This window comes from Ranitomeya variabilis, chromosome 2 (genome assembly GCF_051348905.1).
Source record: "Ranitomeya variabilis isolate aRanVar5 chromosome 2, aRanVar5.hap1, whole genome shotgun sequence".
NCBI lineage: Eukaryota > Metazoa > Chordata > Amphibia > Anura > Dendrobatidae > Ranitomeya > Ranitomeya variabilis.
The window spans coordinates 927,680,993-927,890,553 of NC_135233.1; the positions used below are offsets into that span (position 1 = coordinate 927,680,993).

Consider the following 209,561-nt stretch of genomic DNA (forward strand, 5'->3'; position numbering starts at 1 on the left):
CGCATGTGGCCAACTTCAACAGTTGACCGAAGAGGGTGATGCTGGTGATCTGGCAATGGGTTTGCAACTGGTTCATCCAGTTAAATGTTGGGTCGCTCCTTAGCCATTATGTAATTGTGGAGAACCACACAGGCTTTGATCACCTCATCGACTGTCTCCATTTTTAGATTAATGGCTGTCCCAAGAATGTGCCATTTTGAGACAAGAATCCCAAAGGTACACTCCACTGATCTTCGGGCCCTGGTCAGTCTGTAGTTATAAATCCTTTTAGTGTTGTTCAAGTCCCGACTGGAATATGGTTTCAGTAGGTTTTCACACATCTGAAAGGCCTCATCCCCAACCATAACAAATGGCATCAGTGGGCCTTCAGTGGTGGGGAGAGGTTGTAGCAGGGGAAAATTAAAATTTTTGCCATACACACGTCGGCCCATATCCGAGTTCTTGAAAGTCTGGGAGTCAATGCCACGGCCAAAAGCTCCAATGTCCACAGCGATGAAACGACAATCCACATCTGCTATTGCCATGAGCACAACAGAAAAATACTTTTTGTAGTTGAAGTACTCCGATCCAGTTCTGGCGGGTTTGATAATGCGTATGTGCTTTCCATCCACCGCTCCCAAACAGTTGGGGAAATCACACACACTCCAGAATTTTTCGGCAATTTCCATACACATGTCCTCCGTGGGTAGGGGGATAAATTAATCCCGGAGAACTTTCCACAAAGCCCGGCAGGTATCCGCAACTATTCCAGACAAGGTGGAAATTCCAAGCCGGTACTGGAAGTGGAGGGATGATAAGCTCTCTCCGGTAGCAAGGAATCTGAAAGAAAAAAAAAAAAATTAAAACAATTATATTTATGTGTCATGTCGGACGCTGTTCAGACCAGGTCGTTCGACAGACAGCAGTAATTCCGCTTTTGACCACTATTTGCTCATTGGCGTCGGCTAGATTTTATCTAGCTGTTCCGGGGTTAATTTACTTGATCCTCGGATTGGAAGCTGGGCCATGCCCATTGCCTTTAAATAGTTCTCCTGATCATTGGGCGTCACCGATTATAGCTTCTGTCTTGCGCGTTGTTATCTCGGTCTGGAGTGGAGAGCTGGTTGTTGGAGATTCGTTGCTGGTGGTGTATTTTCCTTTGTCTTATTTACTCCTTCCTATATTTGTATTTATTTTGCCCTGCACATTTATAGTGTATTCCTGAGTGACTGCGGCGTGGTGTATATTTTCCTTTATCCTTGTCTGTGCTTACTGTGGGTATTGGTGTATTACCTCTTCACTGGGTTGTGGGCAGAGGTTTCAGCCTAGGGTTGAAACAGGAGGCAGGGTGAGGCTCGAGGCCTGGACATGCACACCATCAGTGTAAACTCCAGGTAGAGGGTCAGTCAGGATTTCCCTAGTCTGAGGGAAATTGCAGGGGCCCAGGTTATTAGCTCTCGCTCACCTAGTCTCCCCGTGACATTATGGTGGTGTTTAGCTAAAGGTAAAAAGGAAAATACAATTAATACATGGCAGACCAACAATAATTATCACTGCCATTTGTTTAGAATTATCACATACCTTAATGTAACCAGGAGACGTTCCTCTGCTGGAATCGCTCTACGGAGCTGGGTGTCCTGTCTCCGGATGGCTCCTTGGACACGACCAAGCAAATCCCGAAGAGTCTTGAGACATCCTGGTATATTCCGGGAATTTGTCCGGGTTGGCATTAAGGTCACCATTTAACATGTGATAGGCTCCTTGGCTCTCCCGGAGTTCAATAATGGGGTGTCTCCAAAAACGCTGACGCCGTGTCCTTCTCTATTTCTGTCTTGCTCCCAAGCAAACGCACAGGCAAGAAACAGCTTGATACTTAAATCGAGGTTGAAATAAAGGCTCTCCATGCGAAGATCCATTATGACACAGGATACAGTAGCAAACTGTGAAGATTTCAGCAGTCCAAGGGTCTATATAAAGATATCCCATAATACATGCCCAATGTAGTCCCATTGGCAGTGTCTGGTTATCTAGATTTTTCTTCTGTTAAATTTTCCACCATGTGCACAGAAAATGCAAAAGCATGCAAAACGCAAGGAAAAGCATGTAAACGCAGCGTTTTTTTACCGCATGCATTACCTTATGCTAAAACCAAACGCTGTGTTTGCATGCATTTGCATGCGGTTTATCGTGTGTTTCAGATTGCGGATTAAACGTTGCGGATTCTACCGCAAATGTGAAACTAGCCTTACAATTTCCCCTGTAACCGCACACGCAGTATTCACTGGCAAGTGGTGACAGGAATTCTGGGCGGCGGCAGGGAACACAGGTCTGCAGCCTGACATTGTACTACTAAGGCTGGGGTCACACTTGGCGTAAGACAATACGCCACGTATTATACGTCCGTACTACGGCCGTAATACGGAGAAATGTTCCTAAAATATTGATCCGTAGTCAGGGTGTGTCAGCGTATTTTGCGCATGGCATCCTCCGTATGTAATCCGTATGGCATCCGTACTGCGAGATTTTCGCGCAGGCTTGCAAAACCGACATCTAATGGATTTATGTGCTCAAATGTTCGGGAAAACATATATACAGTGTGTATATATATATATATATATATATATATATATATATATATATATATATGTCATTGAGACACATATATATATATTCTGTATTTAGATTTCATTCAGCGCGATATCTGTGAACAGCCGGTAATTCAATTGCCGGCTTTTCATTTCTCCTGCACAAACCCGACAGGATATGAGACATGGTTTACATACAGTAAACCATCTCATATCCCCATTTTTTTTGCATATTCCACACTACTAATGTTAGTAGTGTGTATGTGCAAAATTTCAGCGCTGTAGCTGCTAAAATAAAAGGTTAAATGGCGGAAAAAATTGGCGTGGGCTCCCGCGCAATTTTCTCCGCCAGAATGGTAAAGCCAGTGACTGAGGGCAGATATTAATAGCCTAGAGAGGGTCCATGGTTATTGGCCCCCCCGTGGCTAAAAACATCTGCCCCCAGCCACCCCAGAAAAGGCACATCTGGAAGATGCGCCTATTCTGGCACTTGGCCACTCTCTTCCCACTCCCTGTAGCGGTGGGATATGGGGTAAGGAAGGGTTAATGCCACCTTGCTATTGTAAGGTGACATTAAGCCAGATTAATAATGGAGAGGCATCAATTATGACACCTATCCATTATTAATCCAATTGTCTGAAAGGGTTAAAAAACACACACACACATGATTTAAAAGTATTTTAATGAAATAAACACAGCGGTTGTTTTAATAATTTATTGCTCTCTCAATCCATTTCCAGGCCCTCGCTTGGCAAAATAATAAACGCACAAGATACATACCTTCTGATGTCCTATCACGTCCAACGAGGTAATCCATCTGAAGGGGTTAACTAATATTACAGGCACGAGCTGCGATAAACCACTCGCTCGTGCCTGTAATCCCCGGGTGCTGAAAGGAAAGCTGGATCTGTACTTACATTGAGTCGCGGTGATGCGCCCCTGCTGGATGTTCTCATGAACTGCAGCCTGGGAACTTTTTCCCACGCTCCAGGTCATATGAGGACATCCACCAGGGGGCGCATCACCGCGACTGAAGGAAATGTAGGTCAATGACCTACATTTCATTCATTCGCCGGGGATTACAGGCACGGAGCACAGCTGCATTAGCAGGGCTCCTGCCTGTAAAATATTTTAACCCCTTCAAATGGATTACATCGTGGGACGTGACGGTTCAGCTGAGGGTATGTATCTTGTGCGTTTATTATTTTGCCAAGCGAGGGCCTGGAAATGGATTGAGAGAGCAATAAATTATTAAAACAACCGCTGTGTTTATTTCATTAAAATACTTTTAAATCATGTGTGTGTTTTTTAACCCTTTCAGACAATTGGATTAATAATGGATAGGTGTCATAATTGACGCCTCTCCATTATTAATCTGGCTTAATGTCACCTTACAATAGCAAGGTGGCATTAACCCTTCATTACCCCATATCCCACCGCTACACGGGAGTGGGAAGAGAGTGGCCAAGTGCCAGAATAGGCGCATCTTCCAGATGTGCCTTTTCTGGGGTGGCTGGGGGCAGATGTTTGTAGCCACGGGGGGGCCAATAACCATGGACCCTCTCCTGGCTATTAATATCTGCCCTCAGTCACTGGCTTTACCATTCTGGCGGAGAAAATTGCGCGGGAGCCCACGCCAATTTTTTCCGCCATTTAACCCTTTATTTTAGCAGCTACAGCGCTGAAATTTTGCACATACACACTACTAACATTAGTAGTGTGGAATATGCAAAAAAAATGGGGATATGAGATGGTTTACTGTATGTAAACCATGTCTCATATCCTGTCGGGTTTGTGAAGGAGAAATGAAAAGCCGGCAATTGAATTACCGACTTTTCACTAACACCGCTGCGTATTTCTCGCAAGTCACACTGCTGGTCCGTGTGGAATCCGTATTTTTCTGGCCCCCATAGACTTTCATTGGTGATTTTTTTTGCGCAATACGCTGACAAACGCAGCATGCTGCGATTTTGTACGGCCGTAGAAAGCTGTATAATACTGAACCGTAATATACGGCTAATAGGAGCAGCCCCATTGAGAATAATTGTGCCGTATGTTATGCGAGTTTTACGGACGTAGTTTCTGCGCTCTTACGTCCGTAAAACTCGCCAGTGTGACGCCGGCCTAATACTGCTTGAATAAGCTCCCCCAGAAAAGCTCGGTAGCTATGGCAGGATGTCCGACCAGTCGTCACCACAGCAGTGTTCCGCGCACAGCAGAGAAAACATCACTCAGCTTTGCTCAATCAGTGTTAAATAGGAATCTGACGACCGCTGTGGTCAGCGCTCATAGCAAGTGAGTAATTCTGCTATATAGAGGCGCAGGGGTGGGCATATCAATGGTGCAACCTGTGCAGCTGCACAGGGGCCCAAGAGGTAGGGGGCCCATTTACACCTCCAAAACACTAGAAATTGTACATTATGAGGTGCTCTTGGACTGCAAAGGGCCCCCATATTGTTCTTGGATAGGGGCCCCTTTCTGTTTATGTCCACCAGTGTAGAGGCGATCTGATCATTGCCTGTATGTAGCAGAGCCGCTCCGGTTATGGCAGCAGAGACTATTGAAGCATGCCAAAAGTAAAAAAAAAAAAAAAGTTTTTAAAACTATAAAATTTCAAATCACCCTCTTTTCGCCCCATTCAAAATAAAACAATTAAATCAAACCTACACATATTTGGTATTGCCGCGTTCAGAATCGCCTGATCAATAAAAAAAGGATAAACCTGATCGCTAGATGGCGTAGCATAAAAAAAATAAAAACGCCAGAATTACGTTTTTTTGGTCGCCGCAACATTGCATTAAAATGCAATAACGGGCGATCAACAGAACGTATCTTCACCAAAATGGTATCAATAAAAACACCAGCTCCGCACGCAAAAAATAAGCCCTCAACCTCACCCCAGATCACGAAAAATGGAGACGCTACGGGTATCGGAAAATGGCCCAATTTTTTTTTTTTTTAGCAAAGTTTGGAATTTTTTTTCACCACTTAGATAAAACGTAACCTAGACATGTTAGGTGTCTGTGAACTCGTAAAGACCTGGAGAATCATAATGGCAGGTCAGTTTTAGCATCTAGTGAACCTAGCAAAAAAGCCAAACAAAAAAACAACTGTGGGATTGCACTTTTTTTTGCAATTTCACTGCACTTGGCATTTTTTCCCATTTTCTAGTACACGACATGTAAAACAAATGGTGTCGTTCAAAAGTACAACTTGTCCCTCAAAAATAAGCCTTCACATGGCCATATTGACGGAAAAATAAAAAAGTTATGGCTCTGGGAAGGAGGGGAGCGAAAAACGAAAATGCAAAAACGAAAAAGCTCCAGGGGTTAAGTTTTTCCATGACAAGACTGCAATCCATCAGATCACTTCCTAATCTAGAGTCAGTGCACAGTGCCAATATAAAACATCGTGCCAGCCAATAATAAAGCCGGCTCAGCCCTCGTAACGTCCAATCACACAGCCGGGCTCAGACCTCGTAACGTCCAATCACAGCCAGGCTCAGACCTCGTAACGTCCAATCACAGCCAGGCTCAGACCTCGTAACGTCCAATCACAGCCAGGCTCAGACCTCGTAACGTCCAATCACAGCCAGGCTCAGACTCGTAACGTCCAATCACAGCCAGGCTCAGACTGGTAACGTCCAATCACACAGCCGGGCTCAGACGTCATAACGTCCAATCACAGCCAGGCTCAGACCTGGTAACGTCCAATCACACAGCCGGGCTCAGACGTCGTAACGTCCAATCACAGCCAGGCTGAGACTCACAACCACGCCTGTAGTAACCAGGCTTCACAGAACACTCCATAATAACACTTGTCTAAGGGGAGGAGTCCGGGGGCGTGTGTTACGTGACCCGTTGGCTTGCTGTCCGTCACGTGAGTACTGCCTCAGGGACACTGACATTAGTACACGCGTGAATCCATTGGTGGCAGGCCACACCCCCTGTCCTTTTCCCTGACACGCCCCCTCTCCCCTCTGATTTCCCGGAAGTTCTGACCACACACCGGACGCCCCTTTTCCTTGCCTCTCTTTTACCTGCCCCGAGATGCTCTATCGCCCTCACTGCTCGGCGGACTGACTAACATCCGGAAGCCTTGCGCAATTCTGCCCCCCCCAGGGTCAGTGGGCAGCCAATCAGCGGCGGGGATTCCTGTCTGTGGGCTGAGTCATTTCCACCAGTTCGAGGCTTTCTTGTTGGTTGTGGCTAAATCCAAGTCGGCTAAAGGACCTGGTCCCTCTGCCGACTTGGAAATAGCCAGCTCAGTATAGAGAAAGCTAAATCCCAGTCGGCTAAAGGACCAGGTCCTTCTGTGCACTGGGATTTAGCTTTCTCACACAGAGCCGGCTATTTCCAAGTTGGCAGAGGGACCAGGTCCTTTAGCTGACTTGGATTTAGCCTGTTCTATATAAGAATGCTAAATCCCAGTAGATAGAAGGACCCTTATTGTATATATATGAATCCTGTCATGTGATTTTTTGCAGTAATATTGAGCTGCAGCCTAGATATGACATCTGATTACACATTTATTTATATGTGACAATTATACACACAAATTTTCCCCTTAATCCCAGTGTGTACAATATTCTGCGCCAATCTCATCCTCGTCCCGTTTTATTTACTGGTGATCATTTTTGTAGATCACACAACCACAGATTTATTCCATGCATGCACCTAGGAGTGGTTAACCCTCGGGCGATTTTCCGTTTTTTTTAATTTTTTTTCCTTCTCATAACTTATTTTTCCATCCACATCGCCGTTGGGATTTTTTTTATTTTGGCAGGACGTTCTTATTGATACCATTTTGGCGCGGATACCATGTTTTGATCACCTCTTATTTCATTTTATTGCAATGTTGTGGCGACCAAAAAAAATGTAATTATGGCGTTTCTAGTTTTTTTCTCATTATGCCATTTACCGATCAGATTATTTTACATTTTGATTGGTCAGACCTTTCTGAACACGTCAATTCCCAATTTTTTTTTTAATTTTTTTTATAATAGAGCAAAAGCGGTAATTTTTTTTTCTTATATTTTTATGATATATGACGTAACTTGTAGATCACACAACCACAGATTTTTTCCATGCATGCACCTAGGAGTGATTTAACTCTCCAGCGATTTTCATTTTTTTTTACAATTTTTTTCCTTCCCATAACTTATTTTTCCATCCACATCGCCGTTGGGATTTTTTTTATTTTGGCGGGACGTTCTTATTGATACCATTTTGGCGCGGATACCATGTTTTGATCACCTCTTATTTCATTTTATTGCAATGTTGCGACAACAACAAAAAACGTAATTATGGCATTTCTAGTTTTTTTCTCGTTATGCCATTTACCGATCAGATTATTTTACATTTTGATTGGTCAGACCTTTCTGAACACGTCAATTCCAATTTTTTTTTTTTTTTTTTTAAATGGAGCAAAAGCGATATTTTTTGTTGTTGATATTTTTATGATATATGATGTAACTGCATCGTGCATTGTGAAGGGGTCAATACTATAATTATTGGCCAAATGGACCCGGTCCTTCTGCCGACTTGGATTTAGCCTGCTCTCTGTGAGAAAGCTAAATCCCAGTCGGCTAAAGGACCAGGTCCCTCTGTGCACTGGGATTTAGCTTTCTCACACAGAGTGGGCTATTTCCCAGTCGGCAGAAGGACCAGGTCCTTTAGCTGACTTGGATTTAGCCTGCTCTATATAAGAATGCTAAATCCCAGTAGATAGAAGGACCCTTATTGTATATAGATATATATGAATCCTGTCATGTGATTTTTTGCAGTAATATTGAGCCGCAGACTAGATATGACATCTGATTACACATTTATTTATATGTGACAATTATACACACGATTTTTCCCCTTAATCCCAGTGTGTACAATATACTGCGCCAATCTCATCCTCGCCCCGTTTTATTTACTGGTGATCATTTTTGTAGATCACACAACCACAGATTTTTTTTCCATGCATGCACCTAGGAGTGTTTTAACCCTCGGGCGATTTTCCGTTTTGTAAAATTTTTTTTCCTTCCCATAACTTATTTTTCCATCCACATCGCCGTTGGGAATTTTTTTTATTTTGGCGGGACGTTCTTATTGATACCATTTTGGCGCGGATACCATGTTTTGATCACCTCTTATTTCATTTTATTGCAATGTTGCGGCGACCAAAAAAAAGTCATTATGGCGTTTCGAGTTTTTTTCTCGTTATGCCGTTTACTGATCAGATTATTTTACATTTTGATTGGTCAGACCTTTCTGAACACATCAATTCCAAATTTGTGTATTTTTTTAATTGAGCAAAAGCAATATTTTTTTTTCTTATATTTCTATGATATATGACGTAACTGCATCATGCATTGTGAAGGGGTTAATACTATAATTATTGGCCAAATGGACCAGGTCCTTCTGCCAACTTGAATTTAGCCTGCTATCTGTGAGAAAGCTAAATCCCTGTTGGCTAAAGGACCAGGTCCCTGTGTGTTTTAATACTAGACACAGCAGGCTAAAGGACCAGGTCCTTCTGCCAACTTGGATTTAGCCTGCTCTCTGTGAGAAAGCTAAATCCCAGTCGGCTAAAGGACCAGGTCCTTCTTTCAACTTGGATTTAGCCTGCTCTCTGTGAGAAAGCTAAATCCCGGTCGGCTAAGGGACCAGGTCCCTGTGAGTGTTTTAATACTAGATCTAGCAGGCTAAAGTACTAGGTCCTTCTGCCCACTTGGATTTAGCCTGCTCACTGTGAGAAAGCTAAATCCAAGTGGGATAAAGGACCAGGTCCCTTGGAGTGGTTTAATACCAGACTTAGTTATGCTAAAACACCAGGTCCTTCTGCCCACTTAGATTTAGCTTGCTGTATATAACAAAGTCTAGTGGGCAACGCAGTCCAACAGTGATTCACCAATCTGATGCACTGTAATGATTCCACTGGTTCACTGTCGGACTTCCGTACTGTAGTGCCCCTGTGTCACGCTGGGGGCAGTCCGGCAATCCAACCTACTACAATGTTTCCGCCAGGTTATGCATATTGCCGGTCACTGTGCTCCTTGAGTTCACCTCAAGTGACAGTTGACAGCTCAGAGGGTACTGTGATAACCGCAAACTAATCTCCAGTGACCTCACAGGTGGCGGCTTCCATGCCACCCTTAGTGTGTGTACGGCGGACACGGGGAGGGGTCACGTTTTATGATGTCACTGTGGCTTCTGTATGTATTGGAGCAGGGGATCGTCTTGGGACCTCGATGTGGATTACGCTGGACCTTGTGGATCTCATTGAACCTGCAGGTGTTTTTTTTTTGGTAAATGGGTGAAAGAGGGTGTCTGTTTTTATATTTTAATTACATGTTTTTAATCTGTGTTTCTTTATTTTTACTTACAGTGTTAGTAAACGGGGTGTTTCATAGACACCTCTCTATTACTAACCCTGGGCTTGATGTCAGCTGTGATTTTTGACAAATCACAGTTGTAATTATACTTACAGCCCTGGCAAAAATTAAGAGACCACTGCAAAATGTCCAGTTTGTCTGATTTTTCTCTTTATAGGTATATTTTTGAGTAAAATGTAAATTGTTCTTTTATTCTATAAACTTCTGACATGTCTCAGAATTTTCAAGCAATAAATTTAGTATTTTTTTCTAACAAAGAAACATGGTCAAAATAAAAAAAAACAGTGCTTTCAGACCTCAAATAATGCAAAGAAAACAAGTTCATAATCATTTAGAAACAACAGTACTAATTTTTTAACTCAGGAAGAGTTCAGAAATAGTGATGAGTGAACATGCTTGCCACTACTCGTTACTCGCCCGAGTATCGGAGTACTCGGCGAGCAGCGAGCATTTCCGGTATTATTCGGCGGTCTCCACCCAGCAGTTTTGGCGGACTTTAGAGACCCAATCACAGTGCAGAGATTGTCTGCCAGGCCATGAAATGCCGCAGCCATCTTTGTTGTGTCGTGCAGTGATTGGCTGGGCCGTACAGCATCATCCCGAGTATAAGAGACCAGGCGCCGCCCTGCTCGCCGCATTCTGTTTCTGTTTCAGCGAGAGTAGGGAGAGCTGCTGCCGAGATAGGGTCAGAATCGTGGTTTTAGAGTTAGTGTAGGTCTGCAACTCTTACATCCACAACTCCTCAGAAACCAAAAGTCCTTTTTAGGGCTAATTTGTGGGTCCCGATATTGCAGCGCTAGGTAGGCAGGGCATAGCATATCCACATCAGTGCAAGGCCTGCAGGCACTGTATGTGTGTCCATTGCTCCCACTGCATCCCTCCCAAAGCTCCATAACTGCCTGCTGCAGCTTATTTACTGTCTATATACCTATTTTTCCTTATTTTTTTTTTCCAAAAATTCCCCCCCCCAAAAAAAAAAAAATACAGTCTGTTCTGTCAGACTGAGGCCTGTTGAAAAGTAATAGTTTGACAGACATACGTAGCATAGTTGTCTGTGCGACCCTTGTGCTCCCTTTTTTTTGGTGTTTTAAATTAACTGAAAAAGGCCTCATATATCTGCGTGCTCCATGTTTGGTCATTGGAGGCCGGTGCACTTATTTTTTGACTGTGTGATAGTCAAATTCTATACAGCACTATTTCGTATCAACAAAATTCAAAGGCCACAGATTTGCCAGTGTGGCATTTCCGTTACAGCCGTCATATATCTCTGTGCTCCAAGTTTGAGCATTGGAGGCCGGTGTACTTATTTTTTGGCTGTGTGATACTCTAAATTCTATACAGCACTATTTTGCATAAATTAACTTAAAAAAAAAAAATTGAATACAGTCTGTTAGGTCAGGCTGAGGCCTGCCTGGTGTTTGGGTTTGAAAAATCATAGATTTGCAGGCATACTGATCACATATTGTTTTGCTACTAATAAGGACATTTGTGTTCAGCATTTGAAATAGTGCAGTAGTCCATTTAAAATGGTTAAGGCAAGGGGCAACAGACGGGGAAGTGGACGTGATGCTGATGGTGCATCCAGAGGATGAGGCCGTGGGCAAGGTGAAAGTGGGCAACAACAAAGACCTACATCTTCTCGCTCGACATTCCTGTCCCAGTTTCTAGGGTACCGCAGCACACAACTATTGAAGCCAGAGCAGTGTGTAACGGTTGTTGGTTGGATAGCGGATAATGCTTCCAGTCACTTAGCCACCACCACCACCTTGTCTTCCCCACGGTCAAGTCTGAGTAGCCGTGAGTGAGGCCAGGATATTCCTCACCCTGATCCTCCTTCCTCCCACCATGCCGAGTGCCCTGAGACAACTGATCCCACACTTGGACACTCTGAAGAACTGTTCAGTTTTCCATTTCAAGATTCAGAAATCTCTAACAGTCAACTTGAAGTGGGGAAAGATGAGATCGCATGTAGAGCTGCCCAAAGCTTTGACCAGCCCCAGTCACACGAAGGCAATGGTGGGAAAGTGTCACAAGAGGTGGACCATGATGAGATACAATTTCTTGAAAGTCAGGAGGAGGAGCAGGGTGCAGATGTGGAAGACGAGGTGGTGGATGACATAGTAACTGACCCAAGCTGGCAGGAGGACATGCGTAGCGAGGAAAGCAGCAAAAATGGGGAAGGAGGCATATCCCCCAACAGGCAGGAAGAAGCAGTGTGGTGGCCACAGACAGAAGGCATGCATCCGTTCCCTGTAACACCAACATGAATGAAGTTGCCATTCCACCTGTGAGATCTTCCCGAGTCTGGCTATTTTTTAAAGACTCTGCCGATAACCCTAAACAGGCCATTTGCAGCACCTGCCATGCCTGCTTCAGCAGGGGTAGCAAAACAACCAGCCTGACCACCAGCATGATCAGGCACATGCAAGCAAAGCACCTGACTTTGTGGGCCGAACCCCAGGCTCGAGGACCACTGCCTGCTGGTCACACCACTGCTTCTTCCACTGTTTTGCATAGAAGCCAATCCCCAGTACACCGTGCATGTGAAGATGCCTCTAGCCCTGCACCTGTTGTGGCCCACAGTCAAGCAGCACAATCAGCAAGCCCGTCCACGTCCTTGACCCAACACAGCATTCAGTTGTCTATAACCCAGTCTTTGGAACGCAAGCAGAAATACCCAGCCAACACCCCACAGGCCACAGTCCTCAATTCTAATATTTCTCTTCTGCTTGTGCTAGAAATGCTGCCTTTTAGGCTTGTTGAGACGGAAGCATTCCGCAACCTGATGGGGGCGGTCATCCCAAGGTACTCGGTCCACAGTCACCACTATTTCTCCCGGTGTGCCATACCGGCATTACACCAGCATGTGTCCCACAACATTACCCGTGCCCTCAACAATGCTGTTACCGGGAAAGTCCACCTAACCACGGACACGTGGACAAGTGCTTGTGGGTAGGGACGGTACATCTCAATGACGGCACACTGGGTTAACATAGTGGAAGCCGGGACCCAGTTGGACCTTGGGATGGAACACATCCTCCCCACGCTGAGGATTGCTGGCCCTATGTCAATCAGGGTTGCCCCCACAGCCTACAGCTCCTGCACCTCCTCCTCTTCATCCTCCATCTCTGAAATCAACACATCAGTCAGAAGCTGGAAGCACTGCAGCACTGCCTCAGCCAAGTGGCAACAGGCTGTGCTGAAGCTATTCTGCATAGGTGACAAACCGCACAATGCAGAAGAGTTGTGGACAGCGCTGAAAGAGCAGTCAGATGTTTGGATGACACCGCTGAACCTACAGCCAGGCATGGTCGTGTGTGACAATGGTCGTAACCTGGTGGCGGCTCTGAGGCAAGGTGAGCTCACACACATACCTTGCTTGGCCCATGTGCTTAACCTCTTGGTTCAATGTTTTCTGAAAAGCTACTTGGAGCTGCCGGATCTGCTAGTGAAAGTACGCCGTCTGTCTGACCATTTTAGAAAGTCAGCTACAGCTTCAGCCGCCCTTGCCATGCTTCAGCAGCGTTTTCAGATTCCAGCTCACCGACTATTGTGTGATGTCCCCATCCCCACGCGCTGGAACTCTACGCTGCATATGTTGGAAAGGATTTGTGAGCAGAAGAGGGCCGTTGGTGACTACCAACATCAACAAGGCCGTCGAATTTCAGGTCAGACTCCACACATAAAACCTCAGGAGTGGACATGGATGTCAGACATATGTAACATCCTCCAAAACTTTAAGGACTGCACTAAGATGGCGAGTGGCGATGATGCCATAATTAGCATCACTATCCCGCTTCTCGGCATTCTGAAAAACTCTCTGCTCACAATCAAAGAGGATGCATTGCAGGCGGAGCACGAGGACATGGAGCAAGGAAACATACAGGGGGATTACACTCAGCCCAGCCTCATGTCTTCTCAACGTGGATTGGTAGGCAATGAGGAGGAGGAAGAACAGGAGCTACTTTTACGTGCTATAGATGGTATTACAAACACATCTGTATTAGCTTCTGTTCAGCGGGGATGACCTGAGGACAGGGAGGAGGACAGCATCGTCAGTCTTCCTGTTGATGAGGACTCGGAAGTCTTGCCTGTTAGCAGTCTGGCACGCATGGCTGACGTTATGTTGTGCTGCATTTCACGTGACCCTCGGATTATCAAAATTTTGGGTGACACTCATTACTGGTTGGTGACACTTCTAGACCCACGCTACAAGGAGAACTTTCAATCTCTTCTGCCTGAGGCAGAGAGGTGTACTAAAATTTTGCAGTACCACAGGGCCCTTGTAGCGGAATTACTTAGAAAATTCCCATGTGAGAACGCTGGCAGCAGACGTCAGAGTTGTTGTACAACCAAGGACTCCAAGGGAGAGACAGAAGTACAATCCAGCTCAGGCAGGGGAACAATGGCCAAGTTCTGGGACAGTTTTCTCAGACACTCCCATCGTGGTGGCACAGAGGCAAGGGGTGCTGTCACAAGAAATGTAATGTTTGGGAAGATGGTGAGGGAGTACCTTGCAGATCGTACAAACATCCTCCGTGATTCCTATGTACCTTTGAATTATTGGGTATCCAAGCTGGACACGTGGCATGAACTGGCTCTCTATGCCTTGGAGGTCCTCGCCTGCCCTGCTGCTAGCGTTCTGTCAGAGAGGGTTTTTAGTGCCGCTGGTGGAATTATAACAGAAAAGCGCATCCGCCTGTCAACTGAAAATGCTGACAGGCTGACTCTTATAAAAATGAACAAGGCCTGGATTGGGAAAGACTTCTGTACACTACCAAGTGAAAACAGCGAAACATAACCTCAAATACATTCTCTCTTTTGGGGAGGCGTATTCTCATGCACCTCTTCACAACCCCACGTGGGTATACGCTTACAGATTTGGTCTGTTTGTTCTTATCCTCATCCTCCTCATCCAGATCCAATATATTACCAGGGTGAACATGGTCTGTACGGTGCATTTTGGCCAAGGATGCTGTGATGGCACTCTTATTTTTTTTAAAAAGGACAACACATTGGGGAACTGGGCATGACATTACATTGGGCCTACTTCTTATCTCGGTCTCCTGCAAACTGTCCTGTACCTGCCAGTAGATCACCAGGGTGAACGTGCTCTGTACTGTTATAGGCCAGTGAATTTTGGGCAAAGGGGCTGTGATGGCACTATTTTTTTAAGTCCAAAAAGGACAACACATTGGGGAATTGGGCATGACATTACATTGGGCCTACTTCTTAACTCGGTCGCCTGCAATCTGTCCTGTATCTGCCAGTAGATCACCAGGGTGAACGTGCTCTGTACGGTGCATTTTGGCCAAGGGGGCTGTGATGGCACTCTTATTTTTTTTAAAAAGGATCCCACATTGGGGAATTGGGCATGACATTCCATTGGGCCAACTTCTTAACTCGGTCTCCTGCAATCTAAAATGTTCCTGCCACTAGATCACCTGGGTAAACGTGCTCAGTACTGTTATAGGCCGTTGATATTTGGGCTAGGGGCATGCGATGGCACTAGTGTACTTTTTAAAAAACGTACCCCCATTGGGGAATTGTTTGGCAGATCATGCACTGCATTACAAGTCTCAGAGACACACACCACTACATTGGCCCTAATTCTTAACTCTGTCTCCTGCAATGTCTCTTCCTTATCTCCGACAACATGACCTGGGTGAACATGATTTGTATTGTTATAGGCCCGTAAAGTTTGGGCATGGGTGGCTGTGATGGCAATAGTATATTTTTAAAAAAGGTACCCCCCATTGGTCCCATTTAGCTTGGGAGCGTAAGACTAGGGGAGTGGCCATACTACTTAAAAATAGCCTGCCATTTCAGGTGGAGGGCACCGTTGAGGACCCGGAGGGAAGATTCATCATCATACATGGCAAATTACAAGGACAAAGCCTCTGCATAGTTAATAGTTACATGCCCACTGCAACTCAGATGCTAGTATTTAGATTAATATTATCAAAGATGTCGGCAATCTCCTATCAGCATTTGATCTGGTGTGGGGATTTTAACCTCACTTTGGACCCCACTCTTGACTGCACTGCAGCAAAACGAACAGACATATCTAAGGGTGACAGACGAAAGATAATTAGATTGATGAGTGAGCATAGACTGGTAGATGTATGGAGGGAGACAAATAGCTCCACAAAGGGATACACATTTATGTCTGCTGTACATAAAACTTACTCGAGAATAGATTTACATTTAGCCACTGCAAACACACTGCTAGGGGTTCAGTTCTCCCGTCATGTTCCGTCCTCCTGGTCGGATCACGATGCAGTTTTCTCGGTTTTCAAATTTACTGCTAACACATCTAAACTGTTCAGGTGGCGACTAAATAACTCCCTTTTGACAGACCCAGAAATAGCAGCGACCATTAGCAAAGATCTTAAGCTATATTTTCAAACGAACGTAAACGAAGAGACATCCCCGGGGAACATATGGTTAGCGCATAAGAAATTTATCACGGGCACTATAATTAAGTTAGCTGCAGCTAGGAAAAAAAACAGATCCGAATTGCAAATTAAACTGGAAAACAAATTATTTAATCTTGAACAAGCAAATCAGCAATCCTCTTCACGGTATCTAATCAAGCAGATACAAGATGTTAAACTTCAGTTAAATACTGTCCTCACTCATAGAACGGAACGGGCCTTAGCTTGGACGAGAGCCTCTTTTTACAGAATGGCAAACAAACCAAGCAAATTATTAGCGCGACAATTACGACAAAAAGAAACTTTAAACACTATCCACTCGATTAAAAAGAGCGACGGAAATGTCTCTGCTCATCCTGAAGATATTTATACTGAGTTCCATAATTTTTATCAAAATTTATACTCTTCACCTAAGCCCCCTCCCCCGCATTCTCTGCAAACTTTCCTGCAGCGTCTGTCACTCCCCAAGCTTAACGATTCCTCCTCCCAATCGTTACAAGCCGAGATAACAGACGAGGATGTGGAGTTAACAATCCAAAAACTAAAGACTGATAAAGCCCCTGGACCTGACGGCCTTACAGCACCATACTATAAAAAATTCAAAGAAACCCTCACACCACACATTACAAAGTTCTGTAATGCACTATTAAACGGTGTTCAAATGCCCCCAGAATTCTATATAGCGCATGTAGCAGTTATCCCCAAGCCCAAAAAAGATCACCTATTAACTAAAAATTACAGACCAATCTCGTTACTTAATGTAGATTTAAAAATATTCACATCTATTATTACAGATAGAATAAACAAAGTACTCCCTTCACTGGTACATAGAGACCAAGTAGGCTTTATACCACGGAGACAGGGGCCTGATAATATAAGACGTAATCTAAATATTATACACTCAGCAACCAATTGTCAGCGGCCTACTATGCTTTTAGCCTTGGACATCGAAAAGGCTTTTGACTCTGTGTCATGGCCATACCTTTTTGAGGTATTATCTCTGTTCGGTCTTCCCCGCAAGCTAGTCAATTGCCTAACTCTACTTTATGATCAGCCAACTGCATATCTTAAGCTCCCGTCGCTGAAGCCCACCCCGATAAATATAATGAGAGGAACTAGACAGGGCTGTCCTCTTTCGCCAGCTCTGTTTGCCTTAGTTATGGAACCTCTCGCCGAGGCCATAAGGAAAAACCCTAACATCTTAGGGCCTGCAGATCTGGGTGATCAGTACAAAGTCAGTTTATTTGCTGACGATCTGCTCCTAACCCTTTCTAACCCTCACACCACCCTTCCAAATTTATTCTCATTGCTTCGTGATTTTGAGTCGGTATCGGGGCTTAAAATAAACATAGACAAATCAGAGGCCCTCTTCCTGAACATATCTGAAAAAGACCAAGCATATTTAGTGTCGCAGTTTGGGTTTGAAAAAAAAGAACACTTTTTAACCTATTTGGGGATTAACTTGACGTCTGACAGGTCCACCCTGTATAAATGGAACTACACCCCTCTTATAAGGAATTTTCAACGAGACCTGGTTAAATGGTCGTCACTGACACTTTCATGGCTAGGCAGAATAAATGCCATAAAAATGGTCTCTCTCCCGAGGTTTCTATACCTGTTCCGCTCCCTCCCCATTCAAGTTCCCTCGAGAATATTACGAGATATACACTCTATGGTGTCCAAATTTATCTGGCAGGGGAAAAAACCTAGGATCAAGCAACAGATCATGTTTATTCATCGGAAGAGGGGAGGATTCTCCTTACCTAACTTTATAAATTATTTTAAAGCTGCCCAAATTGCCCATCTAACTAGAATATGTTCAACAGTTGATAAACCTAGATGGGTACAACTGGAATCTTTTCAATTGAAACCCTACTCTCTGATGGGCCTGCTGTGGTCAGAAGCTAAGCTCCCTAAACATATCACTAATATTTCACCTTTTGCAGCTCAGTCTTTACTCCTTTGGAGGAAGGAGAGGTTCAAGAATGAACTGCAAACCAAGAATACGCCACTAAACTCACTATTTTGCAATCCAGCCTTCCCTCCGGGTCTTGACCCACAACCATTTTCCTGGTGGATACTCAGAGGAATAACTACAATAAAACATCTCTGTTCCCCGTTTAATATAGTCCTGTCTAAACAAGAGTTTATTCAAAAGTATGATCCGCCAACACGAGAAATATTCCGTATTAACCAAATCTTTGATTTTGTCAGAAAGAATATACCGGGTGGGAGACCTATTAAGATCTCAGGATTTGAACAGAAATGTATAGATGATCCACTGGGTGGGGGGATTATTTCTTTTTTGTACTCTTCCTTTACTAGTATACAAGAGGAGGAAAAGCTTAAATTTATGCGACAATGGGAGGAGGACCTAGGATTTGATGCCTCGCTGAAGGAGTGGCAGAGCTGTTGCGATGCCTTGCCAAGAGGCTCCCATCAGGTGTCTTTGGTTGAGTCTTCCCTTAGAGTCTTACATAGAACATACCTGGTCCCTACGAGGTTGCATACCATATATTCACAGGTCTCTGACAAATGCTTTAGAGGTTGTGACGCACCAGGAGACATGAGTCACATATGGTGGTCCTGCCCGGTGGTTACTGATCTGTGGCGGGAGGTAAAGCTTCTACTGGATAGGATGATTGGAAAAGAGACATTAATGAACCCACTGACCCTCCTTCTGGGATTTAAGCCGCAGGGGTTATCTAAAAAATTACACAGACTGGTGGTGTTATTGGGAATGGCAACCAAAATACACATAGCGTCAAAATGGAGGTCTCCTACACTTTCAATATCTCTTGTCAAAGATAGAATGAACACTATCATGATATATGAGCGCATTCAAGCGACGAGAACAGATAGCTGGAATTCCTTTTTTCAAACCTGGTCGCCATGGCTCGAACTATATCCAGATGGTCAAATGAAGTTGGCTCTCACCCTGTCTCCCTGAGATGTTGCTTTTTATTTTTCTCTTCGAAGGAGTGGGGATTCTGAACAGGATAATATTGATAACCGATCGATACTTGTTGATATGTGAGAATATCATTGTAAAATTGTAGAGTGGTTTTATACTGTATTCGGTCTTGAACTTATCCCCTTTTGTTTCTGTCTTGTTTTTGTCTTGTCTTTCATTAATCAACATTAATACTTCTCCCATACATTACAATGTTAGTGTTGATACTTATGTAAATTTTGTATTTTCAATACTCCCACGTTGGGAGATTATTGTGAAATTTTTATTTTCCAAATAAAAATATTGAAACAAAAAAAAAGAATTAGCGCTTCTAATAGATGCTCCATTTCTCGTGCGGCTGAGGACTAGTCTTATTAGTGTTGGTAGGGGCCAATATCCATGGACCTTCACAGCTTTTTAATATCAGCCCTTAGCTGTCTGTTTTTGCTGTAGCTGGTTATTAAAAATGGAGGGGGCCCCACTTAATTTTTTGGGTGAGTCCACCCATTTTTTAATAACCAGCAAAGAAAAAGCAGACAGCTGTTCACTGATTAATAAGCTGAAAAGTTAAATGTTTATTGGGCCCTTCCCAGCATAATGAGACCAGCACGCAGCCAATGTGGTCTCGAACTTTCGCACGGTAAAATGGGGGTAGTAAGTGGTAAAGATGAAAAATAGAAAAAGGGGGTAAGCAGAAAAATAGCCCTGAAAACAAATGTGGATAGTAAGATCACTTAAAATAACAGAGAATAAAAAGTAATAATAATCTTGAAAAAAAGAGGCATAGGTCCAAATGTAGGAGGAGGTGTAGTAGGTGGATGAGGTTGAGGCGAATGTGGCGATGAAGGTGGAAGAGGCAGGGGATGAAGTATCCAACAGTTTTTTTGGGGGGGTTTCTTATTAATTTTTTTTTTTTTTAAGGGACAGCATTTAAAAGAACATAGTATAAAATAAAAAAGAACAATGTAGATAAAGTAGTCGGATGTCCTAGTGGAGGAGGAGGTGGTTTAGGTGGACTAGCAGTAGGTGGACATTGCAGTGTAGGTGGAAGAGGCAGGCCTGATGGTATCCAACATTATTTTTGTGGATTTTATTTCTCTTCCTTTTTGGTAAGGCCCCAACATAAAACAAATGGCAAATAAAATATAACAATGTCTGGGTGCAGATGGTACATTTGTATGGTCAGCTAAAGGTACAGAAAAGTCCTGTGGACTCCACTCCTGGTTTCTTTTAATGAATGCGAGAGTGCCCACGTTGGCTTTGGACAGGTGGATGCGCCTATGTGTAATTATATCCCCTGCTGTGATAAACACACGTTCCAACATTACACTTGCCACGGGGCATGCCAGCACTTCCAAGTCAAAAAGTACAAGCCTAGGCCATGCGTCCAGTTTGGAAGCCAAAAAGTTAAATGGGCAGACCCATCCCTTTGTACATGCAGACGTGTGGACATAGACATGTACTCTTCCACCATGTTGTTATAACGCTGGCACCTGGTTGTATAGACCATATCAGATGGTGGTGCAGGATGCTGTGGCATGCGGATTAATTTTTTTTCACATTTTAGCCATGCTAACCCTCCCTTCCGAGGTGGTGCCCCAGCTGCGTTGGCGACTTCCTCCTCCTCTGCCTTGTGTTTCTTCTGTCAGGTGGAAATGCCGTCAGTAGTGCCCCTACCAGTATGTGCTTGTATTCACACATTTTGCCATCCCACTCCAGTGACAGAATAATGGTACTTTGTCTTCGCAGCAGGGATCCAGCAGGGTGGCCACCCAGTAATCAGTAGGGGTATGATCTGGGCAACTCTGCGATCGTTGCGCAGGCACAGCAGACTGTAAAGGCTCATTGGCTCATCCCACCCTCTCTTTGTTGGAGTCCCTCAAGGCTGTCCTGGGGCCTCTACTTTTTTCCATCTATACACTCGGCCTAGGACAACTCAAAGTCCCATGGCTTCCAGTATCACCTCTATGCTGATGACACTCAGATCTACCTCTCTTGCCCAGATGTCACCTCTCTGCTGTCCAGAATCCCGAAGTGTCTATCAGCCATATCCTCCTTCTTCACCTCTCGCTTCCTAAAACTCAATGTAGACAATACCAAACTCATCATGTTTCCTCCATCTCGCGTATCCCCCCTACCCGATCTATTATGGTAAGCGGCATCACGCTCTCTCCCACACCTGAAATCCGCTGCCTCACGGTAACTCTCGACTCTGCCCTATCCTTCAAACCGAACGTCCAAACTCTTGCCACCTCCAACTCAAACATATTGCCAGAATCCAGCCCTTCCTCTGCCCTCAATCTACTAAAACGCTTGTGCATGCCTTCATCATCTCTCGCCTCGACTACTGCAACATCCTCCTCTGTGGCCTCCCCGCTAACTCTCTTGCACCACTCCAGTCTGTCCTCAACTCTGCTGCCCGCCTAATCCACCTCTCTCCTCCCCTCTGCAAATCCCTCCACTGGCTCCCAATTCCCCAACGAATCCAGTTCAAACTACTAACACTGATCTACAAAGCCATCCACAACCTGTCCCCTCCCTATATCTCTGAATTAATCTTCCAATATCTTCCCTCACGTAATCTTCGATCCTCCCAAGACCTCCTAATCTCCTCCACACTTATTCATTCCTCACACAACCGCCTCCAAGATTTCTCCCCAATATCCCCCAACCTCTCGAATTCCACACCTCAACACGTCCGATAATCCACCACCCTCGGATCCTTCGACGGAACCTGAAACCTCTTCAGGAAAGCCTACAGCCTGCAATAACCATTCTGCCGCCTCACCACCGCCAGAGGTGCTGTACCCCCGACCTTTTGTTTCTTCCCCATTATCCCATAGAATGTAAGTCCGCAAGGAAATGAAATTTCAACTCATAGCTGTCAAACAAGTTTATTACAAGTCAAATAGTTTGAAATAAAAAAGAGAAATATATAAGTATGCATACATACAAATCAATAATAAAGAGTTTTAGAAATCAAAACAATGAATTAAACATTAAAGACAGATTAATGAAAAAAAGAAAAACACATTTTGTACCAAAGTCCCCTGGGCTTTAGCTGCAAAAATTGTATTGTGGTGCTTAAAGGCAACCTGTCACCCCCAAAATCGAGGGCGAGCTAAGCCCACCAGCATCAGGGGCTTATCTACAGCATTCTGTAATGCTGTAGATAAGCCCCCGATGTATCCTAAAAAAAATGAGAAAAAGTTATATTATACTCACCCAGGGTCAGTCCCGGTCCTGTCCGACGGGCATCGCGGTCCGGTCTGGCGCCTCCTATCTTCATCAGATGACGTCCTCTTCGTGTCTGAGGCTCCAGCACAAAGTACTGCAGTGTGCAGGCCCCAGGCCTCTCTGACCTTACCCGGCGCACCGCAGCGTGAAGACAAGAAGAGGAAGTCATCCTATCAAGATGGGAGGCCCAGGACCGGACCGCACGCGTGAGTATAATATAACCTCTTTTTCTCATCTTTTAGGATACATTGGAGGCTTAACTACAGCATTACAGAATGCTGTAGATAAGCCCCTGATGCGGGGAGACAGAGGGAGAGCGGGGAGACAGAGGGAGAGCGGGGAGACAGAGGGAGAGCGGGGAGACAGAGGGAGAGCGGGGAGACAGAGGGAGAGCAAATCGAGAAAAAGGGTTTGTTTGTTTTTTTTAGTAATTATACTCATCTATCTGACATTATCAGACGCCCACAGTGTCATCCCTTTGGGGCGGTGCCCCTCACATGGATTGTGGGGGCACCGCCATTCCACTTGGTGAAAAGACGTCCAGTGATGAAATGACATCTGCAGGGAGGTCACTGCTCTGGGGGGGCACAGGATGGGGAAAAGTCACAATACCTAGAATAAAACAGAAAAAAAAAAATCATGCAGAAAACTGGATACAAGTAGTGGCTGACACCAGTGGCCACCGGGTTAATACTGACCAGCACAGCGTGCGAGGAGAGAATAAAGCCAGGGATCTGGAGACATTGTTGTAAAGCTGTTTCGCTCCCAGAGGTCATAGGTCAGTCATCAACCTGACAGCAGGTGTCCCCAATAATATTAATGAGAAAACGTTTTATGTATTAAAACAAACAAAAAAACCAAAAAACAGGACCGACTCCTCACCATCAGGCAGAGATTCTCATGCCAAGTAATATCAGTCCCTCAGATCTCCATCATCATTCATCCCCTCCCGTTCGCCCCCATACACGTAGCACTATACTTCCCTGCACCCCCCACCGCAAGTGACATCACACACACTGACCTGCACAGCACGTGACATCAGCCCCCGCGAAAAACATCAGACCCATTCTGCAGGTAGACCCCCCTGCACGCAGATCCCCCACGCAGGCAACATGACCCCCTTCCCAACAGAGACTCCAGCACACAGCCTCTCTTCCCCAGAGACCTGCAGCCCCCCCTTCCCAACAGACACCCAGCACCGCTAGCAAGGAACATGACCCCCTTCCCACTGAGACCCCCAGCATGCAGTCACCCTTCCCCAGGCAGGCCCCTCCAGCACGCAGTCCCATGCAAACAACATCTCCCCAGGCACCCCCCTCCAGCATGCAGCCCCATGCAAGCAACTTCACCCATTCTCCCCAGCAGTGGCGTAACTACAAAGTTATGGGCCCCGGTGCGAACTTCCAAATGGGGCCCCCCCCTGCAGCCCTGCCATACAACTCAATGCAACCCCCATAGAATACAACGCAGCCCCCCTCATAGTATAATGCAGCCCCTCCATACAGGGGCAGTGAGAAAGACACGAGCAAATGGTGACGAGGGGGCAGGGGAGAGGGCACAAGGGGGCTAGGGGAGACAGGCACAAGGGTAACATAGGGGGGCTAGGGAGCAATGAAGACAGGCACAAGGGGACACATGGGGGCTAGGAGGCAGGGGAGAAGGTTACAAGGGGACTAGTGGGCAAGGGAGACTGACACAAGGGAACAAGAGAGACTGACACAAGGGGACTAGGGGCAAGGGAGCCTGACACAAGGGGCACACAGGGACAAGTGGGCAAAGGCGACTGACACAAGGGGCACACGGGGACTAGTGGACAAGGGATACAAGCACAAGGGGACACAGGGACAAGTGGGAAAGTGAGACTGACACACAGGGACTAGTGGGCAAGAGAGACTGGTACAAGGGGACAAAGGAGACAGGCACATGGGGACACACAGGGACTAATGGGCAAGGGAGACTGGCACATGGGGACAAGGGACACAAGCATAAGGGGACAAGGGAGACAGGCTCAAGGGGACACACGGGCCCCTGACCTGCCAGAGCCGCTCGCAGCGGCGACTGCTGCGACTGTGGTAATTACGCCCCTGCCTCACACACACTACGATATCACACACACACATATAGAGAGGGACAAGGAAGGAAGGGCCCCCAGAGAGGGACAAAGAAGGAAGGGCCCCCAGAGAGGGACAAGGAAGGAAGGGCCCCCAGAGAGGGACAAGGATGGAAGCACCCCCAGAGAGGGACAAGGAAGGAAGCACCCCCAGAGAGGGACAATGATGGAAGCACCCCCAGAGAGGGACAAGAAAGGAAGAGCCTCCAGAGAGGGACAAGGAAGGAAGCATCCCCAGACAGGGACAAGGAAGGAAGCATCCACAGAGACGGATGAGGACTGAAGCGGCCTCAGAGACAGTCAAGAAATTAAGCGTCCCCTGAGAGGGAAGAGCACTGCAATTGTGCAGTGATGAGGAATAAGGAGCTCATGATCCCCATTCTAGTGATCGGTCGGAGCCAGTAGTGGTGCCCCTAGTCACCAGACATTAACCTCCCCTTTAACATTCCGGCCACTTTATAAATTTATTGTACGCATCAATGTTTCGGCCACCTGATGTGCAGGGCACACACACACACAGGATGGTTAGGAGCGCCACTGTGCAGGAGAACTGCTGTAGCATTATCTGTCTTTTAGTTTTTGGGATCGCCACAAAATGTGTACATTTATTTTATTTACCCCCTACCAAAATCTCTCCTGTCCAAGTAAATGATTATAACTAGTATTTTTTCATGTTCATTAAGATCAGCATGAACAGAATTGCATATCTTGGCTACATACGACTGTGGTAATTACGCCCCTGCCTCACACACACACACACACACACACACACACACGCACGCACACGCACACACACACACACACACTACAGATATCACACACACACACACACACACACACACACACACATACTACAGATATCACACACACACACACACATACTACAGATATCACACACACACTACAGATATCACACACACACACACTACAGATATCACACACACACACACTACAGATATCACACACACACACATACTAAAGATATCACACACACACACACACACACACATACATACTGCAGATATCACACACACACACACATACTACAGATAACACACACACACACACACACACACACACACACACACACACACACCAGCCCTCTCACCTCTCCTCGCGCTCTGCTGCAGCATCTTCCTCTGACACAGCCGGACGCTGAATGATGACGTCATCCAGCGGCGCTGTCTGTGTGAGAGGAAGCGCGGGCAGGAAGCAGGAATACAGATCGCTGCAGCTCCGCAGCTATTTTCTCTTGTAGGCAGCGGATCTGCAGGGATTTCTTCCTGCCAGCCGCAGCCACCATGCAGGGGCCCCCCTCCACCTCCGGGCCCATATGCGGTACGTCCACACATTTTGGGAGCCGGCGCTCTGCAGCTTCTCTGTGCCGGCTGTCAGCTTGACAGTCGGCACAGAGAACAGCCGACTCCTAGACCGGGGGCGGCAGAATGCAGCCGCCGGGGGAGACACTGCGGACCGCCGAATTAGGCGGCCCGACTGCACCCCCCTGCCGGCTGCCCCCCCTGGATACGCCACTGCCTGGGCCCCTGACCTGCCGGGCCCGGTCGCAATGGCGACCTCTGCGACCGCGGTAGTTACGCCCCTGCTCCCCAGGGTTGTGGCTAAATCCAAGTCGGCTAAAGGACCAGGTCCCTCTGTGCACTGGGATTTAGCTTTCTCACACAGAGTCGGCTATTTCCAAGTTGGCAGAGGGACCAGGTCCTTTAGCCGACTTGGATTTAGCCTGCTCTATATAAGAATGCTAAATCCCAGTAGATAGAAGGACCCTTATTGTATATATATATATATATATATATATATATATACTGTCATGTGATTTTTTTTGCAGTAATATTGAGCCGCAGACTAGATATGACATCTGATTACACATTTATTTATATGCAAAAATTATACGCAAGAATTTTCCCCTTAATCCCAGTGTGTACAATATTCTGCGCAAATCTCATCCGCGTCCCGTTTTATTTACTGGTGATCATTTTTGTAGATCACACAACCACAGATTTTTTTCCATGCATGCACCTAGGAGTGTTTTATCCCTGGGGCGATTTTTCCGTTTATTTTTTCCTTCCCATAACTTATTTATTTTTCCATCCACATCGCCGTTGTGAATTTTTTTTATTTTGGCGGGACGTTCTTATTGATGCCACTTTGGCGCGGATACCATGTTTTGATCACCTCTTATTTCATTTTATTGCAATGTTGCGGCGACCAAAAAAAAGTCATTATGGCGTTTCTAGTTTTTTTCTCGTTATGCCGTTTACCGATCAGATTATTTTACATTTTGATTGGTCAGACCTTTCTGATCATGTCAATTCCAAATTTATTTTTTTTAAATGGAGCAAAAGCGATATTTCTTTTTCTGATATTTTTATGTTATATAACGTAACTGCATCATGCGTTGTGAAGGGGTTAATACTATAATTATTGTCCAAATGGACCAGGTCCTTCTGCCAACTTGGATTTAGCCTGCTCTCTGTGAGAAAGCTAAATCCCAGTCAGCTAAAGGCCCAGGTCCTTCTGTGCACTGGGATTTAGCTTTCTCACACAGAGTCGGCTATTTCCTAGTTGGCAGAGGGACCAGGTCCTTTAGCCGACTTGGATTTAGCCTGCTCTATATAAGAATGCTAAATCCCAGTAGATAGAAGGACCCTAAGGCTATGTCTCCACGGTACGGATGGGCGGCGGTATCGCCGCAGCGGCGAAGCCGCTCGGCGATAAGCCCCGCCCCCTTAATGGGACACGATCATGCCGGATGTGTTAACTCTTCACATCCGGGATGATTGCTCTGTCCCATAGGGCCCTGTGATATGCCTTGCGAGGACGCTGCGTCCCCGCAAGGTGTACGGGCATGGTGCGATCTGAAAAGACGCGCAGCATGTCCGTAGTCGCAGGGCCGCCGCGTGCGGGTTTCCACACATAGTGGAGACAGGATTTCATCAAATCCCCTCCACTATGCAGGAACATCTGGACGCTGCTTGTTTGACGCTGCAGCGCTGCGCAGCGTCAAACAAGCAGCGTTTCCTGAACGTGGAAACATACCCTTATTGTATATAGATATATATGAATCCTGTCATGTGATTTTTTTTGCAGTAATATTGAGCCACAGACTAGATATGACATCTGATTACACATTTATTTATATGTGACAATTATACACACAAATTTTCCCCTTAATCCCAGTGTGTACAATATTCTGCGCCAATCTCATCCTCGTCCCGTTTTATTTACTGGTGATCATTTTTGTAGATCACACAACCACAGATTTTTTTCCATGCATGCACCTAGGAGTGTTTAACCCTCGGGCGATTTTCCGTTTTTTAAATTTTTTTTTCCTTCCCATAACTTATTTTTCCATCCACATCGCCGCTGGGAATTTTTTTTATTTTGGCGAGACGTTCTTATTGATACCATTTTGGCGCGGATACCATGTTTTGATCACCTCTTATTTCATTTTATTGCAATGTTGCGGCGACCAAAAAAAAGTCATTATGGCGTTTCGAGTTTTTTCTCGTTATACCGTTTACTGATCAGATTATTTTACATTTTGATTGGTCAGACCTTTCTGATCACGTCAATTCCAAATTTGTGTATTTTTTTAATTGAGCAAAAGCAATATTTTTTTTCTTATATTTCTATGATATATGACATAACTGCATCATGCGTTGTGAAGGGGTTAATACTATAATTATTGGCCAAATGGACCAGGTCCTTCTGCCAACTTGGATTTAGCCTGCTCTCTGTGAGAAAGCTAAATCTCAGTCGGCTAAAGGACCAGGTCCCTGTGAGTGTTTTAATACTAGACCTAGCAGGCTAAAGGACCAGGTCTTTCTGCCAACTTAGATTTAGCTTGCTGTATATAACAAAGTCTAGTGGGCAACGCAGTCCAACAGTGATTCACCAATCTGATGCACTGTAATGATCCCACTGGTTCACTGTCGGACTTCCGTACTGTAGTGCTGATGTGTCACGCTGGTGGCAGTCCGGCAATCCAACCTACTACAATGTTTCCGCCAGGTTATGCGTATTGCCGGTCACTGTGCTTCTTGAGTTCACCTCCAGTGACAGCTCAGAGGGTACTGTGATAACCGCAAACTGTAATCTCCAGTGACCTCAGAGGTGGCAGCTTCCATGCCGCCCTTAGTGTGTGTACGGCGGACACGGGGAGGGGTCACTTTTTATGATGTCACTGTGGCTTCTGTATGTATTGGAGCAGGGGATCGTCTTGGGTAGGGTTGAGCGACTTTCATTTTTTTAAGATCGAGTAGGGTTTTGGGAAACCCGATTTTGTCCAGAGTCGAGTCGAGTGCAGTCGGCCGATTATCGCTAAAAGTCGGGGATCGACCGAAACACGAAACCCAATGCAAGTCAATGGGGAAGCATAGTCGGCAGTGAGTGGAGGCCAGGAAAACACCTACAGTGCCCATTTTAATGCCAAAAACATCCATTCTTGTTTCTGAAGCTTGCCAATCTTAATTAACTGTATAATAATAGTTGGGCATAAGGAATTGGGGGAAAGTTGTGGGGGGAGTAGGGCTGGCTCAAGTTTTTCGTGGGCCCAGGAAATGCGGACTACGTCACGGCGGTGTTGCAGGGAAAGGTAAGTATTTAAAAGTTGCAAGTGCTGTGATCCTGAGCAAGCAGGGGGGGCCCACTCGTTCGCATTGCCACTGGCACAGGGCCCCTCAAAGTACGGCGGTGTGTTTGCATGGCGGGGGCGCCTCCCACCAGCAGCGACACTTTTGCGTACTCTGAGGGGCCCTGTGCCAGTGACGTCGCCAACGAGTATGCCCCCCCACCTGATGAAGGAACCTGCACTTTCATCTGCACCTTCCTCTTTGTCCCTGTGTAAGGTGGTATAACATGCGGGAAGGGGAACCTTACTTTCAGCAGGGTCAGATTCTGGCTGTGTAGAGTACAAGGGGAATGTAGTGGTCTAGGTCAATGTACCAGCAGACTCATTTAGCAGTGGCTGGGCAATGGGCAGGATGAGGAGGAAACAGATATAGGGCCAAAGAATAAAGTAGGCTACATGCAGTTCAAAATTGGTAACAGGACTAAACAGGCGGCATTGCTTTGTTCAGTGGAGTAGCAAACCCAAGAGCAGCAGACACTGTTTCAAGGGCCTAACCACACTAGTAGGCCAAATGCAGTTTAATATCTGATAGTATAGGGCGAAAGCCAGAATGTGGAAGCTCAGCTTTGTTCAGTTGAGGACAACACCAGGGAGGGGCAGACACCTTTAGTAGGCCGGAAAAGCCTATTGCATTTTTTAAAATGGTAATTTGGAGCAGAAGGTTGAAGCTCAGCTTTATTTAGTTGAGGGCAACACCAGGGAGGGGCAGAAGCCGTTAGTAGGCCCTAACCACCATTTTTTTTTTTTTTAAAACCACTTAATGAGAGCCGGAAGGTTGAAGCTCAGCTTTATTTAGTTGAGGACAACACCAGGGAGGGGCAGAAGCCGTTAGTAGGCCCTAACCACCATTTTTTTTTTAAAACCACATAATGAGAGCCGGAAGGTTGAAGCTCAGCTTTATTTAGTTGAGGACAACACCAGGGAGGGGCAGAAGCCGTTAGTAGGCCCTAACCACCATTTTTTTTTTAAAACCACTTAATGAGAGCCGGAAGGTTGAAGCTCAGCTTTATTTAGTTGAGGACAACACCAGGGAGGGGCAGAAGCCGTTAGTAGGCCCTAACCACCATTTTTTTTTTTTTTAAAACCACATAATGAGAGCCGGAAGGTTGAAGCTCAGCTTTATTTAGTTGAGGACAACACCAGGGAGGGGCAGAAGCCGTTAGTAGGCCCTAACCACCATTTTTTTTTTAAAACCACTTAATGAGAGCCGGAAGGTTGAAGCTCAGCTTTATTTAGTTGAGGACAACACCAGGGAGGGGCAGAAGCCGTTAGTAGGCCCTAACCACCATTTTTTTTTTTTAAACCACATAATGAGAGCCGGAAGGTTGAAGCTCAGCTTTATTTAGTTGAGGACAACACCAGGGAGGGGCAGAAGCCGTTAGTAGGCCCTAACCACCAATTTTTTTTTTTTTAAAACCACTTAATGAGAGCCGGAAGGTTGAAGCTCAGCTTTATTTAGTTGAGGACAACACCAGGGAGGGGCAGAAGCCGTTAGTAGGCCCTAACCACCATTTTTTTTTAAAAACCACTTAATGAGAGCCGGAAGGTTGAAGCTCAGCTTTATTTAGTTGAGGACAACACCAGGGAGGGGCAGAAGCCGTTAGTAGGCCCTAACCACCATTTTTTTTTTAAAACCACTTAATGAGAGCCGGAAGGTTGAAGCTCAGCTTTATTTAGTTGAGGACAACACCAGGGAGGGGCAGAAGCCGTTAGTAGGCCCTAACCACCATTTTTTTTTTTTAAACCACATAATGAGAGCCGGAAGGTTGAAGCTCAGCTTTATTTAGTTGAGGACAACACCAGGGAGGGGCAGAAGCCGTTAGTAGGCCCTAACCACCAATTTTTTTTTTTTAAAAACCACTTAATGAGAGCCGGAAGGTTGAAGCTCAGCTTTATTTAGTTGAGGACAACACCAGGGAGGGGCAGAAGCCGTTAGTAGGCCCTAACCAAAGTTGAAGGCCAAATGCAGTTTAATTTCTGATACTATAGGCCGAAAGCCAGAAGGTGGAAGTTCCGATTTAGACAGTGGAGGACAATTTGAATTAGGGACTGCAGACAGACTTAGTAGGCTGTCCCCTGTGGACCATGCATCCACCACATTAACCCATTGCGCCGTAATGGACACGTAATCTTCCGTGGCCATGCCTACAGGTCCATGCGTCTGTTGTCAGGTGCACCTTTGTACTCACAGATTGCCAGAGTGCATGGACAATGCGGTCTTCTACATGCTGGTGGAGGGTTGGGATGGCTTTTCTCGCAAAAGAAGTGTCGACTGGTTAGCTTGTAGCGTGGTACAGCGTAGTCCATCATGGCCTTATTAATAGTAAATAAAATATATAACTAGGCTCTATGAACTTTTAAATAGGTTCCAGGGGTACACGGGCAGCATTGGTGTGGTCAGTGGAGGAGTATTGCAAGTAGGGGCTGCAGACAGGCTATCAAAGGCCTAAAATAACAAACAGTAGGCAGTCATGGCAGTTTTACATCGGTTACATGGATACACAGGCAGGCACTCCAGGCAGCATTGTGCTCAGTGGAGGAGTATTGCAAGTAGGGGCCGCAGACAGGCTATCAAAGGCCTAAAATAACAAACAGTAGGCAGTCATGGCAGTTTTACATCGGTTACATGGATACACAGGCAGGCACTCCAGGCAGCATTGTGGTCAGTGGAGGAGTATTGCAAGTAGGGGCCGCAGACAGGCTATCAAAGGCCTAAAATAACAAACAGTAGGCAGTCATGGCAGTTTTACATCGGTTACATGGATACACAGGCAGCTAGGTGGTGAGTGGAGGAGTATTTAAAGTAAGGACCGCAGACAGGCTATCAAAGGCCTAACATAACAAACAATAGGCTCATGGCAGTTTTACAGCGGTTACATGGATACACGGGCAGGCAGCTTGGTGGTGAGTGGAGGAGTATTTAAAGTATGGACCGCAGACAGGCTTCGAAGGCCTAACACAATAAAATGGGCTGGCTGTAGGCACTTTAAAATTGGTTCCAGGGGTACACGGGCAGCAGTGGTCTGGTCAGTGGAGGACTAGTGGAAGGAGGGAGCGCAGAAAGGCTTCAAAGGCCTAAAATAACAAACAATAGGCTCATGGCAGTTTTACAGCGGTTACATGGATACACGGGCAGGCAGCTTGGTGGTCAGTGGAGGAGTAGGGACCGCAGACAGGCTATCAAAGGCCTAAAATAACAAACAATAGGCTCATGGCAGTTTTACAGCGGTTACATGGATACACGGGCAGGCAGCTTGGTGCTGAGTGGAGGAGTAGTGCAAGGAGTGTCTGTCCCAGTACTCCCAAAATATAAATAGATGTTAATGTCTCGCAAAACAACCAAAACAAAAAAAAAGATGGCATACTTAGGTACAGGGGTGGGCTCATCTGCTGTGTTTCTGACATAGTAATTTGGCAGTAACTATTTAATGGTGCCAATATAGGACACAGACACAGACTACTTTAAGTTGCATCATAGATGTCTACAAATTTGTATTGTCAGTGCCAGACATTGAATGATGTCAGCGAATAGACTAAAGATTGGTGGAGCTGTGCGACATAATTTTGCACGTAGTACAGCCCAGTTTGAGCTGGGGTAGGGGGGAACTCTCTTGAGGCCGGCGGGACCGCCCCAGGGCCACTCATGTTACAACGGTGTGTCTGACGTTGGGTGCGCACCACCACCGCCAGAGACACTACATTGTACTATGAGGGACCCAGTAGCAATGCCGTCAACCAAAAGCGAGCACACCCACCTCTTCAGACAAACAGCAGTCTCACGGGTGCTTGCGCCAAGTCGCGATACCACGGCCCCGTGTGGGGAGTTTGGCCATTTAGGGAGGTGTAAACATGTCGTATGCTGTACAATCTGCAGCAGCAAATTAGACATTAGAAAAGTAATTCACAGGCAAGAGCTTTTCATAGGAAAGCTAGGTGTCGGCCGGGCAAGGTGGGGCAAAAGATTTTGAAATCCAGTTGTGGTTCATTTTAATGAATGTTAGATCGTCAACATTTTGGGTAGCCAGACGAGTCCTTTTTTCGGTTAATATTGACCCTGCAGCACTGAATACTCTTTCTGATAGGACACTTGCTGCCGGGCAAGCAAGCTCCTGCAATGCATATTCTGCCAATTCTGGCCAGGTGTCTAATTTGGAGGCCCAGTAATCAAATGGGAATGACGGTTGAGGGAGAACATCGATAAGGGATGAAAAATAGTTAGTAACCATACTGGACAAATGTTGTCTCCTGTCACTTTCAATTGATGCAGCAGTACCTGTCCTGTCTGCGGTCATAGCAAAATCACTCCACAACCTGGTCAGAAAACCCCTCTGTCCAACGCCACTTCTGATGTGTGCACCCCTAACACTCCTAGTCTGCTGCCCCCTGGAGCTCGTGTGAGAACGATCACGTGCGCTGTGTGCTGGGAATGCCTGAAGCAAACGGTCAACAAGAGTTGATTGTTTGGTTGCTAATATTAGTTCCAAGTTCTCATGTGGCATAACATTTTGCAATTTGCCTTTATAGCGTGGATCAAGGAGGCAGGCCAACCAGTAATCGTCATCGTTCATCATTTTCGTAATGCGTGTGTCCCTTTGTAGGATACGTAAGGCATAATCCGCCATGTGGGCCAAAGTTCCACTTGTCAAATCTCCGGTTGTGATTGGTTGAGGGGCAGTTGCAGGCAAATCTACGTCACTTGTGTCCCTCAAAAAACCAGAACCCGGCCGTGACACGCAACCAATTTCCTGTGCCCCCGTGAAAGTTTCCGCATTAAAAATATACTCATCCCCATCATCCTCCTCGTCCTCCACCTCCTCTTCGCCCGCTACCTCGTCCTGTACACTGCCCTGACCAGACAATGGCTGACTGTCATCAAGGCTTCCCTCTTCCTCTGGTGCAGACGCCTGCTCCTTTATGTGCGTCAAACTTTGCATCAGCAGACGCATTAGGGGGATGCTCATGCTTATTACGGCGTTGTCTGCACTAACCAGCCGTGTGCATTCCTCAAAACACTGAAGGACTTGACACATGTCTTGTATCTTCGACCACTGCACACCTGACAACTCCATGTCTGCCATCCTACTGCCTGCCCGTGTATCCTCCCACAAATAAATAACAGCACGCCTCTGTTCGCACAGTCTCTGAAGCATGTGCAGTGTTGAGTTCCACCTTGTTGCAACGTCTATGATTAGGCGATGCTGGGGAAGGTTCAAAGACCGCTGATAGGTCTGCATACGGCTGGCGTGTACAGGCGAACGTCGGATATGTGAGCAAAGTGCACGCACTTTGAGGAGCAGGTCGGAGAACCCAGGATAAGTTTTCAATAAGCACTGCACCACCAGGTTTAAGGTGTGAGCCAGGCAAGGAATGTGTTTCAGTTGGGAAAGGGAGATGGCAGCCATGAAATTCCTTCCGTTATCACTCACTACCTTGCCTGCCTCAAGATCTACTGTGCCCAGCCACGACTGCGTTTCTTGTTGCAAGAACTCGGACAGAACTTCCGCGGTGTGTCTGTTGTCGCCCAAACACTTCATAGCCAATACAGCCTGCTGACGCTTGGCAGTAGCTGGCCCATAATGGGACAACTGGTGTGCAACAGTGTCATCTGCCGATGGAGTGGTTGGCCGACTGCGTTCTGTGGAAGAGCTGTAGCTTCTGCAGGAGGACGAGGAGGAGGAGGAGGGGGTGCGAACGCCTACAGCCAACTGTTTCCTAGACCGTGGGCTAGGCACAACTGTCCCTAAATTGATGTCGCCTGTGGACCCTGCATCCACCACATTCACCCAGTGTGCCGTGATGGACACATAACGTCCCTGGCCATGCCTACTGGTCCATGCATCTGTAGTCAGGTGCACCTTTGTACTCACAGATTGCCTGAGTGCATGGACGATGCGCTGTTTAACATGCTGGTGCAGGGCTGGGATGGCTTTTCTGGAAAAAAAGTGTCGACTGGGTAGCTCGTATCGTGGTTCAGCGTACTCCATCAGGGCTTTGAAAGCTTCGCTTTCAACTAACCGGTAGGGCATCATCTCTAACGAGATTAGTCTAGCTATGTGGGCGTTAAAACCCTGTGTACGCGGATGCGAGGATAAGTACTTCCTTTTTCTAACCAGAGTCTCATGTAGGGTGAGCTGGACTGGAGAGCTGTAGATCGTGGAACTTTCGGGTGTGCCGGTGGACATGGCAGACTGAGAGACGGTTGGAGACGGTATTGTTTCCGCCGGTGCCCTACATGCAATATTTCCTCCTACAAAACTGGTGATTCCCTGACCCTGACTGCTTTTGGCTGGCAAAGAAACCTGCACAGATACTGCCGGTGGTGCGGAAAATGGTGGCCTTACAGTGACGGAAGGGATGTTGCGTTGCTGACTAGCTTCATTGGCCGAGGGTGCTACAACCTTGAGGGACGTTTGGTAGTTAGTCCAGGCTTGAGAATGCATGGTGGTTAAGTGTCTATGCATGCAACTAGTATTTAGACTTTTCAGATTCTGACCTCTGCTTAAGCTAGTTGAACATTTTTGACAGATGACTTTGCGCTGATCAGTTGGATGTTGTTTAAAAAAATGCCAGACTGCACTCTTCCTAGACTCTGATCCCTTTTCAGGGATTGCAGACTGAGCTTTAACCGGATGGCAACGCTGTGCTCCAACAGGTTTTGGCTTTGACACGCGTTTTGGTCCAGATACGGGCCCGGCAGATGGAACCTGTTGCGATGTTGATGCCTGCTGCGGCCCCTCCTCCACCTCCGCTTCTGAACTACTGCCGCCTGCACCCTGTTCCCCCAATGGCTGCCAATCGGGGTCAATAACTGGGTCATCTATTACCTCCTCTTCGAGCTCGTGTGCAACTTCGTCTGTGTCACTGTGTCGGTCGGTGGTATAGCGTTCGTGGCGGGGCAACATAGTCTCATCAGGGTCTGATTGTGGATCTGTACCCTGAGAGGGCAATGTGGTGGTCTGAGTCAAAGGAGCAGCATAGTACTCTGGCTGTGGCTGTGCATCAGTGCACTCCATGTCAGAATATACTTGTAATGGGCATGGCCTGTTAAATGTTTCACTTTCTAAGCCAGGGACGGTATGTGTAAAGAGCTCCATGGAGTGACCCGTTGTGTCGCCTGCTGCATCCTTCTCTCTTGTTGTAGTTTTTGCTGAGGAGGACAAGGAAGCGACTTGTCCCTGACCGTGAACATCCACAAGCGACGCGCTGCTTTTACATTTACCAGTTTCGGAAGAGGAGGCAAAAGAGCTAGAGGCTGAGTCTGCAATGTAAGCCAAAACTTGCTGTTGCTGCTCCGCCTTTAAAAGCGGTTTTCCTACTCCCAGAAAAGAGAGCGTTCGAGGCCTTGTGTAGCCTGACGACGAAACTGGCTCCACAGCTCCAGACTTAGGTGGAATATTTTTATCCCCACGACCACCTGATGCTCCACTACCACTACCATCATTACCAGCTGACAATGAACGCCCACGACGACCTCTTGCACCAGACTTCCTCATTGTTTTAAAATCTTAACCAAAGTAACTTTATTTGTTGCTATCAAACAACTTACACGGTGAGCTATAACTTCAGTATGATTTCAATATCCCTTAACAGGTTGGTGAGACCACAAGGAAAATCAGGCACAATGTTACACACTCTGTTTTCTGTGGCACAAAATCACAGAGATGACACACACGCAGGACTGTCACTCAAGCACTAATGTCAATATTAATCTCCCACCTAATTTATTTATTTTTTTTTCTCAGGGAGACTTTAGAAACCAAATAATATTAAAAAAAAAAAAAAAAGGCTTTCTATGGCCCACAATTAGAGAGAGAGAGGTGGCACAACCAGGAGTCAAGACTGGCACACAAGCTGAAAGGGCAATATTACTCTCCCACTGTTTTTTTAGGTTTTTTTTTTTTTTTCAGGGAGAATTAGAAACCAAATAATATTAAAAAAAAAAAAAATAGGCTTTCTATGGCCCACTGAATGAAAGGGAGAGAGGTGGCACACCCAGGAGTCAAGACTGGCACACAAGCTGAAAGGGCAATATTACTCTCCCACTGTTTTTTTAGGTTTTTTTTTTTTTTTCAGGGAGAATTAGAAACCAAATAATATTAAAAAAAAAAAAAATAGGCTTTCTATGGCCCACTGAATGAAAGGGAGAGAGGTGGCACACCCAGGAGTCAAGACTGGCACACAAGCTGAAAGGGCAATATTACTCTCCCACTGTTTTTTTATGTATTTTTTGTTTTTTCAGGGAGACTTTAGAAACCCAATAATATTTTAAAAAAAAAATAAATAGGCTTTCTATGGCCCACTGAATGAGAGGGAGAGAGGTGGCACACCCAGGAGTCAAGACTGGCACACAAGCTGAAAGGGCAATATTACTCTCCCACTGTTTTTTTAGGTTTTTTTTTTTTTTTCAGGGAGAATTAGAAACCAAATAATATTAAAAAAAAAAAAAAATAGGCTTGCTATAGCCCACTGAATGAGAGATAGCACACACAGCAGTGGCACACAAGCCCTTACTGAGGCCAATATTTTTCTCCCACTGATTGATGTAGTGTTTTTGTGTTGAGGTAGAATTTAGAACACAAATCACGGAAAAAATAAATAGGCTTTCTATGGCCCACTGAATGAAAGGGAGAGAGGTGGCACACCCAGGAGTCAAGACTGGCACACAAGCTGAAAGGGCAATATTACTCTCCCACTGTTTTTTTATGTATTTTTTGTTTTTTCAGGGAGACTTTAGAAACCCAATAATATTTAAAAAAAAAAATAAATAGGCTTTCTATGGCCCACTGAATGAGAGGGAGAGAGGTGGCACACCCAGGAGTCAAGACTGGCACACAAGCTGAAAGGGCAATATTACTCTCCCACTGTTTTTTTAGGTTTTTTTTTTTTTTTCAGGGAGAATTAGAAACCAAATAATATTAAAAAAAAAAAAATAGGCTTTCTATGGCCCACTGAATGAAAGGGAGAGAGGTGGCACACCCAGGAGTCAAGACTGGCACACAAGCTGAAAGGGCAATATTACTCTCCCACTGTTTTTTTATGTATTTTTTGTTTTTTTCAGGGAGACTTTAGAAACCCAATAATATTTAAAAAAAAAAATAAATAGGCTTTCTATGGCCCACTGAATGAGAGGGAGAGAGGTGGCACACCCAGGAGTCAAGACTGGCACACAAGCTGAAAGGGCAATATTACTCTCCCACTGTTTTTTTATGTATTTTTTGTTTTTTTCAGGGAGACTTTAGAAACCCAATAATATTTAAAAAAAAAAATAAATAGGCTTTCTATGGCCCACTGAATGAGAGGGAGAGAGGTGGCACACCCAGGAGTCAAGACTGGCACACAAGCTGAAAGGGCAATATTACTCTCCCACTGTTTTTTTAGGTTTTTTTTTTTTTTCAGGGAGACTTTAGAAACCAAATAATATTAAAAAAAAAAAAAAAAAAAAAAAAAATAGGCTTGCTATAGCCCACTGAATGAGAGATAGCACACACAGCAGTGGCACACAAGCCCTTACTGAGGCCAATATTTTTCTCCCACTGATTGATGTAGTGTTTTTGTGTTGAGGTAGAATTTAGAACACAAATCACGGAAAAAATAAATAGGCTTTCTATGGCCCACTGAATGAAAGGGAGAGAGGTGGCACACCCAGGAGTCAAGACTGGCACACAAGCTGAAAGGGCAATATTACTCTCCCACTGTTTTTTTATGTATTTTTTGTTTTTTCAGGGAGACTTTAGAAACCCAATAATATTTAAAAAAAAAAATAAATAGGCTTTCTATGGCCCACTGAATGAGAGGGAGAGAGGTGGCACACCCAGGAGTCAAGACTGGCACACAAGCTGAAAGGGCAATATTACTCTCCCACTGTTTTTTTAGGTTTTTTTTTTTTTTTCAGGGAGAATTAGAAACCAAATAATATTAAAAAAAAAAAAATAGGCTTTCTATGGCCCACTGAATGAAAGGGAGAGAGGTGGCACACCCAGGAGTCAAGACTGGCACACAAGCTGAAAGGGCAATATTACTCTCCCACTGTTTTTTTATGTATTTTTTGTTTTTTTCAGGGAGACTTTAGAAACCCAATAATATTTAAAAAAAAAAATAAATAGGCTTTCTATGGCCCACTGAATGAGAGGGAGAGAGGTGGCACACCCAGGAGTCAAGACTGGCACACAAGCTGAAAGGGCAATATTACTCTCCCACTGTTTTTTTAGGTTTTTTTTTTTTTTCAGGGAGACTTTTGAAACCAAATAATATTAAAAAAAAAAAAAAAAAAAAAATATAGGCTTGCTATAGCCCACTGAATGATAGCGCACACACAGCAGTGGCACACAAGCCCTGACTGAGGCCAATATTTTTCTCCCACTGATTGATGTAGTGTTTCTGTGTTGAGGTAGATTTTAGAACACAAATCACGGAAAAAATAAATAGGCTTTCTATGGCCCACTCAGTGAGAGATGGCACACACAGGGATGGCACTGTAGCAGAAATGCCAATCTTAATCTCCCACAAAAAAAAAACAAAAAAAAAAAAAAACTGTCCTACAATTACTATCTCCCTGCAGTAATGTAAGCCAGGTATGGCAGGCAGCAATAGGAGTGGACTGATGCACAAATTAAATAAAAAGTGTGGACAAACAAAAAAGATAGCTGTGCAGAAAGGAAGGAACAAGAGGATATGTGCTTTGAAAAAAGCAGTTGGTTTCCACAGTGGCGTACACACAGCAATACAGCTATCACGGAGCCTTCTAGGGCAGCCCAATGAGCTACAGCGCTGAGGGGAAAAAAAAAAAAAAATAGCTTCCACTGTTCCTGCACACCGAAGGTGGTGTTGGACAGTGGAAATCGCTGCAGCACAAGCGGTTTGGTGGTTAGTGGACCCTGCCTAACGCTCTCCCTGCTTCTGACGAAGCGGCAGCAACCTGTCCCTAAGCTCAGATCAGCAGCAGTAAGATGGCGGTCGGCGGGAACGCCCCTTTATAGCCCCTGTGACGCCGCAGACAGCAAGCCAATCACTGCAATGCCCTTCTCTAAGATGGTGGGGACCAGGATCTATGTCATCACGCTGCCCACACTCTGCGTTCACCTTCATTGGCTGAGAAATGGCGCTTTTCGCGTCATTGAAACGCGACTTTGGCGCGAAAGTCGCGTACCGCATGGCCGACAAGCACAGGGGTCGGATCGGGTTTCATGAGACGCCGACTTAGCCAAAAGTCGGCGACTTTTGAAAATGATCGACCCGTTTCGCTCAACCCTAGTCTTGGGACCTCGATGTGGATTAGGCTAGGTTCACATTGCGTTAGTGGGTGATCGCTAACGGACAGCGTTGCACGGCGAAAATGTCGCAATTAACGCCGTGCAACGGGTCCGTTAGCGCACCCATTGACAGCAATGTAAATTTCGCCTGCAGCGCATCACTAGCGCGTGCCTTTTTTGGCTCGCGCTAGTGATGTGCCGTTCTTCTGTGACGCGCCTCGGACGCTGCTTGCAGCGTCCGCGGCGCGCCCGAGGTCCGCTCCCCGCTCTCGCAGATCGGGGATCTGCGAGAGCGGGGACGTTAACGCGACCCCTGAACGCGGCCCCTAAATAAACATTGCGTTAGCGCAATCCGCTAGCGCTAGCGCTAAACGGATTGCCCTAACGCAATGTGAACCTGGCCTTACGCTGGACCTTGTGGATCTCATTGAACCTGCAGGTGTTTTTTTTTTTGGTAAATGGGTGAAAGAGGGTGTCTGTTTTTATATTTTAATTACATGTTTTTAATCTGTGTTTCTTTATTTTTACTTACAGTGTTAGTAAACGGGGTGTTTCATAGACACCTCTCTATTACTAACCCTGGGCTTGATGTCAGCTGTGATTTTTGACAAATCACAGTTGTAATTATACTTACAGCCCTGGCAAAAATTAAGAGACCTCTGCAAAATGTCCAGTTTGTCTGATTTTTCTCTTTCTAGGTATATTTTTGAGTAAAATGTAAATTGTTCTTTTATTCTATAAACTTCTGACATGGCTCAGAATTTTCAAGCAATAAATTTAGTATTTTTTTCTAACAAAGAAAAATGGTCAAAATTAAAAAAACCCCAGTGCTTTCAGACCTCAAATAATGCAAAGAAAACAAGTTCATAATCTTTTAGAAACAACAGTACTAATGTTTTAACTCAGGAAGAGTTCAGAAATAGTGATGAGTGAACGTGCTTGCCACTACTCGTTACTCGCCCGAGTATCGGGGTACTCGGCGAGCAGCGAGCATTTCCGGTATTATTCGGCGATAACTGCAGTCTCCACCCAGCAGTTTTGGTGGACTTTAGAGACCCAATCACGGTGCAGGGATTGTCTGCCAGGCCATGAAACACGGCAGCCATCTTTGTTGTGTCGTGCAGTGATTGGCTGGGCCGTACAGCATCATCCCGAGTATAAGAGACCAGGCGCCGCCCTGCTCGCCGCATTCTGTTTCTGTTTCAGCGAGAATAGGGAGAGCTGCTGCCGAGATAGGGTTGGAATCGTGGTTTTAGAGTTAGTGTAGGTCTGCAACTCTTACATCCACAACTCCTCAGAAACCAAAAGTCCTTTTTAGGGCTAATTTGTCGGTCCCGATATTGCAGCGCTAGGTAGGCAGGGCACAGCATATCCACATCAGTGCAAGGCCTTCAGGCACTGTATGTGCGTCCATTGCTCCCACTGCATCCCTCCCAAAGCTCCATAACTGCCTGCTGCTGCAGCTTATTTACTGTCTATATACCTATTTTTCCTTCTTTTTTTTTCAAAAATTCCCCCCCCCAAAAAAAAAATACAGTCTGTTCTGTCAGACTGAGGCCTGTTGAAAAGTTATAGTTTGTCAGGCATACGTAGCATAGTTGTCTGTGCGACCCTTGTGCTCCCTATTTTTTGGTGTTTTAAATTCACTGAAAAAGGCCTCATATATCTGCGTGCTCCATGTTTGGTCATTGGAGGCCGGTGTACTTTTTTTTTGACTGTGTGATAGTCATATTCTATACAGCACTATTTCGTATCAAAAAAATTCAAAGGCCACAGATTTGCCAGTGTGGTATTTCCGTTACAGCCGTCATATATCTCTGTGCTCCAAGTTTGGGCATTGGAGGCTGGTGTACTTATTTTTTGGCTGTGTGATACTCAAATTCTATACAGCACTATTTTGCATAAATTAACTTTAAAAAAAAAAAAAATTGAATACAGTCTGTTAGGTCAGGCTGAGGCCTGCCTGGTGTTTGGGTTTGAAAAATCATAGATTTGCAGGCATACTGATCAGATATTATTTTGCTACTAATAAAGACATTTGTGTTGAGCATTTGAAATAGTGCAGTAGTCCATTTAAAATGGTTAAGGCAAGGGACGGGGAAGTGGACGTGATGCTGATGGTGCATCCAGAGGATGAAGCCGTGGGCAAGGTGAAAGTGGGCAACAACAAAGACCCACATCTTCTCGCTCGACATTCCTGTCCCAGTTTCTAGTGGACCACAGCACACAACTATTGAAGCTAGAGCAGTGTGTAACGATTGTTGGTTGGATAGCGGATAATGCTTCCAGTCACTTACCACCACCACCACCACCTTGTCTTCCGCACGGTCAAGTCTGAGTAGCCGTGAGTGAGGCCAGGATATTCCTCACCCTGATCCTCCTTCCTCCCACCATGCCGAGTGCCCTGAGACAACTGATCCCACACTTGGACACTCTGAAGAGCTGTTCAGTTTTCCATTTCAAGATTCAGAAATCTCTCCCAGTCAACTTGAAGTGGGCAAAGATGAGATCGGATGTAGAGCTGCCCAAAGCTTTGACCAGCCCCAGTCACACGAAGGCAATGGTGGGAAAGTGTCACAAAAGGTGGACCATGATGAGACACAATTTCTAGAAAGTCAGGAGGAGGAGCAGGGTGCAGATGTGGAAGACGAGGTACTGGATGACATAGTAACTGGCCCAAGCTGGCAGGAGGACATGGGTAGCGAGGACAGCAGCACAAATGGGGAAGGAGGCATATCCCCCAACAGGCAGGAAGAAGCAGTGTGGTGGCCACAGACTAGTGAAGAGTGAAGTTGCCATTCCACCTGTGAGATCTTCCCGAGTCTGGCTATTTTTTACAGACTCTGCCGATAACCCTAAACAGGCCATTTGCAGCACCTGCCATGCCTGCTTCAGCAGGGGTAGCAAAACAACCAGCCTGACCACCAGCATGATCAGGCACATGCAAGCAAAGCACCTGACTTTGTGGGCTGAACCCCAGGCTCGAGGACCACTGCCTGCTGGTCACACCACTGCTTCTTCCACTGTTTTGCATAGAAGCCAATCCCCAGTACACCGTGCATGTGAAGATGCCTCTAGCCCTGCACCTGTTGTGGCCCACAGTCAAGCAGCACCATCAGCAAGCCCGTCCACGTCCTTGACCCAGCACAGCGTTCAGTTGTCTATAACCCAGTCTTTGGAACGCAAGCAGAAATACCCAGCCAACGCCCCACAGGCCACAGTCCTCAATTCTAATATTTCTCTTCTGCTTGTGCTAGAAATGCTGCCTTTTAGGCTTGTTGAGACGGAAGCATTCCGCAACCTGATGGGGGCGGTCATCCCAAGGTACTCGGTCCCCAGTCGCCACTATTTCTCCCGGTGTGCCGTACCGGCATTACACCAGCATGTGTCCCACAACATTACCCGTGCCCTCAACAATGCTGTTACCGGGAAAGTCCACCTAACCACGGACACGTGGATAAGTGCTTGTGGGTAGGGACGGTACATCTCAATGACGGCACACTGGGTTAACATAGTGGAAGCCGGGACCCAGTTGGACCTTGGGATGGAACACATCCTCCCCATGCTGAGGATTGCTGGCCCTATGTCAATCAGGGTTGCCCCAACAGTCTACAGCTCCTGCACCTCCTCCTCCTCCTCTTCATCCTCCATCTCTGAAATCAACACATCAGTCAGAAGCTGGAAGCACTGCAGCACTGCCTCAGTCAAGCGGCAACAGGCTGTGCTGAAGCTAATCTGCATAGGTGACAAACCGCACAATGCAGAAGAGTTGTGGACAGCGCTGAAAAAGCAGTCAGATGTTTGGATGACACCACTGAACCTACAGCCAGGCATGGTCGTGTGTGACAATGGCCGTAACCTGATGGCTACTCTGAGGCAAGGTGAGCTCATACACACACCTTGCTTGGCCCATGTGCTTAACCTCTTGGTTCAACGATTTCTGAAAAGCTACCCGGAGCTGCCGGATCTGCTAGTGAAAGTATGCCGTCTGTCTGACCTTTTTAGAAAGTCAGCTACAGCTTCAGCCGCCCTTGCCATGCTTCAGCAGCGTTTTCAGATTCCAGCTCACCGACTATTGTGTGATGTCCCCATCCCCACGCGCTGGAACTCTACGCTGCTGTTATGATCTGGTGGCCCAGGAGCAGCATGGACGAGCTCTGGAGTAGGTGGCCTCTATACTGACCGCAGACCCTGAACTTAACACGCAACTAGAAGTAGCCGTGGGATGTTCCTGTCACTCCCTAGACACCTCGTCTCAGCCGGAGGGCTAATTATTAAAGAAAGAAACAGGAAAACTATCTTGCCTCAGAGAAAATCCCCAAAGGAAAGACAGCCCCCCACAAATATTGACTGTGAGAAGAGAGGGAAATTACATACGCAGACTGAAAACAGAATTTAGCAAAGGAGGCCACGCTAGCTAGAAAGAAAAGACAGGACAGAGTACTGTGCGGTCAGTATTAAAATACTACAAAAATCCACCACAGAGAATACGAAAATCTCCACACCTACACAAAGGCATGGAGGGTAACTCTGCAACTCCAGAGCTTCCAGCTTGGCTGAATAAATCCTTACACAGACAAAGCTGGACAAGAAAAAACATAGCAATTCACTGAGCTATAAAGTCCACCGCATGTGGACTGCAAAAACAAAGCCAGGACTTATCTTTGATGATTTGGACAATCCAGCAGGAGAAACCAAGCAGAGATGTGAATCCTCCAGAAAACAATGGACAACTGGCACTGACTAAAGGATCCAGCCAGAATAAGTAGCCCAGTCAGAATTGGTAGTAAGTGAAAGCACCTGATGACTGCTGAGATCAGGAGCAGTACCACTTACAACCACCGGGGGGAGCCCAAGAGCAGAATTCACAACACGCTGCATATGTTGGAAAGGATTTGTGAGCAGAAGAGGGCCGTTGTTGACTACCAACATCAACAAGGCCATCGAATTTCAGGTCAGACTCCACACATAAGACCTCAGGAGTGGACATGGATGTCAGACATATGTAACATCCTCCAAAACTTTGAGGACTGCACTAAGATGGTGAGTGGCGATTATGCCATAATTAGCATCACTATCCCGCTTCTCAGCATTCTGAAAAACTCTCTGCTCACAATCAGAGAGGATGCATTGCAGGCGGAGCACGAGGACATTGAGCAAGGAAACATACAGAGGGATTACACTCAGCCCAGCCTTATGTCTTCTCAACCTGGATTGGATAGGCAATGAGGAGGAGGAGGAAGAACAGGAGCTACTTTCATGTGCTATAGATGGTACTACAAACACATCTGTATTAGCTTCTGTTCAGAGGGGATGACCTGAGGACAGGGAGGAGGAGGACAGCATCGTCAGTTGTCCTGTTGATGAGGACACGGAAGTCTTGCCTGTTAGCAGTCTGGCACGCATGGCTGACTTTATGTTGCACTGTATTTCACGTGACCCTCGGATTATCAAAATTTTGGGTGACACTCATTACTGGTTGGTGACACTTCTAGACCCACGCTACCAGGAGAACTTTCAATCTCTTCTGCCTGAGGCAGAGAGGTGTACTAAAATGTTGCAGTACCACAGGGCTCTTGTAGCGGAATTACTTAGAAAATTCCCATGTGAGAACGCTGGCAGCAGACGTCAGAGTTTGTTGTACAACCAAGGACTCCAAGCAAGAGAGAGACAGAAGTACAATCCAGCTCAGGCAGGGGAACAATGGCCAAGTTCTGGGACAGTTTTCTCAGACATTCCCATCGTGGCGGCACAGAGGCAAGGGGCGCTGTCACAAGAAGTGGAATGTTTGGGAAGATGGTGAGGGGGTACCTTGCAGATCGTACAAACATCCTCCGGGATTCCTATGTGCCTTTGAATTATTGGGTATCCAAGCTGGACACGTGACATGAACTGGCTCTCTACACCTTGGAGGTCCTGGCCTGCCCTGCTGCTAGCGTTCTGTCAGAGAGGGGTTTTAGTGCCGCTGGTGGAATTATAACAGAAAAGCGCATCCGCCTGTTAACTGAAAATGCTGACAGGCTGACTCTTATAAAAATGAACAAGGCCTGGATTGGGAAAGACTTCTGTACACCACCAAGTGAAAACAGCGAAACATAACCTCAAATACATTCTCTCTTTTGGGGAGGTGTATTCTCATGCACCTCTTCACAATCCCACATGGGTATACGCTTACAGATTTGGTCTGTTTGTTCTTATCCTCATCCTCCTCATCCAGAACCAATATATCACCAGGGTGAACGTGGTCTGTACAGTGCATTTTGGCCAAGGATGCTGTGATGGCACTTATTTTTTTTTAAAAAAAGGACAACACATTGGGGAACTGGGCATGACATTACATTGGGCCTACTTCTTAACTCGGTCGCCTGCAATCTGTCCTGTATCTGCCAATAGATCACCAGGGTGAACGTGCTCTGTATGGTGCATTTTGGCCAAGGGGGCTGTGATGGCACTCTCTTATTTTTTTTAAAAAGGATCCCACATTGGGGAATTGGGCATGACATTCCATTGGGCCGACTTCTTAACTCGGTCTCCTGCAATCTAAAATGTTCCTGCCACTAGATCACCAGGGTAAACGTGCTCAGTACTGTTATAGGCCGTTGATATTTGAGCTAGGGGCATGCGATGGCACTAGTGCACTTTTAAAAAAGGTACCCCCATTGGGGAATTGTTTGGCAGATCATGCACTGCATTACAAGTCTCAGAGACCCACACCACTACATTGGCCCTAATTCTTAACTCTGTCTCCTGCAATGTCTCTTCCTTATCTTCAACGACATGACCTGGGTGAACATGCTTTGTATTGTTATAGGCCCGTAAAGTTTGGGCATGGGTGGCTGTGATGGCAATAGTATATTTATAAAAAAGTTACCCCCCATTGGTGAAACCACATCCTTGATGGCAAACACTTCACATTTGTGTACCTTAAAGAGCTCACTGGAAAAGCTCCTTTTTGTGTTGCCTGGTTGCGCAAATTGGACACAAAACACTTCATATAAATTTGATAATGCAATGATGTTAGTTCGGCTCAGTAGTTTATTACAAATATTTCTTTGTCCACTATATTAGTTTCTCTCCTTGAGAGCCATAACTTTGGCTGCCTCAAATGTACAAATGGCGAATATACAAATGGCGATTTGTAAACAAGATTGAAATACTGTACACCAAATGCATTCAGACAATCACATAGCTGCATGTCTTGTAAAACATTTACAGATGTGACAGACAATGCTCATAGTGACACAATCTTGATAAATGTTTGTTTTCTCACTTCAGAAACAGTTCGAAGCCTCTATATGTTTGCTGTTTGTCATTGTAAAACATAAAGGTTTACTGAAAGTCTGCTTGTGGTGGTTTGATCTATATCCTTGTGGCTTTTATATTCTAGTGGTTTATGGCCACTCGTCTGATGACTCCATGATATCTCAGTTTAACCTTAGAACGCATACCTGGGGCCTCGCAGGCCTGACAGGTTACATGTTTTCTATTTTCTGTAAAAGTACTTTAGTTAGAATTTTGAAACTCTAGGTATTCCTCAGGTATATAGTTGTTAGTAATTTCCAGTTAGTCATATATTTTTATGTTACAGACATTTCGGTATAACAACCTTTGTGAAGGAAGCAATTAAGAAAGATTCTCCATTTTGTGTTTTTCGACTCCATTTTGTTGTTTTGATATAAATTTTGTTAGTAGGCTTAAGTTTACAGCTGTTATGAGACTTTGATGAGACCTTGATTGTTGCAACCTCGGTAGAACGTGAGACTGAGGGTGTATTGTTCTACAAGACTTTGACGCACAGATTGTTCCTGCATTCTTATAGGCTAAGAACTGTGAGCGTGTTCTTATGCTAATTGGTTGAAGTATAATTTCTATGACTATGATAAGTCATACACAATAAACGGAGGCTAGAGAAATCAGCTTGATCCCCCCCAAACAGAGACACACGTCTCCGTCTGGTCATTTTCAGTTGCCGGCAACACCTTGTATATTAATTTGGAAATCACGGAGTTAACCGTGAAGGATCACCTTAGATCCTCCCTCAACACCTTTTTTTGGGACTACCCCATATTCACGCACCTGGGGCCTTTTAGGCCTGTACTAGGTTTACATGTGATACTCAATCTTTTTGTCTGTATTGTTGCTGCGGAAGAACTTTTATGACTGCTATTGCTGGGAAGAGTGTGGATTCTGCATGACAGCGCTGCTATATTTGTCCAGCAAAGAAGGAAAGAAAATCGGAGCGTTTCTGTTCTACTTGCGGACAAAATGTATGCAAGAAACATTCAGCCGAAAAAATAATATGCGAGAATTGTCGGGGGAATATGTAAAGTTACAAACAAATATTCCTGCACCAAGTTTGCTACAACCAAAAAATGTTTTCATAAAAATATTGCATATAAAATGCCTATATTTGGCGTGCCCATTTACTTTTTTGTTGTTTTATGCACATAATTATGTTTTGAAATATACACATCTTAGGCTGTGTTCCCAGTAGCGCTGGGGTTCGCCAGAAGGGGATCCATAATGGATCTGACCTCCTGGTAACTCCAGCTAAGGCTGCCGGAATGGCGGGATTCCGCCAGCCTTAGCTGGGGTCACCAGGAGGACAGATCCATTACGGATCCCCTCCTGGCGGACCCCAGCGCTAGTTGGAATGCATCCTTACCTTGCAATTGTAAAATAAATTTTGAAAAGTATTTTTGACATTTCCCAGTGAATGCATTTGTAGTGGTTGAAAGCAATGTTAAAGTTGAAAAACGCTTCAAAAACGCTGCGTCTGAACTAAGCCTAAGAGGGAGAGGAAATTTTCGGTCTGGGGTTAAATATTTGGCCTTACAGGCAAGTGATTAACCTACAAAGGATGTACCTTGACATATTTCGCAGCAAAACCAGTTTTGGTTTCGTTTTAATGTGTTTTTTGTGGCACCGGGAAAAATGACATGAATCTCGGAAAAAAATGATTAAGGCCGGTTTCACACTTGCGTTGGTAGCAGCAGCGGACTTCCTCCGTGAAGCCCCGCCCTCCGCCACTAGCTCTGCCTCTTTCTGCATGCGGCCGGCATGCAGCCTGTGTACCTATATTTAACATTAGGTACGCAGGTCGGGCCGCAGTATGCAGCTGCTGCCGCATGCGTCGTTTTGACGATGCGGAGACCAGCGTAGGACGCAGCTTGTAGCAATTTTTTTTTTCTCCGAATCGTCAAAACGACGCATGCGGAAGCATCCGCATACTGCGGCACAACCTGCGTACCTAATGTTAAATATAGGTACACAGGCTGCATGCCAGCCGCATGCAGAAATAGGCGGAGCTAGCAGCAGAGGGCGGGGCTTCACGGAGGAAGTCCGCAGCTCCTACCAACGCAAGTGTGAAACCGGCCTTAGGGCTGTCCCACACGTCCAGATAATTCCGGTACCGGAATAAATCGGTACCGGAGTTATCCGTGTCCGTGTGCCTGGGAACTCACGTAGGCCATACGTGCGGCACACGTGTGCCGCCCGTATGGCGAGTGGGTACCACACGGAGCGTGTGGTACCCACGCGTCTGGTACCCTGCATCGCGGATTCATATCTTCCCTGCAGCAGCGTTTGCTGCAGAGAAAATATGAAGAATAGTGTTTAAAATAAAGATCTATGTGTCCGCTGCCCCCCCACCCCCTGTGCGCCCCCCCGCTGTTCAGAAAATACTTACCCGCTCCCTCGCTGCTTCCTGGTCTGGCCGCGGCTTCTACTGTATGCGGTCACGTGGGGCTGATCATTTACAGTCATGAATATGTGGCTCCACCTCCCATAGGGGCGGAGCCGACTATTCATGATTGTAAATGATTGGCCGCACGTGACCGCATACAGTGGAAGCCGCGGCCAGACCAGGAAGGAGCAACAGCCAACGAGGGAGCGGGTGAGTATTTTCAGGACAGCGGGGGGGCGCACAGGGGGTGGGAGGGCGGCGGACACATAGATCTTTATTTTAAACACTATTATTCATATTTTCTCTGCAGCAAACGCTGCTACAGGGAACATATGAATGGCGGCTTCAGCACCATGTGGGGGGGACAGCGCTTACTGTAGCGCTGTCTCCTGCACGCACACGGACCCCAGACGGAGAAGGTCCGTGTGAGGTCCGTGTTTTACACGGACCCATTAACTCTATTGGGTCCGTGTAATACGTGCGCTCCCACGAACACTGACATGTCTCCGTGTTTGGCACACGGAGACACGGTCCGCAAAAAAATCAATGACATCTGCACAGATGCATTGATTTTTATGGGTCTACGTGTGTCAGTGGCTCCGGTACGTGAGGAAACTGTCACCTCACGTACCGGAGCCACTGACGTGTGAAACCGGCCTAAGGCTGTGAACTAGGAGTTAGGAATGCTTCTAGGGCTTATCCCCATGATGTTCCTGTGTCTTTTGAGCAGTGTTTCCATCATTTTCAGATGTTTTTAGAAATTAAAAGGACCCCCGGGGGGGATCGCAGTAAAAATACTCGGGTCTCCCGTAGACTTATATTGGGTTCGCTGTTCTGGCCGAGTACCTAAGTATTCCAATTTGCTCGACCCGAGCAACGAGCACCCGAGCATTTTAGTGCTCGCCTATCACTATTCAGAAATTAATATTTTGTGTAATAACCATAATTTTTAATCACAGCTTACATGCATCTTGGCATGCTTTCCAGCAGTGTTTCACACTGCTTCTGGCGCAAAAATGTCAGCAGTTCTTCTTTGTTTGATGGCTTGTGTCTATCCATCATCCTCTTGATTACATTCCAAGTTTTCCAATTGGGTTCAGGTCTGGAGAATGGGCTGCCCATGACAGGGTTTTGATGTGGTGGGTTCTTAATTTTTTGCCAGAGCTGTATATATTACCCCAATTGCCACTGCACAAAAGCAATCAGGAACAGCTGAGTCGATGCTCAAGAATTAGCGCTTCTAATAGATGCTCCATTTCTCGTGCAGCTGAGGACTAGTCTTATTAGTGTTGGTAGGGGCCAATATCCATGGACCTTCACAGCTTTTTAACATCAGCCCTTAGCTGTCTGTTTTGCCTTAGCTGGTTATTAAAAATGGAGGGGGCCCCAATTAATTTTTTGGGTGAGTCCACCCATTTTTTAATAACCAGCTACGAAAAAGCAGACAGCTGTTCACTGATTAATAGGCTGAAAAGGTAAATGTTTATTGGGCCCTTCCCAGCATAATGAGACCAGCTCACAGCCAATGTGGTCTCGAACTTTCGTGCTGTAAAATGGGGGTAGTAAGCGGTAAAGGTGAAAAATGGAACAAAAAGGGGGTAAGCAGGACAACAGCCCTGAAAACAAATATGGATAGTAAGATCACGTAAAATAACAGAGAATAAAAAGTAATAATAATAATCTTGAAAAAAGAGGCATAGGTCCAAATGTAGGAGGAGGTGTAGTAGGTGGATGAGCTTGAGGCAAATGTGGCGATGAAGGTGGAAGAGGCAGGGGATGAGGTATGCAACAGTTTTTTTTTTGTTTTTGTTTTTTTTTTAGGGACAGCACTTAGAAGAACATAATATAAAATAAAAAAGAACAATGTAGATACAGTAGTCGGATGTCCTAGTGGAGGAGGAGGTGGTGTAGGTGGACTAGCAGGAGGTGGACATTGCAGTGTAGGTGGAAGAGGCAGGTCTGATGGTATCCAACATTATTTTTGTGGATTTTATTTCTCTTCTTTTTTGGTAAGGCCCCAAAATAAAACAAATGGCAAATAAAATATAACAATGTCTTGGTGCAGATGGTACATTTGTCTGGTTTGCCAGAGGTACAGACAAGTCCTGTGGACTCCACTCCTGGTTTCTTTTAATGAATGCGAGAGTGCCCACGTTGACTTTGGACAGGTAGATGCGCCCACGTGTGATATTCCCTGCTGTGATAAACACATGTTCCAACATTACACTTGCCACGGGGCATGCCGGCACTTCCAAGTCAAAAAGTACAAGCCTAGGCCATGTGTCCAGTTTGGAAACCAAGAAGTTAAATGGGCAGACCCAACTTAGTACATGCAGATGTGTGGACATAGACATGTACTCTTCCACCATGTTGTTATAACGCTGGCACCTGGTTGTATAGACCGTATCAACCGTATCAGATGGTGGCGCTGGATGCTGTGTCATGCTGATTAATTTTTTTCACATTTTAGCCATGTTAACCCTCCCTTCTGAGGTGGTGCCCCAGCTGCGTTGGCGACTTCCTTCTCCTCTGCCTTGTGTTTCTTCTGGCAGGTGGGAATGCCGTCAGTAGTGCCCCTACCAGCATGTGCTTGTATTCACACATTTTGCCATCCCGCTCCAGTGATGGAAGTAATAATGGTACTTTGTCTTTGCAGCAGGGATCCAGCAGGGTGGCCACCCAGTAATCAGTAGGGGTATGATCTGGGCAACTCTGCGGTCGTTGCGCAGGCTCAGCAGACTGTATTGGCTAATTCCGCCCTCTCTCTGTTGGAGTCCCTCAAGGCTCTGTCCTGGGGCCCCTAATTTTTTCCATCTATACCCTTGGCCTAGGATATCTCAAAGTCCCATGGTTTCCAGTATCACCTGTATGCTGATGACACTCAGATCTACCTCTCTCGCCCAGATGTCACCTCTCTGCTGTCCAGAATCCCGAAGTGTCTATCAGCCATATCCTCCTTCTTCACCTCTCGCTTCCTAAAACTCAATGTAGACAATGCCGATCCCCCCTACCTAATTTATCTATTATGGTAAGCAGCATCACGCTCTCCCACACCTGAAATCCGCTGCCTCACAGTAACTCTCGACTCTGCCGTCCATCAAACCGCACGTCCAAACTCTTGCCACCTCCTGTCGCCTCCAACTCAAACATATTGCCAGAATCCGTCCCTTCCTCTGCCCTCAATCTACTAAAATGCTTGTGCATGCCCTCATCTCTCGCCTCGACTACTGCAACACCCTCCTCTGTGGCCGCCCCGCTAACTTTCTTGCACCACTCCAGTCTGTCCTCAACTCTGCTGCCCGGCTAATCCACCTCTCTACTCCCGTTTCTCCCCTCTGCAAATCCCTCCACTGGCTCCCAATTCCACAACGAATCCAGTTCAAACTACTAACACTGATCTACAAAGCCATCCACAACCTGTCCCCTCCCTATATCTCTGAACTAATCTCCCAATATCTTCCCTCACGTAATCTCCGATCCTCCCAAGACCTCCTACTCTCCTCCACACTTATTTGTTCCTCACACAACCGCCTCCAAGATTTCTCCCCAATATCCCCCATCCTCTTGAATTCCATGCCTCAACACGTCTGATTATCCACCACCCTTGGATCCTTCAGACGGAACCTGAAAACCCATCTCTTCAGGAAAGCCTACAGCCTGCAATAACCATTCTGCCGCCTCACCACCACCCGAGCTGCTGCACCCCCGCCCTTTTGTCTCTTCCCCATAGAATGTAAATCCGCAAGGAAATGAAATTTCAACTCATAGCTGTCAAACAAGTTTATTACAAGTCAAATAGTTAGAAATAAAAAAAAAGAGAAATATATAAGTATGCATACATACAAATCAATAATAAAGAGTTTTAGAAATCAAAACAATGAATTAAACATTAAAGACAGATTAATTACAAAAAAGAAAAAACACATTTTGTACCAAAGTTCCCTGTGCTTTTGTATTGTGGTGCTTAAAGGCAACCTGTCACCCCCAAAATCGAGGGCGAGCTAATCCCACCAGCATCAGGGGCTTATCTACAGCATTCTTTAATGCATTCTGTAATGCTGTAGATAAGCCCCCGATGTATCCTTAAAAATTAGAAAAAGAGGTTATATTATACTCACCCAGGGACACTCCCGGTCCTGTCCGATGGGCATCGCGGTCCGGTCTGGCGCCTCCTATCTTCATCGGATGACGTCCTCTTCGTGTCTTCACGCTGCGGCTCCAGCACAAAGTACTGCAGTGTGCAAGCCCCAGGCCTCTGACCTTTCCCGGCGCCTGCGCACCGCAGTGTGAAGACAAGAAGAGGAAGTCATCCTATCAAGATGGGAGGCCCAGGACCGGACCACGACTTGGATCGGACCGCCCGCGTGAGTATAATATAACCTCTTTCACATCTTTTAGGATACATTGGAGGCTTAACTACAGCATTACAGAATGCTGTAGACAAGCCCCTGATGCTGGTGGGCTTAGCTCACCATCGATTTTGGGGGAGACAGAGGGAGAGCGGGGAGACAGAGGGAGAGCGGGGAGACAGAGGGAGAGCGGGGAGACAGAGGGAGAGCGGGGAGACAGAGGGAGAGCGGGGAGACAGAGGGAGAGCGGGGAGACAGAGGGAGAGCGGGGAGACAGAGGGAGAGCGGGGAGACAGAGGGAGAGCGGGGAGACAGAGGGAGAGCGGGGAGACAGAGGGAGAGCGGGGAGACAGAGGGAGAGCGGGGAGACAGAGGGAGAGCGGGTTTTTTTTTTAAAGTAATTATACTCATCTATCTGACATTATCAGATGCACACGGTGTCATCCCTTTGGGTCCTCACATGGATTGTGGGGGCACCGCCATTCCACTTGGTGAAAAGAAGTCCAGTGATGTAATGACATCTGCAGGGAGGTCACTGCTCTGGGGGGCACAGGATGGGGAAAAGTCACAACACCTAGAATAAAACAGAAAAAAAAAAAATCATGCGGAAAACTGGATACAAGTAGTGGCTGACACCAATGGCCATCGGGCTAATACTGAGCAGCACAGCGTGCGAGGAGAGAATAAAGCCAGGGATCTGGAGACATTGTTGTAAAGCTGTTTCGCTCCCAGAGGTCATAGGTCAGTCATCAACCTGACAGCAGGTGTCCCCAATAATATTAATAATATTAACAGGACCGACTCCTCACCATCAGGCAGAGATTCTCATGCCAAGTAATATCAATCCCTCAGATCTCCATCATCATTCATCCCCTCCCCTGTTCGCCCCCACACACAGCACTATACTTCCCCTGCACCCCCCACCGCAAGTGACATCACACACATTGACCTGCACAACACGTGACATCAGCCCCCCACACCACACAGACCCATGCGAGTAACATCAGCCCCATTCTGCAGGTAGACCCCCCTGCATGCAGATCCCCCACGCATGCAACATGACCCCCTTCCCAACAGAGACTCCAGCACACAGCCCCCCTTCCCAACAGACACCCAGCACCGCTAGCAAGGAACATGACCCCCTTCCCACTGAGACCCCCAGCATGCAGTCACCCTTCCCCAGGCAGGCCCCTCCAGCACGCAGTCCCATGCAAACAACATCTCTCCCTTCTCCCCAGGCGGACCCCCCGTCCAGCATGCACATGCAGCCCCATGCAAGCACCACCCCCCCATTCTCCCCAGGCAGCCCCATGCAAGCACCCCCCCATTCTCCCCAGGCAGCCCCATGCAAGCAACACCCCATTCTCCCCAGGCAGCCCCATGCAAGCAACACCACCCCATTCTCCCCAGGCAGCCCCATGCAAGCAACATCACCCCATTCTCACCAGGCAGACCCCCCCACCAGCATGCACATGCAGCCCCATGCAAGCAACACCACCCCATTCTCCCCAGGCAGCCCCATGCAAGCAACACCACCCCATTCTCCCCAGGCAGCCCCATGCAAGCAACACCACCCCATTCTCCCCAGGCAGCCCCATGCAAGCAACATCACCCCATTCTCACCAGGCAGACCCATGCAAGCATCACCACCCCATTCTCCCCAGGCAGACCCATGCAAGCAACATCACCCCATTCTCCCCATGCAAGCATCACCACCCCATTCTCCCCAGGCAGCCCCATGCAAGCAACATCACCCCATTCTCCCCATGCAAGCATCACCACCCCATTCTCCCCAGGCAGCCCCATGCAAGCAACATCACCCCATTCTCCCCATGCAAGCATCACCACCCCATTCTCCCCAGGCAGCCCCATGCAAGCAACACCACCCCATTCTCCCCAGGCAGCCCCATGCAAGCAACATCACCCCATTCTCCCTAGGCAGACTCCCACTTACCTGATCTGTGACTTTAGAGAATGACCCCAAATCTTGCACAAAAATCCTCGAAATCCCGCCATGACATCCACAGCCTCCTCCTGTCTGCTCTGCTCTATGGAGGAAGAGGCAAATCCTGCACAAACCACTCCAAACCCACCGGATTCAAGTTAGTCTGCAGTTAGCTATTAGATATTAGTTAGTTATTCGATTTTCATGTATGGCAGTTAGCTATTAGTTATTAGTTAGCTATTCGATTTTCCATGCATGTGGAATTATACATAGAGTGGATATTGTTTGGGTAAAATTTTGATCAGGACTTTGAGATGTTTATTTTGCCTACTTGTGGTCCTGGGTTATTCACATAAATCTCTTTCGTCGCACATAATCAAACGCACTCAATCGTCCGTAAGTTCAATTTGAAAAGAGGTACCCTGGACCACTAGCACTCAAAATGACCAGCTCAATGTCCTGAACAATATTTGCCAAAAAAATATCAAGTCTATGTGTAGTTCAGAAGTTATTCACGTAAATCGCTTATGTCGCGAATAAACAAACGCACTCAATCGTCCGTAAGTTCAATTTGAAAATAGGTACCCTGGACTACTAGCACTCAAAATGACCAGCTCAATGTCCCGAACAATATTTGCCAAAAAAATATCAAATCTATGTGTAGTTCAGAAGTTATTCACGTAAATCGCTTATGTCGCGAATAAACAAACGCACTCAATCGTCCGTAAGTTCAATTTGAAAATAGGTACCCTGGACCACTAGCACTCAAAATGACCAGCTCAATGTCCCGAACAATATTTGCCAAAAAAATATCAAATCTATGTGTAGTTCAGAAGTTATTCACGTAAATCGCTTATGTCGCGAATAAACAAACGCACTCAATCGTCCGTAAGTTCAATTTGAAAAGAGGTACCCTGGACCACTAGCACTCAAAATGACCAGCTCAATGTCCTGAACAATATTTGCCAAAAAAAATATCAAGTCTATGTGTAGTTCAGAAGTTATTCACGTAAATCGCTTATGTCGCGAATAAACAAACGCACTCAATCGTCCGTAAGTTCAATTTGAAAAGAGGTACCCTGGACCACTAGCACTCAAAATGACCAGCTCAATGTCCTGAACAATATTTGCCAAAAAAAATATCAAGTCTATGTGTAGTTCAGAAGTTATTCACGTAAATCGCTTATGTCGCGAATAAACAAACGCACTCAATCGTCCGTAAGTTCAATTTGAAAAGAGGTACCCTGGACCACTAGCACTCAAAATGACCAGCTCAATGTCCTGAACAATATTTGCCCAAAAAAATATCAAGTCTATGTGTAGTTCAGAAGTTATTCACGTAAATCGCTTATGTCGCGAATAAACAAACGCACTCAATCGTCCGTAAGTTCTATTTGAAAATAGGTACCCTGGACCACTAGCACTCAAAATGACCAGCTCAATGTCCTGAACAATATTTGCCAAAAAAAATCTCAAGTCTATGTGTAGTTCAGAAGTTATTCACGTAAATCGCTTATGTCGCGAATAAACAAACGCACTAAATCGTCCGTAAGTTCAATTTGAAAAGAGGTACCCTGGACCACTAGCACTCAAAATGACCAGCTCAATGTCCTGAACAATATTTGCCAAAAAAAATATCAAGTCTATGTGTAGTTCAGAAGTTATTCACGTAAATCGCTTATGTCGCGAATAAACAAACGCACTCAATCGTCCGTAAGTTCAATTTGAAAAGAGGTACCCTGGACCACTAGCACTCAAAATGACCAGCTCAATGTCCTGAACAATATTTGCCAAAAAAAATATCAAGTCTATGTGTAGTTCAGAAGTTATTCACGTAAATCGCTTATGTCGCGAATAAACAAACGCACTCAATCGTCCGTAAGTTCAATTTGAAAATAGGTACCCTGGACCAATAGCACTCAAAATGACCAGCTCAATGTCCTGAACAATATTTGCCATAAAAAATCTCAAGTCTATGTGTAGTTCAGAAGTTATTCACGTAAATCACTTATGTCGCGAATAAACAAACGCACTCAATCGTCCGTAAGTTCAATTTGAAAATAGGTACCCTGGTCTACTAGCACTCAAAATGACCAGCTCAATGTCCTGAACAATATTTGCCAAAAAAAATATCAAGTCTATGTGTAGTTCAGAAGTTATTCACGTAAATCGCTTATGTCGCGAATAAACAAACGCACTCAATCGTCCGTAAGTTCAATTTGAAAAGAGGTACCCTGGACCACTAGCACTCAAAATGACCAGCTCAATGTCCTGAACAATATTTGCAAAAAAAAATATCAAGTCTATGTGTAGTTCAGAAGTTATTCACGTAAATCGCTTATGTCGCGAATAAACAAACGCACTCAATCGTCCGTAAGTTCAATTTGAAAAGAGGTACCCTGGACCACTAGCACTCAAAATGACCAGCTCAATGTCCTGAACAATATTTGCCAAAAAAATATCAAGTCTATGTGTAGTTCAGAAGTTATTCACGTAAATCGCTTATGTCGCGAATAAACAAACGCACTCAATCGTCCGTAAGTTCAATTTGAAAAGAGGTACCCTGGACCACTAGCACTCAAAATGACCAGCTCAATGTCCTGAACAATATTTGCCAAAAAAATATCAAGTCTATGTGTAGTTCAGAAGTTATTCACGTAAATCGCTTATGTCGCGAATAAACAAACGCACTCAATCGTCCGTAAGTTCAATTTGAAAATAGGTACCCTGGACTACTAGCACTCAAAATGACCAGCTCAATGTCCCGAACAATATTTGCCAAAAAAATATCAAATCTATGTGTAGTTCAGAAGTTATTCACGTAAATCGCTTATGTCGCGAATAAACAAACGCACTCAATCGTCCGTAAGTTCAATTTGAAAATAGGTACCCTGGACCACTAGCACTCAAAATGACCAGCTCAATGTCCCGAACAATATTTGCCAAAAAAATATCAAATCTATGTGTAGTTCAGAAGTTATTCACGTAAATCGCTTATGTCGCGAATAAACAAACGCACTCAATCGTCCGTAAGTTCAATTTGAAAAGAGGTACCCTGGACCACTAGCACTCAAAATGACCAGCTCAATGTCCTGAACAATATTTGCCAAAAAAAATATCAAGTCTATGTGTAGTTCAGAAGTTATTCACGTAAATCGCTTATGTCGCGAATAAACAAACGCACTCAATCGTCCGTAAGTTCAATTTGAAAAGAGGTACCCTGGACCACTAGCACTCAAAATGACCAGCTCAATGTCCTGAACAATATTTGCCCAAAAAAATATCAAGTCTATGTGTAGTTCAGAAGTTATTCACGTAAATCGCTTATGTCGCGAATAAACAAACGCACTCAATCGTCCGTAAGTTCTATTTGAAAATAGGTACCCTGGACCACTAGCACTCAAAATGACCAGCTCAATGTCCTGAACAATATTTGCCAAAAAAAATCTCAAGTCTATGTGTAGTTCAGAAGTTATTCACGTAAATCGCTTATGTCGCGAATAAACAAACGCACTAAATCGTCCGTAAGTTCAATTTGAAAAGAGGTACCCTGGACCACTAGCACTCAAAATGACCAGCTCAATGTCCTGAACAATATTTGCCAAAAAAAATATCAAGTCTATGTGTAGTTCAGAAGTTATTCACGTAAATCGCTTATGTCGCGAATAAACAAACGCACTCAATCGTCCGTAAGTTCAATTTGAAAAGAGGTACCCTGGACCACTAGCACTCAAAATGACCAGCTCAATGTCCTGAACAATATTTGCCAAAAAAAATATCAAGTCTATGTGTAGTTCAGAAGTTATTCACGTAAATCGCTTATGTCGCGAATAAACAAACGCACTCAATCGTCCGTAAGTTCAATTTGAAAATAGGTACCCTGGACCAATAGCACTCAAAATGACCAGCTCAATGTCCTGAACAATATTTGCCATAAAAAATCTCAAGTCTATGTGTAGTTCAGAAGTTATTCACGTAAATCACTTATGTCGCGAATAAACAAACGCACTCAATCGTCCGTAAGTTCAATTTGAAAATAGGTACCCTGGTCTACTAGCACTCAAAATGACCAGCTCAATGTCCTGAACAATATTTGCCAAAAAAAATATCAAGTCTATGTGTAGTTCAGAAGTTATTCACGTAAATCGCTTATGTCGCGAATAAACAAACGCACTCAATCGTCCGTAAGTTCAATTTGAAAAGAGGTACCCTGGACCACTAGCACTCAAAATGACCAGCTCAATGTCCTGAACAATATTAGCAAAAAAAAATATCAAGTCTATGTGTAGTTCAGAAGTTATTCACGTAAATCGCTTATGTCGCGAATAAACAAACGCACTCAATCGTCCGTAAGTTCAATTTGAAAAGAGGTACCCTGGACCACTAGCACTCAAAATGACCAGCTCAATGTCCTGAACAATATTTGCCAAAAAAAATATCAACTCTATGTGTAGTTCAGAAGTTATTCACGTAAATCACTTATGTCGCGAATAAACAAACGCACTCAATCGTCCGTAAGTTCAATTTGAAAATAGGTACCCTGGACTACTAGCACTCAAAATGACCAGCTCAATGTCCTGAACAATATTTGCCAAAAAAAATATCAAGTCTATGTGTAGTTCAGAAGTTATTCACGTAAATCGCTTATGTCGCGAATAAACAAACGCACTCAATCGTCCGTAAGTTCAATTTGAAAAGAGGTACCTTGGACCACTAGCACTCAAAATGACCAGCTCAATGTCCTGAACAATATTTGCCAAAAAAAATATCAAGTCTATGTGTAGTTCAGAAGTTATTCACGTAAATCGCTTATGTCGCGAATAAACAAACGCACTCAATCGTCCGTAAGTTCAATTTGAAAAGAGGTACCCTGGACTACTAGCACTCAAAATGACCAGCTCAATGTCCTGAACAATATTTGCCAAAAAAAATATCAAGTCTATGTGTAGTTCAGAAGTTATTCACGTAAATCGCTTATGTCGCGAATAAACAAACGCACTCAATCGTCCGTAAGTTCAATTTGAAAAGAGGTACCCTGGACCACTAGCACTCAAAATGACCAGCTCAATGTCCTGAACAATATTTGCCAAAAACAATATCAACTCTATGTGTAGTTCAGAAGTTATTCACGTAAATCGCTTATGTCGCGAATAAACAAACGAACTCAATCGCACGTAAGTTCAATTTTAAAAGAGGTACCCTGGACTACTAGCACTCAAAATGACCAGCTCAATGTCCTGAACAATATTTGCCCAAAAAATTATCAAATCTATGTGTAGTTCAGAAGTTATTCACGTAAATCGCTTATGTCGCGAATAAACAAACGCACTCAATCTTCCGTAAGTTCAATTTGAAAAGAGGTACCCTGGACCACTAGCACTCAAAATGACCAGCTCAATGTCCTGAACAATATTTGCCAAAAAAAATATCAACTCTATGTGTAGTTCAGAAGTTATTCACGTAAATCGCTTATGTCGCGAATAAACAAACGAACTCAATCGCACGTAAGTTCAATTTGAAAAGAGGTACCCTGGACTACTAGCACTCAAAATGACCAGCTCAATGTCCTGAACAATATTTGCCCAAAAAATTATCAAATCTATGTGTAGTTCAGAAGTTATTCACGTAAATCGCTTATGTCGCGAATAAACAAACGCACTCAATCTTCCGTAAGTTCAATTTGAAAAGAGGTACCCTGGACCACTAGCACTCAAAATGACCAGCTCAATGTCCTGAACAATATTTGCCAAAAAAAATATCAAGTCTATGTGTAGTTCAGAAGTTATTCACGTAAATCGCTTATGTCGCGAATAAACAAACGCACTCAATCGTCCGTAAGTTCAATTTGAAAATAGGTACCCTGGACTACTAGCACTCAAAATGACCAGCTCAATGTCCTGAACAATATTTGCCAAAAAAAATATCAAGTCTATGTGTAGTTCAGAAGTTATTCACGTAAATCGCTTATGTCGCGAATAAACAAACGCACTCAATCGTCCGTAAGTTCAATTTGAAAAGAGGTACCCTGGACCACTAGCACTCAAAATGACCAGCTCAATGTCCTGAACAATATTTGCCAAAAAAAATATCAAGTCTATGTGTAGTTCAGAAGTTATTCACGTAAATCGCTTATGTCACGAATAAACAAACGCACTCAATCGTCCGTAAGTTCAATTTGAAAAGAGGTACCCTGGACCACTAGCACTCAAAATGACCAGCTCAATGTCCTGAACAATATTTGCCAAAAAAAATCTCAAGTCTATGTGTAGTTCAGAAGTTATTCACGTAAATCGCTTATGTCGCGAATAAACAAACGCACTCAATCGTCCGTAAGTTCAATTTGAAAAGAGGTACCCTGGACCACTAGCACTCAAAATGACCGGCTCAATGTCCTGAACAATATTTACCAAAAAAAATATCAACTCTATGTGTAGTTCAGAAGTTATTCACGTAAATCGCTTATGTCGCGAATAAACAAACGCACTCAATCTAACAAATTTTGCCCCCAAAATTCAGAACTCTATGTATTTTTGAAGAATTATACAAAATATGCTAACTCCACATGTGAAACATTTTATCGGTACCTCACTGTTTGCTATCACAACTTACTTGAAGTTTCCATAAGGGCTTAACCCACTAATCTATGTTTAATTCAAGGGTTGTTGAACAGATGCTAAGTTTGTGTGTGAAATTACACTTAATAAAGTTTTATGTCATCAAATTATTTATATGTAATTGTATCGTCATTCTTAACCTTTTTTTAACTTTACATAGTGGTTCTTGTGTAGACATGGGGGTCAGTGGGTGCTCTCGTCCGCTGTCCCGACCACCTTTACAAAGACAGCATGGACCATGGCTCATCCCAACTGAACGCCCGACCTCCTCAACAGTGGGTGGAACACTACTCATACAACACAGGGTGAGGGAATCACAATATTAAGACTTTCTGGGATCTCCAAACAATTAATGGCATATATCACACAACCAGCAAAACACAAAATGTAACAGACAACAGTTTCTCACCCTTCCACTGGCTCACCAGGGATTATAATATCCGTTCAACAGAGCTTCCAGGGCTACTTACTCCAAGCCAGCAGCACCCCGCTTTCGGCGGGCACCCACCGAGAACGGAATAATGCCAGATTTAGGAAGCTGACTGAGTACCGCAAATTCTGTAGTCAGGTGACTGGATTGTCCCAAGCTGGATACCATCCTTATGTAGTCTTTGATCTCTCATCCGAATCCTTGCATTCGATGCTAAAGTCCATTTAGTCTTATAATCCATGTTCGGTTATGGCCTGCCAATCGGATCCGCAGATCAAAAATTGGTACCATGCAGCAAGAGAGACTTGGTCACTGGACAGTCCTTCTATACCCCTGAGCTCTCAATTCAGACTTGGGTCTTCATGATTGGTGGAATAAGAGTGTGCTAGATTGGCTAGATTCCAAGCCGCAAACATAATATCCTTTGTACTAATGGTGTCTAACAGAGATGAGATAGAGTCAGCTAATTTACATAGAATCGAGCAATACAATGAAAGGTTAGCATAATTGATTTATACGAGTCTGTGACCTTCCCTGGCAAAGGTAATTACATGAGTCAACAGGAACTGTAAACCTAGACTCCTTAAGCCCCCGTCTCACTAAGCGAGATCGCTAGCAAGATCGCTGCTGAGTCACAAGTTTTGTGACGCAACAGCGACCTCAGTAGCGATCTCGCTATGTGTGACACGTAGCAGCGACCAGGCCCCTGCTGTGAGATCGCTGGTCGTGTCGGAATGGCCTGGACCTTTTTTTGATCGTTGAGGTCCCGCTGGGTAGCACACATCGCTGTGTTTGACACCTTACCAACGACCTCGTTGACGACTCAGACACTGAATCGTCATAATAGCTCCCATGTGACATCGTTGTACAGGTCGCTACAGGTCACTGGTGAGATGTCAAACAGTGAGATCGCAGCAGCGATCGTTGGGAAGATCTCACTGTTTGACATCTCACCAGCGACCACATAGCGACGCAGCAACGATCCCTGACAGGTCGTATCGTTGTCGGGATCGCTTTAGCGTCGCTAAGTGAGACGGGGCCTTTAGAGTCTTGTAGAAACAATGAGGGGCTTATCACATGGTAATAAACAGAATACCATCATGTGTGACCAAATTTTAAGAAACTCAACCAATAGTAGGCATTGAAAGAGTCCATGTCATCACTGAGCTGTTCTGATGTGATACACTCACTTAGAAGCCATCGAAGTATGCTATAGAGTGGCCCTACATGGAGGATTGTCTGTGAACTTCATCTGTACATGGTAAGGATTTGTGTTGAATTGGCATACTGAAGTTAACTTACACTGTAACCTCAAGTCTGAATTTCAGTGTCGTTGTGTTTGTCCTGTTTGAAAGTTAAATTTATATTTGGGTATATAAAATTTTTAATATTTTTAAGAATAAAAGTAAATGATGAGATCAGTCTCAACATTTTACTTACAAATGTACTTGCTTAATGTAAATTTTTTGAATCATTTTTGTTTTGATATCTCAAAAAGGTTAGACATTGGAGGTCTTGCTTTAAAATTGTTGTCTTAATACGAAACTGCTACAGTGTATGTATAAATATTGTTGACAAGTATCATCTTGTCAACTAGTGTGCAAGGAAGTAGTGCTTCAACTAGATATTCATACTCTATGTATTATAGGCACAAAGTATGTGAAATTAAATTAATTGATAATAATATTAGAAAGTATACCTATTATAAATGCTTATTATATTCATGTCACTGACAATAATTTCAAAATATGTGGATTATTAAGTTTTATGTACCTGATCAAGGTTGTTGATTTCGTAGTATGGTTTTAGTAAACTGATTATTAGACATAAATTTTATTTGTTACCAATCCTTGTAATATCTATGAAATGCAACTAAAGTGAGTTGCGTCATTGTGAAAAGTAGACCATTCATGCATTTTAAATACAGTAGATAATTTTAATGCGCATAAAATTTTTAGGTTGTTGGCTTAGGAATGTTTTGATGTACGAAGAGCAGCCATAGTCACATTAAGATTTTTAAAAGGCAGATAAGAGACTTTAGTTATGTCTCAGTGGTTGAGTCTATACCCATCGTTGGACTAACAGGTTTGAGTTTACGAAACGTTACAACGTGCATGTTAGCTATTGCAGGGCGTAAATTTGTGTGGCTATCTTGCATCAGGGTTGTATGATTGGCGTTCTAGTTGGCTTAGGCATGAAAATATGTGTGGTCTGTTGTCATGTTTATAGTCTTTGTGATAGGGAATGTTGTCCATTGTAAAGGTGACGTAATAACATTACATGCAGTTACATTAAAATTATAACCCTAATGTGGCACACTGAGCACTTAAAAAAACATTACATACACTTATATTAAAATATTAAATACCTATGCCACTCTGAACACGTAATAAAAATATAAATCACATGGTTAGCTTGGTAATACAACATTGAGATTTCATGAATACAAATTAAGTGTTGTGTCTGTCATTGTCCATTAGAATGTTTTTTTTAATTTCCTAAGTAACCCTAGTATGTTTCCATGAAAATGATAAATGGCACAGAATAATACACAGGTCAACAAAAAAACATTTTTTTTCTGGTGTCCAAAATATTTTAATGAATTTGGGGTATTTTTGGGGTGCTGATTCTGAATATGCTATCAGTTTTGCCAGATTGGCTCAAGTTTTTGAGATTTTTGGTATCTTATTTATAGCACTTGTTGGTAAATGCGACGCATCATCTCATTAATTTCTTTGGATTAGTACTTGAACTGAGCAGTTCTCAATATAGTTTTGTGTTAATTAGTGTTCTAAAAGTTTGTTCATAGCTTGATTTTTGCACTAACTTTATGTTGTTGTCTGTTTTCCAGTGAAAAGCATGAACTCATCAAGAAGAAGTTGTCTTAACGATCCAGACTCATTCTGTTACATTTGTGGTGAATACACACTGCCAAAACATAGAAGAAACATAACAGACTTCGTAAAAAAAAGTGTATTTTGCCTATTTTGGGGTTATGCTTGGGGACCAAGACACGTTTTGGGCACCACACATAGTGTGCAAAGCATGTATCGAATTATTACGAAAATGGAGCAAAGGACAAAGAAAAAGCTTCAAATTTGGTGTTCCAATGGTGTGGAGAGAGCCAAAAAATCATCATGATGACTGTTATTTCTGTGCAGTGCAAGTGCAAGGATTCAATAAGCATAAGAAACGAAAATGGGAGTAACATGGAATCTGCAAGAAGGCCTGTCCCTCATTGTGAAGATGTGCCTGTACCTGTGTTTACCATAAATAACAGTCATCATGATGATTTTTTGGCTCTCTCCACACCATTGGAACACCAAATTTGAAGCTTTTTCTTTGTCCTTTGCTCCATTTTCGTAATAATTCGATACATGCTTTGCACACTATGTGTGGTGCCCAAAACTTGTCTTGGTCCCCAAGCATAACCCCAAAATAGGCAAAATACACTTTTTTTACGAAGTCTGTTATGTTTCTTCTATGTTTTGGCAGTGTGTATTCACCACAAATGTAACAGAATGAGTCTGGATCGTTAAGACAACTTCTTCTTGATGAGTTCATGCTTTTCACTGGAAAACAGACAACAACATAAAGTTAGTGCAAAAATCAAGCTATGAACAAACTTTTAGAACACTAATTAACACAAAACTATATTGAGAACTGCTCAGTTCAAGTACTAATCCAAAGAAATTAATGAGATGATGCGTCGCATTTACCAACAAGTGCTATAAATAAGATACCAAAAATCTCAAAAACTTGAGCCAATCTGGCAAAACTGATGACATATTCAGAATCAGGGTCTGTACGGGCCTCTCGGGGGTCTTTGTGGGCCTGCCAGGGGTCTGTACGGGCCTCTTGGGGGTCTGTACGGGCCTCTCCGGGGTCTGTACGGGCCTCTCCGGGGTCTGTGCGGGCCTCTCCGGGGTCTGTGCGGGCCTGCCGGGGGTCTTTGTGTCTTTGTTCAGCCATCGTCCGATGGTACGACAAGTCCCATCGGCTATGCCTGCTACAATGACAGTGATTGACACATTAGCCAATGATGGGACAGTAGTAGTCCCATCATCCGGCTAATGTGTGGATTGTAAAAAAAACAACACAAACATACATACTACATACATACAACATACTACATACTACATACATGCATACCACATACATACAACATACTACATAAATAGAACATACATACAACATAAATACAACATACCACATTCATACAACATACATACTACATCCAACATACTATATACTACAAACATATTACATACATACAACATACTACATACATACATACATACATGCTACATACAACATACTACATACATACAACATACCACATACATACAACATACATACTAGATACATACAATACATTCATACATTACATACATAGACATACAGTACATATAACATAGAGTACATACTCACCATAACTTGTCACTTTGTTCCCCGAAGCCAGTGTCATCTGTAAAAAAAATATTAAAATAACACACTAACAATATACTCCCTGTCCGCTGAAATCCACGAGTGTCCCACGACGATTTCCTGTGGAGAGCAGCAGCATCAGCTGATGAGACCGCTCTCTAGGGGCTGCAGGAATACAATGACGGGAGGAAGGTATCCTTCCGCACTGTATTCCTCCGCCACTGTAAAATCTAGTCCCTAGTCTCACTTTTGGCATTGCTGTGAGAAAGTTCCCATGCAGCTTTTGCCATAAAGTGAGACCAGTGAACTACAGTAACCTCTCAGTGATGCACTGCAGGAGCCATTGTCTCCTGTCAGTGTGTCACTGGAGGTCCTTTAGAGCAGTGACATCACCCGATGTCACTGTTCTATGGGGGAGATCATCGTGGGACACTCGTTATTAATTGGACTGCGTCGGACAGGGAGTATACGGTTTATTATTTTACGTTTTTTGCAGGCTCTGAAGTATGGTAAGTATGGTTAAATTAATAATACTAAAATACTAACATTTTTCTCGCTGTGTCTTTATTTTGTTTTTAACTCTTTCACTACTCTAGGATTAATAATGGATAGGCGTCTTATTGACATTTACAATAGCAAGGTGACATTAACCCCTTATTACCCCATATCCAACCGCTACTCGGTAGTGGGAAGAGAGAGGCTAAGCACCGAAATTTGTGCATCTCACAGATGCGCCATTTATGGGGCGGCTGCGGGCTGGTATTTGCAGCCAGGAGGGGCCAATATCCATGGTCCCTCTCTAGGCTATGAATATCAGCCCGCAGCTGTCTGCGTAGCCTTTCTGGCTATAAATTATAAGGGGACCCCAACGTCATTTTTTTTGGGGGTCCCCCTATTTTTATAGCCAGTAAAGGCTAAATATACAGCTGCGAGCTGATATTAATAGCCTGGAAAGATCTATGGGTATTAACCCCTTCCCATGCTACAAACATTGGTCCCCCAGTCGCTGGCTTTCCCTCACTGGCACCAATTTTTTTTTTTCATTTTTTTTTAAATTAAACATATTTCTTTCAAGGCCGGGGTCCCACTTGCGAGAAACTCACACGAGTCTCTCGCCTCAATACCCTTCACTACCGCCGGCACTCGGGCCTGGAGCGTTCAGCTACATAGAAATACATGCAGCCGCACACTCCGGTCCCGAGTGCTGGCGCCAGTGTCGGGTATCGAGGTGCGAGACTCATGCGAGTTTCTTGCAAGTGTGACCCCGGCCTAAAGGTACCGTCACATTTAGCGATGCTGCAGCGATCTAGACAACGATCCCGATCGCTGCAGCGTCGCTGTGTGGTCGCTGGAGAGCTGTCACACAGACAGCTCTCCAGCGACCAACTATGCGAAGTCCCCGGGTAACCAGGGTAAACATCGGGTTGCTAAGCGCAGGGCCGCGCTTAGTAACCCGATGTTTCCCCTGGTTACCCGGGGACCTCGGCATCGTTGGTCGCTGGAGAGCGGTCTGTGTGACAGCTCTCCAGCGACCAAACAGCGATGCTGCAGCAATCGGGATCGTTGTCTGTATCGCTGCAGCGTCGCTAAGGCTGTGTGCACACGTAGCATATTTTTTGCGTTTTTTTCACTATAAAAACACTATAAAACCGCAAAAAAAACGCTAACATTAAGCACCCTATGTAATAGAATGCATTCCGCATTTTTTGTGCACATGCTGCATTTTTTTCCTGAGCGGAATCGCATTCCAGAAAAAAACGCAGCATGTTCATTAAAATTGCGGAATCGCTGCGATTCTGCACCCATAGGAGTGCATTGATCTGCTTACTTCCCGCACGGGGCTGTGCACACCATGCGGGAAGTAAGCAGATCAAGTGCGGTTGGTACCCAGGGTGGAGGAGAGGAGACTCTCCTCCACGGACTGGGCACCATATAATTGGTAAAAAATAAAAGAATAAAAATAAAAAATAGCGATATACTCACCCTCGATGGCCACGCAGTCTTCCAGCCTCTCCGCTGCACGCTGCCGCTTCGGTCCCTATAGCTGCTGGGCGGTGAAGGACCTGCGATGACGTCAGTGTCTTGTGATTGGTCGCGAGACCGCATGTGACCGCTGACGCGACCAATGGCGTCATCTCAGGCCCTTCACCGCACAACAGCTATAGGAACGGACGGCGCTGAGGTCTGCAGGTGAGTATAACCATTTTTTTTATTTTTTTTATTATTTTTAAACATTCTATCTTTTACTATAGATGCGGCATAGGCTGCATCTATAGTAAAAAGTTGGTCACACTTGTCAAACACTCTGTTTGACAAGTGTGACCAACCTGTCAGTCAGTTTTCCAAGCGATGCTACAGATCACTTGGAAAACTCTAGCATTCTGCAAGCTAATTATGCTTGCAAAACGCTAGTTTTCTGCGGGTATATGCATGCTAATTCTGCATGCGATATTCCCGCGGCAGGAGGCGCAGAATTGCCGCGGAAATTTCCGTGGCAATTCTGCAACGTGTGAACTTAGCCTTAATGTGACGGTACCTTAAAGGTACCTTCACACTAAACGATATCGCTAGCGATCCGTGACGTTGCAGCGTCCTGGCTAGCGATATCGTTGAGTGTGACGCGCAGCAGCGATCTGGATCCCGCTGTGATATCGCTGGTCGTTGAACAAAGTTCAGAACTTTATTTGGTCGTCAGACCGGCGTGTATCGTCGTGTTTGACACCAAAAGCAACGATACCAGCGATGTTTTACACTGGTAACCAGGGTAAACATCGGGTTACTAAGCGCAGGGCCGCGCTTAGTAACCCGATGTTTACCCTGGTTACCAGTGTAAAATGTAAAAAAAACAAACAGTACATGCTCACCTTCGCGTCCCCCGGCATCCGCTTCCCACACTGACTGAGCGCCGTAAAGTGAAAGTGAAAGTACAGCACAGCGGTGACGTCACCGCTCTGCTGTTAGGGCCGGCGCTCAGTCAGTGCAGGAAGCGGACGCCGGGGGACGCGAATGTAAGTATGTACTGTTTGTTTTTTTTACATTTTACGCTGGTAACCAGGGTAAACATCGGGTTACTAAGCGCGGCCCTCGGCATCGTTGGTCGCTGGAGAGCGGTCTGTGTGACAGCTCTCCAGCGATCAAACAGCGACGCTGCAGCGATCGGCATCGATGTCGCTATCGCTGCAGCGTCACTTAATGTGAAGGTACCTTTAGGAGTGTAGGTTTACAGTTCCTGTTGACTCATGTAATTACCTTTGCCAGGGAAGGTCACAGACTCGTATAAATCAATTATGCTAACCTTTCATTGTATTGCTCGATTCTATGTAAATTAGCTGACTCTATCTCATCTCTGTTAGGCCATGTGCACACGTTCAGTATTTTTCGCGTTTTTTTCGCGTTTTTTCGCTATAAAAACGCGAAAAAAACGCTAACATATGCCTCCCATTATTTTCAGTGTATTCCGCATTTTTTGTGCAAATGTAGCCTTTTTTTCCGCGAAAAAATCGCATCGCGGAAAAAAAAGCAACATGTTCATTAAAATGCGGAATTGCAGGGGATTCCGCACACCTAGGGGTCCATTGATCTGCTTACTTCCCGCACGGGGCTGTGCCCACAATGCGGGAAGTAAGCAGATTATGTGCGGTTGGTACCCAGGGTGGAGGAGAGGAGACTCTCCTCCACGCACTGGGCACCATATAAGTGGTCAAAAAATAAGAATTAAAATAAAAAATAGTCCTATACTCACCCTCTGATGGCCCCCGAAGTGTTCCCGCCTCTGTGCTGCACGCTGGCTTCGGTTCCTGTAGCTGGTGTGCGGTGAAGGACCTTGCCGAATGACGTCACTGTCCTGTGATTGGCCGAAACCGCTCACGTGACCGTGACGTCATGTAAGGCCCTGCGCGCACACATCAGCTATACGGAACGGACGCCGGTGAGGAGATCTGATGTCTGCGGGTGAGTATAAGCATTTTTTTTATTTTTTTTATTATTTTTAAACGTTCTATCTTTTACTATAGATGCTGCAAAAGCAGCATCTATAGTAACAAGTTGGTCACACTTGTCAAACGCTATGTTTGACAAGTGTGGCCAACTTGTCAGTCAGTTTTCCAAGCGATGCTACAGATCGCTTGGAAAACTTTAGCATTCTGCAAGCTAATTACGCTTGCAGAATGCTAAAAAAACGCAAAAAAAACGCAAAAAAAAAAATGCGGATTTCTTTCTTTCCGGTTTTCTTCAGGAAATTTCTGCAAAAAATCCGCAACGTGTGCACATACCCTTAGACACCATTAGTACTAAGGATATTATGTTTGCGGCTTGGAATCTAGCCAATCTAGCACACTCTTATTCCACCAATCATGAAGACCCAAGTCTGAATTGAGAGCTCAGGGGTATAGAAGGACTGTCCAGTGACCAAGTCTCTCTTGCTGCATGGTACCAATTTTTGATCTGCGGATCCGATTGGCAGGCCATAACCGAACATGGATTATAAGACTAAATGGACTTTAGCATCGAATGCAAGGATTCGGATGAGAGATCAAAGACTACATAAGGATGGTATCCAGCTTGGGACAATCCAGTCACCTGACTACAGAATTTGCGGTACTCAGTCAGCTTCCTAAATCTGGCATTATTCCGTTCTCGGTGGGTGCCCGCCGAAAGCGGGGTGCTGCTGGCTTGGAGTAAGTAGCCCTGGAAGCTCTGTTGAACGGATATTATAATCCCTGGAAAAAACAGACAATAGCACACTGGCGCTAGTGCGGTAGTAAGTGTGCAAGCTGCTGGTATCAGACGGGTGCCGTGCCTCGCCCGTCACACCTACTGGTGAACCAAGAGAACTATTTAAAACTATGATACCGCGCTAAAACACACTATGTGTATTACTCAAAACTATCAATATAAAACCAATCAATTTAAAACACAAGGATCAATAATGATAAATATCAATAATGATAATCGCAAAAAGTCGTAGTAGCAAATAGTAGTAATAATAATAATAATCCAAATGAACTGCCGCCACTGCAAATGCCAAAAACCAGAGCCAGTATATGTGTTGAAAATAGAAGTAACCTCTGCTCCTTACCAGGGGTGGCTTGATAGAAGTACGGCTGGTATAGAGGTGCTGGTGGTAGGTGTCAATAGTTCTAGATATTAGACACCCGGCGACAGGAGTGGATATCAGGATGCCCGTCTCAGGGAACGTGCAGAGCCAGCAGCGCTCCGGCCGGTAGCGATGCTGGATGCGCGTATGAAAAAATGGCCGCCGCTGCTAGGAAGCAGCGTGTGACGTCACAAATACTACGGCGTCTCGGACAGGGCAAAAACTAAACCCTGGTGAGCCAGTGGAAGGGTGAGAAACTGTTGCCTGTTACATTTTGTGTTTTGCTGGTTGTGTGATATATGCCATTAATTGTTTGGAGATCCCAGAAAGTCTTAATATTGTGATTCCCTCACCCTGTGTTGTATGAGTAGTGTTCCACCCACTGTTGAGGAGGTCGGGCGTTCAGTTGGGATGAGCCATGGTCCATGCTGTCTTTGTAAAGGTGGTCGGGACAGCGGACGAGAGCACCCACTGACCCCCATGTCTACACAAGAACCACTATGTAAAGTTAAAAAAAAGGTTAAGAATGACGATACAATTACATATAAATAATTTGATGACATAAAACTTTATTAAGTGTAATTTCACACACAAACTTAGCATCTGTTCAACAACCCTTGAATTAAACATAGATTAGTGGGTTAAGCCCTTATGGAAACTTCAAGTAAGTTGTGATAGCAAACAGTGAGGTACCGATAAAATGTTTCACATGTGGAGTTAGCATATTTTGTATAATTCTTCAAAAATACATAGAGTTCTGAATTTTGGGGGCAAAATTTGTTAGATTGAGTGCGTTTGTTTATTCGCGACATAAGCGATTTACGTGAATAACTTCTGAACTACACATAGAGTTGATATTTTTTTGGTAAATATTGTTCAGGACATTGAGCCGGTCATTTTGAGTGCTAGTGGTCCAGGGTACCTCTTTTCAAAATGAACTTACGTACGATTGAGTGCGTTTGTTTATTCGTGACATAAGCGATTTACGTGAATAACTTCTGAACTACACATAGACTTGATATTTTTTTTGGCAAATATTGTTCAGGACATTGAGCTGGTCATTTTGAGTGCTAGTAGTCCAGGGTACCTATTTTCAAATTGAACTTACGGACGATTGAGTGCGTTTGTTTATTCGCGACATAAGTGATTTACGTGAATAACTTCTGAACTACACATAGAGTTGATATTTTTTTTGGCAAATATTGTTCAGGACATTGAGCTGGTCATTTTGAGTGCTAGTGGTCCAGGGTACCTCTTTTCAAATTGAACTTACGGACGATTGAGTGCGTTTGTTTATTCGCGACATAAGCGATTTACGTGAATAACTTCTGAACTACACATAGACTTGATATTTTTTTTGGCAAATATTGTTCAGGACATTGAGCTGGTCATTTTGAGTGCTAGTAGTCCAGGGTACCTATTTTCAAATTGAACTTACGGACGATTGAGTGCGTTTGTTTATTCGCGACATAAGCGATTTACGTGAATAACTTCTGAACTACACATAGACTTGATATTTTTTTTGGCAAATATTGTTCAGGACATTGAGCTGGTCATTTTGAGTGCTAGTGGTCCAGGGTACCTCTTTTCAAATTGAACTTACGGACGATTGAGTGCGTTTGTTTATTCGCGACATAAGCGATTTACGTGAATAACTTCTGAACTACACATAGACTTGATATTTTTTTTGGCAAATATTGTTCAGGACATTGAGCTGGTCATTTTGAGTGCTAGTGGTCCAGGGTACCTCTTTTCAAATTGAACTTACGGACGATTGAGTGCGTTAGTTTATTCGCGACATAAGCGATTTACGTGAATAACTTCTGAACTACACATAGACTTGATATTTTTTTTGGCAAATATTGTTCAGGACATTGAGCTGGTCATTTTGAGTGCTAGTAGTCCAGGGTACCTATTTTCAAATTGAACTTACGGACAATTGAGTGCGTTTGTTTATTCGCGACATAAGCGATTTACGTGAATAACTTCTGAACTACACATAGAGTTGATATTTTTTTTGGCAAACATTGTTCAGGACATTGAGCTGGTCATTTTGAGTGCTAGTGGTCCAGGGTACCTCTTTTCAAATTGAACTTACGGACGATTGAGTGCGTTTGTTTATTCGCGACATAAGCGATTTACGTGAATAACTTCTGAACTACACATAGACTTGATATTTTTTTTGGCAAATATTGTTCAGGACATTGAGCTGGTCATTTTGAGTGCTAGTAGTCCAGGGTACCTATTTTTAAATTGAACTTACGTACGATTGAGTGCGTTTGTTTATTCGCGACATAAGCGATTTACGTGAATAACTTCTGAACTACACATAGAGTTGATATTTTTTTGGGTAAATATTGTTCAGGACATTTATATGTTCATTTTGAGTACTAGTGGTCCAGGGTACCTCTTTTCAAATTGAACTTACGTACGATTGAGTGCGTTTGTTTATTCGCGACATAAGCGATTTACGTGAATAACTTCTGAACTACACATAGAGTTGATATTTTTTTTGGCAAATATTGTTCAGGACATTGAGCCGGTCATTTTGAGTGCTAGTGGTCCAGGGTACCTCTTTTCAAAATGAACTTACGTACGATTGAGTGCGTTTGTTTATTCGTGACATAAGCGATTTACGTGAATAACTTCTGAACTACACATAGACTTGATATTTTTTTTGGCAAACATTGTTCAGGACATTGAGCTGGTCATTTTGAGTGCTAGTAGTCCAGGGTACCTATTTTCAAATTGAACTTACGGACGATTGAGTGCGTTTGTTTATTCGCGACATAAGTGATTTACGTGAATAACTTCTGAACTACACATAGAGTTGATATTTTTTTTGGCAAATATTGTTCAGGACATTGAGCTGGTCATTTTGAGTGCTAGTGGTCCAGGGTACCTCTTTTCAAATTGAACTTACGGACGATTGAGTGCGTTTGTTTATTCGCGACATAAGCGATTTACGTGAATAACTTCTGAACTACACATAGACTTGATATTTTTTTGGCAAATATTGTTCAGGACATTGAGCTGGTCATTTTGAGTGCTAGTGGTCCAGGGTACCTCTTTTCAAATTGAACTTACGGACGATTGAGTGCGTTTGTTTATTCTCGACATAAGCGATTTACGTGAATAACTTCTGAACTACACATAGACTTGATATTTTTTTGGCAAATATTGTTCAGGACATTGAGCTGGTCATTTTGAGTGCTAGTGGTCCAGGGTACCTCTTTTCAAATTGAACTTACGGACGATTGAGTGCGTTTGTTTATTCGCGACATAAGCGATTTACGTGAATAACTTCTGAACTACACATAGACTTGATATTTTTTTTGGAAAATATTGTTCAGGACATTGAGCTGGTCATTTTGAGTGCTAGTGGTCCAGGGTACCTCTTTTCAAATTGAACTTACGGACGATTGAGTGCGTTTGTTTATTCGCGACATAAGCGATTTACGTGAATAACTTCTGAACTACACATAGACTTGATATTTTTTTTGGCAAATATTGTTCAGGACATTGAGCTGGTCATTTTGAGTGCTAGTGGTCCAGGGTACCTCTTTTCAAATTGAACTTACGGACGATTGAGTGCGTTTGTTTATTCGCGACATAAGCGATTTACGTGAATAACTTCTGAACTACACATAGACTTGATATTTTTTTTGGCAAATATTGTTCAGGACATTGAGCTGGTCATTTTGAGTGCTAGTGGTCCAGGGTACCTCTTTTCAAATTGAACTTACGGACGATTGAGTGCGTTTGTTTATTCGCGACATAAGCGATTTACGTGAATAACTACTGAACTACACATAGACTTGATATTTTTCTTGGCAAATATTGTTCAGGACATTGAGCTGGTCATTTTGAGTGCTAGTAGTCCAGGGTACCTATTTTCAAATTGAACTTACGGACGATTGAGTGCGTTTGTTTATTCGCGACATAAGCGATTTACGTGAATAACTTCTGAACTACACATAGACTTGATATTTTTTTTTGGCAAATATTGTTCAGGACATTGAGCTGGTCATTTTGAGTGCTAGTGGTCCACGGTACCTCTTTTCAAATTGAACTTACGGACGATTGGGTGCGTTTGTTTATTCGCGACATAAGCGATTTACGTGAATAACTTCTGAACTACACATAGACTTGATATTTTTTTGGCAAATATTGTTCAGGACATTGAGCTGGTCATTTTGAGTGCTAGTAGTCCAGGGTACCTATTTTTAAATTGAACTTACGTACGATTGAGTGCGTTTGTTTATTCGCGACATAAGCGATTTACGTGAATAACTTCTGAACTACACATAGAGTTGATATTTTTTTGGGTAAATATTGTTCAGGACATTTATATGTTCATTTTGAGTACTAGTGGTCCAGGGTACCTCTTTTCAAATTGAACTTACGTACGATTGAGTGCGTTTGTTTATTCGCGACATAAGCGATTTACGTGAATAACTTCTGAACTACACATAGAGTTGATATTTTTTTTGGCAAATATTGTTCAGGACATTGAGCCGGTCATTTTGAGTGCTAGTGGTCCAGGGTACCTCTTTTCAAAATGAACTTACGTACGATTGAGTGCGTTTGTTTATTCGTGACATAAGCGATTTACGTGAATAACTTCTGAACTACACATAGACTTGATATTTTTTTTGGCAAACATTGTTCAGGACATTGAGCTGGTCATTTTGAGTGCTAGTAGTCCAGGGTACCTATTTTCAAATTGAACTTACGGACGATTGAGTGCGTTTGTTTATTCGCGACATAAGTGATTTACGTGAATAACTTCTGAACTACACATAGAGTTGATATTTTTTTTGGCAAATATTGTTCAGGACATTGAGCTGGTCATTTTGAGTGCTAGTGGTCCAGGGTACCTCTTTTCAAATTGAACTTACGGACGATTGAGTGCGTTTGTTTATTCGCGACATAAGCGATTTACGTGAATAACTTCTGAACTACACATAGACTTGATATTTTTTTGGCAAATATTGTTCAGGACATTGAGCTGGTCATTTTGAGTGCTAGTGGTCCAGGGTACCTCTTTTCAAATTGAACTTACGGACGATTGAGTGCGTTTGTTTATTCTCGACATAAGCGATTTACGTGAATAACTTCTGAACTACACATAGACTTGATATTTTTTTGGCAAATATTGTTCAGGACATTGAGCTGGTCATTTTGAGTGCTAGTGGTCCAGGGTACCTCTTTTCAAATTGAACTTACGGACGATTGAGTGCGTTTGTTTATTCGCGACATAAGCGATTTACGTGAATAACTTCTGAACTACACATAGACTTGATATTTTTTTTGGCAAATATTGTTCAGGACATTGAGCTGGTCATTTTGAGTGCTAGTGGTCCAGGGTACCTCTTTTCAAATTGAACTTACGGACGATTGAGTGCGTTTGTTTATTCGCGACATAAGCGATTTACGTGAATAACTTCTGAACTACACATAGACTTGATATTTTTTTTGGCAAATATTGTTCAGGACATTGAGCTGGTCATTTTGAGTGCTAGTGGTCCAGGGTACCTCTTTTCAAATTGAACTTACGGACGATTGAGTGCGTTTGTTTATTCGCGACATAAGCGATTTACGTGAATAACTTCTGAACTACACATAGACTTGATATTTTTTTTGGCAAATATTGTTCAGGACATTGAGCTGGTCATTTTGAGTGCTAGTGGTCCAGGGTACCTCTTTTCAAATTGAACTTACGGACGATTGAGTGCGTTTGTTTATTCGCGACATAAGCGATTTACGTGAATAACTACTGAACTACACATAGACTTGATATTTTTTTTGGCAAATATTGTTCAGGACATTGAGCTGGTCATTTTGAGTGCTAGTAGTCCAGGGTACCTATTTTCAAATTGAACTTACGGACGATTGAGTGCGTTTGTTTATTCGCGACATAAGCGATTTACGTGAATAACTTCTGAACTACACATAGACTTGATATTTTTTTTTGGCAAATATTGTTCAGGACATTGAGCTGGTCATTTTGAGTGCTAGTGGTCCACGGTACCTCTTTTCAAATTGAACTTACGGACGATTGAGTGCGTTTGTTTATTCGCGACATAAGCGATTTACGTGAATAACTTCTGAACTACACATAGACTTGATATTTTTTTGGCAAATATTGTTCAGGACATTGAGCTGGTCATTTTGAGTGCTAGTGGTCCAGGGTACCTCTTTTCAAATTGAACTTACGGACGATTGAGTGCGTTTGTTTATTCGCGACATAAGCGATTTACGTGAATAACTTCTGAACTACACAGAGACTTGATATTTTTTTGGCAAATATTGTTCAGGACATTGAGCCGGTCATTTTGAGTGCTAGTGGTCCAGGGTACCTCTTTTCAAATTGAACTTACGGACGATTGAGTGCGTTTGTTTATTCGCGACATAAGCGATTTACGTGAATAACTTCTGAACTACACATAGACTTGATATTTTTTTGGCAAATATTGTTCAGGACATTGAGCCGGTCATTTTGAGTGCTAGTGGTCCAGGGTACCTCTTTTCAAATTGAACTTACGGACGATTGAGTGCGTTTGTTTATTCGCGACATAAGCGATTTACGTGAATAACTTCTGAACTACACATAGACTTGATATTTTTTTGGGCAAATATTGTTCAGGACATTGAGCTGGTCATTTTGAGTGCTAGTGGTCCAGGGTACCTATTTTCAAATTGAACTTACGGACGATTGAGTGCGTTTGTTTATTCGCGACATAAGCGATTTACGTGAATAACTTCTGAACTACACATAGACTTGATATTTTTTTTGGCAAATATTGTTCAGGACATTGAGCTGGTCATTTTGAGTGCTAGTAGTCCAGGGTACCTATTTTCAAATTGAACTTACGGACGATTGAGTGCGTTTGTTTATTCGCGACATAAGCGATTTACGTGAATAACTTCTGAACTACACATAGACTTGATATTTTTTTGGCAAATATTGTTCAGGACATTGAGCTGGTCATTTTGAGTGCTAGTGGTCCAGGGTACCTCTTTTCAAATTGAACTTACGGACGATTGAGTGCGTTTGTTTATTCTCGACATAAGCGATTTACGTGAATAACTTCTGAACTACACATAGACTTGATATTTTTTTGGCAAATATTGTTCAGGACATTGAGCTGGTCATTTTGAGTGCTAGTGGTCCAGGGTACCTCTTTTCAAATTGAACTTACGGACGATTGAGTGCGTTTGTTTATTCGCGACATAAGCGATTTACGTGAATAACTTCTGAACTACACATAGACTTGATATTTTTTTTGGCAAATATTGTTCAGGACATTGAGCTGGTCATTTTGAGTGCTAGTGGTCCAGGGTACCTCTTTTCAAATTGAACTTACGGACGATTGAGTGCGTTAGTTTATTCGCGACATAAGCGATTTACGTGAATAACTTCTGAACTACACATAGACTTGATATTTTTTTTGGCAAATATTGTTCAGGACATTGAGCTGGTCATTTTGAGTGCTAGTAGTCCAGGGTACCTATTTTCAAATTGAACTTACGGACAATTGAGTGCGTTTGTTTATTCGCGACATAAGCGATTTACGTGAATAACTTCTGAACTACACATAGAGTTGATATTTTTTTTGGCAAACATTGTTCAGGACATTGAGCTGGTCATTTTGAGTGCTAGTGGTCCAGGGTACCTCTTTTCAAATTGAACTTACGGACGATTGAGTGCGTTTGTTTATTCGCGACATAAGTGATTTACGTGAATAACTTCTGAACTACACATAGAGTTGATATTTTTTTTGGCAAATATTGTTCAGGACATTGAGCTGGTCATTTTGAGTGCTAGTGGTCCAGGGTACCTCTTTTCAAATTGAACTTACGGACGATTGAGTGCGTTTGTTTATTCGCGACATAAGCGATTTACGTGAATAACTTCTGAACTACACATAGACTTGATATTTTTTTGGCAAATATTGTTCAGGACATTGAGCTGGTCATTTTGAGTGCTAGTGGTCCAGGGTACCTCTTTTCAAATTGAACTTACGGACGATTGAGTGCGTTTGTTTATTCTCGACATAAGCGATTTACGTGAATAACTTCTGAACTACACATAGACTTGATATTTTTTTGGCAAATATTGTTCAGGACATTGAGCTGGTCATTTTGAGTGCTAGTGGTCCAGGGTACCTCTTTTCAAATTGAACTTACGGACGATTGAGTGCGTTTGTTTATTCGCGACATAAGCGATTTACGTGAATAACTTCTGAACTACACATAGACTTGATATTTTTTTTGGCAAATATTGTTCAGGACATTGAGCTGGTCATTTTGAGTGCTAGTGGTCCAGGGTACCTCTTTTCAAATTGAACTTACGGACGATTGAGTGCGTTTGTTTATTCGCGACATAAGCGATTTACGTGAATAACTTCTGAACTACACATAGACTTGATATTTTTTTTGGCAAATATTGTTCAGGACATTGAGCTGGTCATTTTGAGTGCTAGTGGTCCAGGGTACCTCTTTTCAAATTGAACTTACGGACGATTGAGTGCGTTTGTTTATTCGCGACATAAGCGATTTACGTGAATAACTTCTGAACTACACATAGACTTGATATTTTTTTTGGCAAATATTGTTCAGGACATTGAGCTGGTCATTTTGAGTGCTAGTGGTCCAGGGTACCTCTTTTCAAATTGAACTTACGGACGATTGAGTGCGTTTGTTTATTCGCGACATAAGCGATTTACGTGAATAACTACTGAACTACACATAGACTTGATATTTTTTTTGGCAAATATTGTTCAGGACATTGAGCTGGTCATTTTGAGTGCTAGTAGTCCAGGGTACCTATTTTCAAATTGAACTTACGGACGATTGAGTGCGTTTGTTTATTCGCGACATAAGCGATTTACGTGAATAACTTCTGAACTACACATAGACTTGATATTTTTTTTTGGCAAATATTGTTCAGGACATTGAGCTGGTCATTTTGAGTGCTAGTGGTCCACGGTACCTCTTTTCAAATTGAACTTACGGACGATTGAGTGCGTTTGTTTATTCGCGACATAAGCGATTTACGTGAATAACTTCTGAACTACACATAGACTTGATATTTTTTTTGGCAAATATTGTTCAGGACATTGAGCTGGTCATTTTGAGTGCTAGTGGTCCAGGGTACCTCTTTTCAAATTGAACTTACGGACGATTGAGTGCGTTTGTTTATTCGCGACATAAGCGATTTACGTGAATAACTTCTGAACTACACAGAGACTTGATATTTTTTTGGCAAATATTGTTCAGGACATTGAGCCGGTCATTTTGAGTGCTAGTGGTCCAGGGTACCTCTTTTCAAATTGAACTTACGGACGATTGAGTGCGTTTGTTTATTCGCGACATAAGCGATTTACGTGAATAACTTCTGAACTACACATAGACTTGATATTTTTTTGGCAAATATTGTTCAGGACATTGAGCCGGTCATTTTGAGTGCTAGTGGTCCAGGGTACCTCTTTTCAAATTGAACTTACGGACGATTGAGTGCGTTTGTTTATTCGCGACATAAGCGATTTACGTGAATAACTTCTGAACTACACATAGACTTGATATTTTTTTGGGCAAATATTGTTCAGGACATTGAGCTGGTCATTTTGAGTGCTAGTGGTCCAGGGTACCTATTTTCAAATTGAACTTACGGACGATTGAGTGCGTTTGTTTATTCGCGACATAAGCGATTTACGTGAATAACTTCTGAACTACACATAGACTTGATATTTTTTTTGGCAAATATTGTTCAGGACATTGAGCTGGTCATTTTGAGTGCTAGTAGTCCAGGGTACCTATTTTCAAATTGAACTTACGGACGATTGAGTGCGTTTGTTTATTCGCGACATAAGCGATTTACGTGAATAACTTCTGAACTACACATAGACTTGATATTTTTTTGGCAAATATTGTTCAGGACATTGAGCTGGTCATTTTGAGTGCTAGTGGTCCAGGGTACCTCTTTTCAAATTGAACTTACGGACGATTGAGTGCGTTTGTTTATTCTCGACATAAGCGATTTACGTGAATAACTTCTGAACTACACATAGACTTGATATTTTTTTGGCAAATATTGTTCAGGACATTGAGCTGGTCATTTTGAGTGCTAGTGGTCCAGGGTACCTCTTTTCAAATTGAACTTACGGACGATTGAGTGCGTTTGTTTATTCGCGACATAAGCGATTTACGTGAATAACTTCTGAACTACACATAGACTTGATATTTTTTTTGGCAAATATTGTTCAGGACATTGAGCTGGTCATTTTGAGTGCTAGTGGTCCAGGGTACCTCTTTTCAAATTGAACTTACGGACGATTGAGTGCGTTTGTTTATTCGCGACATAAGCGATTTACGTGAATAACTTCTGAACTACACATAGACTTGATATTTTTTTTGGCAAATATTGTTCAGGACATTGAGCTGGTCATTTTGAGTGCTAGTGGTCCAGGGTACCTCTTTTCAAATTGAACTTACGGACGATTGAGTGCGTTTGTTTATTCGCGACATAAGCGATTTACGTGAATAACTTCTGAACTACACATAGACTTGATATTTTTTTTGGCAAATATTGTTCAGGACATTGAGCTGGTCATTTTGAGTGCTAGTAGTCCAGGGTACCTATTTTCAAATTGAACTTACGGACGATTGAGTGCGTTTGTTTATTCGCGACATAAGCGATTTACGTGAAGAACTTCTGAACTACACATAGACTTGATATTTTTTTTGGCAAATATTGTTCAGGACATTGAGCTGGTCATTTTGAGTGCTAGTGGTCCAGGGTACCTATTTTCAAATTGAACTTACGGACGATTGAGTGCGTTTGTTTATTCGCGACATAAGCGATTTACGTGAATAACTTCTGAACTACACATAGACTTGATATTTTTTTTGGCAAATATTGTTCAGGACATTGAGCTGGTCATTTTGAGTGCTAGTAGTCCAGGGTACCTATTTTCAAATTGAACTTACGGACGATTGAGTGCGTTTGTTTATTCGCGACATAAGCGATTTACGTGAATAACTTCTGAACTACACATAGACTTGATATTTTTTTTGGCAAATATTGTTCAGGACATTGAGCTGGTCATTTTGAGTTCTAGTGGTCCAGGGTACCTCTTTTCAAATTGAACTTACGGACGATTGAGTGCGTTTGTTTATTCGCGACATAAGCGATTTACGTGAATAACTTCTGAACTACACATAGACTTGATATTTTTTTTGGCAAATATTGTTCAGGACATTGAGCTGGTCATTTTGAGTGCTAGTAGTCCAGGGTACCTATTTTCAAATTGAACTTACGGACGATTGAGTGCGTTTGTTTATTCGCGACATAAGCGATTTACGTGAATAACTTCTGAACTACACATAGACTTGATATTTTTTTTGGCAAATATTGTTCAGGACATTGAGCTGGTCATTTTGAGTGCTAGTGGTCCAGGGTACTTCTTTTCAAATTGAACTTACGGACGATTGAGTGCGTTTGTTTATTCGCGACATAAGCGATTTACGTGAATAACTTCTGAACTACACATAGACTTGATATTTTTTTGGCAAATATTGTTCAGGACATTGAGCCGGTCATTTTGAGTGCTAGTGGTCCAGGGTACCTCTTTTCAAATTGAACTTACGGACGATTGAGTGCGTTTGTTTATTCGCGACATAAGCGATTTACGTGAATAACTTCTGAACTACACAGAGACTTGATATTTTTTTGGCAAATATTGTTCAGGACATTGAGCCGGTCATTTTGAGTGCTACTGGTCCAGGGTACCTCTTTTCAAATTGAACTTACGGACGATTGAGTGCGTTTGTTTATTCGCGACATAAGCGATTTACGTGAATAACTTCTGAACTACACATAGACTTGATATTTTTTTGGCAAATATTGTTCAGGACATTGAGCCGGTCATTTTGAGTGCTAGTGGTCCAGGGTACCTCTTTTCAAATTGAACTTACGGACGATTGAGTGCGTTTGTTTATTCGCGACATAAGCGATTTACGTGAATAACTTCTGAACTACACATAGACTTGATATTTTTTTGGGCAAATATTGTTCAGGACATTGAGCTGGTCATTTTGAGTGCTAGTGGTCCAGGGTACCTATTTTCAAATTGAACTTACGGACGATTGAGTGCGTTTGTTTATTCGCGACATAAGCGATTTACGTGAATAACTTCTGAACTACACATAGACTTGATATTTTTTTTGGCAAATATTGTTCAGGACATTGAGCTGGTCATTTTGAGTGCTAGTAGTCCAGGGTACCTATTTTCAAATTGAACTTACGGACGATTGAGTGCGTTTGTTTATTCGCGACATAAGCGATTTACGTGAATAACTTCTGAACTACACATAGACTTGATATTTTTTTGGCAAATATTGTTCAGGACATTGAGCTGGTCATTTTGAGTGCTAGTGGTCCAGGGTACCTCTTTTCAAATTGAACTTACGGACGATTGAGTGCGTTTGTTTATTCGCGACATAAGCGATTTACGTGAATAACTTCTGAACTACACATAGACTTGATATTTTTTTTGGCAAATATTGTTCAGGACATTGAGCTGGTCATTTTGAGTGCTAGTGGTCCAGGGTACCTCTTTTCAAATTGAACTTACGGACGATTGAGTGCGTTTGTTTATTCGCGACATAAGCGATTTACGTGAATAACTTCTGAACTACACATAGACTTGATATTTTTTTTGGCAAATATTGTTCAGGACATTGAGCTGGTCATTTTGAGTGCTAGTAGTCCAGGGTACCTATTTTCAAATTGAACTTACGGACGATTGAGTGCGTTTGTTTATTCGCGACATAAGCGATTTACGTGAAGAACTTCTGAACTACACATAGACTTGATATTTTTTTTGGCAAATATTGTTCAGGACATTGAGCTGGTCATTTTGAGTGCTAGTGGTCCAGGGTACCTATTTTCAAATTGAACTTACGGACGATTGAGTGCGTTTGTTTATTCGCGACATAAGCGATTTACGTGAATAACTTCTGAACTACACATAGACTTGGTATTTTTTTGGGCAAATATTGTTCAGGACATTGAGCTGGTCATTTTGAGTGCTAGTGGTCCAGGGTACCTCTTTTCAAATTGAACTTAAGTACGATTGAGTGCGTTTGATTATGTGCGACGAAAGAGATTTATGTGAATAACCCAGGACCACAAGTAGGCAAAATAAACATCTCAAAGTCCTGATCAAAATTTTACCCAAACAATATCCAGTCTATGTATAATTCCCCATGCATGGAAAATCGAATACCTAACTAATAACTAATAGCTTACTGCCATACATGAAAATCGAATAACTAACTAATATCTAATAGCTAACTGCAGACTAACTTGAATCCGGTCCAAACCCAAATCCTGCACAAAATCCCGCCATGACATCCACAGCTTCCTCGCGTCTGCTCTGTCTGTTCTATGGAGGAAGAGGCACCGCCCCTTCCGGTCACATGGGCAGAGGTCCTTTAGCCGACTTGGATTTAGCCTCTACCCTTTCTTGTTACCGGCATTCCGCCCAGACGAGCGGCAGGAGAGCGGGCTGGCTGCGACGCTAACCGGACAGGCGGAGCTCCAGCGTTCTCGTCCCTGCCCTGAGAAGCGAACCACAGTGCTACGTGCTCTCTCCCCGAGTCTTGTCGTGCTGACACCGAGGCCCCGGCGCTCCCATCATGGCTGACAACGACAAGCTGGACAACCAGCGGCTGAAGAATTTCAAGAACAAAGGCCGCGACCTAGAGGTAGTTACCCCGCGCCCTGCTCCGGGCTCCCGCCGCCGCCACACCGCCCCCCGGGCACCTGCGCTGCCGGGCCCAGCTGTGACGTCGTGCCTCCGGCCCTGACGGAGGAATGTGGGGCCGCGGCCGGAGGGAGGAGGCGGCCGACAGCGCTCCTCAGCCGCGTTATAGGAGGGCGGCTCCCGTGTAATCCTCCGCCCTGCCCCGGTGCGAGCTGCGGCCTAGTCCTGCCGGCACGTACCGCGTATAGGAGTCCCCGCACCGGCGGCATGTCCCGGACCGGCCATTGTGTGCCGCCTCCAGTGGGCGCAGCCTGTCATGTGTGTGGTGGGGACCGGCCCTGTCATATGGTGGGCGCTGTGCAAGGTATAGGTGTGTGTATGGTGGGCGCTGTGCAAGGTATAGGTGTGTGTATGGTGGGCGCTGTGCAAGGTATAGGTGTGTGTATGGTGGGCGCTGTGCAAGGTATAGGTGTGTGTATGGTGGGCGCTGTACAAGGTATAGGTGTGTGTATGGTGGGCGCTGTACAAGGTATAGGTGTGTGTATGGTGGGCGCCGTACAAGGTATAGGTGTGTGTATGGTGGGCGCTGTGCAAGGTATAGGTGTGTGTATGGTGGGCGCTGTGCAAGGTATAGGTGTGTGTATGGTGGGCGCTGTACAAGGTATAGGTGTGTGTATGGTGGGCGCCGTACAAGGTATAGGTGTGTGTATGGTGGGCGCCGTGCAAGGTATAGGTGTGTGTATGGTGGGCGCTGTGCAAGGTATAGGTGTGTGTATGGTGGGCGCTGTACAAGGTATAGGTGTGTGTATGGTGGGCGCCGTACAAGGTATAGGTGTGTGTATGGTGGGCGCCGTGCAAGGTATAGGTGTGTGTATGGTGGGCGCTGTGCAAGGTATAGGTGTGTGTATGGTGGGCGCCGTACAAGGTATAGGTGTGTGTATGGTGGGCGCCGTACAAGGTATAGGTGTGTGTATGGTGGGCGCCGTGCAAGGTATAGGTGTGTGTATGGTGGGCGCTGTGCAAGGTATAGGTGTGTGTATGGTGGGCGCTGTGCAAGGTATAGGTGTGTGTATGGTGGGCGCTGTACAAGGTATAGGTGTGTGTATGGTGGGCGCCGTACAAGGTATAGGTGTGTGTATGGTGGGCGCCGTGCAAGGTATAGGTGTGTGTATGGTGGGCGCTGTGCAAGGTATAGGTGTGTGTATGGTGGGCGCTGTGCAAGGTATAGGTGTGTGTATGGTGGGCGCTGTGCAAGGTATAGGTGTGTGTATGGTGGGCGCTGTGCAAGGTATATAGGTGTGTGTATGGTGGGCGCTGTGCAAGGTATATAGGTGTGTGTATGGTGGGCGCTGTGCAAGGTGTATAGGTGTGTGTATGGTGGGCGCTGTACAAGGTATAGGTGTGTGTATGGTGGGCGCTGTGCAAGGTGTATAGGTGTGTGTATGGTGGGCGCCGTACAAGGTATAGGTGTGTGTATGGTGGGCGCCGTGCAAGGTATAGGTGTGTGTATGGTGGGCGCCGTGCAAGGTATATAGGGGTGTGTGTGTATGGTGGGCGCCGTGCAAGGTATATAGGGGTGTGTGTGTATGGTGGGCGCCGTGCAAGGTATATAGGGGTGTGTGTGTATGGTGGGCGCCGTGCAAGGTATATAGGGGTGTGTGTGTATGGTGGGCGCCGTGCAAGGTATATAGGGGTGTGTGTGTATGGTGGGCGCTGTGCAAGGTATATAGGTGTGTGTATGGTGGGCGCTGTGCAAGGTATAGGTGTGTGTATGGTGGGCGCTGTGCAAGGTGTATAGGTGTGTGTATGGTGGGCGCCGTGCAAGGTATATAGGGGTGTGTGTGTATGGTGGGCGCCGTGCAAGGTATTTAGGGGTGTGTGTGTATGGTGGGCGCCGTGCAAGGTATTTAGGGGTGTGTGTGTATGGTGGGCGCCGTGCAAGGTATATAGGGGTGTGTGTGTATGGTGGGCGCCGTGCAAGGTATATAGGTGTACGAGTGATGGGCATGGATTTGCATATGTTGAGCAGCCACCTCTCCTTCCCTAATCATCCTGTAGAATGTAAGCCCGCAAGGGCAGGGTCCTCTCCCCTCTGTACCAGTCAGTCATTATTAGTTTATGGTAATATTTGTATGTAACCCCCTTCTCATGTACAGATCCATGAAATTAATGGTGCTATATAAATAATAATGTAAAACCAGAACACATGAGCTGCGCGCACAGTGAACAAGCCAGTAGAGACATGTTCACACCACTAAGAGACTTGAAAACACAAAAAAGCACAGTAAAACCAAAAACACTCTGTTGCAAAAAAATCACAGTGAACAGCAAGTGCTAGTAAAAAGATGGAAAAAAACAGGGTATTTGGTTGATACGTTTTTTTTGCAAAAAATGTATATTAAGCCGCTCTACCAATAGCCAAGGTATACCCATATCAAAGCAGTCCTAACTATATTCAGGTATATACATGTTAGATGTCATAAGCTGGTATATTGTGTCCATCCATTTGTTGCGGGTAGGTGAAGGTCTGCTGTCACCGCACCCCCTATTCTCTGATGATGCCTTATGGACGTAACTAATAAGGAGTCTACATTATTGCTGATGAGTTATGTTTTCCGGGGGGCACAGGTGTACTTACTGCTGTGAAATAAAAGCACAACGGGGGCAGCGGATGCAGTTTTTCAACGCATCCGCTGCCCCATTGTAATGTCCGGGGAGGAGGGGGCGGAGTTCCGCACATGTGCGGTCGGAAATGGCGGACACGACGCACAAAAACAGTTACATGTAACATTTTTTTTGTGCCGACGGTCCGCCAAAATACAACGCATCCGTCGCACGACGGATGCGACATGTGGCCATACGTCGCAATGCGTCGCTAATGTAAGTCTATGGGGAAAAAACGCATCCTGCAGACAACTTTGCAGGATGCGTTTTTTCTCCTAAACGACACATTGCAACGTATTCCAAACGACGCTAGTGTGAAAGTAGCCTTAGGTGTGTGGTTTTTTTTTTGTTTTTTTTTGTTGCGAATTTGGTGCATTTTTGGTGCCTTTTTTTTTTTTTTCTTTGTCCATGTTAATGTCCTTGACTTTTCAGTAGCAAAAACGTAGCAAATAATACCTGCGTTTTTGCAGCGTTTTTTCAACACCTGTTCAAGTCAATGGGTAGAAAGCGCTGAAAGTGACATGCTGTATGTCTAAAAATGCAGCAAAGCACAAAATACTGATCACACACAAAACCAGTATGTGCATGAGATTTCTGAAATTTCATAGGCTTTGCTGGTACTGTAAAAAGCAGCTGAAAATTAGCATAAAAAAATACAGCAAAAACGCCCTGTGTGAACTTACCCTTATTCTGCGACTTATTGTCCGGCATGTAATATTAGGTCACATTTCAGGCACGTCAGTCCAGCAGACGTATGGGTTCATAAATGCTGGTACACTTCAGCGTGCCCCACTAACCGTAGGTGTAAACATCTTCTCTATTTCCATCAGTGTTCACTGGAGATCAAACAGAAGTGCTAGAGTAGGTTCACATGAAAAGGCTTCTATTTATTTCTTTTGTTTTGCAGCTTTTCCATCTGGATATTGTGTCAGGGATTCTACAACATAGAATAGTCATAGTAAAGTGGTTGCAAGCCCATAAATCTCATCCACACGTTTTCAGGTTCGTTCCAGAGATCTGGGCCTTTTTATTTAGTGCTAATTTTAATGGCCTTTACTAAGGGGGCGTTGTTCACAGGATAATTATGCAAAGTAATGTAGTGACACCCCCCCCCCCCCCCCCGGAGTATCCTGTGACCTGCGTCCATTAGTAAAAACCACATAGTCAGCATTAAATAAAATGGCCCATATCTCTGGTATCATGGACATGGTTGATTAAAACCAAGCAAACGGAATACACGGTGGGAGTAAAGAGCAAAAAATGTAGTATGGTTTTTCTGATTCACTGTCATTCCTCATGAGCAGGCATTGCAGGACCTTGGGTATCGGGTTACGACCACTGATATAGTGACAGTTTCTAGTGGTTGTAACCATGGATACCTAAGGTCCTGCAATGCCTGCGCATAAGGAAAGAGACATAGGGAATCAGAAAAACTATGCTACGTTTTTAATTGGAGGTATTTGCCAGGCTCGTGTTGTCGGTATAAAATGAACCGACTCTGACTCTATATAAGTTGGGTACAGTAGTTCAATACAAACTGCTTACTAACCCCACCCACAAAGTGCGTCCTGATGCTGGCACTGGTGTCAGAGCGTAATCTTTTATTACACGTGTCTCAGCATTCAGTAGTGAAGACTGTGTGCATGCTCATGGAGCAAAACAAAAATTAAAGGGCCAGTGGCAGTCAAAATACAGCAGCTGGCCCAAGCACTGCAATGCTCGAAAATCTGCACAGGGGCCTGATGAAAGGTAATTGATGGCCGTAAACAGCCCCACGGGCCTGGGGTTCGGTTCCTCTCCCCTGCCTTAGGGATTTCATGTAGGGGTGTAATGAGCGTTTTTACCGGACAGGTGTTTTACCAATTTTGTTTACCATTAAGCTGTGTGAAAATGGAAAAATTACATTTTTTACAAGTTTACTTCAAATATGACATTGTTTCAAACTGCTAATAAAAAAAGTACCCTGTAAATCATTATGCTATTACAAATACGGCAATACCTTTTTATATGTTTGTACTGCTGACTGGTCATGCAGCAGCTTTCAGAAGAGAAGGAGCACCGTTGGCTCTTGGGCCTCTGTACCGTTCCAGAGATATAGTTACCGTACTTCTCCAGGGCTTGGCTCATGGGATTCTCTGGAGTGTCTTTACACAGTCCTTGGTTTTTACCATGTGATCACTGCCCCATTGTAAAGATCATGTGAATTAGCAGTAGATAAAGAATGTATCTCTAGAACCTTGTGATGGATTTAAAAAAACAGAAGGAAAAACGGAATACTCAGTGGAGCAGCGGGAATAAAATTAGAGCAAAACCTGTCCTCTTTTGGCCTAGAGACGGGTCCTCTTTAAGTGGATTGTTCTCTATGCACTAGAGCCATACATGACCATGTTGGATGTAGTTTAGGCACACTGCTTCCACTGTGCTCACATCTCTCCCAGCAGAACCTCCTTGTGCTATGGAAGGTTTCCTTCACCAATGCCTCCTGATAAACCCAACACCAGAAAGGGGGAACGCATAGAGGCACGATATGTGATCAGATAAGTTAAAGCTTGACACTTGCCAATGCTATGTTTTCAAGGGTGGACTGATTGAGTCTGAATAGGTAGAACTATTCTATTTGTAGGACACCTATAATTTAGAATGCAATACGTTACTAGGTGCTTTTATCTTCCCATTAAGGAATTCATTATTTTCTATTGCGGGATGGGCTTTGTTGTGATTGGTGTTTTGTACAATTTGTTTGCCTGGCCTGTGTTCCTAGTAGTCTCCACTGTAAATAGGTTAGGGAGGACCAGGGTGAGCTGTCGAGTAGCAGGGGCACCACTTGTTACAGTAAGGGTGCCAACCTCCGCTGGCAGGCAGCGGCTTGATATAGGGTCAGAGCTCTTCACCAATCTAACCTGACCATCCCTCTACTTATAAAAATGTGTTTGAAGATAGATGGAATTCCCAAAGATTCAGTCTTTGTTGGAGTTAGTCTTTGGTACCTGTACTAGGACTTTGTTTTATTAACTCTCGAAATTTGTAACATAATTTTAAGACTCTGCATCCTTAGTCATGTATATGTATTAAGTTTGAGTTTTTAGTGAATTGTAACATATTTATCCATCTAGAACACCCCCCCCCCCCCCGTTATGACACTAGGCAGGCAAGGGATATATAGGCACAGCAGACGTTAAGCTGGGGGCACCACTATTGTGACCCTAGGGTGCCAAGCTCCGTGGCTTAGGCAGGGCATGGCTAATGGGGAGAGGCTCTATCTATAGGTCCAGTGACCTCTCAGTGGAGTTGGAACCCTGTGTGGATTACAAGATTCAGTTAGATTTTTATGGTATTTTTGTTCGTTGTGTGATCACATGGGGCATTTTTAAAAAAATATGTAAATAAAGGTATTTTTTTAAGGGGATATTATGTTAACTGTTTTCTCACATCCTCTAATTGAATCTTTACTGGAAGAAATGCAGTGAACCTCAGCAACGAGAAATATTCTCTCGCCCAGTGGACTCGCTGACTTCTCGCCTAACCGGTTGTCTCCGCTATGATATAGACTTGCTGCACGCCTTTCAGTGCATCTGTAGCTTCTTCATTTGTTAATAATGTACAGACCGTTTGGAGGAGCGTATTTTCATCATGAAAACTTATTGGAAAAGTGAGTCCTTAAAGAAGTGCCAAAAAGAGTTTCTAAAGAAGTTCAGAGGTTGAAACCCGTATGTTCTGTCATTGGTGAATTAGCGGGAACGGACAGGAACATTACTGCATAGGCATGATGGAGGACGTCCGGTAATGTCTGAGGAGACCATTCCAAGATGTGAAACCATAACTTGTGGCATCTCCACATAAATTGTTGCACAGGTCAATGTGCGGACAAGAAAGGTCATCCGTACAGTCACTGCTGATCAGGAATTTAAAGGGCCCGATCAAGAGAGAATAATTTATTTCCGGACTTTTTACTTTGGGGCCAATTGAAGAGTCCGGGGTACAGTAACAAGCCACAAACATTACAGGCACTCCGAGAGAACATACAGCGAGAAATTCAGGCTATGACCCCAGACTTCATGCGGAATATATTCAATATGGAAAGCATCCAAGCATGCAGGTATGTACAGTCCAAATTTCAGTACGATAGATAGCCTTTTAGAGTTTACACCAATTTTTCCAGATTAAAATAGTGAATCACTCTTTACTATACAAAGGGCTTGTTAGACAGGGTGGTAACATGAGAATAACTACATGGTGTCAGTTTGGGGGCCAGCCAAAAATACAGGGGGAAAGGGCCAACCTGGATGCAGTAGAATTTTGATGTTTAGTAATGAACTTGAACATTAATAGCATGCATTGAGCATCGGATCGCCGTCTGTATTTGTTGTGTAGCTATTCTGCACCATGTTCATGTTCTTTTAGGCCGCCTTTCATGTGTCCCAAGAACATAGTTTAATCGGCAGAAAACACTGAGCATTGTGAATACGGTAATTTTGAGCTAAATTGTAACAGAGGTTGGAAAAGTTGGGCTTGTTTAGCTTAGAAAAAGACTCCCCAGAGGAGATCTCATTTACATTTATAAATGTGTGTAGTCAATACAATTGACTGGCACTTGACTTACGCTTTCCAAAGACAATACTGAGGACTAGGGGGCACTCATTACGGGTGGAAGAAAGGTGATTCTGGCAGCTTAACAGGAAAGGGCTCTTTACCGTTAGGGCAATCAGACTGTGGAATGCCGACCACAGGAGGGTAGTAATGGCAGACACCATAAACAGCTTTAAAAAAAAAAAAAAAAAAAAAAAAAAAGCTAGATGATTTCCTCAATAAACAGCATTGCGGGTTATAGTTAATTTAGTGACAAAATGTATAGTTGGTGGAGAAAGGGTGAACTTGATGGACCTAGGTTTTTTTTTTTTTTTTTAAACCTATGTAAGTAGCCCTTTCATAGATGGACATCTTAAGTAATTGAGGTTTTGGGTTTTCTGTCCCTTGAAATATTCTGAATATTGTATGGTGTAAAGGGCTCTGACAAATGACCACCTATGCCTGGCTGATTAGCGCTTTGTACTGCGCCCCCAATTTGTCCTCACTGCATACAGTGGGTATAAGTGGATCGACGCTTCGTCTACCGGTCTGATGTAGAGCAGTACAGCACTGTTCTGTACAGCAGACTTTCAGTTTGTCAGACTGAATTTTTTTCCGTCTTCCTTTTGTGAGGATGTCATCACAATGAGGTTTTACTGTATGGGAGGATTTGTCATTATTAATACTAAAACATTATGGATGGCCTGATTTAACAGAACGGTCATACATAAGTGTGCAACACCCTTTTTCATTTGAGCAATTTTTAGCTATTTAATGGGTCACATTGTCTTATTGTCATGTTTTTGATTATAGGAAGATGACCGTTCAGGCATATTGTCATATGGATAATTGAGGCTAATAAGCCTTATCCTGAAATACTAAGGCTCCTCCCTATTAAAATGGTTAAGAAACATATGTGGTCATTAGTCATGTTACAGGTACATGTTAAAGAAAAGCCACTCGGCTGTCTTATGTAGACGGCTAATCCTCTGCAGTGACAGTCTGGTGTGCCGTTCTGTTACAGAGGGATTGTGCTAGATGCCAAAACCTACGCCTGACACACAGGTGACATGACTTTGGAAGACTGCTTCTGTGGTTTTGAGATGTTTACCTTTACTGCTGGTGGGGAATCATAGGCCTCAGCTAAGCTTTACTATGGCAGATGCCAAGGTGGCTGGAAGATCTATTTACCGTATAAGCCAAGAATTTCAGCCCATTTTTTTAGGCTGAAATTGCCCCTCTCTGCTTTTACTCGAGTCATTCCCAGGGGTCGGCAGGGGAGGGGGAGCGGCAGCTATCTAATCATACTCACTTGCTCCTGGCGCGGTCCCTGCACGTCCCTGGTTCTCCGGGCGCTGACAGCTTCTTCCAGCATTGAGCGGTCACATGATACTGCTCATTACAGTAATGAATATGGACCCGACTCCACTCCCATAGGGGTGGAGCCGCATATTCATTACTGTAATGAGCGGTACCATGTGACCGCTCAATGCTGGAAGAAGCTGTCAGCGCCCGGAGAACCAGGGATGTGCAGGGACCGCACCAGGAGCAGGTGAGTATGACGGGGGGCAGTGCGCGATATTCACCTGTCCCCCGCTCCACTGTCGGGCGCAGCTCCGTCTTCCACGTTCTCTGCAGTGACTCTCGGGTCAGAGGGCCCGATGACGCAATTAGTGTGCGCGTCATCCTCTGCCTGAACAGTCAGTGCAGAGGACGCGGAAGACGGGGCTGCGCCCAGCAGTGGAACGGGAGACAGGTGACAAGTGACGAGAGGGGAGTATGTGATTTTTTTTTTATTATTTATTTATTTATTTTTTTTAAATCGCAGCAACAGCATATGGAGCATAAGTCTATGTAGCATCTTATGGGGCCATAATCCGCATTGGTGCAGCATTATATGGAGCAAATGTCTGTATGAAGCATCTTATGGGGCCATAATCAGCATTTGTGCAGCATTATATGGGGCAAATGTCTGTATGGAGCATCTTATGGGGCCATGTGCAGCATATGGGGCAAATATCTCTATGGAGCATCTTATGGCGTCATAATCAACATTTGTGCAGCATTATATGGGGCAAATGTTTATGGAGCATCTTATGGGGTCATAATCAACATTTGTGCTGCATTATATGGGGCATATTTTAATATGGAGCATCTTATGGGGCCCATCATAAATTTTATGGAGCATTATATGGGGCGTATTTTGTATGGAGCATTATATGGGGCTCCTGATCCAATATGGATATTCAATAACACTTAACTTGCTGATGTCTCAATTTTACTTTTATTGGTATCTATTTTTATTTTTGACATTTTCTGGTAGCTGCTGCAATTTCCACCCTAGGCTTATACTCGAGTCATTAAGTTTTCCCAGTTTTTTTTTTTTGTGGCAAAATTAGTGGTCTCGGCTTATACTCGAGTATATACGGTACTCAGGGATCTTGGTAGATGTTAAAAATGTGAAGTAAATTATCACTTCACATAAATCCCTCTTCAGTCTTCTGTAAATAAAGTAATGTACAAGTGTTATAAGCTGCTTTTATAGTGTCATAATGGTGCAGCGATAGTCTCAGACTGTGCGACGTCAACTGATCCCTAATCGCATGCCACGGCGATTAAGGATCAGCTGACGCCGCACAGTCTGAAGAAGGCGGAGGGAGATGAGTGAGAGGCGAAGATATGCACTGTGCATGCCCATGAATCCCAGCCCCGCAGTATGAAAAAATCAGAAGACACTGCGGGGCGGGATCTCGGGCAGCACAGGCGCAGTAAGCCTAACAGCAAATGATGTCAAGACGGGCAGCGCTAACTGCGCATGCCCAAGGGATAACATAACAGCGCAGGCTCCGGGACAGATTCAAACAACGCTGAGGAGGCGGCGCCCGGCGCCAAGGAGGTATGAATAACGGCTTTGCTGCGTCTGATTAGGAAGGAAAGTCCCGCCTCCCTGGCGATTTCACGGTATGAGGGAGCACATTTTATAAGTTTATTTCAACGTGTGCAAGGAGCATAACTAAAAGAGCCACCTTGTCCAAATGCAGCATTAGTGCTGCACAAGGTGGCTCTTTTAGTTACAAACGCCTGGGGGGGGGTTGACGGGGTCCCTTTAAAACCAAGGAAAAAAGTTGTACAGGAAGAAGTGCAATATAAATAGTATAAATCTTTATTAGTTAAAATGAAAACAATAAAAGTACAGGAGATAAAAATCCAACATGGCAAACACAATGTGTAAGGTGGGTCATCACTGGAAAAACGGTTGACCTGAGGATATTAAGAAATGCCTGTTCAATAAATAACGTGAAAAGTACTGTAATACCTAATAATAATACGGGAAGATAGTGGCACAAAAACGGAAGCTACGTGACATAGGTGCAATCAAAGATGCACAGAAAGGTATACATAAGGTAAAAGTGCCAATACTATTGAAACATTATGAAAAAGGCAAATATAGTAAAAGTGTAATAATGCAGATAATAAACAAACAATATATTAGACGAAGTGCATGGGCGCCCCTACCAACAGCCCAAAATGAGTTTAATGCTTCATCAGGGGTCATAGATCTGGCAGTGTGGGTACTAGAGATGCTTTTGTATTGTTGTGGTGCTCACCCACCCAGCCATGCACACTCAGTTGAGAATTCTTAAAGTAGTATGATCATGTTATGAACTGACTTTTTTTTTTTCTATCTGCTGTCAATCTCCAGCATTGAGAGCTTTTATTTTACGTAGTGTCCAGCTGCTTTCATAAAGAGCACGGCCACCAGAGTCTGGAAGAGTATGCACTGTTAAAGTATGTGCATACTTTATGTATTTAGTGCTGAAATTTCTGCATCTCTTGGCATAAAAAATGCAGCATAAAATTGCACATTTTGGTTGCATTTAACATGCATTCTTGTTGCAGATTCCCCCCCCCCCCCCCCCGCCGCTCATTAGCATGGGTGAAATCTGCAGCAAAAGCCAAAAGACTTGACATACTGCAGATTTAAATCTGCTCCAAATTTTCAAGGACAAAATACTCAGTGTGCATGAGCATTCAGGATTCTCACTCACTTTGCAGGCATCAGGAAATTCTTCAGATTTTGGGGGAAGAAATGTGACAAAAATGCAACATTTGCACCGACCGTTGAGGTGTTAACTCATGAGATACCAGCCACCTCTCTCAGCCCATTTATTTTTTTTTTACATCTGTAAGCTATACTCGCCCCTCTCGTCTCCCAATAAAGCTTCTGTTATCGGTCCTACAAAATCACCACCTCACCCCGCATAGGCATTTTCCAGAACAGCTCTCCTACTCATTACTCACTTGAGCCCAGCTCTTGTTGGAAGGCACTGTTAGGCTGGGTTCACACTGCGTTAGTGTGACCCGTTTAACGGACTACGTTACACCGCGGCATAACGCGGTGTAACATAGTCCGTTAACGCCGCCATTGAATGCAATGGCGGACGCATCGCTAGCGCACGCCCACAATGGGCGTGTTCTAGCGATGTGCCGTCATTGAGTGACGGACCCTGAGACGTGGGCTTTCCGGGTCAGTCACTGCTAGCGCAGATAGAGCTCTGCTAGCTAGCGGGATGCAAACGCTGGCACTTGCGCTAGCAGCAGCCCGTTAGCTTATGTGCTGAACGGGCTGCTGCTAACGCAGTGTGAACCCAGCCTTAGCCATATATGCAAATATGTTAATAGTGTAAACTTCAAAAACTAGCACTGGCAGCCTGTTAAAGGGAATCTGTCACCATATTTGAACTATCTAATAAGGGCATACAGGTTAAAATGCTGAAACCAGTCCTTCCTGTTTGCCTCATGTCAGATGTGTTGTTGCTGAGAAATCCTCTTTTACCACTTTACATAAGTGACCCCTTCCAGGCTCCGGGGCGGATGGTGCCTAGAAGAGAACTCTGCCCCCAGAGGTTTTTACATTAAGGGTATGTGCACACGTTGCGGATTTTGCTGCGGATCCGCAGTGTTTCTGCAGCTGCGGGTCCGCAGCAGTTTCCCATGAGTTTACAGTTCAATGTAAACCTATGGGAAACCGAAAACGCTGTGCACATGCTGTGGAAAAAACCACGTGGGAACGCAGCGGTTTACAATCCGCAGCATGCCGCGATTCCGCACAAAGAAGTGACGATTCTGCACACATAGGAATGCATTGATCCTCTTACTTCCCGCATGGGGCTATGCCCACCATGCAGGAAGTAAGCGGATCATGTGCGGATGGTACCCGGGGTGGAGGAGAGGAGACTCTCCTCCAGGCCCTGGGAACCATATTTGTGTAAAAAAAAATAAAAAATAATTAAAATAAAAAATGATATACTCACCTCTCAGCGCTGCACGCAGCCGTCCGGTCGCAGGGTTGCTATTCGAGCAGGACCTGCGATGACGTCGCAGTCACATGACCGTTACGTCACGAAGGTCCTTCTCGCGTAGCATCTTTGGAACCGGACCGCCACATGCAGCGCCAAGGAGATCGGGACGTCGGAGGGTGAGTATAACCATATATATATTTTTTTTAATTATTTTTAACATTTACTATTGATGCTGCATATGCAGCATCAATAGTAAAACAAGTGCAGGAGTAAACCCGCAGCGGAAACAGCAAGACAAACAGCAATAAATCTGCAGGGATAACCGCAGCAGTTTTGCCCTGCAGATTTATCAAATCCGCTGTGGGAGAACCTGCAGAGGACCCTTCCTACGTGTGCACATAGCCTAAGGAGGCATCCCCAGGGTGAGACACATAACTAACATAGAACAGCAGAAATGAAATTTGTCTTCTTGCAAACACTTTCCTCTCTCAGCTCTGCTGTATTATAACAATATTGCAGCCTGTTTGTAAGATGCAAGCTGAAGCTGAGGGGCACCTGCAGATGTCAGTTACCAGGAGAGCCATTACACATCACACTGGTAACAGTGGTAACCATGTCACATAACTCTGCCCCCAGAGCTTATTTTAAATATAAGGGGGGCTTCCAGCATCCCGTAGCCTGGAAGAGGTAAGTTTTATATATAGTGTTTAAAGATGAATTACCAATAATGAGGCATCTGATAATGAGGCATACAGGGAGGGCTTTTCACAGCCTTCTATAACCTGTATGCTTGGAGTAATAGTTAGGTCAAATGTGGTGACGGATTCCCTTTAATGCACAGTAGCAGGAGGAAACGAAGCTTGGTAGTAGTTTGTAGCTACTGAACCAGAGCTGTCACTCTGGGTGGAGTGCCGCCCCCCAAGCCACAAGGAAGTGAGGCGACTTTGTCTTCGCGCCAATTTGGGCTGCTGTAAATTGCCCCGTGACACTTTGATAGATCTCGCCCCCTTTGCTGTAGGTTGATGTGCTGTGTGAAGAATTGTATGTGAGATATCTTGCTTTACCCCTGATGTGGTGAGGAAATGTATCTGATGTAATTTTAATACAATTGTCTATTTTAAACCTCATGCCTCAGATTTCATCGTCTGTCTAAATTTGTACTGTGCACTCATGCCTCCTGTGCCTGGCTTCTGTTGTAGGACACTGTGTACTTGGGACCGTGGCTCCAGTCCAGTGACGCTGAATTAAAGATGGATTTCAATTTGTAGCTGCAGTGTAAATGCGTGTGTGCTCGGAGGGTGGGGTTTCCAGAGGAAATCTTTGAAGTCCAGATTGCTGGGGGCTGCATTGCCGTTTATCACATTATTGCATCTTTAGTTAGCACATTCTGACTACAGCATTTTACCACTTTTTTGCCACCACCCCTATTTGAGACTTCATAATTCTAGCTTTAATCCATTGAAAAGTAGCTGTCCTCTTTTGCCACTTAGAAAAAAAAAAGTCAAATTTTTGTACAAAAGCATGCAGTAACATTTTCAACGTTTTGATGTCTGAAGACTGGTATAGAGCTTATATAGAGCTATATAAATTCCCCCTTAGTGCTTGTGGATACATTCCTGTGCTGAAAACTGCACTGTAAAACTGGTTATTAGTAAACTTGGTGTGAATTGTTTCGCATGTCTCAGTCTATCGCTGCGGGAGAAGCGCCACTTGCCCGACAGTATCTACAGCTCTCAATTAGCCCGGCCTGGCACAGTCACGTGTATAACAATGCATCGATGATGTTGCACCAGGCTGGCTAATCGGAGCCCCCTGGATGCCATCTTAGGCTACGTTCACATTTGCGTTGTGCGCCGCTGCGTCGGTGACGCAACGCGCAACAAAACGCACGCTAAAACGCTGCGTTTTGCGACGCATGCGTCCTTTTTCGCCGAAAGTTGGACGCAAAAAAATGCAACTTGCTGCGTTCTCTGCGCCCAACGCTTGCGGCCAAAAAAACGCATGCGTCGCAAAACGCAGCACAACGCATGTCCATGCGCCCCCATGTTAAATATAGGGGCACATGACGCATGCGGCCACGCTGCGGCGCCGAACGCTAATGTGAACGTAGACTAAGAGGCTGTTCTCCCGCTGCGGTCCAGTGTGACGTCAGCGCAGATTGGGCACCAGGCTCACGTGTCCTAACCGCAGGATAGCCCTGGGGACGCGAGTGCCACACCGCTGGAACAGCACAGCAGGTAAGTATAGACTTTTTTTTATTTTATCGGGCTCAAACATTTAGAAGAAGAAAGGGATGTTCTAGTAGTGGACACCCCCTTTAATGGTTAAACTGCCCAAGCTTCTTGGCATCTGCGCCTTTATCTGGTGTCCACATTACCAGTATTGCCTTGTATTTATTCATTCTTTGTTCCATGTGATGATTTTTATAATGTTTTTGGAAAATTGCAGCTAAAAAAGGCATTGGGAACACATTGTGTGAACAGAGCTGCAGGATTTTCTTGCTTTAAACCGTTGTCTGCTCTCTTGAATCGGCAGAGATCTTGTTTGTTTTCTGGGAGTGCTATTATTACACTGGCTAGTGACTGTTACTTTGTACCCTGCAGTCACTGTCTGCTGCGCAGCCTCCATCATCTGTCATGTCTAAGTAGTTCATCCTATTTCTACTTAAGTGGTGAATGTGAACTTGCACGTCTCCGACTCTCTGCTGATTCCTTGGCCTATTGGGGCATCTATGGTAGAGGGTGATTTAGAGTAAAGCCCTATACTCGCTCTATCCATGCATCGCTCCTCATCAGAGGAGAAGCAATCATCAGCTCAGTTTCTGAGGGCATCAGAGTTTGCATTGGTTACATGGTTTTCGGATTCCCTCTTCCTATAGAGAATAATTGAAGTTGCACAACCCCCCTTTTTTTTTTTTTTTTTTTTTTAATGGGTCAAGAGAGGTAAAGAAGAAAACTACTTTTCTCCCAAACCGTCGCTATTCCTCCATATTTGGCAAGTATTCCCCTCCGGTCACCTGCACCACATCCACCAGGGCCATTACATGAGCGCTGCCGCAATCTCATTTCATCCAAATGGAATTAACTCTCCAGTTCATATGGATGGTGCAAAGCTCACATTACACCTCTGCTGGATGTTGATGCCAGGGGTCCGACGGGGCACACTGCTGAGTGTGGACTTACTACACTGTAGACTGGTCTGGGAGGAGATAATTTGGGGGCCATTTTTTTTTTTTTTTTAATTTAAAAATAACTTCCTTGGATCATTAAGAAAGTGTAGTCCTGTAGTGGACAACCCCTTTAATCAGTTAGCAGGGTCCTCTGGAAAGGGAAGACCCATAGAAAAGTTAGTTGCAGAATTGTTATGGAAGCAGGGGCTCTTAGACGTAGTATTTCAGCTGCCTGTGTATTTCCTGGTATAAACATTTACTTTCCTTTTTCAGAGCATGAGAAGACAGAGGAATGAAGTGGTGGTGGAGCTGAGAAAGGTATAGTCACTTTCTGCTAATCCGCATTGCACCACATGTAAAGATGAAATATGCGTGTGAAATTAAATATATATCCCCCAATAGACTGAGGTCTGAAGTGCAAACTCTTGTTTTAGGGCCAGGACGTGGTTTTGACTCACTTGTTTATGTGGGGTTGCCTGTAGCTGAGCGTCCCTCTATTTCTGTAACTCATACATCAGTGTTATGTACATAACCCCAGGCTGGGGCCGAGCTGTGCTGTAAGACTGCATAACTCCGCTTTATTTTACTTAGCAGACTTCAAGATACTGACATCTTGTATAGAAGTCTATTTACCTGTACCAAACTGTGTAACCGTGCTCACATGCTTCATAGACCTCATGCAATATCTCACATTCTGATTATAGAATAAGAGAGATGAGCATCTGTTAAAAAGGAGAAACGTTCCCCACGATGATGTCTGTGAGGACTCTGATGCAGATGCAGACTTCAAAGTGGTGAGTACAATGGATATGTACTGTACTGGTGCGCAGCTATTAATCCTAGTCATGGGGCTCATTATAAATGTACTTGTTGGTGGGAGAGGAACACGTGATGGTCATATAATCATTTATGGCAGCCACATATTGTTACTGGTAATCCTAGTAATAAAGGTATAGGTCAGCATTACTTATATTTTGGCGCGTCAGGTGATATCACTGCCGGGATCCACACTTATTCTCAGAAAAAAGGCGTTATTGAGCAAATCCACCAACAGACACAAGTGAAGCTCCTGAAATATTTAGCTTCCCAGATATTGAAAGACAAGCTAAAGAAGTCAGTGTCCCCATTATTGTAGTAATGTGAAGAAATGCATAGATACGGCTTTTCATGGATGCTCCATGAATTTCCCCTATGAATATTGTTGTAGATTTGTCTTCTATACATGACGTAACTTGTTTATTTTCCTCTCCTATAGCAAAACACGTCTTTGGAAGCAATTGTGCAGGTAATAAGATAATGTAATCACGTGGGTTTTCGTGGGCTATACGTTTACTCTGTATAATAATATTCATGTATTCTTTCAGAATGCATCCAGTGACCACCAAGGTATTCAACTCGGTGCTGTCCAGGCTGCAAGGTAAAATGCTTGTTACACGCACGCGCGCTATTGTACCCACTTGGTGACATCTACCTTGCATTTAAAGTGGACATTTGCATTTGCAGTATGGCGCTGGTATCACCTTAACCATAAACACTCATAGAACTAATATACCAGGTCTGCAAAGTTATCGTATAAAAACCACTCAAGTTTTTTCTCTCATTTTTAAAGTACATTTTATGTTCAAATGAACAGCGGTGTTCAAAATTATCACCAGTCTACATATACAGCATGAGGGCATGTCGACAGCAAAATAGTTACCGTATGCTGTTGGGAGACGGAGGAAAAGAGTGAGCCAAAAAAATAACGGTCTCCAAGGGGTTAAAGTATATCAACAGCACATAGTTCATTTCATCAAACAGTTTGCACTAGAAAAAAAACATATGAAACTTGCAAATGGCGCAATTTATTAAAAGTGCTCTTGAATTTGTGAAGGAGGCTTTATAGGATGATTTAAGGTTTATCCACAAATGTCAAAAATGTCAAATGTCAAAAATGCACACTGTATATGAAAGGACAATCTCTGCAAGGAGTTGGTGTGTTCTCTTTTCATGGGTTTCCTCTCACACTCCAAAGACATAATGATCGGAGTTTTTATTAAGAGCCCCATTAACGAGAGTTGAAAAATGTCTGTAAAGCGCTGGGGAATATGGTGGCACTATAAAAATAACCATAATTAATAATAAAATATTGCTTTGCTGTAGGCCTCTTTGTAGCCTCCGTATAAGGACTGGTTCAGACAAGCAAAAGTTTGTGTGTGTATATATATATATATATATACACCAAAAATTGTCTATTTTAATTCGGATTTCACTTGACATCTGCTTATTTAATTTTTTTTTTTTTTTTCTTATTCATACGACATTTTTTTTTTTTTTTATCTGGAGGAAGTCCAAATACAGTCCACTGTTTTAACCCCTTAATGACCGCCAATACGTCTTTTAACTGACCTGAGATATAAGAGAATATCATCCCCATACAGGTGTCAATCCAGCAGCTGTCGGCTGTCCACTATAACTGACAACTTGCTGTATCAGCCACGATCAGTGTGTGCACCATCCATATCTGTTTAACCCCTTAGATGCTGCTGTCAATAGTGACTACATCACTATAAATGGTTAACGGAGTGTGGGGGCTTCCTCTTTATCCTAATTGGTGCCCTCAGATCATAATTTTGTGGTCCTGATGTTTGCCATGGCAAATCACAACCAAATAGTGGCCTACGAATCTAACGGCTGTAGTAATCTGTTCAGAAGTTTGAGACATTTAGGTGATAAAAATACACATTTTCATTTGTCATGCCACTTTGCATTAATTCCTGTAAAGCACCTGAAGAGTTAATAAACTACCTGACAGCAGTTTTCAATACGTTAGGGGGTGCTGATTTAAAAATGGTATCACGTTTGGGGGTTTCCCAATATATGAGACCCCTAAAGTCACTTCAAACATAGATAAGTCTCTAAAAAAATAAATTTTGTAAATTTCCTTGAAAAAATGAAAAATTACTGCTACATTTTTAATCCTCCTAAAATGCTAGCAAAATAAAATAACATTTCTCCTTCGCCTCATTGGGGGACACAGACCATGGGGTGTATGCTGCTGCCACCAGGAGGCTGACACTAAGTATTACAAAGAAAGTTAGCTCCTCCCCTGCAGTATACACCCCTCTGCTGGCTCCCAGCTAACCAGTTCTTGCTTAGTGTCCGTAGGAGGCACACGGACTGGTCTGCTATTCAGACCCAAAGAATCTTTTTACTTTTACCTTTTACCGGACGAAGGGGGCGACGGATTCTTTCATGTTCTGATCTCCCCCGAACCAACAACAGGCGAGCACGGGAGTTTCACCTCTCCGTATCCTCTCCTGCGACGTGGGAAGCCACTGCCTGAGCGGATTCTAGGGCCGACGGGCCCTTTCATGGGACCGATCTCCCCCCCTCCCTTATCAGACGAGCACTGGAGTGTCACCTTCAGTATCCTCTTCTGCAGCCAGGCCTATTGCCGGACATTCAGCCCTGTCCACCAGGTTTTACCCTCGGCTGTTCAGAGGCACTTTACAACGTGGCGTCCGAGCAGCCCCCACTGCACCACCACTATTAAGAGCGGATGGTACAAGGAGGCGGACGGTTCCTCTCCTCCTCCCTAACAAACAGATGATGGATTGAGGTTTATCCCTGCACCGTCCACGCTGCACACATCCACGCTGCCACATCCGCGGCGGCTCCATGCCAGGACGCGCAACGATGGTGAGTGGATCCATCTTCAGAGGGATATCCATAAAGGCGCAGGCAGCCTTAGCCACTTTCCTGTGGCCCACCTCTGAGGTAACGCTCTGGCCGGCTACAAAAATTTAGCCCCTGGCTTCGGCCGATGTGTAGGCCGCATCCCGGAAGTCTCCTGAAACGCCCCGCTGGTGTCGCCCGCCTGCTACAGAAATTTAGGCCCCGGCTTGGGCCTATTCAGCATCGTGTCCGTCGCTCCGCCCCCCCGAGTTGGCGCTTCTCGCTCTCTGCGAGATTTTATCTACTCTGCAGCTCACAGTGGCCATCTTGGTCCACCCGGCCGGCTCACACTGAGGCAACGATTTTTAGCATTAAGGGGGCACAACCACTCTACATCAAGGCATTAAACGCGCAAGTATTCTCCCTTCTTAAAGGCACATGTAGTATTGTCTGGTTTTAAAGGCGCATGACCAGTATTCTCTGTTCTTAAAGGTGCATGTCCAGTATTGTCTGGTCTTAAAGGCGCATGTCCTGTTTTGGCTGGTCTTAAAGTCGCATGTCCCGTATTGTCTGTTCTTAAAGGCGCATGTCCAGTATTCTCTGTTCTTAAAGGCGCATGTCCAGTATTGGCTGGTCGTAAAGGCGCAGGTCCAATATTGTCTGTTCTTAAGGGAGCATGTCCAGTATTGTCTGGTCTTAAAGGCGCATGTCTAGTATTGTCTGGTCTTAAAGGCACGTGACCAGTATTCTCTGTTCTTAAAGGCGCATGTCCAGTATTGGCTGGTCGTAAAGGCGCAGGTCCAATATTGTCTGTTCTTAAGGGAGCATGTCCAGTATTGTCTGGTCTTAAAGGCGCATGTCTAGTATTGTCTGGTCTTAAAGGCACGTGACCAGTTTTCCCTGGTCTTAAAGGCGCATGGCCAGCATACCCTGGTCTTACGCACATGGCCCGTATGCCCTGGTCTTAAAGGCACATGACCAGTATGTCCTGGTCTTAAAGGCACATGACCAGTATGTCCTGGTCTTAAAGGCACATGACCAGTAGGCCCTGGTCTTGCGCACTTGGCCAGTATGCCCTGGTCTTAAAGGCACATGACCAGTACGACCTGGTTTTTAAAGGCACATGACCAGTATGCCCTGGTCTTAAAGGAACATGACCAGTATGCCCTGGTCTTAAAGGCACGTGTTCAATACGCCCTGGTCTTAAAGGCACGTGTTCAATATGCCCTGGACTTAAAGACACATAACCAGTATGCCCTGGTCTTCAAAGCATATGACAAGTATGTCCTGGTTCTTATAGGCACATGACCAGCATGCCCTCCTCCTAAAGGCACAAGACCAGTATACCCTGGTCTTAAAGACGCACGACCAGTATTCCCTAGTCTTAAAGGCGCATGACCAGTATTTACTGGTCTTAAGGGCACATCATCAATCCGAAGCTGGTCACCCTAACTGAGCTCTGGAGCCTTCACCACTCATCCCCTAACCGCAACCCATGGTTTTCTCGGACCAAGAGATTGAATCCCTCTGTGAACCCTCTGTGGCTCGGAGTGCTCGCAGGACCGAGATACATGGTCCCTCTCCTACATGGGAGCGTCCGCTAGCAGGGGCCGCAAGTGTTCTAGAAAAACGTACAGGCGTCTGCAAAACGGAAGTTTTTCATTTCCTAATCTCTCCCCCATGATTTGTTGAGAACGCTGAATATGGATCGCATATTGCCTTGGATTGCAAGAGCTTCAGAAAAGGAGGGACTCTCCTATTTATACCATCAACAAATCGACGAGCAATTCACTGGACAGAAGCCGCTAAGTAGGTTGCCATACCTGGTCTGATTTTTATGGGCGACGGGTCCTTTTAAGGGCACCGATTCCCCCCACATCTTCAACAGACGAACACATGCAGTGTCGCCTCCATGTATCCTCTTCTGCATCCAGGCCTAATGCCAAACAACCTGCCCTGTCCACCCGGGGACCTCAACTCTGGGGATGTACAGAGGCACACATCTTTGGCGTCCGAGCACCCCCCTTTGTATCAATTTAGGGGATGATGCAAGAAAGCGGACGATTCCTCTCCACGTCCCTGTTAACAGAATGGTGGATCGAAGGTTCCTAATTTTCTACTCTGCACGAAGATGGCAAGAGGCCTGCTGGTTGCAGCCCCGCATTCTGCCACTTGGCAGTCTAACCGGGTGGAATTTCTTGTGGTATACCTACCAGTATCCCTGCCCGATGTATCATCAATTAAAAAACCACAGACGGTCGGATAGCAAATCTGGTTCGTTCCGTCTTGTGGCTTCGGGTTCAGCGCTCTACCCTTCTTTAGCGCCACATGATGTTGCTTGACCAATAGTCTCCTGGTCAGAGACCTTATCTACTTCAATTCAAATCAAATCTTCTGAGCGGGAGACTAACACGGGATCGTATTTTTTCTACAGACCCATCCAGCAGTAGAAGCATTGTCCTGGACAGTCTAGATCTAAGAGATCTTGGTTTCACGAAGGAGAAAATGAAAAGTATGATCATTCCTGGACCTCAAACTTCTAACAACCTTTGACAAGGCCCTCCTTTTTCAGATGCAGTTCCTCCGCTCAGCCATTACTTCAACAAAAAAAAACAAAAGTGGAGTTTTCTGGCATCCATCGACATTCGGTTTTCTTACCCTCACATGCCTACTTTTTTCCCCTCTACAATTATCTCTTCTCCTTTCCATTCGCGAACAGCATTTTCAAGTCACGACCTTGCCCTTCAGCCTGGCTACCGCACCACAGTAATCGCAACGCTCATAGCAGTTGTCATGTGCTTCTTGCACCCTAGAAACATGGTCATCCTGCCCTACTCGGTCGACTTTCTAGCCGCTCTACAAGGACTACGCTAAGTCGTCTATATCACTTGCAATACCCTCTCACTTGGGCTAGCAGCTAAACTTAGACAAGTTTTTTCCTCATTCCCAGCCCAGCAGATCCTCTTTGATGATGATCCTGCACAAGAAGGATGGTAATTCTCTCTCTCTCGAGTCAAGGTCGTGGCCCTTCAACACGGAGCTTGTGCCCTTGATCACTCATTTCCCTCAGTTCATTCAATTAGCTAGGAGGGTTCTGAGCAATAAGACGAAAACGGAAGTAGTTTTCTTTTGCTCCGCTCGTTTTCAGCAAGTCAATCAGGCTTTCAAAAGGTAGTCTCTAAGCTCCTTCCTCATCCAGAGCCTTCTTCTGGTCCAATGGTTATTAGGGATACCAATGCCAGTCTTCTTCTCCCGATCATTTCTCTGGGGATCCGAACAGTACGGCTAATCCTACAGCAGGTCCACTGCCCTTAGGCGGGTCAACCATCCGTCTTCAATTTGGATAATGCCACGGCTGTGCCATACGTCAATCATCTCGCAGGTACCCACAGTCAAGCGCCATGGCCGAGGTACCTCGCACTCTCTGATGGGCCGAGATCTATCATTCGGTGATCTCAACAGTACATGTCCCTGGAGTAGAACACTGGGCGGCTGACATATTCAGCCGTCAGGGTTTTCTCCTCAAGTGAGTGGGAACTTCACTCGGAAGTCTTCCTTCACATCTGCCTTCACTGGAGTACTCCAGATGTAGGTCGGATGGCGTCCAAGCTGAACGTCTATGTACTCCAGTTCATGGTTTGGCTTCAAGATCCAAGTCCATCGCAGTGCATGCTCCGTTTCTTCCACGGTACCAATTTCCATAACTCCTCTTCCACTACGTCTTGAGATCTTTTTGGAAGCAGAAAAGGCCCCCAGTGATCCCGGGAGACCCGCACTGACCATGTCAGGTTTTCTCGCTTGCGGTACTAGTATTTCTCCGTCTTATTTCGTCAAAACTGGAAATATGGACCTTCTCGCAGGGAGCCTTCACCTGTAGTTCTTCCCTACCGCGTACCGTTAGATCTGGGGGACCTTAATGGTCCTGGGGATCTTACAGTAGACTCCTTTTTCGATCCAGAAAGACTTTACTATCAGGGAACGTCACTCCCCTTTTTTCTCTGCGTTCTTGTCATCCTGATGAGTCTTCAGAGCTTGCCACTCTGTTCCTTTCAGTCTTTTTTCCTTATTACCATCAATGCATCGTTGCCCTCAAGCCATCCCCTTCCCTCGTTGCCAAGGTGGTTTTGTATTCCCACTGTTGCAGGGGCATCGTCCTCTCATCTCTTTCGGCTCCAGTCCACACAACGGAATGGGTTCTCCATAATCTGGAAGAAGTGAGTGCTCCAAGTGGGTACGTATCGAGGACGGCGTCCTTCCGAAGGTTGGACACTTTGCTTGGGCTTCTCGATGGTAAGTAGGCTTCCCGACGGTCACAGGAAGGGTTTAGCCGTGTTCATCGGCCACGTTAGCCTGGTGGATTCTTTTCACCATCCAGGAGTCCTTCCGTGCTAGATGTCAGCCTATCTCCCTGTCTCAGGGCTCTAGGCACCAGGCGTCGGCAAGCACGACCGCAAGCTTGCGAATTCCTCCAGTCCGCATGCATTCTTGAAGCACTATAATTCACACACTACCACAGATGTGAGTCTGGGCAGGCGGACTTTGCAGGCCGCCTTGGTGCACTTGTAAGTAGCGGTTACACGGCCTGATCTGATGTTGTCCCCACCCAGGGACTGCTTTGGGACGTCCCATGGTCTGTGTCCCCCAATGAGGCGAAGGAGAAATAGGGATTTTTGTGTACTCACCGTAAAATCCTTTTCTCCGAGCCATTCATTGGGGGACACAGCTCCCTCCCTATTATTAGTTGTATTTGTTTTTATCATTTGATATGTTATACTCTCATAATGTGACATGCTATACGCTTATATGTTGTTATTGATCGCCTACTGCTTTTGCACCGAACTGGTTAGCTGGGAGCCAGCAGAGGGGTGTATACTGCAGGGGAGGAGCTAACTTTCTTTGTAATACTTAGTGTCAGCCTCCTGGTGGCAGCAGCATACACCCCATGGTCTGTGTCCCCCAATGAATGGCTCGGAGAAAAGGATTTTACGGTGAGTACACAAAAATCCCTATTTTACAAATGGTGCTGATGTAAAGCAGACATGTGGGAAATGTTGTTTATTAATGGTTTGCTATGGTATGGCCATCTGGATTAAAGGGATAATCATTAAAATTTTGAAAATTGCTAATTTTTTAACATTTTTCTCAAATTTTTGATATTTTTTATAAATAAACACAAAACATATTGACCTAAATTTACCTTTATCATAAAGTATAATGTGTCACGAAAAAACAATCTCAAAATCACTGGGATTTGTTGAAGCCTTGCAGAGTTATTACCACATAAAGTGACACTGGCCAGATTTAAAAAAATTGGCTCTGTCACTAAGGGGTTAATGCACCTGTAAAAACATGTATGAAAAGCTGCAGTCCTTTTTTAAAGGGACTCTGTTGGCACAGAATGACTGCTCAAACGAAGTCCTGCCGCTCATCATGATGAGGCCAATCACTTAAGTGCACCTTCCCACCTGTGTTGCCACAATCTCCACCTTTTCCTCTTTGACAGCTCTGGCTTCATAGGGCCAGAGAAGGGTGGAGATAGATGGAAACCAAGCAGGTGGGAAGGTGTAGCTAATGTTTGGCCCCTCTATGAAGCACCAAGCTTCATGGACAGCACATCTATGTAAAGTAACATTTTATAACTGTTTTTTTAGGTGGTGTTTTCTCCTTTATTGAAAATGGTCCTTGTATTTCATGTACAATTGGACACAGTGTTTGGAGTTCGTGTCCCACCTCTGATCCAACACATGTATGGAAAGTTCAGTTAATACTTAAAATTCAAGAATTACCAGACACCTCTCACTATCGCATTGGAGTCGAGTAGTGCCAATGATTTTATGAGCCCACACACCTACTGAGATGCATGCTCAGTCTTCAAGTATCGTAGACTGGTCTGGTTCACAAGAATAGGACACGTGCACAATACCTGATGATTGTATACTCTTCTCGGCAGGTATTTGGAATCATAACATTGACACCGCTAGTCTCCAATGAGACCCCTGGTAACCACTTGAATCATTGCCTGCTTGGGGCAGAATTTCAGATCTCATGGTTTTGGTATTGAGTAATGATGAGCGAGTATACTCGTTGCTCGGGTTTTCCCCAGCATGCTTGGGTGGTCTCCGAGTATTAGTAACTGCTCGGAGATTTAGTTTTCGTTGCCTCAGCTGCATGATTTACGGCTGCTAGCCAGGCTGAGTACATGTGGGGGTTGCCTGGTTGCTAGGGAATACCCACATGTATTCAAGCTGTCTTATCAGCTGTAAATCATTCAGCTGAGGCAAGGAAAACTAAATCTCTGAGCACTTACAAATACTCGGAGACCACCCGAGCATGCTGGGGAAAACCCGAGCAACCAGTATCCTCGCTCATCACTAGTATTGAGCAGATGTCTGGGCTATTCCTCCTGTGATGACACTCATCTAGTGTTTGGCGTAGGAAACAATGGATGATATCTTAACTGGTCCAAACTGTAGTTGGTGACAACCTGCGTATGGGAAATTTTGTGGCTGGACTTCTTTAGTTGACTGCATTGCCTGTCGCTGACTTGGCCTTTTTGTTTTCAGGAAACTTTTGTCCAGTGATCGTAATCCACCGATTGATGACCTCATTAAATCAGGCATTTTGCCAATCTTGGTCCACTGTTTGGAAAGAGATGACAAGTAAGTGTTCGTTCACTTCTTTTTCCTTATGATGTTAAAAGCCAATTACTTTGTACTTGACTGTTTTTTTTTTGTTTTTTTTTTATTCCATTAGTCCTTCCCTCCAGTTTGAAGCTGCATGGGCTCTCACCAACATTGCTTCAGGAACATCGGAGCAAACACAAGCTGTAGTCCAATCACGTCAGTATATACAAATGATATAGTTTATGGGCTGATTATTATTCTTTGTAGTCATGTATACCCATCAGTATGTTGTAAGTATTAGAGCCAGTTTAACCTTTAGGCTAAGTGCACGCGTTGCAGAATTGCAGCGGAAATTTCCGTGGCAATTCTGCATCCCTGCTGCAGGTATATCGCATGCAGAATTGGCATGTGTATTCCCGCTGAACACTAGCATTTTACAAGCGTAATTAGCTTGCAGAATCCTAGCGTTTTCCATGTGATCTGTAGCATCGCTTGGAAAACTGATTGACAGGTTGGTCACACATGTCAAACATAGTGCTTGACAAGTGTGACCAACTTTTTACTATTGATGCTGCCTATGCGGCAATGACCCCAGGTGACGTAGTGGTCTCGCTTGACCGTTACGTCATCACAGGTCATTTTCACAAGGCATTACTGGGAACGGGAGCATCGCGAGAAGCGGGAATGCTGCGGGGGGACGCCGGAAGGTGAGAATATCACGATATGTTATTTTAATTCTTTTTTTTTTTTTTTAAACAATTATATGGTTCCCAGGGCCTGGAAGAGTCTCCTCTCCTCCACCCTGGGTACCACCGCACATGATCTGCTTACTTCCCGCATGGTGGGCATAGCCACATGCGGAAAGTAAGCAGATCAATGCATTCCTATATGTACGGAATCCCCGCGATTCTGCACAAGGAATGAACATGTTGCGTTTTTTTCCGGAATGCGATTCCGCCGTGGGAAAAACCGCAATATGTGCTCAAAAAATGCAGAATGCATTAAAAATGATGGGATGCTTATGTAAGCGTTTTAGTGTTTTTTCGGCGGAAAACTGCCGCAAAAAGCTAAAACGCTAAAAATCCTGAACGTGTGCACATATCCTTAAGAGCCGGTTATCGAGCTAACAGGGCCTCGCTTTTTGGTGCACAATTTGTGGGCTTTACCGCATAAACTGTTAGGGTAAGTTCACACAGGGCTTTTTTGCTGCATTTTTTTTTTCTGCAGCAAAACCTGATCATCTTGGCAGGAAAGAAGCTGCGTCAAAAACGCAGGTTTTGGTGCGTTTTTTTTTTTTTTGTTTTCTTTGTCCATGCTAATGTCCTTGAATTTTCAGCAGCACAAACGAAGCAAATACCTGGGTTTTGCTGCGTTTTTTTCAACACCCATTCAAGTCAATGGGTGAAAAAACGCAGCAAAGGTGCTGAAAGTGGTGACATGCTCCATGTCCGAAAAATGCAGCAAATCGCAAATTACTGATCACACAAAAAACCAATGTGTGTGCATGAGATTTCTGAAATCTCATAGGCTTTGCTGGTTTTGTAAAAAGCAGCTGAAAATCTGCCTAAAAAACGCCGCAAAAACGCCCTGTGTGAACTTACCCTAATACCAAGTCTGCAGGGTAGTGAAAGCTTTCCTTTTCAGTGCAGAATTGGGCTTATGCAAATGTCTAATTTTTCATTTTATACCGGTTCTCTGGCGGATCCGCACGGTGCATGACAAAACCCTATAATTTCTGACATGCCCTGCTCGCGATGTAGGCAGGGGTTACATTGTTAAATTGTTTTGACAGAACGAATGTTTCATCCTGGTCAGCGCACATAAGGCTACTTTCACACTAGCGTCGGGCCGAGGTTACTGACGCTAGCGTTCTCTGCGCCACACAACGGGGGCAGCGGATGCATTTTTCCAGCGCATCCGCTGCCCCATTGTGAGGTGGGGGCGGAGTTCCGGCCGCGCATGCGCGGTCGGAAAAAACGGACCGTCGGCAGCAAAAAACGTTACATGTAACGTTTTTTGCTCCCGGCGGACCGCCACAACACGGCGCAACCGTCTCACGACGGTTGCGACGTGTCAATGCGCCGCACATGCGTCGCTAATGTTAGTCAATGGGAAAAAAACGCATCCTGCAAGCACTTTTGCAGGATGCGTTTTTTTGCCAAAACGACGCATTGCGACGTATTGAAGAAAACGCTAGTGTGAAAGTAGCCTAAGTTGACGGCATCACCAACATAAACTTCATTGTTTGATCCTTCATAAGAATCTGATACTAAACTACTAACAGTGCTATTCTATACTGTAAATGTCTATAGGTAATTTATCTTGTCAGTATAATGCTTTGCCTTTTTTTTTCCTCTTTAATAGACGCAGTTCCTCTGTTCTTAAGATTGTTGCATTCTCATCACCAGAATGTGTGTGAGCAGGCGGTGTGGGCCCTGGGAAACATAATTGGTAAGTGTTCTTTCCAGCAAAAGCCACTTTGTAATGTGTTTGTGTGACCTCAGCATGTTGTCGGTACTGCATTGGCTCATGTCACTAGTGCGGTCTGCCTTAATCTCTGTAGTGTGCTCACACATACTGCGTAGTGGGGGATCCTAGTAGCGATCCTCTTATGCATGGCTCTAGTGTGTCAGTCTCTGACTGCTTTCTCATGTTCATGTGTCCACAAAAAATGGGGGAGTCTTGTCAGTTGTTGATCTGAGTCATAAATTTAGTCTACGGGTGTGTGAAAATCATGGGGCAGCATGCGATTCTTGTTCTGTCCATTTTTAACATTGTAATGGTAGAAAAAGTTTTTGCGGGTTAGTGTATTTTCGCCATGAGAAAATCACATATGTTGAAACTGAGCACACTTACCATCTTCATACCTAGAAGATAAAAAAATGAATGTCTGAGGCCTCGCTGTGCATAACATGGACTTTTGGCTCCAACTGCACGTACATATGGCAGATGCAACATTGAAGTCTGTGTTTGTCAGTAGCGATCTGAAAAGTGAAGAGCACCTTCATGTAACAGTACATGCCATGTACATAGGGGCCAATATGACACAAAACCCAAATTTTGTATTTTTCCCTCCACCTCTTCACACTGCATCAGAAATTGCATGTATTTCTATTCTTCGGAAACTGGCTTTGCTGAATAAAACTTTGATTTCTCATCAGGTGATGGACCACAATGCAGGGATTATGTCATCAGCCTTGGTGTGGTGAAGCCTCTGCTGTCCTTCATTAACCCTTCCATTCCCATCACGTTTTTAAGAAACGTCACTTGGGTAATGGTAAACTTATGTCGACATAAAGACCCCCCGCCACCCATGGAGACCATTCAGGAGGTAAATTCACTTCTGTAGATATAGCAAAGTAACAGCTAATGTATTGACTGCTGTTAGTGGATGTGATGAAATGGAGAATCAGGGTATTGGTGAGAATGTGTTTATATAGCTGTTCTATAGATTTATTTCTGTAATTGTGTGTTATTTAAAGGGGACTCTGAAATTACTGAGTATTGCTGATTTCGGAGTGCATCTGAGGACTGTTGTGAAAAGAGGGGGCTTTATTCCAACCATTCCAGTGATTAGAGCCCCATGGCAGGTCTCCTGGATAACCTGCATACCCTTCTCTGCCAGGTCTGCAGCAGGCAGCCCTGTGGTCTGATCCAGGCAGCGTTTATACTACCTTTGGTGATGTCGGACTTGTTTCCTTTGATGTGGTACATGCATTTTAGCTGGTGCTTTTGCTTTCCAGATTCTGCCCGCACTCTGCGTCCTCATTCACCACACAGATGTAAATGTAAGTGTCTGTTCCATTCCTGCCAGTTGTGTAATGGTCTCGTATGCACAGCACTTCACATGGTTGTCTATTCTCCCCAGATTTTGGTGGACACAGTGTGGGCTCTCTCCTACTTAACAGATGCTGGGAATGAGCAGATCCAGATGGTAATAGACTCCGGGATTGTGACAAACCTGGTCCCTCTCCTATGCAATCCAGAAGTAAAAGTACAGGTAGGCCCAGAAGAGAAGTCAATCCTCAAATGCATCTAGAACATGTTAAGTTGTGAACTGATGAATTTTTTTAACCCTTTCACCTCCCTGACCAGGCTAAATTTTACAATTCTGACCAGTGTCACTTTTTTGTGGTAGTAACTTTAGAATGCTTCATCATATCCCAGTGTTTCTGAAGTCTGTTTTTTTCCCCAAAACATTGTACTTCACATTAATGGTAAATTTTAGGCTATTCTTTATTTGTGCTATTATCAGAATTTTAATGAAAATTTAGTGTTTTTCAAGGTTATAATTTTTATGCCATTCACCATATGGTAAAAGTGATGAGGCATCTTTATTCTTCAGGTTTGTACGAGTACAGTAATGCCACATTTATATAATTTTTTGTTTTTTAAGGTTTTAGCGCATTTACACTATAAAAAACATTTTATAGACAAAAAACTTTCATCGCTGTATTCTGATGGCTATAACTTTATTTCTCCGCTGACTGAGATGTACGGTGGCTTGGTTTTTGCAGGACAAGATGCCATTTTCAGCAATACTATTTTTATTTACATTTGACTCTTTGATCACTGTAACAGAGTCTGCTGTGCTGGAGTACCTCTTTCAGTACCACCCCGTGGTTCAGGAGGTCCACTCTGCTTTGGCTGGATTCTGAATGAAGGACGCTGACTGGAATTCCTTGATTACATGGGCGCATATAAAATATCACTGCTTCTCCACGTATTTCCAGTGTGACAACTCTTTACTCACAGAACACAGAATATATATCACAACCAATACAGAGGGCAGGCCCATTCAAAAGCAGCAGGCCAGACATGCATTACAATAGCCACAGGTGGCCGGAGCCTGCTGATATTTACTGTGGGAATTACAAAGGTGGGGGAGGTCAGAAGGGGGATATCTTATCTCCTCTGCCCAGGGGCGCAGCCTGTGGGCTGATGCATTAGGGACATATATCTCACATGGAACCTATTATATATACAAATAACTGCATAACATATTCTGGGTGCTGGGGGGTTCTGTAACAATCACGTTTCAACTTTTTTGGGGGGCAATATGATGAAAGAATTTTTTTGCAACTTTTTTATTTTATTTTTTTACAGCGTTTTCACTAAAGGGGTTAAACAGTTTTATAGTTCGGTTCGTTCTGCATACGGTGATACCAAATGTATTTTTGGGAAGGGGTTCCATAAATATATCCATGTATTGGTTTAATATATTTTTTATTTTTTATTTTTTTTTTCACTTGGTCCTTATACGGGACTTTAGCTTTTATTAGTGCTCTCAGCATGGTCTAACAGGCTTGCTGTAACTGGGTGACCCGTAGGTCGTCATGACTACCTTGATTTGACATGGCTATGATCAGGCCCTCACCATGATGTTGCGGGGCACCAATCTGAAGGCAGAGGGAGCCCACTCCTGGCAGTGACAGACTGATCTCTGCTATAACTTACGCTGAGCTCCCAGCAGCTATCGTGTGGGCACAGATTCTGTGCCCTTATGATTGCCATGACATACGCTTATGTCATTTTGCGAGAACCCCTTCCCGACCATGACGTAAACTTGCGTCAGATGTCATGAAGGGGTTAAAATTGTCTAGTAAGTAACAAATGCATACAAGTATTATAAAGCTTTGATGGAATCTGTCAGCAGGTTTTTGATATGTAATTTATAGACCGCTTGAGGTAAGAGTTAAAACACATTCAACAATCTGTCACTTACCAAGCTGTGTGCTGTTGTTTACCTACAATGAAGGTTTTATCACAAGGACCTTTATCACTGCTGGGTCTATAGCAGTATGTAAGACCACACTCTGTCCTGTGATAAGCAGCTCACTATCTATAGACATTGTACACGCTGAGCCTGGTGTGGGCAGGGTCTGCTTTCTCAGCTCTGCTACATCTAAAGGCCCCGTCTCACATAGCGAGATCGCTAGCGAGATCGCTGCTGAGTCACAAGTTTTGTGACGCAACAGCGACCTCAGTAGCGATCTCGCTATGTGTGACACGTACCATCGACCCGGCCCCTGCTGTGAGATCGCTGGTCGTGTCGGAATGGCCTGGACCTTTTTTTGGTCGTTGATGTCCCGCTGACATCGCTGAATCGGTGTGTGTGACACCGATCCAGCGATGTCTTCACTGGTAACCAGGGTAAACATCGGGTTACTAAGCGCAGGGCCGCGCTTAGTAACCCGATGTTTACCCTGGTTACCAGCGTAAATGTAAAAAAAAATAAACAGTACATACTCACCATCTGATGTCGGTCAGGTCCCTTGCAGTCTGCTCCCTGCTCTGACTGAGATCCGGCCGTACAGTGAGAGCAGAGTGCAGCGGTGACGTCACTGCTGTGCTGTGCTGTGCTCTCACTGTACGGCGGCACTCAGTCAGAGCAGGAAGCAGACGGCAAGGGACCTGACGGACATCAGATGGTGAGTATGTACTGTTTGTTTTTTTTGGTAACCAGGGTAAACATCGGGTTACTAAGTGCGGCCCTGCGCTTAGTAACCCGATGTTTACCCTGGTTACCCGGGTGCTGCAGGGGGACTTCGGCATCGTTGAAGACAGTTTCAACGATGCCGAAGTCGTTCCCCTGATCGTTGGTCGCTAGAGAGAGCTGTCTGTGTGACAGCTCCCCAGCGACCACACAGCGACTTACCAACGATCACGGCCAGGTCGTATCGTTGGTAAATCGCTATGTGAGACGGGGCCTTAAGAACTCTGATTGTATCACGAAAGCTGAACCCAGTAGACTTAAGTGATACAGCATTGGATTTGGGTTTCTTTTCCTACCTTATTCTGCTCTCAGATGAGGTAGCAAAACATGCTGACAGATTCCCTTTAACGGGGATTGCAGGTGTAATGTTCATGGGAACTTTAAACGCCTAACTAATAACAACTACTTCATTCCTAATTATGGCTGACTTAAAGGTGTAGTCAGGACTTAAAGCAAGCCTGCAGTCACGTGACTTCATGTGCTGGTTGGAACCATTCGGCTTCTCTCGATAAAAGCCATGTATGCAAATGACATTCAGTCATGTGACTGCTGATTGGTGCAGGGAGTTGTGATGGCGCGTGCACATCATACTGTCACGATTCAGCGGGCTACAGTCAGTTACAGCTCGCTTTTGTCCCCGGCTCTGACAACCCTTTAAACTGTATACTGATATTGATTAATACCATATAAAATATATTTTTTACTTCTTACATGATTATGGACTTGCTTGACTTTTTCTTACTAGAGAAATATTGCCCAGTGCTTTCTATTAAACGTTCTGTGGCCAGTGTGTGGTTAGGTACTTGTGTATTCCTGCGCTCACACATTGTGGGGTTCTCTTTCAGACTGCGGCCTTGAGAGCTGTAGGTAATATTGTCACAGGGACAGATGAGCAGACCCAGGTTGTCCTGAACTGTGATGCACTGTCACACTTTCCAGCATTGCTTACTCATATGAAGGAGAAGATTAACAAGGTTTGTAGTTAGCGCTTACGCTATACGGACTGTTGCTCCAATACTTCATATTTTATGTGTTTGTCAGCTGGAGGAATGTCTGCAGGGGTCGTCGTCTTTTAGTTAGTCGTTGTCATAAATTGATTTGGAGTGTGGTGAACATTATCTAATGAAACCAATTTTCTGATTCTTGCAGGAGGCAGTTTGGTTTTTGTCCAACATCACAGCAGGCAACCAGCAACAAGTCCAAGCTGTAATTGATGCTAACCTTGTACCAATGATCATACACCTCTTGGATAAGGTGAAGCTTTGTGTAGATACTGAGCAGCAGTCAATGCGTTGGGTATCGTTTTCTAATGAAGCCTTTGTGTTCCTTTCTATATAGGGGGATTTTGGGACACAGAAGGAGGCAGCATGGGCTATAAGCAATTTAACAATCAGTGGAAGAAAAGACCAAGTGAGTACTGTTGGGATAAAATCCTCCACTTAACGTGATGCAATACTGACTTTCTATATGTGCTGGCGCTAAATAATGCACTTAATGTATAACTAGGAGATCACAAAGTACTGGGCTTGCTGTTAGCTAGTAGTCCGTATGCGGCATGTGCATTGTCTCCCATGCTTTTGGCTACCATAGATTAAAATAGTGGCTATTAGTCATGCCCTAACGGCTAATAGTCCCTATGCATGTGTCCTAGACTTCACTAGTGCCATAATTTAAAAAAATAATAATAATAAATACATTTCAAAGTACAATGCACTTGGTGCATGAAACCCCCATTTTTTTTCATGCTATGAAACCAATTTGCATTTGATTTAGGGTTTGTAGAGGACATTTATTTGTAATATGAGAATGTCCTCACTGCCAAAATAATTCCCATTGCTGAGACTGTATCTAGTCTAGTCCTCTTATAGACAATGCACCATGCTGATGAGACCGAAGGTTTGTCCAACAAGACCGAGTGTTGGCTTCAGAAATAAAACTATGCTGAACTTAATTAAAAAACATGTATTGGTAAGCTGCATCAACGCAACGTTAGCAAACTTAATTTCTGATTAAAGTAAAATTACTGACCCGTTTTTACATAATTTTTTTTTATTTTTTGCTGAATTGTAAGTTTGGAAACTGCCTCATTCACAAGGCGACAATCTAATGTAATCCAGGTCTTAATGCTATCTGGCGATCTCTTTTCTAGGTTGCATATCTTATCCAACAAAATGTGATTCCACCCTTCTGCAACCTGTTGACTGTGAAAGATGCCCAAGTCATACAGGTGGTGTTGGATGGCTTGAGTAACATATTAAAAATGGCTGATGACGAGGCTGAAACTATAGCCAATCTTATCGAAGAATGTGGAGGTTTGTAACTGTTTCACTGTTTTCTGTAATTGAGCCAAGTTTTAGTTACGGTTTGATTACAGAAGAAGAAAGATGTATGAAATAGTTATACTCAAACTTCAGTGTTTTAGAAATATAAAAAACTATATAAAACATGGAGTATTTCTAGTTGAGACACTTGAAAAAGACCCGTATGCAAAGTATAGACATCCCCAGATGAAGCAAGTGACGTGAAACGTATGTCTGGTAAAGGGACACACCAGCCTGTTGGATCTCTAGCAGCCGCAAATTCCCTCACCATAGGTAATTATACCATTCACATTAAATACATTTCTAATTGGGAAAGCAGTGCTGTTGGCATTAGATTCCGATGTTTATACCTTGGCCACGTAAGAATATAATGGAAAGATTATTTTATTTATATGCACTGGCATTCTACTACTCCCACTTACGCTTTTCTAATCGGTCTATGCTGACGGCTCTATATACAGCTCCCCTTCAGCTAGAGGTACTCGATGATATATAGATAGATAGATATATTTTCGAGTATAAGCCGAGGTATTCAGCACAAAAAATGGGCTGAAAGTGCCCCTCTCGGCTTATACTTGAGTCATGGAAGCCGAGGGGGAGCGATGCCTGTCATACTCGCCTGCTCCCGGCGCTCCTGGTGCGGTCCCTGCATCTCCCACGGTCTTGGGGCACAGCCGCTTCTTCCCCTGTTCAGCGGTCACTGGTACCGCTCATTAAAGTTATGAATGTGGACTCCACTCCCATGGGGGGGTGGACTCCACTCCCATGGGGGGGTGGACTCCACTCCCATGGGGGGGTGGACTCCACTCCCATGGGGGGGTGGACTCCACTCCCATGGGGGGGTGGACTCCACTCCCATGGGGGGGTGGACTCCACTCCCATGGGGGGGTGGACTCCACTCCCATGGGGGGGTGGACTCCACTCCCATGGGGGGGTGGACTCCACTCCCATGGGGGGGTGGACTCCACTCCCATGGGGGGGTGGACTCCACTCCCATGGGGGGGTGGACTCCACTCCCATGGGGGGGTGGACTCCACTCCCATGGGGGGGTGGACTCCACTCCCATGGGGGGGTGGACTCCACTCCCATGGGGGGGGTGGACTCCACTCCCATGGGGGGGGTGGACTCCACTCCCATGGGGGGGGTGGACTCCACTCCCATGGGGGGGGTGGACTCCACTCCCATGGGGGGGGTGGACTCCACTCCCATGGGGGGGTGGACTCCACTCCCATGGGGGGGTGGACTCCACTCCCATGGGGGGGTGGACTCCACTCCCATGGGGGGGTGGACTCCACTCCCATGGGGGGGTGGACTCCACTCCCATGGGGGGGTGGACTCCACTCCCATGGGGGGGTGGACTCCACTCCCATGGGGGGGTGGACTCCACTCCCATGGGGGGGTGGACTCGCATATTCATTACTGTAATGAGCAGTGCCACATGACCGCTCACTACAGGAAGAAGCTGCCGCTCCCGGAGACGTGGGACATGCAGGGACCACGCCAGGAGCGCCGGAAACAGGTGAGTATATCATATTCACCTTTCCGCGTTCCGCCGCCGCTTCGTCTTCCGCGTCCTCTGCAGTGACTGTTCAGGTCAGAAGGCGCGATGACGTATTAGTGTGCGCGCCGCCCTCTGCCTGAACAGTCAGTGCGGAGAGACGGGACGCTGAGGAGCAGCGGGCAGCGACGAGAGGTGAGTGTCTTTTTTTTTTTTTTTTTTTTTGTGCAGCAGTAGCATTACATGTGGCACAATGCTACATGGAGCGTCTATGGGGCCATAAAGAACTGCATGGAGCATTATATGGGGCATCTTTGGGGCCATAAAGAACTGAATGGAGCATTATATGGAGCATCTTATGGGGCCATAATGAACTGTATGGAGCATTATATGGACCTATTTTGTATGGAGCATCTTATGGGGCCATAATGAACTGTATGGAGCATTATATGGGGCTCCTGATTCAATATGGATAGTCAAAAACACTTAACCTACTGATGTCTCAATTAATTTTACTTTTATTGGTATCTGTTTATTTTTTTACATTTACCGGTAGCTGCTGCATTTTCCACCATAGGCTTATACTTGAGTCATTAAGTTTTCCCAGTTCTATGTTGCAAAATTAGGCGGTTCGGCTTATACTCCTCGAGTATATACGGTGTGTATCTATATATGATATAAAAAAATATATATATATATATATATATATATATATATATATATATATATATATATATATATATATATATATATATATATATATATATATATATATATATATATTTTTTATATCATATATAGATACACACCGTATATACTCGAGGAGTATAAGCCGAACCGCCTAATTTTGCAACATAAAAGTGGGAAAACTTAATGACTCGAGTATAAGCCTAGGGTGGAAAATGGAGCAGCTACCGGTAAAAATAGATACCAATAAAAGTAAAATTAATTGAGACATCAGTAGGTTAAGTGTTTTTGAATATCCATATTGAATCAGGAGCCCCATATAATGCTCCATAAAGTTTGATGGGCCCCATTAGATGCTCCATATTAAAATATGCCCCATATAATCCTGCATAAAGGGTAATAAGGGCCCCATAAGATGCTCCACAGAGATATTTGCCCTATATAGGGCTGCACAAATCTTACGGCCCCATAAGATCATACATAGTCACTTGCCCCATATAGTGCTGCACAAGCGTTATGGCCCCATAAGATGCTCCGTACAGTCACTTGCCCCATATAATGCTGCACAAGCGTTATTGCCCCATAAGATGCTCCATATAAAGCTGTGCCCCATATACAATGCTGCTGCTGCAATTAAAAAAAACAAAAATGACATACTCACCTCTAGTTGCTGCCCGCAGCTCCTCAGCGTCCAGTCTCTCCGCATCTGAACAGTCAGAGCAAGGGGATGGGAAGACTGAGCGGCGCCCGGCGTGTGGAACGAGGACAGGTAAGTATGACGTCCCTTGGCTCCTTATCCCGGACAGATGGTCTCCGGGCACTGCAGCCTCTTCCTCTGTCAGCGGTCACTGGCACCGCTCATTACAGTTATGAATATGCGGCTCCACCCCTATGGGAGTGGAGTCCATATTCATAACTTTAATGAGCGGTGCCACGTGACCGCTGAACTGGGGAAGAGCTGCGGCACCCGAAGACCGTGGGACAGGCAGGGACATCGCCAGGAGCGCCGGAAGCAGGTGAGTATGCGACAGACCTCTCTCCCCCTCACCTGCCGCCGACCGTGACTCGAGTATAAGCCGAGAGGGGCACTTTCAGCCCAAAAATTTGGGCTGAAAAATCTCGGCTTATACTCGAGTATATACGGTATTTTTTTTTTTTTCTCCTTCGCCACATAGGGGGACACAGGACCATGGGTGTTATGCTGCTGTCACTAGAAGGCTGACACTAAGTTGAGACAAAAAGTTAGCTCCTCCCCTGCAGTATACACGCTCATGCTGGCTCCCAGAGACCCAGTTCAAGCCTAGTGTCCGTAGGAGGCACACTGGATTTCACTCTTTTACCGGACGGAGGGGCGACGGAACCTTTCAAGGCTCCGATCTCCCCGAATCAACAACAGGCGAGCACGGGAGTTTTCTCTCTCCGTATCCTCTCCTGCGACGTGGGATGCCACTGCCTGAGCTGACGTTTTGGGCGACGGGCCTCTTCAAGGGCATCGATCTCCCCCCTGCTTCACAGACGAGCACTGGAGTGTCATCTCCAGTATCCTCTTCTGCAGCCAGGCCTTATTGCCGGACATCTGCCCTGCCCGCCAGGTCTCACCCTCGGCTGTTCAGAGGCACGTTTCCACTGTGGCGTCCGTGCAGCCCCCACTGCATCACCACTGAAAAAGCGGATGATGGAAGGAGGCGTACGATTCCTCTCCACCCCCCTTTTCATGGGGATGGTGGATGGAGGCTTCCCTAACCCTGCACCATCCTATCTACCTTGGAGCTGGTACAGAGGAGATCCGAGTTTTCTCAGGACCCGCCCCCCCCCCTCCCCTCTTAGGGGTAAGTGCATGTAGGGGTCGCGTTTTTGGGGAGGGCTCCATGGCGGAATGGGCTCTGCGGCGTTTTTCCCGGCGGTCCGCGGGTGCGCGCCGGCCGAAGCCGAAAATGTAGCCCCCGGCTTCGGCCTAGTACCGGCCGCATCTCGATAGGCTCCGCCCACACTCGCGTCATCCATGCGCCTCTGCCCCCGGTCCTGGCGCTTCTCGCGCCTTGCGAGACTACCCCTCGAACTCTCGGCGGCCATCTTCCTCTGCACAGCAGCGCCGGCCGTCTTCCCTCACAACGTCCAGCAGCTTCGGAGGTTGTTTTCCGTCCATATCCGTTTGCTGGGCACAGGACCTGGGTAAGGAGACAGCGCTTAGCGCTTCCCTGCAGCGTTACCCCTCAGCTTCCACTAGCAGCCTCCTTTCTCACTTTGGGGTACAACATGTCGCAGTCAAGGGGTAAAAAGACCACTAAGGTGCATACCATCTTTTTTTACTGTGTGTACCACCTGCCAGGCTACTCACTCTCAGCCTCAAAGTTCCCCTCTCTGCCCTGCCCAGGAGCCCTCCGCCGCTACCGACCCCAGTGTATCCAGCCCCCCTCAGTGGGCCGTGTCACTGTCACCGTCCATGGCTTCGTTGGCCAAAGCGATTGAATCCCTTCATGACCCCTCTGGGGAACGGGGCACTCTTTTTCATGGGTTAAAAGATCCCACCATATCAGGGGAAGCGTCGGCCAGCAGGGGCCGCTCTCACCGCAAGGAGGCACGGTCATCAAAAAAACGGATCCGCACTACCTGTCTTAAGCATTCACCACGCCATTCAGCCTCTGGTAGCTCCACTTCTCGCTCACCCTCTCCAGGGGCTCGTAGCGATCACGACTGAGTATGAGTCTGACGCATCCTTAGATCCGGATGCTCCGGAGTTTAGATCTACTGTTGACTCCCTCATCGAGGCAGTCAATCATGCGCTAAAAGTGGACGATGACCCTAATTCGGCTCCGGACCATCCAGTCTCCTTTACGAGAACCAAGCGTTCCCATAAGGTGTTCGCCTCTCACCCAGATTTCTTGGATATAGTCCGGCGACGCAGGGAGCAACCGGATAAGCGTTTTATGGGCAAAAAGGCCCTGGAATCGAAGTATCCCTTTTCCGCAGATCTTGTTAAAGATTGGACGGAATATCCACTAGTAGATCCTCCGGTATCGCGCTTGGCTACCAAGACGCTCCTATCCGTACCTGATGGTGCTTCAATTAAAAATCCCACAGAACGCCAGCTAGATTCCCTAGCTCGCTCAGTGTACGAGGCCTCAGGTTCCTCCCTATCTCCTTCCTTCGCGGCGGCTTGGGTCGCCAAAGCGATGGTTTCCTGGGCAGATGCCCTGGCAAAATCCATTCAGGAACAGGATCTCCCATCTGAGGCGGCAGACCTTGCCAAACAAATTGCCATGGCTGGAGATTATGTGATTTACGCGTCTTTAGACGCAGCGGACTGTGCGGCAACTGCGGCTTCAAACGCCATCACCATTAGGAGAGCTATTTGGCTTAGAGAGTGGCGCGCAGATTCCTCCTCAAAGTCTCTGGTTTCCCTTCCTTTTCAGAGCGGATGCCTCTTTGGAGAAAAATTAGACCAGCTTATTTCCGTCGCTACAGGTGGGAAGAGCAAAAATAGAATTAGTTTTTACCGGTAATTCGGTTTCTAGGAACCTTCCACGACAGCAGTATCGGAGGATGTCTCCCCGCCCTAATAGGGGACAGGAAACAAAGAGGTTAAATACCCCTCCCCTTCCTGCAACCACCATTGTTTTTTCTGGACACAGTAGCATGTATAGTTACCATTTAAGTGCAGGAATCATAAATTTATAAAACAGATAGGGAGGGAAATTAGTGCTGTCGTGGAAGGTTCCTAGAAACCGAATTACCGGTAAGAACTAATTCTATTTTCTCCAGTCACCTTCCACGACAGCAGTATCGGAGTGATACCAACCGCTAATTTCTTTAGGGAGGGACAACCGCCTGCAGAACACGTCTGCCGAACGTTAGATCCCTGTTGAAGTTGAGCCTGTAGTGCCTGGTGAACGTGTGTATTGACGACCAGGTGGTGGCTCTGCAAATCTGCTCTGCTGATGCGCTTCCCCTTTCTGCCCAGGAGGTTGAGACTGAGTGGGTAGAGTGGGCCTTCAGAGAAGCTGGGGTGATGGCTTTTGAGAAGAGTATGCTAGGCTAATGGCCTGCTTTATCCAATTAGCGATTGTGCTTTTGGCTGCCTTCTTGCCCTTATTATGCCCTGACCACTGGATGAACAGGTTTTGATCCAACCTCCAATCCTCCGTTTGCTGGAGGTAGAACAGGACCACCCTGCGGACGTCCAGGGTGTGAAAGACCTCCTCTTTAGGATTAGAGGGATTGGGACAGAAAGAAGGTAATATGATGTCCTGATTTCTGTGAAAGCTTGAAGCTACCTTAGGTGTAAAGGACGGGTCTAATTTGAGGATTATACTATCCGTAGTTATAGTCAGGAATGGTTCCTGAATCGATAAGGCTTGTAACTCCCCTATACGCCTGGCAGTAGTGATAGCTACCAGAAAGACCGTTTTGAGGGTTAAGATCTTTAAGCTAGATGCTGAAAGGGGTTCAAAGGGGTCCCCGGTCAGACCTTTTAGCACCAGGTTTAAGTCCCAAGGTGGGGTATGGATCTGGGGTCTCGGACGGATTCTGGTTGCCGATGATATGAATCGTTTCACCCATCGATGATTTGCTAGATCCCGGTCAAAGAAAGCACCAAGAGCTGACACCTGAACTTTTAGGGTACTTGGTGAAAGACCCAGCTCTAAGCCCTTCTGTAGGAATTGAAGAATCTGCGCAATATTTGGGTTGAAGGGATCCGGTCTGTTCGGGGCACACCATGATGAAAATTTCTTCCATATCTTGCCATAAATGGCGTTCGTTATTGGCTTCCTACTTTTCTGTAGGGTTTCGATTACTTCCTGCGAGAGTCCTCTGGCTCTCAGGATCTCGGCTTCAGTAACCAGGCTGTCAACTTTAGTTTTGTGTAGGTCTGAATGGGTCAGGGGACCTTGTTGAAGAAGGTCGTGTCTCTGTGGTAGCGGAATCGGGCCTTCTAGACACATGCCAGTTAGTGCGCTGAACCAGCTCCTTCCTGGCCATAATGGGGCCACCAAAATCGTTGTGACCTGATCCGTCCGGATCTTCTGCAACGTCCTGGGTAGCAATGGTATTGGTGGAAAAGCATATGCCAGGGTAAACTCCCAGGGGTGGGAGAACGCGTCCAGTCCTAGTGTCCCGTTTGAGGGGGTCAGGGAGAAGGTGTTTGATTTTGTGTTCTGAATGCTGGCAAATAGGTCCACATCGGGAGTTCCCCACCTTTGGACCAGGGCTAGGAATACCTCCTGGTTTAGAGACCATTCTCCTGGATGGAAGTCTCTCCGGCTGAGATAATCCGCCTGGGAATTGTCCAATCCCCTTATATGAACTGCCAAGATTGACATCAGGTGGTTTTCTGCCCAGGAAAAAATCCTTCCAGCAGTCAGCTTCAGGTTCGAGTGTCCTGTGCCCTCTTGGTGTCGGAGATATGCCACGGTGGTCATATTGTCGGACATCACCCGGACATGGTAGCCCTGGATGATGATAGATGCGGCTTTTAGCGCCTCTTCCACCGCTTTCAATTCCCTCAGATTTGAGGAACTGCGTCTCACATCTGGGGCCCACAACCCCTGGAAGTGGAAGCCTTCTATCACGGTCCCCCAACCTCTCTGACTTGCGTCTGTTGTGAGAACTCTGAGGGGAAGCTGATCCCAGCTGACTCCTCGGTGTAAATTCTGGGGGTTCAGCCACCATAACAGAGAGGATCTCACATGCGAGGGAAGGGGAATCTTCCTGGTTAAGGCCATCTGATGTCCTCTTGAATATGCCAGGATGTGTGATTGAAGTATTCTCGTATGGGCTTGTGCCCAGGAGACTGCTTGAATGCAGGATGTCAATGAACCCAGGACTGACATAGTCTCTTAGAGTCGGGGCTCTTTGATCTCTGAACCTGGAGATCCTGCGGACAAGATCGGTCTGACGGTCCTCGGGTAGAAAGGACGTTCTCTTCTCCGAATCCAGAAGGATTCCTAGGAATTTCTTCTGTGGTGAAGGCTGGAGGTCTGATTTCTCCAGGTTCGGGATCCACCCGAGAGATTCTAGAATGTCGAGGACTCTTGTCACATTCTGATTGAGACGTGAAGCGGATGGAGCGATGATAAGAAAATCGTCCAGGTATGGTATGACACAGATCCCCTGTTGACGAATAAAGATTACCGCTTCTGTCATAATCTTGGAGAAGACTCGTGGAGCCGACGAGACTCCGAACGGGAGGACGTTGAATTGGTAATGGCTGACCCGTTTGTTTTGGGAGATCGCGAACCTGAGGAATCTTCTGTGGTCTGGGTGTATTGGCACATGATAGTATGCGTCCCTCAGGTCCAGTGTCGCCATCACCCAGTCCTGACCGATCAGTGGGATTGCTGATCTGATCGATTCCATTTTGAATTTCCGGTATTTTATTACCTGATTTAGAGGTTTCAGGTTGATAATGATGCGATGTTTCCCTGAGGGTTTTTTCACCACGAAGAGGTGGGAATAGTGACCTTCTCCTATTTCCCGATGTGGTACCTGGGAGATCACCTTCGCTCGAAGCAGGTCTAGGATATCCGGCATCAAAATTTCCCGAAGTCCTGGGGATTGTAGGGAAGTGATAGACAGACGATGGGGAGGAGGACTCTCGAACTCCAACCTTAGTCCCTCCCGTATGGTACGTAGGACCCACTGGTTTGTGGTAATCACCTGCCACTGGGAGAGGAATCCCGAGAGTCGACCCCCGACCGGAGGGCAGTCATTGTTTTTCGGAGGCCTGAGTCGGTTGGGGGACCAGGATGTTTCTGGCCATTCCTCCCTTGGGGTAACTCCATCGTCCTGATTTGCCCTTACCCCTGTAATTCTGCTGGGGGGTTTGGTCACGGGGGGGGGGGGGGGACGAAAAAACCGCTTCTTAGGGTTTCTTTGTTCCGGAAGGACCTTCCTCTTATCCGAAGCTTTGTCCAAGATTTTGTCCAGGACTGGCCCAAATACATAATGACCCTGGAAAGGTATACCGCAAAGCTTAGACTTTGAGGTAATATCACCTCCCCAGGATTTAAGCCACAAAGCTCTTCTAGCGGAATTAGTGAGAACCGCTGATTTAGCGGCAACCCGTACTGATTCTGCGGAGGCGTCCGCGAGGAATCCGGTTGCCCTTTGGAGCAGAGGAAGAGAATTAAGAATCTCTTCTCTGGGTGTACCCTGCACCAGGTGATTTTCCAATGTACGCAGCCAGAGGAACAGGGATCTGGCTACACATGTTGATGCCACGTTGGACCTCAGTAGGTTAGTTGAAGTCTCCCAGGATTTTCTTAATAAACTCTCAGTTTTGCGATCCATGGGATCTTTTAGCTGGGAGGAATCTTCAAAAGGCAGGGCCGTTTTTTTGGTTACCCTTGAAACCTGGACATCAACCTTGGGCATTTCGAAAAGAGAACAGTCTCCCTCCAAGGGAAAACGGTTCTTGAGTTCTGATGGCACATTTAACCCTTTCTCTGGAAGGCCCCACTCATGGAGGATGAGGCTTTCTATATTTTCGTGTATGGGGAATCCCTTTACCGATTTGGGCTTTAACCCCCCCGAACATGTCATCCTGTACAGAATGGCCCTCCACCTCCTCCTCCACCCCCATGGTGCCCCTTACCATAGACACTAATTCCTCCAAATCCTCGGAGGAAAAGAGATATTTTTTGTTGTCTGATTTGGGAGCCGAGGTAGAGGCAGAACTCTTTCTCCCAACGGTCCCCTGAGTCAGAAGTATGCACTTCTCCTGAGTCAGTCAGAGACTACAGGGGCTATTTTCCTTTTTTTAGCAGGAGGAGGCTGTGGTGTCGGGGGCTGGGAGAAGGTCGCCATGGAAGATTGAACTTCCTGCCTGATGAGAGTCCTGATGCTCTCCATAAGAGAGGGCTGTTCAGCACGCAGAACCTCGTCTGTGCATGGCTGGCAGAGCTTCTTTTTATATGTGGAGGGAAGCTTGGACGCACATGCAGCACACTTGCGACTGGGCACCTTCTTAGGGGCAGAAGTCTTGTCTCCCTAAAGGAGAGAGAGAGAAGACGGACTAAGTCGCTTGTTTTTAGAAAAATGGACAGCAAGGGACATCATCCCACTACTTACGGCAGGGGGGTGAGCGCTGGGCTCTGCAGAAGCAGAGTGAAGGGATTTGTCGCCATCCATATCAGAGATCTGACTATAGAGGGTATAGACAGGAGGTCTTACCTGGAGGCTTCCTTAGCCAGGAATAAATAGGTTACCGAGGCTCCTAGCGAGATTGGTGGTGCTCCTCCCCCTCATGGTGTCCGTCTGATGGGGGGGGGTGTCAGGGACGCCCCGTCCATGCCGCCACTGCATGTCCTGGCTCAGGACGCTGAACGGCGCGCGCGGGAGCTGCGGCGCAAGGAGCTGGCGAAAAAACCGGAAGTTCGGCAGAACGTCACTTCCGGTGCGCGCGCGCCAGCTCCAGCAGCAGCGTGGAGGGAGGAGGAAGCCGGGGAGCTTAAGAAGGACCCCGGAGCACCGCACCGCCCTGCTTTGCCTCCCGAAAGAGGCGCGGGTAGGGCGGGCAGGGGTCCCAAGTCGCGTGGAAGCACGGAGATGGGAGCAGTCTGGATGGAGGAGGAGAGCGGAGCCCCCGACCTCGACTGCCCGGCTACAAAGGTAACGGTGCTCCCGATCGCCGGCCACGGCAGCACTATCAGAGAACCTCTTCATGCCCCATAGGGGACAGGAAAAACACTGGTGGTTGCAGGAAGGGGAGGGGTATTTAACCTCTTTGTTTCCTGTCCCCTATTAGGGCGGGGAGACATCCTCCGATACTGCTGTCGTGGAAGGTGACTGGAGAAAAATCAAGACGGAGGGGGTTCCGGTGATTCTTGTCGCCCCGGATTGGCCACGTCGCGCATGGTACGCAGAGCTCGTTCAACTCGTATCCGACATCCCCTGGCGGTTACAAGACCGTCCAGACCTGCTTCGCCAAGGACTGATCTGCCACCAGAGCTCAGGGGCCCTATGTTTAACGGCGTGGCTGTTGAAACCTGGATTCTAACTCAAGCTGGTTTCTCCCAGCACGTCATTCCCACCATGATAAGCGCTCGCAAAGCGTCTTCCGCTTGCGTCTATCACCGCACCTGGAAAACCTTCTTCTCGTGGTGCAGGCTCCGAGGTCTGCTTGTTTTCTCAATCCCTATCATCTTGGATTTTCTCCAGTCAGGCTAGGATTCCGGCCTGGCGCTCAGTTCCCTCAAGGGTCAGATCTCCGCGTTATCTGTGTTGTTCCAACGTAAGATTGCTGCCAACTTGCAGATCCGGACCTTCATTCAAGGGGTCTCCCATGTGGTACCCCCCTACAGAATGCCTTTAGAGACCTGGGATCTCAATTTGGTTCTGGGCGTGCTTCAGGAACCTCCTTTCGAACCTCAGCAGGATGTCCCGCTATCTGTCCTCTCCTGGAAGGTCGCCTTCCTTGTGGCAGTAACATCTATCAGACGGGTCTCGGAGTTGGCCGCGCTGTCCTGCCGGGCGCCTTTTCTTTCCTTTCACCAGGACAAAGTAGTCCTACGCCCATCTCAGGATTTTCTCCCTAAGGTGGTTTCATCTTTTCATCTTAACGAAGATATCATTCTTCCCTCCTTCTGCCCACAGCCAAAACACAGGGTCGAAAAGGCCCTGCACACCCTGGACGTGGTACGGGCCCTCAGGAGGTACGTTTCTAGGACTGCTCCCTTCCGCAAATCGGACTCCCTCTTTGTCCTCCTGGAGGGTCACAGAATGGGTTCAGCCGCGTCTAAGGCCACAATAGCCAGATGGATCCGTTCTGCAATTCAAGAGTCTTATCGGGTCAGGGGCAGGACTATCCTGGCGGGGATTAGAGCACGCTCCACTCGGTCGATGGGTGCTTCCTGGGCCATCCGGCACCAGGCGACGGCGGAGCAGGTTTGCAAGGCCGCAACGTGGTCGAGCCTGCATACTTTCACAAGACATTACAATGTCCACATTCAATCCTCTATGGATGCGGCCCCCGGCAGACGTATTCTGCAAGCGGCCGTCGCGCATTTATAGTCAGATGGTACACGGAGTTATTTGGTTGTATTGTTTCACACCCAGGGACTGCTTTGGGACGTCCCATGGTCCTGTGTCCCCCAATGTGGCGAAGGAGAAATAGGGATTTTTGTGTACTCACCGTAAAATCCTTTTCTCCGAGCCACTCATTGGGGGACACAGCACCCACCCTGTTAGCCTTACGGCTCGTTACCTTTTTGGTTCTTGACTTTCTCTGACATGTTATACTCTAATGTTATGTAATATATTGTTATTGATCTCCTACTGCTTTTGCACTGAACTGGGTCTCTGGAAGCCAGCATGAGGGTGTATACTGCAGGGTAGGAGCTAACTTTTTGTCTCAACTTAGTGTCAGCTCCTAGTGACAGCAGCATAACACCCATGGTCCTGTGTCCCCCAATGAGTGGCTCGGAGAAAAGTATTTTACGGTGAGTACACAAAAAACCCTATTTTTTTTTTTTATTTTTTTAAACGTTTTATAACTATTTCATAAATCTCTTCCTTCTTCCGTCACTGCCTCTCTTTATGATCCATCTGTGCCCCAGTAGTGGGAGCTGATTACCTGACTCTATATTGGCATGTTTGTGGGTGATTTCAAGAAAATTTGGTTCTCCTTATGTATTTTACATAAAATAACTGTAGAAACTGTTACTGTATTATTCATTTGTAATTCTAAAACTATAGGAAAAAACTGACCACTTGTCATTTTCTCTGGCAACTGGTTGGGTAGCTAGACAGTGTCAGTATTTACTAGTAAAGATGAGCGAATTTGCCCGGCTTCCTGGACCACTCCGGCCAGCAGCTGATGGGCACCGCAGCTGCATGTGTCACGGCTGTGTCAGTCACGACACATACGTGGAGAGCCCAACAAGCTTGCTGTCCTTACATGTGTTGTGACTGTGACACAGCTGCAAATTCGCTCATCTCTGTTTACTAGACACCATCTGACCGGATGACCAATATCTAATCTAATCTGTTTACGTTGTCTAATCTATGGGTCGATTTTACATGATCGGACCACTGATCTTAATAGTTGATTACTTGCAAACCGATTGGTCTGTTAGCGAGGTAGACCAATTAATATGTGCAGTGAGTGATCATTAACCCGTTCATTCTATGTGCATAGAATATACCGTATATACTCGAGTATAAGACGACCCGAGTATAAGCCGACCCCCCTAATTTTGCCACAAAAAACTGGGAAAACTTATTGACTCGAGTATAAGCCTAGGGTGGAAAATGCAGCAGCTACCGGTGAATTTCAAAAATAAAAATAGATGCTCCATACCGTTCATTATTGCCCCATAGCTGTGCCATATAGTGCTCTGCACCATTATTGTCCCATAGCTGTGCCATATAGTGCTCTGCACCATTATTGCCCCATAGCTGTGCCATATAGTGCTCTGCACCGTACATTATTGCCCCATAGCTGTTGCTGCTGCTGCAATAAAAATAATAAAACACATACTCACCTGTCTTGCCTGCAGCTCCTCGGCGCCATCTTCCCGGCGTCTCTCCGCACACTGACTGATCAGGCAGAGGGCGGCGCGCACACTATATGCGTCATCGCGCCCTCTGACCTGCACAGTCAGTGCGGAGAGAGAGACGCCGGGAAGATGGAGACAGCGCCCGGCGTGTGGAACGAGGGAAGGTAAATATGTAATACTTACCTGCTCCCGGCGTCCCGCTCCTTCCCCTGCCTGTCTTCGGTGCCGCAGCCTCTTTCTCTGTCAGCGGTCACCGGCACCGCTTCATTAGAGAAATGAATAGGCGGCTCCGCCCCTATGGGAGGTGGAGCAGCCTATTCATTTCTCTAATGAGCGGTCCCACGTGACCGCTCAGGGGAAGAGGCTGCGGCACCCGGAGACCGTGGGACGGGCAGGGGGAGCGACAGGATCGCCGGGACTAGGTAAGTATGCCTCAGCGCCCTCTCCCCCTCACCCGCCGACCCTGCCACAGACCGTGACTCGAGTATAAGCCGAGGGGGCACTTTCAGCCCAAAAATTTGGGCTGAAAATCTCGGCTTATACTCGAGTATATACGGTATAATGGGCAGGACATCTCCTGTGTGCACAAGATAATATGCTGCTAGAGTGGTTTTTATTGTCAGCATGAACAATCCAATCGCCCAGCAGGCAAGTGTTTTGTTCATTCACCAGGTGTTTGCCTGTGTGTTTATACAAGCCGAAAATCAGCAAAGTGTTTTAAGGAGCCAATTATCAGCTTGTCTAAGTGATACTTAAAGAAGTTGTCTACTACTAGGACAATCCCTTCTTAAACTAAATGTTCGGACCCAATAATATAACCTGGTCTCCCGCGCCGTTCCAGCGGTGTCGGCACTCGCCTGTCCCGGGGCTGTGATGCGGTGTTGTGACACTTGATGCTTGGCGCTCAATCAGCCCCGGTGTCACGGTCTCCGCCTTCAGATAAACTGAACATGAAGAAGTCCGTGCTGCAGCTGGTCCCTGGCTTCCTCTTCATGTTTGTCCGAAAGCGGACACAGGGACGCCAGCGCTGATTGTCAGCTTATCACAACACTGCACCACAGCCCTGGGGAGAGTGAGTGCCGTTTCCATGGGAACGGGAGGAGATTATAGGATTTATTTTATCTGGGCCGAATATTTAGTTTAAGAAGGGGTTATCCTAGCTGTATTAACCCCTTCCCAACCTGTGACACAGCGTATGCGTCATGAAAGTCGGTGCCAATCCGACCTGTGACGCATATGCTGTGTCAGTGATCGTGTCCCTGCAGGCCGGGTGAAAGGGTTAGCTCCAATTTCACCCGACCTACAGGGACAGGGAGAGTGGTACTTCAGCGCCCCCCCCGTGGCTAACATCGCTCTGATTGGCTGTTAAACTTTAAACAGCCAATCAGAGCAATTTGTAATTCACCTATGAAAAGTGGTGAAATATTACAATCCAGCCATGCCCGATGCTGCAATATCATCGGGCATGGCGGGAAACCCTGATCTGCCACCGATCTCCTCCTCCCCAGTCCTCCGTCCTGTCCCGTACTGTGCTCCGCTTCTCTCCGTCCTCCTGTTTGCTCCCCCGTGCTCCGATCCACCCCCCTTCCCCGTGCTCTGCTCCCACCCCTTCATACTTACCGAGCCTCCCGGTGTCCGTCCGTCTTGTCCATGGGCGCCGCCATCTTCCAAAATGGCGGGCGCATGTGCAGTGCGCCCGCCGAATCGGCCGGCCGATTCATTCCAGGTACATTTTGATCACTGTGATAAAACCTCAGTGATCAAAATAAAAAAAAAAAAATAGTAAATGAATTCCCCCCCCCTTTATCACCCCCATAGGTAGGGACAATAATAAAATAAAGAAAATGTATTTACCTTTATTTTTCCACTAGGGTCAGGGTTAGAACTGGGGTTAGGGTTAGAATTAGGCTATGTGCACACGGTGCGGATTTGGCTGCGGATCTGCAGCGGATTGGCCGCTGCGGATTCGTAGCAGTTTTCCATCAGGTTTACAGTACCATGTAAAATTATAGAAAAGAAAATCCGCTGTACCAATGGTGCGGAAAATACCGCGCGGAAACGCTGCGTTGTATTTTCCCCAGCATGTCAATTCTTTGTGTGGATTTACACCTGTTCCTCAATAGGAATCCGCAGGTGAAATTCGCACACAAAACATCCTATCTAAGGGGGTGATGAAGGGGGGTTTGATTTACTTTTATAGTGGGGTTTTTATCGGATTTTTATGATTGGCAGCTGTCACACACTAAAAGACGCTTTTTATTGCAAAAAATATTTTTTGCGTTACCACATTTTGAGACCTATAATTTTTCAAAAATTTTGGTCCACAGTCATGTGACGTCATGTTTTTTGCGGGACGAGTTGAATTTATTGGTACCATTTTTGGGCATGTGACATTCTTTGATCGCTTTTTATTCCGATTTTTGTGAGGCAGAATGATCAAAAACCAGCTATTCATGAATTTCTTTTGGGGGGGCGTTTATACCATTCCACGTTTGGTAAAATGGATTAAGACGTTTTATTCTTCAGGTCCGTACGATTACAGCGATACATCATTTACATAATTTTTTTTTATGTTTTGGTGCTTTTATACGATAAAAACTATTTTATAGAAAAAATAATTCTTTGCATCGCTTTATTCTGAGGACTATAATTTTTTAATTTTTTTTGCTGATGATGCTGTATCGCGGCTCGTTTTTTGAGGGACAAGATGACGTCTTCACCGATACCATGGTTATTCATATCCGTCTTTTTGATTGTGTTATTCCACTTTTTGTTCGGCGGTATGATAATAATGCGTTGTGTTTTTTTTTTTGTTTGTTTGTTTTTTTTTTTTTTTTTAGATAAAGAAATGTATTTATGGGAACAGTATATTTTTTTCTTTATTTAGGATTTTTTTTTTTCCTTTTTAAACATTTAACCCCTTCCTGACATCCGACGTACTATCCCGTCGAGGTGGGGTGGGCCCGTATGACCACCGACGGGATAGTACGTCCAGCGCGATCGGCGGCGCTCAGGGAGGGAGCGCGGCCGATCGCGGCCGGGTGTCAGCTGCCTATCGCAGCTGGCATCCGGCACTATGTGCCAGGAGCGGTCACGGACCACTCCCGGCACATTAACCCCCGGCACACCGCGATCAAACATGATCGCGATGTGCCGGCGGTGCAGGGAAGCATCGCGCAGGGAGGGGGCTCCCTGCGGGCTTCCCTGAGCCCCCCGCAGCAACGCGATGTGATCGCGTTGCTGCGAGGGTCTTACCTCCCTCCCTGCCTGCTCCAGACCCGGATCCAAGATGGCCGCGGATCCGGGTCCTGCAGGGAGGGAGGTGGCTTCACAGAAGTCTGCTCAGAGCAGGCACTGTGAAGCAGCCTGCACTTCTCTCAGATCGGTGATCTGTCAGAGTGCTATGCAAACTGGCAGATCACCGATCTGTATTGTCCCCCCCTGGGGCAAAGTAAAAAAGTAAAAAAAAAATTTTCCAAATGTGTAAAAAAAAAAAAAAAAAAAAAAAAAAAAAAAAAAAATATTCCAAAATAATGAAAAAAAAATAAAAAAAATTATTCCCATAAACACATTTCTTTAAATAAAAAAACCAAAACAATAAAAGTACACATATTTAGTATCGCCGCGTCCGTAACGACCCGACCTATAAAACTGGCCCACTAGTTAACCCCTTCAGTAAACACCGTAAGAAAAAAAAAAACGAGGCAAAAAACAACGCTTTATTATCATACCGCCGAACAAAAAGTGGAATAACACGCGATCAAAAAGACAGATATAAATAACCATGGTACCGCTGAAAGCGTCATCTTGTCCCGCAAATAACGAGCCGCCATACAGCATGATCAGCAAAAAAATAAAAAAGTTATAGTCCTGAGAATAAAGCGATGCAAAAATAATTATTTTTTCCATAAAATAGTTTTTATCGTATAAAAGCGCCAAAACATAAAAAAATAATATAAATGAGGTATCGCTGTAATCGTACTGACCCGAAGAATAAAACTGCTTTATCAATTTTACCAAACGCGGAACAGTATAAACGCCTCTCCCAAAAGAAATTCATGAATAGCTGGTTTTTGGTCATTCTGCCTCACAAAAATCGGAATAAAAAGCGATCAAAAACGGTCACGTGTCCGAAAATGTTACCAATAAAAAGCGTCTTTCAGTGTGTGACGGCTGCCAATCATAAAAATCCGCTAAAAAACCCGCTATAAAAGTAAATCAAACCCCCCCTTCATCACCCCCTTAGTTAGGGAAAAATAAAAAAAATGTATTTATTTCCATTTTCCGGTTAGGGTTAGGGCTAGGGTTGGGGCTAGGGTTAAGGCTACAGTTAGGGTTGGGGCTAAAGTTAGGGTTAGGGTTGGGGCTAAAGTTACGGTTAGGGTTTAGATTACATTTACGGTTGGGAATAGGGTTGGGATTAGGGTTAGGGGTGTGTCAGGGTTAGAGGTGTGGTTAGGGTTACTGTTGGGATTAGGGTTAGGGGTGTGTTTGGATTAGGGTTTCAGTTATAATTGGGGGGTTTCCACTGTTTCGGCACATCAGGGGCTCTCCAAACGCGACATGGCGTCCGATCTCAATTCCAGCCAATTCTGCGTTGAAAAAGTAAAACAGTGCTCCTTCCCTTCCGAGCTCTCCCGTGTGCCCAAACAGGGGTTTACCCCAACATATGGGGTATCAGCGTACTCAGGACAAATAGGACAACAACCTTTGTGGTCCAATTTCTCCTGTTACCCCTGGGAAAATACAAAACTGGGGGCTAAAAAATAATTTTTGTGGGAAAAAGATTTTTTATTTTCACGGCTCTGCGTTATAAACTGTAGTGAAACACTTGGGGGTTCAAAGTTCTTACAACACATCTAGATAAGTTCCTTGGGGGGTCTAGTTTCCAAAATGGGGTCACTTGTGCGGGGCTTCTACTGTTTAGGTACATTAGGGGCTCTGCAAACGCAATGTGACGCCTGCAGACCATTCCATCTAAGTCTGCATTCCAAATGGCGCTCCTTCACTTCCGATCCCTTCCATGCGTCCAAACGGTGGTTCCCCCCACATATGGGGTATCAGCGCACTCAGGACAAATTGGACAACAACTTTTGGGGTCCAATTTCTCCTGTTACCCTCGGGAAAATACAAAACTGGGGGCTGAAAAATAATTTTTGTGGGAAAAAATTTTTGTTTTATTTTTACGGCTCTGCATTATTAACTTCTGTGAAGCCCTTGGTGGGTCAAAGCGCTCAAAACACATCTAGATAAGTTCCTTAGGGGGTCTACTTTCCAAAATGGTGTCACTTGTGGGGGGTTTCAATGTTTAGGCACATCAGGGGCTCTCCAAACGCAACATGACGTCCCATCTCAATTCCTGTCAATTTTGCATTGAAAAGTCAAATGGCGCTCCTTCCCTTCCGAGGTCTCCCATGCGCCCAAACAGTGGTTTATCCCCACATATGGGGTATCAGCGTACTCAGGACAAATTGTACAACAACTTTTGGGGTCCAATTTCTTCTCTTACCCTTGGGAAAATAAAAAATTGGGGGTGAAAAGATAATTTTTGTGAAAAAATGATTTTTTATTTTTACGGTTCTGCATTATAAACTTCTGTGAAGCACTTGGTGGGTCAAAGTGCTCACCACACCTCTAGATAAGTTCCTTAGGGGGTCTACTTTCCAAAATGGTGTCACTTGTGGGGGGTTTCAATGTTTAGGCACATCAGGGGCTCCCCAAACGCAACATGGCGTCCCATCTCAATTCCAGTCAATTTTGACTTGAAAAGTCAAATGGCGCTCCTTCGCTTCCGAGCTCTGTCATGCGCCCAAACAGTGGTTTACCCCCACATATGGGGTATCGGCGTACTCAGGACAAGTTGTACAACAACTTTTGGGGTCCATTTTCTCCTGTTACCCTTGGTAAAATAAAACAAATTGGAGCTGAAGTAAATTTTTTGTGAAAAAAAGTTAAATGTTCATTTTTATTTAAACATTCCAAAAATTCCTGTGAAGCACCAGAAGGGTTAATAAACTTGAATGTGGTTTTGAGCACCTTGAGGGGTGCAGTTTTTAGAATGGTGTCACACTTGGGTATTTTCTATCATATAGACCCCTCAAAATGAGTTCAAATGAGATGTGGTCCCTAAAAAAAAAATGGTGGTGTAAAAATGAGAAATTGCTGGTCAACTTTTAACCCTTATAACTCCCTAACAAAAAAAAAATTTTGGTTCCAAAATTGTGCTGATGTAAAGTAGACATGTGGGAAATGTTACTTATTAAGTATTTTGTGTGACATATCTCTGTGATTTAAGGGCATAAAAATTCAAAGTTGGAAAATTGCAAAATTTTCAAAATTTTCGCCAAATTTCCATTTTTTTTGCAAATAAACGCAGGTAATATCAAAGAAATTTTACCACTATCATGAAGTACAATATGTCTCGAGAAAACAATGTCAGAATCGCCAAGATCCGTTGAAGCGTTCCAGAGTTATAACCTCATAAAGGGACAGTGGTCAGAATTGTAAAAATTGGCCCGGTCATTAACGTGCAAACCACCCTTGGGGGTGAAGGGGTTAAAAAATTATTTTTTTACTTTGTCCCAGGGGGGAAATCACTGTATAGTGACAGATCGCTGATCTGACACTATGCAGAGCACTGTGTCAGATCAGCGATCTGACGTGCCCTGCTCCTGGCTTACCAGCGCCTGCTCTGGGCAGGCACTTGGTAAGCCACCTCCCTGCAGGACCCGGAAGTAGCCCAGCGGCCATTTTGGATCTGGGGCCTGCAGGGAGGAGGTACAAGGTGAGCACATCGCCTTGTACCGATCGTCTCAGGGAAGCACGCAGGGAGCCCCCTCCCTGCGCAATGCTTCCCTGTACCGCCAGAACACTGCGATCATGTTTGATCGCAGTGTGCCTGGGGTTAACGTGCCAGGAGCGGTCAGTGACCGCTCCTGGCACATAGTGCCGGATGTCAGCTGACACCCGGCCGCGCTCACCCCGTGAGTGCGGCCGATCGCATATGACGTACTATCCCGTCACTGGGAATTAAGTCCCAGGTCACCTTGACGGGATAGTACGTCATATGGGATAAGGGCAAAAATGGTCATCGCACATCTAGATTAGTTCCATGGGAGGTCTAGTTTCCAAAATGGGGTCACATGTGGGGGAGCTCCAATGTTTAGGCACACAGGGGCTCTCCAAACGTGACATGGTGTCCGCTAAAGATTGGAGCCAATTTTTCATTGAAAAAGTCAAATGGAGCTCCTTCCCTTACGAGCCCTGTCGTGCGCCCAAACAGTGGTTCCCCCCCAACATATGGGATATCAGCGTACTCAGGACAAATTGTACAATAACTTTTGGGGTCCAGTTTCTCCTTTTACCCTTGGGAAAATTAAAAAATTGTTGCTAAAAGATGATTTTTGTGACTAAAAAGTTAAATGTTAATTTTTTTTCCTTCCATGTTGCTTCTGCTGCTGTGAAGCACCTGAAGGGTTAATAAACTTCTTGAATGTGGTTTTGAGCACCTTGAGGGGTGTAGTTTTTAGAATGGTGTCACTTTTGGGTATTTTCAGCCATATAGACCCTTCAAACTGACTTCAAATGTGAAGTGGTTGCTAAAAAAATGGTTTTGTAAATTTCGTTGTAAAAATGAGAAATCGCTGGTCAAATTCTAACCCTTATAACTTCCTAGCAAAAAAAAATTTTGTTTCCAAAATTGTGCTGATGTAAAGTAGACATGTGGGAAATGTTATTTATTAACTATTTTGTGTCACATAACTCTCTCGTTTAACAGAATAAAAATTCAAAATTTGAAAATTGCGAAATTTTCCAAATTTTAGCCAAATTTCCATAATTTTTGCGTTTGTGAAAAAAAATCGACCTAAATTTACCACTAACATGAAGCCCAATATGTCATGAAAAAACAATCTCAAAACCGCTAGGATCTGTTGAAGCGTTCCTGAGTTATTACCTCATAAAGGGGCACTGGTCAGAATTGCAAAAAACGGCCAGGTCATGAAGGTCAAAATAGGCTGGGTCATTAAGGGGTTAAATTGCTGTCATCCCTGGTTCCCTGCTCCATTTTCCTTTGGCCCACATTTCCTCTTTCCTCCTTTCGACAGCTCACATAGGTATTCTTGTGCCTGGGTGGTGTTACTTCCATTAAGGTAAGCCCATGGAGCCTCGGAGCGAGGCACCATAGACTTATATTGCTAAGCGACTTGTGGGCCAAACAAAGCCCTGTGTGATCTGGAAAACTTGAGTTGAAGTCACATGACCCAGACGAAAGGAGTGGCACGGAGGAGGTGGTAAGGAAGTATTTTCATACAACTAGATTACATACATAATTAAAAAGAAAAGAAGTTTTGTCAGCTAAATTTATCAGGAGTGTTAAGGCTTTATTCTCCCATAGCTCACCGCACCCTTTTCCCCATCATCTTGCTTATGATTTGCTATTGCAACTCGATGGCATGTATTGTTTAATTATAGCACATATACAATAACTTACTGAATCTGTCTCCACAGGCCTGGAAAAAATTGAACAGCTGCAGAGTCATGAAAATGAAGATATCTACAAGCTGGCATTTGAAATAATTGACCAGTTTTTCTCATCAGATGATGTAAGTAGCTATAGTTTTGTAAGTGATACACTCACTATCCATACCGTAAGTTCTGATGTGATCTTCATTAGAGATGAGCGAATATTGTCGGCTCCCTCCTTATTGGGCAAGCTATAGCGCTTACCGAAGAAGCTGCAGCAGGAACCCGGATACCTGGAGCGCTCCGATACTCGGGTGTCTGGCACCGCAGCTGCATGTGTCTCGGCTGTGTGACAGTCACAATACACAGGCTCTCCATGCATGTGTAGTGACTGTCGCACAGCTGCGGCACTGAACACCTGATTATCGAAGCGCTCCAGGTATCAGGGTTCCCGCAGCAGTTTCTTTGGTAAGTGCTATAGCTTGCCCAATAAGGAGGGAGCCGACGATATTCGCTCATGTCTAATGTTCATTAGGTTGAGACTTTTTCCAATGCAGGATTAATGTTGAGTTTCTACCAGTTCAGTACAGTGGGGACTAGATGAGCTCTGAGTTCTTATTCCATAAAGTAGATTGTGAGCCTTCGCGGGCAGTGTCCTCTCTCCTCCTGTAAAGGTTATGACTTGTATTGTTCAAGATTATTGTACTTGTTTTTATGTATACCCCTCCTCACATGTAAAGCGCCGTGGAATAAATGTCGCTATAATAATAAATAATAATGCGATTTAAAGATATAAAATAAACAGCCATACGCAAACCCGCAGCCACTGTTCTTCACATGTCGTACTGCACATCATTATTGTTTATTGAAGTGTATGAAATGAGTGTGTATATGTATGTACGTGTGTGTGTATATATACACACACACACACACACACACACACACACACACACACACACACACACACACACACACACACACACACACACACACATATATTTTTTATTTTTTTTTTATTTTATGTATTTATACTCTACAATATAATTGTCTAAGGGTTACTTCTGTCTTTCTGTCTGTCCTTCTTTCTGTCGCGGTTATTCGTTCGCTGGCGGACCGCGTTATGCCGCGGGTAACGCACTCCGTTACCGCTGCTATTATCCCTGTGTGACCACCTTTTTTACTATTCATGCTGCCTATGCGGCATGAATAGTAAAACGATCTAATGTTAAAAATAATAAAAAAAAATAAAAATCGTTATATACTCACCGTCCGTCGGCCCCTTGATCGACAACAGGCCTGCCCGACACTCCGGTGACCGCTCCATGCTGTGATCTAGCAAGATGATTTAGCAGTCTCGCGATGCACTCCTGGGACTGGAGCGCGCGAGGAGCGTCGGGTAAAGGCCTCGCTTGGATCCGGGAGCTCCGGAAGGTGAGTATATAACTATTTTATTTTATTTCTTTTTTTGAACTGGGATATGATGCCCACATTGCTATATACTGCGTGGGCTGGGCAATATACTGCGTGGGCTGGGCAATATACTACATGGGCTGGGCAATATACTACATGGGCTGGGCAATATACTACATGGGCTGGGCAATATACTACATGGGCTGGGCAATATACTACATGGGCTGGGCAATATACTACATGGGCTGGGCAATATACTACATGGGCTGGGCAATATACTACATGGGCTGGGCAATATACTACATGGGCTGGGCAATATACTACATGGGCTGGGCAATATACTACGTGGCTGGGCAGTATACTACATGGGCTGTGCTATATACTCCGTGCGCTGGGCAATATACTACGTGGCTGTGCTATATACTACGTGGCTGGGCATATACTACGTGACTACAGCGCGGGCTGCGCAATGTACAGCGCGGGCTGCGCAATGTACAGCGCGGGCTGCGCAATGTACAGCGCGGGCTGCGCAATGTACAGCGCGGGCTGCGCAATGTACAGCGCGGGCTGCGCAATGTACAGCGCGGGCTGCGCAATGTACAGCGCGGGCTGCGCAATGTACAGCGCGGGCTGCGCAATGTACAGCGCGGGCTGCGCAATGTACAGCGCGGGCTGCGCAATGTACAGCGCGGGCTGCGCAATGTACAGCGCGGGCTGCGCAATGTACAGCGCGGGCTGCGCAATGTACAGCGCGGGCTGCGCAATGTACAGCGCGGGCTGCGCAATGTACAGCGCGGGCTGCGCAATGTACAGCGCGGGCTGCGCAATGTACAGCGCGGGCTGCGCAATGTACAGCGCGGGCTGCGCAATGTACAGCGCGGGCTGCGCAATGTACAGCGCGGGCTGCGCAATGTACAGCGCGGGCTGCGCAATGTACAGCGCGGGCTGCGCAATGTACAGCGCGGGCTGCGCAATGTACAGCGCGGGCTGCGCAATGTACAGCGCGGGCTGCGCAATGTACAGCGCGGGCTGCGCAATGTACAGCGCGGGCTGCGCAATGTACAGCGCGGGCTGCGCAATGTACAGCGCGGGCTGCGCAATGTACAGCGCGGGCTGCGCAATGTACAGCGCGGGCTGCGCAATGTACAGCGCGGGCTGCGCAATGTACAGCGCGGGCTGCGCAATGTACAGCGCGGGCTGCGCAATGTACAGCGCGGGCTGCGCAATGTACAGCGCGGGCTGCGCAATGTACAGCGCGGGCTGCGCAATGTACAGCGCGGGCTGCGCAATGTACAGCGCGGGCTGCGCAATGTACAGCGCGGGCTGCGCAATGTACAGCGCGGGCTGCGCAATGTACAGCGCGGGCTGCGCAATGTACAGCGCGGGCTGCGCAATGTACAGCGCGGGCTGCGCAATGTACAGCGCGGGCTGCGCAATGTACAGCGCGGGCTGCGCAATGTACAGCGCGGGCTGCGCAATGTACAGCGCGGGCTGCGCAATGTACAGCGCGGGCTGCGCAATGTACAGCGCGGGCTGCGCAATGTACAGCGCGGGCTGCGCAATACACTACGCATATATATTCTAGAATAGATTGTGGCCGCACTTATCTGTGCTAAAATGCTCAGATACCATAGGTAAATGTTCACACCAGGCAGTCAGTGTAGTTACCCATTTGATCTGAGATTACCTTGACGTTTTGGTGAATGGGCTCACAATATTTGGCCAAATCTTGTGCTAAAAATCTCATGTTTTTTCATAAAGTTCATAAGCCAGTATGCTATTCCTATTTCCTATATATTTCATATTTCCTCATTTTAGCACAGATAAGTGCGGCCATAATCTTATATATATATATATATATATATATATATATATATATATATATATATATATATATATATATATATATATATATATATATATATATATATATATATATATTTATATAAATTTTCACTCACGACGGACGTCCATCCATCCGTCCGTCCATTCTAACGCATCGGGTATTCTAGGATATGCATGTCCACGTTGTATACAGCCCAGAGCCACAGTCACGTTGGACTTAAAATAAAAAATAAGCATATACTCACCTTCCGAAGGCCCCTTGAAGTCCTGGCGCCTGTGTGCAGTTCACGCGGCAGCTTCCGGTCCCAGGGTTGGTATGAGCGCAGGACCTGTGATGACGTCGCGGTCATATGACCGTGACGTCATGGCAGGTCCTTCTCGCATAGCATCCTTGGCACCGGAACCTGCTGCTTGCACTGCCGAGGACAGTGGGTGAGAATAACCTTTTTTTTAAATTATTATTTGTAACAGATCTTTTTACTATTGATGCTGCATACGCAGCATCAATAGTAAAAAGTTGGTCACACAGGGTTAATAGCTGCGTTACCGGAGTGCGTTACACCCGGTATATTTTCACATTTCATACACTTCAATAAAAAATAAAAGGAAACGTTAAATGCCGAAAGTATAAACTAACGAATAAATAATAATTCTCACCTGTCAACACTAAAATAGGGTCATCAAAGGCGAGGCTCCATTCGCAAAGCAGTCTGTAGAAAAACTTGTGAAAGGAAATACCGTGTATAAGGGATACAGGGATTCGCTATATAATTTCTTTTTTTCCTTCCCACTGATGACTATTCACACCAGTTTTTTTGTTCAATAGTTCATTAGTGTTGGTAAGCTAAAACCAGGATTGGCTCCAAGACACAGGTGTGAATCTTTCCATAAAGCCTAGGCCTAATTAAGATGTCTGCGATGTGAAAACAAATTGAAAAGCTTCTCTTAGGCCGGGTTCACACTAGCGTTTCTGTGCGCAGCATAGGGCTGCGTACAAATCTGCATGTGTTTTGTGTACCTATATTTAACATTGTGTACACTGGGACATGCATTGTATGCGGATGCGTCCCCTTGCGTCGTTTTGACTTGCCCGCCGAATGCAACATGACTGGCCTTAAGGTACCGTCACACTCAGCGATGCTGCAGCGATATAGACAACTAGCCGATCGCTGCAGCGTCGCTGTTTAGGTCGCTGGGGAGCTGTCACACAGATCGCTCTCTCCAGCGACCAATGATCAGGGGAACGACTTCGGCATCGTTGAAACTGTCTTCAACAATGCCGAAGTCCCCCTGCAGCACCCTGGTAACCAGGGTAAACATCGGGTTACTAAGCGCAGGGCCGCGCTTAGTAACCCGATATTTACCCTGGTTACCATTGTAAAAGTAAAAAAAAACACTACATACTCACCTTCTGATGTCTGTCACGTCCCCCGCCGGCGGCTTCCCTGCACTGAATGTGTCAGCGGCGCAGGCAGTAACAGCGGTGACGTCACCGCTGTGCTCTGCTTTACGGCCGGCGTTTTAATGGGTACAGGCAGGGCGGTGGAGTCAGTAAGCCAAACCTCTTTTCCGACTCCTCAATTTTCATGACACCGACTTAGACTCCACCAAGATGGGTTCAGACTTCACAGCCCTGGGTACTGGTTCTATCAGTGAAAATCAGATCATTCATGATTCCCAGATTTCTGAATGAGGCGTTGTATTTTTTTTTTTTTTTCTAGAATCCAGTCCTGATACTGGTTGACAAATACTGATGAAACACTAACTAAAAACTGATGTTTGATTATCCCCTTAGGGTACCGTTACACTAAACGATTTACCAACGATCACGACCAGCGATACGACCTGGCCGTGATCGTTGGTAAGTCGTTGTGTGGTCGCTGGGGAGCTGTCAGACAGCTCTCCAGCGACCAACGATGCCGAAGTCCCCGGGTAACCAGGGTAAACATCGGGTTACTAAGCGCAGGGCCGCGCTTAGTAACCCGATGTTTACCCTGGATACCATTGTATATGTAAAAAAAAAAAAAAAACAGTACATACTCACCTTTTGATGTCCGTCACGTCCCTCGCCGTCAGCTTCCCGCACTGACTGTGTCAGTGCCGGCCGTAAAGCACAGCACAGTGGTGACGTCACTGCTGTGCTCTGCTTTTACTTTACGGCCGGCACTGTCAGTGCGGGAAGCTGCCGGCGAGGGACGTGACGGGCACCGGAATGTAAGTATGTAGTGTTTTTTTTTTTTTTTTTACATTTACAATGGTAACCAGGGTAAACATCAGGTTACTAAGCGCGGCCCTGCGCTTAGTAACCCGATGTTTACCCTGGTTACAAGTGAACGCATCGCTGGATCGGTGTCACACACACCGATCCAGCGATGACAGCGGGTGATCCAGCGACGAAAGAAAGTTTCAAACGATCTGCTACGACGTACGATTCTCAGCGGGGTCCCTGATCGCAGTAGCGTGTCAGACACAGCGAGATCGTATGTATATCGCTAGAACGTCACGGATCGTACCGTCGTAGCGACCAAAGTGCCACTGTGAGACGGTACCCTTACTAAAAAGCTTGTTTACACAGTGTGAATTTCCTAGGAAGCCAATTAACATGCAGAGTAGTGATGAGTGAATGTAATTAGATAACATGTAATCTGAGCATCTGGGCGTGCTCGTATAATTAGGTTTTGAAACCCCACTGCTGCATGATTTGCAGCTGTTAGACAGCCTCAACACTTGTGTAATTCACTAACAAACAGGCAATCCCTGCATGTCTTCAGGCTGTCTAACAGCTGCAAATCATGCAGCCGCAGGAACACAAACATAATATACGTGCACACCCAAGATACGCAGATAACACCCTAGCATGCTGGGATAAGATGTTATCCAAGCAGCACGTTCGCTCATCACTATTGCAGAGGTTTGGATTGGGAGGAAAATGAACCCAACAAAAGCCAACAAAGATCCAGTGCTGTGTAATGTAAACCTGATGTAATTGAGGAGTCCTGATAATTGACGGCATGCACATCTTTATTCAAGTTAAAGGGCTACTGTCACCCCCTCCAGCCGTTATAAACTAAAAGAGCCACCTTGTGCAGCAGTAATGCTGCATTCTAACAAGGTGGCTCTTTTAGTTTTTGGTGCATGTATTCCCAAAATAAAGCGTTTTATAACTTCTCCAAAATACCTGTCTTTCGCCAGGGAGGCAGGTCCTCACCCCCCTGCTTGAAACTCCACACTGCCGTCACTCAAATCTTCAGGGGCGCCGCCCCCTCCGCGCTGTGAAATCCGGCGCCTGCGCTGTGTAGTACTGTCTGGTGCAGTGAGTTCTGGCCGTCTGACGTCACAGCCAGGCTTGCAGACTGCGCCTGTGCGGCCACCCACCTTGTGAATCCCAGCCCCGCAGTGTGTTATGCATTATGCAGAGTGCGGGGCTGGGATTCACAAGCAGGGCAGGCGCAGTCTGCAAGACTGCATTGGAGGTCAGACGGCCAGAGCTCACTGCGCCTGCACCAGACAGTACTACACAGCGCAGATGCCGGATTTCATGCGAAAACAGCGCGGAGGGGGCGGCGCCCCTGAAGATTTGAGTGACGGCAGTGTGGCGTTTCAAGCAGGGGGTGAGGACCTGCCTCCCTGGCGAAAGACAGGAATTTTGGAGAAGTTATAAAACGCTTTATTTTGGGAATACATGCACCAAAAACTAAAAAAGCCACCTTGTTAGAATGCAGCATTACTGCTGCACAAGGTGTCTCTTTTAGTTTATAACGGCTGGAGGGGGTGACAGTGGCCCTTTAAGTTTCTTTTTTTTAGCTCTGTATTAACCCCTTAGTGACGGGCCAAATTTTTGAAATGTGACCAGTGTCACTTTGTGGTAATACCTCTAGAACGATTTAACAGATGTCATTGATTTTGAGATTTTTTTCGTGACACATTGTACTTTAATAGTAAATGTATGTCAAGATTTTCTGTGATTATTTTTAAAAATATCAGAGATGTGTCAATTCTAAAAATTAGCAATTTTTGAACTTTGAATGATTCTCTTTATTCCAGACAGTCACACCACATGAAATACTCTTTAACATTTCCCTCATGGCTGCTTTACATCAGTAACATTTTTAAAATATCCTTTTGTTAGGATGCTGGAAGGTTTCAAACTGTAGCAGCAATTTTTCATTTTTTCAAGGATATTTACCAAACTTTTTTAGGGACCTATTCAGTTTTGAAGCGACTTAGGCGGAGCTATAAGTCGTAAAATCCCCAAAAGTGAGACCATTTTAAATACCGCACCTCTCAACGTATTCAATACTGCTGTCAGGTAGTATATTAACCATTTGGCTGCTTTTCAGGAATTAATAGAAAGTTGTGTAACGGGAAGGAAAAATCCTATTTTTACCACCTAAATTTTTATAACATCTGAACAGGCAGCTGTAGCCGGCCGACTCTAAGGGTACCGTCTCACAGTGGCACTTTGGTCGCTACGATGGCACGATCCGTGACGTTCCAGCGATATACATACGATCTCGCTGTGTCTGACACGCTACTGCGATCAGGGACCCCGCTGAGAATCGTACGTCGTAGCAGATCGTTTGAAACTTTCTTTCGTCGCTGGATCACCCGCTGTCATCGCTGGATCGGTGTGTGACACCGATCCAGCGATGTGTTCGCTTGTAACCAGGGCAAACATCGGGTTACTAAGCGCAGGGCCGCGCTTAGTAACCCGATGTTTACCCTGGTTACCATTGTAAATGTAAAAAAAAAACAAAAAAAAAAACACTACATACTTACATTCCGGTGCCTGTCACGTCCCTCACCGGCAGCTTCCCGCACTGACTGTGAGCGCCGGCCGTAAAGTAAAAGCAGAGCACAGCGGTGACGTCACCGCTGTGACGTGCTTTACGGCCGGCACTGACAGTCAGTGCGGGAAGCAGACGGCGAGGGACCTGACGGACATCGGAATGTAAGTATGTAGTGTGTTTTTTGTTTTTTTTTGTTTTTTTTTTTACATTTACAATGGTAACCAGGGTAAACATCGGGTTACTAAGCGCGGCCCTGCGCTTAGTAACCCGATGTTTACCCTGGTTACCCGGGGACTTCGGCATCGTTGGTCGCTGGAGAGCTGTCTGTGTGACAGCTCTCCAGCGACCACACAACGACTTACCAACGATCACGGCCAGGTCGTATCGCTGGTCGTGATCGTTGGTAAATAGTTTAGTGTAATGGTACCCTAAGGCTATTATTTGGCCATGGCAAACACCAGGACCACACAATCATGATCTCAGGATGCCAATGGGGTTAAAGAGGAAGCCCCCACACTCTGGTGACCATTCAGATGCCTTTCTCGCTTTTGACAGCAGCATCTAATGGGTTAAAAAAAGCTATGGTTGGTGCCAACACCAATCAATGCTGATACAGCGAGGTGTCAGCTATAGTGTACAGCCAAAAGCCGCTGCATTTTCACCACTAGTGGGATGCTGTTGTCTGATATGAGGTCAGTAAAGACCTATTTGTGGTCACTAAGGGGTTAAGCTCGCCCTCTTTACAAAATTATAAAATGTGCCACTAATTATTGAGATTTCCACATGCCTCCTAGAGATGCACATGTTCATACTATGGTGTTTGTCTCCTCCACAGATTGATGAAGATTCTAGCCTTGTTCCTGAGACAATACAAGGTGGAACTTTCAACTTCAATTCAGCTGCCAATGTACCAGCAGAAGGGTTCCAGTTTTAGGAAGAATGGTTGGAAGTTAGGTACAGTGCAGCACTGAAAACTGGTTTGATCCATCAAGCTTGGCTCACGGGATCTGCTGCTGCATTAAATCGGAGACAGAAATGTGCGGACTTCATTTGGATGACAGTAAAGACCAAATGATGTCAAGATGGCGAGTGGGTGCGAATGAGAATGAGTGGCAAATGTAATGAAAACTTCACACCGAATGCTTATATAGGTTGTGCAGAGGAAAAGGCTACAGGTCAAAGATCTTCAGTGCCTGAGCGCGATCATTGATCTAACAGAGCAAATGAGGAAATGCAGTGCTGTCATCATCAAGCCTTGTAAGCATAAAAGAAAAACCTATGGGTAGGATGCCCACACAAGTCCAAGGAGAATAAGCCCAGGCCTTGCTAAGACACTCCGTATGAATGGACAGCATTGGATGAATGTCTGGCCACCGTGTTGCGGAGCCAGGCTCATTTTACTACCGTGAGGCAATTCACTCATGAAGCAGACTTTCAGTCCAGGAGTGGCGTGTGTACGAGAGTATGGGTGTGGTGCTGTATGTGAACGCATGCAAGCTTGAATCGCCTTCAGAGGGTTGATCCTAAAACCTAGAAAACAAGAAGTTCATAAGTGTTACCTTACACTGGACGTGAAAACAAAGACCGCTTATAGCAGCAGATTTTGGTTTACTCTTGCAGCCTGTGTGCTTTTTTTTTTTTTCTTTCTTTTAGTTTGTAACTTGTATGGCTTTTGTATATTTTAAGTTACTTAGAAAATTGAGGAAGGCAACCCTGTGCATCTGCACCAGATAAATGTTTGATGTTATGCAGACTGTTCCATATCATCAAAGCTGATTTGTGTACAAAAAAGGACATGCATGAGAAGTCACATTTTCCCTTTATAATTTCTGTTTCTCCCCAGTATGAGATGCCATACAGAAGAACATGATCCACGCAATCCCTTTCATTTTTCATGAATATACTTGCATGTGGCAACGGACCGCATAGTTTATTTTTTAGATTCATTTTGTTGAGTCCTGTACAGATGTTTCACTTGTGGTAGACACTGTCGTGTTCAATCCTGTTAGTTATCAAACATTTGTTTTCTATGAAAATGATATGGACACTTCGAAAACGATACTTGGTGCATTTGTACTGCTACATTCAGATTACTAGGAGGTGTGATTTAGATGCAACAATGGAGTCATGGTTTCAACACCTTTACTATGCCTAAGCCCTTACATTGTTTTAGTCTTTTTATCTATAGATGTAGGCAGCCATGAACAATCTATTTTGAGCCACTTTAGGGAGATAACTTTGTATTTTTAAGACTTGCATTGACCATATGCAAGTGACTTTTAATTGGCTGACTGCCTCGTGAGGTAATGCACACTAAATTAAAGGCAACAGGGATTTGTAGAAATCGGCAGAACTCTTTATAAGGTGGCTCATTGTAGGAGATGCTGTGCCTTCCCTTTTGAGCACAAGTGTTGCATGAACCACAAATTGCTATAAGACGTTCGACTATAGCCACCATTAGCATCAATATCATCTTTTGTGTTAAAGATAACTGGTAAAACACTGTAGAATGGATACAGATTATTTTGTGAATTTTACTTTGTTGGATTAGAGTATTTTTGCAGCATTCCTTGTCATCTGAAATATGGTTACAGTATAATTCTAGGAACCGACTATAACTAGCTTGTAAAGTTATTAATGTAGAAGACAAGCTAGGCTGTCATGGGAAATAAAGAGTAATCCTTAAGACACAATTTGATTGCTTTTTTTTTTGTCTTGGTTTTTTTAATCTTTTGTCCCCTTATTCTGAGTTTAGACAGAATAGAAGCTTTACAAGCCATGATAATGGTGCAGGATGTGCTAGGGTCTGCCTATATTGTGCAGCTTTGGTGCACCTAGTCCGTAATAGAGGACTTTTTATTTACATTTTGATTACTTCCACATAATAAATTTTTGCTAATTTCAGGTAATGGAAGAAGGTAGAAACTGATTCTAATATATTTATTAGGTGGTTGAGGCAGCGAAGCGGAGGAGGTTTTACTTGTGTTGCGGAACATGGATTACCATGATGATCTGCCGTAGTGTGAAGTAGAAGATTGTGTTCATGATAAACTATAGCACATCCTCAAATTTTACACAATCAATCCTTACTGGTTACCAGCATGTGAATTCACACCTCTTGTTAGCAAAAAATACTTTTATTCATAGTGTCAAAAAAACACATTTTTGTTTGCCGGAAAAAAAGTAATCATTCTGGGAAGCACATTGTTCTGTGTAAGCATGACTTGTGCTGCCGAGGCCAGTGGCAGGCTATGTGCACTGGATCTAATACAGAACATTAAGTGCCCCTCTGGAGCACAGTCGGCCTGTGTAAGCAGGCTATCAACAAACCAGGAGCTATTTGACGGTCAGCTTGTATAAGTGGATGTTCACTGAGTGACTGTCTTAATCATCTTCATAATTGGATGATATCTGCAAAAATTAGGAGGTCAACCAGATTCCTCAACAGTTAGTGGGCTTTATTTAATTCTACAGTGAAAAAAGACACAAATGTACCACTTTGCGAGAAGTGCTAAGTGCAGTGATCTCCAGCCGATCAATAAATTGTGGGAATGCCGTGTGTCCGTTGTGCTCCGGTACTGTAGACCGTGTGGACAACACTGCACTGCCGGCCATTGGATTCATTTCTTCTGCATACGTGCTTTTGAGACCTAGGGAACACATGCATCATTAGATGTTCTCATGTTTTATGCTCTTAGAATGTGTTCCAGCTTTGTAATCCATGCAGTAGTCCCATGATAGGACATTACAATCTTCAATACCACAGAATGTGTATTTTCTAATTAATTTTTTTTCCCCCTTGTTCCCGTTAACTTCTGAAACACAAAAAAATACAAACTCCACAGCAAATGCAATTTTCAATTCCGGGGTGGGCAGATGCATGTATAGAGGTGGCTGTTCGCAAGATTGCTTCTCTTTGAAATTCTAGCTATTTGTAGAGGTTTGTAAGTTTTCTCTCTTGCAGTTATAGAAAAGATCTGCTTGTATTTGATTCATGACTGATGTGTTCATATCTAGCTTGCAAAGATGTTAATACCCAGCTTGGCTCACACATCCTGCACTCACACGCATTGTGTGACCAAGCCTTCACGTGGTGATGGTCTTCACACTAAATTTTACATTACAATTATACAGTTTTGGATTCACTTAAATAGAACACTTTCTTTATTGTAAGGTTAGGTGATTAAAAACTTTTTTTAATAATTTTGTCAATTATAAAAATTAAGATGTTTTAGAAATCATTTTATTAAAGAATTTGTCTTCATTCCTGCAAAAAATGTTTATATATTGCATGTAATTCCTCCTTTAGTCCATAATTTGCTTGTATTCAAGACACGGATATCAGAATGTACTCATTTGGAGTGCAGATGCTGGCAGTGAGGGGGTCCGCACCTGCCTAACTCTAGACAGAAGCTGCTGTAGGAGAATGCTCTGAAGAGCACAACACAGCCTGCCCATTTCACTGCCATCTGTACTCCCAAGTAAGTACATTCTGATATCAATGCAGCTGTAGGCAGTCAAATAGACTGGGAAAAAGCACTCGGATGCCTATAATACAGGTCCTTCTCAAAAAATTAGCATAGTGTTAAATTTCATTATTTACCATAATGTAATGATTACAATTAAACTTTCAAATATTATAGATTCATTATCCACCAACTGAAATTTGTCAGGTCTTTTATTGTTTTAATACTGATGATTTTGGCATACAACTCCTGAAAACCCAAAAAACCTGTCTCAATAAATTAGCGCATTTCACCCGTCCAATCAAATAAAAGTGTTTTTTAATAACAAACAAAAAAACCATCAAATAATAATGTTCAGTTATGCACTCAATACTTGGTCGGGAATCCTTTGGCAGAAATGACTGCTTCAATGCGGCGTGGCATGGAGGCAATCAGCCTGTGACACTGCTGAGATGTTATGGAGGCCCAGGATGCTTCAATAGTGGCCTTAAGCTCATCCAGAGTGTTGGGTCTTGCGTCTCTCAACTTTCTCTTCACAATATCCCACAGATTCTCTATGGGGTTCAGGTCAGGAGAGTTGGCAGGCCAATTGCGCACAGTAATACCATGGTCAGTAAACCATTTACCAGTGGTTTTGGCACTGTGAGCAGGTGCCAGGTCGTGCTGAAAAATGAAATCTTCATCTCCATAAAGCATTTCAGCCGATGGAAGCATGAAGTGCTCCAAAATCTCCTGATAGCTAGCTGCATTGACCCTGCCCTTGATGAAACACAGTGGACCAACACCAGCAGCTGACATGGCACCCCACACCATCACTGACTGTGGGTACTTGACACTGGACTTCAGGCATTTTGGCATTTCCTTCTCCCCAGTCTTCCTCCAGACTCTGGCACCTTGATTTCCGAATGACATGCAAAATTTGCTTTCATCAGAAAAAAGTACTTGGGACCACTTAGCAACAGTCCAGTGCTGCTTCTCTGTAGCCCAGGTCAGGCGCTTCTGCCGCTGTTTATGGTTCAAAAGTGGCTTTACCTGGGGAATGCGGCACCTGTAGCCCATTTCCTGCACACGCCTGTGCACGGTGGCTCTGGATGTTTCCACACCAGACTCAGTCCACTGCTTCCTCAGGTTCCCCAAGGTCTGGAATCGGTCCTTCTCCACAATCTTCCTCAGGGTTCGGTCACCTCTTCTCGTTGTACAGCGTTTTCTGCCACATTGTTTCCTTCCAACAGACTTACCATTGAGGTGCCTTGATACAGCACTCTGGGAACAGCCTATTTGTTGAGAAATTTCTTTCTGGGTCTTACCCTCTTGCTTGAGGGTGTCAATGATGGCCTTCTTGACATCTGTCAGGTCGCTAGTCTTACCCATGATGGGGGTTTTGAGTAATGAACCAGGCAGGGAGTTTTTAAAAGCCTCAGGTATCTTTTGCATGTGTTGAGAGTTAATTAGTTGATTCAGAAGATTAGGGTAATAGGTCGTTTAGAGAACCTTTTCTTGATATGCTAATTTATTGAGACAGGTTTTTTGGGTTTTCAGGAGTTGTAGGCCAAAATCATCAGTATTAAAACAATAAAAGACCTGACAAATTTCAGTTGGTGGATAATGAATCTATAATATATGAAAGTTTAATTGTAATCATTACATTATGGTAAATAATGAAATTTAACACTATATGCTAATTTTTTGAGAAGGACCTGTATATATATATTTTTTTTAAACAGGAATGAAGATAGAATCAACATTAAAATGATTAGCAAAGTTTTATAACATACAAACCAAAATTATTTAGAAAAGAAAAACAAAGTTTAGTTACTCTTTTAAATGAGTCTTATGTGGTCAATATTCAACTTTGTGCCCCATGTAAGCTGCTAAACCCATAAGCAGCTCACAGGAAAGGCACATTCACACAAAGCAGGTTTGCTCATATTTTTGGGACTTAAAATCTGTTCCACAAGTTTCTACAGCATGTGTCGATGTCTACCTATCCCATTTAGATAGGACCATTGCAAAACTTTCTGCAACATGTCTGCAGTGCTGGAATATACCCTGGTAGAGGGATCCGCAATCTGACACTCCGCTGTTGTGAAGCTAGCACTCTCAGCCTGTGGCTATCTGCATGCCAGGAGTTGTAGATTCCCAACTCTTGGCGTTCTGCAGGCTGCTGACCCTGGACCTAGTACAACCCCTTTAAGGTAGACTGCCTGCCTGTAGTGAGGGGGATGTACATAGAGCAGTTACTGCTTTTATTCCACCAAGTCATTTCTGACTACTTGTTCAATGCTTCTAGTTCAGGTAATTACTCATAATCTTTCATAACTGTGAATATGTAAATAGGTAGGTGGGCAGAACTTTGTATAGGGGGTGGAGACATTCAATATTTAAATACAAGGGGTCATGGAGTCACCCAGGATGGAAATATTTACTTGGATTTCATCATTCATCAAACCACAACTTCCCTTTTTTTTATTTTTTTATTAAGTCAACAAAGATTGAGGCTTGTGAACTGTGGGAGGTTATACATGATGAGAATTTCCACGGTATGAGCCATGTTTCTGATTGGCCTATAAGAATTTGGCCGCTCATTGGTCTTGGGAGTTCCTGTTGGGGAAAGGTGGGGGGTTACTGTTAGTTTTGTTAGAACCCCATAGAAGGTGTCGGGAAATACTGGTAAAATATGAACGGTAATTTAATTGGCATATGGTCAGACTCAAACATGTATGCCACTTTTTTTTTCCTCCCCTCTTTAAGTCTCACATTGCAAGACTCCCAATAATTTTTGAGAACTGTTACAGAAAGGTTTATTTTTTTTAGTGTTTTGTTACTAAAACTGGATTTCCAAAATGAAGAAAAAAAGTGCCCTATATGTGAGACGAGCTCCTGTTGGGAAATTGTAGGGTTTGTGCACATTTTCCTATCTTGTTACACATTTGTACGGTAATTAGGGGTATGTGATCCTCAGATGTTGGGTTATTCAGTGAAGGCGGGGGAACTCGCATGCAGATCTAGATCACCACAATCCAATCTTCTATCTAAAGTGTCTCATGTCAGCAGGTAGAACATGCACAAACTTCATAAAGAACTCACCAGCAGATTTTACTACACTATCATTTACACAGGTATAGAAGAAAAAAGTTATTGTACTCACCAATCGAGGTCTTTGCTGTTATCCAGCGCTATTGTGCTCCTCTTCTGGGTCATGTGACAGCGATTCAGACTCTCTGGATCACACGGCGCTCTGCGTGACTCATAAGTGCCTGTTACAATGTAAGTCTATGGAGTGTAAAAAAAAAAAAAAAAAAGAAAAGAAATATAAATGACGAATGTTATTCAGTGGGGTGAGTGGTTTCTCCCCCAGTGACCAAATCTGCGTGGAAAAAAAAAAATCACAGCATGCACTAGCTTAATTCATAAATCGAATGAGACTTGCCAATTCAAGTCTATGGGTACGTAAATAAACGGATTCTATATGTTCAGCATCTGATTTTTACGGACATGTTGCAATTCTTTAACGGATTTGTATATGGATGATGATCATCCAAGTTTTCTGGATGAAACTGACTCCTGAAGCTGGCTGTGTGATCTGGATAGTCTGACAAGTGGTGAGTGTATTAGAGCACTGACACTACAGTAACATTTACACAGGCTTAGAGAGGGGGGAAAGTCACCAAACTGAAATACCTTTTGGGTTGTTTATGTAGATGGTTTTGGTCATCGGAGTAATTGCTACTGACTGGTGAGCTGAGACTTTATTTCTAGGTGGTGTAGATGAAATATGTACTTGATTAGAGTCAGGATGTATGATGATTTTACTGTTTAGATCGGTTCTAGTTATCTAGTGTTCATTAGATTAACGCTATATATTTTGTATTCATAGCAGTATTGAGACAACATAATAACCTTGTCCTGATGTTAACCCCATAGGTGCCACCTTCAGCACTTATTTAACCTTGAAGGTATAGGGTAAATGTTAGCATAAAGTATGTATGAGATCCTAGTGTGCCTCTTGCAGCCCTAGCATATAAAATCTTCTTGGAGGATGACTTCTTTACCCTATTTTACCACTTTTAATCTATATATATTTATTTGCATGAACATTGCAACCTTTAATGTGGCATGCTGATGAAACAAGCATACTTGTGAAGGCTGTCTTGCTTAAAAGCAGAATATGTGTATAGTATCTGGTGAACTTGGTCATGATGTCCACTGGCCAAGTTGTTAAAATCTCAAATTATTAAAAAGCCAATTAACCAGATGTTTTCCTTTGATTTAACAGTGGAACTAATATTATTACAAACCTTTCCCATTAATGTGAGTTAAAACTGGCAAGAAATAAAGATTTTATTTAGCCAAAAGAGAACTGTCTGCAAAAATGTATTTTGTTTTCCGTACGTTACATATCAAATGAATAGATGTATTTTTTACCACTGGGCTTTTATAGTGCTTCTAATTCCATTTTATGAGATCAGTGAGCGCAGCAGCTTTCATGTCCTTCATATCACGTGACGTAAGTTGAAATGGGTTCCACATAAAAATAAAATGTCAATGTACATTTCTAAATACTTGGCCAAACACTGTAGCCTAGTTAAACTGACAAAAGAAAAATTATCCTATAATGTTACCGTAATCGAACGGTGCCTGTGCGAATGGGCACTAGGAAGCGCCTCTGCTTTCAGCTGGAAATAGTATGATAGTGCAAGCTATAAATTATCTCTGGATCATAGGAGCCACTCAGTAATGGACAAAAGTGTGGAGCGTCCTCAGTCTTGCCTCAGCACCCTGGTATTTCCAGTATTGGATCAAAAAGACTGCATACAGGAGTGTCAGCACCCCTGGTATTTCTAATATAGGGTAGACAGCAGTGTGAGCAGCCTCTTCTTACCGCGGCACCCCTGGTGTTTCCAGTATTAGATCAGTTATATAGGGTAGACAGCAGTGTGAGCAGCCTCTTCTTACCTCGGCACCCCTGGGATTTCTAATATTAGATCAGTTATATAGGGTAGACAGCAGTGTGAGCAGCCTCTTCTTACCGCGGCACCCCTGGTGTTTCCAGTATTAGATCAGTTATATAGGGTAGACAGCAGTGTGAGCAGCCTCTTCTTACCTCTGCACCCCTGGGATTTCTAATATTAGATCAGTTATATAGGGTAGACAGCAGTGTGAGCAGCCTCGGCACCCCTGGGATTTCTAATATTAGATCAGTTATATAGGGTAGACAGCAGTGTGAGCAGCCTCGGCACCCCTGGGATTTCTAATATTAGATCAGTTATATAGGGTAGACAGCAGTGTGAGCAGCCTCTTCTTGCCTCGGCACCCCTGGGATTTCTAATATTAGATCAGTTATATAGGGTAGACAGCAGTGTGAGCAGCCTCTTCTTACCTCGGCACCCCTGGGATTTCTAATATTAGATCAGTTATATAGGGTAGACAGCAGTGTGAGCAGCCTCTTCTTACCTCGGCACCCCTGGGATTTCTAATATTAGATCAGTTATATAGGGTAGACAGCAGTGTGAGCAGCCTCTTCTTACCTCGGCACCCCTGGGATTTCTAATATTAGATCAGTTATATAGGGTAGACAGCAGTGTGAGCAGCCTCTTCTTACCTCGGCACCCCTGGGATTTCTAATATTAGATCAGTTATATAGGGTAGACAGCAGTGTGAGCAGCCTCTTCTTACCTCGGCACCCCTGGGATTTCTAATATTAGATCAGTTATAAAGGGTAGACAGCAGTGTGAGCAGCCTCTTCTTACCTCGGCACCCCTGGTGTTTCCAGTATTAGATCATAAAGACTGTATACAGCAGTGTGAGCAGCATCTTACCTCAGCACTCCAGTGTCTCCCAACATTAGATGGAAAATGTGTTGCCAGTGGATTTTCTAACACATGAATTGGAGGGGGCCACGTGTTTCATATTATAGGAAAGGTTTCAGTCAGTGTAAGGCCTGGATCACACATGCGAGAAATACGGCAATCTCGCATGTTAATGCCCGGCTTTGCCGCCGTCACTCAGGAGCAGTGCGTGAGGCCACATAGCAATACATGCAACCGCACGCTCCGCTCCTGAGTGACGACGGCAAGGCCGGGTATTAACATGCGAGACTGCCGTATTTCTCGCATGTGTGATCCCGGTCTAAGATGTACAACAGTGCATACCTCCCTAGACAAAACTAGTGTGATTTTCTAATTAAAGGGGTTCTTAACTTCATTAATAATTAGAATTGCAAAAACAAGGAATGGATAATACTTTCCATTATCAAGAACACTGATTTTTATCTGTAGAGTGCTCAGCTCATTGCTTAGGGTACTGACCCCATTGTAGACAGAGGAGCGGGGCTGGTTATCTAGCGTGTAGGCTTTATTCTCTACATCCTGCAAGCACCACTGTGGACCTGGTTTGATCCGGCCATGTTTAGCGTTTCGGTGATTTATTTTATACTGTTAAAGAAAGATGCCTTTACTAGCAGCATATGCGAGTACTGGGTGGCAAGGGACTGGTTTGCTGCTGAAGATGACACCAGAGACTTGTGTACCTCTCTGTGTTGTAGTTGATGTGTGGTGTATATTGAGCATGTAACCAGAAATATCCCAGCTTGATTTGGAGATGGAGGTAATGTGTTGGAACTGAAAGCTTTTCCTAAAATGCTAATGGTGGATGAGTACAATACCTTTTACAATATTACTGACAAGAAGCACAGAAGAAAAATTCTCAGACTTTACTCACACTTCACCATATCATTACTCCACACCATCGGCATGTCCAGTGTGTTCTACATCAGAATAACATCATCTCTTGACTTGACTGATAATAGGAAACCCTGGTACAACAACCTGACGACACCCCCCCCAAAAAAAAAAATGCTTAGGCAAGCTTCCACGACTAGAGCAAGCAGCACTGGAGGAAATCTTATGCAAATGTAAAAGTGGTGGAAACTGATGGATTTCTCCCTGACACTCAAGGGTTGAATGTATTTGATCCCCACATATGTGATAAAGGTATATCATGGTTAACTGTAGTGGCTGACCCAGTTTGGGACGGGGAACTGGGTGTTAGTGGCAAGAGCAGAAAGTGAGTCTGTGTGAGGGCACCAGGGAGTAACTCCGCCATGCTGAGGCTGCTAGGGACAGTGTGATCCTAATATTCGGGGCAGTGGTTTGCTGCAAATACGCTTCCGTGTGATTCCGTCTAATGGCCTGGGGCAACCTCGTGATGGACGTCGGTGGCCAGAGGCACACTCAGCTTGTAAAGCTACAGGGAAAGATTAACTCAAACTATATGGGGCGGAAGGTATTGCAATCCAGATATACTGCTAGAGGTGAGGAAGATTCCCTAGGGCTAGGAAAGCAATTTAGAGGGATATGCCACCTATACTGAGAACCAGGGCTGAAGTTGTATCTGGTACTGGTGGGAAAGATGAGAACCCGTTGGGCCTTATCCTTTGCATCTGCCTGTACATACTGTAGACTGCCATTCACAAAGTAAAAGTTTGTTTTTTTATAAGCAAAGTATCTCCTGGATTAATTGCTGCCCTGGTTCCAGAAGAAGGATTCCCAGAGTCAGAAGAGGCCTGCAGGTCAGAAAAAAAGTAGAAAGCACAACATACACAGCAGCACACCAGGACTGGGACACACCTTGTCTGTAGGATGCCAGTGCGTGTGGGGACTAAAACTAGCCCACGACTACCTCACCTGGGCATCTAACACAAGGAAGATGAGGACTGCTTCACAGCTTCTCTGTCCTACAGCCCTGAACAATTAAAGGGAACCTGTCATCAGGATTGTGCACAGTAACCTACAGACAGGGTCAGGTTGGCGCCATTATACTGATTACAATGATACCTTGGTTGATGAAATCCATCTTAGGGTATGTGCACACGTCCGGATTTCTTGCAGAAATTTCCTGCAAGAAATCCGCATTTTTTTTTTTGCGTTTTTTTCCCGTTTTTTTCGCTTTTTTTTAGCATTTTGCAAGCGTAATTAGCTTGCAGAATGCTAAAGTTTTCCAAGCGATCTGTAGCATCGCTTGGAAAACTGACTGACAGGTTGGTCACACTTGTCAAACATAGCATTTGACAAGTGTGACCAACTTTTTACTATAGATGCAGCCTATGCAGCATCTATAGTAAAAGATAGAATGTTTAAAAATAATAAAAAAAATGGTTATACTCACCTACAGGCGTCCGTTCCTATAGATGCCGGTGTGGTTCAGGACCTTCCATGACGTCGCGGTCACATGACCGGTCTCGACCAATCACAAGACCGCGACGTCATCACAGGTCCTTCACCGCACACCAGCTATAGAAACCGAAGCGGCAGCATGCAGCGGAGAGGCGGGAAGACATCGAAGGTGAGTATATGACTATTTTTAATTTTAATTCTTTTTTTTTGACCAATTATATGGTGCCCAGTCCGTGGAGGAGAGTCTCCTCTCCTCCACCCTGGGTACCAACCGCACACAATCTGCTTACTTCCCGCATGGTGTGCACAGCCCCGTGCGGGAAGTAAGCAGATCAATGCACTCCTAGGTGTGCGGAATCCCCTGCAATTCCGCATTTTAATGAACATGTTGCTTTTTTTTTCCGCAATGCGATTTTTTCGCGGAAAAAAAGACTACATTTGCACAAAAAATGCGGAATACACTGAAAATAATGGGAGGCATATGTTAGCGTTTTTTTCACGTTTTTATAGCGAAAAAACGCAAAAAATACTGAACGTCTGCACATGGCCTTATGGTTGTTCTTTAAACTTTTCAGTCTTGTGCTAATGACATGCTCCTGCTGTAAGGCGGGTCTGGAGGGGAGGTCTGTACGTGGGGCTCTGATTAGATAGATATTCATAGTTCTGATTGCTGACAGGTTACTGATCCCTCACTGACCTGCCCCCTAGTTTGCATAATGAATATCTGTATGTACTTAGGATTTTTTTTTCTTCTCCAGCAAGATGGCACTGCCGGCACATGTGCAGTAATAGCTATCGGATCACAGCTATAGACCCCTATTGCAGCTACTGAGCAGGCGTGGCAGGCTCCATTTTCAATTTTTTTTCCCTCCAAGCTGAATAACATGAATAAAATGTATTATTGTTCCATTAACCATGCGATTATGCTGCAGAGCAGGTGCCATGGCAGGCACCTGCCTGCAGAAGGTTTTTTTTTGTGTGTGTGTGTATATATATATACACAGATATTCATTATGCAAACTAGGGGGCAGGTCAGTGAGGGACCAGTTAGTAACCTGTCAGGAGTCTGCATTATGAATACCTAATGCAGACCCCCTCCAGGCCCGCCTTAAGGCAGGAGCATATAATTAACTCAAAACTGAAAATAAAAATTAACCCCTTTACCACCGAGGGTGGTTTGCACATTAATGACCGAGCCAGTTTCACGTTGGTGGAAAATTTCTTCGATATAACTTGCTTTTAATTCTGTTAAAAAAAGCCGACCCGTAGAAGCGCAAGCACAGCGCAAAACGGCCATCGTTTGCTCCTGCTCGCATGAGCTCCTTTCCTCACTCCCCCGGCCATGAAGTTTTTATATGAAGATTGAATAAAGATTGCCAACTTTTAGATCGGTGAGTGCCTTCTTTTTACTTGCATGTACTATATATATATATATATATATATATATATATATATATATATATACACATATACACACACACACATACACACATACATACATACATATACACACACACACACACTGCTCAAAAAGATAAAGGGAACACGAAAATCCCACATCTTGGAGATCACTGGATGAAATATTCCAGTTGTAAATGTTTATTCATTACATAGTGGAACAATAAAACCTAAACATCATCAACGTAAATCACAACTAATATCCCTTGGAGGTCTGGACTTAGAATGATGCTCAAAAATCAAAGTGGAAATTGAAGTTACAGGCTTATCCAACTTCAGTGGAAATGCCTCAAGACAAGGAAATGATGCTCAGCAGTGTGTGTGGCCTCCACGTGCCTGTATGACCTCCCTACAACACCTGGGCATGCTCCTGATGAGGCAGTCAATGGTCTCCTGAGGGATCTGCTCCCAGACCTGGACTAAAGCATCCGCCAACTCCTGGACAGTCTGTGGTGCAATGTGATATTGGTGGATGGTGCAAGACATGATGTCCCAGATGTGTTTAATTGGATTCAGGTCTGGGGAATGGGCGGGCCAGTTCATAGCTTCAATGCCTTCATCTTGCAGGAACTGCTGATACACTCCAGCCACATGAGGTCTGGCATTGTCCTGCATTAGGAGGAACCCAGGGCCAACCGCACCAGCATATGGTCTCACAAGGGGTCTGCGAATCTCATTTCGGTACCTAATGGCAGTCAGGCTACCTCTAGGGAGCACATGGAGGGCTGTGTGGCCCTCCAAAGAAATGCCACCCCACACCACTACTGATCCACTGCCAAACCGGTCATGCTGAAGGATGTTGCAGGCAGCAGATCGCTCTCCAGACTCTGTCACATCTGTCACATGCTCAGTGTGAACCTGCTTTCATCTGTGAAGAGCACAGGGCGCCAGTGGCGAATTTGCCAATCCTGGTGTTCTGTGGCAAATGCCAAGAGTCCTGCACAGTGTTGGGCTGTGAGCACAACCCCCATCTGTGGACGTCGGGCACTCAACCATCCTCATGGAGTCGGTTTCTAACCATTTGTGCAGACACAGGCACATTTGTGGCCTGCTGGAGGTAATTTTGCAGGGCTCTGGCAGTGCTCCTCCTGTTCCTCCTTGCGCAAAGGCTGAGGTAGCTGTCCTGCTGCTGGATTGTTGCCCTCCTACGGCCCCCTCCACGTCTTCTGGTGTACTGGCCTCTCCTAGTAGCGCCTCCAGCCTCTGGACACTACGCTGACAGACACCGCAAACCTTGCCACAGCTCACATTGATGTGCCATCCTGGATGAGCTGCACTACCTGAGCCACTTGTGTGGGTTGTAGAGTCCGTCTCTTGCTACCACGAGTGTGAAAGCACAACCAACATTCAAAAGTGACCAAAACATCAGCTAGAAAGCATTGGTCCTGAGATGTGGTCTGTGGTCCCCACCTGCAGAACCACTCCTTTGAGTGTGTCTTGATAATTGCCAATAATTTCCATCTGTTGTCTATTCCATTTGCACAACAGCATGTGAAATTGATTGTCAAACAGTGTTGCTTCCTAAGTGGACAGTTTGATTTCACAGAAGTTTGATTTACTTGGGAGTTATATTATGTTGTGTAAGTGTTCCCTTTATTTTTTTGAGCAGTGTATATAATCTTGGAGGGGAAAAAAACCCTTCTGCAGGCTGTCGGTGGCGCCTGCGCTGCAGCCTGATCACATATGTAATGTGTATATAATTCATTTGTTTGAGGTTATCCTGAAATTCATTAAAAAAAATGCATTTGAAAACCTGCGCAGTAGCAGCTATCGGTGATCCAATAACTTTGGTGGTGCCATCTTTGTAGAGGAAAGAAAAAAAATATTCCTCAAAGATGCCTTTGCAGCAGTAGCTATTGGCAATCGCCGATAGCTTCTATTGTGCTGGGGCGCCATATTGGAGGAGGATTTTTTTTTCTCTACAAAGATGCCTGCACAGTAGCAGCTATCGGATCACAAATAGCTGCTACTGCGCAGGCGCGGCCTCCGCCATTTTCAAACGCATTTATTTTTTAAATGAATTTTAGGATAACCTCAAACAAATAAATTATATACACATTACCAGGTACAGACTGGGACTGAAATTCAGCCCTGGCATTTGAAATCACACAGGCCCATGCTGTCCCCATCTCCAAGCACAAGTTGGGGATATATTACTAATATTACCCTGTATGGATGAAAGCAAGATTTACTACAAGACCAATATTTCTAAAGATACCTCCGTCACAACTCCTAACAGAACACCGATCCTGTTAATAACGTACAGTTGTGGCCAAAAGTATTGACACCCCTGCAATTCTGTCAGATAATACTCAGTTTCTTCCTGAAAATGATTGCAAACACAAATTCTTTGGTATTATTATCTTCATTTAATTTGTCTTAAATGAAAAAACACAAAAAGAATTGTCCTAAAGCCAAATTGGATATAATTCCACACCAAACATAAAAAAAGGGGTGGACAAAAGTATTGGCACTGTTCGAAAAATAGAATTATTCTTACCGTTAATTCGGTTTCTAGGAACCTTCCACGACGGCATATGGAGGTTGTCTCTTTGCCCTAATGGGGAACAGGAAACACAGAGAGGTTAAAAGGACCTCCCACCTCCCACTTGCCAGTGACTTACAACTGAGACCATAGCACCGGTTTACCTTCTGAGTCCCAGAATTAATCCAGGAATATATAGAGGGAGGGAATTAGTGCCGTCGTGGAAGGTTCCTAGAAACCGAATTAACGGTAAGAATAATTCTATTTTCTCTAGTCACCTTCCACGACGGCATATGGAGGAATACCAACTAATTTGGCACTAGGGAGGGACAACGGCCTGAAGAACCTTGCGGCCGAAGACCAGATCCTTATTGGATAATACATCCAATCTATAATGTTTAGAGAAGGTATGGAGTGAGGACCACGTAGCTGCCCTGCAGATCTGCTCCGGAGATGCGCCTGCTCTTTCTGCCCAGGAAACTGACGTAGATCTAGTTGAGTGGGCCTTGATCCCTACCGGAGGTATTTTATTTTGAGCAAGGTAGGATTCTGTTATGGCTTTTTTAATCCATGTAGCAATGGTATTTTTAGCTACCTTCTTCCCTTTATTTTGCCCTGAAGTATGGACAAAAAGGTTATGATCAATTCTAAGATCTTGAGTTTGATCCAGGTAATGAAGCAGGATACGACGAACGTCCAGAGTGTTAAATCTCCTTTCCTCTGAGTTTGCAGGCTTGTTGCAAAAGGTAGGCAGAACGATCTCTTGAGAACGATGGAATTCAGAGACCACTTTTGGAAGGAAAGAAGGATCCAGACGGAGTACTATTGAGTCATCTCTAACCAGTAAATAAGGTTCTCTTATCGATAAGGCCTGTAATTCACCCACTCTTCTGGCTGAAGTTATAGCTACCAAAAAAACGGTTTTGTAAGCAAGATTTTGTGGGGAACAGGAGGACAAAGGTTCAAAGGGTGGACCCGTAAGACCTTGAAGTACGATGTTAAGATCCCATGGAGGAACTATGATTTGTTGCCTAGGGTTTATTCTGATTGCTGAGGTCATGAATCTTTTGATCCAGCGATGGCCTGCTAGATCTTGATCGAACATAGAACTGAGCGCAGAAATTTGGACCTTCAGAGTACTAGGTTTCAGGCCCATTTCCAAGCCTTTCTGTAGGAAATCTAATATCCTAGGTACATCCGGCCTGAGAGGGTCTGGAAGAATAGGTAGGCAAAAAGATGAAAACTTTTTCCAGATTTTATTGTAAATAGCGTTTGTTACTGGCTTCCTGGATTTTTGTAAGGTGGCTATGACAGGGATTGATAACCCTTTTGCTTTCAATACCTGGGCTTCAGAAACCACGCCGCTAAATTCCATTTCTGAGGGTCCGAGTGAAGAACTGGCCCCTGAGAGAGGAGATTGTCTTTTATAGGTAACATAACTGGCCCGTCTACTTGTAGTTGGATGATCAAGTTGAACCAACTTCTTTTGGGCCAAAAAGGAGCAATCAGGATAGTTGGAGTCCCTTCCATCCGAATTTTCCGCAGCACTTTTGCAAGGATTGGGATTGGTGGGAATGCGTAGGCTAGATGAAAATGCCAATCTTGAACTAGAGCATCCACTGCTCTGGGATTGCCTGTTGGATTCAGGGAAAAAAATGTTTCGACTTTTGCATTTTGATGGGAGGCAAAGAGGTCGACATCTGGGAGACCCCACCTGCTTACTAAAAGATTGAACGTTTGAGGATCCAGACTCCATTCGCCCGGGTGGATGTCTCGCCGGCTCAGATAATCTGCCTGAATATTGGCAGTACCTTGCAGGTGAGTTGCCGTCAGAGAAAGCAAGTGATTTTCGGCCCAGGCAAAAATTCGAGCAGAGACCCTCTTTAGGCTGGCGAATTTTGTACTGCCCTGGTGTTTGATGTGAGCCACCGTGGTCATGTTGTCTGAGTGTATCAGAACATGTTGGCCAGAAATCTGACGATCTGCTGCCAAGAGAGCTTCTTCCACCGCTTTGAGTTCCCGGAAATTCGAAGATCTCCCTCTGATTGTTTGGTCCCAAAGACCCTGATAAGGAACCTGATTTATCACGGCTCCCCAGCCCCTCTTGCTGGCATCTGTCTTGATTGTAGTTATCGGGGACTGAACCCAACTCACACCTCTGAGAAGATTTCTCGATCTCATCCACCATGTTAAGGATGCTTTCACCCGCCCTGGTGTGCGAATCCTTTTCGTCAGTGAGCTGGGACGACCATCCCAATTGTCTAAGACATGGGTTTGGAGAACTCTTGAGTGGGCTTGAGCCCAAGCCACCGACTGAATGCATGCTGTCATGGAGCCTAACAGCGACATTCCCTCTCGGAGCGTAGGGGATCTCATCTCCTTGTATTTCCTGATCTTTACTACTAATGGTAGTCTGTGATCGTCTGGAAGAAAGGACATTTGTTTTATCGAGTCCAGAACTACTCCTAAAAACTTCCTGGTTTTTGAGGGTTGAAGCTGAGATTTCTTCATGTTCGGAATCCAACCCAGAGACTTCAATATCTCTAATGTAGCTGACACATGGGATATTAGGGTTGCCTCGGTGGGAGCTACTATCAGCAGATCGTCCAAATAGGGCACCACAGAAACCCCTTGTCTCCGGATAAAGGACACTGCCTCTGCCATCACTTTGGAGAACACCCTCGGGGCTGATGAAATGCCGAATGGGAGGACTCCGAACTGATAGTGCTCCACCTGGTGATTTCCCTGTATCGCAAACCTGAGATATTTTCTGTGTCTCGGGTGGATAGGAATGTGGAAATATGCATCCTTTAGATCTATAGTCGCCATAAAGGAATGTTGACTTATTAAAGGGATGGCTGATTTTACAGACTCCATCTTGAATCTTCGATATTTCACGTATTGATTCAGACCCTTTAAATTTATAATAATCCGAACTTCCCCTGATGGTTTGGGTACCAGAAATAAACGGGAATAATGTCCTAGACCCTGTTTCGACTGAGGAACCGGGAAGATCACGTTTGATCTCAGAAGATTTTTGAGACCCAATGTTAACAAATTGTGATGTCTTGCCGGGAGGGAAGTAATTTTTAGACCCTGAGGGGGGGGAGAAATTAACTCGATCAAAAGGCCCTGTTTGATAACATTGAGGACCCAGTGGGATTTGGTGATGTTTTCCCACTGATCCACATATTTTGAGAGTCTTCCCCCCACCGGGTCGGAGTCATTGTTTATCCTGTTGGGATGACTGCTGCTGCTGCTGTTGTTGAGGGACGAAAATATTTTTCCCTCTTCCTTTTGCATAGCTCCACCTGCCGGTTTTGCCTTTACCTCTCGGTTGAGAGGGCTGCGACATTGGGGCACGAAAAAAACGTTTTTTCGGTTGTTTTTGCTCCGGGAGTGCTTTTTTCTTGTCAGTTGCTTTGTCAAGAATATCGTCTAATGCTGGGCCGAACACATAGTCTCCTTTAAATGGGATGGCGCACAATTTAGCTTTAGAGGTGATATCACCACTCCATAGCTTGAGCCAGAGAGCCCGTCTGGCAGAGTTAGAGAGTACTAGAGATCTGGCAGCGACTCTAACGGATTCCAGAGAGGCGTCCGCCAGGAACCCAGTAGCTCTAAGCAATATAGGAAGTGAATCCAACATTTCACCTCTAGGGGTACCCTGCGATATGTGAGACTCTAGTTTTTCTAGCCAGCAGGAGAGGGCCCTGGCTACGCAGGTAGAGGCGATATTAGCCTTAAGGACAGATGTAGAGGACTCCCAAGACTTCTTCAGGAGACTCTCAATCTTCCTGTCCATAGGATCTCTCAATTGCGAAGAGTCCTCAAAGGGGAGTGCCGTTTTTTTGGCGACTCTGGCCACTTGCACATCAACTTTGGGAATGTCGAGTTTGACAAATTCACCCTCTAGAGGAAATCTATGTTTCATCTCTGAAGACATGCTAAGGCGCTTTTCGGGGAGTTCCCATTCCTGCTCAATCATGTTAACCACATTAGCATGAACGGGGAACCCTGTCTTTTTCTCCGATCTAAGCCCACCAAACATATGATCCTGTATGGACTGCGGTACAGGTTCCTCTTCAAGTCCCATCGTGTTACGTACAGCAGAGACTAAGTCCTCGATATATTCTGAGGAAAAGAGGTATTTCCTGACCTCAGCCTTAGGGGATGCAGGATCTTCCCAGCCAGCAGATGAAGTTTGAGAGTGGTCTGAATCAGAGTCTGATTCAATGACCTGTATCTTTCTCTTCTTAGCTGGGGAGTGTGGTGGCGGAGGTGGAGGTGTGAAAGCTGCCAAGGAAGATTGTACCTCCTGTTTAACAAGAGAGCGAATCTCATCTAGTAGTGATGGTTGCTCCGCTTTAATTATCTTGTCAGTGCATGGCTGACAGAGCTTTTTATCCCAGTTAGGAGGGAATTTAGCAGCACAGACCGGGCACTTCTTCCTATAGTTAGCTTTGGGGGTAGACCTTTCTCCCTGAAATAAAGAGGGAGAGAGGAGTGAGGAGCTAAACCCCCTAAGGGAACTACCTCCCGGATCCCGTCCCTGCGTACTCACAGTAGCAGGGGCAGCGCTGGGCTCTGCAGACGCAGGGCATGAAGAACCGTCCATACTGAAGGATTTTTTGGTCTTACCTCAGTGGTGGTTCAGCAGGCTTTTATGGAGAGCACTCCCAGCACCTGCCTCCAGCGGCCGAATCTCCCCCTCCCCCTCCGGTATCCATGTGTGGGACGCCATTGCTCCGAACACGCCGGCCGGCGAAACCCGGAAGTACCGGCTTCAGGGAACATACAAAAAAAACCGGAAGTGACGCGCGCGATCGCTGACGTCACTTCCGGACGCCGAGCCGCATGGAGGGGAAGAAGCCGGGAAGCTCAAGGAGGATCCCGGCTGGGGATCCAGGCCTGCTTTACCCTCACGGGGGCGCAGGAAGGCCTGGAAGGGGTCCCGAGGAACCTGGCATCAGGACGACGGGAGCAGCAAAAAGGGGGAGGCACAGAGCGACACCAGCTGCCCGGCTAAGCAGGCAAAAACCCGCATAAGAAAACACACTGTAGCCGCCGGCCACTACAGCATACGGAAAAAACCTCTCCCTGTCCCATGGGGAACAGGAAAGACACTGGCAAGTGGGAGGTGGGAGGTCCTTTTAACCTCTCTGTGTTTCCTGTTCCCCATTAGGGCAAAGAGACAACCTCCATATGCCGTCGTGGAAGGTGACTAGAGAAAATCGTGATGCTTCTCTAATTTGTGTAATTAACAACACCTGTAACTTACCTGTGGCACCTAACAGGTGTTGGCAATAACTAAATCACACTTGCAGCCAGTTGACATGGATTAAAGTTGACTCAACCTCTGTCCTGTGTCCTTGTGTGTACCACATTGAGCATGAAGAAAAGAAAGAAGACCAAAGAACTGTCTGAGGACTTGAGAAACCAAATTGTGAGGAAGCATGAGCAATCTCAAAGCTACAAGTCCATCTCCAAAGACCTGAATGTTCCTGTGTCTACCGTGCGTAGTGTCATCAAGAAGTTTAAAGCCCATGGCACTGTGGCTAACCTGCCTAGATGTGGACGGAAAAGAAAAGTTGACGAGATTTCAAAGCAAGATTGTGCGAATGTTGGATAAAGAACCTCGACTAACATCCAAACAAGTTCAAGCTGCCCTGCAGTCCGAGGGTACAACAGTGTCAACCTGTACTATCTGTCGGCATCTGAATGAAAAGGGACTGTATGATAGGAGACCCAGGAAGACCCCACTTCTTACCCCGAGACATAAAAAAGTCAGGCTGGAGTTTGCCAAAACTTACCTGAAAAAGCCTAAAACGTTTTGGAAGAATGTTCTCTGGTCAGATGAGACAAAAGTAAAGCTTTTTGGGCAAAGGCATCAACATAGAGTTTACAGGAGAAAAAAAGAGGCATTCAAAGAAAAGAACACGGTCCCTACAGTCAAACATGGCGGAGGTTCCCTGATGTTTTGGGGTTGCTTTGCTGCCTCTGGCACTGGACTGCTTGACCGTGTGCATGGCATTATGAAGTCTGAAGACTACCAACAAATTTTGCAGCATTATGTAGGGCCCAGTGTGAGAAAGCTGGGTCTCCCTCAGAGGTCATGGGTCTTCCAGCAGGACAATGACCCAAAACACACTTCAAAAAGCACTAGAAAATGGTTTGAGAGAAAGCACTGGAGACTTCTAAGGTGGCCAGCAATGAGTCCAGACCTGAATCCCATAGAACACCTGTGGAGAGATCTAAAAATGGCAGTTTGGAGAAGGCACCCTTCAAATATCAGGGACCTGGAGCAGTTTGCCAAAGAAGAATGGTCTAAAATTCCAGCAGAGCATTGTAAGAAACTCATTGATGGTTGATGATTGAAGCGGTTGGTCGCAGTTATTTTGGCTAAAGGTTGTGCAACCAAGTATTAGGCTGAGGGTGCCCATTTTTGGAGTTTTGTGTGAAATGATCAATGTTTTGCTTTTTGCTTCATTCTCTTTTGTGTTTTTTCATTTAAGACAAATTAAATGAAGATAATAATACCAAAGAATTTGTGTTAGCAGTCATTTTCAGGAAGAAACTGAGTATTATCTGACGGAATTGCTGGGGTGTCAATACTTTTGGCCACAACTGTAGCAGACAAAGAGGCTCACAACCAGACAGGCCCTTCTGGCATTTGCCAGATGGCCAGTCCTGCCCTGCACATTACATATGTGATCAGGCTGCAGCGCAGGCACCAGTGACAGCCTGCAGAAGGGGATATTTTTTTTCCCCAAGACATAGATAGATATATGTAAACTAGGGGGCAGGTCAGTGAGGGATCAGTGACCTGTCAGAAGCCATACACTTGAATAGCTAATCAGAGCCCCACATGAAGACCCCCACAGGCCGCCCTGGAGCACGAAAATATAATTAACTCAAATCTGAAAACAAAGATTAAACGACAACTACAAGACGGATTTCATCACCCCAGGTATCATTGTAATCAGTATAACGGCGCCGACCTGACAGTGTCCGTAGGTTACTGTGCACAATCCTGTTCCCTTTAACACTTCTTCCCTACTATGCCTCTCCCCCTTCTCTAATTTCAGCAAAAGCTTCACACTTTAAGGCTATGTGCAGACGTTCAGGAATTCTTGCAGAAAATTCCTGAGAAAAACCTGACATTTTCTGCAAGAAATCTGCATGCGTTTTTTGTGCGTTTTTGATGCGTTTTTTTCTGGACATTTCCCAATGCATTTTATAGTGGGAAATCCGCAAAAAAACCCGCAAAATTAATGAACATGCTGCGTTTTTTTCGCGGAAAAAAAATGCATCATGTGCACAAAACATGCGGAATTCATTCTAAATGATGGGATGCATAATGTATGCTTTTTTTGCGGTTTTATAGCGTTTTTATCAGAAAAAAACGCGAAAAATCAGCAACGTGTGCACACAGCCTTAAAGCAAGCACCTCTCATTTAACACACTTTACCATTACACTCTGGCTTTATTCTCCATCACCTCATTAGCTGTTCCAACTCCTTAACCTGTGTCCTCCCTTAATAGCGTGGTGATTAAGGGTAGAAATGAGCCAATATCATTGGCTCCCTCCTTATTAAGGAAGCTACAACGCTTACCGAAGAAGCTGCCGCAGGAACCCGGATACCTGGAGCGCTCTCGATGATAAGCTGTTTGGCGCCGCAGCTGCATGTGTCGTGGCTGTGACTGTCACATCACATGCATGGAGAGCCTGTTCGCTGTGACTGTCACACAGCCGTAACACATGCAGCTGCGGTGCCAAACAGCTTATGATCGGCAGCGCTCCAGGTATCCGGGTTCCCGCTGCAGCTTCTTCGGTAAGCGCTATAGATTTCCCAATAAGGAGGGAGCAGACTATGTTCGCTCATCTCTAGTTAAAGGTCCTCTCTGTCCTCAGTCTGTAACTCTAAGATCATGATTATTATGCTGGCTTGTATTTATATATGTAAATCGACTTCACATGTACAGAACCCTAAAATTGTGATTTAGAAAATATATACCGGTATATATATTTCTCATGTATGGATTTAGCATAACACACAGCAATATACACGCGACACTGATTTTAGCTTGTGAAAATGGCTTAACATGAAGAGTAACATTGGTTGACAAGCATTTTTTTCTTTCACAAAAACAAAATTAACAGGATTTAAATATATTTTCCGTGCTAAATTCAAATACGCATTCAGATTTTTTGCAGCAGGCAGGGTTTTTTTGGTGACGCATTTCAAGTTTTCTGGAAATGTTAAAAACATACTTATGTAGTCAACATTATATGAAATACAGCTTACCTAGAAAATTAGTGATGATTTACAGAAATATTTTGCTTCTGTGATGTCTTTCTTCATGGTCCAGCAATAGTCAGCCAGCATACTGGGGCTCCACTTGCCTTGGTGCCTCCATTCCATCGTTGAAACTGCTCCCCATTCTGCTCACTGACAGCACTAAGATTTTCTGTTTGGGAGTCCAAGAAATGAAATTCTGAGGACATGTTGCATCCCATAGCTTGGTATGATTTCACAAGATCTTTCATGATCACCGTCGTTTTTTGACTTCCGATAAGAGACATTTTTGAAGGATAGCCAGACTGCTTTTTGCAATGGATATAACATTTCCTGACACTGTTAATCACTGATCTTATTTGTGGCCCTATAAAAAATGCCATCTTTCAGTTTTGCGTCACTAACTTTGTGAAATTTAGATTTCAAATGTATAAGTGAGACATTTTTAGGAATTATTACATCGGTCCTAGTTGAATATGCAATGGAGGTAAATATACTTTTTCAAGATTGACTAAAGGTACAGTTGACACTTTTTTTTTGTCCAGAAACAAGAGATTCACATTTAGGCCATTGTTTTTGAAAATAGTGAGTCTTGCCATCCCTGCTGTCACATTCATGTAAGGCCTCTTTCACTCTTCTGTCGTTCGTGGTACGTCCTAATGCAGTGAAGTGACGTATCGACATATGTTGTGAAAATAGGGAAAAACGTGTGTAACGGATCCAGTGTTATGACGGATGCGTCGAACGTGTTCAAGCCTGAATTTTAAGGTATAAAATGAGAGAGAGAATTTTTCCCTGACTTGGAAAATGGTTTTGGGCATGCTCAGAATGAAAAAAACGGGATACGTAGCTGGATTCCAGTGTTTGACGGTCAGCGACGGATCCTGCGTCCATAGGCTTCCATTGTAGCCAACGATAAATTTGCAGGATTCTGTTTTTTCAAAACTCGACGGATTTTGACGGGAGGAAAAAGACGGGAGTGTGAAAGAGGCCTAAGAAACAGCAGAATTTACTGTACCCATGTTGCAATCCAAGCAAAGCAATTACCTTCAAATCTCCACAGATATATTTTTCAGTTAGATTTTTCATACTGGATTTTTTTCTAACAGCAGTTTTATATTTTCGTTTGTCTCTTCCATATCCGCAGCAGGCGTAACAGGTATTGACATGACGTTATTACCATTATGGAAAAGAACGGCCTTTAGGCTAACTTTTGATGAGTCTATGCACAATCGCCACTCAACTGCCCTGTGTTTGTGCCTAAAGCCACATTCACACATTCAGTATTTTACATCCGTATTTGTAAGCAAAAAACAGGAGTGGGCAGGCTCGGACTGGCCCACCGGAGAACCGGAGGATTCTCCGGTGAGCCCAGGCACTGACACCTGCTGGCATACTGGCCAGCAGCTGCCTAGGGCCCCCACTACTCCAGGGGCCCCTTGCTATAGGGCCCCTGAGTCAAGGGGGCCCGCCCTGTGCCAGTAGCAGCAGCTGGAGACAGGATCCTGTCCCCGCTGCTAAAGCCAAATGAATATTCACACTTCCCCACGCCCCTATGGGCGTGGAGAGGCATGAATACCATTTCTCTTTAATAGCGGGCAGCGTTAGCTGCAGGGTGCAGCTAATACTGCCTGCATGTAAAGCCGCACTACACACACACACTCACAAAGTACCACCCACCCACACACACACACACACACACACACACAGCACCGGACCGCACACATACACACGCAGGCACACAGACTCACAGAGCAGCTCACCTCCCGGCGTCCTGCTTCCTGTCTGAGACAGCCCAGCTGGATGACATCATCATCCAGCGTGCTGCTGTCTCAGTCAGAAAGCTTCCAGGAATCCAGCGAGGAAGAGGCTGCTGGAATGAGCTGCTGCTGCGGTGAGGTGTGGTATGGTGAGCTACTGGTGCAGTGAGCTGTGTGTATGTGGTGAAGGACAATGATATTGGTGGGGGGACACAATGATGGAGGTGATGGGCAATGATGGTGGTGGGGGGAGACAATGATGGAGGTGATGGGCAATGATGGTGGGAAGACAATGATGGAGGTGATGGGCAATGATGGTGGTGGTGGGGAGGCAATGATGGAGGTGAGGCAATGATGGAAGTGATGGGCAATGATGGGGGAGACAATGATGGAGGTGATGGGCAATCATGGTGAGGGAGGTACTGATGGAGGTGATGGGCAATGAGGGTGAGGGGGGAGGCAATGATGGTGGGGGAGGCAATGATGGTGGTGATAGGTAATGATGGTATTGGAGGCAATGATGGAGGTGATGGGCAATGATGGTGGTGGGGTGAGGCAATGATGGAGGTGATGAAATGGGCAATGGTGGTGGGGGAGGCAATGATGGAGGTGATGGGCAATGATGGTGGTGGGGGAGAGGCAATGATGGAGGTGATGGGCAATGATGGTGGTGGGGGTGGCAATGATGGAGGTGATGGGCAATGATGGTGGTGGGGAGGCAATGATGGAGGTGATGATGGAGGTGATGAAATTGACAATGATGGGGGAGGAGGCAATGATGCAGATGGTGGAATAGGCAGTGATGGAGGTGGTGGGGGATAATGATAGGGGTGGTGGTGGGGAAGGCAATGATGGAGGTGGTGATGGGACAATGATGGGGGTGGAGAGGGGCTGCATTATACTTTATGAGGTGGCTACATTATATTCTGTGGGGGGACTGCATTATTCTCAGGGGACTACATTATATTATGGGGTCTACATCATACTATGTGAGGGGGCTACAGTATACTCTATGGGGGGCTGCATTATATTCTGTGGTTGGGCTGCATTCTCTCAGTTGACTACATTATATTCTGTGGTGGCTGCATTATACTGTATGAGGGGGCTGCATTATACCCTATGAGGGTGCTACACTATATATTCTATGGTGGGGACTGCGTTATACCTGAGGGGGTTGCATTATATTCTATGAGAGGGGACTGCGTTATATTTTATGAGGGGGCTACCCCAACCCTTGCTACATAATTAAGTGAACTACCTTATATTATACCCTGATATTAGCGCTTTTTACCGCACAATTGGTGGTCTTATATCTATTTCTATGTAGCTACATAGTGGGCCCCAAGAATGATTTTCTCTGGTGGGCCCAAGGTGCTCCAGTCCAACGCTGGGAGTGGGTAAAACATACAGAAGTGGTGACGTGTTTCTGTTATACTTTTCTTCTCATTTTGGCTTACAAATACTGATGTAAACTACTGAGCATGTGAATGGGACCTACAGGCCTCTCTCTGCTATGATAACTGCATATTCTCACATCTTCACGGAGTAGATTCCATCCTTTGAGCAACTTAGAAGCTGTGATTGTTGTTTAGACAAGTCTAAATCACGGATAAGATCAGATCTCCTGGAGTTAAGAAGTGAGGTTATGATGAACAACTTGCTTCGAAAGTCAGATCACTTCACATAGCTGTTCGCTTCCTCTTCAGTGTGAGTAAGGTCAGAGTCAGAGTTGTACCTTACGGTCACAAAATCTGGACATTTGGGTACAGGAAGCTCTTTATGTAAGACCGGCCTCATGGCAGATGGCATACTGGGGTAATTAACTGTATATTTTGTCTTAGCTTTGATTCCTTTAATGTTCGATAAGCAGAAATAGCTGTCTGTTAATTAGTCCTATACAGAACAAATCAAGCGACTGGCTGAAAATGTAACAATTTAATATGACCAGTTGCCAATCTTGTCCATATGTGGTCATGGTCATACATGTGGTCACGCGCCTGCCAACTTTCACAGGCGAATACAGGGGAATCGTCACGATGTGCACTCAGTGTTCTATCATTCAGTAGTCTGAAGTTAAATAGAGTGACTGCAGACTTTTCTTCCGACACTGGACAAACCCTTTAAGTTTTAATCTGGCGCAAGGCTCCAGCGCTCTCTCACTATCTGGCTGTTCCCTCAGACTGAAGGGTTCGGGGCTCTCTGCAGTGTGCCAGACTAAGGGAAGTTTTGCATTCATGCTCCTACTATACAGTACAGTAAATCTAATATATAAAGCTGAATGTGTGTGTGTATGTGTGTATGTCTGGAATTGGCATCTGCACCGTCGCAGCTACAGCCACAAAATTTTGCACAGTCACACGTATGGACCCTGAGAGCGTCATAGGCTATGTTGTGAGGCAAAATTTTACCCCGTGTGTTCCAATTCACCAAACAATTTTGCCCCTATCTACATAATGGGGAAAAAGTGAAAGGAAAAGTGTTGGAGGCAAATTGACAGCTGCCAGATGTGAACAAGGGGGACTTAAAGAGTGAGAGCGATGGCGCCAGAGTATATACCGTACAGTTGCTAAGCTGGGGCCCCGACATGGGATACTCACCACACCACCACGGGGATATGAACACACACAAAATGCGCCACACACTACCACGTGCTTGAACACATGTTAAACCCTCAGCACACATTTCACCACACATACACCAACCTCGCCACATAAAAGTCAAAACACAAAAGTCGCCATTCAAAACTCGCCACATGCAAAACTAGGCTCACGCAAAACTCGCCACACGTGCAAAACTCACCTCATGGAAAACTCACCACACGCAAAACTTGCACACGCGGAAAAATTGCCACATGCCCAAAAGTTGCAACACATGCAAAAGTTGCCTCACACAAAACTTGCACATACTCAAAATGCACCACACATAAAACTCGCCACGCGCAAAACTCGCCATGCGCAAAACTTGCTGCACACAACTTGCTACACTAACCTGTCACATGCAACTCGACACAAAAAGTTGCTACACGCATGTCACCACACAAAACTCATCTCACAAAAGTCGCTACATGCATGTCGCCACACGCAACTCAACACACAACTTGACACATGAAACTCGCCCTAAAACACACACAAGTCTGGTATTATCCTTCAAAAATAAAAATCTGATTAATACGCAAACTACAAGAGCAACAAATGTACCATATAGGAAATACGGCAGCTGTCAGTCACATGACCTGTCTATTATGTGTATGTGTGAGCTAATATATACTGCCAGGGGGAGGGCTTCCTGTTGGCTGGGGATTTATCAGGCTGCGAATTTAGCTTACAAATACTGAGGTAAAAATACTGACCAAATAACGTGTGAACGAGGTCTAATACAGGAGGAGATGACATACAGATATATACTATATACAGGGGAGATGACACACAGGTATATACTATATATAGGAGAGATGACACAGGTATATACTATATACAGGAGGAGATGACACACAGATATATACTATATACAGGAGGAGATGACACACGTATATACTATATACAGGAGATGACATACAGGCATATACTATATACAGGAGGAGATGAAACACAGGTATATACTATATACAGGGGAGATGACACACAGATATATACTATATACAGGAGGAGATGACACACGTATATACTATATACAGGAGATGACATACAGGCATATACTATATACAGGAGGAGATGAAACACAGGTATATACTATATACAGGGGAGATGACACACACATATATACTATATACAGGGGAGATGACACAGGTATATACTATATACAGGAGATGACACACAGGTATATACTATATACAGGGGAGATGACACACATATACTATATACAGGGGAGATGACACATAGGTATATACTATATACAGGGGAGATGACACAGTTATATACTATATACAGGAGGAGATGGCACACACATATATACAGGGGAGATGACACACAGGTATATACTATATACAGGAGGAGATGACATACAGGTATATACTAGATACAGGGGAGATGACACACAGGTATATACTATATACAGGAGGAGATGACACAGGTATATACTATATACAGGAGATGACATACAGGTATATACTATATACAGGGGAGATGACACAGGTATATACTAGATACAGGGGAGATGACACACGTATATACTATATACAGGAGGAGATGACACAGGTATATACTATATACAGGAGGAGATGACACACAGATGTGAGGTCGAAATGACACGTGTTAGGGGGGAATGAGAGGAGTGAGGGGGAAAATAAGAGTGGGGGGAAAAGGAGAGGTGTAAGGGAGAAAATGAGAGATGTGAGGGGGAAAATGAGAGGTGTGATGGGAAAATAAGAGAAGTGAGGTGCTATAACTAACCACAGATATTTACTATGCCCAGGCAACGCCGGGCTCTTCAGCTAGTTACACTATATAGTTTGAGTTATAAGGTTTAAGTTAGACTTAAGACCATATATGGACAAGAGTATTGGGACTCACCCCTAAATCATTGCTGTCAGGTTTTTCCATTCACTTCCGTTGTAAGATGTCTATAAAATCCAGCAGCCCCGCCATGCAGTCTGCCATTACACACATAAGTGAAAGAATGGGCCACTCTAAAGAGGTCACTGTATCAGAGCGTGGTCAAATAAAATGATGTCACCATTGCAGCAAGTGAATTCAGGAGATTTCTTCCCTCCTAAATATTCCATAATCAACTTTGACTGGTATTATTCAAGAGTTTAAGAACCATGACAGCTCAGCCACAAAGTGGAGATCACTTGGCAGAGACACTAATTGTTGAGGCAATAATGTATAAAATAAACACCTATAAATAGCAACTTTAATTAAGCCAAGCAGTAGTAATTATACACACCAAAAGAAAATGCTAAACGGCACTAATAATTATAATATCAACTTTATTTAAGGAACAGGTAAAACCAAATACATAAAAAAGTTGATATTTTAATTATTAGTGCCGTTTAGCATTTTCTTTTGGTGTGAATAATGTATAAAAGTCAACATTTCTCTGCGGTCTCAACCTCTTCTGACATTATCATCACCACAAAACTGTGTCCCTGGAGTTTTATGGCATAGGATTCCAATTCCATGGCTTAGTGGCTGCATACAAGCCTTACATCACCAAGCACAATGAAATTGTTGGATAGAATGGTTTAAAGCACACCACCACTCGACTCTAGAACAATGGAAATGTGTTTTGTGGAGTGACAAAGGCACTTCTTTGGCTGGTTTCACATTTGCGTTTGTTGCCGCAGCGTTTGTACCGCATATAAACGCATGCGTCGTGTTTTCCTATATTTAACATTAAAAACGCATGCGTTTTTTTTTGTTCGCGTTTTGCCGCGTTCGAAGACGCATGCGTCGTCTCGTTTGCGGCTTGGCGCGGAAATGCAACATGTAGTAATTTCTGGAGCGTCTATTTGCCGCCAAGAAACGCATGCGGTCGATTGCGCAAGGATTGCGACAAAAAAACGCATTGCTGTCTATGTAAACGCATGCGGTTTTTTGCACATGCGTTTGGTTGCGTTTTTGAACGCATGCGTTTCAATTGAGAAAAACATGTCTAGACACTGATAAGCCACCCCCCACCATCAAGGTGATAAAAGGGAGGGTGTGGACAGTTGCAGGTCACTTCTCACCAGACTCTGAAGCAGACGAGACACAGACAGGCTACATCTTGGAGGAAAACAAGACCCTGAACAATGTGAGTATATCCTAGCCAATGCCTTTATTTTCTATTTTCTGTCTCTACATGTCCTAATTTCTGCCATTTCTTTCTTTCTACATGCATCAGAATGTCTTCTTCGGATTCTTCATCTGGTGAGTAGTTTCGGCCAGGACAGTCGGAAGTGGAGCATGTCCTCAGTGAGGTGAGTACTTGCCTCGTCAGATTGGTAAGTATTCACTGTCACATCGACACATGTGACAATTTGATTTTTTCTGTTTTTTAGAGCTCTTCTACTGCGGCTGAGACAGGGCAGGAGCAGCGGAGTCAAGGTCCGGTGGAAAGGCGGCAGCGGGTACGTATACAAGGCTGACTGTCCTCAGTGTATAATTCTTGAATCTTCCTTTCTTTACACTCGTTTTTCTTTACTTTTTTCTTCTGAAATCCTTTTGTATGTTGACTTTCCTATTCATGCCATTTCTCAGCATCTTTTTTCTTTCTTTTCCTTATGTAAATTGAGCAAACTTTAATGACTTTCTTTAATTTTTAAGTTTCACAAAGGGAGGATGACCTAATCGAAAATGACCTCCTTATCACCCTGGTCCAGGAGCGAGTCCCGTTGTGGGACACCCGGGATCCACTGCACTACTGCAACATCACGATCCGGCGGTTATGGAATGAGGTGGCCCAAGCGATGTGGGATGGCGGGGACAACGCCCCGACACGGGTCCGAGCTGCATTTGGTAAGTATTGCACTGCAGTGTAAACAGCAGAGACCTTGGTCATGCTCACTCGACTGTGTGTGATGAAAGAAACTCTCAGGAGTTTCTCTCATCACACACAGTTGTGTGAGCACGGCCAAAAGTCCTTTTTCTGACCACAATTTTTTTTTTTTTAACAGTATCCAAAGTCAAATCACATTGGCGTTCGATGAAGGACCACTTCAACAAGGACCTGCGTCAAGAGAGCCGTGTTCCCAGTGGTTCAGGAGCAAGGATCAGACGCTACAAATACCATCGAGTACTGTCATTCTTAAGACCAGTCCTTGCCCAGAGAACGTAAGTATTTATCACGTGCATTAGGTTGTATTGTATTGCCATAACCTGTATTTTTAAATTCCACAGGATTTTGCGTCTGGTAAATTTTTTATATTAATTTTCTTTTTTTCACAGCACATACAGCACGACTGTCGGCCCAGGTTCTGGAGCGGTCCTTCATCCGACAGCCACGGACCCGTCCCAGCCATCCAGCAGAGCAGCAGCAAGTGGGCCTTCCACACTAACTGGAGACCAGAGAGCTGGTCCATCAGGTCTTCCCCTTTCGCAGTCCTCTTCCACTGCCCCCTTTTTTTTGGGCTCATCCCGGCAGCGGCAGAGGGCTTCGGACAGGTCACTCATGCCCGAGTTTTTGCACTTGAGCTCGGTTTTACACGATGCGATCAAGGCTTTGGGTGACCAAATGGATGCTTCGCATAACCTCTTAAATGCACGTATCCAGGAGGTCAGCAAAAGCCTTGATCAAGTGAAAGCCGATCTCCAGAGGCCAGCACATCATCTTTTTAATCAAATTGAGCAGGGCATGTCGGAACACCTTACTCCTGATCTCCAGCTGAGTGTCATGCAGGCCTGCAATGTTGCTTATGTGCAGGCTATGCAGCAGTCGGTATTTTCAGCAGACAGTGGGGGCATATCCACCTGTGCCTTCACTGTCACGCTTGATGTCGACCTCTGCTGCATCCCACTGCACGGCCACCTCAATTCATTCCACAGCCGGACACCACTACAGTACCACCACCATGCCGAGTGCAGTTGGACATCCCACCGTCACCACCATGACATCCGCTGCTCCTGCTTGGACCTCCTCCACTGACACCACAATGCAGCAGGACCCTGGCATGGCCTTCCGTACCGCCTCCTCCACGATGCAGCAGGACCGTGGTATGGCCTTCCGTACCGCCTCCTCCACGATGCAGCAGGACCCTGGCATGGCCTTCCGTACCGCCTCCTCCACGATGCAGCAGGACCCTGGCATGGCCTTCCGTACCGCCTCCTCCACGATGCAGCAGGACCCTGGCATGGCCTTCCGTACCGCCATCTCCACGATGCAGCAGGACCCTGGCATGGCCTTCCGTACCGTCACCTCCACGATGCAGGACTCCGGCATGTCTGCACGCTCTACCAGCGCTATGGACTCTGGCATGGCTGCACGCTCTACGAGCACTATGGACTCTGGCATGGCTGCACGCTCTACGACCACTATGGACTCTGGCATGGCTGCACGCTCTACGACCACTATGGACTCTGGCACAGTGCAGCCGGACCCTGACAGGTCACCCACCACCACGCCACATGAGCCCACCAAGACCTCCCACAACCAGGCAAACAAAAAAAAAATTGCAAAAGACAAAAAAAACGAGGACTCTTAGCATTCCTCCCCCTTCACCTCCCAATGTGTCTGTAATGTCAGGTTTGTCTCACCCTTCCAGTGCGTCTGAAGCCTCTCATGTGTCAAGCCCCATCCCCGAACTTCCAGACCCTTCTAGTTTCATTGCCCCTTCTCCTGCCATCTCTGCGTCGTCCACGGTTAGCCAGGCCTCAGTACTTCACACCCCCCGTTTACATCACTCTACCCCAAGCCGGCGCAGTAAAAAATAATTTCTTTCCAGTTGTTAACAAAATAAAAAAAGTTTGATTTGCCACAATTATGTTTGGTTTATTGTGTCTTCTGCCGCCGGCAACACACACCGTGCGCCATGAAACTTCGCCACACACTAATTTTTTGGGCCACATCATATCTCCTCTAGTTAAAAATAAAAAGACTGCAGCTTTATGTGTCTTTAGTATACAGATATGAGGTGGGCCAAAAAATATTACATGTATCTCCATAATCTCTTTTGGTCTGGGCTTAGTGTGCCAGTCTGAAGAGAAAATGGTGGAAATACAGTGCAGACCTCTACTGAACAGGTCAGGTGTCAAAAAACTCATTAGTTATGACACCTGACCTGTTGAGTAGAGAACTGCGAAAAAACACCAAAAACAGGCAGAGATGCTTACCTGTCTGAATAGGCCTCAATACTAATGCACAAGCAGGATGCAGCGGACCCAAATGAAATAGCAAATGCACAGGTGCAATACCTGATGAGACAGCCAGCCTTCAATAAGGGTTTGGCCGTGTGGTGCACCCGTGCACTAAGATAAAAACTGTATGTGGCGTGTTCACACAGGGAATGCAGGCATCTGGCTCCAGCCTATTAATAACGCCCTATGGCGGGCTGCCCAGTGCCAAAATGCATCCCGTGTGAACAGAGGCCACAGTGTACAGAACCAATTGGGCCCAGCTGCACCCTGCAAAAAGATATACGTGCAAAATCAAAACATATAAATATATGTAAGGTATTGGTTGATATTCTGGCCATAATATGGAAGCTGGCAACCCACGTCAAGGGTCCTTACTTATTGCCAGTCCTACACTAACATGAAAAACACCAAAAAAGGAACAATCCAAGAAAAAACACCAAAAACAGGCAGAGATGCTTACCTGTCTGAATAGGCCTCAATACTAATGCACAAGCAGGATGCAGCGGACCCAAATGAAATAGCAAATGCACAGGTGCAATACCTGATGAGACAGCCAGCCTTCAATAAGGGTTTGGCCGTGTGGTGCACCCGTGCACTAAGATAAAAACTGTATGTGGCGTGTTCACACAGGGAATGCAGGCATCTGGCTCCAGCCTATTAATAACGCCCTATGGCGGGCTGCCCAGTGCCAAAATGCATCCCGTGTGAACAGAGGCCACAGTGTACAGAACCAATTGGGCCCAGCTGCACCCTGCAAAAAGATATACGTGCAAAATCAAAACATATAAATATATGTAAGGTATTGGTTGATATTCTGGCCATAATATGGAAGCTGGCAACCCACGTCAAGGGTCCTTACTTATTGCCAGTCCTACACTAACATGAAAAACACCAAAAAAGGAACAATCCAAGAAAAAACACCAAAAACAGGCAGAGATGCTTACCTGTCTGAATAGGCCTCAATACTAATGCACAAGCAGGATGCAGCGGACCCAAATGAAATAGCAAATGCACAGGTGCAATACCTGATGAGACAGCCAGCCTTCAATAAGGGTTTGGCCGTGTGGTGCACCCGTGCACTAAGATAAAAACTGTATGTGGCGTGTTCACACAGGGAATGCAGGCATCTGGCTCCAGCCTATTAATAACGCCCTATGGCGGGCTGCCCAGTGCCAAAATGCATCCCGTGTGAACAGAGGCCACAGTGTACAGAACCAATTGGGCCCAGCTGCACCCTGCAAAAAGATATACGTGCAAAATCAAAACATATAAATATATGTAAGGTATTGGTTGATATTCTGGCCATAATATGGAAGCTGGCAACCCACGTCAAGGGTCCTTACTTATTGCCAGTCCTACACTAACATGAAAAACACCAAAAAAGGAACAATCCAAGAAAAAACACCAAAAACAGGCAGAGATGCTTACCTGTCTGAATAGGCCTCAATACTAATGCACAAGCAGGATGCAGCGGACCCAAATGAAATAGCAAATGCACAGGTGCAATACCTGATGAGACAGCCAGCCTTCAATAAGGGTTTGGCCGAGTAGAGAACTGCCTTGTATAACCACCATTTTCTCTTCTTATATTACACACAACTTGAGTTACAATGGTGGTCACACACTACATATCTATGCTCACATGCACAGGTGTCAGAAATAGTGAATTCATGAGCCTGTATATGTTTATCATGAATTCATTATTTCTGACACCTGACTTGATGAGTATAGATAGTGTGACAGTGATTGTCTCTTCAGCTTGTGTCCAATGGATACAGGAGAAGAGAATCATGACGCAATGACGTCAACAAGCTTACCAATAAACCAACATGGCTACCATTACTAGCAGTATGTGGCCAGTGTTTTATATCAGTGTTTGTAAGCCAAAACAAGGAGTGGAACAATTAGAGGTAAATTATGATATTAACATAATAACTAGCACATCTGCTTTTATCACCCTCTCCTGATTTTGGATTACAAAAACTGATATAATACAGATCAAATATTGGAAGTTTAGGACTGCCTGGGTTTGGAGAGGAAAAAGATAGGCGACAAGGTCAACTCAACCAAAACTAAAGTTTATTAATGAGAAATATTATAAAGTTTATTAATGAGAAATATTATTATCATTGTAGAAAATAACTGGTACATATCGAATTACAACAGGACTTTTACACTACATTGTCCTGCCATGAGACACGTCCAATATCTGAATCAAAAAAGGACACAAATTGGTCCCGCATGTGGCCAACTACTGCAGTTGACCGCAGCGGGTGATGCTGGAAATCGGGCAGTGGGTGTGCAACTGGTTCATCCAGTTCAATCTTGGGTTGCTCCTTAACCATTATATAATTATGCAGAACCACACAGGCTTTGACCACCTAGTCGACTGTTTCCACTTTTAGATTTATGGCTGATGCAAGAATGTGCCATTTAGCGGCCAGAATGCCAAAGGTACACTCTACAGTTCTTTGGGCCCTGGTCAGTCTGTAGTTAAAGATCCTTCTAGTGTGGTTCAAGTCCCGACTGGAATAGGGCTTCAGTAGGTTTTCACACATCTGAAAGGCCTCATCCCCAACCATAACAAATGGCATCGGTGGTCCTTGAGTGTTGGGAAGAGGTTGTGGCGGGGGAAAATTGAAATTTTTGCCATACACACGGCGGCCCATATCCGAGTTCTTGAAAGTCTGCGAATCGTTGCCACGTCCAAAAGCTCCAATGTCCACGGCGATGAAGCGACAGTTCGCATCGGCTATTGCCATGAGCACAACAGAAAAATATTTTTTGTAATTTTAGTACTCCGATCCTGTTCTGGCTGGTTTGATAATGCGAATGTGCTTTCCATCCACCGCTCCTAAACAGTTGGGGAAATCACACACACTCCAGAATTTCTCTGCAATTTCTAGCCACATGTCCAAGGTAGGTAGGGGTATAAACTCATCCCAGAGTACATTCCACAAAGCCCGGCAGGTGTCCGCAACTATTCCGGACAGGGTGGATATTCCAAGCCGGTATTGGAAGTGGAGGGATGATAAACTCTCTCCGGTGGCCAGAAATCTGTAAGAAAAACGAACACAAAAACCATTACAATCTATTCTTTTTATGGTGTGGTTACGCTAAAGAAAGAAAGGAAAATACCCAAAAAATACATGTCAGAAAACAGTAAATTTGGACTGTCATTGGTTTAGATTTGGAACTTACCTTAATGTAACCAGCAGACATTCCTCGGGTGGAATCGCTTTACGGAGCTGGGTGTCCTGTCGCCGTATGGCTCCTTGGACACGAGACAGCAAATCCAGGAATGAGTCTTGCGACATTCGTGTGTATTCCTGGAATTTCTCCGGGTTGGCATTAAGCTCGGCATAGAGCGTGTGGTAGGCTCCACGGCTCTCACGTAGTTCGATAATGGGGTGCCTCCAAAAACGCCTACGTTGTCTCCTTCTCCATCTTTGGCGATTTCTGTCTTGCTCCCAAGCGAAAGCACAGGCAAGAAACAGCTTGAAGCTGAAATCCAGGTTGAAATAAAAGCTCTCCATGCGAAGATCCATCATGACACAGGATACAGTAGCACACTGTTAAAATTTCAGTAGCCCTAGGGTCTATATATAGAGATCCCATAATACACGCCCTCTGTAGTCCCATTGGCGGTGTCTGGTTATCTTGATTTTTCTCTTGTGAAATTTCTCATCATGCGCACCAAAAACGTAAACGCAGGAAAAAAACGCATGTAAACGCGTACAAACGCGGCTTTTTTTAACCGCATGCGTCAAAAAAAACGCCGTGTTTGTACGCGTTTACATGCGTTTTTTCCACCACTTGCGGATGCGTTTTAAACGCTGCAGATTTCAACGCAAATGTGAAACTAGCCTTTGTCTGGCATTCTGATGGGCGAATGTGGGTTTGGCCAATGCCAGGAGAAAATTATCTACCTGACTGCATTGTGCCAACTATAAGATTTTATAAATAAGGAATAATGCTATGTGGTTATTTTCCTTGCATCGACCTAAGCTTTCTTAGTTCCAGTGAAGGGAAATACTAATGCGTCAGCATACCATGACATTTTGGATATTTGTAGCTTACAGGTTTGAGTAGGGTCCTTTTCTTTTCCAGCAAGACTGCTCCAGTGGACAAAGCAAGGTCCATATAGGCATAGAGACTATTGAAGCATGCCAAAAGTAAAAAAAAAAAATGTTTTTAAATACATTAAAAAATAAAAAAATATAAAAGTTCAAATCACCCCCCCTTTCGCCCCATTCAAAATAAAACAATAAAAAAAATTCAAACATACACATATTTGGTATCGCAGTGTTCAGAATCACCCTATCAATATAAAAAAGGATTAACCTGATTGCTAAACGGTGTAACGAGAAAAAAAGTCAAAAAGCCAGAATTACGTTTTTTTGGTCACTGCAACATTCTATTAAAATACAATAACAGGTGTCAAAAGATCGTATCTGCACCAAAATGGTGTCATTAAAAACGTCATCTCGGCCCACAAAAAATAAGCCCTAACCTCACCCCAGATCACGAAAAATGGAGACGCTACGGGTATTGGAAAATGGAGCAATTTTTTTTCTTTAACAAACTTTGAAATTTTTTTTCCACTACTTAAATAAAAAATAACCTAGACATGTTTGGCGTCTATGAACTCGTAATGACCTGGAGAATCATAATGGCTGGTCAGTTTTAGCATTTAGTGAACATGGTAAAAAAAAACAACAATTATGGGATTGCACTTTTTCACAATTTCACAACACTTGGAACTTTTTCCCGCTTTCCAATACACGATATGATAATATCAGTGGTGTCGTTCAAAAGTACAACTCATCCTGCAAAAAACACAAGCCCTCACATGGCCATATTGACCAAAAAAATAAAAAGTTATGGCTCTGGGAAGAAGGGGAGCGAAAAATGAAAACGCAAAAACGAAAATACCTCAAGGGGGTTAAACGTGAGCTAGTTGGACCTTTTCAAGGAGAAGATGGACTAACAATCAACTCCCACAGCTACTGCCAGTTTTTAGAAGACACTTTCTTTAAGGATTGGAACAGGAAAAAAATCTGCATCTTTCAAGAAAGACATGGTTTTTCTGCAGGACAATGTTCCATCACAGCGTGGAAGTCTCCACTGCCTGACTGCCAGTGAGGCCTTAGGCCGAGTTAACACTTGCGTTTGGCTGGTCTGCATATGGCTTCGGCACAGCAAAAAGTTGCGTTCCTGTGCAGTCGGCGGGCACGTCAAAATGCCACATCCGCATACAACGCATGTCCCTGCGTACCCAGTGTTAAAGATAGGTACGCAGGACGCAGGCGGAAGTAGGCGGAGCTTAAAGGAGGAACTACACAGCCCAGCCAAATGCAAGAGTGAACTTAGCCTCAGGCCGGTGGTGTCACACTTGCAAGTGCAATGCGAGAAACTCACATTGATAAATAATAGTGTTTATTCTGGTGACAGGTTCATGGCCCCTCCTCACCTCACCTGAACCCTGTAGAGAACATTTGGGCCCTGTTCTTACAGGAGAGTAATAGTGAAAGGAAACAGTCACCTCTCCGAAATGTATTTTGTACATTGTGTGGTTTGGTCATTATCACTGTAACAGATGCGAATAATTCAGGTGGGAAAATGCATTTTGTGATTAGTTCCGTTACTCGGGTACATTTATATGCTAATTACATTTCCCAGGGAACATTCTCAGAACAGGCAGTTTTTCTGGTCACCAGACCGGTCACCTACATGCAGCGAGAAGGTGCTGCCTCCCCGGCACAGCCGCACTGTGTGATACTGCCGGAATACTCCTCTCGGGGAGTTGCTATATGCGGCTTTTCCCGTGCAGCAGAGCCTGCGGTTACACAGGACACTGCTTGTCTACCGGCCCGGCTCCCGCTCTGACTGGCGGCTCCCGCATGCCCCGGCCCAGCTCCCGCTCTGACTGGCGGCTCCCGCATGCCCCGGCCCAGCTCCCGCTCTGACTGGCGGCTCCCGCATGCCCCGGCCCGGCTCCCGCTCTGACTGACGGCTCCCGCATGCCCCGGCCCGGCTCCCGCTCTGACTGGCGGCTCCCGCATGTCCCGGCCCGGCTCCCGCTCTGACTGGCGGCTCCCGCATGCCCCGGCCCGGCTCCCGCTCTGACTGGCGGCTCCCGCATGCCCCGGCCCGGCTCCCGCTCTGACTGACGGCTCCCGCATGCCCCGGCCCGGCTCCCGCTCTGACTGGCGGCTCCCGCATGCCCCGGCTCCCGCTCTGACTGACGGCTCCCGCATGCCCCGGCCCGGCTCCCGCTCTGACTGACGGCTCCCGCATGCCCCGGCCCGGCTCCCGCTCTGACTGGCGGCTCCCGCATGCCCCGGCCCGGCTCCCGCTCTGACTGGCGGCTCCCGCATGCCCCGGCCCGGCTCCCGCTCTGACTGGCGGCTCCTGCATGCCCCGGCCCGGCTCCCGCTCTGACTGGCGGCTCCCGCATGCCCCGGCCCGGCTCCCGCTCTGACTGGCGGCTCCCGCATGCCCCGGCCCGGCTCCCGCTCTGACTGGCGGCTCCGGGATGATTACTTTCGAAAAGAGCATTTACTATTCGCCGCTTCAGGAGTTTGAATGTGGCGCGCATGCGCGGTGCTGCCGCTCTCCACACTGACGTTACAGACAGCCCGGCTCCCGCAGTGTACGCGGCGCTGTCACCCGGACCCGGGACAAGTTCTGCGGCTCTGAGGTAAGAGCTCCCCGGCTGTGCTGCCCCGGCACAGAGCACTCTGTGTACTCACCAGGGCGGCTGTACGCCGGGCACACTGCTAACTACGGGAAACTTCTGGCCGTCACCGCCAGACTCACATCGTCATATGATCTCACGGTGACACCTGTTGTGGAACTACAACCCCCAGCATGGAGCACAGATCTACCCAACACTAACACTCTGAGCACAGTAATGGAGTTTCCTTCCAACAGTCCTATATAATAACGCTGCAAAACCGGGACCCGCTGTGTCGTGTGTACTGTGTCCATACACCTGACTGAGCCCCCTGTATAGTGTGTGTGGGGAGTGCGGTATGGCCCCCTCTACTGAGGGATCGGCACAGAGGAGCCCCCATTACTGCAGGAGGAGCCCCCATTACTGCAGGAGGAGCCCCCACAGCACGGGCTGGAGACACCGGGAGATGATCACTACAGATACCAGCATGGATGGCAGGAATATACACCCCTGTCTGCAGCTACAATAATCATATGCATTCCTATAGCGCCAACATATTCCGCAGCGCGGTACTAGAAATAGCAGGCGAGAAATATGTACAGATAAGAGAATGTGTGTGTGACATGTATAATATAGACCTAGAGATTGTGTGTGTTATATATATATATATATATATATATATATATATATATATATATATATATGTGTGTGATAAGGCTGCGTTCTCACAATGAGTGTTTGTAAGCTGCATATTCCAAAAAATGCAAATAACCTATTTTACTTACTATGTAGAGAAATGCTGCAGAAAACCGGCAACATCAAATACTCACTGTGAGAACATAGCCGAAGAGAGAGGGAAATATACAGAGATAAGAGATACAGCTATACAAGGAACCTAGATTACCCTTATGGATAGCTGTAAATAGCGAGAGACAAATATGTAAAGATTAAGTATAATAAATGTAATATGGAAGTAATTATACAGCAATATAGCATGTGTTTGTATATATGTGTGTGTATATGTGTGTGTGTGTGTGTATATATATATATATATATATATACATATATATAATACACATATCACTCAAACGATAAGTGTGTGCGTGTATATTTATATATTATTCTGATGATAGCAAAGTAGAACTATTAAATGTGTGTGTATGTATATTATACACATATATTACTTAAACTTAAAGTGTGTGTGTATGTATGTGTGTATATATATATATATAATACCAAGGTAGAAGAACCATTAAGTGTGTGTGTGTATACATACATACACGAACATATACATAAACACATTTGATGGTTCTACTTTGCTACCACTCTCTCTCTATCTATATTGTGTACGCACACTTAGCTCGATTATAATAGGCATCTTACTATATGTATTTTACACTCACTGTTTATATATATTATGAGACATAATTATAGTATCATAGAAATTTATTAGTGTGTGTGTGTGTATATATATATATAGTATATATATATATATATATAGATATACTATAGATTTACATTTAGTTGTAGTTTAGTCTATTTTGTCAGATTTTTTTTTTTTTTAAACATAACTTTTGGTTCTTCACATCCTTTTCCTTTCCCCCCCATTTTACTGACAGATATAATTTTGTCTTGAATATTGTCCTAAATCTCCTGTACTGAAGAGTATTTTTTTTTTATTTTTGAATGAAACGCAAATTCCTTTATTACATTGCTGCTTTTTGTATAACGCTCCAACATGTACAGTAGGTAAAAAAAAAAAAAATGGAGTAAAATGAAGAAGGGTCTAAATATTTCTTTACCAAATAAAATGTATATATATTTATTTAAAAATGCATCAGGATTAGAAAAACAGCTCAAAAATATTAGGGAAAAAAGCTAGAGAACATATTATGCTTGGCAAAAATATTTGACAATGAAATAAAGCATTGTCTATATCACATATCTTTTTACAAATTTCCATAAATATCTACTTTATTCTCAGAAATGATTTTGTATTTAGTCTTGATTAAATTTGACTTGAAATCTGTTACCCAAAGCAATTCTGAAATCAATTCTGTAAGTGACTTATTACTGAAAAGGAAAGATAATGTTTTATACAAGGTTGTTTGTTTTGGTGATCATTGCCCAGTATATCATTTCCAATGGTTTTATTTTTATCCTATTACTAAATGTTTTTAGTTTGTAAACTAATGTTCTGATGAAATATGTATATGTGTGTGTATATATATATATATATATATATATATATATATATATATATATATATATATACACACAATCATACATACATTATAAACTTCACGACTGTATTATGTATTACAAAAGGCTCTTTAATTAATGATGATACAGCATTGAGTGAGACAATGCTTTATCTGGCACAGTTCTAGTTCCGAGCCCTTTTTTCTTCTTTTTTTTTTTTAAACACTTGTGTACCAGGAGATGTGTTAATGATGAAAATTAATAAATACACATTACACAAGTCTGTAAAAGCGTTATTCACAGCTTAGTGTTTTCTTCACATTCATTCGATCTACAGTATATTTTTACCTTTATGCTTCACTGCAGCATTTTAGCATTTTTTTTTTGCATTTTATCTATGAAACTAAGGAGCAATTGGGACTGTGTTATGGAGGGGCTTCATGTCTAGTTTACATGGTAGAAAAAAAAGAACAACAATAAATTTAATTTTATTCACAGAATACTGTACTCCATTATTTGTAAAATAAAGTAGATGCAGCAATAAAACAAATGTACTAGAAATATATATTCGTGTATTGCTCCATTTTATTTTTTTATTTTTTTTAACGGGCATGTCTAGCTGGTGGGCACAATTCTCATCACAGAATATTTGTCATTTCCACACTAGGGTGCAGCCACCCTCCACACCCTGATCCAGGAGCAGCAGTTGCAGAGTAGTGCTGCATTCAGTAGGCAGGATGGGTGTGCGCCGTGCCCTCTGGTGAGAGGAAGGGTAAGTCCCAGTGCATGGAGTGGGCAGTATCTTCATCCCAGATACATTGTTTCTGCTGACTCATTGTCTGGATTCAGGACCAGTTAGGGATAGACCCAGTTTGTCACCCCCTCCCCGCAGGACCAAGTCTTTTCCCGCCCAGCGATTCTTTTCTTTAATTTGGAAACATCACACAAATGACAATGTAAAATGCCAGTCCATCTCAATAAACATTTAATGACGTATTGATCAGCTCATGGGGAGGAAGGCGGAATATTGGGAGGAAAAGGAGGAGGGGAAATTAAGGAGTAGCTTGTTCCATCTAGCCTGCCTGCTTTCAATTGCTAGGTGCTTAAATCATGCCTGAGACAAATGCAATTAAAAGGACACGGAGCTGGCCATCCTTTATAAGAAAGCCATTTTGGCCCTTACTGCCTCCCTCCCCACCTTAACATGAACATTCAAGCGGCCAATTGTGCATATTAATCCCTGTGGACGAGCATGGAGTGAGCAGCTGCCAGTCACCGGAGGTGGCCATTACACTGAAGGGAAACAATAGAATTGGACAGGAAAAATCCAACTGGTCGATAAATGTTCTCCCTGTAGAGCAGACGTCTGAGTGTGTCTGGAACACCATGTACAGTAGATCTAATGGGTATAGGGGGAGATACACCCTGCAGAACAGGGGGCTCTGCAGAGACAAAAAGTAATACAAGTCTTAGAATAATGCTGTTTTTTTGTCTCGGCCTTTCTGCTTGCACATGATGGTGTCTCTCCCATAGGGACTATATGGTAAATGCGCCGACCAGCTAATGTGACTTTGTGACTTCACTGTGGTCAATGTATCACTGTAGGGGGCTGTGATTGCTTCGCCCGCTCCCTTGGCACCCAGCCATGCTAAAGAATAAGCAGATGCAGCTATGGACCTAAAAACCAACGACTGGAGAACAGTAAAGAATTCTATCATATCAAAAATGTCCATTATTATTATTATTGGATGTGCTCAACTTTTTTTTTTTTTTTTTTTCAACAGAAACCTTCTGTATAGATTTGTTTTATTCAATCTCTTGTTCCTTGGAAGCGGTCAGCTCCTGCTTTACAGACGCAACCCATGCAAGGATTTCTTACTTGCTTGCTTGTTTGGCAATCCTTCCATGTGTTGAGGCTGTCCAACAGCCACGAATCATACAGCCACGGGGACTGGCTACTATCCCAGCACACCCACAATGCTGGGATAGCACCCGAGCATGCCCAGGTAACACCCAAGAAGCTGGGATAACACCCGACCATGCCCATGTAACACCCAAGATGCTGGGATAACACCCGAGCATGCCCAGATAACACCTGAGCATGCCCATGTAACACCCAAGATGCTGGGATAACACCCGAGCATGCCCAGATAACACCTGAGCATACCTGGCATAACGTGTAGCACGATCGCTCATCACTAGTCCTAACCATAAAGATTTATCGATGATATGACAAGCAATCTTATTTGCCTGGAAGCAGACATACATGACAATATAATATCCCTGACGCTACCAGCTTCCTCTGAATATTCATCATGTAGTAGGAATATTCTGTGTTTGTATTGCCTTACATGTCATTTTTTCTGATTATAATAACTGAACACAAGGATGAAGCAACTACAAAACAAGACAGTTTTCACTGCCAGAAATCGATCTTCTTCTTAGTATTATGTACAAACAAAACAGATTATGGATAATGATGTGGCATCTGTCAGGTAGTTATATGGTCTCTGCCATTTCTACAAGCTTAGTGCTCCTTCAGGCAAGCATATGATTGGAGCGTGCGCCGACCCCAAGTGTACCAGTAACAACTGGCCAAATTTCCATATGGACCAATGGTTCTACATGTAAGGAATTGCAGCATGCACGACCCAGGTCCGGTTTATGAACCAGAATCATGGATGTAAGGTAAAGCCACTCCTTCATACAGAGGTAGCCATGTCTGTAGCTTGTGGACACCACCTTTGTGTAATATCGCTGTCTAAACACCGCCTTATGCTTTTTTTCATAGCAATTATATTAAATATGAAAATTTTAAGCTACTTTATTTCTTGAAAATGACGATCTAGTGCTGAAAATGTGCTGCAATCCATCTGTAGTAACAGTGTTAGGCTGGTTTCACACTAGGGTTCAGCAGGGCTGCGGTTGGCAGCCTCCTTCTTCCTGCGTGAAGCCCCGCCCACTGCTGCGCCTCTTCAGCTCCGCCTACGTCTGCATGCGTCCTGCGTACCCCATCTATAACATTGGGTACGCAGGCCATGCGGATGTATGCAGATGCCTCTGCATGCGTCGTTTAGACGCTGCGCCGACCCTAACAAAATGCAACATGTTGCATTTGACGCCGCTCAGCGCAGCATCAAAACAACGCATGCGGAGGCATCCGCATACATCTGCATGGCCTGCGTACCCAATGTTATAGATGGGGTACGCAGGACGCATGCAAACGTAGGCGGAGCTGAAGGAAGAGGTGGGGCAGTGGGTGGGACTTAACGGAAGAAGGAGGCTGCCATCCGCAGCCCTGCTGAACCCTAGTGTGAAACCAGCCTTACTTGTATAGGCTCAGGGTCGGACTGGCCTTGCGGGGTACCAGGGATTTCCCCGATGGGCCCTTGCCTGTGGGAAGGAGAGGAGGAGAAGAACAAGAAGGGGGGCGGGGGGGAAGTATGCGGGTTTTTAGGGGCACGGGACCTTTGAAAGCACAGGCCGCGTATGTGCAGGGGTGTGCGCATGCAGCATTCATTACCTAAACCACTGCGCGCACGTTCCAATGAATACTGAAGAGTGTGCGCCCGGCGTATGACGTCCTTGTCATGATTGTATAAATCTTTGTTTAATGCAGGAGTAATTATTATTTTTCAGATCTGCATGGGGTTACTTATAAGTTCCTTTGTAATTTATATAATTTTTGTTTATATAATGTATGTTGTAGGCTTTTTCTTTTGTATTGCTCTCTGTTCTCGCAATAATCTGAAAATTAAAGCACCATTACAGCGCTGCAGTAAAAAAAAATTGCTGGAGGGGTGCTTTAAATTATGCAGGTGGTATGGATACTTAACATGTTTAGACATTTTATTTTTATGTATAGTAATATGTATTCATTAATATGTATTTTTAAATAGCATTTTTTCAGGGTTTTTTTTTCTGGGGTGATGAGAGGATTATTTTTTTTACTACCATTTTTAATTGGCTTATATTTTAGCTGTATTATTATTTGTATTATTTCATAAAACGGGCGCTTACATTTTTACAACACATCTGTTCTAATTTTGGACAAATTCAATTAAATGAAACCCAATTTCAAAGTAAATACTTTTAATAATCCACAAATTAGAGCCTATACAAAAAAGTGGGAAATAACCTAAAAGATGTGAAGAAAAAAAATAAAGCCCCAAAGGACATGACATAAATGCAAAAAATGCCCTTATTAAAGACGATATAGCTGTACAATAAAAAAACAAACAAAAAAAAACATGAAATATAAAAACAAATAAGGGGCAAACATGCAAAAAAAAAAAAGGTGTCACTGATCCAGAGGGTAAAATGATTAAATAGATAATAATCACTTATCACTTATAATTAATATAATCCAAACAAATGATGTAGGTAATAATGATAATTATGCATATGAAATATAGAACAGTATAGGAATAAATAATAAACTACTGAAGATTATATAATAAAATATATAGTGACAAAATGCTGCAAATGTGGTAATTGGTGAAAGTGAGACCATCTGGAGAACGGCTAAAGTAGAATGTAATGATATCCAGGATAATCGATTCATACTAGCCTAGTTACATGGTATGTCCTGCTGCCGCTCCCCACCAGGCATTTCGATACCTTGTGTCATCATTCATTGAAATGTATGGTTGTAGTCTGCGAATTCAACTAAACTCTGATATGGATCCCAAAATAAAGTAAAGCTATGTGAAAACAGACATTGGCCATATATGTGCGTGCGCTGTCTGGTAAAATAATGAGTATGAGATAAAGGATGTGTGAATGAGCCCTTATTGACAGTTTCGCTAGTTCTTCTTTAAACTGTCACATGATTTATTTTTTGTTTTTCTTTTACACTTGTTATATGTTTGTATTGAGACCCTATTGATGTGCAGATCTGCCCTCTGCAGTATTGGGTCACTTACACTGTCCTTGGGAAGTGATAAATGGCTCCTCGTGGGCATGCTCACAGGAGGAAGTCCAGTGAAACACAATTTATGCTTACCACATTGTTATTAAGAAATACTGTGTAAATTACAGCTGATGAACTGATTCATAGATCAAACCAAGATCATGCTCTGCTCCCAGCTGAGATGTCTACCACAAGGATGGTATTTCTCCTTGTTTGGGATGTCCTGTTGTAGACCCTGAGCAGCTCCTGGAGGGTTCGAGTGTGCGCAAGCACATCTTACAAGTTATGAATAAACATATTGTATAGATTTTTTTTTTTACTTCAATATATGTGAAAGCAAAAGAAAGTAAAAATTTGTGCTACAGTATACAGTTTGATGACGCCCAAATACTTTTCATCCAGCCCAGCCCCCTTCCAAGTGTAGGTCTGTGGCTTCCAGCTAGAGAGTCCCAACATATCCTAAAGATCTGTGGCTGAAAGTTTCACAACAGCTGGAATGTCACAAGTTAGAGGCCTCTGTTGTAAACGTTTATCCCATGGAGAATCAGTATTTTCCAGAAGCTTTTAGAAGCTAACTTCTCTGACATTTTGGTGGTGGAAACATTTCCGAATTCTGCCTTTGGATTGTGTGAACACATGTATTTTTCGGTCAGATCTCATACTTCCTCTCTTTTATTAGCCTATGTTTTCTTTTCTTTTTTAGGAAATGGATCATTTAGAAGAAGAAATGACTTGTTCGGTCTGCTTGAGCCTATATGATGATCCTCGAATTCTGCAGTGTTCACATTCTTTTTGTAGAAAGTGCCTTGAAAACTTAATGAGGTCTGTAGATAGCTACTTATGGAGGTTTGCAATGGGGAGGCTGAAATGTCCAGCCTGCAGAGGCATTACAGACATTGCCAACGGAGTTCATTCACTGCCAGTCAACTTTGCATTAAAGGCCATTGTAGAAAAATACCAAAGTAACAAACAATCCAAAACCTGCACTGAGCATAGTAGACATCAGCTGAACATGTACTGTGTGAAGGACAGAAAACTGATATGTGGCCAGTGTCTCACGGTAGGCCCCCATAAGAATCACCCAGTAGATGACCCAGATGTTGCGTACAAGAAGGAGCAGCAGACGGCAACCAATTTACTAGCTGCGCTCAGTGATAAGAACTTCACTGGCGTGTCCTCTGTAATCCAGAAATTAGAGGAGCAAATGACCAACTGTAAAAATATTGTTCTGGAAGACAAAAAGGAAGTGCTTATGTTTTTTGACAATTTAATTGAAGTTCTGGAGCAGAAGAAACAAGAGTTGTTAACTGCCCTCAATGATCTTAACCAGGAAGTGGCTGATGTTTTTGCTCCAAAAATAGAGAAGATGAGACAAATACAAGATGAAGAATTGGATTTGGTGTCTATAAGTAGTTCCGCTCAGATGGAAGACGCTCCACTGGTATACCTGGAGACTATTTATGACATACAGCAAAGAATGATGGCCTTGAAGAAGCAGCAGCTACATCCCATTCGTACTGTTGAGATCTACCCCAGGGTTGGCCAAATATTAAATGATGTCTGGGTGAAAACTAACACCGGGGATGTTTCCCTGCTGCCCATACCAAAGTTTGGCATCCATTTTCAGAAGGAAGACCCCAGAGCAATTCCAAACAGCCCTCTGTGCACATGGATATTCATTGCTTTTTTCTTTTTTGTTAGTCTTATATTATTCATGTGCCTTTGCTCAGAAATATCATCAGATTTCACTACTCGTTACTGGTCATGCCTTTCTAAAATCATGGGACCTGCTCTGAATTTTGGAGAGAGTCCTGTAAATACTGTAAAGACAGCTTCTCAGACGTTTTCTACTTTGTATCTTGACTTTATTGGCTATCTGCATTCTTTACTTCAACGTTATTAGTGTTTACTATCTTGTTTGTATCGCCGCCAACTTTCTTTGTCAGTACCCTTATAGCATACAGATAGGTGCAATCAGGATCTTCATAGCATCGATCCCAGATACTGCAGCTAAGTTTCATTGGCTGCACAATTATAGCCATCATTTTTGTTCCACTACATAAAAAAAAAAAAAAAAAAATCGTCATGTTCTATTGGATGCTGTATATTGTACCGCACCGTAAACCCCTCCAGAAGCACTGCTTCTAGCTCTAGGAGGAATAAAGTGCAATATATACCCGTATAGTACAAACTGTTGACATGGTTGTACCCAAGGCCTGAACCCCTTCCTGACATATGACGTACAGCTATGTCATGCTGGCCCCTTGACTTTGATGCAGGCTCACTAGCTGAGCCCGCATCTTTCCTGACATGATGACTGTGTTGCTCATCCATTATATGACTCTAACAGTTGTGCGTAGATTGGAGCTCCGACCGCTGCTGTTAACCTGTTAAATGCCACTGTCATTCTCTGGGCGAGTGACGCAATTGCGAGATGCCAATGGGTTGCAACGACGGCCAGGGTTCTGCTGAAGACCCTCGTGCCTGTCATGACTTATCTTGTCAAAGCCAGCCTGTAGCTTGAGTTCATAGGAGACCGAGATTTTTGCTACACATAGCAGTGCTGTGTATAACACAAGCTATCGGATGATCTCAGATATTGTAAAGGAGCTAATAAATACAGCGAAAGTTAAGAAAAACGTTTGAATTTTTTCATACTTTTAAAAAGTTCAAACCATCCCCGTTTTCCCTCCATTAGAAAAAAAAAAAAAATCCACATATTTGGTGCGGTACGTTCATAAAAGGCCAATCTATTAAAATACAAAGCATAATTAACTCAATCTGTAAACTGCATATTGAGGGAAAAAAAATCGAAGAGCCATAAAATTACATTTTTTCATCTGTCACAACACTGCACTGAAGTGCAATAAGAGGCAGCCAAAACATTGTATCTACCCCAAAATGGTACCAGTAAAAATGTCAGCCTGGGGCACATAAGCTAAGTTCTCACATATCCCTGTATCCCGAAAATTAAAAATGATATGGGTTTCAGAATTTATTTATTTATTTATTTTACAAATTTCCAATTTTCTTTTTCACCACTCGCATTAAAAAAACCGAAACCTATGCCTGTTGGTATCTGCGTAAATCATACTGGAATGGATAATAATTTTTCAAGGTCAGTACTACTGTATAGTGCAGCTGGTAAATGACCTCGAAAAACAATTGTGGAATTGCAATTTTTTTTTTCAATTTTGCTGCACTTGGAATTTTGTTACCACTTTCCAGTGCTTCATATGATAAGATAACTATTTATTCAAAAATACAATTTATCCTGAAAAAAACAAGTCCTCATACAACTCTGTGGATGAAAAGTAAACATTTTATGACTCTTGAAAGAAGGGGAGGAAAACAACAAAAATTGGCCGCAAGGGGATAAAGAGAATCTGTCAAACATTTGCTGCCCCATCTGAGAGCAGAATCAGAGACCCTGATTTCAGCAATATATCAATTACTGAGCTGCCGTTTTGATAACCTCTCCTGCAGGTCTAGCAGTTCTCTGAATGCTGAGCTCTGTATAACCCCTCCCTCACCGATTGGCAGCTTTCTGTATACACTGCATTGATAAAAAGCTGCCAATCCGTGATGAGGGCGGGGTTATACACACCTCATGAATATGGAGGACTACATGGCAGCAGCTTTACTAGTCCTGTAGTGATAATCTGCTGATTTAAAAAGTTATATTTTTCAATTACAACTACAGAAAGCAGCGCAGTAAGTGACATATTGCTGGAATCAGGATCTTGTTCTCTACATTATGCAGTTTTCAGATTATGTAGCAAAAGCCTGGTGCATTCTCTTTAACCCCTTAATGATCAGAAGTATTTTTGTTTTTGCATTTTCATTTGTTGCTCCCCATTTTCCCAGAACCATAATTTTTTTTTATTTTTTGGTCAATATGGCCATATGAGGGCTTGTGTTTTTTACGGGACGAGTTGTACTTTTGAACGACAACATTGGTTTTACCATGTCTTGTACTCGAAAGCGGGGAAAAAAATTCCAAGTGCGATGAAATTGCAAAAAAAGTGCAATCCCACAGTTTTTTTTTTTTTTACCATGTTCACTAAATGCTGAAGCTGACGTACCATTATGATTGTACAGGTTATTACGAGTTCAGATACCAAACATGTCTAGGTTCTTTTTTTATTTACCGTATATACTCGAGTGTAAGCCGACCAGAGTATAAGCCGAGACCCCGAATTTTGCCACAAAAAAACTAGGAAAACTTAATGACTCGAGTATAAGCCTAGGGTGGAAAATGCAGCAGCTACTGGTAAATGTCAAAAATAAAAATAGATACCAATAAAAGTTAAATTAATTGAGACATCAGTAGGTTACGTGTTTTTGAATATCCATATTGAATCAGGAGCCCCATATAATGCTTCATACAGTTTGATGGGCCCCATAAGATGCTCCATATTAAAATATGCCCCATACAATCCTGCATAAATGTTAATTATGGCCTCATAAGATGCTCCATACAGACATTTGCCCCATATAATGCTCCACAAATGCTGATTATGGCCCCATAAGATGTTCCATAGAGATATTTGCCCCACATAATGCTGCACATGGCCCCATAGAGATATTTGCCCCATATAATGTTGTACATGGCCCCATATAACGCTGTACATGGCCCTATACAGATATTTCCCCCACATAATGCTGCACATGGCCCCATAAGATGCTCCATACAGACATTTGCCCCATATGCTGTTGCTGCGATTAAAACAAAAATAAAAAAATGACATGCTCGCCTCTCAGACCCCCGGCACTTGCTACAGTTATATGAAAAAGTTTGGGCACCCCTATTAATCTTAAGCTTAAGGTTTTATAAAAATTTGCTTTTTTGCAATAGCCATTTCAGTTTCATATATCTAATAACTGTTGGACACAGTAATGTTTCTGCCTTGAAATGAGGTTTATTGTACTAACAGAAAATGTGCAATCTGCATTCAAACAAAATTTGACAGGTGCATAAGTATGGGCACCTCACCAGAAAAATGACATTAATATTTAGTAGATCCTCCTTTTGCAAAAATAACAGCCTCTAGTCGCTTCCTGTAGCTTTTAATGAGCTCCTGGATCCTGGATGAAGGTATTTTTGACCATTCCTCTTTACAAAACAATTCCAGTTCAGTTAAGTTTGATGGTCGCCTAGCATGGACAGCCCTCTTCAAATGATCCCACAGATGTTCAATGATATTCAGGTCTGGGGACTGGGATGGCCATTCCAGAACAGTGTAATTGTTCCTGTGCATGAATGCCTGAGTAGATTTGGAGCAGTGTTTTGGATCATTGTCTTGCTGAAAGATCCATCCCCTGCGTAACTTCAACTTTGTCACTGATTCATGAACATTATTGTCAGGAATCTGCTGATACTGAGAGGAACCCATGCGTCCCTCAACTTTAACAAGATTCCCCGTGCCGGCATTGGCCACACAGCCCCAAAGCATGTTGGAACCTCCACCAAATTTTACTGTGGGTAGCAAGTGTTTTTCTTGGAATGCTGTGTTTTTTTGCCGCCATGCATAACGCCTTTTTGTTTTACCAAACAACTCAATCTTGGTTTCATCAGTCCACAGGACCTTCTTCCAAAAAGAAATGGCTTCTCCAAATGTGCTTTTGCATACCTCAGCCAACTGTTTGTGGTGTGCTTGCAGAAACGACTTCTTTCGCATCACTCTCCTATACAGCTTCTCCTTGTGCAAAGTGCGTTGTATAGTTGACCGATGCACAGTGACCCCATCTGAAGCAAGTTGATGCTGCAGCTCTCTGGAGGTGGTCTGAGGATTGTCCTTGACTGATCTCACCATTCTTCTTCTCTGCCTTTCTGATGTTTTTCTTGGCCTGCCACTTCTGGCCTTAACAAGAACTGTACCTGTGTTCTTCCATTACCTTACTATGTTCCTCAGTGGAAATTGACAGGTTAAATCTCTTAGACAGCTTTTTGTATCCTTCCCCTGAACAACTATGTTGAATAATCTTTGTTTTCAGATCATTTGACAGTTGTTTTGAGGAGCCCATGATGCCACTCTTCAGAGGAAATTCAAACAGGAGAACAACTTGCAAGTGGCCACTTTAGGCTATGTTCACATTTTGCGGTTTTTGCTGCGGATCTGCAGCGGATTTGCCGCTGCGGATCCGCAGCAGTTTTCCATGCAGGGTACAGTACAATGTTACCCTATGGAAAACAAAAACCGCTGTGCCCACATTGCGGAAAATCCCTTTAAAAACCGCGCGGAAAAAAAGGAGCATGTCACTTCTTTCTGCGGATTCCGCAGCGGTTTTCAACATGCACCAATAGGAAAGTGCTGTTGAAAACCCGCAGAGGAATCCGCAGATGAAAACGCAGGAAAATCCGCAGTGAAAACCGCAGCGGTTTTTGCACTGTGGTTTTTCCAAATCCGCTGCGGAAAAATCCGCAGCAAAATCTGCAAAGTGTGAACAAGCCCTAAAGTAGCTTTTCGCTTTTCTCATGATTGCATACACCTGGCTATGAAGTTCAAAGCTCAATGAGGCTACAAAACAAAAAAAGTGCTTTAGTAAGTCAGTAAAAAGTAGGTAGGAGTATTTAAAACAAGAAAATGATAAGGGTGCCCAAACTTATGCACCTGTCAAATTTAGTTTGAACGCAGACTGCACATTTTCTGTTAGTACAATAAACCTCATTTCAAGGCACAAACATTACTGTGTCCAACAGTTATTAGATATATGAAACTGAAATAGCTGTTGCAAAAAAAACAAATTTTTATAAAACATTAAGCTTAAGATTAGTAGGGGTGCCCAAACTTTTTCATATAACTGTATATTCACCGATCCGCGTTCCACCGACGGCCGCCACTGTGTCTTCCCTGTCCTGTGCACTGACATTCAGGCAGAGGGTGGCGCGCCCACTAATTGCGTCACTGCACCCTCTGACCTGTGCGTCACTGCAGAGGACGGGGAAGACGCAGCGGCGGTCGTCGGTGGGACGGGGAACAGGTGAATATAGCGCACTGTCCCCGTTGCACTCACCTGCTCCTGGCGCGGTGCAGTCCCTGGTTCTCCGACGCAGGCAGCTTCTTCCTGTAGTGAGCGGTCACATGGTACCGCTCATTACAGTAATGAATATGCGGCTCCACCCCTATGGGAGTGGAGTCAGGTCCATATTCATTACTGTAATGAGCGGTACCATGTGACCGCTCACTACAGGAAGAAGCTGTCAGCGCCCGGAGAACCAGGGACCGCGCCAGGAGCAGGTGAGTATTATTACACAGCTGCTGCTCCCCCTTCCCTGCCGACCCCTGGGTATGACTCAAGTATAAGGTGAGGGGCAATTTCAGCCTAAAAAAATGGGCCGAAATTCTCGGCTTATACTCGAGTATATACGGTAAATGGTGAAAAAAAAATTACAAAGTTTAAAAAAATAAAATAAAATACATTGCAACATTGTCTGGTACCCGTAGCGTCTCCATTTTTCATGATCTCAGGTTGGGTGAGGGCTTATTTTTTGCGTGCCAAGCTGATGTTTTTAATGATACCATTTTGGTGAAGATACAATCTTTTGATCGCCCTTTATTGCATTTTAATGCAATGTTGCTGCGACAAAAAATTTAATTCTGGCATTTTGGCTTTTTTTATCGTTACGCCGCTTAATGACCGGGTTAATTTTTTTTTTATATTGATAGATCGGGCGATTCTGAATGCAGCGATACCAAATATGTGTTTGTTTGATTTTTTTTTTTTTTATTCTTTTATTTTGAATGGGGAAAATGGGGGGTGATTTGAGCGTTTATATGTTGTTTTTTTAAATATTTTTTAAAAATATTTTTTTTTTTAACTTTTTGTGTGCTTCAATATTCTCCATGGGAGACTAGACGCTGCAGTTGTCTGATCCGCTCTGCTACTATAGGCAATGATCAGATCGCCTGTATGTAGCAGAAATGCTCACTTACTTGGTGGCTGGCGCTCATAGCAATCTGTCACAACCATAGAGGTCTGCTGGAGACCTCTGGTTGTCATGCCAACCCATCGGTGACCCGCGATCATGTGACAGGGTCACTAATGGCCGGGATTTCTGGCACGCTTCCGGAAAGCGTAAATTAAATGCCGCTGTCAGAGATTAACAACAGCAGCATTTAACTAGTTATCAGCCATGGGTGGATCTCGATTCCACCTGCGGCTTTTGCAGGCACATGTCAGCTGTAATTTGCCCGGAAAGGTGTGGGCTGAGCGCCTGAGCCCGCACCAAATGGGGAGTCCAACATGGGCGTACTATTACGCCTGATGTCGGAAAGGGGTTAAACTGGCTGTGCACTTTGGATTGACAAAATTTTATGTGACCTTTTTCTGTGCATTTCATATATTGAAACGTTGGTCACTCAAAAAGTAAGTCTAATGTTTACAAAGCAACTGGAGTTTTCACTACATGAAAAAAACAAACTAATGGGGAATGCGAGAAGAAAAAGATGTGATG

General features: G+C 44.7%; 2 protein-coding genes and 1 non-coding gene across 5 annotated transcripts; all 3 read left to right on the top strand.

Annotated features, from left to right (window-relative positions):
• The first annotated feature begins 6,341 nt into the window (after positions 1 to 6,341).
• Positions 6,342 to 154,587, top strand: KPNA4 (karyopherin subunit alpha 4). 3 transcript variants are annotated; one of them, XM_077290645.1, is made up of 17 exons: positions 6,342 to 6,443; positions 102,882 to 102,926; positions 103,313 to 103,402; positions 103,864 to 103,893; positions 103,973 to 104,025; positions 112,829 to 112,924; positions 113,019 to 113,104; positions 115,253 to 115,339; positions 116,050 to 116,219; positions 116,632 to 116,676; positions 116,757 to 116,888; positions 120,230 to 120,358; positions 120,534 to 120,638; positions 120,723 to 120,794; positions 121,534 to 121,696; positions 143,897 to 143,991; positions 152,732 to 154,587. In XM_077290645.1, exons 2-17 carry the CDS (start codon positions 102,885 to 102,887, stop codon positions 152,828 to 152,830), a joined length of 1,494 nt encoding a protein of 497 aa, XP_077146760.1. In that variant the 5' UTR covers positions 6,342 to 6,443; positions 102,882 to 102,884; the 3' UTR covers positions 152,831 to 154,587. The 3 variants fall into 3 exon arrangements, with proteins under 3 accessions (XP_077146760.1, XP_077146759.1, XP_077146761.1); XM_077290644.1 differs by lacking the exon at positions 6,342 to 6,443 and adding an exon at positions 86,662 to 86,907; XM_077290646.1 differs by lacking the exon at positions 6,342 to 6,443 and adding an exon at positions 100,107 to 100,126.
• LOC143810858 (small Cajal body-specific RNA 7) lies at positions 116,277 to 116,546 on the top strand. The gene has a single exon (XR_013223236.1).
• A 39,298-nt stretch (positions 154,588 to 193,885) lies between the features above and the next one.
• On the top strand, positions 193,886 to 205,830 carry TRIM59 (tripartite motif containing 59). Its single transcript, XM_077290647.1, has 2 exons — positions 193,886 to 194,013; positions 201,807 to 205,830. The coding sequence occupies exon 2, from the start codon at positions 201,810 to 201,812 to the stop codon at positions 203,004 to 203,006; it is 1,197 nt and encodes a 398-aa protein (XP_077146762.1). The 5' UTR covers positions 193,886 to 194,013; positions 201,807 to 201,809; the 3' UTR covers positions 203,007 to 205,830.
• The last annotated feature ends 3,731 nt before the right edge of the window (positions 205,831 to 209,561 follow it).

Bases quoted from the DNA above. Each gene is read 5' to 3' on its own strand.
- TRIM59 (XM_077290647.1), top strand. From the start codon at position 201,810: ATGGATCATTTAGAAGAAGAAATGACTTGTTCGGTCTGCTTGAGCCTA.
- KPNA4 (XM_077290644.1), top strand. From the start codon at position 86,839: ATGGCTGACAACGACAAGCTGGACAACCAGCGGCTGAAGAATTTCAAG. The intron at 113,105-115,252 runs GTCAGTATATAC...CCTCTTTAATAG, and splicing joins ACAAGCTGTAGTCCAATCAC to ACGCAGTTCCTCTGTTCTTA. The intron at 116,220-116,631 runs GTAAATTCACTT...TTTGCTTTCCAG, and splicing joins CCATGGAGACCATTCAGGAG to ATTCTGCCCGCACTCTGCGT.